The sequence below is a fragment of the Bombyx mandarina genome, chromosome 13, assembly GCF_030267445.1.
Source record: "Bombyx mandarina strain Sakado chromosome 13, ASM3026744v2".
NCBI lineage: Eukaryota > Metazoa > Arthropoda > Insecta > Lepidoptera > Bombycidae > Bombyx > Bombyx mandarina.
This window is the reverse complement of record NC_143220.1, coordinates 15987509-16250067: the sequence shown is the minus strand read 5'-3', so window position 1 is coordinate 16250067 and position 262559 is coordinate 15987509. Positions and strand designations below refer to the sequence as shown.

The 262559-nt window shown below is 36.2% G+C and overlaps 11 protein-coding genes, 1 long non-coding RNA gene and 1 pseudogene across 19 annotated transcripts; 8 read left to right on the top strand and 5 right to left on the bottom strand.

Annotated features, from left to right (window-relative positions):
* Positions 1–1890: 1890 nt before the first annotated feature.
* On the top strand, positions 1891–7202 carry eIF2Bepsilon (eukaryotic translation initiation factor 2B subunit epsilon). Of its 2 annotated transcripts, XM_028177416.2 has the most exons (10): positions 1891–2081; positions 2152–2275; positions 3044–3235; positions 3566–3749; positions 5155–5399; positions 5496–5615; positions 5698–6002; positions 6248–6424; positions 6496–6776; positions 6905–7202. In XM_028177416.2, exons 3-10 carry the CDS (start codon positions 3081–3083, stop codon positions 7112–7114), a joined length of 1677 nt encoding a protein of 558 aa, XP_028033217.2. In that variant the 5' UTR covers positions 1891–2081; positions 2152–2275; positions 3044–3080; the 3' UTR covers positions 7115–7202. The 2 variants fall into 2 exon arrangements, with proteins under 2 accessions (XP_028033217.2, XP_089588804.1); XM_089732678.1 differs by lacking the exons at positions 1891–2081; positions 2152–2275; positions 3044–3235; ... (1 more) ...; positions 5155–5399; positions 5496–5615 and having other exon boundaries at positions 5798–6002.
* A 1038-nt stretch (positions 7203–8240) lies between these two features.
* On the bottom strand, positions 8241–10267 carry APC10 (anaphase-promoting complex subunit 10). The gene is made up of 3 exons (XM_028177417.2): positions 10080–10267; positions 9511–9747; positions 8241–9029 (listed from the first exon to the last, which is right to left on the bottom strand). Exons 1-3 carry the CDS (start codon positions 10177–10179, stop codon positions 8818–8820), a joined length of 549 nt encoding a protein of 182 aa, XP_028033218.1. The 5' UTR covers positions 10180–10267; the 3' UTR covers positions 8241–8817.
* A 4451-nt stretch (positions 10268–14718) lies between these two features.
* LOC149501692 (uncharacterized) lies at positions 14719–15836 on the top strand. Its single transcript, XM_089732179.1, has one exon. It carries the CDS (start codon positions 15383–15385, stop codon positions 15554–15556), a length of 174 nt encoding a protein of 57 aa, XP_089588305.1. The 5' UTR covers positions 14719–15382; the 3' UTR covers positions 15557–15836.
* A 3461-nt stretch (positions 15837–19297) lies between these two features.
* Positions 19298–35774, top strand: cycD (cyclin D). Its single transcript, XM_089732677.1, has 4 exons — positions 19298–19774; positions 21751–21966; positions 25711–25867; positions 34004–35774. The coding sequence occupies exons 1-4, from the start codon at positions 19547–19549 to the stop codon at positions 34285–34287; spliced, it is 885 nt and encodes a 294-aa protein (XP_089588803.1). The 5' UTR covers positions 19298–19546; the 3' UTR covers positions 34288–35774.
* A 15791-nt stretch (positions 35775–51565) lies between these two features.
* Positions 51566–94798, top strand: LOC114245293 (paired mesoderm homeobox protein 2B). The gene is made up of 4 exons (XM_028177420.2): positions 51566–52061; positions 70216–70412; positions 91017–91233; positions 94098–94798. The coding sequence occupies exons 1-4, from the start codon at positions 51833–51835 to the stop codon at positions 94292–94294; spliced, it is 840 nt and encodes a 279-aa protein (XP_028033221.1). The 5' UTR covers positions 51566–51832; the 3' UTR covers positions 94295–94798.
* A 6029-nt stretch (positions 94799–100827) lies between these two features.
* Positions 100828–103155, top strand: Mp20 (muscle-specific protein 20 transgelin). The gene is made up of 4 exons (XM_028177418.2): positions 100828–100985; positions 101203–101414; positions 101688–101808; positions 102519–103155. Exons 1-4 carry the CDS (start codon positions 100956–100958, stop codon positions 102708–102710), a joined length of 555 nt encoding a protein of 184 aa, XP_028033219.2. The 5' UTR covers positions 100828–100955; the 3' UTR covers positions 102711–103155.
* Positions 103156–110762: 7607 nt separating this feature from the next.
* On the bottom strand, positions 110763–118363 carry LOC149501691 (uncharacterized). 4 transcript variants are annotated; one of them, XR_016324101.1, is made up of 4 exons: positions 118318–118363; positions 116089–116352; positions 112699–115222; positions 110763–111942 (listed from the first exon to the last, which is right to left on the bottom strand). It is a non-coding gene; the product is annotated as an uncharacterized LOC149501691 (long non-coding RNA). The 4 variants fall into 4 exon arrangements; XR_016324102.1 differs by lacking the exon at positions 110763–111942 and having other exon boundaries at positions 112416–114524; positions 115133–115222; XR_016324099.1 differs by lacking the exon at positions 110763–111942 and having other exon boundaries at positions 112416–115222.
* A 2245-nt stretch (positions 118364–120608) lies between these two features.
* On the top strand, positions 120609–129244 carry LOC114245276 (muscle LIM protein Mlp84B). The gene is made up of 11 exons (XM_028177396.2): positions 120609–120767; positions 121343–121476; positions 122025–122190; positions 123226–123352; positions 123810–123906; positions 124084–124168; positions 125254–125550; positions 125818–125950; positions 126261–126448; positions 127236–127389; positions 128390–129244. The coding sequence occupies exons 2-11, from the start codon at positions 121362–121364 to the stop codon at positions 128510–128512; spliced, it is 1485 nt and encodes a 494-aa protein (XP_028033197.1). The 5' UTR covers positions 120609–120767; positions 121343–121361; the 3' UTR covers positions 128513–129244.
* Positions 127445–128065, bottom strand: LOC114245277 (selenoprotein F). Its single transcript, XM_089732389.1, has one exon. It carries the CDS (start codon positions 127969–127971, stop codon positions 127477–127479), a length of 495 nt encoding a protein of 164 aa, XP_089588515.1. The 5' UTR covers positions 127972–128065; the 3' UTR covers positions 127445–127476.
* Positions 129245–129600: 356 nt separating the features above from the next.
* On the bottom strand, positions 129601–216498 carry Xpc (DNA repair protein complementing XP-C cells homolog). 3 transcript variants are annotated; one of them, XM_089732385.1, is made up of 13 exons: positions 216408–216498; positions 155726–155903; positions 153899–154050; positions 143963–144054; positions 141750–141865; positions 138452–138722; positions 136668–138287; positions 136317–136594; positions 135593–135834; positions 134897–135122; positions 133247–133415; positions 132334–132488; positions 129601–132022 (listed from the first exon to the last, which is right to left on the bottom strand). In XM_089732385.1, the coding sequence occupies exons 5-13, from the start codon at positions 141762–141764 to the stop codon at positions 131831–131833; spliced, it is 3168 nt and encodes a 1055-aa protein (XP_089588511.1). In that variant the 5' UTR covers positions 141765–141865; positions 143963–144054; positions 153899–154050; positions 155726–155903; positions 216408–216498; the 3' UTR covers positions 129601–131830. The 3 variants fall into 3 exon arrangements, with proteins under 3 accessions (XP_089588511.1, XP_028033250.2, XP_089588512.1); XM_028177449.2 differs by lacking the exons at positions 143963–144054; positions 153899–154050; positions 155726–155903; positions 216408–216498 and adding an exon at positions 142246–142776; XM_089732386.1 differs by lacking the exons at positions 141750–141865; positions 143963–144054; positions 153899–154050; positions 155726–155903; positions 216408–216498 and adding an exon at positions 138959–139284.
* Positions 139433–141108, bottom strand: LOC149501690 (uncharacterized; annotated as a pseudogene).
* LOC149501689 (uncharacterized) lies at positions 146247–150302 on the top strand. Its single transcript, XM_089732512.1, has 3 exons — positions 146247–146373; positions 148770–149549; positions 149816–150302. The coding sequence occupies exons 1-3, from the start codon at positions 146247–146249 to the stop codon at positions 149848–149850; spliced, it is 942 nt and encodes a 313-aa protein (XP_089588638.1). The 3' UTR covers positions 149851–150302.
* Positions 167878–221234, top strand: LOC114245319 (LIM domain only protein 3). Of its 2 annotated transcripts, none has more exons than XM_028177452.2 (7): positions 167878–168214; positions 203832–203914; positions 215846–216083; positions 217006–217131; positions 217219–217345; positions 219104–219298; positions 219718–221234. In XM_028177452.2, the coding sequence occupies exons 2-6, from the start codon at positions 203869–203871 to the stop codon at positions 219266–219268; spliced, it is 702 nt and encodes a 233-aa protein (XP_028033253.2). In that variant the 5' UTR covers positions 167878–168214; positions 203832–203868; the 3' UTR covers positions 219269–219298; positions 219718–221234. The 2 variants fall into 2 exon arrangements, with proteins under 2 accessions (XP_028033253.2, XP_028033252.2); XM_028177451.2 differs by having other exon boundaries at positions 167879–168214; positions 217219–217360.
* Positions 221235–262559: the final 41325 nt, after the last annotated feature.

Genomic DNA, 262559 nt, shown 5'->3' with positions numbered 1-262559 from the left:
TAATAGTCTAAGAAAAACACGTACTCAAAATACGATAACATTTAGCATGCTAGAAATGGGCTGATGGCTTTGAACTACGCCATATCTTTGTGTTTTGCGACAAACGACAACTTTATAAAATCAGTGTAGCAACTTTTAAAAATCATCATATCGTTTACTTGGCAAATTCGAAGGACGAACTTGTCTTAGATTTCACCCATCTAAATCATATCATATTTGCACATAACAATATACCTACTTACTTCCCATTAAAGTATAAATTCTACAAATAAATAATACTCAACAATATTTAAAATAAAATGAGCCAAGAACGTTTATCGATAAAACCTGATAACATTGAAATCTTTTGTACAGCACTAAAGCCGCCATGTTTTGTGGCCAGATGACGTCACAGTGGCACGAAATTTTAGTTGACGTTTCATTTCCATAGGTTCCTACTTCATTGCATTAGACGGAGACGGAAACATTTACGTATATTCATGTTTCATTTTATGTACGCACTGAAATACTGTTATATTGTTTTCTTGCGAGTTAAAGTGCTGAGTAAGAACGAGATAGATATATGTTTATGTGTGTGCCTTCAAAATGGGTGCTATTTATATGAGCAATTGTACGTATAGAACAATATGTCGTGTCCCTACTATAAAGGTCTATGGTTCTACCATATACCGAGCAATTACACCCGTCACATTCTATGAAAATAAGGGAGTTTGAGATATCGATAGTAGAATGGCTCTGTATCGGAGAGATAACCTTAATTATTAAGTGAATTAATTATGAGGAAAACACAGTTTTAATAAAATTAATTAATTCTGTTCTCAGCGTACCGCGTACGTAGTTCCGCGTGGCGAGTTGTAATTCTATACTGTCTGTACGATTGGACTGAATACACAGAACTACAGAATGATTTTGGGGAACAAGTTCACAAGCGGGAACGATATTGCCCTAGCTTATTAATCATCATGCCTTTTCATGCTACAAATCTATTATAGCTAATGAATAAAGTAGATAGCGAACTTTTGTGAGCAACATTTATGAAAATGCTCATTCTTGGGCTCAATGTAAAAAAGTTCAAAAATAAAGTGTCAGTAACCTTTGGTTTTGCACGGATACTATTTAATTCATCTCATATCACATTGATTCGTTTCCGATTAAATTCATTTTCTAGTACTTCTAGATTACATGCATATATTGTTTAGTAAATGGAGATTTGTTTAAGCTGGAATAGCCACTTAAATTATCAGCGAATAGGTATGAAAAAAAAAAGATATGTTTACAAGCTATAAATAATTTAAAGAAAGCCGTGCATTCCAAGACAAATCCAATATCATATGTTCCAAAGTTAATCATCCATCCAAAATTTTCATATCCATATGTACGCATTTTACGTACGCAATACGTACTTTATTACTCAGTACCTAATTATTATAATTGCCTATTAAAAATATAAAATGATTTGTTTTATATGTCTATATAATATTTCTTCAGGTTTAAATGTGTAATAACGTTGGTTTATTGACTGTTTAATATCTATGAAAGTGTACAAATGTGCAAAAATGAAACAGAGCCGCTGGACTTAACTTCTCGGGATCCTTCAAACAGTCCACTGAAAAAATCTCAGTAAATTACCACCATTTTACTGAGATTAATTCATCCCATATCATTTCATTTAATTTCATTATTTTCATCCCAGTTGATTAATGTCTCAAATTAATCATCTTCATTTCATTTCATTCCATATTATCATTTTTCATAAAAATATCCCATATCATATCATTTTATTTCATTTCATTTCATGCTATGGTTCATATTAATCAACTTCATTTCATTTCATAATATCATATTTCATAAAAAAAATATAATATAATAGATTAGGCTGTATGGTATGATGCCTTTGCCTTTCCATTTGAAAAAATAAACTACTATTACTAACTTTCTATGTAGCAATAACCTATTTTCTAAAAAGTAGGAACTAGGAATTGATGAAAATGGAAATGGATAAAGAAAAATATCGTACAAGCTGTTGTTATTATGGACACTTTTAACAGTAATTTTCTCCAATAACAGACAATAAACCAATGGTATGTAACCTGTTTGAAATTTGAATATTTATCTGAAACCAAAATAATAACTGAATGGGACATATTACAGGGTTTTCTTGAAGTTGCAGGCGTGCCTCTAATAGATTATGTTCTAGAATCTCTTGCTTTGGGCGGAGTGGGAGAGGCAATTCTGTTTTGTTGTCAAATGGACAAAAAATAAAAGAACATGTACAGTAAGTTTTTTTTAAATAGTACTAGATAATTAAAAGAACTCATAATGTCAATGATGCCGCCCGTATTGAGTTATGAGGACGAAGTTCCAGTTATGTTGTACAATTTAATCTCGTCACATAAAGATAGAAGCGAGCGTTTTGTGTACCATTATCCCATTTGGGCTTACTATATGCTTTAACACAGACAAATTTATACATTTTTGGTGGTTTCATTTTTTTACAAGATGTTATTCTGTCATTGTCGTAGTCATTCGTAAACATGTGTTTAGACATATTTCTATAGTAACATTGGTACTTGTCTGTCTGATTTAAACATTGGCAAAGTGAATCTTTTGGTAAGAGTACACAGGGTGTTTCATCCTGTGTATCACTACATTTTTGCTTAAAAATTAAGCATCATTAACACATTGACTGTCAATCCATTTTATGTAGTGTATATTCAATCTGGCAGTGATGTTCCTGTATTATATGTAATAACATATATACTACATATTATGTTATATGTTACATATAATTCAGGATTGCTACATGAAGATAATATCTGAAGTGTTTTAAAAAAAAAAAAGGCTCGCTGAATGTGGAGCTGAACCTAAAATAGCTTAGACAGTCAACTTATTAAGCTTAATAAAACTTGTGCTTTGAGTGGGCAAATCATTGTTATCATGAACTTATTTTTTATATAGATTCGTAGCTGACTAAGATCTCTATCTTCCCACCTATCTACCTATATTTTCTGTAATCAGATACTAAACTTTATCTATACTTCAGGAAACATCAAGATAACAAGTCTCTGTGGAGTCTTACTATGGATATCCAGATTTTGATGTCAGATACTTGTCAGACCATGGGTGATGTGATGAGAGAGTTAGATGCTGCTGCTTTGCTGAAAGGATATTTTGTGCTAGCTGGTATCAATAGCATTACTAATATGAATTTTGCAAGTCTTCTGGAACAACATAAGTTTGTACAAGCTTCACATATTTTTCTAAATTATAGAATTAATAAATTTATTGATCTTTAAAAGCATATCATAAATACCGTCAATCAATGAAAAGCTAAATAAAATTTTGTTCAAAATTCACCAATTATAATATTTAACTCAATTACTTTGACAGATAGGATACTTTTCATAATAGCCATATATGTTTAAAACCACTGCTTGTTCATGGAAAAAGAGGCAGATTATTTATTGTCTCTCAATCTCTACCAAAACCTTGAAATTCATTATAACTCATAGCTTTTAATAGCAGATTATCAAATTATAAACCTCTTTTATTCTCTTTACCATAGACAAACATGTAAAAAAGACAAAGGGACAGCGATGACTTTGGTTTATAAGAAACTTTCTTGGGAACACCCATTGATAAGCTCAGACAGGTCAACTTTTTTGGCCGCTAACGAGAATACAAAGAAAATGTTAGTGCACAAGAGATATAGACCTAAGTCCAAGGAGAAGATAATATCTCTTCCTTTGGTATGTAACCTTTTACAAGTACTCTTATTTGACGTTTTTTCTTTGGTTTCCTGTAGTCTTAGATATGAAGTTGAGCTTACAATATTTATTTTATTATTTCTGATGTTTCAAGTATATAGTTGTCATGATCATGGTTGATTTTTTTTTTATTTGGGTTCACTTTAGCATGTAAAGCAAGTTTTAAAAAAGAATTGCCTGAAGTTCTTCAGGCCAATTTTATTGCCTCAAACTAAAACCAAACATGGTGATAGTGGGCTCTCATTTATATGACAGACTAAGAGAAATTTAGTTAGAGTTATGGACCATGTCAAGAATAACTAAATATAAAAACTGATTTTTCAACATTCTCTGGACAATGGTGCCAACCTTTTTATAAATTTTAACAGAATCCAAATATTCTCTATATAAAACATGATGATCCGCAGTATAGTAGATAAGGCCATTGAAATAACAAAAAAAAAGAACACCTGGGATTTTATTATTATGAAAAAATAACAAACATCACATAAACAGCTAAACCTCAAGACACTGTTAGTACCTTCTATGTACAAAATAATGTGAAGGTTGTTAAATAATTTTATTAAATTGTTTTTAGTTGGCATATTCGTGAAAGTTAATCTTTAGCACTGAGTCACACAAAGGCTTGTTAATTTCAAGCCACTACTGAAACAGTCACAGTATTAATTTAAATTTCATTTATTTCATACATAATATATTCATTCATGTGTCAAATTGACACGTGTTCAAAGAGATAGATATAGGAAAACGTCCCTAAACCCAGCGCTGATATTACTTTGCCCCCAACTAAAAATATACTAAAAGTATGGTATGCTTGTGAACCACTGGAATCTTGTCAATGAGTCTGTCTACTATGGAACTAGGTACATGAGGTTGCAAAAAAAAGAGTAAATAAATTAAGACACATCTGTAGCATACATGTACATGCTGATCTTTTTATAAATCAGTACAATGATGCAGATTTCAGTTTTTTTGCTTATATGATATTATGTTCTGCCATTATTGTGTCAGTAAAGTATTGTACATATGTATCTTATGAATTATGGTATGGTGCCCTTCCATGCTCGGTCATAATAGGCCCTATTATCGTTAATCTGTTATATTAAGTAACTTAAAAAAAGGAGGTTATTAATAAGACTATTTTTCATGTGTGCTACCTCATTTTTTTTTCTTTAAGAAACTGATAGCATATTTTGTTATTTGATATTTGGTGCATCTCACATGGTCCTGATTAATCTAATTCTTAATTTAATGAACTAATCAAGTGACTGGTAATATTTCAGTTAGAGCAACATATTTAATTCACTTATCTACATTTATGAAATTAATTTTATTTTGTTGCAGTCAGATCTTTTTTCTTGTATTTAATGTATTCTTTTTTTTTCAGGATTTGGTATTAAATAATTCTGAAGTTAAATTACATCACAATCTGGTTGATACTAACATTGCACTCTGTTCACCAACAGTCCCACCACTGTTCTCGGATAATTTTGATTTTCAAACTAGGGATGACTTCATTCATGGCATATTAATTAATGAGGAAATTCTTGCCAGCTCATTATATTATACATTATTGAAATCAAATCAATATGCTGCTGCTATAACAAATTGGAAAACTTATCAAACAGTTTGGTATGTATCTGAAAATAATAATTAATTAATCATTATATAAAATTTCAGATATAAAATAAATTAGACAGACACTAAAAAGTCTATTTTTTGTTACAGTAGAGACATATTACATAAGTGGGTGTATCCACTGTCAATCGAATCGGGTTTGTTTTCCCGTGACAAGTATACTCTTACGGGGAATCTTAATTTTGTTGAAAAGTCAGCTATGTTGAGCAGGTATGGTAGGAGAATTGTCTTTTGTTAAATACATTTTTGTAATTAAATTTCATAACATTGACTACATCTAATCTATTTATAGATCATGTGTATTAACCGAAAATACATTAATTGGAGCGAAAACGCAAGTACAAGACAACACCACGGTGACAAAATCAATTATCGGAAAGAAATGTACAATTGGAAATAATGTCATAATCAATGGATCACACATAATGAATAATGTAATAATAAAGGACAACTGTACAATTTCAAACAGTTTTATTGATGACAATTGTGTTATTAGTGAAGGATCAAATCTACATGCTGGCACAATAATTGCAGAAAATGTCAAAGTGGAATCAGGAAGTGATCTCAAAGGCAGAATAGAATGTTCTATTGACAATGGTAAATCTCTTTATTTTAATTGTATTGATACCTCCTTATATGTTGATTATTAAGTGTTGCTGTAGAATTATTTTTGTGAAATTATAATTGCAACCATTAAGTTGATTAATTTGGTGAAATGCCTTAATTTGCAACAAGACGACACGTAAATCGTTGCGACGATCATAGATGTTTGAAATAACCAGAGTTCAACCAAACCACCGCCTAACTAGGTTAACAAATAAATTTATTAAAGAAATTTTCAGATAAAAAACTACAAAAATCAGAATCAAGTGGAACAGAATGGGAAGAGTCATCTGGGAGTAGTGATGAGGAGTTTATTGGTTTTGATAAAGTATGGAGTGACAGTGAATCTTGTTATTCTTCAATCAGTTCAGCAGATTCTTCATTACCTGACTCTCCTGTACCTGATGATACTAAAAGTAAGGACATTGGTTGTATTCTGAACACATATTCAAAAATGTATGTTTTTATTATCATTTTTAAATTGCAGTGTTCTTACAAGAAGTCATAGACAGCTTAGCAAGAGGCTATGATGAAAAATTGAAATGTGATTACCTTATATTAGAAATAAATTCATCAAGATATGCCTACAACATTCAGTTAAATGAAGTAAATTTTTTCGTTGTCCGAGCATTACTTAGTATGCCTGTTTTGTCTGAAGCTAAGAATGTGCTCACAACTGTAAAAGATATATTGAAATATTTCCGGCCCGTATTAGCAAACTACATCAAGTCAAAATCTTCTATAATGGATTGTTTAAGAGCTGTTGAGGTATGTATAGAAGGCCAAACATTTGTTGTATATAATTGCTTTAAAATATTTTGACCACTGGCTCCAGTATTTGCAATTCTAAGCGTTTTTGTTGTCATGAAGTAAATAATATATAATTAATATTGCAGGACACCTGTTTAAATTGTGAATGGCTAGATGGAAAATCTGGACAAATTTTACACTTATTATATGAAGCTGATGTAGTAGATGAAGATTCTTTGGTGGATTGGTTTGCTGAATTAAAGGAAAATGCAAATCCTTTTGTCAAACAGCCTTCACTTGTAAAATTTTTTGAATGGCTTCAAGAAGCAAGTGAAGAAAGTGATGATTCTGAATAAGTAGGTAATTAATATGTTAGACAACTAGCATCATTCAAATGAAATGTTGTTTCAGTTATTAAATAAATTTATAATTTTATTGCCATAATTTAGTGTTTAAATTTATTGTTCAGCTGAGCTAAGTGATCAGTCCAATATAAAGTTAAATTTGGCAGTTTAGCCTATTGGTGGCCAATAAGAAATGTTGTGCCAGGAACGAAAGTACAATTCATAATGGACAAATTTTACTATAGAGGTATGCTGTAATTCATTTAGAAACAAAAATATTGAAATATTTAATATGTAATGTATGGACCAATATTATATATTTAATATATTTTTTTAAGTGAAAACTTAAAGATCGGCTAGTCTTTCTTACAAAGAGTTGGAGGGATTACGGGTGGCCTCTCCAGTTTCACCAGGACAGGTGGGCGAGCAAAAGCTCAGCTAGGAGGGGTGGGACTTGTTAACAGCTGCCTGAGTGCCTCCAAAAGAGAACCAACAACTCAAGGGCAGCTGCTTCGCGAATGCATCTACTACCGGATCAGTATCGCGATGCGCTGAGAAGATCTGGCGAGAAACTCAGCGGGCTGATGTTTAGGTTAGGATACACGTCGAACTCTGCTGAGTTCGACGAGTAGGGTTATCGGGATTCCTAAGCCTACTGCTAGTGGTAGAGCTGAAGGCGGCTAATGTAAAGGCTCCTGCGTGATTACGATTCGGGGAGTAAGCCGCGGCAACGTAAGGCGATTATCGTGACGCATAGCCTTATCGAAGTACCGTTCCGATGCTCACTTCATGTGATTCTGGATTGATTCGAAGCCCAGGTCGTCGTGTATGTCAACGTTCCTCACGAACATTCACAAAGTCCATCTATGTCTTTTTTGGTCGACCTCTTCCCCCCTACCTTGCACTACCATTTCTATACATATCCGCTCTACGCATCACATGTGAAATTAAGCACAATATTAGTAAAAAAAGAGCTCAGGTTAATGATAGAAAAAACCTTAAACCGCAATGAATAGATGTACCTTTGGAAAATTTGGGCAACATACTTAAATAAATGTAATGAAAACAAAATAATAATCAATACATAAACAAATGACGGAATATGAAAATGAGTTCCGTATTTTTAAAATAAAATGCATTTGAATTTAGAATTTATTGGTAGCTATACATAAATTACGTTTTGAATGGCTAGTTGTGTAAACAGCAACTTCATAAGTAAAGATTTTTATATTTTCAAAAAAAAAAGTCATCCAAAGCCATGCACATTGGCTTTTATTTATATCTAATGTATTATTGTAATAATTTGCTTAACTTTTTATGGAAAAGTGGGTCAAAGATGGCTAGATTGACTATTTCATTTAACATTTTCATTTTTATACTTAGTAAAATGATGCAAAATCTTTAAACCAAAATTCATGTTACTTTAAAAGAGACAGCAATAAAAATTATACTTAGTAATTGTAGTAGCAAAGTACATCAGTAAATGGAAACTTCATTGCTGGCTGCTAATTGGTCAAGCTGTCAAGCTTCATATAATTTTGCTTATTCTCCTTACAACAGTTATTTCTGAATAATAATTGTTCATAAGAGAACAAATAAATAACAAATATTAATACAAATGATTTTGTCATAAAATTACAAAATCAAACCTATAGGGTCTGATAATTGACAACCCACCAAGAGTACATTCTTTCAACAGGCAAAAATAAATTATATTATCTTATAGTGGCATATTGTTGGAATTGAACAGTTGAAAAATTTCTAAACTTATTTATATCAAAAGAGGTAGGTTCACATGGTGAATGCACTTTGATCTGTCTCATATGTGTATCACGACCATTCTGATGATTACTCAGAACTGCTATTTGAATCATATAAGTTCTAATGGGTCTGTCATGAATGTCTTTGATTGGAATCATTTCCCAACCTGAAAACAAGATTGTAAAATTAAACATTTTTATTTTAAGGAAAAATTCGTGGTGTATGACCACTCACAGACAAACCAAGGTGTTATTCATTGATATTTGAATATGGTGCTTACTTCTATTTTTTGTGCTAAACAACATTTTCTAGACTTACACATACTTCATTTGAACACCTTAGTTGTCTGTGTAGAATATGAATACTGGAAAGTATTGAAAGTATACAATGGTTAACTGTGAGAGCTGCTTTAATTGAATAAAATAATGACAAATAAAAATGTGAAATTAACCCGTAAAATTAATTTTAATATTGTTTATGACACTGAAAACCCAAAGAGAAAATTAATTAATTCTAAAAAGGTATTTAATTAAAAATTACTTTTCAAGATAATCAATAACACCTAATGGAGTTTTGTCAATGGTTATTGTTGTACAGACTTCTGCTATCTCAGGCAATAAATATAGATGTACACTTAAGGTACTTACCACTAGGTTCTATTAATTCAATCACTTCAATTTCTTGTAGATCATTGAAATGTGTACCAGCTCTTATTGATATTCTGCTTGGTGTATAGCTTTCATCTAATTTATAGTCAGTGTAAATGTAAATATGTGATACCATTGTTTTTTTCTGAAACTGTATGTTAACCAAGTGTGGAAGTTGTCCATCAGACTGCCAGTATGTTTCCATGCAGTCATCTCTCAATTGATCAATACCAAATCCTGAAATATGTCTCTTTTTAAATGTAGATGTACATTAGATGTGAGATCAGAATAGCAGATGTGTCACAAACTTTTAATTTTAGGAAAGAATCATTAGGTATACATGTACACAAGATATGTTACACAAGGTGCACAGGGTTCTTCATAACGATTTTATTTTATTCAAGAGCTACAGTTGGTTCCAAGTGAATAAATAATTGTTCACAACACAACAAAGAAAGTTACACAAGGTGCACAGGGATCTTCATAACTATTTGTTTCTATTTAAGAGCTACAGTTGGTTCCAAGCGAATAAATAATTGCTCACAACACAACAAAAAAAAACTATTTACCTGGTTTACAGGAAGACAAACTCCAGATAGCATGATTACCGACTTCTCGTACTGTTCCTGATCTTTCGTACACCAGTGGATCTTTTTCTAAGCCCGCCATTAATGTTTTTTTTGTTTATTTGCAGTTTATTTGGCTTTTCTAATTAAATAAAATAATAATATTGAAAATTGAAAAAGCTAATTTTTTTAAAGGATTTTATGACCTGGTAACTAAGACTTTTAAGTCATGTCTTATTTTAATTTATATTCTTATTTTTATGAAAAATGATAATATAGAGTGAAATGAAATGATATGAAATGAAGATGATTAATTTCTGACATTAATTAACTGGGATGAAATTAAATGAAATGAGATGAGATGATATGGGATGAAATATAATCTCAGTAAAATGGTGGTCATTTACTGAGATTTTTTCAGTAGACTTTTTGCAGGATCCCGAGAAGTTACGTCCAGCGACCTTGTTTTATTTTTCCAAATTTGTGAACTTTCACCACCTTTATTACACATTTAAGCCTGAAGTATCACTAAATAAACAAAATAAAAAAGTCAGACAACTTCACTCCTCGCGTTCCCGCCAAAAGTCACAGTCATATTGATAGTTTGATAGAGTATTTCCATTTTTCCAACTGAAAAGGCGAAAGTATCGTACCATACAACCAAATCTTTTATCTAAATTAATATAAAGCTGAGCAAAATCAAATCTACAAAATAATTATTTCACAATAGGTATATAATGAGATGACGGCGGAAAGGCGAAGGCATAGAGTCTAATGTTTCTTTTTATTTTCAGTTATAGTAAAATAAAAATACTATAGAGTGAAAAGTTATATAGCTTAAAGTTAATTTATTTGAGATATAAGTATTATATATCAATTGGGATGAATTTTATTATAATTAGCGTAATTACTGGTGGTAGGACGTCTGGTGAGTCCGCACGAGGGGGTACCACCACGCTTTTTTTTTCTTTCGGGCCGGGGTCGAATCTCCTAGTCCCCGCGCCTAGGGGGCGCGCGGGATATGTGGGACTTGACGATCTGCAAGGTGTTGGGAGCAGACCGCGGGCCCAAGGCCCTGCACTCTTCGCCCAAGCGTCCGATCCCCTCCGAGGTCAGAACCCGGACGGGGTTACGGCGGTCAACACTGCAACCAAACAGTGCAGCTCACCCCAAGGACGCCCAGCCGACGGAGCCTACGAGGCGAATCGAAGACTCTGAAACGTCGGCCGTCTCGCCCAGACGGTGCCGCTGGTGTCCCGGAATACCCCGTTGGACCAGAACCAGCCTGCCGGGCCGGGACGCGATATACTGCCAACCGGTCGCTCTATTACTCCTTGACAGCGCGCTAGAGTGCTGGTAGCGCGTCGCGCGGCCTCTACCCCCTCTGGTCGCCTCTTGACCTTCACCGGGGGGAAGCCGCCACCTACAGTGGTGCCACCACCCTGCCTATTTCTGCCGTGAAGCAGTAATATGTTTCAGTTCGAAGGGTGGAGCAGTCGTTGTATTGTAAAGACTGAGACCTTCGAACTATTATCTCAAGGTGGGTGGCAGCATTTACGTTGTAGATGTCTTTGAGTTCCGCTAACCACTTCACATCGGGGGAAGTGAACTCGTACACAACCTAAGCAATGAATAAAAAAAAAAAACTTTTTACCGTCTGTTAAAGTGCCCAATTGTGTGTAAACGAAACATAGCCGTTTGACTGGCTTCTCGGGTTCTTCTAAAACGTCCACCGAAAAAGTCTTAGTAAATAATCATCATTTTACTAAGTCTTTATTTCATCCCAGCTTATCTTGTGGGAATGCTTAAGCGACGAAGGGCAAGATCTTCCACCGAGCAGGTGATATTGCTCGGTAGATCGACGGTCCTAAATGTTGCTGTTCGGATATTATATATATGCAAGCTTATCGTGAAAATGTCGTAACCGAGATTCAAGCATTTGTCAAATATCTTGTATTGTATGATGGCTACCCAGTGCATATGGTTGATTTAATTTCATCTTATTAGATTAAAGTCTCAAATTACCTAATCAATTTCATCTCTTTTCGCTTAACATCGTTTTTCTTGAAGATTTTTATAAACTCTACTGTGCTGGAAGATGAGAGATGGCGAACGCGTTGTAACCACGAGATAAATGTCATTATGATCAGGAAGACCGGACCCCTTCTATGGGAAGGTTATATGGTCCGTTATGGCTTAAGAAAGTGTAGTGTTCACTCAGGCGGCTCGCATGCACATAAACCCTCTTCAGATCATCCAATTCCGATACTGCAGAACAACCGTCGGGGTACCGTGGTATGTGAGGAATGTTGAACTTCACAACTATCTAAATCTAGAACCGATACAAGTTTTATGGAAGAGTCAGAACGTTACTTTGAATAAGCGGCGCGACACGATAGTCGTTTATTGTGGCCACCTCTAGTTGTAAATCGGACGTAGGTGACGGGACAAAGAAAAGACAACGTCGCTCAAAACTTGTCTTGTCTGGTTCTCCAGTTCCCCTCTCCGTGCTTTTAGGCTCTTTAAGCACCGGCCACCGTCCTCGCCGAACAGGTCGATTACAATTAAGAGTTCAACTTGCGAACTATTACCGACACACAACACACTGAGTTTCTCCCTAGATCTTCTTAGGTGATCGTGATTCCGATTCGGTCGTAGATTCTCGTAGCCTCTCTTGCAATTCTCTTGCAAGTCTTTCAGGCAGAGCCTGTGAGCTCGCTTACGGGTCCGCGCGTAGTTGATACAAACCATTAAGTAGAAAAAAATGAAACACGTGGTGCGAACCAGACCAGACCAGGCCAGAGTACTCAAATGCTTTCTAGAAGACTGACCGGACGGACGCAGAAGTAGAGGCAGACCCAAGCTCAGATTGGACGGCTTCGAACAGATCACAAAGAACTTAGGGGTGATAATTTGGAGAAGGTAAACCACCGAGAGGTGGCTACTGCGACTTTATTACCTCAGACGATGATGATGGTGAATATAAGTATTATATATCAACTGGCAATAATTTCCATACTGAAAAAAAGAGGATCCCAGGTGCTACTTACAGAATAAATTCATGATGAAACAACAAAATAGAAAGATGTTACATTGACTGAAGAGTATAGATGCAATGTTAGTAGAAACAAATTTAATAATTGTTACAAACAGGCCAACAAGAAATTATCTACTAGAAGTGTGGGAATACAATCATATCGCACAGGACGAATTGTTTAATTCGTTCACTAATGATTCGTGTTTCGTATTTATAGCTTTCACAAGATGGGGATGGGTTGACGGTTGACAAATTGATAACTTTATAATTAGCGGTTATGTTGTGGCCGGCCTAATTTGAAAATGACATGCGGCGTAATGAGCATCGCGGGAAATATTCACGATGTATGAGAAATTTACGTAATTATAATAATATGTATTTTAATATCTAATTGATATCTTATCTTATACCTTTAAACGAGCAATTCTTATATATTAATATATAAATTATATATAATCAGAACCTCGGAAACGGCTCCAACGATTTTCATAAAATTTAGTATACAGGGGATTTCGGGAGCGATAAATCGATCTAGCTATGATTTATTTTCAGAAAATGTTGTTTTATTCGTGTTTTCAATAATATAATCAACTTTATGACTCTTCCCGACATATATTGGCGAATAATAATACTATTTTTACTACATTAAAGACACAACAAGATGGCGTTATTAAAAAAAAAGCCGAGCAAAGCTCGGTAATCATCTAGTCCTTATTTATTTAAGGATTTTTTCTTATTTACTCCGGACGAGCTCACGATCCATCAGGTATATTAAGATTACCGGAGGCCGTCGAGTTCACAACGCGAGTGTAGCAATACGTTGTATTAACCAGTAACCATTTAACACCAGGTGAAGCTCTTTCACTCCTATATACAATAATGAAATAGTATTCTCTTTTGCGCCCGTTACACCATTTGTGCTTAGAGCGTAGCCGTAGCGGTCGGAGTGTTTCCCGAAGTGACGAATCGAAGTAAGCCCTGTGAAAAGTACAGCCGTGTTTTCAAAGCTAATACTCGATGCAAAGAGCCCCGCATCAGGGCAAGAAGCGGTCCCTTTGATCACCATGAAGGTCAGGCCAGTAAAGTCAAGTATCAGTGGACTTGGATACCCTAGATCGATCCGTGATCTTCTGCTCCCACGTAAAATTTTTTCACGACCGCGTTGATCTTGGGCTGATTTTATTCCATGATCTGCAAGCGGAGTAAAATATCCCATCGTAATAACGTGGCGCTACAAAACACGCATAATAATCTACACGAGTGTGGTATTAGGTCACGCGGCGCACTCACACACACTCTTTTCAGAAAATTCAATCTCGCTTTTGCAAATTAGCTGTCGGAGCGCCGCGCCGTGTCACGTAAGGAATGTAAAAGTTAACGACGATCTGGGTCTCGAGCAAGATCCACAATTAATAAGAACGGCGTTAGAAGGCTACTTTAAAACGGCGGCGCGACTACACTACACTACACTACACACACTACACTATGTTTTAGAGTTCCATACCCGAGCTGGCTTACGCAGCAGCTCACTGTCGTCGACACCCTAGACATGTCCTAGCAGGTCTGTCAGTCACGTCAGTGTATGGGTCACAATTCCGATACGGTGGTTTGTTTATCCCAATTCTTTCGTTGTTTGTGATACGAAACCAGGTGTTTAAACTTTCTTGCTCTGTGAATCTCTTAGATAAAACAACAGAAATAATGCATTAGCTTGTCTATTGTAGTTTAAATATATTGGCTATAAAAAGACTATAGGTACAAAAGTTGGTATAGATAATATGTACTTGATGACTATTATTTAGCAGTTTATTGTCAATTTATACGACACCCTCTGTACGTTACTAAGCCGTCAATGAAACGATGAGTACGGCATCCGCAGCATTTGTAAAGTTCCGATGGTAATCAACCGATTTCTTACTTCATTTATAAACGTTTAATTCATACACATTTTAGGTACCATTGTGTTTTGATGGTGTAATGTACATGAAAATACCTACAAGCGTTCCAGCTAGATGTAAAACTTTTTGCTCCCTATGACTTGTTTTTGACATTATGACTTGTGATAAACAAATACCAAAATTATATATAAATTTCAATGTTAAGGCATACGTGGTGTAACTCAATAGACTTGTCTTAACTCTTTTACGTATTTGTTCAATTTATTTTCAATTCTAATTTTACTATAGTCAGAAAAACTATGTTAATGGTCATACAGAAGATATTGCTTTATAGTTGTTAGTTACGAGTTATATGATTTGTGTATTCGGTCATGGCACTAAGTAAAAAACAGTTGGAGAAGTTGAGCGGGTTTACAATTTCGTTGTTATCGTTTGGAATGACAACCCTGATTGGAATGGTGTTTCTTACTGATTGGAAACCTGTTGCTACCTACATCCCTTACTATAACACTAAATTTGAAGAAGTGAAAAAAAAAGAGTGCTAGATAGTTTTTTGGGCAGGTCGTCTAGAAGCATTGAGTTATTTTTTGCGAAGGGCGTGTACTCTTTATAGGTATATATATACTCTCCTGTTCTCAAATTTGGGGCACGCGTTTGGAGAATAAAATAAATGTTGAATAAAAGAAGAATAGAATTAAAATAATGGCTGGTTTCGAGATCAGGTGTGTCCGGATTTGTAATAAAATGTCAACCAGGTCGTTCGCAGCCGGCACACGCGCAGCTGCCCGTCGGCCCTCCGTACCTCCAGTGAGGTGCGCCCTCCGAATAAATACATACCTACAACCTTTGTTATTTTAATGTTTTTTAATGATTTGCATTTTTTGTTGCAAGTCAGTAAAATATATGGTATAATAAAATTAAAGTTGATCGTTCTAGAATGAAATTCTTTAATTTATTGATATTTGAAATTTAAATACTAAGCTGTTGAGCTGTTTCAAGTTTCGATCCTGAAAGAGCTGAACATCAAGGAGAGACTATCGTCAACAGTCCAAATACGAATTCTCAAGTTCGTCGGGCGCATTGCTTGTAATGAGGACTCCATTGAGCGGTTGGTAGTGCAAGGAAAAGTCTAGGGCAAAAGATATAGCGGACGATTCCCAACACGATGGACCGACCTCATAAAATCTGTGACTCACTCCAACATAAATAATTGCTCTCATTCTGCGAAACATCGTGACAAATGGCGTCGCATCGCGAGAGCATCAGTATCGCGGGATTCGACTGATGCATGACCACGACTACTCTGTCAAGAGTGTACGACTAGGAAGAAGAAGAAATACCAAGCCTAGAATAGAATAAAAACTATTGTCATTTCAATGAGTAAATTAAACGTTCGTAGTAAATATAATGAAAAAGCAGTGAATATATACGATTATTCGCAGTTCTACTTTTGTCAAACTACATTTCAAATTTTAGATTAAATTTCAAACTTTAAACTTGAAGTATCCATAATTATAATCAGGGTAAATACCCTAAATTACCCAAATATTGTAATCTCAGAAGGTGATGTATATAAGTGAAATAATGTAGGTGATGTAGATAAGTGAAATAATGTAATCTCAGATCTTAGATATCTCTGAGACCATTTTTCAAATTTCATTCCAGAATCTATTAAAAATTGTATGTATTGTATGTATGGATCAAGGTCCTAAGAAAAGGATAATCAAACTGTATAGGGATCAAAATAAATCGATATTTTCCAAGTAAGATGTAAATGTTGCCTTACATCTTACTTGTTTGTTTGTAAAACGCAACTTATTTATTGTATATACAAATTCGTTTAACTATTGCATGTTGTAGGTATTTTACATAAATGAAATTTATATATTTTGTTTCATCAGAAATGGAACTAATCTCAAGCTTATTAAAAATATATTATGTTTTTATTTTACTTTGATAACACTGCAACGTAGGTTATTATTGGCTTATCTGCAGTCAATTCATAAATAATGATAATGAATCTTAATTTAATTCTAATTATCATTGAATATCATTTTTATAACATACTTAGTGTGGCCATAAATACTGTTACAAAGGAAAACAAAAAAAATCTATGGCAAATATCATTTATTACTTTTACAGTGTGTTAGTTTAATACATAAATATAAAACAATTTAAAGTATAAAAAGCTTATTCGAAGTGGTTTCCATTGGGTGCAATACAGTCCTTTAAACGTTGAAGCCAGTTATCAATAGAAGCACGCACTCTTTCCATGGGAAATTTTTTCACTTCCAATCGTACGGATTGTTTTAGGGACTCCAAATTATCATGGCGTTTAGAGCAAGCCGTACTCTCTAAAACTGACCATAAATCATATCAGCAGATTAAGCAGATTAAGATCGGGACTAGACGACGGCCAGTCTTCAGCTCTGACGAAGTCCGAAACGTTCGTTTCCAACCAAGACTGCGTAGACCGAGCTTTATGACCTGGCGCCGAGTCTTGCTGGAAGGACAATTATTGATTATTGAACATGGTGTTATTAAGGGGCTTCACTTTCTTCTCAAGAATGGTATCTTGATACACTTGTGGCGATGTTTTGTTACCTTTTTCACAAAAGTACAGCCCAGTCACTCCTTTATAGCTAATACCCCACCAAACCATCACTGAAGTCGGATAGTGCCCACGTTGCACTCTATCGACTAATTGGGAAGCTTCCTTAGAGCTTTGAGCATAAATACGGTCATTTTGTTTGTTAAAATGTTGCTCAATTGTAAAAAAATTCTCTTCCGTAAAAAAAATTTCTATGACCTCCCTTTGCGTACCGCTTCAGTAGTTGTTTCGATTTTACCACTCTATTCTCTTTTAAATTATCAGTTAAGAAATGACCAGTACATCTCTTATAGGCTGCAAGTCCTAAGTCATCTTTTAAAATACGCGACATGGTTCTAGATGCTATCTTCATCTCCCGAGATAAAATCTTTTGCTTTCGGACAGGATTTCTTCGAATTCTTTCCCTTACTGCTTTGACTACCTTTTTCGTACGAACACTACGTGGACGGCCAGATCTTTTTCTGTCACAAGCAGAGGAGGTCTCATTGTACCTATTAATAGTCCGGTACACAAACATTTTACTAATACCAAGCGTATGGAGAGTTTTAAAAATTGCATTTGGCTCCATACCTACTTTGTGTAATGCAATCACAGCGATTCGGTTCTCTTTATCACCCCACTCCATTTTAATATCGCAAAATATTGTACAATGTATTGGTGCCAAAATGAGAAAACTCAATGAGCAATCATATAAAAATGACAGATTCCAAATTCAAATGTAATATTTTGTTTATTTTTAATTGTAACAGTATTTATGGCCAGACTAAATATATATTAAATCACTAAATGATACACTAAGTATTCTAATATTTTTTCACGCTAAGCTAAACATTAATGACAACGAATGAGAATATATTGAGGGACAGAACTTTCCTTGGTGTTTTGTTTATCGTTAGTTTTTTCACGTAATGCGTGCGTGAAAAGTAGTGATGTATTACTGTAATACAATTAATTGATGCCCTGATTGAAAAATAGTATGGTTGATAGTCGAAGGCAACAGAAACTTCGACTTATGTCCAGCTTGGCAACTATATTTATGCTGAGGTTTCTCTAGGTTTTTCTACATCTTCCAAATACATAAAAAAATAGAATTGGTGAATAAAATAAGGTGTTTTATACTTAACATACCTTTTTAAACGTCCTAGTAGTAGTACCTACAAACGATGTAGGACTATGAAAAAACAATTCAAATTGTTAAATTTTAATTGTTCTATGTACATATAATATATTTAAATGTTATCTATATTCGTAGGCATAGCTTAAAAATTATGAAACATTGGAATTTGAAATCCGATCTTGTTTAATTCCGCTCAAGTAACTATGCATCTCTGATCTACAAGTAATCAATTACATAATTTTTCAAAGTTACCGAGGCAGGGCAATTACGTATACACGTAGTAAGTTCATATTATGTCAACAACATTCTCACAAGTTTGGTTTCCATTTTTTTATTGAATGCCTATGATTTCGAAGCTAAATAATACTAGTTCATAACCTTTTAATCGATATAAAGTTATGGATAGAAATTGGTGTCTATTCTTTTATGTCCGAATGTAACCTTAATCGTGTTAAAATAAAAAATATAGAGAAGTATTTTGGTATTTTAAAGTAAGATACAGCCTATGCTATAGATACGACTCAAACATTGTTCACGTGCACTGCAGGGCCAAGGGTCTATTATCGGGCCTTACAGGAGGGCAGAGGCGCGGGGTGCAGAGTATTCCGATACAGCCCCGAGTCGAGTCGAGTGTTGAGTGTATTGGTATTTTGTTGACACTTATCATTTGGCCGCTTGCCAAGCGGCTGTACGGTGTGCGTGCGCCTCCGGTACTATTGTAAACAAAAGTACGATAAATTGCGCGAGTTCTAAATTTAACTTTGAAGCGAACCGGTCAGCTGTGAACTGATATAAGTGTTGCTTAATATGGACTTGTCTTGTGGCGAAAATATGGAGAATTCAGGAAACATCAACGAAAGAGCTGGGGACTTGTGCGTGGCCGGGTCCGATCGAGCATTGGATCGCGACCCTCGCGTTCTTCTCAATCTCCTGGCCTTGGAGAGATCACATGCTTTACACACGGATTACTTTCAAAACGTGCAAATTGATATACAACCTTTTATGCGTAAAGTTGTTACTACTTGGATGCTAGAGGTCAGTAAATATATATGTATGCACAAGTAGCAATTCCGAATTTTCACTTATTTAGCAATTTAGCGTTTCTTTTCGTTTTAGAGTATTCAATAAATGAGTAGTTTACTTCGTCCACTGCACCCGTAAGAGCTAGCGGTACATATATGTAGCAATTTCCAATATTATCACAAAAGCACAGCTTTAATAAGCCGAGCCGATGCTTAAAAACTGAAAATGTAAAAAAAACTATAACTTTTCCTAACTTTCAGAACTAGTGCTTATACAACAATCTCTTTTAATACTTGAATTTAATTTGATATTTATCTTTATTGATGCCAATGAGGTAAAGAATTATTTATTATTGTGTAATATGTTGTCAACAAAATAAAAAATCAATAGTTTTTGTAATAACAAATAAGATTACCTACTTAATGATTGGAACAATTCCTAAGGAATAATGGATTAGTTCCTAATTTTGTTCTGTATTTTAAGTTTAAATGATGTGTTAAAGTGATTGCTGATGTCCTACCTACCCTCTTTATTTTTTAATTTCTACAAAAGTGAAATGCGGAAATATCTGTTTCTATTATTAAACAATTTTTATTCTCTAAATGTTCATTTATGATTTTAAAGTAATGATTTTCCAAATGTTCGTTGTTTTTGTCAATACCTTTTAATCATTCACTACGAACATCTTTCTCGGGAAGCTACGATAAATACGATAAGCATTTAAGTAACTTGTTATGGTATTTGCCTGTTCTGTTTTTTTTTCTCGTGAGTGAGTATTTATTGTTTGTTCTTTGATAAATGATTAAAAAAACTTTATTCGCCCATCTGAGCTTCAATTTTACATTTGACTGAATTGTAAATAAATAAAATCAGGTTGCTATGTTATAGTGAGCAATATGAAACTTTGTATTTTTAAAATCTGTTTTTAGATTTGAGTGTCTCTAACTCTAATTGAACACTAAATTAATGTAAATTGAATTAAAATGGAATCACCGAACAAACAGGTATTACATTCTATATGACGTTGCGAAGCTATGTACCAGATTGTATACATTAAAAGATTGTGTTCTCAATAAAAATAATCATAATGGTTAGGTATAGTCACTTTTTAACAATCAAATTTTCATTTTAAATTATTGGAATAGTACTGAATACGTGGTACTCTCATAAATAATCCCAATTGACATGATCAATATGATCAAAACACTATGAAAATCAACAATATTTGAAACTGTAGAAAAATAGCTTTTTAATGGCATTGACCTCAGCCGTGATGTAATACGCCTGTGAAAGTGGGATACCTCAGTGAGACGTGGCACGAACGATTAGTGGTTTCTGGATCCCATAACTAGTGTTCTACAGAAAAAAAAACCTTTCTACTTGCATGAATCTTAATATCACAGGGTTTATGTACGAGTTCAATACTTGGTTATATTTAGATTCAAAAGGAACAAAATAATCACTAATATCAGGTAGTCCACTTTCATATATTAAATAACTTTGTAGACTAAACATAGGATGCTTAATACAAAGGTTCATACCCGATCCTGTACATCGAATGGTAAACAGTCGACGTCGCCCAAAACATGTCATTACGGATCCTTCCGATCCATTAACGGTGCTTTTAGGTACCACAATCACCAGTCACCGTGTTCGTCGAACCCTTCGCTTGCGATGAAGGAATTAACTCATAGACACAGCTCACTGAGTTTCTCGCCGGATCTTCTCAGTGGGTCGCATTTCCGATCCGATGGTAGATTCTGCGAAGCACTGCTCTTGCTAGGGTCAGTGTTAGCATCACTCCGGTTTGAGCCCCGTGAGCTCACCTACTAGTTAAGGTTACGCTAAAATAGCCTCTCAAGGCTATCAGCTTAGGTAAAAAAAAACAAAGGTACTACACTAATTAAATAATACAAATTTTAACCCATGTAGTTAAATTATGTATTTAGGCATATTTTCTTAAATTTATAGAATTATCTCGTGTGCAGGTTTGTGAAGAACAACAATGTGAAGAACAGGTGTTTCCTCTGGCGGTGAGCTACATGGACCGGTTCTTGGCACAGCGTGCGATATCTCGTCAGCAGCTGCAGCTTCTGGCTGTCACAACCATGCTGCTAGCCTCAAAGTTTCGTCAGTGTCATCCGCTGTCCGTAGATTTGCTGTGTGCTTACACGGACAATTCTGTATATCCCCACGAAGTGAGGGTAAGTACAGAATGTAATTAAGGGCGCGTTCCTATGTCGTAACGAATAATTTATCGTTGGACGACTGTCGTCTCAAGCTGTTCCCATTATAACGATTGTTTGTAGTCAAACTTTTTATCGTTTAGCGACTATCGTATCTAGCTGTTCCCGTTGGATCGCGACGACATTTTATCGTTTCACGGCAGTCGCTTTTGCCGTTTACACATCATTAGCAAGCTACAAATCTACAGATTTGCCGTCACGATATTATATCGTTTAACGACTGTCGTGCTAGCCGTTCCCACTGTCATGACAATCTGTCGTCACTTCAAAAAGTGTCGTAGACGACAGTAAATCGTGTCATTCTATATGTGAACACCTCCATTTAAACATATAAACGGCACTTAAAACTACACGATTATCTGTCGTCACGACAAAGTGAGAACGCGCCCTTACAGAAGCTCGTAGGCACTACAATGTGAATGTCAATCTCTACTTTAGAATACTAAGTTTAAGTTCTTATTTTCGCAATTACTGGTGGTAGGACATCTTGTGAGCCTGCACGGGTAGGTACCACCCCTGCCTAATTCTGCTGTGCAGCAGTGATGCGTTTTGATTTGAAGGGAATTCTATCCTTCAGAACTAAAAGCATGATTGCTTGGCGGAAGAAATAGATTGAACAGTATTTCCAAATCATACAAGATGACTACACGTCTGAACACTAATTCTCTAGATATCAATTAGGGGGAGAGAGCTTAGTACATAAATGAGACTGGGAGACTAGAACTATGGGCGGATTTAGGTCAGTGTCGCGTATTTTTATATCACTTCTACAAAGTTTTTTATTTTTGAAACGAAGCTCCTTACGGCAGGCTTGGAGGAGATAGGGATTTTGCTGCGCGGCCGAACTGAAAAAAATGTGATAGTAAAAACCGTAAGAAAAAGTCCGTGGAATAAGGCCTTGTTTTCCGCACAGCGACATTTCACCGCGCGATTTTTTCCTCGTAATTCTTTATTTTATATGGAACTTCGTGCCTATCCTCTGTCCCACGACACCACATATCTTTTTTATTTTTTTAATTGCTTAGATGGGTGGGTGCACGAGCTCACAGCCCACCTGGTGTTAAGTGGTTACTGGAGCCCATAGACATCTACAACGTAAATGCGCCACTCACCTTGAGATACCTATAAGTTCTAAGGTCTCAAGTACAGTCAAATAGTCTTTCCACAAATTTATTTTTTTGTTGACTTTGTTACGATTTATTAAAAAAAATAATTAAATACGTTTTTGCAATCATCTACGTTATTCGTTGAGTCATATAATCGCTTTGTAAGTTAAAGAAAAGGTCAAACGGTTACGCCAATGTAGTTACAGGGTACATACATCCTGCGTTGACCGCAAGTATTTCATTGTTTTGATTTCAATGCCACTGGGTTCGATTAGTCGTGTCAAATGTCACTGATTCACCCCAACACCAGTTTCTTTCAAGTAGTCTGGTAGTTTCCGGCAATTACCTCTTCCTTGACTCAAACGAGGGCCCACAAGCCACCTTTATCGTCTTGTGCACGAGCTATAACCTGTGACGAAGTAAGGCACACTATTGGCTCCTTATGTACTTCCGACGGAAATGTGGGACGGTAGACGGTGACGTTCTCCAAAATAGATATAATTAAGTCCTCTGTCATTTAAAGATGGAAGTCATTACCTACATTAAGTTAAATGATACCGACAGGCGGTCGTTGTGTTCTCGGCTTTGGCCAAATACACATTCTCTAGTCGAGATATGACACACGTCATTGCTGTAGTAATCCTTTATTGCTTCCTGCTATTTCACATGTCGCATTACACACCTACGTTCCCACTGTGTGACTTATTAAAAAAATGTACATAATTGTTATAATGCTTCGCCCGGCAGGTGATTCCGACAAAATTTGTTTACGCGCTTTCACTGTTATTGACTGAGTGTCGCATTTATTTCACACGCATTGATAATTTGTCACGTTAGATTATGAGATATTCAATTGGAGAGTGTTTATATATTTAGACAACTAGCGACCCGCCCTCGCTTCGCTTCGGAAACATTAAAATACACATGAAACAAAACAAAAAAAAAAAAAAATAATAAAAAAAAGTAGCCTATGTTCATCAGGGACAATGTCGGGTTCTAATGGAAAAAGAATTTTTCAAATCGGTCCAGTAGTTTCGGAGCCTATTCGAAACAAACAAACAAACAAATCTTTCCTCTTTATAATATTATTAGTATTAGTATTAGTATAGATAAATTTAATGTAACTGCAAGATTTTTTTTATATTCAAGTTACGTGGCTGTAAGCTCTTGTACTGTTTGTAATAGTTTTTCATAGGGGAATTATGTTGAATTGGAGAAGGACCGTGAGAATTTGTTTCGACGTTCCTAAAGACTACCTACCGTATGTCGTTTCTTCCTTGCTATTAATTCGGTTGATCATACGATACGCATACTATCGCATATGTAATGATGTCATATGGTGCGGGCTTATTCGTACGTACGAGTTTCCCATACTTGACTTTTAACAATTCAAATAGCGTAACCAATTTCTTTTTTTAATGAACTTAAAAAAATCCGATACTTCGTTAATAATTATTTGATACTAGCTGACTCGGCAGACTTTGTAGTGCCTCATTCGATAAATAAAAGACCTAAAATTTTGTATAAAATAAACTTAAAACAAACAAAAAGAAACCGTCCGACGGGGGACTCATCAAAGGAAAAATAAAATTGTTATTTTTATTTAATTCCGAGCATTTTCATATATATCTACCTTTTAAACCTTCTCTGGACTTCCACATGTAATTCAAGACCAAAATTAGCCAAATCGGTCCAGCCGTTCTCGAGTTTTAGCGAGACTAACGAACAGCAATTCATTTTTATATATAGAGATATAGATATTCTGTTAACTTTCACGAATAAAATGTTTTAGTATTTTCAATGATCGTCTTGTATTATTACAATCCTACTTATCTTAACGAGAACAAGGTTTTAATAATGTTTGTTCAACTTCTAAATATAGATTAGGCTGATGCCATTAACCCTCATTTATTGATATCTTTCGACTGAACTAAGGAATTGTGTTTACACATAATCGATACTCATTCAGTGGCAAAGAGGTATTTATTATGTACTTGTTTATTAGTTAATAACTTTTAGCACACGATTTAAAACAGCAAAACAGGAATTCCGTTGCACTGAGTTATCATGCATACGTATTATGAAGAGGACCCTTTCTTTAAGTAATTGTAATGCAATTCGCTATTTTTGCGGTTTCCGTCCGTTTCATTGGGTATGACGGTTACGATTCAACTCATAATGGAAATAGATAGGCACCTTCATTCACACGCTTTTGATTTTATTTAATACGTCTGGTTTTCTTATATTATTTCCGTATCAAGAATTCCGAACCGTAAGCTTAAATAACATTTCCGTTCGAAGCATTTGAGCATTGTATTTAACATTTAGTATGAAATATATACGTATATTTCTTTATTTGAACATAGAACTTATGTTTCGAATATATACACCTAATCAAGTAGACCGATGTTTGAAACTAGACTAAAAGACCTTTGAAATAGGACTATTTATAACGTTAACTAAAGCTTCGTTCAATCACAAATTGACATATTATGACTTCATGAAATTGTTAAAATAATCGATGATAAGTAATCAAACCTATATACATATATTAGATACTCGTATATATAATTCAAGGATGTTTTGTTTGTTTTAGCAATGGGAGATTATGCTGCTCCAGAGGTTGAATTGGCAGCTTTCAGTGGCAACAGCGTTTGACTTCGTGGAACCATTTTTGGCCAGGGTACCGTGGGGCAGAAGCAATTCGTTAATTCGGACACACGCCCTCACCTTAACTTCTGTCTGTTATACAGGTTTGTTTATTTTTGGAATATAATACTTCGATTAAAATTTCATAATAATTCATTTAAATAGTATTAGCGCTTTCGCTAGCAAGGTTGTAAATCCAGGTATATAGGCAATGTTTAGATAAGATAACCGAAGCTGTAAATGTTGGCATGAAGTGACTGCGACACATTTTAGCTGGCAAGCAAAAATAAATATTCGATATTCCAATACGTAAAAAAATTTTAATGCTTTGTTGTACTCGCTTGAATGCGGGCGTAATTTACTTCCTCCTTTGCGCTAATTATCATTAATCGATAAACATTCGTGTCAATTCTCTCGCCAACGCGCCAAAAGTAGGTACCAACTCCTCGAGCAGTAGTCGAAATTCGACTATAATTAATTGGAATTGTAAGTTTGTACACTATTATGATTGTATTTTATTCTTCTATAATCACAAATTTCGCCAAGGTTACAATCTAAAAATATATTAATAAAGACAAACAATATTTGATTACAGACGTCAATAACAAAAGTTTGACAATAAATAGTATGCATGCGTGTGTGCGTCAAATACATGATATGTAGTGTGTGTAATGTTTTCTTTATTGATTTAATGTATATTTTATGCATTATTTAAAAAAAAATATTAGCATTGTGCACTTCTTCTCTATATTCTCTATAAGCGTGGAAAATTTCATACTCCTACGTCTGCCCAATTTTCGTAAAAAGGGATACAAAGTTTTTGCTTCACGTATTAATATATAGATTTTAATGAGTAGGGAGTCTCTTTGTTTAGAAATGAAAATTGCGTGTGTGCGTGCGGTCAACAGGACGTAGTTCGAAGGCTGTAAAAGCATTCAGGGGTTGTAGGTACGCGTGTGTCGGAACGCGCACATGGCCCTCAATGCACTGATAACGCGCACACCTTGCGTTCGCGCACCCTTCCCGTACTGACCCCAAGCCCTCCTATTGTCAAATGTGCAGTTATTTTAATTGTAATCGTTGTACGACTGGATTTCTATATAGTCCTCAGTCCTCTTCGTTAAATCCCTTTTCATTATTCATTTTATTTAACCAGTTCAATGAAACACGTTGAAATTAATGGTATGGACACGTGCTCTTGTTTATAAAGAATTTTTTATTTATTATTATTTAGAAAGCATTAAAATGTCGCGGCGCTCCTTCAGTAATCATGTAAATAAGTTTAGCCGCTTCTATTTAAAGATGATTTGAATTACCTGGTAATAAAGGGTTTTTTGACCACGTACTATTTATAATATTAGGGCCTTATTACAATGCAATGAGATGATACATCTCAGCTTGTTTGGACTGTTGTTGCAATAATTACTACTTCTTCTTCATCCGTCCGTAGTGTGTTCACCTTAGTTTATATTGTAAGCTACTATGTAACTTTCACTTCAACGCTAGTTTTACGCTACCGCTACCAGAGTAAGGCCTATCGTAAGCTGGTACAGTACGGGTGGGCAAAACCGTTCTGTCTATATTTGCCGCGAAGCTGTTTGGGCGGAAAGCTAAAGAAATCGTTGTTTGGAACTATTGTCTCAAAGTCGACGATGGCACTCATATTTTTGTGGTTCCAGTACTCGCTTGACGTCATGTTGTCTATGAGTCTACTGATAACATCAAAGTTAGTTCGTATGCTGTTTTTAAAAAAGTATAAGAAAAAAATAAGAGTATCTTATTATTGACCAAAATAAAGAGGCTCTTATGAAATTGATTTAAACATAATCTAGACAGTAGTCGGTAATTTTTACAAACAAGATTTTGGTTGTCATGTTTAGGTCGCAAGCGATTTTGTTGTTTTCAAAGTTCATAGCTTCGTATTTATAATATGTGTTAAGTTCCTTTTATGTTTTAATGGTGACCAGCAGAAGGCGATGCAGCTTTTTCTAAATACGTTACGGGTATCATGTCTAATACGAATGACCATCAATGCCCTTTGATATTTAGTTCTACCCTCGGTGGGTTTCGCTTGCACGATCATCGTAATAGAAAAAAAGAAAGAAATACGCTTCATTAGTATGTTACTGGTATTGCTTATACGTTGACCTGTACTGTTTATAATGTAACTGATATTCTGTTAGTGTTGTTGGAAGTATATGTAGCCAAATTCAATTCTCGATTTGTAGTAATAAGTCGTCGTTTTTGCATTACTCATTTAGCTCGGTTGACGTTCTTGTTATCAATTCGTTAATGTAAGTTGTAAGTATTATGAAATAGTAAAATGATTTAAATGCGGCTTAGTGTTAAACAAAAATATTTTAATAATATTGAAGAAGTTAAACACTTGATAACCAGTTAGTGAGCCATTTTGTAGTGATTGTCGTATACGTAATTGTGGAAATGGTAATAAGTCATCTATCGTTTCAATTGTGTCTACTAACTGTTTAATATTCTCTTTCTTTGATCTGCACGAAGATATCAATTTATTTAGAAAGTCTTCTAAGTAGATGCATGGTAAGTAGACTCCACGTTGGAGCTCTTAAACAAGGGGCGTTATTATGGCGCAATAAAAATATTGAACGTGTTTAAAAATAATTGAACAGACTATCAAAATTTATTATCTTTTTTATTATCTATTTCTTTAAATATTGTCTTTTGTTCTATCATTGAAAGATGCGGTCGAAACTCTGATATACGCTCCGCGGTTAATGGACATCGGCAAAACATTTCTGATATGCCAGACTCTTTCATTTGATATTCTAACAAATGATTTTAAACCGCGATCGTATGCGATATGTAAATTTTTTAGTGACTTTAAATAACAACAAATTTGGAAAAGCTTTAGTAAGCTTCTATCAAAAATAGTAACTTGATAGAAGTTTGTAAAGCATCCTCATGGCCCGTATGGTCCATCGGTTGAGATAACTAGTTATTTATAGCTTCGAACCCGCGAGGGTAGATTTAGTCGCCTTTCGTTTTTTGTCATTACAGATTCTGACCACCCTTAAACTAATCAAAGTTGTTTGTTTAATAATGCATTCGTTAATATTATTATTTATTGAAATTATTAAGCAATCTTTAAAATACATCAACAATTCTATGATAATTACTCGTACCATTAAAATTATATTAACAAAATATTTTAATTTATTTTTAAATATTCGTCAAGTTAAATGATGTTCACAATAACTTGGGAGTTTTTGGGGATCTCGTTCGCCCGGTCTCAATTACCGGAAGTGGGATAATTGCCGGTAACTGATCGTGCCGCATACGTTACTGGAGGTGTGAAAGGGTAATAACACTACTTGACCCATAAACTTCCTTCGTCTTCGTTTATTATTAGGGGTTTTATTTTCTAACCTTTGATTTCTATCAAAAATAGAACAATTATTGGGTACACAAAACGGTTTTTGTGAGGTGCGAAATTTTCTATTGAATCTTTTAATTGATATTTGTAACGGAAAAGTAAAACATGGCTATGAACTATGAACTCTGACAGCGCGGTACGAAGTGCACACTACGGCATTACTTAAGAATATGTTACGTTAGCATCGCAATAGTTGTCCTCGGAGACTTGTGTAGTTTGGCAGACAGGGGACCGAAGGCGACAGCTGACTAGAGTACAAAGCTCGAAGACTTCCCGCGGCCATTGTACAGCTCCCGAATCCCTGTCCCGAGTTCGACGACAAAAGGTCGTCGACAAAGGAATCGTCTCGGGGCGCACCTGGCGTACCTCGACCCTGTCTAACTCGATACTAGTTGTACATCTTCATGTTCTTCTAAAGTAATTTTTGTTCCTTTCATATTTCCGCTTCTTAATACGCAACAGCTACGTCACCAGGTCAATGAAATAGTAATTTACATGATATCTTCGAATAATTTATTTACGAGCAACTTCACTTATACGTACCCTGTTTAAAATAAGACATAAAAACGCCATAAACACTAAATGCATGTGAAATTTAATGGCAGAACTGGTTTCGCACAATTAGACGTAGTCTATTTGCAACCCCTGCATTTTTGCATTGTTTGTATTAGATCAGGATTCACTATTTGGGGTGGCGTTGACAGGTTTCTCCTAACGGTTCCCGGAGTCAGTTAAACGTCAGTGGCAATGTACGTTTGTGGCAATTAGGTAAGGGTAAGACGCGGGGGTGTCTTGGATAATACGTATACCCGAATTGTGCTTCGACACAGCAGATGTTTGGTATGAGTCTCCAACTGACAGGCAACCTGTCGCGCAACGGATCGAATCGGTCCGCTGAACACGCTGCTGAGATCAGTGCTGATACGCGACCTGCCCCTGCTTTAAATACGAGGCGAGGCTACTCGGCACTATAGCTCGAAAATTAAATACACTTCTCACTCACTGCAGATTACGAGTTATATTACATTAGTATCACACTCTTTGAGACCTCGTTGTTGTGGAGTGTCTGTGAAGTTAAAAAAGAACATTGGATTACTTTGCTTTCTTTGACGTTTTTATTTTGAAATTATGACGTAGGATAATTTCTCCTAATATTGTAATTATTTTCGTACTGTCTTTCAAAAACTAAAACACTGTGCCATACTCTAATGACAATACTCTAATAGTATATAACTTGTTTCAATTAGACACCAATATGAGAAATTCCTTTATAAGCTGCGTAGTTGAATCATTCATGTACCTAACCTAACGATCGAAGTGTTATTAAGTAAATGACAAAATTAAAAAAAATCTGCTATAAATTCACTAGCAGGTGGATTAGGCTTGAACTAGCAGCGCATAGCAGTGCGCGGTAGATTTTGAAGGCGGCAACATTTTAAGCTTTCATTCTTCGAATCTTATTCATTCATCGTGAAAGTTGTTCGCGGGCACGTGTGAAGTACGTATTTCCTTACCTGCCTCCGGGATATGACCACGTGCATGGTCGCATCACCTGAGGTGTATGAGAGTACGTGTGTCTTTTCCCTTAGCTCACGACAATTTTTATTCCTTCCTGATTCGTGCATAGATCTCCTCAGGATTGAGATTCGTGACTCTATATCTTCTACATCTCTGATCTTATCACGGACTACGTTATTGAACTTAAAGTAGCCTTTTTAATTGCTTACTTATAAAATGGTTTTTTTTTTGTTGTGGAGCTATTGTTATTAGGTAAATAAATGATTAGTTAAATTTAAAATCATGATTAATAGAGCATTCGAATGATTAGTTCAGAAAAATTATGACCTCGTTATGTATGTACACTAGCTCCGTACTGGCCAGTGCTCACTTTAATTAAAATAGTCAGTTAAAAAAAAACTATGTAGTAATGTTTGCGTGATGCAGTAGTAGGTTCGTTTTTTTTTTCATTAAGTGTGTATAAGTCGCTTACGAGGGCACGATCGGGGGGAAGGAGGGGATTGTAGGTGGGCAGTGACCCTGTGTTTACACCGCGAGCACCGTGGAGGTGCAAGCGGAAGGGTCGCGCCAGGTGTCTTCACATCTGCCGTCTTAGCCCGACATCGTGGGCCGCGACTTCGAACTCATACACGTAGTATAAATTACGTTACATTGCAACGCTTCAATGATACCGTTCGCTTTGAACAATACCTAAGCACCTAAGGCTCCCCGCGCACTAGGCGGGCGAAAGTAACCAAAATATTTGAGCAGCCAATTATAGCAGCCAATCGACGCCAATTTATGATCTTTTCGTCGAGCGATTTGGACTTTGTCTCGTGAAAAACGCAAAGCAAAGAAAAGACACTGGATTTTTTTTATTACCCTTGTAGGTAGACGAGCATACGGCCCACCTGATGGTGAGTGGTTACCGTCGCCCATGGATTTCAGCAATGCCAGGGGCAGAGCCAAGCCGCTGCCTACCGAAATTCGATTCATCCTCTTTTTCTAGAGCGGCATTCAAAAGGCTTATTCTATAACTATTTTAAAGATGTTCATACATACCCAGACCGGTTTTTTTTAATACAAGATATTGTACAAGCATGCTGTGTCATATAACTAACATTTGGCAAAACGAATATGCGTTGGCTGCCTAAGGCGCGGGGAGTCTTACTTTATGTTAAATGTGAGCGGTCGCATTGTATGTGTGTATGTTGTGATTATGTATATAAATTAATGAAAAAACTTTTTGGAAAATGATGTGGCTAACGGCTAAATGTTTTAATAAAAATTATTGATTAGATGACGTTTGATCGAAGGTCAATTCACTCACTTTACATTAGATCAGTACAATGGGGTCCCTTCTTGAATTTGCGAAATCGCAGCTGCGCCCCTAACTAGACGACTTAAGATGTAAATTACCATTATTCTCCGCGCATTGTCCCCAGGTAGGTACCCACACAAAGATGCAGACGGGGCGAAATGCACAAATCTGGCAGCTGTACGATTCTCCTTCCTTATATTCTCGAACGAACAATAGAACGCGGTTATTGTGCAAAATGTTACACCGTTTTTTTTTCTTCTTTTCCATGACTTTCGTATTTCACATTTGTGAGATTGTCTTGAAAATTAAAACTTTTGTTTCATTGAAACATATGAGTAAAGACGTCGTGTCATACGAAAGATCCAAGGACGCTAAACGCAAGGTGTCCGAGCCACCTGTCTGTATCTCGCAACAGATGTGTCTTTACCGTGATCCCAAGAGTTTTTTTTACCTCTATGTAGCATGATTCAGACAAAACCAATATATATTTTATTTTGTTAGAGTTGAGTTTTATAATCGTTGATACGTAATTTTAATAGAAGTTGATACGTAATTGGAAATCTTTTTTATTATTGTTTCGTTGTTTATGTCTGTCGAAATGATCCACGTGGTTGATGATGTAAAAAACAAAATGCTTTGGTGCGCACGCGTGGACCTTACCGACCATTTTGTTGTTGAGGAGGTTATTTAGAATGTGATTTTTGTAAATACCTTAATGAGTAGTTTTAAAACACATAGCGTATCTAATGTAATCTCTGGTAAATTAAAATAAATAAAGGCGTGTCCATAAAAAATATCGATAACGAATTCATTAATCGTCATTTTCAACGACTTTAAGACGTCCGATTAGCTTCGCAAAATTTACACACGTATCGATGACCGATGACAATACATTCATTTTATAAATTGTTCAAATATCCTGACCAGTATCAACGGAAAAACTAATATAATATAATACTAATATTCTTCTACCCACTCATTTAAAGCTTTCCTTCGTTAAGAACGGTTAGCTGGTAGAAAACTCAATTGTTGAGTTAAGCTCGCCATTTTTTTTTTATATCTTACGCAATTACTGTAATATTAACTGTGTGTACAATAAAGAATCTATATATTAATACGTGAAGCAAAAACTTTGTATCCCTTTTTACGAAAATCGCTCTTACGGAGGAGTATGAAATTTCCCACACATATAGAGAATATAGAGAAGAAGTGCACAATGCTAATATTTTTTTTAAATAATGTATAAAAGATACAGTAAATCAATAAAGAAAACATTACACACACTACATACCATGTATTTGACGCACACACGCATGCATACTATTTATTGATGATTTATTGTCAAACTTTTCTTCTTGACGTCTGTTGTCAAATTGAGAATAGATTAAATATTGTTTTGTTAATATTTTTTATACTGTAGTCTTGGCGAAATGTATAAAATACAATCAACAATAATAGTGTACAAACTTACAATTCCAATTAATTATAGTCGAATTTCGACTACTGCGGGACCTCTAGTAAAGAATATTGCATAAAATAAATTGTTAGTTCGGTTTGCTATTCGAGTGGTTTTTTTAAAGTTTTTAAACGATATATCGTCTTTTCGCATTAAAACTGTATAATCTAAAAATTTACTAATTTTACAGGAGAGTGTTTTAAAGGCTTAACATGTAATATGTTTAATATTAATCATATTTGCAACATATTTTTTTTATTTTTTACCAGTTTCATTATCTGTCTTTTGAAGTAAGAGAAAATTATTTACCGTATTAATTTTGTTAATAGAAGTCAAAAAATAGGAAAACTAAAAAAACAAAAAGCTAAAACTAAACTACGCTCTTTTGACTGTATTTATGAGAAAAATACTGGCGATATCAAATGTTTACGCATATTAACTCAATTTCGAATATTTTTGGAAATTGTACACTTTTAATGCGCAAAGGCGATATATTATAACTATTTATTAGTATTCACTTAGCATGTAACATGAGTTTCTTATTATTATCATTATAGAAACGGAATTCCTGCTGGTCCCGCCATCCATGGTTGCGGTGGCTTGCATAACGGCTGCGGCCCGTGGATTGCGCGTGCGAATGTCTGTGAATGAGCTGTGCGCGCTGACGAGAACTCCTGCTGCAGCAGCTGAGCTGGTAGCGCGGCATGTCGAGCGAGTACTCGCTAGAGAGACTCAACCACAAGAGCCAAGAACGAGAGTTTCCCAAGCACACAAACAAACCACACCGGAACACACCGAGCTCCCGGATACACCAACAGATGTTCAGGACGTACGTTTCTGATGGTACGAAATTATAATCATAGTTTAACTTTCAATTTTGTAAAAATAGAGAAATTCTAAATTTTAAACGAGGTTGCAATCGTATGAAGCGAAGAAAAGTAATATATTCAGGTTTTGAAAAGAAAAAAAAAAGAGAAATAAATGCACACCTGGGTGCCAACACAAGAAAGCCCACCGATTTAAAAAAAAAAAACAACAACCCACACGTGATGCTGAGATGCCGTAATCGTTTTTTTTTCTAATAAAAGGATCATAGTTAAAATAATCGTCAGTTGATCTCATATTATTTATGTAAAATACTTCTTTAGATTTAGCGTTATTTATTTTAAAAATAATTGTTTAATGTTAAATTCTGTATTGTAGTTTTTTGAGTGAACTTTAAAATAATTTAGTTTTACACACTGATCTCTGTTGGTTCCAAATTGTTTACTGCGGCCAAAAATATTTTCCATAAGGTTATTGGAAATGAAAGCGCACATGTCACGTGTATTATGAAACATGTATTAAATAAACTCCCACTAAATTATTTATGGAACATGCTGGTTGCGTCGATATTTTTGGTAGACGATAAAATCAAATATCTGACCTATAAATAGGCGTGTTGTGAAATATTTTATATGTTTTCATTTGTATTATACAATGTGTGTTGTTTTAATTTATTTGTAAGATCTCATTTTGTAGTGAATTTCGAGTAATAGGGCCTACAGACAGTTCGCGTTCTCGAGTGAAAATGTTAATCAATGTTATGTTTACACATATAGGTGGGTCGATGTTAAGTTTTAGCAAATTCTAGTCAAACGTTTATCACATTCCTGTTTTCGACCAAACTTAATGTTTAAGAATCATGTACCCGTTTAGGTACTTTAGATTAGTTTAATTAGGTATAGTTTTTATACACGTCGGAGCGAAATAATACTCATTAATTACATATTTGGTTTAGATTGCGTATCAAAATACGGGTTTCGGAATAATATGTCTGTGTAACTTTGAATTTGTATTACAATTTTGCTAGTTTTATATTATGGAAGTTTTAACTCGCAACATAAAAGTGTGGAGTCAAAGACCGTTACGTTACGCAATGTTAATTAAAATGATTATCATAATTCAATGCCCGAGCTTTCCAGTTTCTCACATTATTGTATTCCGAAATCTATTAATTTATACCATAAGATATTAAAGCCCTTGCTACTTATGAAAAAGTTCAATTAAAAATGAGTCACTTGATGTTTGATATTTTACGATTTGACTAATTTAGTTTATGTTGGTATGTGTGGTAAAATAGGAAAGAAAATCGGTTAACTTCTTCAATCATAACGAATATTTTCGATATATTATTTCGTACCGCATTGAAATGCAGATTAATCGCGCTGTAGATTATTTCACTTTTCAAAAAATCATCTTAGCTGTTATTTTAGAACTAATTTTAAGTAAGAAATAAGAATAAAATAAATGTACAAAATAAAAATAATAAAAATCTACAACAACCTATCAATATGTTTTTTTGTAACCACGCTCTTATTGCTGTGACATAAAATGTTATTTAAAGTGTAAGACTTGAAAATCAGATAATCAAGTATATATTTATAATGTGATGCTAAATCGAATGTAATAAACTATAGAGTAAAATTTTATTTATACCTATCTGCTTCTTGTCCAGACAAGTTAGTGTGAAATAGGAATAGACGATGAGACTTAATGGGTTGGGTCTGAACCAGACTATTGGCTGAGCCAAGAGCTCACTCAGATCCGAACAAAACCATTTTATCCAAGGAAAGCAGATCGCAATGGAAAAGTACACCAGGAAAAATACAGGCGAAAGCCATACAGAGAGGAAAATTCCAAATTTAAATTCAATATTTACTTTCTACACACATATTTTTACTGAACAAAAATTAATTCCGTTACCTTTACTATTACGAATTTCAAAAGATTACTGGTTTCATATTTTTCTGTTTGAATATTGATTTGTGAACCGAAAGTAAATAAAAAAATCGATAATTAAACCTCATTTGCTTTATGCAAGCATGTTCCTTATGAGTGAATTTCCTAAAATTCAGGAATGATGTACAGTCAATTAATACTGTCTTCCGTTAGTTTTTTTCCTTACCTAATTGTTGGTTGGTATGCAACGTGCTTATGCTACGGACTATTCCGACTACGATTGATAACATTAGCCCTAGCAAGAGCAGTTCTTCGCTGAATCTACCACCGGATCATAATTATTAAATTAATTAGTGGATGTGTCTATGTGCTTGGTTGCACGTCGAATTTTTCATCGTATTCGACAAATTAGAAATTTTACCTAAAAACATTAATTAAAGAAAAGTTTGTAAATTCTTTAATAAGGTAAATAGTGTCACGCTGTTAATCAATTGTTCATTACATAGTTGTTTATACTAATATTTATACGACATCTATCGGGTTGTTTCTTAATTAGAAATGAAACTACAAAGTTGATACGACAGAAAGCTTGCAGCAAGTTCCCGCAATTCATTTTAGTAGGTTCACATTGATATAAACAGATGGCGCTTGTTGCCAGGTTAGGTAAAAGGTTTTTAGGAAAAAAATGGGTTCAACAATGCATCATACACCGGTCGGCTGTCACTAGTTTGCAAAGAATATTTAGAGAAACAAATTTGTTTAACCCAAATTTCATTTTCTTCCCGCAATTTCTGCACAAAATTAATGAAGGAAAACCAATTAGTGCAGATTTTTTGGAGGAAAGTTTTACGGTTTGAGTTGTTTAATCTTGTGTTTGCACTGTATATTATTTTGTAGGAATCATGGTGATGGTTAAATAATAATAAAAATGTGGTGCGTATGCAACTTTGTGCACGTAAAAGAAGCGAAACCTTTTTTGCGGTGTTTAGTATTGTGATTTTCTTCATTTTTCATCCCTAAATCAAATTTCTCTTGTAATAGGGAATGCTGTTGTATAAGAGAAATCTCTTCATCATTTATATATATTTTAAATTATATATAGACAAAAAACCTTTATTTAAAATAAAATATAAGATAGTTAATATGTTACTGCTATTTATAGGAACAATGAGAAACTAATAACAAGCCCTCTAGTGGCCGACGCCCATAAACAGAATGTGTATAAGAGAAACGACCTAGCTCGGTTTCTCCCTCTCTCCAAGGTCGAGTGGTTCGCCAGACACTCTGACTATTTTCTCACTCTTGCTCTTTTGCAATTGTATCTTTTCTCTCTAGTCGTAACGAATCTGTCGCGAGTTAAACTTTACTCTCAACGTGCCTAAAGAAGTATCACTTCAATTGGCGCAAGGCTTATTAGTACTTAGCAGTCACATTATTATTAATTTCCGTACTCAAATTTGCATGTGTCAGAACCCCAGATTTCAAAAATTTTACTTTTTTTGTCCTGGTCACTCGAAACGCCTCAAACAATATCATGATAATAATAACAGCGAGATTAAATCGTAACAGAAATTTGAGTTATTTCTGTGATTGCGAAACTCTAAGAAAGTACAGTACTTGCACAAAGTTAATTTAAATTCGATGACTTTAATAGGAATCTCGGTGATTCCGCGTGTTGCGAGATCGCGGTCACATGCAATACCAGCGTACCTATTTTAAAACCCAGGTTTCGTATATTATTGTGAGATAGTGTCACACTTCTATCAAATACTTAAAATTAATACAAATGTTATAAGCACGAAAGTTTTTGTTTCAACTACTCAACCGACCATAATGAAATTATGTATTTACATTGTGTTGTTAGGAATATATAAAAGCACAAAATAGATTTAGGGTAGGTTTTTATTTTTAGTATATTTTCGGATGAGGTTGTAGGGACACAGTTTGTTATGAAAAACAAAATTATTTGTAGTCATAACATGCAGCTGCGCCTGCATACTCGACGTCGCCCAAAGCACTTCATTACGGATCCTCCCGATCCATTAACGGTGCTTTTAGGCACCACAAGCACTGGTCACCGTCCTCGTCGAACCCATCGCTTGCGACGAAGGGCTCGACGAGCGAATTAACCCATAGACACAGTCCACTGAGTTTCTCGCCTGATCTTCTCAGTGGGTCGTGTTTCCGATCCGGTGGTAGATTCTGCGAAGCACTGCTCTTGCTAGGGTCAGTGCTAGTAACACTCCGGTTTGAGCCCCGTGAGCTCACCTACACACGTTAGGGCGAATCTGAAATAGCCTCTCAAGGCAATCAGCAAAGGTAGGACATAAAAGAGCCCGCAAGCTCCGTCGCTTTTTACTTTTTAAGTTTCATCGCGAATAAACGCTCCGATTAACGAGTTGTGTTATTTCATTATCTCACTTCCGATAACGCCCTGAACCATTACTGACCACTACCAAAAAAACTCCTAAACGTTCATTAGTCTGACTATAGTTGACGAGGATGACAGTATAAGCTTTCGAATAGCAAACAATAAAAAAATTTAATGTGGTGTCGTGGGACACAAGGTAGGAACGAAGTTCCTTCGGCTAATGTAGAATCGACACAATTTTCAAAAAAAAATCGTGCTCAATTTTATGTAGGTTTTCTTGATTTTTCTCTTAAATTTTGCTGATTAGTTTTTATTTAAGTACAGGAAAGTATTTAGGAAATTCAGTATTTTAGGAAATAATAAATTACGTAAAATAATAAAAATCGTAATTCAAATTATCAATTAAAATAACAAAATATGTCCCTTTATTTTTGTTTAACAACATAAAATTACATAGAAATAATTACAAAAAGAAGGAGAAAGAGAAAGGTATTATACAATACTCGCTTGTGTATACGACTGTCGCGCCTGCGCACGTCTCATTTAACGGTTTTATTCCACGGAATTTTTCTTACAGTTTTACCATCACATTTTTTTCAGTTCGGTCGCGCAGCAAAATCCCTCTCTCGTCCAAGCCTGCCGTAAGGAACTTCATTCCAATAAAGCGGTCACCGGTTCCTATAACAATTGTTGTTTTTTAAGATACCTGTAATTTTCTTCGCTTCGCTTTTCTTAGCTTCACCCTAAAATGTAGGTGAACTCACGGGGCTCAAGCCGGAGTGATGATAACACCGGCCCTAGCAAGAGCTTCGCAGAATCTACCACTAGATCGGAAACGCGATCCACTGAAAAGATCCGGCGAGAAACTCAATGGGCTGTGTCTATGGGTTAGTTCGCTAGTCGAGCTCTTCGTCGCAAGCGACGGGTTTGACGAGGGCGGTGTTCGGAGGAAATCCTACTTTAATGACACTGCTTTCCAACTTTTTCTAAAGTAGCGACAAACAAATATTAGTTTACCACTTCGAAGTGACATTTTTTATATCTCCTAGTACAATCGTGGCAGCCAGTTCATCGAAAGAGCGAGACAATCATCTCATCCCCGTCCTATCTTTAATATTGTTGGAAATTCTTGAGAAGGATACGGCCATTGAGAAGATCCGCTTCTGGTTTAGGGATTTCATAATAATCAATTCAGATTACGTCACTTATTATGATATCAAAAATAGCATTGGAGGCATCTTCATAAAGCTTAAGCTGCATTTGGCGACACTAATCGATGCGGCAGCATTTTCGAGCGTCTGTCAAACAAGACGGAATCTTTCAACGCAAATTCTCGTCAACTTCAAAAGGTCCGATTAATAAAAAAATTGCATACGTTTCGTATACCGATAACAATACAACAGTGCTATTACTTCAGCTTAATATCGCGATCACTGCATAACTAGGAATAAATTTTTGTTTAGTTCCGTTAAGCGATTAAAGCGTGCGTTTAGTATTTAAAGTCCGGATTGAAGAGACAGACAGTAATTTTTTATTTATTTATTGCTTAGATGGGTGGACGAGCTCACAGCCCACCTGGTGTTAAGTGGTTACTGGAGCCCATAGACATCTACAATGTAAATGCGCCACCCACCTTGAGATATAAGTTCTAAGGTCTCAGTATAGTTACAACGGCTACCCCACCCTTCAAACCGAAACGCATTACTGCTTCACGGCAGAAATAGGCGGGGTGGTGGTACCTACCCGTGCGGACTCACAGGAGGTACTACCGCCAGTGAAAAACTAGGAGCTCGACTTCACTTGTGAAGGTGCCACCTTGGTGGGATTGGCGTTGTGATGTCTAGGTACTTCGGTAATCATATTACCACTAGGCGAGCCGGAAACATACCTAATTAATTATCTAGAGCAACCAAAAATAAACACTTATCGGGTTATCTCACAAATACATTTTTTTTGTCTAAAATAATAAGTCATTTACCCTATCATATATACAAGCATAGTAAGAAATATCTTGTTTTGTATTCTATATCAACGTTCAATTATTATCTGACTGGAACTTGTATTAGGTAGATAGCCTGTTGAAAAAAAAAAACGAAAGACAAGCTCGCTGTTGTTTTGTTTGTTTTATCAATTGTGACGAATGTTTCTTTAAAAACGAGATAGTTTTAGTATAAGATGATGTCGCTCAGGTCAAAATAAATGTCTTTCTTTTAAATATTATAAAATATCCCAACATTTTGCATACGATAACGAAAAGCTGAAATTTTCTTTACGAGATTGCAAAAGAGCTTAAATTATTTACAATTACAACATATCAAGTGGCGTGTATATAGACGGAAGGGCGGCAGGGAGATATTCGCAAACCCAGGCGTTTACTCCAAAAACCCTGGCGACAAGCGCTCGGGGCGTTCCGGGGCAAACACGACGTCTCCGGGGAGCCGCTCATTAGTTGTTCAAACACGCCGGCGGCCACTTTGATAAGCAACGCGACAGGACCTGGCTGCGTTCTATCCAAGCGACGGGACCAATCTTCCCCTTCACTGCTCTAACACTATCTATAAAGAGCTATCGGGACTGCACACAGCAAACAGAGCGGTCTCTTTTATTTACTTGACTACTGAATCGTGACGTTCGCTTTACATAAGCAGAGTATTTCGCTATTAAGTTATCCGTTTCGTCGGGTTTTGTTGGTGGTTAGCAAAATAATCTAAACTACTTTTACGGTTTCATTTCGCGTTTTTGTTATATTTATTATATTATTTCCAAGTTAGTTAGTTTAGTGTTATGACCACTAAGATAGTTCACACAATATTCGAATAATAAATAAATTAGTAGACCGTGACCACGAAAATTGTGAAGTATTAGAAAAATCGAAAATAATATACATATTAACATCAATAAAACTCGAAATTAAACCGTAAAAGTAGTTATAATAAATATTTAAGATTCGCGAAAACCGAAGAAAAAATTCTATGCTGACAATCTGATCTCATAATGAATATTGATTTTAAATTTTCTTTAGTTTTGAAATAAATTCAATTGGAGTAAATTAATTATAGTGTTTTTGACGTCTCTTCAAACCTAAAGTGGGTGTTTCCAGAATGCACCTTTTTTTAAATACCTGAAACCCGTTAAGGCGTGGATTGACGGTCTCAAGCGCGAGGCATATCTTTCATAAATGCTTTCTCGTTCCGTTACGGGTTCATGAAATAATACTTTCCGAAACGACAAGACATTTATGCATAGCTTAGTTTAATGTATTACCCATTTACGGTATGTTGCTAGTTTTCCCTAGTTCTGGCCATGGAAACTGTATTTTTGATTCCGCGCACACGGTAATTGTACGGCTATTATGACAGCTTCGATATTTCGAAAACCGTACCATACGTACATTATTTCAGCCTTAGTTCATGCATTGTGTGCGACAAGGCTTGCTTTAGATTTGTTTGTAATAGGCTGCGGTATATTATAACCAATTAATACCAGGCGAGCCATACGTCATATAAAAGCCAATCAGTCATGTTTATTATATGCATGGTAAAAGCGAATAGATTTAAAAATAAGGTTTTCCGAAAAGTGATAGGTATAGGACATTATCCAGATATAACGAAAAAAATCCATTTGCAGAATAAAGAATTAATCTTTGTGATTACTTTTTTTATTGGGTAGCTGAGTTTACGGCTCACGTGGCGTTAAGTGGCTACCGGAGCCCATAGACATCAGCAACGTAAATGCACCCAACTTGAAACATGAGTTGTCTCAATTTTTACAGTACAAAGGCTGCGTCACCCTTCAAACTGAATCCGATTACTGCTTGAACGCAGAAATAAGCAGGGCGGTGGTACCTACCCGTATTGTCTTACAGGACGCCCTATCATCAGTAATTACGCAAATTAAAATTTTTACGGTTTTGATTTTTATTACATGACTAGCTGACCCGGCAGACTTCTTAGTGCCTCAATCGATGAATAGAAGATCTAAACTTTTGTATAAAATAAACTTAAAACAAACAAAAGGAATCCAAGCGACGGGGGATACATCAAAGGAAAAACAAAATTGTTGTTTTTATTTAATTCTTTTTTCCATTTCGTATTTATTTACCCTTTAAATCTTCTCTGGACTTCCACAAATCATTCGAGACCAAAATTAGCCCAATCGGTCCAGCCGTTCTCGAGTTTTAGCGAGACTAACGAACAGCAATTTATTTTTATATATATGTAGATTTTATTCGTATACCTACCGTGGAAGTAATTCGTGAGCATCAGTTATGTATGTACGTAATATATTTTATTTTATGAAAGTTGTACCTGCCTGTGGGTTTCGAACACAGGTACCCTACACTCGCATCGTTCGTTATTAATGCACCGGGCGTCTTAACATTTAGGCCACGACCGCTTGAAATATTTTGAATTCGATTTTTCGAAACTTGATTTTTTTAATAAGTAATCTACCTAATGGATAAGATATTGAATATTGTTATACTATATGATATAACACGGTATTGTATATTGTCAAATTATGTCGCGTAAAAAGATTGGCACTTCGTAAACATTTAAATTTTCAATATAGAAATTATTTAGGCATACGATATCGTTTGTGATAATAATATGTTATCGCCTTTTGATTCTTTATTACTATAAAAATGAAAGTCATATAAAGTTGTGTGAAAAATTCGGCATTATATATTTTCAAAATGCAATCGAAATTTTGAATCAACCTGCATAACCTATTGTGTTACTTTGTTAATATTGACAACAAGTACCTACACATTTCGTTGACAATATTTTCAGTATGACAATAAAATCAATCAACATACAATATTAAGCAAATTGAAATGTCGCAAGGATTAAATGGGAATGTTGTAAATACACAGTCTTGATCATAGTAAATACGTCGGTGCGACTGAGATCCATTAATGGTTCAGTACGCAATCATGGCGATGGTTGACTCATCAATCACGGACGCAGGTGCAACTCGACCCCCCCCGCGCTCTCTTGTACCGCCGCGGCCTCTGCTTTCGTCTGCACTAGATCAGAGGACGAAAACTTCTTTCCAACCTTCAAAATAATGATAGATAATACCCGAAAACCAAATTAAATTCATGTCATGTAACATTAAATGCCGATACATACCGTATGCTCCAGCAGGATATTAAAAGGCTTAGCGGCTTCTAAATTATGAGCAATATTTAAAAATTTAAATTTAGCGTTCTTTAGTTGTGAGTTTACAGACTAGAGCCCCGTGAGCTCACTTAATTATTCTGTGAATAGAGTATAACCTTTCGAGGTTACTGGAATAGACAGGAAAAAAAGGTTGAAATCGTCATGTTTAACAACTAAAGCTAGGTATCATTGCATATATTGAAATAGGCTCAAACGCTTAGCTTTTACTAGTTGATGTACAAATGAATTAGTTTATTTAAATTACAATATACTAATTAAAATATATCGGAAAGTAATGAAATCTTAACGATTTTTATTCAATCTCCGACACAGATGATCTCATGACATCGGTGCGAGTTTTTTAACTATCTCGATAGAGTGAAAGTTAACTCGAATTTGTATGGCGTTGGAACGGTTGCCTACGTTTGCCGCTAGTAGCGCTGTTCCAACTGCATACAAACGTGAGTTAACTTTTACGCTATCGAGAACGTTAAAAAACTCTCACTAAGCACACTGTCTTGAGTTGATTCATGTTTAATACCATAGTTTTCTACGGTTTGTCGTTAATTAAAAACAGTAGAAGACGAGGCCGGGGACAGTTGCGATGCAGCTCTCGGCATGTGGCCCGGCCGAGGGCGTAAATTAGATTAGCCGAGGGTGAGCGGAGTGTAGCACGCACACCGCCCATAACCGACGCATTATTAGATTAGACGCCGCGTTGCGACTTGTGACGTTTGCCGGTACTCAAATAAACATGCACTTTTTTTTTTTGTGTGTTAGATTGTTCACGTTGTAAATCTACTAATTTTGTCAAGGTCAAATGTAATGCCACAATTAAAGGCAACGTTTTTTGATATTAAATGCATTGAAAGATTATTAATAAGAATACATATTTGGGGTAGTTTTAGAAGAAAAAGTAAAAAGATTAGTGCATATTTGAAAATCTAACTCGGACACTTTTATTGACACAATTGTAAATTTTTCGTTTAGTATGAAATAGTTAGTAATTTAATAAATATGTGTGGTGCCGTGGGATACCGGATAGGAACGAAGTTTTTTATTATAAAAATATTAATTTGAAGTTCTATTCGAGGTATAAAGAAAATAAAACTGGAGGTTTCGCAACAACCCACGGTCATTCGGTAACGTGCGAACTTATTGTCGTACACTTCATTCACGGTTGTTTGCATATGAGTTAGTGTATTGCGCAAACGAACGCTCTGAGATCATGGTCGGTGAATGATAAAAAAATATGTTATTTTTTGTACGTTATTACAAAGTTAAGTCGTACACTGTATGCATTACTAATAAAAATCTTACGTTACGGACGTTTTTTGCCGATTAGGGTACCCCTCCGCATCGTCCCATATGGAACTTTGTTCCAAAAAAAAACAGTAATTAATTATTGTCGCATTCGATATTTCAATATGTTTATTTTCAGTTATAGGTTAAATAAAGATTATTTTTATTCGATAGCATTAAAAAAGCGGAAGGCGCAAAACAAAAGATTGCCGAGCTCGCATTTACTTCAGTTCTGACACAGGGGACGGAAACAAGAAGTCACAGCGGTAAAATATGTGATCACTTAGCGACCTGCAATCAAACAACAACTGCCTTAGCCGCCTTTTTTCACTATCCGAACTTATTGTTGGTAATCAATCAACTTTTTCACATAAAATATCTTCATAACAAAAAGAAATATGCAAATATTATTATTATTATTATGCTCTTTTTAAAACTTAATAATATAAACGTTGAAATTTTAGATTAAGCCATAAAATCGTAACATGATTCAGATATTAACAAATATATGCAGCCTATTTTATGATTTTATTAAAAGCTACTACTACTACTACTACTACTTTATGATTTTACTAGCTGACCCAGCAAACGTTGTTCTGCCTTATAAATTACTAGCGACCCGCCCTCGCTTCGCTTCGGAAACATTAAAACACAAATGAAACAAAAAAAAAAAAAAAATTAAAAAAAAGTAGCCTATGTTCATCAGGGACAATGTCGGCTTCTAATGGAAAAATAATTTTTCAAATCGGTCCAGTAGTTTCGGAGCCTATTCGAAACAAACAAACAAACAAATCTTTCCTCTTTATAATATTATTAGTATTAGTATTAGTATTATTATAGATTTCTAGGAAAGATAAATTAAACTAGATATCGACTGCGGCGCCATCTGCCGGGTTGATTTGTCAGTCTAAGCCATCCAGGGCGACACCCAAACGTATACAAAAAAAATCATTCAAATCGGTTCAGCCGTTTAGGAGTTCAGTGACAAACACACGCACAGAAGAAATATATAATAGGTTGGGGAAAAGTCTTTTCGCATTATGGTATGTATGAACTTGTAATACAATCTCTTTGGCTATACTATTTGCATCTGGCTGGTTTTGGTATCATTAAAAGTAAAAATTTTAAAGAAGATAATTCCAAATTCAAATTAGAAAAATGTGTGATTTTTATTTATTTTTCGTACAGTCAAGATGACTGAATCTAATGAAGAAATTCGATACGTTTTAAAATGTTACTACAAAAAAGGTAAAATGCAATCCCAGCCGCGAAAAAAATTTGCGTTGTTTATGGACCTAATGCATGTGTGTGTCTCATGCAGTGTGTATGAGAATAGCACAAATTTGGTTTAAGCGTTTTCAATCCGGAAATTTTGATGTCAAAGATGCACGTCGCTCTGGTCGCCCTATTACGGATAAAATGGATGCTATTTTTGAAAAAGTGGAGAAAGATCGGCATATCGGTAGTTACGACGTAGCTGAAGAACTGGGAATTGACCACAAAACAGTTTTGGTGCATTTGAAAAAAACTGGGTACACAAAAAAGCTCGATATTTGGGTACCTCACGAGCTAACTAAAAGGAACCGTGTACTCATTTGAAGTGAACTCACTCACTCATCCTCATTTCACTCTCTCACGTGAACCATTTTAGAAGAAGCTGATAACTGGTGATGAAAAGTGGATCACGTACGACAAGAGCGTGCGAAAAAAGTCGCGATCAAAGGCCTATCAGGCTTCACAGACTGTGGCGAAGCCCGGGTTAACTCGCAACAAAGTGATGCTGTGTGTGTGGTGGGATTGGAAGGGCATTATTCATTATGAGCTATTACCACCAGGCAGGAGCACTGATTCTGAACTCTACTGCGAACAACTGATGAGATTAAAGCAAGAAGTTGAGAGAAAGCGGCCGGAATTAATCAACAGAAGGGGTGCGGTATTTCATCATGATAACGCGAGACTTCACACATCTTTAGCCGCTCAGCAAAAATTAAGAGAGCTTGGCTGGGAGGTGTTAATGCATCCGCCGTATAGTCCTGACTTTGCACCTTCAGATTTCCACCTGTTTCGGTCTCTTCAGAATTCTTTAGGCAATGTCAGGTTAACATCACGAGAGGACTGCCAAAACCAATTGTCGCGGTATTTTGATTAGAAGCCCCAACATTTCTATAGCAATGGGATCAAGTCTCTACCTACAAGATGGCAAAAAGTTATCGAACAAAATGGCACCTACATGCTTTAGTTAAATGTAAATAAACTATGTATATTAAAAAATGTTGTGAATTTTCTCAAAAAATGTGAAGAAACTTTTTCCCCAACCTATTATTTTGTATATAATTCGTGAAAACCGAAGGCATATAATTAAAGCGATCATTACGGTTCATTACCTAAGATCTGTTTTTTTTTATTGCTTAGATGCGTGGACGAGCTCACAGCCCACCTGGTGTTAAGTGGCTACTGGAGCCCATAGACATATACAACGTAAATGCGCCACCCACCTTGAGATATAAGTTCTAAAGTCTCAGTATAGTTACAACGGCTGCCCTACCCTTGAAATCGAAACGCAGTACTGTTTCACGTCAGAAATAGGCGGGGTGCGGTATCTACCCGTGTGGACTTACAAGAGGTCAAAGACAAGTTAATTCAATGAATGCTGCATTAGGTCATTAAATACATTAATCAATAGAAAGCATCCTAACTTTAATAGAGAAAATGGTTCGCGCTTATCTGTCACCTGGGATCCTCTTATCGATGAAAACCCAAGTCATCTGTCAGACCGCAAGACACTATTACAGGTAATCCTCCTATAGTACGGTATTTTACAATAAAATAATGGGATTTTTGTTTCTAAATTATTTAGAAAATTACATTATGCACTATGAACACACAATATATGGGAGTAACCAAAATCTTACTGCTTATTTTTTATGTATAATAGGTAACAAAATGCATACAGGCATAGTTGAGATATTTCATTTAAAAAAATTATTCTCCTTTTTATACTGGTTTCTAGTCTCGGGTATATAACACGGTTTAGCACAACACGGGTCTTTGTAGGAACATATCTATCGTGTTATAGAAGCGTTATCTGTAGTTATTACTACTAGCGTGAAAACAAACGGAAAATACTTAAGGGATAGTTTCTATTTACAATTAGACCGTAGTTAGCACAATATTCAAATCTCGACGTATACCTTAGTCGACGAAAAAATAATGTATTAGAAACGTCGCAGGATTGGAAATAATAATATATTAAAAATAATAAAGAGGCGATTAAACCGTAAAGTTAGTCTTAATAATAGTTTGAATTATGTTTACGACTTGCGCAAATTGCATATTAAAAGTTGTAGTTCCGTAGGAATATTTGTAACCTTTATTTTTTTTTTAATAATTATTATATTTAAATCTTAAATGCATTAAATGATGCTCGACATTGGTAGTATTTTAATTTTTTGCTTAAATCAATCCTTTTTTTTCCTATAAAGGTAAAAAAAAAACGTGTTTTCATTTAAGGCGATATCGCAATCCATGTCTTGTATATGAAAACTTTTCTACAAATTATAAGCATTTCTAACCTTTGAGGTAATTTTTTGCATTCCTGTACAACTAAGAAACAAGATCAGTACCTCTTAGCAGAACCTTCGTACTTACACCCGCAGCTACCAAAATTACTTTTCTTGTTATTTTGGCATGATTACCCACGTCGTTTAACACGTTTATTTTATTCGTTTTTTCCTTTAATAGGTTTAAAGATTCAAGGCCCTTTTATTTCATGTTATAATACGATTACTGGAGCCCATAGATATCAAAACGTGAATGGCGCCATCGACCTCAAGACGTGAGGTCTAAGTTTCAATTTTATTGTTTAAGGGCTGCCCCAACATTCAAACCGGACCGAATGCCTCTTTCGCATCAGAAATAGGCAGAGTGGATAGGTGGCTAACTCATGCAAGCTTATAATATGTACGTTCTACTGACAGTACAATGGTATGATAAGAACGCTATTATTGATTCTCTGGTAAATAACTTAGTCGCCTTTTACGACACCCGCGTGAAGAGATGGGGTAGTGATGATCTAGACACCACGCAGTCTCTCTACCTGTTCTAATGACATATCTGTATGTTTTCGATATTCATAATATCATCGAAAAAATCTTAAATTCGTTTCTTTGGTCCGTTGAGTCTTTACATGAGGATTTAAAAAAAAACAAAAAAGAATTGATGGACTTCCGATGGATTCAGTGTAGGTAATAACGAATCTTGTTTAGATTAAATAAATTGAATTGATCAGTAAACATTTGTAACCAGTATTTATTAATTTTAATTATTACAACAAAGCTCATTACTTTTTATTACCATTTTAATGTCCACTCCTCTCGCGGGTCTCGAGAAGAGATTTCTTAAGAAAATTAGCGGGGCTTTGTGCAAAATTTATATTGGTTTCTATTGTTGTTTTTTTTGTCAGTTCTCAGGTCTCAAGTTTAGTTACAACGGCTGCCCCACCCTTCAAACCAAAACGCATTACTGCTTCACGGCAGAAATAGGCAGGGCGGTGGTACCTACCCGCGCGGACTCACAAGAGGTCCAACCACCAGTAAAAATTAAAATTTTAAATTCCATTTTGCCAATTGTAATCCTGTATAAAGATTTCTATGCTCTTGAGATGCATACCTTTTCTATTTATGTAACACGTGTATAGTAGTAATAAATGAAAAAAAAATGTTTTTAATGGAATTGAAATCAAAAGAAAATAATAATAATAATGAAATGAATAATAAATAAAGCAGCGGGTGAATTGTCAAGCGGAGCGGGCGAGCACGCGTGCGGCGGAGCGTGCTCGCTCCCCAGAGACTCGAGACATTCACGCTACTGGTAATTTCGATATTGGGAATCTTAATCGTACTATTTTCTCACACGTTCCTAAAGTATTAGAGATTCTGAAAGCAAATTAAAATTCTTATTATTAGCCGATCCATTAACGGTGCTTTTAGGTAACACAAGCACTGGTCACCGTCCTCGTCGAACCCGTCGCTTGCAACAAAGGGCTCGACGAGCGAATTAGCCCTTAGACACAGCCCGCTGAGTTTCTTGCCGGATCTTCTCAGTGGGTCGCGTTTCCGATCCGGTGGTAGATTCTGCGAAGCACTGCTCTTACTAGGGTCAGTGTTAGTACCACTCCAGTTTGAGCCCCGTGAGCTCACCTACTAGTTAAGGTTACGCTGAAATAGCCTCTGAAGGCTATTAAATTAGATAGGAATTTTTTTTTTAGCTTAAATTGACTAAATCGCGCATATCTTAAGCGTCTGGGTGATTTCAAAATTTGTAGACGCATTTAGAACGAATGATTATACAAAGTAATCATTATTACGATTATTTTTTTTATATGATTTGATTGGAAATAAAGCTTGTTGTAACAGTATTTCCATATTATTTTTATTAATGGCAATCTCTGCTCACAATAAATATAAAAAGATAGTCTTCATCTTAAGAGATGAACAAAATTAGGGAACTTTTTGTACTATATTAAACTCGGTACCAATTGAAATTACACATCGTGATCAATTAAATCATTTCTATTAAATGCAAACACACCTACACATACACAATATACCTACATATTATTATATTTGTTCTGAAATAATAATTGTTATACATATAATATTAAAAGATTAAGATTAAAGTTTCCAGCAGTAAAATTTATGTCGGTGGAGTTTACAGTGTCACAGTTTTATAATTCGTTTTATTATTATTCTGCATGAGCGAGCAAGTTCATGTTTTACTTGGTGGTAAGTGGTTACTAAATCTCGTAGACATCACGTGAATATTGTCACTTACCTTGAACATGAGGTGGAAATATCATTTGTATTTGGATAAACAAATAATCAGTGTAAATATATATTCGTATGGACTGACAATACGCTCCGCCATCAATAATAACGCAAAAAATAATAATACGGGGTTAGTTTTTATTATACGATGTCATTCCTTCATCACGGAAGTCATTGCCTACATAATTAGGAATTTACTCCCAGCGGGATTTGAACCCCGGCCCACTGGCATAGCTTGAGACGAGAACATGGCGTTTTATCCTTCTAGACCATGGCGACTTTTTTAATATTATTGATACCTAGTTCGCTAAAAAAAATAATTAAAAAGTAGGTTTCGAAAAGCTGTATATAAGATGCTTTGATTTTAAAAACTTACGTAAACTTTGAACTATTCAAAATCATCAAACATAACTTCGAAGTAAGACAGAAGTAACTTGCAAGGTTAAGTGCTAATACTTACAATCATTAATTAGATACATACATACCTGGACCGTTAATTACAACTTTTTTATTTTCCTCAATGACAAAGGAACTGTCGGCGAAAAGAAAAGTAGACAAGTGTCGTGACACGCACTCCCGAGCGAAGCCTGAGAGCGGGGGTGGCCAGCCGCCAATCAGGGTAGCTAGCTACGCCGCCGACAGCGACCATTGGCCTGCCTTCGGGGGTGCACGCCCCGCCCCGTCCTCGAGGCTCGCCCTTATTGAATTAGGCTTATCATTCGATTTCGAGTGGGGCGAGCGCGCGGTCCTCCGCGTCGGCAAAAACTATCACAGAGGCCCGATACCATCTGTAATCGGCATAATTCAATATACCCGAGGCTCATCCAATTATGTGGTTGTGAACCTTCGCGCGGCGCCCTCTCACACAAGACGCTCGCGCCCCGCGCGGCGCGGCGTTTTCGCCGTGTAATTATTGTTGTTTTGAATAATTTCCTCATCAAAGTTTGGTTAGAGCCCATGCTAGGTTTTGAACTGATTAGATAGTAGGAACGAAAAATTTAAATTATGGAGTACGGATACTTAAGTGGAGCCGGCGGTGGGTTTGACGGCGCTTGCTTGGGCACTGGAAGTGGTGAGCTATCATGGGGCGAGTTAGCCTCGTGCGGGCAGATGTCGCAGGCTGCCTACCGGTACCAAGGCATGCGGTATCAGCCTCCTCCTCCACAGTGTGCACGACCACAAGATGCTGCTATGAGGAATCACCACATTTTCCCACCATCCATGAACTTACAGCGTAAGTACCATAACTAAGCTTAAATAACCATATGGTAATAGTAAACAAGAAAGCAAGCATCCGTATTTTTGAGTAACTTTTAATGCTTTAGTGTAAAAAACTGAAATAAAATGTATTTAACGTATAAATATTCCAATTCTTTGGAGTTGCAGTCTCGCCTAAATTAAACTTATTTCATAGTATACCTATCAATAAAATTTGATTGGGTTCTTGACTAACTACTATCTGATTAATGAATCAATTGTAATGACAATATATTAAGTAATAAATAAAATTGGTGTTCTTGAAGAAACAATTTAAATCGGCTAGTACGACTCCGACATTTAAGCCTTTTCAGTTTTGAGTGGAGATTCAGAGGAGATTCTCAGTTCCTTTTCTCTAACCGGGTTTTGTTAAAGAATTTGCGTCATTAACAGTGATGTTGTATCAATCTAATGACATCACTGTTTTTTATGAAATTAAATAGCATATAGCTTCATTATTTCTGGACAGATGTCACGTTAGTTTTCTTAGATGCGCTGTTTTTATTAGCTTTTTGTAAAACAATAAATTCCTGACGAACAGTTCAACCCATTATCATGAATCATTTTGGTTTTAAAAATTATCTTGAATAGGTACATAAGAAAGTATTTTGTATATTCATTCATTTCATACTGATAATACACTCGCATTAAATTCTGTTAGTTTCAAGATATAATTCTCCTGTTACTGAAACTATGCTGGACTCCTAAATGCTGCCAGGAAAAAAAACAAAATAAAAAAATAGAAAAGGCATGTGTAGGTAAGGCATGTGTAGGTAAGGCAAAATGACATTAAATAACATGAGTTTAAAATAATTTACTTCGAATCTCACATAAATACTTCAATTTTTACTTTATTGTATGAATTAGTGAATAATAAATAACCTTTGAATTTTTATTGTGTAGGTTACAGCATTTAACACGAATGATAGCAAGCTGGTGTTAGGACCTCTTGTGAGTCCGCACGGGTAGGTACTACCGCCCCCGCCTATTTCTGCCGTGAAGCAGTAATGCGTTTCGGTTTGAAGGGTGGGGCAGCCGTTGTGACTATACTGAGACCTTAGAACTATATCTCAAGGTGTGTGGCGCATTTACGTTGTAGATGTCCATGGGCTCCGGTAACCACTTAACATCAGGTGGGCTGTGAGCTCGTCCACACAGCTAAGCAATAAAAAAAAAAAAACACCAGGTGGCCTGTGAGCTCATCCCCCATCTAAGCAATAAAAAAAAAAAGCTGACTACAGTACCTCTTAATTCAAAACATTTCCGGTTTCTGCTTATTCCGTAGATGCTAGCCAGTAAATACTGCGTCCCATCATGAAACATTAGATTGAAGATTCAATTTCGATGCTTCGATAACAATTAATTCATACAGAGTACAACTACTTCGATAAGAATAAAAACTGCTAGCATCTCGAAATTTCACGTTACCAACTCTTCACATGATTTTTCTACAAATTTTTGATTTAATTATTATATAGGCAGGTAGGTGGACAGGCTGTGTACCCGGGTGTTGTGTGATTACTGAAATCTATAGACATTACAATGAACATTCACACTGCCCATCAACCCAAAAAGGGGGTTCAAGACACGAAGTCTAAATTTCATTATGATGACTGTTCTTACCCTTCAAACCTGAACTACTTTTCGAAAGGATTTTGTAGTGTAGTGGGGTCGCTGGGTATCTTCAGTTCTGAGGTCTACGTTTTTTATTGCTTAGTTTGTTGAACGAGCTCATGGTCCACCTGATGTTAAGTAGTCACCGGAGTCCATAGACATCTACAACGTAAATGCCGCCACCTACCTTGAGATATGAGTTCTGAGATTTTACAGTACAACGGCTGTCCCACACTTCATAACGAAACGCATTACTGCTTTACGGCAGAAATAGGCAGAATGGTGGTACCTACCCATGCCGACTCACAAGATGTCCTACCGCCAGTAATTACGCAAATTATAATTTTGCAGGTTTGATTTTTATTACACGATGTTATTTCCTTCACCGTGGAGGTCAATTGTGAACATTTGTTAAGTACGTATATACATTATTTTATTAGAAAAATCGGACGTCTTATCCTTTAGAACACGACGACTTAAAAGAAATTTTTATATTGTTGAATATGACTGTTAAGTACATATTTCATTAGAAATACCAATAGGTAACAATACCTGCTGCGGGATTTGAGCACTGGCATTGTCGATTCACGCGATACGTGTAGGTACGCCTGGTCATTTATAACGCCAAGCAATCAGACATTCTAGATTGAAAGGTAGGCCATCCAACGCAATGAGTCTGTGGCGAGGCTTGGGAGAGGCCTATGTCCAGCAGTGGACGTCTGTGGACTGATAGAATAGAATAAAAGTTTGCTCATTTTTTTTAAAATCTGTTTAGAAGGTATGACAAAAATAATTATCTATGTTATGTAATGGCTTAAAAGTGTAATTCAGTACATGGTATTTGAATAAAAAACAAAAATTCTAAGCAAAAAAGTATTATCCCTTTTAGTTCTGTCCATTCTTTCTTTTGTTACGTTTTTTATTTTAATTTATTTCTTTTCATTTTTGTAAATGATACCCTTAGTTTAAATTTTATTAAATAAAAAAATCCAAATTCTTTTATTTCCTTCGCTACAGCTACTTCCAGCGTTACGGATGGTAATTCTTTAAACATGGTGTAGATTAAATATCCCTTTTTCCATGAGTTGAACTAGAGAAAATTTGTGTCACAAGGTTGAACCAGGTAAAGTTACTGGTAATATGTAATTATTATTTTTTAAACTTATATGCTTATAACATCAGTATAACTTTAAAAGTATTTCACAAATAAATTTAAAATAGTAAAATAACGAATTTAAAAAACTTAAGAAAAAGTAAAACCACCTTCAACAGTATAATAAATAGCAAAATAAAAATAATAATAATATCAACAATGTAGTCCAAGTCAATTAAATATGCATTCTTCATGTTAACTCAAAACCTACTGGTCAGATCTCGATAAGCTTTATATGGAACCACATGAAAAGCACCCACTTTAATATACGAAGAAAGATTCATTATAATAGGTTCACCAAGAAAAATATTCTAAGGTAATACAAAAAAATACAGTCTAAACGAGAGAGCCGCTTCGTTCTTGAATTCGGTTAAAATTTTGAGAATAAGATAAGATAAGATAAGCCTTTATTCACAATCTAATTAAAGTTACATTTTTAATACACTTATTATCTAGTTTTATTATTCGACACCGGTTTCTTGATCGTCTTGCTGTACAACATAGGCCATAATATTCTATCCTGCATTTTTCTCATCCAAGTCGTTCCGGCCACTTTTTGGATGTCATCTTCCCATCTACGTTGCTGTCTTCCTCTATTTCGCTTTTTATATCTTGGACACCATTCTGTCACTCCTTTGGCCCATTTTTCTGTTTTATCTCGAATTAAATGTCCGAATTAAATGTTAAAACAACAAAAAAATGAGAATAGTTTATTTTAAATGGAAATTAAGTTTGATAGTTCCCAACTAATGGAAAAGCGTTACCATCGCTTAACGTCAGCAATATCAGACAAGCCGTTACTGCTTAGTTCTTGCCTGTCCTATTGAAATGAAATTATGTGCTGTTATGTTTATTTAAAAAAAAATAAGCGTCAGTCCCAACGAAAAACCGTAGGTATTTACAAGCGTTAAAACTTTTAGAGTTTTGAAAGCATTGAAACAAGTAAGTTGATTTATTGGTATAACTTATTATTAAAAATGTCACATTTTTATTTTTATTTTTACAATAAATTGAGAATTATCTCGATCTTGTAGCCTCAAACCACTCCGAGCATTCTGTCATTTTTTAATTATTTGAAACTAAATGATCCATTATTTGTGACTAAAAGAATAGTTTTAGTTTTACACAATCCAGGAGCTCAAACCTTTCAAAAATGTTATATTTTCGTTCTAAAGATCTTCTTACTCGAATTGTTCTACTCCATCTCCTTAACTGTTCTGAAGTATTATTCCTTTGTACTAATGAAGTTCTTCTACATAAGTGTGAAAGTATTGCAGAATCTGTGTATCTCATTCGGACGGGGAATGCAGAAATATGTATTACTATGTGTCTAGCACCCGTATAGTTCTTGATTGGTTGACATCGTGATTAACCAGATTCTGTCTCTTTAGACAAATATTCGTAATGCCAATGCACTAATTTGCCTTCGCGAGCACTTTAAGTGGCATAGGTACACAACTGCTTCTAGAACTTCTGGTACCGCTTTGGTAATTCTCTTCTTCTCTCCACTACATATTTTTAGTCTTTACGATAAGTATTTCATAGTCCAAGCTATGTGCCTCTACAACTCTCATCCCCATTGCACACACACTGTTTTTAGGAGACGAACTAAGGAATATTTCCTTTTACTTGGCTGATATTTTAATACACATTGTAAAATAAAATTTATTTATATTGGCATAAGTATGAATGGATATCTTTGTACATACAAGAACAATATTTTTCAAGATATTTTTGGTGTTTTTTTACTAACTATATTTTAATTTCAAATCATTTTCTTATGAGCTAGAGTCTTGAGATGTTTACATAAGATTGCATAACATATAGAAAGAAAGGTTAGTTTTTTTTTCGTTTTAAAAATATTTTTTGGCTCTTTACAGACAAAACAGAACAAGTTTTCAGTTGTCGTTATTCTCAAAGCTAAATCATTGGAGGCCGTCATGGACTAAAAGCAAGATCCACATATCAGTATCCAGACCGCGCTGCCAAGTGGGACTTTTTAATAAGGAAATACGTATTTAGCACGTGTTAACGAATGACTCCATATTATTTAATGAAATTGAAACTTGCCAAAAGTTTATAAATTTGCGTAACTGGTAGTTGGGTGATTTATGAGTTCGCAGGAACAGAGTGACAGTTCTTATATGTATAACATAGTTGAGAATTTGATTTCCTGTTTTGATATGGGTAGCGGCACTCGCATTTTGATATCTGTAGGCTCATTTCTATCTAAGCACTTTTTATTTTTTATTTTATTAAAAGGCAACAAAATTGTAGGTGTTTATTTTTCAAAACATTAATATTTATATTATAATTCGCCTGCAAACTATGTTTTTCAGGTAAAATCCGACGGAATCAAATAGTTAAAGTAAAGTTTTAATTTATTGACGTTAACATTAACCAAAATGCTATCAGTATTCTAATAGGTCTTTCATTTTATTTTATCTTCTGTTCCGAGTAGTTTGTAATATGTTTAGCTCAGCTTTAAAAATAAATAGCATCAAATGCGATGGGCTGAAATTCTATACATCAAAAATCCTCATTACTGATGTCGACATTTACAAAACGGAGAGGCTCTTAAGCTCTAAAAAATTTCAAACAGCTAGCTCCATTTCATTCCATTCCATTTCTACCGTATTTCTATAAATTGAACCACCAATAGGTATGCCCGTTTATCTCCTATTGACTGGAACCACTATTTGAGGCATACCATTCAGATGGTCATTCGCATGGTCAGTATTTCTTCAGGCTTATGGCAATTTTTTCCGCAAAGATGGCTTAAAATCTACTAAGTGGCAAGTTGTGGCTTGTTTCCATATGATGTATTTGATTAATGGAGCGACGATAAATGGAAAGATCTGGTGCACTATATGGTTAAATAAATAAATGTGGATGGACCATTCTTATATTTGTCTAGTGGTAATAATACAAAGACTTGCAAGTAATAAGGTAAAAAATGACACCTATCTGCAGAATACTGTTTTTTTTTTTGAAAAGAAACACTTTTTATTTTATCTTGCTCTTAATATATAAATTTTATTGCCCTAGTAGGCAGACGAGCGTATGGTCCATCTGATGGTGAGTAATTACAGTCGCCCATGGACTTCAACAATGCCAGGGACAGAGCCAAGCCACTGCCTACATAAAGACATACATAAAGACTACACAAAAACAACCATAAAGCATAAAATCAAGAGTAACATCGGGAATAGACACCGACCAGGTTTTAGCTTTGATAAAGTCAGAAACGTTACTTTCCAGCTACGCTTGATTTCCATCCATCCAGCTTAATGAGCAGGTCTTTACTGCTTTTTCAAGAATCTTACCTTTTCTTTTCTGGCTTCACAACTACCTTAGTGTTATACTGTTACACTTTGTTATACTGTTTTGGTTTTGTTAATCATCTACTCATTTTATTATCGTATATATTTGACAAAGGTTGGCACGAAAATACTATGATTATTTATACGCGAATAGACTAAAGACTTCTTCTTCTTCTTCTCCATCGCTCCCTCATTGCTGAGGATCGTGACTCCGATTTAGCTTGTCGACTGTCAGCCTCCATCGTTTCCGGTCAGTTGCCTGGTGTAGTGCAGCGCCAAGTGGTCCGCTGGTTTGCTCGGAGATCTGGTCGGACCAACGTTTGGGGCTCCGACCTCTAGGACGTTTTCCTTCTACTTTCCCAGTGACTAAAGACTTAAAGACTCCAAATTCACATGTAATAATTACATATTCTTACTTTTTATTATTTTTAACTTCTGGTATTATTTTTGTATATTACTTACCTACTAGTGCGATATGTTGTAATTAGTATTAATGTCATTGGTATCATAAATATTTAGTATTAAAAAATATCCTCGATTGCATTTAAAGAATAACCTCCAATTTTATTTTTCAATCATATGTGGCGAATGTAGCCGCTGCCTAGTTAATTATTATAATAAAAAAAACATTAAATAAATAAAAAACCTTCTACGTTCATCGACTCAAAGCGCTCGAATTTTCTATTGAGCTATGAGAACATACTGGAAATATATGTATGACTAGCGACCCCCCCTCACTTCGCTTCGGAAACATTAAATTTTATTATTGATAGCTGAGTCTGGCGATGTTATCCGCGGTTACGAGGGCGGCACTGAAAATTTCGGGAATTAACGAAGTGACACAACATTACTATTTAAAAATGTATTTATTGCTTTTCGAAGTATTCTCTGCGAAATTTGACACATTTTTTCCATACGATGGAACCAATCATTGAAGCAACCATTCCATTCGGAAGTTGGGGTCTCCAAAATGGCCGTTTTGTAGGCGTCCACAGCTTCTTCAGGTGATGAAAATCTCTGTCCACGCAATTTATTCTTTATTTTAGGGAAAGTATAGAAATCATTAGGGCTTAGGTCGGGGCTGTACGGCGGATGGTCTAATAATTCTATGTTTTCTTGCTCTAAAAACTCTTTTGTTCTGTGCGCGGTGTGAGAACTCGCATTGTCGTAATGGAGGATGATGTGGCGGTTGCAGTTCTCTTTACGGAGTTCAGAAACAACCTGTGGCAAACAAATGCTAGGATACCATTCTGCATTAACTGTTCTTTGTCCCTCAAGAGGAATAGTCGTAACATGGCCGGTTTTGGAGACAAACGTGGCCACCATTTTTTTTGCAACACTCCGTGAACGAACAATTTTTGTTGGCTTTAACTCATTTTCGAACACCCAAACTCGTGACTGGTTTTTTGTTTCGGGTTCGTACGCGTATATCCAGGATTCGTCACCTGATACAATGTTGTATACAGCATTTGAGGATCCTGCGTGGAATCTTTCGAGAATTCTGACGCACCAAGTAACGCGAGCCGCTTTTTGCTCTTCACAAAGCGAATGCGGTATCCATCGGGAAAACAACTTTTTTACACCTAATTGTTCATGCAAGATTATTTGTATTTGACTCATGCCAATGTTTAAAGTTGCCTGAATTTCGCGGTATGTCACATGTCGATCTTCCTCAATCAGCTTACGCACAGCATCAACGTTTTCTTGGGTGACTGCAGTTTTTGGACGACCTTGACGGGGATCATCACTGAGCTTGACACGTCCACGTTGAAACTCAGCAAACCAGCGATAAATTGTGGTTTTGGATGGGGCTTCATCACCAAATGCAGAAATCATCCGGTCAATATACTATTTTTGTGTTAAACCACTTCGAAAGTCATAATAAATCATCGCTCTTGAATTTTCTCGAGTCAATTCCATTTTCTCAACGACTAAACAAGTTTGACAAAACCTCGTGACAAGACCGAGAAACTTTTTTGTTAAATAAATAAATGGTATTCGATATTTAAAACCAAGGAGTTTTCAATTAAAAAGATTTTAATATGACAGGAACAGTGGAAATATTCCATTCCCGATACTTTTAGTGCAGCCTAGTATTATCGTACCGCGGGTGACGCCGCGGGGCGAAGCTAGACTAAATCAAGTAGCCTAAGTTATTTCTTATATCATCAGCTACCGGTCCAGCCGTTCCAGAGATTAGCCGGAACAAACAGACAGACAGACAGAAAAAAATGTAAAAAAAAATATTTTGGTGTATGTGCCGTATATATAGTTATATATTCATATGCATGTAGTAAATAGCACTTATTTCAATATTACAAACAGACACTTCAATTTTTTTTATAAGTATAGATAACACAATAACTAGGTACACCTAAACTCTGAAAGCCAAAGGTCCTCAACAAAGATATCGATGGCTACCGGAATCACTCCCTTTGCAGTAGTCTCTTGGATTTTATGGGGTGGGCAAATAAGTGCCCGATGTTTAGACAATTGGAAAATTCTCGCGTCTTCTACTTCTCATCTGACAATACAGCCTGCATGCGTCCTGCAACAGTTTTTGGATATATGTAAGCGTCTACAGACATCTTTTTCTGGGTAAATATTACCCAAAATGTTCATTTTAGTCCTTGGTAAGTTGTCACTTCAAAAGATATCTCATAGTTTCTACCTTCTTTATGTAGAATCTGTAGATTGCTTCGTCAGCCAGGCTCACTTTGCGTAGATCCTGTCTAGAGCTGGAACGTCCTGTGAGAGCCACAAGTAAATATTTTAAACGACTTCTACAAAGTCAGATGCTTCATCTGTATTAGTTTGCCTTGAAATTCTCTGGAGTAATTGCTCAATAATTAACTACTTGATTAGTATAATGGCTATTTTTAATCTTAAGAACATGCGAATGTTTTTCACCGGTACTCACTCGTAAAAAGATCTTCTTCTTCTTTTTCTTCACTTTATCCCACTAGGTGGGGTCGGCACAGCTAATTTTTCTCTTCCATTCTCTTCTATCAGCCGTTAGCTCAACTCACTCCTCACACTCATTCATCTCTCTCTCATATCGTCATTAACAAACTCCATCCATGTCTTCTTCGGTCGACCTCTTCCCCCTCTACCTTGCACTACCATTTCCATACATCTCCTAGTCACATGCATCTTCTCTCTACGCACATGTCCACACCACGCTAACCGTCCGCTCTTTAATTTGTTAATTATCGGGGCTACTTTCACATTTACTATATACTCATTCCTTATCTTGCCCCTTCTTGTCACACCACACCCATTTCAACATCCGCATCTTGGCCGCATGCACGCGTAAAAAAATAAAACGATTTAATACGGCCAAGCTTGACTGTGAGTGTCTGACCCAATATTTGAAATACATTTATTGAAACGAATCGGCCGCTACTTATTCTAATGCCAGAAACCTTCCCCAAACTGATAACAACAACTGAAGAAAGTTTCACCTCGATTGAATGAATTGCGCGTGAATAATTTTTATTTTACACACTTTTTACTGTTACGTAGTACGGCTTGTTATGAAATACAGTGGCACGAATCTCTTGCAGGTTTCTGCTGTAAACCAAGCATTCGTTCCAGTTTGAAGAATATGACAGTCGTTATTGTAATATAATTGAGACTCTGAACTCAAGTCTCAAGGTTTTCAGATCGTCTATTATTAAGCTTGATTACTTTACTCTTTGTTAAAGTAAAGCAAAACCGTTTTCATTTGGAAAATAAGTGTCGGATAGGGCGAATGCAAGGACGTCGACGACAGTCGCGTAACAGAGAGTACGTTTGGGCGGGACGTTGCCTCCAAGGGGTGGGTTAGGGTGCATCTCGCCGCGTGAGCGATTGCGCCCCTAATTGGCAGCGGCGTCCGCGAGAATCTTAAGGGGAGGACAACGTTGCTCGAGCGAGCCTTCTCCGAGTCTTGCGGCTGAGGACTACCCCTCGCCCCGCGATCGCAACCCTCCCCGCATTCCCCCACGCAACACAATAACTCACCTCGAGCGGCAACTCTCACGTAATCTCGAGTAAGTCCGGATTATACCCGTTAATCACGCGGAAATTAATTACAAGTTTGCGTATTAATTGTTGCACAATTACAAGAATTACAGCGTTGTAATAAGATTGTTGTTTCTGTGCTACTAATGTTATTTAAAAGTACAATTATTTGCGTTTTGTACGTACAAAGCACTATTTTAAAATACATTAAACTCTTTAAAATGGTATAGTGATGATAATAATAAATTTCACACATCATTCTTTTCAAAGATTTGATTTTTACATAAGTAATAATATTCCTTCAAATACACACTGCCTAAAGCACGTAGTAAATCTTAACACATCTTTTGTTAGAGGAACATTTATTTATTCGAACGGACTCTTCAAGTTTCGGGACATAACCATGAGGGAAAACAAGGTCGGATCCTAACTCAATATCGGCTATCTGTATTCGCAAGTCGCTTTTGTATGCAAGTGGACGGGTTAATTCGATTTTGTTCCAGAACCGAGGACAATATTTTATCGCATCATGTGATCTATTCTGTCCTAGTATAGTATAGTAGAGTGGGTCATAAAAAAGGCAATATCTCACGGTTGAACTGCGCCTGGTGCCGCGATCGTAACTTCTACAATGTTACTGCGGTACATTCGAAGAGAGAAACGACTTTTATTTTTTGAATAGAAATTGTTATTGTCAGTTTCAAATGCCAAAAATACGGGCCAAAGTACGGGCTTACTTATTGTCTTGCAAAAACTAGTTAACATTTTCGGCTGACAATAGAATTAGTACCAATTTTTTTTTTATAATATATCATTTTTGTACATTCTTTCCATAGAACAATGGTAACAGAATTAAACTAATTGATGTTACTATTAAATGACGATACGACAGCTCCTTAGACTTGTTGTTCTACAAATGCTAATTGAGCTATTAAATTATAATTTTTACAGATGGATTTTATTTATTTATATATTTTTAACTTTCTATACTTGACAGTATAAAGGCGGATTTAATACCATAGGCCTTCTCTGACAGTCTACCTTAGGGGAGTGCAGGGAGAACCTTGGTAGGTGTAGTGTGATATTGATATTATTGTCTATTTCTGCCGTGAAGCAGTAATGCGTTTCGGTTTGAAGGGTGGGGCAGCCGTTGTAACTATACTGAGACCTTAGAACTTATATCTCAAGGTGGGTGACGCATTTACGTTGTAGATGTCCATGGGCTCAAGTAACCACTTAACACCAGGTGGGCTGTGAGCTCGTCCACCCATCTAAGCAATAAAAAAAAACTTTAACATAGGTATAGTATATAACATACAAATACTCGTACTGAAACAAATACATATATAATAGATAAATATATACATATAAAAATAAATATAAATAAATATCAATTAGATGAGTCTGCTAACTCTGAGAAACAGTTCTCGAGCCCTCGTTTTAAACGCTTCACGTGTGGTGGTTTTATGTTGATTTTATATTTCACTAACATAATTATGTATCGAATTTAATTCTGTATTTCAATATTACAAACAGACACTTCAATTTTTTTTATAAGTATAGATAACACAATAACTAGGTACACCTAAACTCTGAACGCCAAAGGTCCTCAACAAAGATATCGATGGCTACCGGAATCACTCCCTTTGCAGTAGTCTCTTGGATTTTATGGGGTGGGCAAATAAGTGCCCGATGTTTAGACAATTGGAAAATTCTCGCGTCTTCTACTTCTCATCTGACAATACAGCCTGCATGCGTCCTGCAACAGTTTTTGGATATATGTAAGCGTCTACAGACATCTTTTTCTGAGTAAATATTACCCAAAATGTTCATTTTAGTCCTTGGTAAGTTGTCACTTCAAAAGATATCTCATAGTTTCTACCTCCTTTATGCAGAATCTGTAGATTGCTTCGTCAGTCCGGCTCACTTTACGTAGATCCTGTCTAGAGCTGGAACGTCCTGTGAGAGCCCCAAGTAAATATTTTAAACGACTTCTACAAAGTCAGATGCTTCATCTGTATTAGTTTCACCTAGAAATTCTCTGGAATATTTGGTCATAGAAGAACATATTATTCTTTGTTTAAAGCATAAGATGTATCGATAAAATATATCGAGCTGGATACATTTTAAGATATTTAAATGTTATAAATTAATGTTATATTTTTACTATAGTCAAAGATATTTTAAAGGTAGGTAGGCAGCGGCTTGGCTCTGCCCCTGGCATTGCTGAAGTCTTTGGGGGACGTTAACCACTCACCATCAGGTGGGCCGTGCGCTCGTCTGCCTACAAGAGCAATAAGAAAAAAATATTTATATCTTGAAAATTTATATCGATGTAAACAAAGTTAAATGAAAGTCACTAATGTGAAGTTGCGTGTAGTGTGTAATTATTCAGTGGGTTTGAATTTCATTTTATTTCATATGTGTTCAATCAAAATATGAACATTAGAATTATATTGTAATATTGTAATGGTAACACCTAAGTTCTAAGTTGCTAAATTTATGTTTGGCGCTTGGCAGCACTCTCTTCCGTTCCAGCCTTTTACACCCGTGCATGGCAAGTTGTAATTTAAATTAATAAAATAAGAATAAACGCAAATATTCAATATACGAACCTGTATTTAATTTATACAATATGAACAAACGAATACAGACTCGCGGGTGAGAAAAATATGAAAGCGCATAAGTACCATGTGCCGGTTTTATTGCGGCCATTACGCAAATTTATCCACATGTTTATTTGTGATATAAAATATATTGGTGCTGTACGTTACATGGGAAACATGTTTATGTTTTTTTTATATTGCTCGTTTGCTATTACGTTACCTACGCTGTCAATATCAATAATCTAATGTAACTAACTTACGTGAACTTGCTAAGCAATTGTGGCACCATTAATGCTGTAATATTCCGATTACTGTCATCACGTCAGGTGAGCCATGAGTTGAATTACCGAATCAATCACATAAAAATTAAAAAAGAATGAAAATTAATGAGGTTTTCTTTCACTCTTAAATTTTTATGATTACTGGTGGTAATACCTCTTGTGAGTCCGCGCGGGTAGGTACCACCACCCTGCCTATTTCCGCCGTGAAGCAGTAAAGCGTTTCGGTTTGAAGGCTAGGGCAGCCGTTGTAACTATACTGAGATCTGAGAACTTATATCTCAAGGTGGGTGGTGCATTTACATTGCAGATGTCTATGGGCTCCAGTAACCATTTAACACCAGGTGGGTTGTGAGCTCGTACACACATCTAAGCATTAAAAAAATACTTCGTGACTAAAATTCAAAAGGGCAGTCTAAAAATGAAAATCCACAATAATTGTAGATTTAATCATACCACTGGTAAACTAGGACGCACCAATATGCATTATAGCGCCAATCAAAAATGATTAAAGCAATAAAGTGCGTTAAAAAAGTCTACAAGAAGGTTCGGTGAAGTAGGTTCATTAATCTCGCCGGCAACCCTTCAGTGAAGTGAAATGCGGCCCGAGCAGTGCCGCAGTATGCCGCGATGACGTGCCGACATCGCCTGCATTATGGATGCCGGCGAACTTTTCACCTGACGTGAGAAAAATGAACCATCTCCAGCCTGGACGGATCGTCGTGTAATATCCTAGTCAGAATTTTATCTTTCATAGCGATGTTATACATTATTGATTTTTCTGAAACAGATTCCTAAGCTTGATTCTGTTTTTTTTTTTTTTTATTGCTTGGACGGGTGGACGAGCTCACAGCCCACCTGGTGTTATGTGGTTACTGGAGCCCATATGCATCTAAAACATAAATGCGCCAACCACCTTGAGATATAAGTTCTAAGATCTCAGTATAGTTACAACGGCTGCCCCGCCCTTCAAGCCGAAACGCATTACTGCTTCACGGCAGAAATAGGGAGGGTGGTGGTACCTACCCGTACGGACTCATAAGAGGTCCTACCACCAGTATCAATTTTTGAGGGTATAACTTTTCAGCATTTTAAGAAATGCTTATAAAAGAGCCGCATTTTGATTTGACATAGATATTTCGTATTAGTGTAGAGGAATTAATAGAACAAACATTTACAGATTAACTGTGTATCGAGTAAAACATTAATCGGTAGGAGAACATTGAAGAGCATTCGTATGATATTTTCACTGGTGGTAGGACCTCTTGAGAGTCCGCACGGATAGGTACCACCACCCTGCCTATTTCTGCCGTGAAGCAGTAATGCGTTTCGGTTTGAAGGGTGGGGCAGCCGTTGTGACTATACTGAGACCTTAGAACTTATATCTCAAGGTGGGTGGCGCATTTACGTTGTAGATGTCTATGGACTCCAGAAACCACTTAACACCAGGTGGGCTGTGAGCTCGTTCACCCATCTAAGCAATTAAGAAAAAAATGACGAAGAGCTACTACAAGCTTCACTTCCGCCCTTTGGTATAGTATACGAGCGGTCAATTATCTACGTGTAATCCTGCACTTTTTATTCTGCGTAAATGAATCATACATTTAGATAACATTCATAAATCTCAAAGACCCCTTCCAATTAAGCGTCTAATCTGACTGCTTCAGGATTATTATTATTTTTATAAGTTATCAGCAACAGTGACTTTAATGCAATTAATCAGGGTTACTTAGTGTTCTATCGTCATAAGAATTGCCCAAAACATTCGAAATATCAGACATAAAAAAAACATATATATTATTTTGATATTTTATTGTGTTCTTTTCATTTTGAATCTTTTAATGTTCCGTGAATGCCATCGATTTATTACGCAAATAAACAAACTATTAATGAATATATTTCTTAATTAATATTAGTTAAAATTCAATATGCAAATTTTCACGAGTCAAAACCCGTTTGACGTGATCCTTAGCGCCCTTCAAGCAGTCTCGCCGTTTAGTAATTAACAGATTTTCCTCAGAGGGTGCTGCGATGGAAAGCGATTGCTGGGGTCGGGGGGTCATGGATCATATCACCTGTGAATTAATATGCATCTGGCGATTAACTAGCGCCATGTGCTCCGATGAGATTCAGTAGTGTTATTATTTAATAAGAGTAACACTTACGAGTTTTAATTAAATGATTATTAATTGTTAGATCGGTTACAATTATCTTCTAGAGTTTGAACTTTTAATGACAGGCATAAAATCACAAGATTTTACCAAATATAGAACACATTTAGCTTGCAATGAAAAGCTTTATGAAAAATGGAAAACTATGTGAAAAAGAGCTGTGCTTGATTCGCGCTTTGGGATTTGACAATTAAATTATATTTCCTGAAAATGTACGGCCTTGTGTGATAAAGTCAAAATCGAAAAATGTATAAATTTGTTTAAGATTATGTACGACCTTGAATGAGTAAGTACCGCCATCTTACGTATTTCTGAAATCAATCATGCGTTCCGGTTTGAAAGATGGGACAGTCAGATGAATAAGACAACTGAGACTTCGACTTCAGACTACTTACGTTACGTAAAGGTACGTATTTACGTTACGACTTCCATGGACCCCAGTAACCATTTAACAATGGGTTCAGTAACAAACATAGCAATCAAGCGAAAGGCCAATTTGCAAACAATCTTATTACGAATCAATGTTTATAATGAAAATGTGAAGGTTCGACTTACCCTAAAACATAAAGCCCCAATAACAATGAGCGGACCAACGTTCTGACCCACGAAAATGCAAACTCAAATTAAACATCTTATGAACAGAAACATCTTGGCGAGATCCTCTTCATTAGGTCCCGCAAATTGCGCGGGGGCGCGGGTCGCGGTGCGGGGGCAGTGACATCCCCGCGGCCCTCCGTCCTCGCAGCCTCTATTAATAATGCAAATGAGACCGCAGCTCGGCCAAGAACCGAGTCTCGATTAATTCCGGTTCATTTGAGGTAATTGTCGCTGCGCGTGTGCGGTCTGCGGTCCCCCGATGTACCTACGCCGCAACAACTAAATGTCTAATGTTGTTTACTGTTATTGGTTCACGGGATTTGTCGCTGTACGCACAGGAATTGTGTTTTAAACTTCAATCGAGTTTTTGAACAGCAAATCTATTATTGCTGGTAGTAGGACATCTTGTGAGTCCGCATGAGTAGGTACCGCCACCCTGCCTGTTTCTGCCGTGAAGTAGTAATACGTTTTGGTTTGAAGGGTGGGGCAGCCTTTGTATACTGAGACCTTAGAGCTTATATCTCAAGATGGATGGCGCATTTACGTTGTAGATGTCCATGGGCTCCAGTAACCATTTAACACCAGGTGGGCTGTGAGGTCGTCCACCCATATAAACAATTAAAAAAAATCAGTTAAATATATAGAATAAGCATATAGTTAATTTGCTTTTGATTTTTTCAAATTTGAATGCTTCATGTGTTTGCTCTTTTTTGTTCATCTATAAGAACATATGTCCAGATAGATATTATAGGATAAAAAAGTTATTAGTTGTATTAAACTCTTCTTCGATAAAGCCGTTTGTCATTTATTAAAGTATTAAAGTAAGAACTTTTGTTACAACTAGAGAAAAATGTTTAAGATATTAGGCACCTATATAGTTACATAAACACAGTTACTGCATTTTTATATGCAACGTAGAATATTCTGCATATATGTAATATTCACACTGGAAGAAGAATGCAAAGTTCAGTTTCGTTTACATTCAACTAGAAAAGAAATGAAAATTCCCAGTCTCGTGTAGCAAGACGCTACGTCGTAGCTACGAGCTGCGATCGATACATAATCCACGCGACAGACCGCGCTACGAAAATTTTTTCCACTGTATTCTATATTTCACTTAGTACCTTCAATGATTGGTTAAGAATTTTTAACTAACTCGTATGGGGTGTGCTTATTTTGTGAAAAATAAATTAACAGATTTTTTATTTTTGAAATACAACACTGTGTGATAACGTTTTAAAAAAAAACTCTCAATTATTATTATTTGATTTAGTGAAACTGTTTCTCAAAATATAAGAAGCCTAGCTTGCAGTGAAAAGGCTTAGGTAACGCCATAGTAAAAATGGTATATTGTGAAACAAGGAGATGAGACCAATTCTCATACACCGTATTGTATATTTCACTTGCCTTCAAGGATTGGTTGAGAATTTTTTATTAACTCGAACGGGGACTGCTTATTTTGAAAATATAAATAAATAGATTATTGATTTATGAGCTACAACACTGTGTGATAACGTTTGGAAAAAAATTATTATTATCATATTACAATTATTATTATTTAACTTCGTGAAACTGTTTTTCATAATATAAGAAGCCTAGCTTGCAGTGAAAAGGCTTAGGAAGCGACATAATAGAAATGGTATATTGTGAAACAAGGAGCTGAAACTAATTCTTAGTTTTGGATTTGAAAACGTCATAATTATTTCTTAAAATTTTACGGTCCGAATGGTGACCTCTTCGTTGAAGCTTGTGAAATAAACTGTAAAATACATCGAATATACTCTGAATCTCAAAGTACATTGAAATCTTTGACATAATCTAACAGAACTACTTTAATTAAAAAAAAAATAATGCTAAAAAAGATTCAAAGAAAGTTCTTAGTTTGATTAAGTATATGTAGGCAAAGTAGGTATATAGTCAGTGAAGAGGGTGAGGGCCTTTAGACGGGCGGGGAGACAAAAATGGCCGCTTTGTAGAACCCTACACTGCTCTTTGCATTGATAACAAACCATGTTTTACAAGATTTCACCACCTTTTAATATTTAGCAGACTGCATTTTCTTGTATTCAAATTATTTTGATTACATTTACTTGCCAATGAATTTCATTTATTAAAATTAACTGTAATAATAAAAGGATGTTCCATAAATTCTGGTGAAAATAAAAGAAAATTATAATTGCCGCTCAGACACCGATACAGACATTTTTGAGTGACAATTCGATAATCAAAAATGTATTAAAATTAGAAACATCTCTTTTTAAATGTATTCTGGAAAAAGGCTATATCATATCAGAAATTAAATTAAATTGATTATAAATTATTTTAATGACTGTAATTTGATTTGCTATTCTTATTAGTACTGAATTCATTTATTTTTCCCACAGCGGGTCTGCCATACAAAGTGTACGGAAGTCACGAAGGATCACTAACGGAGAAACGGAAGCAGAGAAGAATCCGAACAACATTCACCTCAGCACAGCTTAAGGAGTTAGAACGAGCTTTCCAGGAGACGCACTATCCCGATATCTACACAAGAGAAGAGATCGCTATGAAGATCGACCTCACGGAGGCAAGAGTTCAAGTAGGTGAAATATATAGTTGGTATATAAACATTTTTCGAAATTACAGTTTAAATATTACAAGTTTTTTTTTTATTACGCCAATAAGGTTACGGCTGTAGTTGAGTCTAGGCAAGGCTGGATGCAACAAGTTACTTGATATATTGAAATCGTTGTGGCCTAAAGAATGAGTAGCTCGGTGTAATCGTATCAAGCGATACAACTATACCATTTTTAGCTAAGGAATTCCGTAATAATTAATATGAATGACTTCCAAAGTTCAGGAATAAACATCGTGCAATAAAATCATGATAATCATAATATAGAAAATTGCGTTACCACAGGTGGTAAGGCGTAACTTAAGCCTGCCCAGAGAGGTACCACTATACCGCCTATTTCTGTTGCAAAGCAGTCATGCATACCCATTGAAGAACAGGTCAAGTGTTAGCAAACACAATTGACACCATAAGCTCATCCTTATAATCTCTGATAGTTACTTATATCCAGATGAGCGGTGAACTTATTCACACATAACGCAATCATAAAGACTACTGAATGTTTCTGTAAAAACAAAAAGTGATCGCCGTCAATAATCTAAGAAAAAAACATTGAGTTTATTATAAGCGAAAAGAATTGTTCTAATATCATTCTGTGGGCAGCGCTTTTTAATATATTTTATGTCGCTGTGTTAATTCTATCATATTTTAGATTGCAATTTAATAAGTACACTTTATTTGAACAAAGCTACTTTTAATTTATGAATCAATTACTCGTTTACTATTTTGTTTTTACAATTTGTAATGGTTCGTGCATTCTTTGTTTTTTGCATCGATCTTTGCACGTCGTAAGGAATAGTAGTATTTTTATTTAATTCATGACACTAGAAAATTTTAGAAAACACTGTGCAAATTATTTTAAAGCCCTAACATCTTCCCTAGTATATTGTTGTAAACGATGCAGTATTGTTCGATTTCTCAAACATCTTAAAATAGTTTTATCTCTGAATTCAGTTAGCACTCACTGTTCGCTTCGAAAGAAAATAGCCCGTAATTTCTGTTAATAATTTTCCAAGGCAAAACATTCGTAAATAAGGTATTTTTCTCGCGTCGTCCGTCACATTTCACAGTCCAATTAGTGTCCAGTAATTCGACTGGGGCTGACGGGAGCGCACCGAAAAAAACGTAGCAGACAGCTTGTGGTTAGCTCCTTAATTTCATAACAACCACTTATTTTATGTAAGCCGAGGCCGCCACGTGTGTAGCCTTTGAATGTTTAATGCGACCGTGCTTGTTTTCAAGAGATCGAATCACGTTCATCTGTAACGAAAATCTTTTTGGTGTATATTGTAGTATTTTTTATATTGGAAACAATATAATGAATTTCCTTCGATTGACAGATTTTAAGGATGTTTCCGTTTTTTTAATACGCTTTTATTATAATAGCTTCAGATGTATGTATGTTTGTAACGGAATCTTTGAACATCATTTTGACCCCTTTCAAAATGGCGGATTAACTCGAAATTTGGTATACAGTTAAGGACCGATGACAATTTACAATTAAAAAAAAATGGAAAAAAAATTTGAAAAAATTGAAATTCAACTACAAAACGAAAAATAAAAAATAGTTTAAAAAAAAACTAACAAGATACGCTTTTATAGAAAATCCAACTAAAAAAATAGAAAATAAATTGTACTAAATTTGAATTAAAAATAGTTTAAGAAAAAATGATTTTATTGTTAAAAAAGCGTAGAGTATCAGTAGTAATAAATATTTTATGAACCTATATGAGTAGAAGGGTTATTTTGATAATATGCTGAAAAGCAGCTTTTTTACAATAACATAATTTTTTCTTACACTACTTTTAATTCCTAAACATCGATAGTAATATATCGATGTTCTTAAATAACGTATGTTGTAACGTGCAACGTGAATAATGCAGTCTAAATTAGGCATAAATAGCGTGTGAAAGGGTCAATTTCATCGTTCAGAAGCTTTAAATAGCACTGTTGTTATAAATGGGATAACTAAATAAGTTTCATGAACATTATCGGTTGGAGTGGCCATGAAAGAGTAAACAAGTAAGGTTAAGGAAGTCTTTTAAAGTCAACCAAACCCATTAAATTAAATAAGCCAGTGTTCACACGGTAATCGAAATTCGACTATAATTACTCAAAATATTACAACAGAAATTTTTCTCTTTTGTTTTGTTATTGGCATTTTTTGTTGTAATGGTGAAAAAAAGAATTATGAAGATTTTGTATTTAGAACGCAGACGTCAATAACTATCAAAAAATAGCTTGACAAGTAGAGGGAGAAACGGTATTGAGCTTTTTTTCTTTGCCTACTTGTGTTTATATAATATCGAATGTTAATTTTGTTAAGTAAGGCTATCTGAAGAATAGTTATATTTAGATTTAATTTTGTCTTTGGATTGCTCTAACGACATTTTGTGCTCCACGATAATCTTTATCTGTTATCTTATACCTTTAAACGAGCAATTCTTGTATATTGATATATATGTATATAGTCTGAATCTCAGAAACGGCTTCAACGATTTTCATAAAATTTAGTAAACAGGGGATTTCGGGGGCGATAAATCGATCTAGCTACGATTTATTTTCAGAAAATGTTGTTTTATTCGTGTTTTCAATAATCAACTCTTCCCGACATCTATTGGCGAATAAGAATACTATTTTTCTTAATTGAGGGCAACTAACCTCTTTAAAGACACAACAAGATGGCGTTATCAAAAAAAAAACCGAGCAAAGGTCGGTCATCATCTAGTGTTGTTTACGCGTAATGAATAAACAATGTCGTCGGTAAGTACATAACAAGGGGCACCCTCCCGTGGCAACGCGCGCTCATTACGTTAAAAAGTATATTGGAATGGCGGGGTGCAGTCATAAATAACGCGGGCGGTCGCGTAATTCAGGCGCGCGCGACTCCTGATAATTAAAACTCGCCTGGAAAATGCGGATTCACATATAACAATTACAAGCGGGTAACTGCAGTGTGTGGTTCGTTTCCCGGAATATCGATCCGTATCAAATTAATCACGTTTTTTATGTTTGTTAATAAAAATAAGCGATTTTTATTTGTAGATGAAAATGTGTTCTTTAACCGAATTTCACGATAGCTGTTCGATTCTTTATGAACGGTTCGAATGTAGTTGTCGTCAATTATCTTGAAAGCGTTAATACGTTTTTAACAGCTTTTCGACCGTGTGTAGACTTAGGCACATATCAGTAATCTAATTTTTTACTGGTGGTAGGACCACTTGTGAGTCCGCGCGGGTAGGTACCACCACCCTGCCTATTTCTGCCGTGAAGCAGTAATGCGTTTCGGTTTGACGGGTGGGGCAGCCGTTGTAACTACACTCGAGTCCTTAGAACTTATATCTCAAGGTGTGTAGCGCATTTACGTTGTAGATGTCTATGGGCTCCAGTAACCACTTAACACCAGGTGGGCTGTGAGCTCGTCCACCCATCTAAGCAATAAAAAGAAAATGTTTTATTCTATCCACCCATTTAAGCAATAAAAAAAGTTATGTAAACTTTAAATTTTAGATACTTAAACGGGAACTAAGATATCGTTCCATCCGGTGTTAAGCAGCTACCGAGGTTACAGAGACCACGAAGTAAGCGCATCTACCTTTTTTACATTTCGGTACGGTTAAGCATTCGGTAACTATTGGGTCGATGAGTGGATGAGTGGTTATCGCAAATATCACAGGCACATCCAAGCCGCTGTCTATCTCTGTGGACTCTTTTCAGACCTCGTCAATAAGCACCGTAAAGGAAGAGTCTGATACTAAGTGTTGAGATAACTTGTAACTTGAACAAAATCCTCTGATGTCAAAATGATAGCTGGAAATGTTCATTGAAGATCTTCATGACGATTTAGAAAGAATTATGAAAATAATCCACATAATATTCGTATGCGAGTTAGGCTTGATCAGTTCAACAGGCCATGATTATAATTATTAATAAGTAGAATAACGCTTTTACCTACGATAGTGAATTAATCTCTATATTTTTGTTCACCTTAGTTTACCATCTGGGAAAGTGACGGAGGAATTCCTTACCGAGACATTTTAAGCTAAGATAAAAAAAAACCAACGTCTCAAATTTTTTTTTTTAAATTAATTATCAAAATATTCGGTTAATAAAATACAAACGAAACAAGAAACGCGACGTGTCCTAATTCAACACGCGAATCCTACACAAATTCATCAGAGGCTGTTCGCAAACAATGTTCACCGACGTAAGCGTTGTACAAACGCGCAATTTGCCGCTAACCGCGCCCGGCTACCGAATGTAACAAAAAACTCCGACACCTGCTTCGGTAGTGCAAAAGGAAACATTTGAAAAATGACCAGCTGTTTTTTAATATAGAGCGTATTTTTCTGCACCCAGGTTGTCATAAGGATAGGGCAATTTAATCCATCAAGCGGTGTAGTACGCCACCGTCCGACCCGATAAATTCTGTATTATTGCACACGATTTTGGTTTTATTGTTCCACTCGTGGCGGGTGTGATTAGTTTGTGAGACAACAGCCACGGATAGCTTTGTGAATTTTTGTACGATTCCATAAATTGCATAGTTCAAAATAAGGATACATATGTAGATCTTTTATTCATTGTTTAGTTTATTTAACTGTTCTCTTTCTTCCATTTCCCAAAAAATATACTCAGGAAATGTACATACGAAAAGGATCTGCCATAAAATAGCATAAAATTTTAGCATCGAACCTCTCTGTTTTATAGCTTACAGTAATGAATGCATTAAAGTTGTATAGGGTTAGGGGGCGACCTCTCATTGTTATTGCACCAAGTCCGTTGGTCATCTGACATGACTGCGGCGCCGTCGGTTTGCAATAAAGATTGACATGGCGACCTCCGGGAGGCGCCAGCAAAATGTCAATCCAACTACCGGTCTTAGAAGCTGCTCTCCACGGGGAATCACTGAGGCAACGTATTGCCGAATTATATCATGTTTTGTATTCCGTGATCGTACCAAAAACAAGCTAAAAGCTTAGTTTAGTTTTGGAGGAACAAACTGAAGATCTTCCTATATCGACTGGATGAAATTGTCTCGTAGACCGATGGTCTAATTTTTATTTTGAAAATTTCGTTAGCGCGAGTCATCAAGTCAAATATCTTCTGTTATATAATAGATACCGCTACAATATTACGGTACAAAACCATAATCTTGATACCTAAAGATAAGAAATTCGGTAACATTAAAAGACAATGCACCATGTCCGCACTATTGTTTAATGATTTATTGTTTATTTTCGCAAATATTGAGTCATCCAATAAATCGTGATCCAAATTTTATGGCATTAGGACAATAAGCGTTCTTTGTGGGTCATTTCGGGGACATGACAAGGATCCCTTCGCATAGGGCAGGTGGCAGACACGCGTCCGCACGTGTCCCACACGCTCTACGTACTCGACCGATTGGATGCACTTGCGGCAAATGTTAGCGATCGCCGCACGCCAAATGGCGAATAAAAACAACCATTATTATAATGTTTGTGTATGAGCTAGTAGCTTTGAAATCCTTATATCGTTATTGCACAGATTAAAATTACTTTTCCGGCTTAATCAGTTTTCCAAATTAAAATTTTTGCGGTTTTTTTTTGTTAGTAGGTTATTTCACCTGCCGAATCCATTACAGCTTTCGTGGTAACTTAAAGTATAAAAAATAAAATGATTAAAAAATGCAACATTAAACTGTAAAAGTTATTTTAATTGTGTCTACGACTCGCAAAAAGCAAAGAAAATAATCATACTCATTTATAAGGTCGATCAGCATCGAGATTGTAAATGAAACATTTTATATTTCATATCATATCATTATCATAACCATATATAGAACAATCTTTGTTATTATGATATCTTTTAAGATATAATTGAAAATATTGCAAAATGAGTAGGAAATCGATTGGTATTGACGCACAATTCGTAAGTAATGAAACGGTAAGTGTTAACCCTTAATTTAATCATTATTGTGTTGATTGGCGGCGGATTGGCTTACATAAAAGTGGATTAAGTAATCACTTAGTGGCGGGAAGCTCTTGTTTAGTGACTCGGATTTGGAGATAACATTGTTTCGAGGGCTAAAATGTTGACTGTTGTATAGCACAAAAGGTAAACGAAACTATTTCACGAAAATAAAATAGTTCAGAAATGTTTTATTGCTACATTGCTTAGAATATAAAAATGGTTATTTCATTACTGCAATAAAAATTCACGATTGACTTCCACTGTGAAGGACTAACATAATGTAGCAAATCAGCAAAATTATAATTTGCGTAATTACTGGTGGTAGGTAGGACCTCGTGTGAGTCCGCACGGGTAGGTACCGCCACCCTACCTGTTTCTGCTGTGAAGCAGTAATGCGTTTCGGTTTTAAGGGTGGGGCAGCCGTTGTAATTATACTGAGAGCTTAGAACTTATATCTCAAGGTAGGTGACGGCATTTACGTTGTAGATGTCGATGGGCTCCGGTAACCGCTTAACATCAGGTGGGCTGTAAGCTCGTCCACCCACATAAGCAATAAAAAAATTAAAATAAAGTTCGAATATTTACTGACACGATACCATTTAAAATTCTTTTTTTTTGTTTTTATACACTTCTTCTTTTATACACTTCTTTCTTTCTGGTCGGTCCCTCAATGCTGAGGATCGTGACTGTATGTCAATCTTCTCCACTCGGTCCGGTTCTGCGCCATATGTACCGCTCCCCGTATCTGGCCTCCAGTCACCTCCTTGAGTTGGTCCACCCATCTAGCTGGTGCTCTCCCTCTAGCGCGTTTTATACACTTACAGGAACAAAATAAACATCTAACTCGTTTTTCTAACTATCTGCCAGTAGCCTCGAGTGTCTATTATGGCTTCACTGTGGCTAGTAGTAGGGCTTAGCCTGAAAGCATTTGCTAACATCTGTCTTATCAAGAGCAGTGCTTTTTTACGCACTACGAGGATCCGGCAAGAAACTCTGTGACAAACAGAAATAACACGAACAGTCTCTACTAATTACATTCGCTTCACGCCAAGTCGACACGATGTACGAGTTAACTGTAATACTCAGCTTAGTAAATTAATATTGTTTTTATTGGTCGACTAGCCGTACTCGCCCGCTTCGCTGGGCATTTAAAATTAACATTCTTATTTATTGTCATTATTATTAGGGAGTCCAACACTCATATAGATATTAGCCTATCCATTAAGTACTTGTATTTTCTACATTGATACCAAATTACAAGTCAATCGGATGCATGGTTCAGTAATTATAACGGAACATCCGTAAAAACAACTGTAGATTTATATATTAGTAAAGCTGATCCGGCAAACTTCGTAGTGCCTCAATCGATAAATAAAAGACCTAAGCTTTTCATCGCATGAACACATCGAAGGAAAAACAAAATTGTTATTTTTATTTAATTCCAAGCTTTTTCTTATTTATCTACCTTTTAAACCTGCTCTGGACTTCCACAAATAATTCAAGATCAAAATTAACCAAATCGGTCCAGCCGTTCTCGAGTTTTAGCGAGACTAACGAACAGCAATTCATTTTTATATATATAGATAGAATAGCTTATTGAACAAGGTCGATCAGACAAAAATTAACATTTTAATGAATTCGAAATCTAAATTTCGATTTCATGAATACTCGTGCGATAATTCCGTGACTTTGGGCGTGATATTCGATACAACATAATAAGGTCGAAAGCACAGGACAAGCGTGTCACGCGCTCCGTGGGAAGCTAGAGCAAGTGTGGGTGATTGCTCCGGCGCACCGTGACGCAGTCCTCCCATGAGACTCAGATCGAGTGATAACTCGTCTCGCCTAATCGATTAAAATCGTGTTTCGTATATTCACACGGATAACAAAAGAGATTTTGTATGTAATTGTTTTTTTTTTTAACTTTTATATCCTGTTCTACTATAATAATCTTGTCGTCTCTTTAAAATATGCCACAAAAGAAGATTGAATATATTGACATACAATGTCAAATCAATACAGAAAACAATTAAAAAAAATGACTTTCAGAGCGTACCAAGAAACCACGTGTGAACCGTACCTACCGGAAATTGCACTATAAAATGTTCTTATTAGCAATATTATGGTAAAGGTAAAAATTCGGTGTCTTTACCTCGAACTATGTTAGGATACCTACACCAAAATAAATGTTAAATTGATTGATAAATACTATTGGTAAATATTTCTTAAAATATTTCTGAAGTGCACAATAATTGTGAAAATATAATATTATATTTTCTAATACTTGGAAAACAACCCAGTAAATTATTTATTGACCTGTTTGAATATAAGTTATGTATAGCTACATATACATACCATTGCGTTACAATATATTTTCATTATTTTTCTTCTCCAACGATTCACCATAAAGAAGTATTGCAAATCTTGGGTAGCACTTAAAGTGATTAAAAAAGGAATGTTATGTACGACAAAGACCTTTAGGAGCCCGTATCGCAGTAGACAATTTCAATCAAATTGTTATGATAGCACTGTATTTTTGTTTTATTAAAGATAATTATTATGTAAAATTACTGCAAAATCACTCCAAAACATTAACTAATTAGAATACAATTTACTGTGTTTATTTTTTATCGTAATAAATCTTGTCAATGCACCCACCCTTTGTTGAATGAGCAGTCTCACAATTATTTTTCATTTAGTCCCTATGTTTGCTTAGTCCTCCGGGACAGTCAGATCAAGTGCGTCTAACGCGAACAATAAAACTATAATTCGAATGTGAGAATTGTTTGTTGGTCTCCGCAGAAATGTCTTGGGACTTATAATTTAGATTTTCACATGGTTTTTTTACAGAGGGTTCTTAGTTCCCATAGTTTCGTGAGTCGGTAAATTGTAGTAGTTCAACTAGATTACATTGTTAGAGTAACTATATTATTTTACAGAGTCGTACTTTCATTTTGGTAAACATCTTTCAAAGTGTAATGTAAATAAAGAAATAGGAACAGTTAGGATAGAACCAATACTCTCTGATCAACTATCAATTCAAATACTCGGTATAAACCGTAAATCATTTATCATATCACAATAGATAAAAAAAAGTTATAATATTGGAAGCGAAAAGAGCAAGTTCATCTTTGCTCCATTTTGCTGTCCCAACTTCGGCAGGGGAGCATAGGCGGCCCGTCACAAACTATTGCTGGCTTCGAAAAATATGAAAATGGTAATGGATTGTGTTATTATGGCTTATGGTGTTACAAATCAGTTAAACGACAGATTTTTTAAATATTATACCTAATTAATACATTCAAATAAAATAGATAAGCTTCTGATCGTGATTATTTTGTGAATTAATTGCTGTTACGCTCTTAGTTGACTGGGACCTATAGATATCATCATGAGACTTCAATCGTACTACGTTATGATTGTTCCGCCCTTTAAGCCGAAACGCATGATTGCATCGCAGCAGCAATGGACAGGATAGTGCTACATACCGGTGCGGGCTTACAATACCCCTTACAAACAGTAAATGCCGGTTTGCGATCGCGGTATATTGATACGTGATTGAGAGAGACGAGAGAACGCTGATGCCCTTATTCTGGTGAATCTATTAGTCGACTCTTAAGGCGCTCACGCGAAAAGATGGGTTCTGCTATTCTAGGTAGACACACACAGCTGAGTCTTTTTTTGCTACTCAGGATGATTATTGGATTTTGATTTGGTAATAAATGATCTTAATAACTTTAATATCCAATTTAAATATGAAAATAGAATAAATAGTGCAAACAAATCATTTTTTTATTTCAAAATCGCATAGGACAGGTTCGTGCAATACTCGTACGCCCCACATTTGGGCTAAGTAATCACAAACGCTCTTCTCTCACGGACCATTTACCAATTGTGCAAGGGACAAGTGACGATATTGTTTGAGCATTAACTGTAGTTTATTTTATTTCGCTTCCCCCTTCCCGCGGCGGTGCTCATGACATTTATCATCTTATAAATCGCAACTCATTGACTGCTCAGTCGGCTTCAATTTTTTATGATGGATTTGTGATTTTATTTTTTTATTTTATGCTCGTTTTATAGAAATTACAAACGATTATTTATTTTAAAGAAAAACAACTTTATATCTATTTAGATAAAAATGAATTGTTGTTTGTTAGTCTCGCTAAAACTCGAGAACGGCTGGACCGATTTGGCTAATTTTGGTCTTGAATTATTTGTGGAAGTCCAGAGAAGGTTTAAAAGGTAGATAAGTATTAAAATGCTCGGAATTCAATAAAAATAACAATTTTATTTTTCCTTTGATGTGTCCCCCGTCGGACGGATTCCTTTTGTTTGTTTTAAGTTTATTTTATACAAAAGTTTAGGTCTTTTGTTTATCGATTGAGGCACTACGAAGACTGCCGCGTCAGCTAGTAACAATAAATCAGTAATCCGTGTCACTGAATCTGTGAAGCATTTATGCAAAACATAAGGACACTAATAAAACTGACAATCAATGGAGATAGTGTTGGACTGGATAGCAGTAGAGTTAGGCTCGCATACTTATAATATATCTTCAGATCAATAATCGAACAGACAATCATAACAAAAACTTATAGAATTCTAATGACCATATCGAATCAAAGCTAAATTTTTGAACAATAAATAAAATTAAGCATAACGATTGCGTTTTGTTCCAAAACTTTTCGCGTTTTATAGCAATCTAGACATGATGTGCGGTTTGACCCTTAAGTCAAATTTGTAATTCGGAACGAATAGAACACGTTGTCTTTTCTGCGGATAAAGTGTTGCTTGTGCCACTATCCGTTGCTTAAACTACAAGTCAATTTATAGATCGCTTGGCACTAAAAATTACGCACCGGAGAACAAACTCGTAGTTATTATAGCAGATATAGGCGACGGTGCCCGGGTCATATACGAAGATGAATAGAATTCTATGTGTCTTTGCTAATAAAATGTTTTTTTTTTTCAAACTTCTTTGTATGATTAAGTAACAAACATCCAAACACACAAACTTCAGCTTTAAAATAAATAATAGTTTAAAAAAACAAAAAAAATACGCTTTTATAGAAAATCACACTAAAAATAGAAAATAAATCTTAATAAGTTTGAATTAAAAATAGTGTAAGAAAAAAATATTTTATTGTAAAAAAAGCTATTTTAAACTATTATTTATTTTTCATTTTTTAGTTGAATTTAATTTTTTTTTAAATATTGAATTGTCATCGGTCCTTAATAAGTATACTAAATTTCGAGTTAATCCGACGTTTTGAAGGGGGTCAAAATCATGTTCAAACATTCCGTTACATACTAACATACATACGTCTGAAGCTAATAAAAGCGTATTAATATTGGTAAAGATTCACTTTATACCAGTATATAAAATACAAATACGAATTTTATTTCTATGGTGTCGTACTAGCGACAGATGTGCCCGGAGTATCACCACACGGTCCATTACTCTTCGTTGTCCATTACGCGGTGCTTTGTAAAAATATACCATCCAACTATTAACTGAAAACATTATGATTCAATCATGAGCTTGCTCGTTTTGTCGATTTTTAAGTTACTTATTAATTGAAACATTTTCCACAATTAAACGTACTTTGCATTTGTCTTACAGATTTGTTAAATGCAATTGCAAAATGTTAATAAATGTCAAGAGTAGTCAAGACGCGCCATGTTTAGCATTGCTTGTTTAAGCCATCATGCTCAAAATTATATAATTATATTGCAACGAGCTTGTAGGTCTATGAAAATTTTACGTGGGCTTATCTAATAACACCTATTCTTGAGATAGATGCAAGTGTTGTAATTTCATTATTTCTACAGGAAAAAATCCACGCAATTCGATTACCTTATCGAAATAAATAAGATTTAAATTTCATGTATCTTTGTGTCAGCGTTGGCTTTTTAATTTATGGTAAACATTATCACCGGTAAGACTTTTATCGGTATAATATGAAGGGTATTTCCTAAACAAAAAACAGTAATAATTTGTTAGACTTATTAATTTTGACAAAGATAGAAAATTGAATATCAGGTCGGGTCCAATATATTAAAATAAGATTGAATCTGTTCAGGCAAACGCTTTGACGTACCCAGTACGGAAGCCACTAAAAACAATTAATCATTTTTGTAATCGACAGTGGCTGTACATCCCGACACCCCTTGTCGTTTCAATTAAAAATGTAACAGATTTGAATCGATTTTGACGAATCATCATGATCGGTGTAGCGTTAGTTGCTTCCGCGAGACAATACTCGAATAATCAGGGACGATCGCGGCACGCGACACGACAAATAACCGATAGCGATCGGCAGATGTTTCGAACGAATTCAATTTTGTCCTTGTTTATAGATCTAACTGTGCCTGATTATAAAGCAAACGTGATTTGGACAAATAATTAATTGTAATTTACGAGAGTTCCTTTAAAAATATAACGATAGGCAGCGGCTTGGCTCTGCCCCTGGCATCGCTGAAGTCCATGTGCGACGGTAACCACTTACCATCAGGTGGGCCGTATGCTCGTCTGCCTACACGGGCAATAAAAAAAGAGACGTGTGGTGTCGTGGGACACCGGATAGGGACGAAGTTCCTTATTATAAAAATATTAATGTTAAGTCCTATTCGAGGTATAAAGAAAATAAAACTGGAGGTTTCGCAACAACCCACGGTCATTTGGGAACGTGCGAACTTGTTGTGGTACACTTCATTCACGGTTGTTTGCATAAGAGTTAGTGTATTGCGCAAACGAACGCTCTGAGATCGTGGTCAATGAATGATAAAATATATGTTATTTTTTGTACGTTATTACAAAGCTTAGTCGTACACTGTGTGCATTACTAATTTGTACGTTATTACAAATTTAAGTCGTACACTGCACGTACTACTAATAAAAATCTTACGTTACGGACGTTTTTTCCCGGTCGTGGTACCCCTCCGCATCGTCCCATAAGGAACTTCGTTCCAAAATTATTTCTCGGCTTAAAGTTGTTTTCAATAATTTAATTTCAAAAAAATGTAATTGTACAAATGTGACCCCTTGCGCATTATATATATTGCCGTCATTATATTTTTACTTTAAAGGCTTTTTTATTTTTGTTAAATTTAACATTTTTAATATTTTTAAGATTCTACATTTCTACGATTATTTTTATTGTTGCAAATTTGAATAAATAGTGTTCACCCAATATTCAAAGTTTGATATCACTTGACAACCTATCACCTGAAGATTTGGATTAATTTAAGTACTTCATTTTAGTGAATTAAATTTTGTTATTGACTTTTTTGATAAGGTATAAGCACCGTTTCCAATTTTATTATTGACAACACTCAAGCTTTCAAATACGTACTAAATGATCGATAGATAAAGGTACTGAACGATTTTGTTATTTAACCTGTTAACCAAAAAAATTGATAAGAACTTCGAAAAATATAATAACGACCAATTTGTGACAAAAAGTAGGTCCGAAAGTAAGACTAAATCATTTTGGGCACACATTCGAAGAAGCAAGCAAATAAAATTTCCAATCAATCAAATTCGTTTAGGTAAATAGTCCTCTATTACTAAAAACACTAAAAATATTAATTACGAATATTCAATTATGGTATTAAATACGGAATTCTCTAATACGAATGAAAGTCCCAACATTTATCTCATTCTTTTTTTTTATAGCAGTGCTTGTGTTGAATAAATTATAATTGTACGAGATTTAATGGATTTAATTATGTAGTTGGATAACGTCATCGCACCTGTCAGTTACGCTAAACACTGTCGAATGGGCCGACATACGGCTTGAATAAACGATGCATTCATCTCTTTATTATGATGTGTTAATCCAGGATTATCATCAAATGTTAACACATGTTACCGGTTAGTAAAAAATACAATGGACATTAAAAGGACGGACGCGACGTTTAGGCTGCGAACTGAAAACGACTTTATCTTGGTGGGTCACAGGATGTTTTTTCTTGTGGCTCGATAATATTGGATAGATTATTGAGGGTAGCTAATATTATTCCGGGGCGTTTGGTGTTGCCTTTTCATCGTGTAAGTATAAACAGGGGGGTGTGTTCGCGATGTTTGATCGCCCTCGACCGCCCCGCTGACGATTGATTTACTCTGTATTATCAATAGGCATTCGAAGTTTGCTTCGTTGTTTGTTATTATTCTTAAATTTTCGGTACCATGTACCACCTTACGGATGCTTTATTCAGTAAGCGACAAATTTAGTACTTTTTCCCGCCTTCCTATTTGCTGGTAGTATATGGGACTATATCGGCTGCGCTCGGACGGATTTAGTTCGGGAACGTAGTACATGAATTTAAAAAAAAATTATTTAAAAAAAAAAGCGTCTTGACATGGCGGCCAATCCAAAAAAAAAACATTCCTTTTAAATTGTCGAAAATGTGATGTAAAATTTTCCGTTACCCTGTAAATTTGCTTATAAAGATCAAAGTGTTAAAGTGGAGAATAGCGTCGAGCAGCAGGCGAGCCGTGGAGCCAGCACAGTCAATATTTGCGCGCTCTGGCCCGACTAATGAATACAATTAGATCATTCCGGGCGACCTCACGTTTTTCATACGCCTCGAGAACCAAATAAGCCCTCTGACAACGTGTCAAATAAAGAGCGATCCCAACCTTCCGGCGAACTAGTTGAACGTGCAAACACACCTTAATCTTATTGTGGTTTTGTTTTAGGACGAGAAAATTCAAATGAATTGTCCCACCGGTTTCGTCACTTACTTTCTGCTAAAGCTTACAGTACCTACGTAAAATTACGTGATATTTTTTAGGAAAAAATGGGTAATTAATTCTTTTTATTGAAATTGTCTCCAAAAGTTTAATTTCAACATATTTAGTGATTCTTTTTTATGTAGTTGTAATACAAATTGACCTCAAAATCATAGGATTTTTATATATAAGTGATACGATATAAATCTATACAAATAAATAAAATTGGAGTGTCTGTTTGTAATAATAAAATAATCACTTTTACTAAATGCGTGAGTATGTAGACACAGTAAATATACCAAAATAACATTTTTTTTAAGTTTTGTTTGACTGTCTGTCTGTTTGTTCCGGCTTATCTCTGGAACCTCTGGATCGATTTTGACGGGATTTTCACTGATAAGTAGCTGATGATATAAGGAATAACTTAAGCAATTTTTTTCAGACTAATTTCGCCCCGCGGCGTCACCCGTGGTACCACAATTGCCGCGGGTAACATCGCGGGACTCAGTTAATTTGTAATAAAATTATAACACACGGTATTTGCTTGATTACCTATTGTACGAATTACGACCTGGACTGCCATCCTATATTTGCTGCAAAACAGCAGTCTTGGAAGCCCGGATGGGTTGGTACCATCACTCTGTCTAGTTTGAAAGATAGAGCAGTCGTTGTACTGTAAAAACTGAGGCCTAGAAGAATTCATGTCTCAAGATGGGCCGCGGCATGTGCTTGATGTCTATGGGGTCCAGTGACCCTTAACACCAGGTGCAACGTGAGCTCGTGTCCTGTTTTTGCAATAAAAAAATAAAAACTTCGAATTAATGTACAAAATAAATAATAGTTTAAAAAAACTAACAAAATACGCTTTTATAGAAAATCCAACTAAAAAATAGAAAATAAATTTTAATAAATTTGAATTAAAAATAGTGTAAGAAAAAATGATTTTATTCTAAAAAAAGCGTGGGGTGCATGGTATCAGTAGTTATAAATATTTTATGAACAGATATGAGTAGAAGGGTTATTTTGATAATATCCTGAAAAGCACCCCACGCTTTTTAACAATAAAATCTTTTAATACAAAATTGTTAGTTTTTTTTAACTATTATTTATTTTTCATTTCTTAGTTGAATCACAATTTTTAAAAAAAATTCTTAATTTTTTTTTAATATTGAATTGTCATCGGTCCTTAATAAGTACCAAATTTCGAGTTAATCCGACGTTTTGAAGGGGGTCAAAATCATGTTCAAAGATTCCGTTACATACATTCGTCTGAAGCTAATAAAGGCGTATTAATAAAACTTTGCAAACATATTATTTGTAAACATATAGATTATGATTGATACAGTTACCGTTGCGCCTGTTGCAGTTGAAGCCGAGACACACAGGTTTGCGAAGAGTCGAGATTGGTCGAAGTGTCGACCCTCCTGAATGCATTAGCTTATTTGATGTTTGCTCGCCACAGCGCGCCACATGGCAACGCACGAGCTTGTTTATTTTAATACTAAACCATTGTCGCTGGCCTCTATTTGCAGTTCATACTGTATTAAACTACCCTTTGCTAGCTTGCAGAACTGTGCGGTTTACTTGTTCAAACAACAATAAAGTTTTGTAAAAATAAACATATACATTTAGTCCAGTGCACCTATTATTATTTTTATTTTATACTAGCTGATCCGGTAGACTTCGTAATGCCTCAATCGATAAATAAAATACTTAAACTTTTGTATAAAATAAACTTAAAACAAACAAAATGAATCCGTCCGACGGGGTACACATCAAAGGGAAAACAAAATTGTTATTTTTATTCAATTCCGAGCATTTCCATATTTATTTATCTTTTAAACCTTCTCGGAAGCCCAGAGAAGGTTTAAACAAATAATTCAAGACCAAAATTAGCCAAATCAGTCCAGCCGTTCTCGAGTTTTAGCGAGACTAACGAACAGCAATTCATTTTTATATATATAGATACTATAGATTTATTTTTTTGAGAATATTAATATAAATCAAATATAATCAACATAAATCTACACTTAATAAAAATAATTAATAGGATATCGGTAATCAATTTACATATTCAACAATAAAGATTTTCCTGTATTATTCGATTAAAATTCATATTTTTTCTTAATTTTTTTTTTCAGTTTGATATACTCCAAAAAGATCCTAAATTTACTGCTCATTATTGTCAAAACATTCTTAATGTAATTAACCTCGTTCACCGTAATCGATTATGATAAGATGGCATCTGCACAGTTTGACTTTTGTGTTTAATTACATTACGCTACATTGTATCGGGTGCGCCGCACAGGCTGCCCTCGTACGATTCGGTTCATTCATTTGCAGAGTGCATTTTGATGCTACGCTCGATTGTTCCGAACTGGCTTAATTGCTTGCTCATTATTTATCGTATATTTTATTAATGCGTTCAAAATGTTTACACGGAGGACAGAAGTCAAACATGATTTGCATTGGCCATTTTATCGAATAGGATATATGTATATATGTATCTTAATACGTACATACTCTTCAATATTGTACTTTCATAGCATATAATAATATAGGGTCCTTTAAAAAAAAACTTTTTATTTATTTATTACAGAGGTAGGTTAACGACCTCATCATTCATTTCGTGTGAAGTGGTTACTTGAACCCATTCTCATTACAATATGAATGCTGTCGTCATCCACATTGAGAAAAGAGGAATATGTCTTAATTGTATTGTTTATGGGCGAACTTATTTGTCAAACTACAATTACTTCGTGGTAGGAATAAAGAAAATGCCACCATTGTATAAGTACATTTATTGGTGACAAGACGTTTCGTGAGTCCGCAAAGGTAGGTACCATCACCCTGCCTATTTCTACCGTGATGCTGTAATGCGTTGAGGTTTGAAGAATGGAGCAGCCACTGTAACTATACTGAAACCCTAGAACTCATATCTTAAGGGTGGCGGCATTTACATTGTAGATGTCTATAGGCTTCAGTAACCACTTAACACCAGGTGGGCTGTGAGCTCGTCCATCCACCTAAGCAATAAAAAAAACATATACGCTCTTATAATAGTCTCTTGTTTTATTTATTGAATAGCTTTTTTACTGACTGGGTCTTATTTAAATAATAATAATAACAAGCATTTTATTTCCAACAGCAGGCTATAAACAGGTTTTTTCTTAAAATACCAAACTTATTATGTTGTTGGAACCCCCTCCAGGTATAGGCCTCCTCCAGCTCACTCCACTTTTTCCTATCCCTTGCCTTCCATCTGCATTCTTTACTTGCTCTTGCTATTATTTCGTCGATCCATCTGTTCCTTGGACGTCTCTCCTTCTTTTGCTGGGTCTTAATGAACGAATCATAAAGTCTAAGTGCTTCTAAATGTAATTTGAATATGCCGTAATAGCTTTTTGTATTGTAATAATGTTACCCGTGTAATTTTGCACTCTGTTATTTAGCAACTTTCTAACGATTTACTTTTCGGACTATTACGGATCAAAAATTCCGATTTCAAGAAAATTTCAGGCTTCTGTTTACGTAAGAAACACGCGCAGCATTAGATAAACATCGTAACAAATTCCTACAAACACATCGGCGGACGTTTATTTGCTTCGGGCCCTTGCTCGACTACACTTCGACTTCGCATTCCGCTCGCCGTCGTATCGGTACTCATTTGTATTGGCGGCGGAATTTGTATTATTTGTTTGTTTGCGGATTCCGCGTACGTTGTGGGAGCTTTGATTTTTTTCGATTCGGAAATAATGCGGAAGGCTGTGTGCCTCGGGCGATCGGAGTACCTCGCTAACTCCAATCAAGCGAGCCGTGTGTTCGTTAGTCGACGCCGGCGTGCCCCGGCGCTTGTCTAACCCGGGCACGTATGTTCGCGGGACCTTTCCACTCGAAGGCGCAGATTTCCTGTTACATACAATAAAACGATGAATTTTAGTCGTTTCAGAGTTCGTTTATAGATCAAACACAATTTTTCTGCTGAAATAAATGAGTAGATTTTAACTTTCAATCTCAGAAATCACGGAACGAGAAAAATAAGATTACAATATATTGACGTAGCGACTAGGCAATATTAGTATTTAAAGCTTCGGTTATCAAATATTCGTTTATTTGTAAAAAATAATATGAATTTGTATGATTTTTTAAGTGAATAGGTTTTTTCCTACCTATGCTGATAGCCTTTGGAGGCTATTTCAGCTTTACCCTAGCGTCTAGGTGAGCTCTCGGAGCTTAAACCGGAAGTGTTGCTAACACTGGCCTTAGCAAGAGCAGTGTTTCGCAGAATCTACCATCGGATCGGAAGCGCGACCCACTGAGAAGACCCGGCGAGAAACTCAGTGAGCAAATGAACAGGGATTATCATTCTCTCCATCACTGTATTGTGATTATTGGTGCCTGGATGTGATTAGCTAATAATGAAATAATGCTTATATTCGAGCTGATTACACGTAAAATCACTCACCTAGGAAGATAAGAATTACTTATTAGCATAAAATCTACTTAAGATCGTATTTGGCATCTTGATTTGCTTGCAGTGATGTCACATGAAATAAATCTATATTATTTATTATTTAATGTGTGGTAGTTGTCAAATTGATCACGAATTTATATCCCGGATGTTCCAGCCAATGCCAATGCCAATGTGCAGCTGTGCCCTGCACTGACTTACGATGCTAAACAACCTACACGTAGCCAAAAGTGGCATCCATAGATCTTGTGTTTCAATGTCAAGTTTGGACTTGATCACTGTCAGTTGTGTCTGAATATCAATTATAATAGTGAGGAAATAACGCGGAAACACTTCTTTGATTTAATGACAATTATATGTGATGTATTCGTGGGATGTTAATTCATCATAACACTTATCTCACAACTAGATAATAAAGTTTCGATTTGTTTCTAGAATGTTATCAGGTCATTAACGTCGGTCTTGATCATTGCCAAGGAAAATATTCATAGAGATACGTGGGCGTTCATGTTACTAATTATTATTAATGTACAGACCGTAAACGTTCTAGATGTTCTCAGTTTTCAGCGTATTTTTTTATACTGTTAACTGAAATGCTTACTTAAATTTATTGTTGATCTGATACGTTTAATGTGTTCAAAAAAGTTCTCTATATATATTGACATAATGAATACAAACAGTCGTAAAAGTACGTGCGTGCCTTTGTGAGACCAGTCAGTACGGAGAAAATCGGTGCGCATCAATGAACGAACCTTTTTTATTCGTGACATTGCCCAATCAGCGCCAGTGGCAGTTGCAATTATCTGTAGCGCCAAATCGAATTATGATCAATTCGGATTTGCGCGCATCGGAACGAATATAAAACGGTTTGCATTAAAATTGGCGCGCGATGCACGGGATGCGTTCCCATTAGGCGGGTCGGACGCTAACTTTGTTTGCTTATCGGGTCCACGTTCGCTTTTGACGTTTTCATTATGTTTTTTTTTGTTTCTGTCGTGCTCAGTTTTGTTTAAGTTGCTTTACCGTTGTCGTTCTGATGGATTGTACGTTTTATACGTGATACGTTATATGTGGGTTTTATCTTTACATAAAAAAAACCTTACCTAATGATGACAAGTTAGTTAAGCTTCAAATTGTCGTTCATGAGGTTCCAACTTTTTCTGTTTATTGTTATTTTTTAAATTTAATAAAGTTATCTGGACCTAAAATAATTACGTGTGTTGACGCGATATACATAATATCATATGCATCTGATATTCACTCATAATCTTTGTACACTGACCACGAGTCTAAACATGCATACTATTATATATGTATGTACATTAATCTCATCTCCAAACGTTGACATGACAGCGTATGCAAGGCTAACTCAATTAGGAAGGTAACTAAAGCGCTTGTATTTCAGGTGTGGTTTCAAAATCGGCGTGCAAAGTTTCGTAAGCAAGAAAGACTGGCTCAGCAGAAGGCGGGTGAGGCTCCAGTGAAGGCAGAGGGCAAGAGAGACAAACCCTCGTCACCGGCGCCATCACCGCACCCAGCCCCTTCCGCCCCTGTCCCGCAACCCGCCCACCACGCACTGCCGCACCTTTCACCACCAGATTTGAAACCTATCACATCTGCAGGTAACTTAACGTCATACTATCTTTGTGAGTCCTATCTCATTAGCAGTAGGGCGATCAAAACCTTTACGGTCCAAAAATGAAAGCGTGACGACATTCAAAGCAGTTATTAGAAATTTACTATTATTGAATTTTTGTGGCATAAAACAATGATAATAATTTTAATGGAGCTGTGATAAAAATTATAGTTATAACAGTACAACTTCATATAAAAACACAAACGATGTAAGCTATTTACAAAACTTTTAGTATTTCTAATCGAATTAACGACAGAAATGTACTTTTGTTGACAAGGACAACGTTATATACTTAGAGGAAAACGGGCGTTTTCTTACGACGTGAACCATGAATTTGTTTTTCATCAGTACAATCTCGACCTTTGCAGCGCTAATTGCTGACAAGCTTATAATTGATGACTTTAATATTATCTCCTCTTAATTTTCAGCGACAAGAGCTGCTATTTAAATAATGGTGACTACGATTTCAAAAGACTTGCCAAGTTTAAAAATGTACCTACGAGTAATTGTTAAGATTTTATTCATCAGCTTGCATAAATGTATTAGTGAACGAAACTAGTGGCACATCATGGTCACTCTTGTTTCTAACTAACAAAAGGTCGTACAGTTTTTATAACTCGACATTTGTTATCAAGCAATATCCTATTCAGATTATATCCTTCAGATATAAGCATGGAACTCTTTTAATGCAACATAATATGTAGTTAGAATTCGTAATATCACGAAATGAATAAATACCATACATTCTGCAAAAATCTTTTACAAAAAGAAAATTTATATGCATTTTTTATTTATTTGTCGAATGCCATTATAAGTCTCGCGATTATTTCCGATGTTACAACGATCGTTGGAATTATAGCTGAATGATTCAGACTCTCGGACCAATGGGAGAAGCCGATTGCGTTATTTCAGTTCACAATGTTTGCGTGGGCGCAAACAACAAGGCTGCTTTCGTCAGAATAAGCGCGACTGTTAGAATTAGTGGATTTTAAATTTAGAAACCACATGTCGGCTACATATTATTTTTAATTAAATTTTTATACTGCTTTTTTATAAATATCAATGTTCAAAAATGGAACATTACAAAAATATAAATATGTATGCACATATATAGCTATAACGACAAAGTAAGAAACAGTAACTAAATTGGAAAAATAGAATGAATTTATTTATTTAGGTACCTACGCACTACATACATATTTTTAATTATTTTACAGATTTTCACGAATTGCTTCATTTTGTTTAGTTTACTCAAAAAACGTTTACAAACGATTTAAGGTTGTGTAGTCGGGTTTCTTATAAAAATATTAAATAAATTTAGATACTTAATAATTCCCAAAGCTCTACCTTGGAAAACACTTTTCCAAGTCGCTCGTACAAAGCTATTACTAATCATAGAGATAGAATCATAGATTTTTCAGCCATAAAAGAACTGTTCTGGAGTTTAGATAAAATAAAGTTGCGTATTGGAATTTAACTTAAGTGTTTTATTGTAGCACGTCTTTGCTTTTCTTTTATTTAATGATTTTTGTGTTCCGCATAGGTGATGTTTTTTATGCATTTCTTGCATCTCTTCACACATTCTGTCCCTTTTTAATGTTTTGAATTCAATACACTTAGAATCCATACGTTTTACGGTTACAACCATTGAAATTACTGTCTTAACTTAATAAAATTATACGACAAGTCTTTCAATTTACAGATTAGTCTTTTTCAAGAGATTTCTTTTGTCGAAGCCTTTTACGTCGTCAGTGATCTAAACTTATAAAGTAGAATATAGCCCGTTGCCTAGTTGAGCTGTATATTCCCATAAATATACTTGATTTGTGTAATAAGTTACACTAAAGGTTTAAAAGGTAGATAAATATGAAATTGCTCGGAATTAAATAAAAATAAAAAAAATGTTTTCACTTTTTTTTTGTTTTAAGTTTATTTTATACAAAAGTTTAGGTCTTTTATTTATCGATTGAGGCACTACAAAGTCTGCCGGGTCAGCTAGTAAGTTATATGAATAACATATTATAGTGAATATTATCTAAGAATATATCGTCAGTTTTAGACCCCGTGGTTCACCGACTAATAGGGGACTAGCGGCCGAATTAATCACATTACCGCCACCCGCCAGATTTTCACTTCGGCTCATTTGCGCTAATTGTGCGCGCGATTGTCACTCAGGCTTGTATAAACAATGGAGCAGCGCGGCAAGGATTAGGTGATTAGCGCTTAATTGTGTTACCACGATTATTTCATGCTCGCCCGTCGAGCTGCAGTCTGATTTCGTATTCGAGCAGATTTGTATGCACAAGTTGTGCTTGTTTTGGTTGTTCGGGAGACGGCACAGTCGATCGTTCGAGTGACGCTGTTGTCGGATGTAACTTTGAGGTTTCTGAATGTCGCGAACTTTGATTAATGTTAAACTTTTGTTACTTAAAGTAACTGTGAAACTACTGATCGTCATACCGGCAATTTTATATTTCTTAAAGTTTATATTTCATTCGTTAGGATTTCATGTATTATGATGATAAGTTGTATGAAATTCTTTTATGCTCGATTTTTTATTTATTGCTTAGATGGATGGACGAGCTCACAGCCCACCTGGTGTTAAGTGGTTACTGGAGCCCAAAGACATCTACAACGTAAATGCGCCACCCACCTCGATATATAAGTTCTAAGGTCTCAGTATAGTTACAACGGCTACCCCACCCTTCGAACCGAAACGCATTACTGCTTCACGGCGGAAATAGGCAGGGTGGTGGTACCTACCCTTGTGGACTCCCAAGAGGTCCTACCACCAGTGATTACGCAAAATAAATATATATATATAATAAAAATATTATTTTTATTTTATAGCAAACAAATTATGCGAAGAATTAAACGGCGTTGGTGGGGTGAATGAACTGCCCCCGGTGAGTGGTACCGGCGGAAAATGGACTGGAGGATGCGGTCTCCTGCGACAGCCCTCAGGCTTCCCGCTCCTGGCGCCCCACAACTATTTACTCTCTGATCATCTCGGTACCCTGGCTAAGACGAACAATCACCTTTTCTAATGGAAATCTTTCATCTAGTCAGTATTCTTACTAGAAAAGCAATGTGTTACCACGCACTGGAGCGTTGCTTCTTATTCCGAACAGAGCTGCGGAAATGTTATTAGGCAAATATAAGATATAAATAAAACGTACATAGTCATCACATAAATGAAATAATTTTTTTGGTTTCTTTTAAGTGGATCGTATAGTATCCAAACACTACGGGATTTGAATTCCATCATATTTTCCACGAAGCCAGAATCTATGCCAGAAAGTATCAATGGGATGTCATTGAAGTATTAAGCTGAACATTCCATCCGTACCATCCGGCTTTGGAATGAGCTCCCCCCCACGGTGTTTCCCGAGCGCTATGACATGTCCTTGTTCAAACGAGGCTTGTGGAGAGTACTTAACGGTAGGCAGCGGCTTGGCTCTGCTCCTGGCATTGCTGAAGTCCATGGGCGACGGTAACCACTTACCATCAGGTGGGCCGTATGCTCGTCTGCCTACAAGGGCAATAAAAATATATATATATATATGAAAATTATTAGTTTAAAGGGCGAAGATAAACTGACGTTGGAACGAGGTCGGTAGTTATGACTGTACTTGAACTACAAGTGCCAAACGTGTCCATTAAATATGTAATAAATATGCTAATAGTCGATTAGAAAGGTAATTTTTGGTTAAAGAATTTATTGTAATTTTTCTATGTAGATGAATTTGTAATTTACAAGCTTTGTTTTTCAAAATAAAATTAATTTCACTTTTTCTCTTTGGATTAATTGAATATGCAATTTCGAAAAGGGCACATGTCGCATGTTTTGTCAAATACGCTTTTTCATATACATGTAGTTTTGAGGCTTGCCTACACCCATTTTATAATAATTCCATTAATAATTAAAGAAATAATTCAATTGCTAATTAACACTAAAATATATCTCAATAGTTAATATTTTAAATTTTACACTGCTTTAGAAAATAATCAGTTTTTTTCATTTCCTGAACATTTTCAGAGATGTGCCCTTTTCGAAATTGCATATTCAATTTCTATAACATGTTTTTTTTTTAAATTTTTAAGCACGACGGTATAGCTGTTATGAATAGAATAAATTAATAAACAGAAAGGCTTATTAATCTTTAAGCCTTTATTAATTGGCCTGCATCGATTTTATAGATAAATAATACTAATGAATTTTATATTTTGTGTGATACGATATCTAAAAGTAATTGCGAAAATTTTGTATACGGGTTACCGAAGTATACTTCGTAGGTATATTAAAGAAAATACATTTAATAAATTGTATGCCGAGATTATTATTCGTATGGCAATATGTTTCCTTAATCAGATTACGTGTGATAATTATCGTTCTAGTCAAAGAATAATTTTAGTATTGAATCTATTGTTCTCCAAGTAGAATTTGATGCAAACGCATATGCAACAGTTTATTTTATTTATAAAATTTAAATATTAAACCATTAGAGAAATATGTAGGACAGGGCAACTTTTTATTTGTAAATATGTACGTTATAAATATGTAAATAATAGACATTAATCGTACTGGAGTGTAAACGTGGACGAATCTGTGGCGGGTGTTTTAATAAAATGAAATTTAAATGCAGACGTTGTTTTCTTTCAGACTCCTAAATAATTAATGTACACTTGCTAATATAACAAATTTAATATTAATAACACATTCTAAGTTACAGTATTACCTACTTATTTGAAAATATCTAAGTTTTGAAGTCGTCGTGGCCTAACAGATAAGACGTCCGGTGCATTCGTGTTGAAGCGATGCACCGGTGTTCGAATCCCGCAGGCGGGTACCAATTTTTCTAATGAAATACGTACTCAACAAATGTTCACGATTGACTTCCACGGTGAAGGAATAACATCGTGTAATAAAAATGAAACCCGCAAAATTATAATTCGTGTAATTACTGGTGGTAGGACCTCTTGTGAGTCCGCGCGGGTGGGTACCACTACCCTGCCTATTTCTGCCGTGAAGCAGTAATGCGTTTCGGTTTGAAGGGTGGGGCAGCCGTTATAACTATACTTGAGACCTTAGAACTTGTATCTCAAGGTGGGTGGCGCATTTACGTTGTGGATGTCTATGGGCTCCAGTAACCACTTAACACCAGGTGGGCTGTGAGCTCGTCCACACATCTGAGCAATAAAAAAATAAAAATCTAAGTTACCTTTTCATAAGTGTATACACTTTGTGTTGGCCAGTTACCAGAAGAAACACATAGTGGATAGGACTGTCCACATAGTAGTCCGACTGGTGTACATTTTGTACCATTGTTAGAGATTTAGCCAGACTCTACCTCGAGACAGCATTCATTAAAGATATCTATATATATATAAATGAATTGCTGTTCGTTAGTCTCGCTAATACTCGAGAACGGCTGGACCGATTTGGCTAATTTTGCTCTTGAATTATTTGTGGGAGTCTAGAGAAGGTTTAAAAGGTAGATAAGTATAAAAATGCTCAGAAATAAATAAAAATATTATTTTTATTTTTCCTTTGAAGTGTCCCCCGTCGGACGGATCCCGTTTGTTTGTTTTAATTTTATTTTATACAAAAGTATAGGTCTTTTATTTATCGATTGATGCACTACAAAGTCTGCCGGGTCAGTTAGTCATATAATAAAGACAGGCATTAAAGCTAAGTACCTACACTAGATGAGGACAATTGGTACTTTAAAAAAGACTATTTAACTCACCTTAAATTTCAGGTAGACGATGTTGCCTACCTTTGTCTTATACAAGAGTGAAAAAATACGTTATTTCATTATTTGCCTTTACTTACATTTCAAGAGAACTTCTATTTACAGATTTTCGTAAATTTGTTGCCTATCTAATCTGAACAGTTATTTCCTGGAGCTCATTCCAAAACTGGAATGGTACGTGAAACTGAACATCGGTAGCGTACTATAAATAAACGGGTAATTTAATGGTAAAAGGAGATGGTTGAAAAATCTCAAGCAGATCTTCAGATAATTATAATACTATCTATAGGTAATACTTATGGTCCAAAAATACTTTTACTTATCATAGCCCTACATAAATAACCGAAATATCCCTCTTAATTACTTGAGTCTTAAGTATATTGGTTTTACGGAGCGTTGTGAACTTAGACTATCCTTCTAAAATCGACCTCAGAAAACCTCGAAAATGAACCAATTGCTCATTTACTAAAGGAAGCTTAAAATTTCCTTGTTAGGAACTTCGCCCTTGAATATCGTTCAAATATTTCACAACCTTGTAGTATTTAGTGTGTATTAGGGTATCGTACTCATTCTGTTGGCAACATGCATTCTATTTGTATATTGGCAAGTTTTTTATTTGTTTTTCTATCATCACTTTTAAATGAATTTTAACGTTTTATTTACGTGTTTCAAAAGCTTTTACGATTGTAGGATGAGTTGAGCCGCATCATCGAGTCGTTGAGTCATGAAACTGATTTTTATCTTTAGTTATGATCACAAGGTTGTTATTGAAAATTGTATGAAACAGAATGACGGTAAGAGAATTTTGTTTGTCATATAATAAAGGGAAGACTGTTTGACACAATGATTGTTTTTATTTATCAAAGTAAGCCGTCGTTTCTATAACTTTTATTGACATTGTATGCAAGTCCTAGATTCCTCTATTAAACTTCCTGCAATTATAATTATTTTCGTTGCATATTTAAATGTCATTGTACATACAAGATTAGATTAGTATTTAAATTATATTTTTGTTGTATATGTTGGAAAAAAGCAAGGTTTTGTCAAAATTGTTTGCACCAAGAGGAACTAGAATAGATTTCGTCATGGTCAATAGGTTAGTAGAGATATTACGCGAATAATTACCTACCAACCTCTTTTCCCGAGGTGAAGTCAATAGAAATGAAGGTGAATTGTGATTTTATTTTTCTATTTAGTGTAAGCGCTCGGCGTGGGCATCGGCGACAATGATAACTCAGCGGGTTCTCAGTCGAGCAGCGCGTGCTCGGCCGTGGGCGATCGCCACGGGTGCACTATCGCGTCACAAAAACACTAAGCCCATTTATGGACAACTAAGAACCTTTCTCTGTCATTTACGAAGAGCTCATGTTTCACCTATTGTAAAATGCTTATCAGGGCCCATAATAATCTTACGTTGTGATTATCGGGGCCCATAGGCATCTTAACGTGAACGTGAATGTGTGGGCGGATCGGCACGGGTGCACCATCGCGTCACGGAAACACTAGGCCTCTTTTATGGGCAACTACGAACCGTTCTTTGTAATTTACGAAGGCCTCGTGTTCCACCTACTGTAAACTGATTTATCGGTGCCCATAGGCATCACAACGTGAATGTCACCCATCTAGAGATATGAAGTCTGAATTCTATTGTGTAACTGCAGTTCTACATTCTTTTTATTGTTTTTTTTTTTTTTATAATCACCGTAAAGATTAACTTTCGGGATTTTTAATTAGTTCATTATATTTCTATGATTACCATTCGAATTATTCTCATTTAGTACTAAATACGTAGTTAAACATACGAAAAAAGTTACAAATTGTTTGGTAGATAACGCAGAAGAAAGTAAGAATGTGAAGTCATTTTGTGAAGTATACGTTCGCTAAGCTAAAATTTACTTTCTGAATTCCATATTTGCTAATTCTTTTGTCTGAACACCATTTAATTAAAACATATTTGAAATGAACTTCTTTAGCAAAAGTTGCTGTATTTTTAGCGTTTCCGTTAGTACCACAACATTGAAGTCTCAAAACATAAGTCATTTTTACAACCGGAAAGCATGATTGCTTCACGTTAGAAATATGTTTGTTTATAAACTAAAGTTTTCTTTATTTTTTTAAAGTCGCAGATATAAGTAAAACCATTGGTAGAGACTTTTAAAATATTTGTGACTACGAAAACTTTAAAATATTTAAAACATCAGATATAATAAAATGAACATACACAAGATGAATTATTGTGAAAACGTTTCCACTAATATCATTTAGTCACTAATCTTATACCTTATTCTTATACCTCTATTCCCGACATCTATTGGCGAATAATAATACTATTTTTCTTAATTGAGGGCAACTAACCGCTTTAAAGACACAACAAGATGGCATCATCTAGTATTATTTAATGAGGGTATTTTATTGTTTTCTGTACTTAGTGTGTCAAATATTTCTAGCTTCTAGCATTGTTGGAATTGTTCATTAACCTTCGCTAATAAATTGTATGTCGCCATTTGGAACGGTAATCGTAACAAACATAATAATGTGTGTAGCCTCGGAGTTTATGTTATGTACTTACAATACTTTATTATTAGTTTATGCAATATAAGTCATAAATCAAGTGAAAGATTGCTCTTCCATGAATAATAAATTAATCAAATTGATAAAAGACGTAAAAATAGTTAGTTCAGTAGTTTTTACAAAAGTGACTTTCTAAACAATCTTTCTAAGTCATCTGTACAGAAATTTGTAGAAGTTAACAAAAACTATGCTCTTCATAAAAAAATACTTGCAGTGGATATAGTACGTTTGTAGAGCTTATGTAGAGTTTATAGAGATGTTGATATGATTAGTAAAATTATCATTTGCTTGCGAGCCCGGCAGACCTTGTCCTGTCCCGAGGTCAAAAAAACATTTTAAATATGATTGCAGTGCTACTTATTATATCCAATTTTAAATAGGGATCAACAAACAAAAATTTCATCTAAGCCGAACCACACCCGATTACGTTGCCACCGAGCGGGCCCTGGTTGGGTTGTACAAAAAATTGCTAATAAAAAACGACGCAACCCCTTAGGCATTGATTTTGCCAATGTCACAGTGTGCACAAAAATGACAGGTGCTTAGAGAGAGAAAAAAAAAAACGATGCAGTTAAATGAAAGAAGTTCCGGAAAAACGCGTACAGAAGAATTATATATGAGGGATGAGAAAATATTGCATTTTTTTTATTGCCTTTGTAGGCTGACGAGCGTACGGCCCACCTGATGGTAAGTGGTTACCGTCGCCCATGGACTTCAGCAGTGCGAGGAGCAAAGCCAAGCCGCTGTCTACTTAATATAAAGTAATGAAACTAATCGTTTGTACACTTCATGTTCTCAAAATTTATAAAGCTCCTTCTCTGTTCTCTCTTCTCAACCGACTTAAAAAAAGGTTGTGAGTTTCTGTCTTAAATCTAAGAAAAGCCTTCATTTAAAATTGGCAAACGAATCGAAAAAAGCTGTGTTCCTTACCACTAACTAAATAGTGGCCACAAATTGGTTAATATATCAAATTATTCATTTATTATTACGAATTTTATTATTTATTATTACGAATTTTATTATTTATTATTACAAACCTGTGAATTGTCATAACACAGGCACGATTTTTTTTTAAATTTTAAAGTATACTAAGAAAATGTAATCAGGTTACGCGAATGCGTACACGAAAACCTCGAGAAAATTCCTAATATGTAGTTATTATTTTATTAGTAATAACTTTAATTTCAGTAGGTTGAGTCACCGCTTATTTTGTAACAGGCCGGTCATCGGGTAGCAAAACTGTAGCGAGTTTTCCAGAAGGGCGCAGCCTGCGCCGGCGCTCTATAAATACGTGGATTCCGTTTACTGAATTCAGTCTAGCTGTGCTATCGTCGGCGCATCATCTCAACACTCGGAAAAAGCATTCACACAATCACACAACATGTCTCTGGAACGTCAAGTTCGCGCTAAGGTCAGACCACACTCACATTTATCTCAAGCCACTTATACACACGATGTGACACTTACTGAATTGAATTTTCAAAACATTCTTCTGATTTCAATTATTATTTTTCAGTAATATGTCAATTTAATATTTATTTATTTATTTGGGGTACCTACAATACATTTAATTTAAAAATTCTCGTCGAATTTTATGTTCTCCATTAAAAATTATTTAAACTTTATAGATCGCTTCCAAGCGCAACCCTGAGAAGGAGAAGGAAGCCCAAGAGTGGATTGAGGGCGTCCTCGGAGCTAAATTCCCCCCTGGTGAACTATTTGAGGATGTCCTCAAGGACGGCACTGTTCTTTGCCAGCTCATCAACAAGCTGAAGCCTGGCTCTGTCCCCAGGATCAACACCACCGGTGGACAGTTCAAAATGATGGAGAACATCACAAAGTAAGTTAAATTCGCGTTATAAAAATTAAGTTTGTTTCTATTGGTTCCGGTAATCACTTAATGTCAAATGAGACTTAAGTTTAGGTGCCCATTTTAGCTTATGAAAAAATCATGAATCTTCGATAAATACTCTTTTGTTTATCGATAATACAGATAATACAAATATACAATTTTAGTATCGTAAAACCATCTAATTCAAATATTTTTTTACGGAAAGACATCTATTTACTGAGATAAATTACATATTTTCCTGATTTTAAATTTCTTGTACAGCTTCCAGTCTGCAATCAAAGCATACGGTGTACCCGACATCGATGTGTTCCAAACCGTAGATCTATGGGAGAAAAAAGACATCGCCCAAGTAGTCAGCACACTGTTTGCCCTCGGTCGTGAGGTAAGCTTCGCTCAAATATTAATTGAAAAGCGAGATCAAATGAATACATCAGATATACGAGTAATATACATGTTAGACATCTTAGACGATATTATTATGATATTGCGCAATTAAACATTTGTTTATATCGAACAAATTCCAAAATAGGAACATAAAAAAATAATATTACAACACAACATAATCATGTATCATAAACATTTGGGTAATACGGGATCTTGTTCTTAACGGAATAGCGTGTGCAAAATTTGTTTAGTTTAAGATATATTTGAAAAGTTGGACGTTCGCCAACTTCAACAAATTTAACGAGCATCGAGCAATGGACGACCGATATTACCTCAGTTTTCATAAATATCCAAGGCCACGTGGTTTAGTTGAGGCCACCCAGGGATTATCTCTGATTATTTATTAAAGTTGGTGGTAGGACTACTGGTGGTAGGACCTCTTGTGAGTTTGCGCGGGTAGGTACTACAACCATGCCTATTTCTGCCGTGAAGCAGTAATGCGTTTCGGTTTGAAGGGTGGGGCAGCCGTTGTAACTATACTTGAGACTTTAGAACTTATATCTCAAGGTGAGTGGCGCATTTACGTTGTAGATGTCTATGGGCTCCAGTAACCACTTAACACCAGGTGGGCTGTGGGCTCGTCCACCCATCTAAGCAATAAAAAAAAAGTTGCTAACCCAATGCTTATTATGCACGGTTGTTCCACAGACTTACAGACACCCGGAATGGAGCGGCCCCTGCCTCGGACCCAAGCCCGCTGACGAATGCAAACGTGACTTTTCTGATGAAGTCCTGAAGGCCGGGCAAACTGTGATCGGTCTGCAAGCTGGATCTAACAAGGGAGCCACTCAATCCGGACAGAACCTTGGCGCCGGCCGCAAGATCTTGATCGGCAAGTGAACACAACACCAGCACAAAGTGATATTAATTTTTAAGATAATTTTGTACAAATTTGTGTGGTAATGGACGCTAATGTGAGACTGTAAGCCTTTGTGAATATCTACTCTGAAATGATAGCTGAAGATTTATTAGTCTCTTTACAGACAGGACTTGAGGGTTGTAAACTTTGACGTGATTTAGTTTGCGTCATAGTCAGATTTATAATGAATTGTTATTAACGGGAATGCTATTGGTTAGATCAGCCTAGAACAATATACCATTCAATAGCAAAGGGACCATAGCATCAGTCAATGGCTAGTTAAGATACTTTTATTTGTTTAAAAAGTTGAGTAGCGCCTGATATGAATTTGTACATAAGCTTAGTAAGTTTTGTATTAAGTTAAAATATTTATTTCCATTTTATTATATGTTTTATAATAAAATATTTTGTATACAAACCTGTTTATATTTCGTATTATATTTACGTATTTTCATCTACCTTGCTTCATTTAAATTTTCACTACTATTAAATATTTGTACTATAACGTACAAAACTAAGCATTTGAGTTATGAAGAAAATAAGTAATTTTATAAATATTAGTCTATTGAATAGTTATTACTAAGATTTAGGTACCATGAATACTTTACAGTTCGCTTAATTTATTGAAGGCAATTATGTTGTAATAAAGTTGTTTGTTTCTTATTTAATACATGTTTTACAGATTTTTATAAATTAGGTTTTATTTAAAAAAAAATATTGTTTGGATTAATATACTTCGACGTTCTTACAGCTTCTTTCAATATAATCTGAGTTAGTAACGAATTTATCCAATATAGTGGATTTCTTGACTGATAACGTCCAGAAAAATCCAGAAGGATTCTAATGGTTATCACGTTATCAGTCAACCTAATATGACGTTCTCGTCATATTATGACGAGAACGTCATATTACGAAGAAGACCGCGTATATTTCATATTTTGAAGTCGTTTTAAAGTGATAAAACCGACAAGAACAACATATGATGGCCGAATGTAGGATTGGTAAGAACGGAACGTATGAATAGAGTGTGGAACGGAGCGTTAAGATGTGAGTGAGAGAAAACGGAAAGAAAGAGAGAAGAGAATGACAGATAGAATGACAGAGAATTGGAAGATGGCGAAGACGGTTGAAAAATGAGTAAGACGTAATAAAATTAGTGTTAATTATTAATTACTATTATAATAGAAGATTTTGGAATAGTATAACTTTTATTTTGTGCGCTGCGATCCCTATTCTACATTTAATATAAAACTATCTTTTCCAGGGTTATGGATGTATATTAAATATATGTATGTGTATAATAAAAATCTTACATTTATTTCCGTTATCTGGTACCTGTAACACAAGTTCTTTACGAACTCACCACGGGACCAGTTAACGTGGCGTGATTGTTAGTAAATATTTATTATTATTTATTATTATTATTTAAGAAATTAAAGCCTTTGACTTCGCCCTCGTGTTTTAGGTGTGGTTTATAATTTCATCAAGTGAGCTCATCAACTGATTATATCTTTCTAAATGTTTTGTCAAAAGGCAGCACATTTCAATATGCGGGCAATATTTTAAAATGAAAATTTACAAACAATTAGCACATTTAATTTACTGATCTCATTTTACTGTTTGAGGGGTTGCGCAGGTATTTCTTTTTTCATAGGAAAGTAGGATTACAGGTGGCCCGAAGGCCTTTCCAGTTTAACTGGGATAGGTGGGCGAGCAAATGCTCAGCCAGAAGGGTTGGAATTAGCTAACAGCTGCAGGAGCGCCTCCGGAGGAGACCCAACAACTCAAGGGCAGCTGCTTCGCAAATGCACCTAGACCGCCAACACTTTGACCTTTTAGGATTTTTTGTCTCATTCTCTATGAGCATCACTCTTCACATACGTTATGAATATTTTTCACTGCTTCCACACAGAATCAGCACATCCTGCATATTGTGTTGGTGCTTCGGGAGCCAAGATGTTCTATGAAGAAGACGTATGAGCTGACCTTCACATAGGCCTGTCCTTATGACATTCACTTATATCTCTTTAATGTGCATGGAAGGATTCCGAGGAGTTACTCCATTTGAATTCATGGATGACTTTAGATTTTACTTCATATCGCTATAGTTGACAAATGTTGTATAAAACATTTCATATGCTGACTTTTGAAATGATACAAATGACCTGAAGCTCATTCAACTTTATACCTAGAACAATGTAGCAGCTGTTGTTGTCGACCTGAAAAGTCAGTCGGATAAAATGGCAAGAAATTTTTGTTTATTTTTATGTTGATGTACTCTTTTATATCCTTTTAATATAATTTGTATAACGGAGAGTTGAATAAACGTATTTATTGGTTATTTCTAAATGAAACATCTTCGGGGAAACCCTAAGAATGAAGATCACATTGAAGATCTCAGCGTGTACCTATATTTATTTATTTATTGCATAGGTGGGTGGACGAGCTCACAGCACACCTGGTAGTGGTTACTGGAGCCCATAAACATCTATAATGTAAATGCCGCCACCCACCTTGAGATATGAGTTCTAAGGTCTCAGTAAAGTTACAACGGCTGCCCCATCCTTCAAGCCGAAACGCGTTACTGCTTTACGGCAGAAATAGGCAAGGTGGTGGTACCTACCCGTGCGGACTCACAAGAGGTCCTACCACCAGTAATTACGCAAATTATAATTTTTGCGGGTTTGATTTTTATTACACGATGTTATTTATGCACCGGACGTATTAATCCTTTAGGCCACGACGACTTCAAAGCTTCATGAAGCTTCAAAAATGTAATGTACATAGATTATTGTATATTGTTATGATAATTGTCTAGATTTATGTATATCATTATGACCACGTTGGATAAAGAAGATTATTTTTATTAGAACCGATATTGTTTTGCGACTAGCGACGATTAATAGAGGCCCACATAAAGTTTCACAGCTCATAATGAAAACTGTGGTATTTTGACAAAATAAATACCTATTAAAATTAATAATGCTTTGTTAGTGTGTAATCCACAAAAAAGACGCATTTAGATTTGGGTTGTAATAAGTTAAACTAGGATATCTTTACCCTAGAAGATCTTTTCTTTTATTGTTATTTTACTGTCTTTTTAGGTAGATAAGCATACCTACTTACGGTGACTGGTTATCGTTTTTTATGGACGTCAGCAATGCTAAGGGCACAGCCAAGTCGCTGCCTACCGTTGTGTACTCTCCGCAAGCCTCGTTTCAAGAAGGACATGATAAGCGCTAGGGAAACACCGTGGAAGGGAATTAATTCCAAAGCGGGACGAAAATCCACAGTGAACAAACACATCGGTTCCAGATCTTTAGGCTATGACGACTTCACTTTCCGAATTAATTTGCGGGTATGTATCATGAGGGTGGGCGAAAAGCTGCCTTTCCATATATTTTTCTATTCCCTGTGTAAGCAGACGAGCATACGGCCCACCTAAGCGTAAGTTGTTTCCGTCGCTCAGGGAATTCAGCAATGCCAGAGGCAGAGTTAAGCCGCTGCCTACTACGAATATATAATAAGTCCTGCCTACCATAAAGGCCATATTGACATCTTCACCCTGACTATAGCTTAGGCATATTATTAGAAGTTGTTTGTTTCGAATAATTCCACTGTCAGCACGTTGTCTGCATCAACGGTAATCAAAGGGCGACCATTTGTTTGTTAAGGCACGAAATATTGTATTTTTGTTGTTTTATATTTATAAATTTAAAAGTCTATGGTAAGTGTGTATATCAGCCTCTGGTTCCAATAGTACAGAGAATCCTACTTTTGGTCTAGATGAGAGTGTGTGACTTGTTCCTGATTATATGTATATTATTCTGATTATTCAACTTTCTTAAGTCGCTAATAAGGTCAAATGTTATTGAAACATTCGATTTAAAAGAACTTTTGTCTTTCAACGCCACTAGAAGTCTTGTAATGGTAACGGTATCTCTGATTTATCTTATAAATATTTAATTAAAACCTACGCGAAAATGCTTCGATGCGAACCCGATATCTTATATGATGGATTGGGTCAATAATACACCCCCGATCACCCTCTTCGGCCAACCTATACCCTGGACCAGGAAGGTCAAGTACCTGGGAGTAACCCTGGATGCATCCATGACATTCCGTCCGCATATAAAAACAGTCCGTGACCGTGCCGCATTTATTCTCGGTAGACTCTATCCCATGATCTGTAAGCGGAGTAAAATGTCCCTTCGGAACAAGGTGACACTTTACAAAACTTGCATAAGGCCCGTCATGACTTACGCGAGTGTGGTGTTCGCTCACGCGGCCCGCACACACATAGACACCCTCCAATCCCTACAATCCCGCTTTTGCAGGTTAGCCGTCGGGGCTCCGTGGTTCGTGAGGAACGTCGACCTTCACGACGACCTGGGCCTCGAATCGATCCGCAAACACATGAAGTTAGTGTCGGAACGTTACTTCGATAAGGCTATGCGTCATGATAATCGCCTTATCGTTGCCGCCGCTGATTACTCCCCGAATCCTGATCACGCAGGAGCAAGTCACCGTCGTCGCCCTAGACACGTCCTTACGGATCCATCAGATCCAATAACTCTTGCATTAGATACCTTCAGCTCTAACACTAGGAGCAGGCTGAGGAACCTCGGTAACCGTACTCGTCGAACTCGACAAAGAGGTCGACGTGCAACCTAACCCATGCATCAGCCCGCTGAGTTTCTCGCCGGATCTTCTCAGTGGGTCGCGATTCCGATCCGGTAGTAGATTCATTCGCGAAGCAATTGCTCTTGAGTTGTTAGGTCTCCTTCGGAGGCGCTCGGGCAGTTGTTAGCAAATCCCCCCCCTCCTGGCTGAGCCTTTGCTCGCCCACCTGTCCTGGTGAAGCTGGAAAGGCCTCCGGGCCACCAGTAATCTTTCAATCATAAAAAAAAAAAAAAAAGGGTCAATAATTTGGCATTGAATTATAAAGGAAAATTAAAAACTTAGAAAACCGAAATTTTTTCTTTGAAATAGTTTTAAGAGACATTTATACTTAATTTTCGCGATCCCAGTTTCACTCATGCTATGCGCTGGATGCGAAAGGCAAAAGCCCGAAGGGAGTGGAGTACATGTGATGAGACCTACACTTAGCATTAGGTGAACACGGGTTGAAAAAGTTTTACTGATGAAAATTTGTATCTCTTTGTATGGTGCGGATGCCATGACCTGTTGCCTTAGGACTTCATATTTTTAATATCACAAAATAAACCACTTTCTTATTCTGTAATTCATCTTAAAGATTACTGGTGGCCCGGAGGCCTTTCCAGCTTCACCAGGACAGGTGGGCGAGCAAAGGCTCAGCCAGGAAGGGTGGGATTTGCTAACAACTGCCCGAGCGCCTCCGAAGGAGACCTAACAACTCAAGAGCAATTGTTTCGCGAATGAATCTACTACCGGATCGAAATCGCGACCCACTGAGAAGATCCGGCGAGAAACTCAGCGGGCTGATGTATGGGTTAGGCTGCACGTCGACCTCTTTGTCGAGTTCGACGAGTACGGTTACCGGGGCTCCTCAGCCTGCTCCTAGTGTTAGAGCTGAAGGTATCTAATGCAAGAGTTATTGGATCTGATGGATCCGTAAGGACGTGTCTAGGGCGACGACAGTGACTTGCTCCTGCGTGATCAGGATTCAGGGAGTAGTCAGCGGCGGCAACGATAAGGCGATTATCATGACGAGTAATTCATCTGCTTTGTGGTGAAAGTTCAATACTCATTGTATAAGTTTTCTGTCCCTTAACCATTTCAGATTGCGTAATTAATACTGTGATTGTCCAAAATAATTACATTGCGTCCATTTACATTTTTATCTCTATTCAATTCTTAATTTGACAGATATAATTTGTCTTTAGTGAAAAAAACACAATATCTATAATATATATATGAAAATAATTTCTCAGTTGTTCAGACTATTATAAGATTTACTTTTTAGTAAAATCTGTAAGCGCATTCTTTCAAATGATCTAATTCTCCATGAAATGTTAGTTTACATCACAACTTTCAAATCATTCTTCGCCGAAAAAAACATTTATAACGCCGTTACAATTCCGTAGAACGTCGTCGTTCCAAAATAGCTCGCCCTCTGTCGAAAGCAACGAGGAACGGCGGCATCGCCAAACACGTCCTGGGTAACGAATAACGAGAATAACGACCAACCAGCGCTACGGGTAACGACCGCCGTTCGAGGTGAACCTCGAAATAGGTTTTGCACTCGCTTCTACTATTTCAACATGTAGTACTAAAAGACAGGCTGAAGCCTGTTTTTTTCAGTCTGGCGAGAGCAGTGGAGCCTTCAGCACCGTTGCTCGGCAGCCAGATGGCGCAGGCAGTGGTCCAGAGTCTTTTGGTGTTGTTAGGTTCCGTCAGATGGAACTGCTAATACTATTCCGAACTGGAAAATAGTATTAGAGTTTTGTCGCTAGATGGAACTATAAGCAATGAAAGACTGACTATCTAGTAAGTTTTTATTTTTTTCCTCTGCCCTAAGACCTTTAAAACTGTAAAAAAATGTTCTATTGTATGATTTTTTACTTATTTTAGATACTTCAATTCATTTATATTAGATACTTACATTTTCCTGATGCTCAGTCAATTTTAATAACTTATTGGTAATAAGTCTGCCTTCTCTGCATAATTTTCCTTCTGTTAGCATTATTTTATACTTAATTTCCTTCATTTGACGTGTTTGATCTATGTCTTTATTCTGTTCATAATTTTTAACTGTTTTTAATACATTCGCTCGTAAAGCGTACCGTAATATTATTAGGGAAAACAATACGAATATAGTGTGTACGAATATGAATATAGTGAATTGACAGAACCATGGTTCGCGAAGCTTGTTTAGCGCCATCTATCGAGCGCCAATGACATTTTCACTGTACACATTGGCAATCACTGCTGATCCTACCACTCCACCTGTTTACTATAAGGGCAAATTTAGAATACTGAAAAAAATACGTAGCCTGTTTTTATTTCTGAAATATTCAATTCTAAAATAAATATTCCAGGATTTATTTAGGATTAGATTTAGGAAAGGATTATAAGTTTGCATTACTTTGACCTCGGTGGTGGTTAACCTGCCATTTTGTGATGCTAAGGAGTATTTAGTAGGTATTACGTAACTATATGTTTAGGTCTATGAATGTAATTAATAAAACAGCAACAATAGATCATTTTATTAACACTAATGAACAACGAAATTTATTATGTCTGTTTCTTTAGTAAAATATTATATCAACACTAGTTTTTGCACAATTACGGGAATTTTACCGTGGTCATTGATATATCAAAATTTAGATAAATTTTAATATGTTAAATTTTCTCTATTGTATTGTTTTGAACATTGATACATTGAAAAAACTGAGTAAAAACTACTAAAACAGAACTAAGAAAAGCAAGAAAAAAAAAAGATGATACCTAGTTGTCTGTGTTGCCTTTGCCAATTAAATGTAGTGCAATGAAATTAAAATTGTATTCACATATTTTTTTTAACTGACTGTCAAACAAAAAAAAGTAAAAATATTGAAACAATAAATTCAAATTGGCAAATTTCAACCACAAGCAATTTTAGTATCAATAAATTTTGCACTCAATGTGTATCTACATTTTTTTGTTCTCATGAAACGTTTCAAAAGTAATAAAAAACTTTAGTCTTTAATTCTTTATGAAGAAAAACTTTATTCTTACTTCCTTATCCATAATTCACAGTGAAGTCCATGATGACTATGATCCTTTGCGGCCAAAATAGACAGAACGATTATACCATCTCGTGTAAGCTCGCCATACTTATTTAACCAGATGTAAACAAGTCTAGGCTTACACATAAGATATCTATCATGTCCTGATAAAACTCGTCATATGTTAGGCCAAGCTCGAAGTCTTTGGTTGGTTGGTTGGTTAGTTCTTTTGAATAATATTCCATTAGCAAAAAATCGCATTAAGATATTTAAATTATTTTTAGGTATACTTTATTTTTTAAACTTCATCATTTGAATTTCGAAAGAAAAAAGTTTATTTATCTCACGTTTTCATTTTTCAACTCTTTGCTTTAGATGTACGAAATATTGAAGTGAAAGAAAACAAACTTAAATCAACTTGTTTAAATTTATCTTGACGTCTTTAAAACGTCAAGTGAATTGTCCTGATTCGGAAATAACATCTTCATAAATTTCATAATACACGCAGATACCTACTTACGTCAATTATTATGAAAGTCATTAATTACGTCGCGGCTATGCGTTATTTTTAACAGACGGCTTGACAAGTCTTCCTGTAGGAGTCCCTTTGTAGCCTAAACGCAGCAATGCGTTTGATCAAATTTAACAGAATATTATGTTTAGGTTCTTAAGATTTTTGATAAGATTGCCGTATACTAATTCGATAAAAAATGGAAAAATAACATGTTTTTTCTTCTACATTTTGTAAATTTGAAAACTTCAAGAAAATAAATATACATTGGTATTCAGAGACTAAGAAAGCTGTTCAATACTAGAAACAATAAAATATCTGCAAAAATATTTTCAAAACATCGTCGACGCCTAAAAATTGTTTTTTATAGTTCCACTTGATATTAAACTCAAAAACCTAAATATTTCAACGAAGTCATTCGGATTTATAACGTCCAAGGGGAAATAATACACTAGAAATATTTAAACATTTATGTAGGTGCTTGTCAGGTCAAACGGTCGTTGCAAGAACTTTTCAATGTCACAACGAAAAAAGAAAAATTTAAATATTACACGTGCTCTACATTAAATTAAAGTATTAAGGTATTATTTCGAAAAAAAAAAAAAAAATTAAGACATAAAGGAGTTTGCATAAATCTTAACATAGTAATCTTAATCAGTTGTTGATTGGCCTCAAAATTGGCATATTAGACTTTAAAAAAATTCAAACAAACAAAAGCGCGCTGAGATTCCACGAATTGAAGAACGTTAATTTAGGACCAAAGTATCATATTACAAAATCGTATAAAATCTAGAAGCTTTTATAAATATTTTCTGCATAGTAAAACTATTGGTAAAGCTCATAAAATAGATAGCTACATAAATAAATACTTATTTACAAAGTGCTTCACAAAAATAACTCATTGTTGGCACGGATTCTCGGTTCGAATACTTTAGTTATTCGTCAAACACGAATGTCGAATTTTAGGTATGACGCACACGGCGAGCATGCAGGTGCTGTCAACGAACTTACCTGTGAAATAATGTAGAATCCTTCTAAAGACGAAGATTAACTGGTTTTAATGTCACACGAAATAATCAATATCAGTCCTTAATGATTTCGAATCCAAAACTCAGGTGAATATCTCAGGTCACAGTGATTTTTTCTCTGAACTCTCCATAAGAATGTACTTGTGGTTAAGTTTATAATTTTTATCCTTGGCTTATGAGCTACCAGTTTTTTTTCACAAACTAGTAATAATTTAAGTTTACGTTAAATTCTTAAACAAAAAATATGTACCTACAACTTATATCTATTACTATCGTTTGCATTTAAAATTAAATTAAAAATTAAGCCATGTTATGGCCTCGATTATTTTAAATTATAAAAAAATATTTTTCTTCCTTTTCATTAAAAAAAGTAAATACAAACAACTTACTATTAGGTACTATCGTTTTAAAATCGTTTATCGTTTACAAACTACTTACTATTACTATAGTTTCCATTTAAAATTAAATTAATATTTAAGCCAAGGCATGGCTTCGATTATTTTTAATTTTAAAAAGGCTATTTTTATTACTTTTCATTGTATATTTCTTAACAACACTAACAGTACTTCAGAAATAATGGAGACTGCGACGGGAATTGAATTGTAAAAATATAAATCATTCCAGTACAATAACAAGTCGTCATCAATAGCATTAAAACTGACTATAATAAGACCAAAATAGTAATGACGGAAAATTTCCATTCAAACTAGTTAGGTTCATGTTACCATTATGTCTTCACCTGGATATTATAGTCAGACTGGATTCTTCACTGTTACCAAATTAATCCCCGGTGTATTTTGTAATCTGTATTTTCTGAGAAAAGCTCAGACTCCAGCCACCCGCGCGACCAAAATAGATCTGTTGGTAGGTTGGTAGGAGTCCGGCGGACACTGTTGGTTTCTCGACGCTGCCAGGAAATATGCTTTCTTCATTTCTTTTTATTCCTGTCCCGATTACCAAACAAACATTCTATAAATATTTTCGTACGATGGACCGCCGTCATAAATTTGTTATATAAATACGCGGCTGAACAATGACTTCTATGACAATTGATTTTGAATAACGACGACAGGACTAATAATAACTTTTGCTTTCATTCATTTACCTGTAGGGGGGTATCTTTTTCATCTTAAAACTCTTTTGCTTTATTTGTATTTTAACAGCTTTCATTTGAGTAATTATCGAATCTTGGCGATTAATTATTGTAATGCTATTTTTACTTGTCTGGACAATAACAAACTGATAAACTTATTTTAAGTACTTCGGGGCTCACGGGTAAGATTTAGTTTTCTTTGCGTACTGTACCGTCTGTTTCACGGAGACTGCTCTAAGGATCTGTCTGAGGAGACTTCTTCATGTGCTTTTAGTTATAACTTAGAGACCAATTTATCCATATTTCCTGAAACCATTGCGTTCATTGATCATTGTTCCTTAGTAACCGTTTCATGAAGTTGTGGTACAAATCCAAGCCATTTCTCCGTGGCTTGACAATAACAAAAAGTGTTATCAACATATATATATAACATCATACATAAAATATCATACATATAATGAACATATATATAACATCTGGCCATCGCTAACACATAAGTAAACGTCAGTGATTAAAGATCAAAGCCGCTGGAAACAGGAAGACTCTTGTGCCCGAATGCTATTCTTGCTGACAAAAATTTAAGATTATCGTGTTGTTTTCATCGTGGGCCCGATACAAGAATAAACCACGGATTCTCAGTGCGTTACAAGTTTTAACTATGAGGTAATTTGAAAATTATCCATCGAGTTATTGGGCTGTAGCAGTTCTAAAAATAATACAAGATGCAGAATGACGAACACATATATCCTGGTGCAGAACTCGTGTGTGCCAATTTCAAATATTTCTTTTATCTAGACATTTTTTTGTAGAAAATAAAACTAGGTTTAATATTTAATAATATTAGTATTGACTTCGGCTGATTCGTTTGAAGTTTGATCTTGAATTTAAAACTTCTTTACGTTTTTTATTTCGTCGCATTATAGGTGCCAACTGGGTTATTATAATACGAATGTGCTGAAGTAATTTATGCGTCCGCGTACTGTAATTTCAACTTTTTAATACTGTCTAGAATAAATTATGTAATCCCGTAATACGTGAAGTCTAGGAATATGCACTAATTCTAAAATATAAAACTTTAGATTTATAATAAGACGTTACAAAATCATCTAGAAACATAAAGGAAAGGAAATGCGTAAATTAAATCTATAATTTTAGTGTCGTACTAACTATGATAAGTCACCGGCGATACTAATAGCTGTAGTCTCAAAAAATCACAGATCAATCCTAGATCTAACTATTACAAGAGTAAGAATTTTTATTACACCATTTAGGACCGACGACTAACAATAATATAATTAATAAACTAAACTCTCATATGATATTGATAATGCTGGTAAATCGGCGTGAAGTTTGAAACAGTTTTCCAACACAGTTTGAATCTTCGACTTCTTCAGTGACTCATAATGGGCGCTAATTTTCTCGTGGTAGTTTTACTCTCGTGAAGAGTGATGGTCTACGAAACGTCTGGTACGCTAACAAAAATATGTTTTGTTACACCTAAACTAAAAATGTAGCTTTGCTGTAAAAAATGTTATTTTATTGTTTATATTAACAAGCTCACAAACCACCGCTCGTTAGGTAGTTAGTGGGGCCCATCGAAATAGCAACGTGAATGGTACCACCCAAATAAGCAAATGAGGTTAAGGCATACATTTTATCTTCATAGCAAAAATGGGTAGAGACCCATATGGCCTTACAATAAATAATAATAATTTTGCGGTAGGCAGCGGCTTGGCTCTGCCCCTGGCATTGCTGAAGTCCATGGGCGACGGTAACCACTCACCATCAGGTAGTCTGTATGCTCGTCTGCCTACAAGGGCAATAAAAAATAAATAAAAAAATAACCCTTACCGCCGATAATTATGAAATTTTATTCGCTTTTCTGGTTTAATTTTTATTACACGATGTTATTCCTTCACTGTGGAAGTCGTTCGTAGGCATATGTTATGTACGTTTTTCAGTTACTAAAATTGGTCGTTGCCAGCGGGATTTAAACACGATCATAGTCGGATCGCGCGATACATTTACATCGGGCATGTTATCCTTTTAGGCCATTACAGCTCGTTACTATTTACCTTACCTTAATGTAGAACAGAATAAAATAACTTTATTTCAGTGTAATACTCGTCGTAGTCTTCTATTTGCTAATCATCATCTTAGTGCGTTAAATCTGTGAAATAACTTTTCAATAATGTATAAAATGACTTCATTGGAACACTTTTTCTATTGATCTGTCCTATATAGATAATTAAGGGGCTTAATTATGCAATTTTTTTTAGATGATATAGAACTATAATCAGTAATCAATTAATAAAATGTTTCAAATTAAAAATAACTGTATGCGGTCGGGATTACAAGTTTGCATTACTATTCTTTTAAGGTTTGTTTCACAATTATCAGATAATTGTTATGCATAAGATTTTAAACAATTCGGATATACATAAAACATACAATCCACGCATTAAAATCAATTGATTCGCTATTATGTTCAATCAAGTCATAATTAATTTCATGTTTGAATAATTAATACACGCGATTCCATTCCGCACTGCTCTTGCTAGGGCTGGTGTTAGCAATTATCTCAGGTTGAACTCGCGAGCTCACCTGTCGATCGTCCGTGAGTACTGAAAATAGCCCCTTAGGTTACCAACGATTAGGAAGAGAATGAAAAACTACACAAATTGTTTTAGGTGCTAGCCATTATTTGTTTACCTGACAATTCGGTATTTCATCCGATGAATAACTTACATCTGTTTGTTGAAATATAATCGCTAAGAAAATAGTTTCTCAAATGTGAACTGTGATCCAAATGTTATACCTACGCTGCATGTTTAAATTTGTAACATTTTTTTTTTAATCAAACATAAATCAGTGGCAATGAATCTTGCGATTTTAGTCTTGAATCGTTTTAAGTACACTGTTAAATTGCTCGTTCAAATCATTTGTAAGTTTATTTAAAAAAAATATTATATTGCATAAACTACGAAAGTTTTCTGAACACGTCAACTGCTAACGAAACAGTAAAATTAAACTTACGCTTAAAAAAAACAGGAGTCGATAACCACGTCCAGTGCAAAATAATAACTGAACGTTAACATTTTATTTCAGTAGTATTCGTCTAAAAGTAACTACCTCTGAAATTTTAATACGGCGTGGGAGTGTGTCTACCCACGGTAGTTGCATGAGTAATGCTGGCCAGCGATGAGTTCTGTAGCACTGAGTAAGACGCCTGTTGCGTTCGTGGCACACCATTTTATTTTAGCCACAGCCCACACGAAGCTCCATGGAGATCCGCCACACCTGCGGCACCGGATTGACTCATAAACACCTGAATGTTATTTAATCCGAGATTAAAACATTCCACTTGTTTTTAAACAAGTACTATTTAATATTTCCATCTGCTTTGTAACATCGAACGGGTTTGTTTGATAATACAAAGGGGCCATACAATCCATCGAACCAAAAATCCGTGTAGTTAAAAATATAAATACCGCTATAAATCGATAAATCCAATAACTTATTTGAGACAGTGGGATTTCTGCTGGCTGGAAGGCATTAAAATCTAATAGCTGTGATGGATGCAGTAAATTTACCAATATGCGTCACAAATGCCAAATACGCTTGCGTTTATCCTTGTGCTAATACATGAGATACGTTCTAATGATCTGCCAGAGACTTTCAAAATTATTTCATATCGACGTAATTAGAATCTCTCTTTGGAGACAATTTGTCACCTTTGTCATTATGAAACAGAACATAGTACAAAGGGGCAAGTTTGAGGTATAGACAGATTGAACGTTTGCCAACGATGAATTTTACCGCAACACATTTTTGTAGATCGTTTCTCAACCGTAAAATATTGTCGCCCATGCTAATTTTTTTTACAAAAATAAGTTTTCTCTGATATGACGGACAACGAATTTCAGATAAATTTTGAACGTAAAATAGCGCAAGAACACGTTCGTGTAACACGTGAAGTTCTGGTACTTACATTACCGAATAGTAAACCGTCGACGTCGCCCAAAGCAAGTCATTACGGATTCTCCTGATCCATTAACGGTGCTTTTAGGCACCACAAGCACCGGTCACCGTCCTCGTCGAGCCCTGGCTCGACCAGCGAATTGACCCATAGACACAGCCCACTGAGTTTCTCGCCGGATCTTCTCAGTGGGTCGCGTTTCCGATCCGGTGGTAGATTCTGCGAAGCACTGCTCTTGCTAGGGTCAGTGCTAGCAACACTCCGGTTTGAGCCCCATGAGCTCACCTACACACGCTAGGGGTGAAGCTGAAATAGCCTCTCAAGGCTATCAGCATAGGTAAAAAAAAAAGGTACTTACATTTACGTATCACTTTCCCCAGTGTTTTCCTACAGTTTAGTTTAACGACACTGAGTCAATACATATATACAAACTAATAAATATATACTCTATATACTATACTCGTACCTACAATGTGCGGACAATACAATACATATAGGTATACTTACATATAAATACATTTTAGTTTTTTTTTAATTCATCAATAAAAACCCGTACTAGTATAATTTAGAACTTCAACATGTAATTTTCAATTATTTCATTAAAATTATTTCATCTCACTTCTAAATAGGGATAAAAAAATAATAATTATGTTTTATTTGTGGGTCGTTTGGTTCCTCAACAAACATGTGGTGAATGACATTGACCGACTACATCTAATAAGGTATAAGACCATGTTCCTGTTTGCTGCCGGATATTATGCTTCGAATTTTATTTAGTACGTTTTCTTAACTGTCTACTTTAATTATTGCAATTTTTGTATTATTTTTGACAGTTTAATATCGAGGAATTAAATGCCATTTATTCTAAACAGTTTTATTATAAATCTTACGTCAGAATTGTTAATATTTTGAATCTGTTATTCCACTCACCTCATTTGGTATAAAGCTACAATTAAAGATAAAAAACGGAACGTAACCAATTATAAACAACAGATATATCTTTTAATTAATGTATATATTACAAAACGGACGGTTCTATAAACAAATCAATAAACTGATAGATTAATGCGATGTATTAGTGTGGATTAGACCGCGTTTGCAGCAAAGACTTGTTATATATAGGTACATGGTTATTTTTGGGGAAATATATTAATAGAGGAACAGGTGTGAGCATTTTGGCAGGGTTGCCATATGGACACGGTGCTGGGCTAATTGTTAAAGTAATATCAAAATGTACTTTGTTGTATAATTATACATGTAAATATAAAGCGCGGATTCAGCACTACCTTGTCTAGTCAGATTATTTTGTTGATGTGTTTACACTTTTACGACTGACAGCACAGTGGTCATTATTTGTTAGATTATGGCTACATGTCAAATTTTTTTGACTCATATGAATTACTAGTTTTGTTATGTGTTGCCAAACTGGTGAATCACTCATCTTTCTTGTTCATCCTATTTTTGTTCAATTAAGGCAATGCAATAATATCTAAAACATTCTTGTTTTATTAATGTTCTGGGGAAAGTTTAAATGGCACGTTAATATACACGGGTAGTCCGTAGATATTTATTTTGGTGCAGCTCGTGATGTAGGGTCCAGATTTCACTATCCTTAAACATAGTAGCTGGATGATTTAGTGAATTCTTGATGTTGAATTTGCATGCTCTTTTCTAGATTTTTTACGTGTGAACATACATGAGTTCTATCAAATCTTGTATTCTTATACATTATAGAATATTTTATGATTAAAAAACTATTTTTTGATTTGAAGCATTTTATGATTATTATAAGAAAATCCCGTTATTTATATTTAATTATTATTGTTTACATTTTCAGTTTTCGGTGTCCATGAACAGTGTCATGTATTCGAAAAGTAAGGAAATGTAAATAGTGTAACATATTTTGCTTAGGTCGATACGGTTTCATTAGTATCGTCACAAAAAAGACTATAAAATATTTTAGGATATATATTTCTTTATATATAGGATATTTTATAATCTTTATTCTTTGTAATAAACTATTTTATAATATTTATGTTTTATCATATAATAATTCTTACAAGGAATTGAAAAGAGGAAGCGTGTGGCGGACTACGCGCAATAGCGGGTTACGTAGCGAGGTGGTTCAAATTTCATCGCTTCATGGATAAAATTCAAAATTAATATCTCAAGCACCACAAAATGCAATAATTCATTATCGTTGTGTGTTTATAAACATTTTTAATTCAATTTTGTTCCATATGGTTGCAAAATTACAAGACACACCACGGACACACGAAGTCGTCGTGGCCTAAAGGAAAAGACTTCCGGTGCATTCGTATGTAGCGATGTACCGATGTTCGAATCCCGCTGACAAGTACCAATTATTCTAATGAAATACGTTCTTAACAAATGTTCACGATTGACTTCCACGCAGAAGGAATAACATCGTGTAGTAAAAAACAAACCGGTAATTACGCAAAATTATAATTTGCGTAATTACTGGTGGTAGGACGTCCTGTGAGTCCGCACGGGTAGGTACCACTACCCTGCCTATTTCTGCCGTGAAGCAGTAATGCGTTTCGGTTTGAAAGATGGAGCAGCCGTTGTAACTATTGAGACCTTAGAACTCATTTATCAAAGTAGGTCGCAGCTTTTACGTTGCAATGTCTATGAGCTCCGGTGACCACTTAACATCAGGTGGACCGTGAGCTCGTCCACCCACCTAAGCAATAAATAAATAAAAAACTTAACAAATACATCTATCAAAAAACTTTTTGATTGCAATCAAAAGTGATTTTCAACAATTAACTATATTTTTTTACCTATCTCAGAGGATAGCCCATACCTACTAGGTATTTATTTTTTATGATAATTTGACATCAGCTTTTCCTACGTTCCGCAAATGTGAAAAAATAATTATTTGAAATGTTTTGCAAGCTTCAGGGTACCGTATACTTTAAAATTAGGTGGATGGTAGTTATCTTCACATTATGTAAATAAATTTTTTTTTAGGTTTCTGTAGCCAAAAGCTAAATAGAATTGTTGCGCGTAGCTATGTACATATACTTAGGTAACTGTAATGGTAACTAATAATTCAGTTTTAAAATGTAACAAAATTTTCGTTCACGCTACAATTTTCTATTTACATTTATTTTGTTCGATTCTTGTTTATTTGGAAACAATAATTGCTGAGGTCTGAAAAAATAATGCTTTACTTGTGAATGTGTCTACAAGTTTAAAGTTCTTTTAGCAGCCTGTGAACACTTCTTAACGACATTTCATAAGCTTAGCATTTTGAGATTAGCGTAGAGTATACTTTATTGCACTGCAAAAGGTACATTACATACAGCAGTACAATCGGCGGTCAAGCTGAATAATTGGATCGCATTTGTCAAATCTAAGAGACAGACAAGAAATCTTTTATTTACATATTGCATCCCATAAACTTGGCAACGTTAATGTATACTATACTGGCTGCTTTAATTTATTGGAAAGTCAAGTGAGATTTTAGGCTCACACATAGTTAAGTTGAAGCAAGTATTGTTTAAAAGCACTTCAGGGGTAGTTGTGAGGGCGGTGGCGAGGGCGGACGCCGGCTGCCCCTCCACTGGGGCCGTGTGCAACTCGCGTATAGACTACGGCCGCGCGTTGCCCTCTGGTATCATTCGAACTTCGCGCACAGCAGTCTCGGCATCACCGCCCTGAACTGTACACGCGTCCGGGAGCTCGACTCTCGTTCCGACTCGACGAACAGGTCCGTGACTCGGTGAAAGTGCTTTACTATTTTAATTTTTAGATTATAATTAACAGAATCGCGAGTGAAACTGTTGCTTCTTCCGGGTGTAAGCTATTATTAGCAGTGCAACGGCGCGCTCCAGAATAGTAACTTTACCTGAACGCCCCAAATTAGGAGCGCAGGCGCAAACTGCCTACGCGCCGCCCGCCCTTTGGTTTATCTTAGCCGACAACATTCGTTTTCATAGAAATTTTAACAAATTGAAAAAAAAGTATTACATATACCGATGCATAATCAAAGTAGTGTTGTGTAGTTACAACAAGTACCTAATTGATTTGCAGTCAGTGTCGAATCTAATGCAATGAAAGTAGTGCAGACGACTTGGATCACGGCCAGCCAATGATTTATTCAAATTGATAACGAATCAAATGTTTAGCGATAGATAGTGTCCGATTAATAAAATAAAAACCTTGTGAGGTTTAGATGTGGAATTTAATGAGAAGAATATAATTTCAAATTAAGTTATCGTCAATCATTTTAAGCGTCATAAACTTCTTTAATTCATTTGTTTATCTTAAGTTATTTTATTACAGGATAAGTTAAGCGAGCACAATGCCTTTCAAACCCGCTGATAACCCGAAGTGCCCGAAATGTGGCAAATCAGTTTACGCCGCTGAGGAGCGCGTGGCTGGTGGCCTCAAATGGCACAAAATGTGCTTCAAATGTGGTATGTGTATATTGCAAAATAAAAATCCAGTGAGGGTTTTTTTTAAAATATTTGTTTTTACAAATATCATTTGATCCAAGCTTGAAACTTAATGGAATTAAAAACATAGACAGCATATTTGAATTTGTACCGTACTGTATGAATATTTACGAGAAAACGAATAATATTAATTTGATAAGTACAGAACAAATTTGGTCTGTCATATCCAAACCGATTGAAATATTACACCTAAAAACGGAATACGTGATAATTATGCTCATAGACTATTATGCCAGGTCAATAGGACGTAATCTGTTTAATTACATATCAAGTCTGGTTATGGTTGAAGTATTATTTTGGTAAATTAATAAATTACCACAGCAAATTGATTTCCCATTAAATAATAAAATGCCTAAAACTAAAAACTTAAGACGCTTGATGCGGTGATTCATACTAGCAGATAATAATATTTATTTGTTTACCACGAATAAGAATAATAAGTTGACAAAATTAAGTATAGTGATATTTTTGTGGGCAATAAAAAACTTAAGTTGAATATAATTTTTTAGGTCTGTGCCAAAAATTGCTGGACTCAACCAACTGCTCAGAGCACGAGGGTGAACTGTACTGCAAAGTGTGCCATGCACGCAAATTCGGACCCAAAGGCTACGGCTTTGGTGGCGGCGCTGGTTGCCTCTCTATGGACACCGGCGACCACTTGAAGGGCGAGAATGCGTAAGTACCAACCCTCTTCGCACTCCCGCCGCCCGCGCCACTGAGGGTCTTTCCTTATCTAAGGTCGCATCAACAATCGGCCTACGGGCCCGTACGTAACAACATTAACCGCGTGTATATAAAAATTAAATCTATACATAAAGTAGAAAACGCGCGCTCGGCTGTAAATTACGCGTCGCCTGACACGTGCATGACCAGTCTCCGTTTATGTCGCAACAGGAATTGAGCGCGAGCAGCGTCGCAGCAGAAGTTGCGGATCGCCGACACACATCTCGGCCAACCAGTGGTGCTTCGCGATCGCACGCCATACTGTACTTTAAATTACTTTAGTTAGGATTATTTATTCGCTATCGCTTAATTTATTTTGTTTATCGGTCTATTATTTATTAATTTATACTATAATGTAATAAAGGAGTCGACTACCTATCTAGAGTTAGTTGTGTTTACAAGTACCAGAGTACATTCGCGTCGACACAAACCTAAACGAGCGCTATCGGTAGGCACGTGTCGTCTCGAAAGTACCCCGGACTGTACCAAATCCCTCCTCCCCTAATGGGCAACCAGACACACAGGAGCAACGGTGAGATTCCAATTTGTAAAGCCTCAGCACGGCTTAGCAACGCTCCAACGCACCTAGGCAAACTGTAAAATGCATGATCTGCATCCACTATCTTTAGTTAACTTTCCTCGCTATTGATTGTCTCTAACACTGAGCTAACGCTTTCGTCTTGGCTTTAACTGATGGTCGATAAATGTGATGGGATAAGGAAAGCGCCCTCTATATCAAATTGTAATAGTACTGTAGCGAGGCCGGAGCGGAGCGGGCGGCCGGGAGCCCTTACCTTCTCCCATTACGGCGGAGGTGCGCCGCCGGTATCAACTGCTTCGCCGCGATCGGTGTGGACGATGTTAGATAGTACTGGCATCTGGAGCTCTTCTGCTCTTGAAAGGCTTTTAACTACTCTTCTACCTTGGTTGCTGATTTTTGTAACATAAATGAAAAACTGAAAATAATAAAAACTTCGTATGCGACAGGGGGGGTGTGAGGACGAACGGAGCTTGTCTGGAGCCCCGCTCTATCGCTAAAGCTCCTCCCGGCGAGGGCTGTCCTCGCTGCGGTGGCTATGTGTACGCTGCAGAGCAGATGTTGGCTCGCGGTCGGGTGAGTGCTAAAGCAATATACATCTGAAGTTTTATCTAACAATTCATCCGCTTTATAGGTACGCAGTCAACTTGCTTCAATCATATTTAAGTACTGGACTGAATGGCTTAGTATTTTAGAAATGAAATTAATACGTGGAGTACATTTGTTTTGTCTAGAAAACAAATAAGACATTAATAAGTTATATTATGCTTTAGGGCTATCATAAACGATGCTTCAAATGCTTAAATTGCAACAAGACGCTCGATTCCATGATTCACTGTGACGGGCCAGATAACGAAATATATTGTAAAGGTATCTAAATGTATACTTAATACGGATTCCCCGTTCATTATGCATTGCTTTGCTAATTAATATCATAAATTATTGTTTGTGGTAACCGAATGTTCATCTAGAGGTAGTTTTGTGAAGTCCCTGCATGTAGTGATATTCCTCATTATTGTCACTGTATGTCCAGGCGTGGCACAAGGAGTGCTTCAAATGTGGCGACTGCATGAAACGGCTGGACTCCACCAACTGTTGCGAAGGTTCCGACAAAGATATTTACTGCAAAGGTTCGTGTTTTCTTCATTGTACATTATACCCATTAGAAATAAATAAAAACATAATTTTGTCAAACTAATTAAACTATAGAAAATATCGTACATACATTTTAGTGTCATTTATTGCATGTTTTATACCTGATCCTGTGATGTCCCATTTTATTTACTATATGTGAATTTTGTCTTTAGTTTGCTATGGCAAGAAGTTTGGTCCTAAGGGATATGGTTACGGAAAAGGCGCTGGTGTGCTGCAGAGTGACCCTTACGCCAATGGGTAAGAACAGCTTAATGGTCGGAGTTACACTCATCTGGCGAGGGCACAGCTTTTAGACAGCCAACTAATTATCTACTTAAAGTTTGAAAAATATGCATAAACGCTGTGTACTCATCAGATGTAAATATAACGCTAGTTTGCTTTTGCTATAGGATGCTACGCACAAAAATTTGGAATCAGAGGTGTCGGTCATGGAGGAATGTCATCTCTGGGTCTTATGTGTGATATTAAGGACTTGGAATGGCAAAGGTATACAGTGCCTCCTGGATCTCTATAGAATACGTATAAGACTGTATTAAAATGTGGTATAGACTAGTCAGTAACACACTATCTACTAACACTTATAATTTGCTTGTAGATTGCCTCAGCAAAGAAACGTGTGCATGCCGTGCTAACTACAACTTACAATTTTGTCATTAATTAACTGTTTTGTAAGTGTAATTCTTTGGTTAGCAACAAGTATTTATGTATAGTTCTCAGGTTACACGACAGGTTTAGGTTATTTCCATCACATAGTCACTTTCATAAAAACAGCTTATAATACAAACAAGCGATGGCAACCTGCCAATGTGAAAATAGAATGGGCTCTGCGCTCTCGATCGTACTAATTTTAATATAGGCGAGACTGGCCACGCGTTTTAAGCCCGCAACATGTAATCTACCGCATAACTCTTCTTTATTAATGGTGCACGAATATTATGCAATGGCATTCGTTTGCGTCAGAATATTGCATAAACATATAGGCATCCCGTATGCACTTCTAAATTTAAAACTGAACTAATTGCATTGCAACTATATTTCACGATATTAAAGTACCTACCTACATACTTACATACGTTATAGTTTTTATGTTCTTAATAATGGAAATGGGAATAAGAACATATTATTATACAAATGTATCTATAGACATACACAAAATAACAATATTAAGTAACAACAGTACCGAATTTTATCACGATCGAATAGTTTAGGAACTTAAAGGTACTTAGATGAGAAACATACTTATAAATATGTACACAGATAGACAGAAAACATATTGTTACTTCGCTTTATTTTTAATTGAATTTTTATTACATTTTATGTAGTGATCAAGCACCTAAGACCACCGTGATTGATACTGCATCCATTAAAGCCCCGCCTGGCAAGGGCTGCCCGCGTTGCGGTGGAGTTGTGTTTGCTGCTGAACAAGTTTTGGCCAAAGGCCGCGAGTGGCATCGCAAATGTTTCAAGTGCCGCGATTGCACAAAAACTTTGGACTCCATCATTGCTTGCGATGGACCTGATGGCGAAGTCTATTGCAAAACTTGCTACGGAAAGAAATGGGGACCTCATGGTTACGGATTCGCTTGCGGCTCTGGCTTCTTGCAAACCGATGGCTTAACGTAAGTTTTAACTTATTTAGTTATATATGTATTTACTATAAATAGAAGGTTGGGATGGATGTTGAGTAAGTTATCGACGTTAATTAGGTCCAATATGTAAAAGTACAGTAAGAAAGGCTTGTCCACATTAGCGCGAGTTATGTTCCAATATTATGTAGGTATAGAAACTATCAATTAACTGGTTCGAGAGTGAAACATCACATCGATAATTAGTAATAATTATATTTAAATTAAATAAATTTACACGTGATTTGTTTTAAATCTTAGTGAGGAAGAGATATCTGCTAGCCGTCCTTTCTACAATCCGGACACGACCAGCATCAAGGCTCCGAAGGGCCAAGGTTGTCCTCGTTGTGGTGGGATGGTCTTTGCTGCCGAGCAGCAGTTGGCCAAGGGCACTGTAAGTTGCACTTTATACAGAGTATTGATAACGCCTATGAACTTTTTTTACGCATCCAAGATCAAATACAATCATCAAGTCAATAAATTTACATCCACATTTTTTTTAAGTCATTGTTTTTACGATGTAATCGTTATGAGTGAATGAGCGTGTTAACCCGCCTGTTTGTTTGATAGGATTAGCTTTTATATAAAGACATTACCTATCACTCACAATATAATGAAAACAAACCCTGAATATGAATGGAAATCGAATAGTCGGACATTTAAGATGGTTATCTATTTATTAAAATGTTTTATTTTCCAAACAGATGTGGCACAAGAAGTGCTTTAACTGTGCGGAATGTCATCGACCACTGGACTCGATGTTAGCGTGCGATGGTCCCGACAAGGAGATCCATTGCCGCGCTTGTTACGCTAAGCTTTTCGGGCCCAAGGGATTCGGTTACGGTCACGCCCCTACTCTCGTCTCTACCGACTCTGAACCGACAGTTACATAGTAAGTGTTTTTTTTGTTTTGTAAGTGTAAAGTTCTATGTGTATAAATATATCGAGGGGTGATTTGGTTTAAGCGACATTTAGTATTAGAGCCATTTATTTATTTATTGCATAGATGGGTGGTCGAGCTCACAGCCCACCTGGTGTTAAGTGGTTGCCGGAGCACATAGACATATATAATGTAAATGTCGCTGCCCACCTTGAGATATGAGTTCTAGGGTCGCAGTATAGTTACAACGTTACATTCTTAAAAATGTAGATATGTTCTATGGGGGTTGCAAAAGTGTATCTCCAAATTAGCTTTTCAATTTTCTATTCTAAAATAGTTTATAAAGTTTGAATGGCATTTTTTGTTGCAAGTGTTTGTATTGAGTAGATTGTTAGGTATGACAATGCAATATGTAATACACTATAAAATAGTAATCATTTATTGTTTATCAATTTATATATAAGATAGCTTTACATCCCACTTGTTGTTCTATGAATGAGAGAACCACTTGAACTTTGCCACCTCCTAGAGATATTGAGGTTAAAGTTTAAATTACAATATAAATACAATAAAATAAACATAGCTATATTATCCTTTAAGCTGGATCGAATGACAAAAGTTTAGATGAAAAAAGGTTGATATTCATTTCTCTTGCCCAATCTTAATTGAAACAATAAAAAATTGATTAATTTAATTGAAACAGAACCTAATAGAAATTTAGCAAATAGGTGTTTCTTTTATAAATTTTATGTGCATACACTTAATATAACTTAATTCTTACTGTAATGTTTGTTTATAGCACAGAACAACTTCCATTCACTGGCCAAAAGGCAGCCAAAGGGCAAGGTTGTCCTCGGTGTGGCTTCCCTGTTTATGCCGCTGAACAAATGCATTCAAAGAATGGATCGTGGCACAAGCGGTGCTTCTCGTGTGCAGACTGCCACAGATCTCTTGTAAGTAAAATGTGTAAAGTATATACTCTTGTAGGTAAAATTAATAAATAACAAATAAAATTAAGTAAAACATTTATTCTTAAAGCATTATATTCGGTTTGTTTTCAAGAAATCAGGTTCATCGTCGTGTTCTTTATCGAGATGAGTATTCAAAAACTCTTCTACTGAATCAGTGTTCCATTTTTCGATGGCTACAGTATCTTTTACAATGCCATCCTTATCAAGTAGTTTAATTATTGGGTCCAAGCCTCGTACATATTTGATTTGAAGATTTGGGAATTTTGCTGGCCTGTCACTTTTTACGAAAGCCTGGATTTGTGGATACGCTGGAAATTTGCATGTACAGACTTCTAATATGGCTCGAGCGTATTTCTTTTCTTTTGAAGCTGATTCATCTGAATGACAACACTCCTTACAGTGATCTACGAGTTGTTCCAAGCTAAAATCTTTCAATTGATCACACGAAGAGCAAAGTAGGTTAGCTTTAATAAAACCTAGAGAAGCACAGTCTTCTGTTGAAAACTCTGCCACAGCTCCATCATATGTCACTAGCACGGCTAAAACGAAACACTTCCAATACATTTTTACTACCTAAACGCTTATTTCCTCGCACTTTCGACGAACTTAATAATTTTCAAACAAATTTTTGACTTCAATGAGCCTCTCAACATAATGACGTTTTTTGACGTTGACACTGACGTTTAAGATATCATTGCTAATTATTTATTTGGAAAAGGGAAACGTATGGACCACAAAGCTTTTGTGGGAGATTATACAGAACACTCCCATTACAATTTTGAACATTACACGAATTAATGTAGTTGTAGAAGATTAATTTTTTAGTTAAATATGTAAAATATATTTTTAATTCATTTGTAATAAAATATACATTTGCATTATAGTTATAGATAATACACACAAATTAGTTAATTGTAGTAAAGGTAGTACCTATTAATCACTTAAAAAAAGCGAGATATAATGGAACATTTTATTGTTATAGGATTCTACTAACTTGAACGATGGACCCAATGGCGAAATTTACTGCAGAGGTTGCTACGGTAGAAACTTCGGACCCAAAGGAGTTGGTTTCGGTTTGGGTGCAGGCACATTGACCATGGCATAAGAAATCAATATAAAGCTGGACTTTATAGGAACCATTTGAAAAAGAAATGGTAGCTTGAAAGGAATTTAATCTACATAAGACATAACTGCTGCTACCTATTGAACTATCTTACCATTTGTTAAACTGGATTTAATAATGGTGGATACTATGCTTACATGAGACTAAAGGATTGAAATAATATTTTAAAGTTAATATTTTGTGTATTGAACTTATAAATTAAAGGTTACATTCCTTTCACAAATGTACAAATGGATGATGAATGTGTCTGGGCCCTTAGTTTATAGATTCTTCATAAAATATTGTAGTTTTAAGACAAATAGACATAAGAATATACTAGGTATGTACCTAACAAGAACAATACGGCATTGTGATTTTTGTAACCTCTTAATATCATGTTTTGGGTATTGAGGTATAACTATCCTGTAAACGCGTATAAGATTGCATTTAAGCAATCATTTCGACCGACCAGATCTTTATAAGAGGATCTGAAGTGTCTGTATATTTTTATACACCAAAGATTTTTGTATATAATTTTGTAATTCTATTATTTCGAGCACAATAAGTGCAGGAATAAATTTTGACTATGTATACGCTTTCAAAGCTTTCGCTATATAACATTCATTTATAAATTCGGTTTATGTAAAATTAAGTCAGCTTATTGCATAATAACATTATATTGTATTAGAAAAAAATGTATAAGATGATTTTATTTCATTAAAATAGGTCGTCACACCTTTGCGTTTCATTTATCAAACAATATTAGTTCTAAGTTATTACCCATATTGCATTAACTATGTTGCCAGATTTTATAAAGCTTTCTATTCCCAAGTTGCCTACAGAAATGTACCGCTTAAATGGCCTTTACAGGACAAAAATAGGTAAGTAACATGTATTGTAGGACCACTTGGGAAGGTACCAACATATAGTATATTTCTGCTGAGAAGTAGCAACGCTTTCTGCTTTAAAAGGTGTACAGCCGTTGTATAATACTTCAACCTCAGACCTCCAGGTGGGTGGCGGTATTCACGTTCACGATATCTTTAGCACTAGCAAAAATGGTACGGTAGGTTTTAACAAAAAGTCTTCTAGCAGTGGCATTTTTCTATATTTAAATTTAATACAAAATCCACAACCAATTAAATTTTATTCGTATCACAATTCAAATTATTCAAAAAATTTCTTTGAACTTCTAACAAAAATCTAGCTTGGAGGTACATAGTTTGAAATACTCTTATGGACATATTCATTGCTAGTGTAAATTTAATAGTATGGTAGTGAATTAGTGATTTTTAAAACACTTTAAACCTTTTTAGGTATTCGACAAATAGCGATTCTGGTAACAATTAAATAAAAGACACTTAATACGAATTCTAAAAATAATTATTATACGTGCAGGTACATTATTTTTAATTATGTGATGTAAGTGTTTTACATATGTACAAACTTAGTTTAAGTCGAGCGTAATTGTATACCTATGCCGATTTGTTATTACCTTCCACATATACTGTTCCATATGTTACTGGTGGTAGGACATCTTTTGAGTCCGCGCTGGTGGGTACCACCGCCCTGCCTATTTCTGCCGTGAAGCAGTAATACGTTTCGGTTTGAAGGGTGGGGCAGCCGTTGTAACTTACTTGAGACTTTAGAACTTATATCTCAAGGTGGGTGGCGCATTTACGTTGTGGATGTCTATGGGCTCCAGTAACCACTTAACACCAGGTGGACTGTGAGCTCGTCCACCCATCTAAACAATTTAAAAAAATCCATCTGTTATACGATATCCTCACAGATATTGAAAGATGGGTGAACGAGTTCACAACGCGTTCACCCATCTAAGCAATAAAAAAAAAAATACACGGGACGCTTCATTAAAATGATTGCGTCAGTGTTACCAGTTGTTAGCACTCAAGTGCCCACAAGGAACAGATGGAACTTATTGAATTATGTTATAAATTCCTAAAGTTTTTTAATAATGATTACAAATTTATCACAACAGTATATAGTGGGTTGTACGTTAAGCGATTGAACATCACTTTTCATTAAGTCGGACACTTTCCTGTGAGGCATAGATATGCGATTTACGCCCGGGTACATTTTGAACTTAACTATACTATTATTATGTAAGAGGCGGCAACAGGGTTGAGGTAAAGCTTGGCTTGGTTTATTTAGACTGTAAATATACAGCTCTTTACTTTTTATATATAAGGCCTTAGAAACTAATATTCAGAATGATTTAAAACAATATTACTTTGACTTTGAGTCTTAAATATGACAGCAGCATGAATTTAAAACATGGATATATACTTGAACCGCGAATCCGTCTGCTTATTGACAGTAAAAAATATTCAACAATAACACGATTTTTTAATTATTCTTAATGCTTATTCACTTATTCATCAAATACTATGAAATATAATAATCAAGACAGCTTCCAATTCAATTCAATCAAATTCAATGCAGACTATTTTAATAACAAAATTAGTCGCGTTTTATGAATGATAAAAACTATGACAATAATACGCTTTTACGGGTTTTTATTAGAAAACTTGAAAATAAGCCGTAAAAGGGATTTGACATGTAAAAATGTAATATTAATAAAACAAACCAGGCATGACCAATTTTTCCATGTTAAAAAACTTCATTTTTTTTTTCACATACTATTTAAACACATTTGATTACTATCGGTGATTTTCATGAAATGTTCGAATCCGAATTACCAAATACTTTATATTTACTGAATCTATCCAAAACATCACGTTATATAATATATAGAACAGTAAAATATTTAGCGACGCGTATTCTTTAGCCAATGAAAATAAATACTTTATTACCCATAAAGAATATTTTTCAATACGCGTTTTCTTACTTTTTCGAATGTTAAAAACAATAGGACAGTATTGTATGACAATGTTTAAAGCTCCAAGTGGCGTTTTAAGTCTTTAAAAATCATATTCACCATTTTATTTACTAATTCGGTTGCGTTTTCGGATTCGAATGAACATTCTATAAGGTCATCATTATTGTCATCAGGGCCTGCGGAACAATGCTCTATAACACTAATGACGAAACTTAAGTATTTAAAAAACGATTGTTGAATTGTAGGTGCTCAGGTAACCTGTTATACATTTTCATCAGAAACCTACTTTTTCTTAAAAAATCGGTTGTCTGTAAAGTCGGTTTACTGACGATAGTTGAACATGACAACGTCATAAGAAATTACGCCTCAGAGCGAGGTAACGCCGCACGAGTCATGTTTTTTCGTGCGTGCAGCCGGCTCCATCGAATTATAAGACGTTGTCACGTCAAAAACATTAAAAGCTATTTTTTCTTTACAACAAATCGAGGTGCTTTTCCTTTACCTTTTGTTGGTTGGGACGCACTGAGTTTTTCGAAACCATATTTATCTTTGACCCTTTCTCGTATGAGCAAACCTCTGATTAACTTCTTCCAATTTCCATAGACTCTGGCTTCGGTTTTTTCGCGTTCCCGTTTTTCCTGTTCTTCTTGTTCCTGAAATAAAAATCATGTTATATTTTTCATAGGTTTATGGTGGCACAATAAGGCAGCGTAATTATTGTTGTAGAGGGCTTGGTGTTGTCAATCTCCATTTGAATGCTGATAAGTTTTTTTTTGTTTTTGTAGGCAAACGAACATACCTCATGGTGAGTGGTTACCGTGGCCCATGGACTTCAGCAATACCAGGGGCAGAGTCAAGCCGCTGCCTACCGCTTAATACTCTCCAATTATTTAGTGAACAAGCGTTCCGTTTTGTAGTATAGGCTATTTGAGCGTAGCTTAACAACTGAACAATTTTCACATACCTGGACCCAGGCTTCTGTGAGCACTCCCTCAAACTCTTTACAAACAACAAAGCCGTCGTAAACAGGATGACACCAGCCACCGTCGTAGTCGAAGCCGGTCATCGCTGGTGCACAGTCTATGTTCAATTTTCTCGCCACTTTATTTAAGCCAGGTACTAAAAATTAAAAGTAAATTCGTATCAACAAATTATAAATTTTCATCTTGAAAGCGTTGACTATGTGATATACTATATAAGTAATGGTGATTTTAATTGAATCGATTGAAAATAAAATAAATTGTCTTATACAAAAAGAGTATACATTTATGTTATCCAAAGCCTTTATTTAAAGATAAAACTGTAAAATGAAATTTTTTGTTTTGTTCCACAACCATTCTCTTTTTTAACAATGTTAACAAACTAAAATTTTGTGCATTTACACGAATTTAAAACTTGAGGCGTCTGTAACTATGGTTGAATTTTCATCATCGGGTGAATTATAAAGTGGCTTAGAATGGGCAAAATACTAACATTATAGATACTCGGACCGGTGGGTCTCATGAACCAAGACTATTACGTCACTCGTGATTCTTAAGAATACTTAACGTAAGACAGACCGAAAAAATAGATTCTACTATGGTTTTTGGTACTACTATATGCAATATAATACACATTATCATCAACTGACACACGGAGTCAACAAACTCGTGTGATGTGGGGTGAGGACGTCTATCTGCTGCCTTCAATTTAGATTACACTGATTACAGAGCTTCAGAGGTTCAGAACCTATCTTTAACTTAGGAAATTACAATTAGGTAAACATCACCCAGCACCCTCTATTATATACAGATAGATGAAAGAATATTATCTCTTGATATGAAAGGTATTCAATCCGTTTTATAATTTACAGAATCCTTAGTAATATTTTTACTAACATTTAATTCGCACTGTTCCTTTAGGTAACATGCATTCCTTGAACAGTTCTACATTTCCATAAGCATTCCGAGGCACTATTCCATTTTCAGCTACAGGTGGTTCATAGTCTTGAACTTGCCATGGTCCATACAATTCCAGAACTTTATCTCTGATTAATGTATTTGATAACTGAAAAGAGAATCGTGGGTATAATTTATTCACATTTAATTTGTAATTTTCTTTTGGGGTTGCATACAGCATATGTACTGCTGCCTATCTTAAGACTTGCGGGCCTTTGGAAAATTTTTAAATATCTGTGAGAGTATCATATAACAGAGGTTTTTTTTTGATTAGATGGGTGGACGAGCTCACAACCCACCTGGTGTTAAGTGGTTACTGGAGCCCATAGATATCAATAACGTAAATGCGCCACCCACCTTGAGATATAAGTTCTAAGGTCTCAGTATATTTACAACGGCTGCCTCACCCTTCAAACCGAAACGCATTACTGCTTCACGTCAGAAACAAGCGGGGCGGTGGTACCTACCCGTGCGGACTCACAAGAGGTCCTACCACCAGTAATTACGCAAATTATAATTTTGCGGGTTTGATTTTTATTACACGATGCTATTCCTTCACTGTGGAAGTTAATCGAGAACATTTGTTAAGTACGTATTTCATTAGAAAAATTGGTACCCGCCTACGGGATTCGAACACCGTTGCATCTCAAAATACCAATGCACCGGACGTCTTATCCTTTGGGCCACGACGACTACAAAGGTAATATTGTTGTTTTACTGATAAAGAATATTGGTGAAGACACTGCATGTACCCAAATAAAGAATTAGTAAACAAATGGTATAGTAAGCGACACGTAAGTTGGCAAGGTTTTGGTGTAGTGGGGGTAATGTCGCGCATAATGCATATTGCAACAAAAAAATGGTCACTTTTATTGCCCGCATATAATTTAATTTAATTTTATTAAATTTTTTATTTGTTATAATTTATTTTTAAGCCTGTGTGTTTAGAAGAAAGTTAAAGAAAAGAGAGGAATTCGTGAAGCGTATTAGGTGTTATAAATAAAATACAATTAAAAGTTAAGAAGTTTATTTAAAAAAATATACTTAATATTAAAAATTATGTGTCGCCGTCGTCACTATCATTTTCTAATAGTGCTACCCCTTGGATTAAATTTATGGTAGCACCTGAGCTGGTGGAAGGAGTTGGCTCCTCATCGTCGACGTAACGAAGAGTCGCTGTCGTCACTGGCGTAAATAATAAAACGCTCAGTGACTGAATCGACTATATGGTCATTGGTATTCGGTCCTGGCATTGCAAACAAACTTAAAACAATAACACTCGTAACAAAAACTAAATTTAAAACAATAATAACAACTCGTAACAAAAACTCAATATAAACAAAGGGTTCCTACAACTTTTGTAGGCGCATGTGTAACCGGGAGCGAACGGAACGTGGACGCGGTGCGGGAGGGGAGAGTCGACTGACTCACCAATCGCGCGCTCGGAACGGTGCTACGTCTTTCCCCGCATTGACAACCAAAGAGACCTAAAAAACGACTTCTGCGCATCTAGCGACTCTTGCCAAGTTACGTGCCGGGGACTATAGTTATGAAGAAAACATATTTTAACTGGATTAATTTGAAACTTACCTTATCCCATTTCGGCCGCGCTTTCACAATTTTGTAAGGTTTTTCACCAAGTTTGACAACTTTGGCCTCTTTAAGCCACAGATCTCGTGATCTACATACGTACACGCAGTCCCTGGAGTATACCGCTTCGCCGCGTACGAATCCTAATGTTGCCGCGTCTGATGGATACATAGCTTCGAACTTCAATAAGTGTCTTTTTAGAGCATACAGAGGATGATTCTTGTACCTATAAACACGACATATACACGACTGAGAGGTATTACATAATTTGTATTGAAATTGTTATTAATTACATGTTAGATAGTAATTTTTATTTACACTTCATGTTTCCACAAATTACTTTTTTTTTCCTACCTAAGCTGATAGCCTTGAGAGGCTATTCAGCGTAACCTTAACAAGTAGTTGAGCTCACGGGGCTCAAATCTGACGACGTTTCTAACACGAACCCTAGTATGAACCGTGCTTCGCAGAATCTACCACCGAATCGGACACGCGACCCACTGAGAAGATCCGGCGAAAAACTCAGTGGGCTGTGGCTGTGGGTTAATTCACTCGCCGAGCCCTTCGTCGCAAGCGACGGGTTCGACGAGAACGATGACCGGTTCTTGAGGTACTTAAAAGCACGTGTGGGCTAAATTACATTTAATGGATACTATACTAATATGTAGGCATGGTATGTAATTGTAAATTTCTTACTCGGCAATACTTTTCGGCAAAGGTGCTTCAAGTTGCATCTTATTTATATATTCATCTTCTTCTTTGTCCCGTGCAGTCTTAGGTCCAACCCACGGGCTTAGAGCTTTTTCCCACCAATCCAGTTCGGCTCGTAATTTTCGCGTCACCGTATTATAGTGAGGCACGTATTTTCTAGTCAAGTCTTTCAAGTAATTGTTGTTGTCCCAGCCAACAATATAGCACACCGGGTGCGTAGCACGAGTCTAGGAATTAAATGCAATCATTTTACTGTTGTAGTTTTTAAATTATGTAATTCCATACTAGACTTTTAACAACACAACATAGGTACTAGTATTTATTAAGCTGAAAATCAATATTCCCTTGCTTTACCAAAATATAAATTTCTGCCGAAGTCAAATCATTTTACAATGACAATGGCATTAACGCTCTGTTTGTTATTACCAGCATGTAAATAAAGTAAAAACCATGCATATGTACTCTCATAACGTGTCCTTTCAGATTGTTGAGAATGAACTACTTTATTAAAATTTTAAACTAGCCGTTGCTTTTATTTTCATTTTGTATACTTTTACAATAACTGAATTAAAAGAAAAGAAAAAACGATGTATGCATAGCCTAACCAAGATATTTATAGCATAATTATAGAGTCAATAAATTTTTTTTTGCTCTTAATTTTTTATGCACATGAACAAAGCAAGGGAGTTGGCTTAAATGTAACACTTACATAAATTGTATCTGTGTCATGTATTTTTCCACTAACAACATCAACACATATCCATTGTTCAAGTTCTTCAGCAAAAATCTCACACCAAATGTCGATTTTGTTTTTAGGTTTTTCATCATCTGACGAAAGTACACGACGTTCTATTTTCTTACTTGTACTGGGTCGAGGACTAATTTTAGGTGGTTTGAAATCATCATCACTTTCTGGTATATTTTGGCGAACTCCCTCTTCTGGTAATAGGTCACTGTCACTATCTGATTCTTCTTTTATTTTTTTTGCTAAAAATGTATTTTTCATTTTGTTAATAAATGGACGAAATAACGATTAAAAGAAATAAAAAATAAAACTGACCTTTTGATCTCAACTTATTTGAGTCACTCTTAGCTTCTTTTATTCTGCTTTTTATTATTGTCACAAGGTCCTCAGTGACATCATTTTTAGATTTATCACTTATTTTCTTTAGATCTCTATGACTTACTCTTTGCTGAGGTTTGACCTGGACATTGTTTGACCTTGTATGTCTGGTTACTTTAGATCGTTTACTTTCTATTTCTGTATCACAAAAGTATTTACTTTTTTCTACTTCATTAATTGCACTTTTCGTCCTTGCTTTAGTGACCTTCTCCTTAACATCCAAACTGTTATTTTTATTCGTTTTATTAGATTCAAAGGTGTGCGATCTTTTCCTACAAGTCCTGCTTTTATTTTCGTCAACAGCAGCTGTGTTAGTTTGAAAATATTTGCTGGAAACTGACTTTTTGTTTTCATCAGACACAAGGGGAACATCTTTTATTGCTTTTCTTTTGGCTGGTTTTGCATTCGCTAGAGTCTTTTTTGTAATTTCTAATTCAGGTTTAGGTACAATTTTGCAGCTTTGTGGTTTTGAAGAAGCATTTTCTTTTGGTGTTTTGTCTTTTTCTTTACCATCTAATTTGTCACTGATGATTGATTTAATTGCTCGATTTGGTAACAGCTTTGTAGATCTCTTCATTGCAATCTTATCATTATTTTCATCAATCAAAACGTTTGTAGGGTTTCCATGTTTACTGTTTACACCTTTTAATGATCTATTAGGCTGCTTTCTATCACCTAGGGAAGGATTTTGTGTAGACTGTTTAGGGTCTTTTTTTAATCGTTTTTGAGGTAAATCATCTTCAGTTTCTTCTTTATTTTTAAGAGAATTGACATTACCAGCTCTTGCAGATCTCGTACTTCTGGTTTTGACGCCAAGGGTGTCATCATTACCATCAACTTGCATTATGTTTTGAAATATATTTCCATCATCGTCATTTCCATCCACTTGCGGAATTTTCGGTTTTGATGGTTTTTTAGAATTAGATTTCTTTTCGCTATCTTCTTTGTGTTTCTGTTGTTTTTCTTCAACAACTTCCGATTTGGATTTTTCATTTTTATTGTCTTTTGCTTTTGTTGAAAGTGAATATAATTCGAATGTCGATGGTTTTAGAGGCAGTGTAACAAAATTCATCATGATACGGCACTGTAGGCCGAGAGCTCGCAATAAAGCAACAAATACAAAAACAAAAAACTTCTTTGTTGTTACAGTTCTTCTGTTGATTTGTTCTAGTACAAGTGTTTTTAGTGGAGGGGCTTTAGGTTTGAATTTATCTTCATTTTTATCTTGTTTTAAGTTCAACTTCTCACGAAACCATTTTGTGATTTGTTCTATATACTTCATATCAACTCTGTCCTTAGGATAACATTCTTTTGATGGTACCAAAGAAAGGGCTACAGCCATAACATCTTGATCGTTTATAACGCGACTGACATAATTACCGTAACCTAACCAGCAGAGTACATGAACTTTGTGCATATAAATCTGATTTTCTTTTCTTGTTCTATTAATTTTTCTTTTCATCATCATCTCCACATCAATGGCTTTCTTTTTCTTACAGCCAGCCTCAGGAAATTTCACAATAAGTTGTATACCTTGTTGTGAGGCAGTTTTCACTTCTGAAATTTGATAATAATTATAATAATAATTCCAAACCAAAACAAATTGAAATATTCTATTGAATTGTTGAAACATGTAATACGAAAATAATTGTTTTTGGAATGAAATAAATATGTATCTGTTAAATTTTATATGTATTGAGATTCTCTTATTGTCTTAATACCTGTGACCTCTTCCCAGTCTTCAATTTCAGAATCACTCTCTTCTTTGAGTCTTTTCGGTTTAGTTTTCTTTTTTACAGTATCCTCTGTAGGTGGAGCAGCCTCTTCGCCAAGTGCTAAAAGATCTTTTACATCAGATATTTTTTCTTCCTTAATATCTTTGTAGTTTTGTATTGATTCTTTCACCTCTTCTATTTTATTTTTATGTCGTTCAAGCTCCATGAAGGCCTTCTTTGCTATTTCCTCACTCTGATCAACATTTTGTGACCAAACCTGAAAAACGCAAAACAGGAGGGCATAATTTTTTAATATTGCTAAAAATTTATTTGGCGTTTGCAAAACTTATCCATTTGCTGTTTAGTGTAATTTTATGCAACATTTAATGTATTTTATTCGCTTATAAACGACTTGAGCACCATCTATTCTCTCTTGTATTATGATAGAACCTACTTTAAAAAATCCACTGCAACTTATTTCAATTCTATCTGAGAAACAACGCACAGACATACAGAATATGAACAAAAATCACTTATTCAAGCATAATTCTGTCTCGCCGGTTCTGGTGCAACAGGGTATCTTGAAAAACCAGCGGCTCCGCTTGGTATCTTGATGGGCCGCTGTACCAAGAGGGCCGAGACTGAGTCGTCAATTCGTCTCACTGACTCGATGATAATCAGTGTTCGCTGCAATAAATGCACTACTTCTTCAAGGTTCTGTCTTGTGTGAGGATCAAACTCTTAGGTCCCGGACCAAAAGGCTTAATCCTACCTCATCATCTGCTTACATTTAATTAAGGCAAACACACAAGCACAGAAAAAACACATTCCTACCAGTGGCCCTGAACACAACTTGTGTCTATTTTCCTATTGGTACTGGTATAATACTCGGCAAACTTCTTGAGCATTAGTTGACGTAGTGGGGGTAAGTTCGCGCATCGTACAATTACGTACAAAAATGTTATTAAGTTATTAAAAACAACATAATATGTATTTATTTATATATTTATTAGTACATGAACAAAAAATACAGGTTAATAATTGTAGTAATTTAATCTAGGGGTAAAATAGATATTCCTTCCATTAGGTCAAAACTAGAGCTGGTGCCAGGTCTTGGATCAGCTGAAGCTGAGCTGGTATTTGTAATTGTTTTTTCGCTATCATAATCATGACCATCATCATCATCACTACTTTCTTCATCCGTGTCGCAATCATCGTCAGCAAAAATTACAAACTCATCAGTGACTAAATCTACCACATGATCACTTTTTACATACTCCGCCTCAATCTCTTTTATCTTTTGACATAATCTACCCCATTCCGGAGCACCCATCGCCGCGACCTTTTCCTTCACTAGCTCTATTACTTTGCCAGTGCTCCAGTTGACATTTTTGCTACTGACATACCCTTTAATAGCTGCCCAAGCCATTTCAATTGGGTTGAGGTCTGGATGGTATGGAGGTAAGCGAAGCACTGAATGGTTGTGGTTTGATAAAATTTTATCAATGGTGTATGTTTTGTGTTGTTCCTTATGTGCTTTAATCAAGCTAAAAAGCTGGGGTTTCAACATGTTTTCATCGTATGGAATTTCTTTTTCTTGTAACCATTTCTTCATATAGAATTTTTTGGCATTGGCAGTTGGGGCGGGGTCAGACTGTTTATTGTGATATGACGCATTGTCGACTACTACAACGGAATTGGGTGGCAGATTTGGTAGCAATTGACAACGCAGCCATTTTTCGTAGTTAAAATAGTTCATGTTATCGTGGTAGTCACCAGATTTTGTGCCAGCTTTAAACAAAAGAAGGGCATTGGGAACAAATCCATCTTCGGAGCCAGCATGCACTATTACTACACGCTGTCCTTTCGAAATTGGTTTTTTTAAACCCCCAGTTGATCCATCTGACCACGACATACCACTTGCATGTGATGAGTCGACATAGGACTTCGTTCCGAGCCATTAAAATTTATATCTTCTTTCAATTTTTTACGAAGTCTTTCGACGGTAGGAAGTTCGCTGTTTGTTATGTGATAATTATGAATACATCTTTTTATTGCAGATTGGTCGAAACTATCAATTCCGGTAACTTTCTTCTTCCCTGATATTTTTTTACCTGGAGTACGAAACACGGCGAGCAAGTTAGAGCCCTTCGCTTCATTAATAATACGCCTAACAGTACTGACTGATGTTTTTGTTGCCTCTGAAGTCTCTTTTACCGTTTCCATATCATTATTTCCCTGCTTTTTAAGAAAGCAATATACGTCGTACACCATTTTTCTAGCTTGTCTTTTTAATACTACACCAGTTTGACGTGGCATAGTATATTTTTTATAAAAAATCAAGAAACACTCAACAAATAGCAATAACAACAAAATCAACAAACAATAATAATTATAACAAATAACTTCAACGATTAATATTAATAGACTTTTCACTGTACGCAAGCGTACTTTTGGGAGCAAGCGGAACGAAGGCGTGGTGCGGGACGCAAGGTTCGACTGATCTACCAGATTCTACCAATAACGCGCTCGATACGATTTCCCCTGCCGTCGCGCCTCACCCTCACCACCAAAGTGATCTAAAATTCGGTTCTGCGCAGTCAAGGTCATTTGCTCACGAAGTTTGCCGGTTACTATACTGCAAATCTTGTTTGTAGTTTCCAAGTTTAAAAATAAGAAGCAGTTTACTTTTCTGTATTGTATTCTAGTAATTGGACTGTGGTTTAAAACCTTTACAGATGTCATTTTTATATCGACATATTTTATACGGTATAAGGTAAACCTTATACATGTTCAGTATTGTTGCAATAAAAAAGGAAAATATTCTGTAATAAAGACAGCTCTGCAAAATATGCAGTGAATTCAAGTTATGGGGAACGTGATAGTGGGAATCTATATTGTGTTCTCATTTATAGGCATCTCCTTCCACAAAATAAGGGAAATGGTTGGTAGACGATTGCTCTCCTAACTGTGCTTCGTATATTCCTATGACCCAAGACAGTTGGAAACCTGAAGAGATTTGGACGAGCTGCTTTACCCTCATACACAAGAAAGCATTTTAAGTTGATAAGTTGCCGGCTCTATCAGAAATCTACAAGCACTTTTAAGTGGTGTGATGTTTTTAAATACTTTAAGGAGTGAAACAAGCTCCATTTATTAGGACATAATTACCCTGTGAGACATGAAATAAAAATGAAAATATGTAGAGTGCAAGTCTTCAGCACCAAAATTAAGCAGTCACTAACTCATGGGTTTTTTTCATTATTTGTTGTCTTTATAAAAAGTTAACTAAAATATGTCTTACATCTTTGTAATTCATTTGAGAGCCTTCATCACTGTCAGTGGTTTGTTCTTTGACATCAGCTATTGGAGGTGCGAACTTTTTCACAGCTACCTTTGGAGTTTCTTCATCACTACTATCTGTAATCGAAGTATTTTTTATTTTATTAGGCAATTAGCTAAAATGTATTTTTTTAAAGATTTTTTTCACACAATATCCTTTGTTTCATTCAATTGCTACTTTTGTTGTTATTGTTGCAAAAATAATGTAATATGTGTCAAAAACAGCTGTCCACTAATATCTACAGTTTTAATCACATCCTTGATTTAGTGCACTGTATATTTTAGGACATACTCCGTTTTACTTATTTAAAAAAAAATTAAAGGTCCCATGTCGGAATTAAGTAGATTATTCGGATAAAAATATATTGAAATATTTTCTTATAAGTACTGAATACTTTTTAGAATAAAGGTAGAGGTTTAAAGTATAGAAAGAGAACAATTGAGATTTAGTTACTGACCACTTTCAGATAAGTTGAGTATGGGTGGAAGAAGTTTATCTTCGTCTGTAAGGTCTTTAACTGTGAAGATTGTTGGAGATGTATTTTCCATTTCGAGAGATTGTTTATTTATTTTGCTAATTAATCTTTTGGCGAACGGTTTCTTCGATGGTTTAGGTTTCGTGGCGTTCTTTTTGGTTTTTGTGACAAATTCATCTTCAGACGTTTCTGGTAATTCCTCAGCTTCATCTTCAGAGCTTGGCACATCAGAAATGTGCGCTTCTGACCCTGAGTCACTAAAATCACCGGTTTCCTCATCACTATCTTCATGTTTGTACACTGTTTTTATAACCTTCTTTCTTGTTACCGGCATGTTCTCATGATATAATATATTTTTGTTTTAATTTAATCCTGAGGCAAAGCTTTTGAATTGTTCAAAGTTCGCTAATTTTAATTGCAAGCACAAGAGTATTCGATGAAAGTTTCATTCAATTTGTTGAATGTTGACATTTTCTAAATGCTATCTGTATCTGTCTCATCTATGTGTACTCTGTACTAATTTTTTTTGAGATTGTTTTACGGCCCTGGATGCATGTCTTTATGTACTAACCGTACTCTGTACTTGTAGTTTAGTACTGTCGTATACGAAATCAAACACGGCCGTGTTTTTAGGGGAAACAATTGACTGTAAATTTTTTGAATTTGAATTCGTTTTGTTTAATTTACTTTAAATACTGGGACATGAAGCTTCGTAAACAAGTAACAGCTCTAACGCCAGTATAGACAAACATATGTCCCACTTGATGATGAATGGGCATTGCACTCATAGACGTCAGCATAGCTAAGCCATATTATACGTGTACCACTGATGAAAGAAAATACCGGGAAAGGTCAATACATAAAATGTTACTTAATCGTCCAAATTTATTTGATCATCTTCAAAGTATGCTCCTTCAGAAACGATACACTAACGCCAACGAATAATCTAATCATCGAAACATTTTAAAGCGTTTTTTCCGGAATTGAGTTCAGCTCGCAGCAGTTGGATGTTGATCCAAGAAGTTTCTTTGCCACATATCTGGCTCTTTTATTGAATTCGCTCTCTTAAAGGCCGTATAACGCTCAAATAATTTTATTTATTTATTATTTGACCTTGGGGGAAGAAATCCGAGTGCACAATACTGCGATAGTCGATGAATATAGTCAACAACATTTTTACTTTTTTGGTATAGTGGCGTGGCTTTTTTGGTTTTATTTTGACGTTGTTTTTTCGGTTTCATTTCAGTTGGAAGGCACCAAACCGAAGCTTGTTGAATAATTTACATATCAAAGTCGTAAATCCACGTTTGGTCACCAATAAGAATGTGCTAAATGAACGTTGGGCCGAAATTAACTCATTGTAGCATGTCCTCAATAACTTAAGCGACTGGGTTTTGGAGAAAATTCAAATCTTTTGAGACTAGCCAACCAGCAACAAGTTTAAAACCCAACTGATTTTTCAAAATGGTATCAGTTCACTCGCGAGAAACATAAAGTTCGGCGGATATCTCTGTCAAGCTTGAATGAGCATTTTCAGTTACTATTTGCTTCACTTTTATAATGTTACCCTGTTAGAACTGGCCTTCTTACTATATGTAACCATTATAAGTTTAATAAAGAATAGTTTTATGTACAAAATAGAAAGTCAGTATGTACATCCGAAGATTATGTTTTATTATCTAACACAATTACCACATACCCTTAGTTGCGGACGTTAATGGCCGACCAGAGTAAGACAAATCTTCTATGATATCCCGACCGCTTTGAACGCTGTGTACCAATCACAACCACCTGTAATTGATAAAATTGATTCACCGAAAGCCTTCTGTACCATTTTCAGTGCCCCAACAGCGAAATTCTATTGGCGATGCAAAATTTAAGATAAACTCTTTGCTTGACGTTTCTGTTGTGAAAACGGAAAACAGCCATGCCAATTTAACAACAAAATACCTAAATTTATTTCATTCATCAAGATACAAACATGCTATCCATTCCTGATACTTTTTGATAGAATGTATACATTTAAGAAGTTAGTAACAAGTAAATGTGTAAGTATCTCGATCAGTATCGGTTCTCAGAGCGTTGAAAATCTTAGTAGGGCAAAAAATTAATAAAAAATTCGTAACATCTAACTTTTAAACTAATTCAACTGAATACGACAGGGAACTTCTCATACACCACTGATCGTAAAATTTAAACCAAAATTAGTTAAATGTATATTACAATTCTTATAATCTAATTACTTACAAAATGAAATATGACTGTACTGCGTAAATAGTTAGGTGTAGGTATTTTAATAATTAGAATCGTTTTCATAGTGATTGGCAAAGAGCTTAACCTTTCAACACTGTGGAAAACGAAAAATTATCAAGTTCACTCTTGTTACGGCAAGTACGCTTATCGAAATTACCTAAATAATTCAATGTAATGAAATCTGACTGCAGAATGTAGAAAATATCATCCAACTACCATTTTTCTATTTGTTTTAGTAATTGACGTATCCTTGAAGAGGTGTGTGTTTCAGATTACTTTGTGGAAGATATACCTAGTCAGGTCATAAATTCTGTCACATGTTTAATGTAAAATAATTGAAACAAGTTTATTCATTATGTAACCATTCATCTACCAACATGAACTTAACAAAACATAGATTCTTATGACACTAAAGTTTATTATAAATATAAATAATTATAATTATAAAGTTTATATATAACAGGCCTTCAATCTGCGCGGCCAGTCGTCTATCGCAGCACGAACGAGGTCCATGTCAGTATCGGCGGCTGCCTTAATCAAGGATGTCTTGAGTGACTCCAAATTGGGATGAGGCCTTGAGCACGCCTTTTCCTCCAAGTGTTGCCATATCTTGTAATCTAACGGATTCAAATCTGGACTGGAGGAGGGCCAGTCTTCGTGCCGGATGAAGTCGATTTCACGCTCCGCCAGCCAGTCTTGTGTGCTCTTCGCTCTATGAGCTGGCGCCGAATCTTGTTGGAATACCCAGTGCTTATTATTGAACATGGTATGAGAAACAGGTTCCACAAGGTTCGTCAGGACTGTATTTTGATACACAACTGCATTCGTTTTTACACCTTTCTCACAAAAATGTACCTCTGTTAACCCCCAATAAGAAACTCCCAACCATACCATGAGCGAGGATGGAAAATGACCTCGTTGGACACGCGGAATACGGTTGCTCGCTTCTTCACTACTGTGTGCGTACACCTTATCATTTTGTTTGTTGTAGCTCACGGTAAAAAAATTTTCATCCGAAAAAAGAATTTCCCGATATTTTTTTCCCGCGTACCGCTTCAACAAAGCGCGGCATCTCTTCAGTCTCAGGTCCATTAGACGAGCATTCAAACGATGTCCTGTTTTTCTTCGATATGCCCGAAGCCCTAAGTCTTCATTTAACACCCTTTTGACCGTGGTTCTGCTTAACCCCATCTGAAGGGCCAACAGTTTCTGCTTACGTTTGGGATTTCTTTGAATTCGCGCCTTCACAGCTTTTATCACTGCTGGAGTCCTAACAGACCGAGGGCGACCACTTCTTGACCTGTCATCTACACTAGAATCTTCATTGTATTGTTTGATGGTACGATAAACGAATCTTTTGGTTATATTCAAATTTTTCAGTATGTTAAAAATTTTAATTGGCGCGTAACCGCAACGATGCAACGCAACACGGTATTCTTTAAGCGTCCACTCCATATTTAAAAATGAGTAAAATTCTAAAAGTATACATTTTTATTTTCATGAACAATTCGAAATTCGAATTCAATAAACTTTTTTGTGGCCAGCATTCTAAAAGAAAAGTTTTTACTGTGTGACAATACTTATGACCTGACTAGTTATAAATAAGTGAGCCAAATGCACTTGTGCGGCATGTGTCACTTACACCATCCTGCATATTTCTGTACCGAAGCTATCATTCGTTAGGGTTTAGCTTATCGCACTCTAGCGCGCTGCATGAGTATAGAAATGATATGGAAGAGCGACCGGTTGACGGTATATCGTCGTTTAGTGGGAAGGTGGGGGGTGGGGTTTTACCATCTTCGACCACGGAACCTCACATATCCGCGCACCTCCTAGGCGCAGGATCCCTGGACTTAGGTCATTGAAGCAAGCAGTAGTCCGGGACTTTCTTCATCGCTTAAAATGTTCGATGACGTATGGCAACCATGAGCCAAAAACATTGGTGCGGGCTTATGATTTGTACCCCACCGAAGCAAACATAGTTCAGATGATTCGGCCTTACAGTTTGACGTCAAGTCTCACATCGCCGACCCCCCGATCGTTTCAAAATGTATATTAACCATTTAAGCGAAATCAAATCGAGGATAATTTTTTTGTGTATTATATGGGTATGGTGTATACCTAGTAGTAGTATAACACGACTATAAATAATTTACAATTTTTTTGCTTTCAATCCAATTCATTACGATATAAGTAATTATTATTAATTTATTACATCGAATTACAGGTATAAAATTGTCATCTTAAGTATCTTAGCAGATTATGGAAAACCAAAAATTTTGCTTGTGTAAAAGTATCTGTGGTTGGAGTTATGTTGGTCAATATTGCGTCCTGGCTTATTGATTCTTATAGTAGTAGTTGAGTTATTAATGTCTTATGAATTTTAAAAATATATATGTTTTAGAAATCGGTCTACGCACTTTTTTTTAATTGTAAATCGATTCTTAAGACTTCAGTTTGGTTCAATTTAAAGTACTTTTTTTATAAATATCATCATGCCTAATTGAAGAATAGGACAGGCTAGCCGTTACAAGTAAAATAAAATTGGAGAAAAGATAATTAAAATAAAATCGATCTCATCTCATATAGAACATTTACGTTGTAATGAACTGAAAAAATCACACATATTGAACTTAGTCGCTTCACTTCCCAAATGTAGACATTAGATTAGTACCTAGCTTATTCCCATTGCGGCTTAGGGGATCGTCTGCATCCCGGACAGGCTACTGGTTAGTGAATATCTTGTATGAATGATCCGTGTAAATGTTAAATTATTTTTTTTCGGATAAAGGTGTATAGTTTTCTTTATCATTATTACTATCAGACCATACGGTCTAGTTAACCTAGGCCTCACTCAATTTATATGAGTGAGCCCATTTTCGACTCTACTCGTCCATTTCTTGCTGACTATCCTTCGCAAGTCATCAAGTATGTACCTAATTATCCTTTAAAATATATTTTATTCCTACTATACCTAGTTGTTCCCGTCTTGCTATACCAAAATTGTCAATAAAACCACTCCTTTTTCTTTGAATTCGATTTGCTAAAAGGTTTTATAATTTACCATAATGGAAAGGTTGTGTTTGTTTATAGAATGGTAAATGGTCTGAATCAATCCCGTTAAGTGCTTTTCAACAGAGCTTTATTGCTTGTACAGTGACGTTGAATGGATGAGCTGTGTTGCGGCCCTTACATCTACCGAAACCCTTTTCACTCATTGCTTCAACAACTTTAGCTCTAGATTCTAGCGCGTTCTACTTATACTTTTCAATCTTAACTCTTTAAAGTAAGATTTCGTTCATATTTAAAATAAGACCAAATTAAAGTGGCGCTCCCGAAAAACCTTTCATCGAAATAATGAAAACCCTAGACTAAATCGTGTTTGAAACGAACCAGCACTCGCCGTAAAGCATAAACTAACATAAATAACTTCAATTGTTTGCTGGCTTATTGTTAACTTTAATTACATTTTGAATTAATTTTGTAATTAAAACGGAAGCTAGAGAGCGCCGCGTGAAGTTTAAGTGGCTGGAAACGGATCGACCCTGCAAGGGGGTGCGGGCAGCGGGGCTTTTAGATGCAATCTCTGAGTGGATTAATTAATTCTGAGGTGCCGGTTATCTTCTGTTATCATTTAATATAGTACGTAATTATATAGAAATTTTGCTTTACGGCAAACAGATTATTCTTTGGTAATTTTCTCGATTTTGTTTTCATTTATGTTTTCAAGGCTCTTCTTCTTTTACCATTATTGTTCACCCTGTTTTTTCCAACTCCTAAAACCGTCACTAGAGAGCGCTGTAATACGCAAATCCGTTGTCATGATACCCTTGTCATAAGTGACACTGTAACCGTAGATTATTGATTTTTTATTGAATATACAAGTTTTTCTAATCCAAGTTTATTTTCATAATCATCCCTCGGAAAGTCGATCATGGTCCTTCGAGCCGGATAAGAAAACAACTAATGATAAACAACAATTTTAAGTGCAAAAGAACGTTACAAACCGTAATTAACACAAAACTATTTCGTTGCTAAGTACTAGTGAATGTGAAGAATGGGCCCGGAAAGTTATATTAAATTACAAACCGATGTTCAAAATAAAATATTTAAGTCACCTGCGTCTAGAATAACAAGGGAATATATCGAAACGAGATTGCAATTATCGGAACAACATTGGTTAAAGTTTGAAGAAAATCACCAGAATGTTATATTGGGATGCGAAAGTAACGATTATAGCTATTAAACAAAAGGTACAATAACAAACGTTACATCGCGAACTGCATTCTGGCCAGGCTGGTTGGGCAAAAGGGCTTTATCTTCAGAGTCATCCAACGGTGTCAAACAAATATTCGATACGACAAATGATTGCTTGCACGCTTTATCTAACCTTGGTATACCTGTATCGACATGGGACATCTTGATTATATATCTCATCACAATAAAATTGGATAATGAATCCCAGAAACAATGGGAACAAAAACTAAGCGAACAGGCTGATCGATTGCCTACACTAAGCGAGTTCCAATCATTCCTGGAATCAAGATATCGAGCACTCGAGTTTTTAGAACCAAACCAAAGAAGAGAGTCTAGAGGCAAAGATGCAGTGGATAAACCGAAGGTGTTCAGCGTGACGACGTCTGTATCCTGCCCATTCTGTTCGGAAGATCACTTGCTTTATCAATGCAAGAAATTTGTACAAGAAGCAATCGAGAATCGCCGGGAGTTCATCCAGAAGAGAAAACTGTGTTTCAATTGCTTCGGAGCTAACCATTCGGTAACACAGTGCAAACGACGCACGGCTTGTCGGCGCTGTGGCCGACGTCATCACTCGCTGCTGCACCAGGAAGGCGGCACACACAATCCGGCCCTGGCGGGCCCTAGTCAGCCCGCTAATCAACAGCGGGAGCCAGCACAAGAACCGCAGGCGGCGGATCACGTGGAGCGTGTTGTCAGCCATTTTTCTAACAGTGAAATGAGATCAAGTAGTCAAGTAATGTTAGCTACCGCATTAGTTAATGTATCCAGCAAGGGTATGTATCACACACTTAGGACATTGTTGGATCAGGGCTCTCAAGCCTCGTTTATTAGTGAACACGCAGTTCAACTTTTGCAGCTTTGAAGGTTGCCAGTTCGAAGTACCATATCTGGTTTAGGAGGAAAAAAATCTAGTATTTCAGTAAAACATATGGTTCAATTTAAAGTACAGTCCACATATAACTCTTTTAGCTATCCCGTTCAAGCCTATGTTTTAAACTGCCTAACATCCACTCTTCCTTCACAGCAAATTCAATTACAGGATTGGCCGGAATTGTTGCAATTGCAGATGGCTGATCCAGGATATGGTACACCAAGCAATATAGATCTTCTACTGGGCGCTGATGTGTATGGTCAGGTTTTGTCAGAAGGCATATTGAGAAATCCATCTGGAATCTTGACAGCTCAAAATACACAGCTGGGATGGATCCTGTCGGGACGAGTTTAAGTTAGTGGGGATACTCCTTACATTATTAGCGCACATACCCATGACAACTCAATCAATGATTTGCTGCGTCAGTTCTGGGAGATTGAAACTGACTAGCATCATCCACTTTTATCCAAGGAAGAAGAATCCTGTGAAAGATACTTTGAATCCACTACAACTAGGGACAGTTTGGGTCGTTATGTTGTAGGTCATCCTTTTCGCGACAACAATCCACTTGCTCAAGAAGAAACTTGAAAATAATCCAGTCTTGAAGCAAGAATAATCCAAGGTAATAAATGTAGCCACCTGGCTATGAATCATATAGAAGTAATTGATGACAAACAAGAAGCTGCTAAGCCAGGATGCGTTTATCTACCTCATCATGCAGTTGGTTGTTCGCGAGGACAAAAGTACAACGAAGGTCGGCGTTGTTTTCGACGCTTCGTGTAAGGGTACCAGCGGCAAGTCATTGAACAATGATTTATTGGTAGGTCAAAGGCTTCAACCAGAGTTACGACACATAATTATGAAATGGCGTACTTATCCTATATGTTTCGCAGCGGACATAGTTAAGATGTATCGAATGGTCAAGGTCGTACCAGAGCATACTGACTTCCAGATAATGTCACAAGGGTACTATCAAATGTAAGAAATCTAAAATTGTAAGACCAGTCTCCAAACTTTGCATTTTGCCTATCGCTTTTTAACATTACTTACCTGAATAACTGTAGATATTTCATGCAATGTATGTAACTTAAATGTATCTTTGGATGCATCAGCTATTAAGTATTTTGTTATTGTTTAGTTGTAAGTAAGTACGAACTGTTTAAAAGCAACCCTTGACTGAACTTTGTCGTTATTATGGTTTCTTTAATGTGTAAGTTTATATTTAGTTCATGTTGAGCAGTTCTTTATTGATTACTATTAGGTTAAAATGTTACGGTTTCATGGAGATGTTAATTGTACATGTAAAATTTGATGGCCTCATTGTTGGCTATGAACTTTTGTAGTTCATGGTGGGCGGAATGTTCACCCTGTTTTTTCCAACTCCTAAAACCGTCACTAGAGAGCGCTGTAATACGCAAATCCGTTGTCATGATACCCTTGTCATAAGTGACACTGTAACCGTAGATTATTGATTTTTTATTGAATATACAAGTTTTTCTAATCCAAGTTTATTTTCATAATCATCCCTCGGAAAGTCGATCAATTATATTTTTCCAACATGAAAATTTAAGCATGTACAATCTTGAGGCTCTAGAGATTTCTCATGTCCCATAATGTTAGACTAGAAAATGGTTACTTCATTAAATTATTTAGGATCAGGAGAGTCTGACGGACAAGTTCTCAGGTGGTAAATTGCACTAATTTATGGGCTTAAACATTAATCGTTAAATTCGAGCAAACACATATTGATACATTACGTTCACACACATCGATAAATGTTTCATGAGGTGCCTGGGCATCACCTGGTGTGACGAAAATAACAAATTCAGAACGCTTTTCAAAACAACACTCAGCCTGCGCTACATTATGCATGAAGCACTCCATTTGCTGATCCGCTCAAGAGTCCCGCTCGCGCCTCGTTAAGCGCTTACATTAGCTACAAACACTTATTGATTTTTAGGAATTTCATGTAATTATTTATTTTGAAAACTTTAGTATCGAATATTGATTTAAAGTTGTCTTTTGGCGTGGGATTAGTGTGTATGTATATGAAAATTAATTCAGTGTGTCTCCTAGATATCCAAGTTAACATCTTAGCATTTTTTAACGGTAGGCAGTGGTTTGGTTCTGCCCCTGGCATTGCTGACTTCCGGCAGCGATAGTAGCCACTCACCGGTATGCGCGTCAGCCTACAATTAAAAATAATTGATTTTTAGGAAAATGCATATTTACAGGTAATGTAAGGATCATTATCATGTTACCACCCTACCCTCCGAAATGCATTTGAAATAATTTACATACCTCGCGTATAGTATGTTTTGAAAACCCTGATTTATTTCTTAAACAACCAATCCTTTTTTCGGAAGTCCACAGTTGCTGTGAGATGTTCTCCTTCAATTGATATTCAAAGAGATTATTTAATATCTGGAGAAAGGTAGCATCATTATTGAGCTCTTGGCATTACGTCTGACCAAACGCAAGGACCACTAATTTTCAACGGGTGGGACCTGTGACGTATTTGCCGCCATTGTTGATAAAAACTATAACGTCTTCATAATAACTTTCCTCTAAATTCATAACTTCAAATCTATATAATAAAACAAAAGCACACCCTTCACGAGACATCTGAAACTATCCGATCGAAGTAGTTTGGCATAACCACTACTTTGACAACGAAGGCGCTCGTTCGAATTTACGTAAGTACTATATATGTATACATAGTGTAGATTTTACATCTATCATCGCATAGACTAGACTAGAAGTTTATGAGCCGAACAGCGACATAAATAAGGTTACCGTTGCCATATATTATTTTTCTACTTAATAGTTGGTAGCCTAAGGGGCTATTCCAATTACGCTCGGTTTTATAGGTGAGCTCACCTTTCGGAAGGCTTGCTAATACTAGCCCTCGCAGGAGCACGGCTTCTGAATCTATTGCCGGATCGGAATAGCTTGTGATATGACTAGTGGTTTACGGATCAGACAGTGACACCTTTGAAGGCAAGCTTTTCTACCGGAAAATATTTCGCTCTTTTTGAATAGTAATTTCAACGTCTAGTGAAACCACGGTGCACGTGTAGTTAATAATAAAAAATCATAGGTACATCCGAAGTTTAAAATGTTGAAATAGATGACTTATTTGATCCTTATTTTAATTATTGATGGGTTCATCTCATTGCGGATTTACGTTTGCGTCTCCAGGAAATGAGGCAGTAGTTACGAGTGCAATATTAATTTACTCCGGTCTAACTGTTTACTTTCCGTCAAACGTTATAGTAACAATTTTAAATGAAATGAACAACTTCTACGTATTCATCACTCTGGATGGAATAAGACTAAACTGGAATAGAAACTTACCAACTCAATTCAATGGAGTAAATAAAAAAAAAACTTATGTGACACCTCGACTACAGATATACGAAAGCCGGGATACATTACTGGAGTGGAAAAGTTAAAAAGCTTAAATGTATCTCCGGCGCGGCTAAAAGTGTCTGACAAAAGTTCGACTTCCATTTTAAAAAGCTCCATTACAAAACATCGAGATTCGCTTCCGCCACGCCGCGCCGCCGCGGGCGCGAACTGACGCCTGACGCCCGCGAAGACGGAATTACACTCTAAAACTTTTCAATTAATTTAATAGTCTATAGCGAGGTAATAAATAAATATAAAGAATGTATGGGTATTTGTAACTTGCTATAGATCTCTTCGTTGCTATTGTGAAATGAGTTGAATATTTTGTTTTAGTAAAAAATCGTATTTTTAGTCTGGTTTTAGTCAATTGGCTCAGTACCCAGAATGCGGTCCGGTCTTGGAGACCGGTGCAGCTTCGGTTAAGGAGTTTCAATCCTATGTGGCACTAAACTTGAATTCGTTACGTACTTACGCTGTGTCATACTTCGCTTAAACAGTTTTAATACTTGATTAACTGGCTTACTTAAGATTTGTATATCATTCTATGAGTATTTATTTGAAGTACCTACTATGTTTCTTAACATCTTGCACAAGTGTTTGAGGTAAAGATAGTTCGTTATATTAATTAGTGTCCGCCCAATGATCACAATTACTGATACCTCAAAATTTCAGAACAAGTTTTTGATCCCGGTATCCTGTACGCCAGGTAGCCCTTGCCTTAGACGCCTTCAGCTCTAATAGTAGGAGTAGGCCTAGGGACCCCGGTAACCGTACTAGTTGAACTCGACAAAGAGTTCGACGTCTAGCCTAACCCATGCAACAGCCCGCTGAGTTTCTTACCGGATCTTATCGGCGGGTTGCGATTCCAATCCGGTAGTAGATTCATTCGCGAAGCAGCTGCTCTCGAGTTGTTAGATCTCCTTCGGGGGCAATAGACCTTTTTTTTATTTTCTTTATTTGTTCGTGGAATGAAGGAAGACCCGGCTCATTTGCTGTAAAACCGTTGACGGAGCCCGCTATGAACAAACGCTTCTCAATAGTATTCTATAACGACTATCCGACATTTCAAACTAGAACGCTTGACTGCTTCTCGGCAGAAATATGCAAGATAGTGGTGCCTATCCGTGCCGGTTCACATACGTCATACCACCACTATCTACTGGTAGGCGATCGTAGGACGCTGGTACTAGTACTCAGAGAACGCTGCCGCTTATTCACCGCCGAATCTCTTACTCGCATATTGTAACAAACGTGATCATCATGTAAATTAACCATATCGATATTTTTTAGGTTCAATAAATAAGGGTTTTTTTATTGCTTAGATGGGTGGACGAGCTCACAGCCCACCTGGCGTTAAGTGGTCACTGGAGCCCATAGACATCTACAACGTAAATGCGCCATCCAACTTGAGATATAAGTTCTAAGGTCTCAGTATAGTTACAACGGCTGCGTCACCCTTCAAACCGATACGCATCACTGCTTCACGACAGAAATTGGGGGGGTGGTGGTACCTACCCGCGCGGACTGACAAAAGGTTCTACCACCAGTATAGTGCATGGTTATTAAATAAAGAAATTTTATTGAAGCATTCGAAGATCGCAAAGTATCAAAACGAATTAATTCACGCTTAAAATACCCGAGCACCTATACAGAGAAAAGTAAGTTGAATTCGAGAAGAGTTGTAAGGCTTTGGTTCTGAGATAGTGCTTTTAGGCCCTAACCCCGGGGGTGATGCAGTGGGTCCGTAGAGCTTCTTAAAATGTTTTCACTTATGTATGTATGGGAATACATTACCCCTGTCTCCGGGTTACTCGAGGCGCGCACACATATTTCTAACACAAATTGAAGTGACGTTAAGCCATCACTTTACTCTCTTGTGAATATTCACTTAAATTACGTTTTATTGGGAGCTTGAAATATTTCAAACGTTTCTAGCACAACCCAAGTAAACAAATAAATCAAATGCTCGTTATTAGCATTTTTATTAATATTTGAATATGTAATTATGCTTATAGTAGGTTTAACATTTTTTAAACGGTATTTTACTTACAAATACATATTTAAAATTGAAATATCATCATAAGACCATCATCTTTGGTGTCGTAAAAAGCGACTAAGAGATTCATTGGAGAATCGGCAACGGCGTTCTCTCACTGAGTATAAGTTACCAATAGGCATTTACTGGCTTTAAAGAGTATTCTAAGCCCGCGAGGGTAGGTATCAACAGCGATTATTTCGATCTTATGTTTTAAGATGGGTGACGTTGTGATGTACATGGGCTCTGGTAACCACCTAACGCCACATGATACGTGAGCTCGTTGTGCGTGTACATAGCCTACTCATATATCGATTCAAACTCAACACGATCTTCGATTAGACACCACTTCATACAACTTGGCAAACGCCATGTATTAGACAGCTTAGTATTAAGTGCGGGTCCATTTAATAAGCTGTAGCTATTGGGATTTATTCGATATTTAAACTGAACTACTTAAAGTAAACATGGCTTGGAGATTCAGAGCAATCAGATAAATGAGATATTCATCAATATTTGTAGCGCTCGTCATGTCAAGTGCATTGAACGTTTTTCGCCTGTACTTACTAATAATCACTTAACTTAATTGCGGCCGTTAATTACCGCCGATCTCGACGGTTCAAATTACGTACTCTAAAACGCATTAGCGGCTGACAGCTGGAGATTATCCGTCTAAGCGGCGACGGGCCGGCCACCACCCGCCGCCCGCCCGCACCGGGACCATTCCACTAATGAAATTTAATGAGCCTTAATTGTTGACGACTTAATGCAGGAACTCTGAGATAAGTGCTTACGTTCATCTCAGAGTGCCTGAAACAAAACAAAACGAATCAAAGTTAGGTACTTTTCCGTCATATTTAAGTACGTTATTATTAAGAGGTTGCTGTAATAAAGATTTAGTCAAGATTTTTATTTGGTGAGAGCACAAAAACATACATACAAAAGTAATATAAACAAATTTCGTAGGTGGTTCTCGTTATTTGATTTGAGTCAGCTGAGTGTCATCTTGGAACGTTCCAATTACCAGTAGGGGGGTGGTTTTGAGGGGTAAAAGGGTGTACCGGGGTGTGAATGATCCATTTCGAAAACTAATTTAGAGTTGGCAACTAAACAAAGAGCACTCCTAGCAGATAATAATTAACGCTTGCGGTAAAGTTCCACTTAGTCCGCATTGGTTGAACCACACCACCCCATTGGCAATGTTAATTAACTGTTATTTTTTTCGTATTTTAATTAAACCTAATTATGTTTCCCTTGTACGTAGACTCCAATATTACTTAATTAACGAATCATAAATATTAAATTTGTATCCGTGAGAACATGTTTTTAAATATGAATAATTTCAACAGATGTTGTCCTTTCATTCCAGATGGTTTCAAAGACATCTTTAAATAATAAAAGTAATTACAACAACGAAGAGTTTCGTAACATAAAAAATACAAATAAATTTAATGTTGTAATTTAAAAAGTAAAGGAATACTATTGTGAAAGAGACTAATGTTTTGTGTGGTTTGTCTTAAATCTCACAGGTCGTAATATTACATTGTGTGAGGAGATCTTGTTATGTTAAAGCAAATGTCTTCGTCCTTTGGCTGTTTGTGCCGCCACCCGACCGTTGTCCAGATAAAAGCTTCTCCATAGCACGAAAAAGCACTCACTCCAAATATTGATTTGTTACTTCAGCGCTCCTAAAACGTGGGATATGTGTGCGGCTTGTGTAAATCCACCTTAACAGTTTCACTTATAAGAGTTCATGCTTACAGAGTTTAATACTAGTGATCAGCGCTTGACATTTAATGAAGCAACAGTGAAATTTACCATTAGAATTTACGAATGTAGTTCATTTTAAATTTAATACAATACAAATTATTATTATCGTAATATTTTCTAACTTTTAAAGTATATGTTACTTGTTTAAAAACATTGTTGTCCAATATTATTTTATAACTACAAAAGGAAAAAAATATGTATAATCTTAATGATTTTTTTTATTTAATTAAAACGTTATTCAATCTATATGTAAACCGGTTTGTAGCTGTTCTCTGCGCAACCGGGAATCGTTTACGCTAAATCCTAATTAACTGCTTGATTAGAATTGGAATAAAAACCTCGTAATCTTAATTGGGTTTTTTAATCAAAGCTCGCGGTGAGTGGATTGAGGGTTCTGCGAGAGTATTTAAACAATAAATTGGATATTCGTAATAAGCATAATTATGTTTTTAGCGGTAGGTTGGTGGACTAGCTGACGGTACACTCGTTGTTATGTGGCACCGAAAATTATAAGGCATTACCGCTTCCTGGTAGGAATAAGCAGGAAATGATACTTACTATCACACCACCAACGTGCTATATTAATCAATTTGTGCTGTTCCTTTTACTAAAAACATGTTTTTAAACAAGATCATTAAATTGTAACATGAGTAGAATCCCATAACAACAGCAAAAAAATAAAAAGAGCTACTATATTATTTGTAAACACAGTGTACACAATAGCAATATACATATAATTATATATTAAGTACCGTTTAACTTCTTTTTAAATATTAGTCACTCTCATCGCTGTCACTTTTAATGTATGCGTAACATATTATTAATTAATGCCTTTTTATTGTGCAATTTTGAAATATTAAATCGCATGCATGCCGTTCTTCGGTTTTTTTCTAGTTGGAGACGTAATCAAAACTGCTTTTATAGCTAAAACTCGCTTTTTTTGATTCTTTGAAGTTTAGAATAATTTGTAATAGTGTGTCGTCGTGACCACGAAAATGTAGGTTTTTTTTTTATTGCCTATCTGTATGGACGAGCTCACAGCCCACCTGGTGTTAAGTGGTTAATGGAGACCATATACATCTACAACGGAAATGCACCACCCATCTTGAGATATAAGTTCTAAGATCTCAGTATAGTTACAACGGCTGCCCTACCCTTCAGACGCATTATTGCTTCACGACAGAAATAGGCGGGGCGGTGGTACCTACCCGCGCGGACTCACAAGAGGTCCTACCACCAGTAAAGTATGTAAGTATGAACTATGTGTAATATAATATGTATGTAAAGAAAAACCTCTTTATTTTTAAAATTATTTTTCTTGGACAAGCTCATTCAGTGAAGAGAAATAATTCAATTTTACTTAATATAATAATATTGTTTAAAATATTAATTTAAATAAATATATTAAGTGCTTTATGTGTTGTTTTCGTATTTATATTACAGAAAACGCAGTTAAGTCTTTCATTGTCTGGAGTGTTTGATGTCATTATATTATAGTATATTATATATAGTTCCACATTATATATAGTTCCACTTAAAGTGAAACGGCCTTCCCCACTCCAAAATGAAGAGTAAATAAAGAACAACCTTACCTCCTACATCATAATATTTTGAATAACTTGGTATGAAATTGTATCGGGACTATGCAGACTTTAATTTACAATTTTAATATTATGTACCCTTAAACGCGGTTCGAGATAAATAAAACTTCCACCGAAGTACAAATCAAAACTCTATTTAACACTTAGAACACTTAAAGAGCACTTACAATTCGCAATTCAGTTTTTCCGCTTCGCTTCAGGTGATCCGTTCACTGTTTCGCTTCGAGTAGTTCCGATTACTAGCTGCAGCGCTTTGATAATTGATACGACATCCCTAGAAGTATCGAGAACATTCCTGACAGGTCGAGTAGTTTCGATATATGTTTCTACTATTTGATAATAGATGGCGCTGTACTTCTCGAGCGCTCTCTCGATTTTAGTAGTTCTTTTATTATTCATTTCTGCTATTCGACGACAGATCGCGTTGCTCTTATCGACATAACAGTACTAATGCAACTACATTAATAAACTTCAGTTGAAACTTATTAAAACAGTGAAAATGTTCAACAGATCACAAATTTTTGATAAGTGGTTAGTATCTTTCTGAACTGCTTCTTACAGGTAACTGGTAGTGGCAATTGAAACTGGTAATTAAAAATACAACGCAATTACGTAATTAAAATTACAAAAGTAGGTACTACGAATGTGAATATGAGCAATATAATGTACTCTAAATGTCGAAAACTTCTTACTACGACCTACTGACTCTCAATTATGTAAGTTATTTCCAAATTAACGGAAATTAAATTTGAAGTTTTTTTCAAACTGAATTTTTACGGAATTTTTAATTTCGTTAGCTTATTAATTGAATTTGGTTGATGATTTTAAGATTGCTATGGCCACTGTAAATAAGAATAGAATATGCGTTATTTTACAATAGAATAAACACAATAACAAAACTTTAAGTACAAGAGTACAATGGGCCGATAACACGTGGTTATGAATCATTTCAGGAGAGAAATTAACTGCGGTGGAATTTCTCAAAACTATGTTAGTTTACCAAATAATACAGTAATAAGAACAGAGTTTATATTATGTTATAGATTGATAAGTAATTTAAATTTTTACAGTGGCACGAGATCTTTATAACCCAGAAAAGACGCAGCACCGTAAGTGGCCACAATAAAGCTCTCGCTACATTAAGCTTCCGCTAGTGCGCCGTTAGCGAGATAACGAGACCCACTGCTCGCCGCACACATAATTTATACCGTCCGAGCTCGTTAAAAACTTATAAAGACGCACATTGTTAGCGCGGCCAATATTCGCGGTTATCCGAGGATATACGAGCACCCTAACGACTCGTTGCCAGCCAGTGTGGGTCTTGCAGAAACGACCCTGTTTCGCATGCTACGCGAAAATGAGCAATTGGTATCTGCCCCGAAGATGGCCTTTGCAAAACATAATATGTCTTGTTTTATTAGGACTATCTCGTAGACTCATAACCATATTAAGTGCCTATTAGAAAACGGTAAATCGCCGAAATTTGCTAATAGAATATTTTAAGAAATCTAAGTCGCCAGGAAGCGATATCTCTTCTTTAGCTGACGACAATGGGTATGTGATAGAATGTTGTGATAATAAGATTTTTTAAATATGCATAGAATACAGAGCGTAAAGCTCCCGATGCTCGAATATGTATGAAATACGACCATCATAAATAGTCGCAAAAAAAACATAATATCTTAGCTGAGCTGAGCAAACACTAACAGCTTTATTGAGTCCCTACTTATTTCATGAATTCGCAATCACTTAAAGCAACGGTGGCTGATAATTGCTGCACTAAGCCTTATGTTGTGTAAAAGGCACAGCAAAATATGGTAATAATTGTAGAATTTCTTTATTTAACTAACGAATTACGAATTGTTGAATTTTTTATTACTCTTCGTTTTCTAAAATAAGATTCAGCGATACAGGGTGTCCCACAAAGGGCATATCAAGCTGAGAACTTTAGATAGCTTTCTTTCAGAATAGTCGATTTGATGAAAAAAGTTCCTAAATAAATAGTTTCGGAATAAAGAGTACTTGAACATAAAGAAAAATCTATTAATCTGCCAGCTCTTGAATTATGTTTTACGCAATGTACCGTAATATGATTGGTAGTAGAAAATAAGGTTGGCGACACATCAAAAGATGTGAATTTATATTGGAAGTAAACGTATGAATACTGGTCGTACAAATTGAGTGCGCATACTGAAATTAATTTTTGTTCATCAAATTTTAATGAATGTAATTACTTGGGATTGCTTTCGGAAGTTGAAAGCAATATGAAAATGCCACAAACACGATAGTGCGGCCGGCTTAATCTAACGGGTTCTCCGGTCTTAAAAATGGAACATGCGACATCAGATGATATACAGATAAACACACTGACGACCATATGTGTATACACTGAGGTACAAACCCATGAGGTATGATTTGTCGTGCATACTCGTACTATTTATTTAATTACTCAAAATTTAGCCCCGATCCGGACAGATAGCTTACCTACTAGTGTCTAATGATAGTCACAAATCCTTATTTCAAACTAGCTGACCCGGCAGACTTCGTAGTGCTTCAATCGATAAATAAAAGACCTAAACTTTTGTATAAAATAAACTTAAAACAAATAAAAGGAATCTGTCCGATGGGAGACACATCAAATAAAAAACAAAATTGTTATTTTTATTTAATTCCGATCATTTTCATATTTATTTACCTTTAAAACCTTCTCTGGATTTCCACAAATAATTCAAGACCAAAATTAGCTAAATAGGTACAGCCGTTCTCGAGTTTTAGCGAGATTAACGAATAGCATTCATTTTTATATACATTTCAAATATAAGATAGGTGAGAAGAAATGGAGACTTCGACCTCATGTCTCAAAGAAGGTGGTGGTATTCTAGTTATATTATCAATGAGTCACAGTACACTAATAGTTCTAGTTACGTGACATAAATGCCGCCAAGTTTCGAGCCTTTGAGGGACTTCGTTGGCACCACCAATCGTTCCGGCCGTGTCGGCATATCAAACAGTTTCTTTTGTCTTTGCAGAAAATGAGAAATTTACTAAAATTCATCGGGATAAGGTTAAAATTAAGAGAAGTTTACGAGCCTTAAAGTTATTTATTTAGTAGTCTGTGCTTATGCTGTATTATCCGGTAATAAGGTTGCATTTTTGTCATATTCAGTATTTGAAATTAGTTGAACGAATTCCCTATTAACGATCTCGTTCTGACGCGTTAAAATGAATGAACGGCCAACGGCACTTTTGTTGTATAAAATCAGGGCTGTCATCGAACAGTTGAAACAATTGGTAAATTGATTTTTGTATGAAACTATTGATAACGATAAAGTTTTTACATTTTTAACGTGATCTACATTGTGGACACTAAAGTCACTTTAATAATACTTTTAACTTTTGTGGGAAACACTGTATTAAAAAAAATTGAAAAATGACTACACCTTGGGATATTTGGGATACTAATATTGGCAATAAAGAAACATACTTGTTCGCCTATTTTACACGCATCATGGGATTATATCGGCGTTCAAATGCCGCAAGCTTTAAAAACAAATAGGTACGTAGCTAACACGTGACCCATTTTTTTATTTGTGTAATAAGGCGATAAGGCGTAGGGGACTAATGATAAGGCGTAGGTATTGTGAGCCTATTTATGCCATTTTGCTTGAGAATTTAGATTTAGAACTCATGTCTCAAGGTGAGTGACGGGATTAACATTATGTTACCCCATAGACACAGCCCACTGAGTTTCTCGCCGGATCTTCTCAGTGGGTCGCGATTCCGATCCGGTAGTAGATGCAGCGAAGCACTGCTCTGGCTAGGACTAGTGTTAGCAATAGTCTCAGGTTGAGCCCGTGAGCTCACCTACCGGTCTGCGTGAGGTTGGAATAGCCCCTTAGGCTATTCTATAATACCTAATCAGGTAGGAAAATACATAAAATATTGTTACGCGCTGGGGTTCGGGATAAATAAAAAACTCTACCGAATAACAAGTTAATACTCTATTATCACTTAGAACACTTAAAACACTCAACAAACACTTTAAAACTCTCAATTCGCTTCTTCCGCTTCGCTTCAGGTGATCTGTTCGCTGTTTCGCTTCGATTAGTTCCGATTACTGATTGACTGCGTGCCATCTCTGCAACGTTTTTAAAGCTGATACCACATCCCTAGAATTATCGAGAATATTCCACACATTTCTAGTATTGTGTTTCTGCTATCTGACAATAGATGGCGTTGTACTTCTCGAGCGTTATAGGTGCTACTAGATTCTTCGATATTCGTTCAACTATTCGACGATAGATGGCGTTACTGTTATCGGCGTAACAATATTATGTTGTACACGGCCTGCGGTTCAATTGAAAAAAACTTTTTGGACGGCCTAATTAGGACGTACTATTGCTCTAATGGAAAGACGTAAGTAAGATTTGACTCGTTAAATTAATATTGACTTAACCGAGTGAAATTAGATTAACTGAATGAAACACAAACAGCCAACCGCTTTAAAACGTTCTCGTTTCTAACCTTTCGGAGGTGGTAATGAAGAACTAGCGCGTAATGGAAAATCCGTGTGTTGATGCAATCTGTTGCAAAGCTTTTAGGCCGGCCCGACCGAGCTTCGTTTTTCACTTAGCCGATATGCGCGCAATTACCGGCCTCGAAACTATTTCAGGTTTGCGATTAGTTTGAACGTTCGTTATTTTAATTACTGGTGGATTTCATTAAGCATCGGTTAGCGAGGAAATTTTGGGTAATGATTAGATTTTAAACAATCTAATTATTAGAATTGAAAGTTTCCTTCAGATATACTGGAAGCATTTATTTACACTACACTTATTGTTTTTGTCACAAGTCGTGCTTAGAATTTAATTTCTAGAATTAAAGCAAGCAAGCATTATGGTGACATTACAAAAACTGTGTTCTTGCTGCAAATGTTTGGAGTTATGCAAATATTTTGTGTTGTACACAAATATTAGGGTATTAGCACGCAAAGGTGCTGCTGTAAATTGAGTTGTGGCAGGGTCATTTCCGTGGTCGCTGGCCGGCAAGGGTGAACCTACAGATAGAGCACGGGTCGCGCGCATCAACTCGTGGCTCGTGCTCGGCTAAACACAAATCAACACCGATTCTCCATTTGTTAGACACGGGAATGTAATTATGGCCGGAACACTTGGCGGGGCGCGAGGGGCGCACCGCGTCATTCAGGCTTTTAGTTCGTTGCTCGACAACGATCGTTACTTTGGAATCGTAATATACATTTCGGGAAACACCAGCATTTCTCGCGAACATGATTAATTTATTGTTTTAACACGACCACGTCGCTATTATAATTTTATGAAGCGGCCCTAATTTACATTAAACGCGCGGGAGTATTTAATCGAATGTACGATATTTTTCTATAAGCTTACCTAAAATTTCGTAAGCTTATATAAAAACAATGCGTAAACTTGTAACAAGTCTTGTGTTCTCTATTTTCTTATATGGGGCGGAGACATGGACTCTGAAGAAGGCTGATCAAAGTCGGATAGACGCGTTTGAGATGTGGTGCTGGAGGAAAATGTGGCGGATTCCCTGGACGGCACATCGGACAAACGCATCAATCCTGGAAGAACCAGGAGTCTCCTTAAGACTCTCCACTTTTTGAAGTCGTCGTGGCCTAAAGGATAAGACGTCCGGTGCTTTCGTATGTAGCGATGCACCGGTGTTCAAATTCCGCAGGCGGGTACCAATTTTTCTGATGAAATACGTACTCAACAAATGTTCACGATTGACTTCCACGGTGAAGGAATAATATCGTGTAATAAAAATCAAATTCGCAAAATTATAATTTGCGTAATCACTGGTGGTAGGACCTCTTGGGAGTCCGCACGGGTAGGTACCACCACCCCGCCTATTTCCGCCGTGAAGCAGTAATGCGTTTCGGTTCGAAAGGCGGGGTAGCCGTTGTAACTATACTGAGACCTTAGAACTTATATCTCGAGGTGGGTGGCGCATTTACGTTGTAGATGTCTATGGGCTCCAGTAACCACTTAACATCAGGTGGTCTGTGAGCTCGTCCATCCATCTAAGCAATAAAAAAATAAAAGAAACATTTGCCTACGTAGGATTTTAGAGTATTTCGGTCACGTTGCGAGGAAAAAGGGTGACAATCTCGAAAGACTTCTCATCACCGGCAAAGGGGAAGGAAAGAGGCTTACGGGGCGTAGTCCCTTGCGCTGGTCCGATCAGATTAAGACGACCTTGGAATCCAGCATTAATGTCGCTATACACTGCGCGGAGGACAGGAGTGAATGGAGGAACATAGTCCTAACAAAAGTGCTCAGTAAAAGTCAGAACCTCAGAACGGAGGAATACGACGCACGGAGGGGCATATAATATATGTATAGTTTATTTCAGATGTCATGTAAGTATTTGACGCCGTTAAATATGATTTAATTTAACTCCCAAAAACCCCGTAAGCAATTATGTATTCAATATTATTTTATTTACGTAGATTGTATAGGAGCTTAGGTAAAAATAGTATAATATAAAGATAACCTGAATTATTGCTGCAGCATGGGAAGGCGAAGTATACCGGCCGGGTCGGTGCCATGACACGACTTAAACTAAATTAATAAACTTGCACCAGACTCTGGCTCTATTAAAAAACACTCATTAAAGCAAAGGAAAAGTAGGTGAAGTCGCCGGCGGGGACAGCGTCGCTAATTGCGCCGCCTTTATTGCTTAAATAAAGTTTTAGTGAGGGGAACACAAGTTTTAATTAAAAATGTGAGAATAGTTTTTAATAAAGGACGGACTGGGTGCGCGTATATTGCGAAACTTTAAGCGATACGCTTAGCTTACGGGAAGTCCGGTTACATTGAGTCGCGCAGCCTCACTTGCTAGCTTAGTACGTTGTTTTATTTTACATTACCCATCGTGTATTTTATCAAACCGTATTTTTTATTTAAACAAACGTCGACGGCTACAATAATTGTAAGAATTAAACCTAAAAATCATAACTTTACATTTCTGCTTTCCTATTTCCTTTGAGAGGTATTTAAAAATTAAGCAACGGTAACGTAATCAACGGACCAAAGCAAATATCTTTCTAGTAGTTTTTAGTAGTTAGTAGAAAATTAACCATATCGATATTTTTTAGGTTCAATAAATAAGGTTTTTTTTTGTTGCTTAGTTGGGTGGACGAGCTCAGAGCCCAGGGTTAAGTGGTTACAGGAGCCCATAGACATCTACAACGTAAATGCGCCGCCCACCTTGAGATATAAGTTCTAAGGTCCCAAGTCTCAAGTTACAGCGGCTGCCCTACCCTTCAAACCGAAACGCATTAATTACTGCTTCACGGCAGAAATAGGCAGGGTGGTGGTACCTACCCGCGCGAACGCACAAAAGGTCCTAGCACCAGTAAATAAGTGTATTGGCTTATCGCCTTTGTAGACAGGTGGTATACGTAATGCTGAGTAGTTATCGTGGCTTATAGACGTCAGAAATATCAGGAACACCGCCAAGCCGCTTCTTATACCATGGATGTAAGCAATGCCGGAAATATAAATACAGCATATAGTGTTAAAACTATCGTAATTCTTGTAGTGAATTCCAAACAAATATTCTCACATCAATACAAAATGAAAAATGGCACCGGCTACGGGAGAAACTAATAATGCTAGTGATTTACGCTCGCCCTTGTTATTACGACTCATGTGAAATGTAATTTCGGCGTACTGTGTGTATAGTCAGGAGCACGCACACATGCGATCGGCCCAGTGTGCAATACGTTTAATAAAGGAGGGACGCGAAGTAAATCCTTCAATTTTGCCGGCACACAACGGCGTATTCTCGTTAACCGTGGCAATAAGTTAAACGGGTGGGCCGCTGAAGCTGCCCGCGCCTCCGCCGGCCGCGTCCTCGCTACAACCATCGCCAGTCAGGAAATTAAAAAAAGGTCTTGAGCCAACTACTTATTGCGCACGAACTCCTTAAAATCCGATTTCAAAATAAACATTACAACAGCTTTGTGAGGTGAATAATTTATTTTGCAGCGTCATTAAAATAATGCCTAAATTAACCAATTAAATATGTACTGCGTTTGAAACGTGTCCAAAAAGAAGATTGGTGTTAGTTCTAGCGATATCACTAAATAACGCAACTATTAAATTATTTTATTTAATTACGGCTTTCAGCTTCTAGCGCTCGATGTAATACATTTAAAAATCAAATGGAGTTAGGAAGTAATGACCTCGAAGGAACGCGGTAGCGGCAGATAATTGACTTCGCCTTATGTTGCTGTTTCACAAAATATGAAATTACTAAAAAATCAAATTGTTTATGCTTCTATTAGAAACTCAACATCAATGTATCTTAATATCGGTGTCGAGAACGATTTGATTAATGCAACCGTCATTTTAATACAATGACCATTCATTCAGTTTAGTTGTAGAGGCCTATGAGCCGTTTCTAATTGTTAAAGACCAAATAGTACCTACATGTCGCTCCCGTTGCGGTGGGGCGATTGCACATCTAATTAGATGTTCAATGAAAGTGTAATCAAACGGCCGGATCCGGGACGTAATTAAACGGCGCAAGCGAAGAGTGATTTATTAATAGAAAAGCTCGAGCCGTAATGAAATACTGGGCGGACAATGGCGGCGAGGGCGGGCGGTCCGTGAAAATTAAATTCTCAACGACAGTTCTCCGACATCAGACATACACTTATCGTTTTCGTCACCGCGACTGGACACTCGCTTCAATAATTAACGAAGCAGAGGCCTCCAGCATGACACCGCGCACCCGAGTGAAACAAGACAATGGCCTTCGAGGACATATATGGAGGAGTATAAATTTGTCGACAAGGGAATGTAAAGAAGATTGGTTTCTTACTCAAACGGGTGCCGAGAAAAGGGGTGGAATTGAATTTAGGCCAGAATCCACTCACAATGTTGTGTTTGTGATATTTCTTACCTATGTAGCGGCGGTGGGACGTGATGTTCTTGCCGATTAGTTTTATTACGTATCGATTTGTTCACTGTATAATTTTATTTTCATGGAACACATTTTATATTCGCTAAGAAATATTTTTTGTACAACTAACATTGCTGACAGATAATTCGGTTTATATGTTGAGAAGAATGTCACAAGATTTTAAAACTACAACAAGGCTTAGCAATGTGATTTTTTTTTTGACGAGTATTGTTGATTTATAATAAAATGAAGTCACCATAAAACAACCACACTCCGTGCCAATTTACAGAAAACCCTGTATCAAATCTTTTAAAGTTGAAGCGTAACCTTAATTATACTTAAAAGCTGTTAGAGTATACTTTTTCAATTAGAGTATTAAAGTGTTCCGACCCTGTCATTATATTAGAGTGTTGTTCCATGCCACCCCGACGGGCGCCCTCTCCCGCCACCTCATGTCGTTCGCGCACTCTCGGCTCACTCGGACGCGAATGTTTGTGCTTGCAGTACGTGTTCTTTCGTCTGCTTCCATTATCAAACTTTATTCGAACTCGAACTTGTTCGCAAACTGTAAACATTTTCTTGTCGTTTAATTAGACGAGAAATCAATTTAACTTGCCGAAGCAAGCTTCAGATTGAAAACGTCCGTTTTATTCGTATTTTATTTAATTGAAAGTGACTTTGTTGAGTGATTATTCATTAAGTGTGTTTTAACTTGGGATTTTTATGGATTAAAGACTAACAGTGCTGGAGTTTTACAGGATAATTCTTTGAAAGAAACTCGATCGATCAAAAAAGGTATTTTATATTATTATTTACAATAAGTTATCATATATGATCGTATTGATCACTTCGTGTATTTATTTTAATATTCATAAATAAAGTACAGCATAAACTAAAAAGGTTTTGAAAGCTATGTTACAAGCCATAAAACTTCAAATCAAGTTTGATTGTATTTTTTTAAATTAGCGAACATAATATCTTCGTCGGGAAAGCACGGCTTGGATGGTAAAAATTGAATTAAAATGCGGCAAAGTAAAAAAAAATATAATTTTCTCTTCAAATGGCTACTATACATTTTTGCATAGACACGATTTATAATATTTATCTCTATATTTTTGCTTTTAATGTCATCAAATTCATTTTACAAATTTGCATTTTTTTGAGGTTTCGTTCGTATGATTCAGTCACTTAAGCACTGCACAAATAATATCACTCAGAAATTACACAACACTATGTATTTGTTTACGGCTCGCGATGATCAGCGAAAATGTAAAGAACGTGAGTGATTTATCATGTATTTTTATTTATCTTCATTGTCACGTGTTATAAATAAATAAATACCTAACAATAAAGTAGCTCCGATATTATCTAAAGAAGAATGTTTCTTCTGAACTTCGTAACAATAACAAGCTGACGCAAGGTTCCATTAAATAAAATTTATTATTGCGAAACTAATTAGTGCATAGTAATTAATCTGTTTAATTATATTCTCTCATACAAATTTATAATCAGTCCAATAATTTTATTATATCAAACAGCTCTGATAGTGAGTCTGTTGTTTTTAAATTATAAGATTGTCGTGCTCATTATTTTGAATGCAGGTCGCAAATAAATAATTTAATGAGGACGTTGTTTATAAAATAATATTTGAGTTCGTCATCTTTGTTATCTTAGCTAGAAACAGGGTACTCTATCAAGCAGTGATCTATAGACCTTGGATTACTTGTGGCCTACCTACCTAAAAATCTTAAAGCCCTCAATGCAATTAAATGTCACTATTTATGTAATGTTTCCAAAAATGTATAATTTTTAATTTCGGTAAATTAACAATTGTGAATCATCCAATATGACGCACCTACCAATCCGTGGTCACTTATACGTAGCTACACAATAATGCTGGAAAAAAGATGGATGGACGAGCTCACATCCCACCTGGTGTTAAGTGGTTACTGGGGCCCATAGACTTCTACAACGTAAATGCCGCCACCCACCTTGAGATATGAGTTCTAAGGTCTCAGATTACATTTACAATTATACCGATTTTATTTGCTGCAGGCGATGCATTTTTGTTGTTTTAACGACATTACATTAAATAGTTTAAAAGAAACAGTAAATTTAATTTCAATATTAAAAAAACAACTAACTAAACAAACTATTGCATACAATTCAGTAAAAACATAAGCGTAACTAATCTTCGTAAACACACATGACGTGTAATATATATTTGAGTGTAAACGTTAGATGCGTCATTTTTTTCGAGAAACGATTTTGAAACACTACGGTATAAGTAAGGGGGGCGTTGAATGAATGAATTAATTAAATCTAACATATCGTTTTTTCTAGAAACCACAAATATTTTAAGAATTTACATAATATTTTCTCTTTAAATTTATTGAGACAAAGCGATTAGCGCTTTAATACCACTAAGATAATTAATTACAAACATGCTTCACGGAATGACCCTTAAGCAGCAAACTTCGAGAACGGGTTCGATAAATAGTTTCTGCGTTTTAATGCAACACTTTAAAGATGTCGTTTATGTAAACACAATAATAACTCAAAGAAACGACATTTTACATTCGTTGACGAAGGAGACGGAAAATCGTGGGCCAAAAATGTAATAACTTGAAATGTAGTCTAAAAAATTTGTCATATTTTTTTATATAAGAATATAAAAAATCACCTCAATCCTCTTTCTGGGACCGGAGAAAAATGAGAAAGTTAGTTTTTGTCGGTATAACGGTGTGATCGATTTAATTAATCGATTACAGGATTATAAAAAGAAAAACATTGCACTAGGTAATTAAATGAGCGATTTATACTTGTTGTATACAAGTGCGGTATGCGCCGGATTTAATTGCGATTATATACATAAATGAAGAAAAAGTCTATTATTACTTAGCAAAGTAATATGATTATCGATTTCAAATCGATTAAAATCGATTGTATTTTTGATGACAGCTTTGACAGTAAGCTGACATGACGTTTGTTCATAGATTATACAATTATTTTTTGGCGCTTGTTGGTTTTTTCTGCTTTACTCGTATTGTATCTTCGACGCATTTTAAGTGTGTATCTATCGGGCGGTTTTTATATTTTCAACGATCACTGCTTTATTATTACGGATTCCAACTCTGCCAGCCTTGTACGACAATTGGAATTGCTTCTACACTGGACACCGAAGATCGCTCACACGTTTGACTTGAAATTGTTGCATTGGATACTGTTGAAATTATGGATCGCTGTGTGAATTGTGGGATAGCAATTCCACATTCCATACCTGATATATATCATTGATATTCATTCATAATATGACATTTAAAAGATTATCCAATGGATATAATAAACATTTACTTATGCTTAAATAAGTTATTATTCAGCTCTTTTAAAGAGATTGTAACATAACCTAACTTTTACTAAATCTTTATTAACTCGGCTCTCAGATTGAGAAAACTTTTATAATTTTCAGCAAGGTACTGATCAATCTGAATCTATTAATTCATATTAGTTTCATCACGTTACATTCGGGCCCAAAAATGTATGTAATCGTTTCAGTCTCCTTTGGTTTGAAGTTAAAATTACTTTAAAATTGATTAAGATGAAACGGAAATGACACTAAAAAGAGACAAACATATACTATATTTGCGTTATAGGTTTTTTTTATTGCCCTTGTAGGCAGGCGAGAATACGGCCCACCTGATGTTGAGTGGTTACCGTCGCCCATGTACTTCAGCAATGTCAGGGGCAGAGCCAAGCCGCTGCCTACCGTTCTTTTTAGTTTCATACATTAGTCCTTATAATATGAATGTGGACATTTATCGATGAGCAGTTATGAGAAATCCAGTGCGTTAGATGTGGCTGTAAGCCATATAAAACTTTCAGTACCCATTTTCGAGTTACGAGAAATCTAAGAATCTCAATATCTGTTTTATTTTAATAATCATATTATTATATTATCATCTATAACTCCATAGGTACTCTGTGTGCTGACTATGTACTGTCATTTGAAGCCAACTTACTTAAAAATGTTCTCGATGCTAAAAAACAATAAAGATCGATGTAATTCAGTTCTTTAAAACTTTTATTTTGTACAAAAAAGTTCGACATGGTAAAACCGTTGTAAAATGATTATTTATTTTCCTAATTATAATTTAAATATATAGTCATATAATGTATTTCAATTGAGAACGCGATAAGACTATAAAGTGCAATTTTATCTATCGATCCACGAGTATAGGTACGTAATTTAGTATTGTTTATAACAATTAAGTATATCTCTTAACCACATTTGCACCGTATTAGTATGATACCATATTCTACTTTGGACTGCTTAAGTCTTTATAAGTTGAAAAAAGATTCCTCTTCTTGCAGCTGAATATGTTCCTGAAATGAACCACTTAAATTACGTAAAAAAAAATCCATTTAAAAATTACGAAAATTGCAATCGAATCTGCATCGAAACCAATATATGGGATATGATAATGCACAATATGTGGGATGGGATAATGCACAACACTATAGGAACGGTTTATGTTTGCAGTAAATTAAAGTTTATTTTACACAAAGATAGAAGCGAACGAGACCCGGCCGGCGCGGCGTAGTTACGTGTCCCGCGTATGTGCCCCCACGAACTCGCATACTGATGCGCCTCCACGCCCGGCGCTTGTTATTTTAATTATTGTGTCTTAATTAAAGTTGGCCGGGAGGGTACCGGGGAGGGGCCACCCCGTGTCCTCATCAACCGACTTCCAGACTTAGTACCTTCTTTGTACTTCAGCAATAAAGGCGACTTTGTTCGTGTAAACGTTGACCTATACTAAAGTTGCTTTCCCAACATTACCTTTGAGTAAAGGTCAGTACAAACAGTCAATTTTAAGATGTCATTTTTTAATTAAATTTCGTTATTCGTACGAGCATGTTTTCTTAAATTTAATTAACGCGTTACAACATTAATTTAATTAAAACGAATGTAACATTATCTGTTTCCGTTAAACACAATTCATTTATAATCAGCTTTAGTAATATTGTTTCTTTTATCGCATAATGCAACCGGATATTACTTGTTTCTTTTATCGCAAGTCTTACGTAAAATATTTACAACTAGCGACCCGCCCTCGTTTCGCTTCGGAAACATTAAAACACACATGAAACAAAAAAAAAAAAAAAAAAAAGTATGCCTATGTTCATCAGGGACAATGTCGGCTTCTAATGGAAAAAGAATTTTTCAAATCGGTCCAGTAGTTTCGGAGCCTATTCGAAACAAACAAACAAACAAATCTTTCCTCTTTATAATATTAGTATAGAAAACATAATATCCACGCTTAAGATATCAATCGCGGTCTTATTAAAAGCGACTTTTTAATATTTAACCTCTTTACTTGTATTTCTTTGTAAACTCAACGAACTGTTCTTTTAATTTAATTTAATATTTTGCATACGTTATTTGTGTTGTAGTCAAAGTAATATTATTTGCGATTTTTACGTATCGTAAATATAATAAAAAAACACTTTACGGTTTAATCTCGCGTATTTAATATCATTATATCGAGGGCTATTTGGTTTAAGCGAGATTTTTGCAATTACTTTAAATGCCTCTCGCATTTAAAGTTTTTATAATTTTGGAAAAAATATCGTAACAAACTTCTTCAGCCATTAGAATGAGATAAACTTAATTGAAGTTTAAATAAAAACATCTTCGATCAATAATAGTATAGATCAATAATTATTGATCGAAGAAAAACATCGAATTGTTGATGCTAATACCAAATAAAACGGGCCTTTAATTACAAAGATAAAGGTCGCGTATTAAGCGAAATGTCGCTTAAACCAAATAGCCTTTCACCCTTCGATATTTTTTTTTTTTTTCCCTACCTATGCTGATAGCCTTGAGAGGCTATTTCAGCTTCTCCTTGACGTGGAGGTGAGCTCACGGGGCTCAAACCGGAGTGTTGCTAATACTGGCCGTAGCAAGAGCAGTGCTTCGCAGAATCTACCACCGGATCGGAAACGCGACCCACCGAGAAGATCCGGCGAGAAACTCAGTGGGCTGTATCTATGGGTTTATTCGCTCGTCGAGCTCTTCGTCGCAAGCGACGGGTTCGACAAGGACGGTGACCGGAAATTCGAATACTTAACAAACGCGAAATTAAATCGAAAAAATAGTTTTCCAGGCGTTCCTGGGAGACGCCGCGGTTGAGCTTCGGCCTTTGATTGAATCATACTCCTGTTTAATGTGATTGAAATTACATATATTACATCACTTGTAGAGATCAGTAACGTTTTTGGTAATTAAGCTGCCTAGAAAATTTTAGTTTTACCGTTATCAGTCTAGACTAATATTTGTAGGAAAGAAAGTGTATTCTAAAACATTATTTAAAAAATATAATTATAAATAAATTGGTTGAAATTAACTATTAGATGTTTGGATTTTTTCAATCATTGTCTTCAACACATTAGGATTAACTATTTTACTGTTTTAAATGTATTTTAATTTGATCTTTTAATTATTAAATAGTTTATATATACAAATAAACAAAAATAGATTATCTGTTTGTTATTAAAATAACAGCTTTTTACTGAAAGCATTTAAAAGCATTAACGATACCTATAACATAAAACAATGTATTTCTGTCTGTTTATACCCGCTATACTCCATTTTTAACCAATTTTGACCGAACTTTAGCTGACAGATAGTTGATTTTATAAAGAGTTACGGACCTTTATTTTAGAAAACTATCGGGGTACTCACTTTAAAGTTAAAACACACGGCGTTGTAAAGAAACTCCGACTTAAAGGGCGAAATATTATTAAGATTAAAAGAAAGCCACAGAAAATCGGGACCGGGTAGCTAGCTAAACTTTTTTTTTAAAAGATTTCCATCTAAATTATCTAGAAAAAAAAAAAAAACGTTTTTATATAATATATTTTCTACGAGAAACGGTATTCTTTTAATCAATAAAAATGTAAATTTAAAACGGCCCATTAAAAGTATTTATATTTCGACACATTCAATTATTATTCATTTCAAAATAATCATTAACGACACTGGCGGAGAACAGCTTAACATTTTATCTTTGTTATTGTGCACAGAGGCAAAAGCTAGACGTCTTTCAGAATCAGTAATTATACTCATTCTGTGGGTAGATAAAACAGGTCTTAATTACCTAAACTAAAATGCATAATATATATCATTATGCTGGACGAGAAAATAATATGACAACTGTGGTCACCAAGTTACAGCATGCATGTGTAATTTGTACACTGTTTAGTGCATTTCATGGTCGTTAACTGACGTAATTGGATATAAAATATTAATCCTATTAATTGATTGGGCAACGCTTTAACTTGTTAGAATGCGATATGTTCCTAAATAGAAGGGGATTTAACCGAGTCAAGAAATTATATTTAAATTTAAACTTTAATTTATTGAACCCTTTGTCAGGACACATCGCATCTAGAAGTTATTGTTGATATAAATTAGATTAAAGATTAGGTTTACATATTATAAAATAGTAAAACTATGCGATCAAAATATTTTTAAAGTTTACTCAAAAAATCTAGTTCAATCAAAGCATCCTAAAATTTGGAATTTGGAATTTATTATTTTCTTAAATAAATATCAATGGTTTATTTGTAATTAACAGAGTTCAGGTCGAAAAGAAAAATCGGTTTTATATGTTAAAACCGAATAAAAATCTTATACTTAATTTAAATTTTATCCTTAAATCTTATTATTAGCTTATTACACAGCACTACTATTACTGGAGTATATGGAGATATTACAAATTTATGAAAAGTTTCTAAAATATAAATTGTTAGTTTACTTTACTATACAACAAAAACTTTTTAATTTCGAACAATATAAGCTCCTCCTCATAATATAGACACCACTACGAGAAAGCCGAGACGTCTGCCAACATTTGAGTTTAATATCGAACTCTCAATTTTAATCGAATAAGTTAATTATTATTAAATTATTTATGTAGGTAAACGATTGTTTCAAAATTAATTAAAAGTAACTTATTATGTACTGTGTTGGTACGAATTGCTTTTAAATTAATTATCGTACTGTAATTGATTGTACGAATGAGAATAGGCGTCACATTGTGTTCCAATTATATTAATTTCATTAACAAAGCTTGGCCCATAATTGAAAGTAGGTAGACAGTTTCGGCAAAAGGGAGGGTAGGGTAATTACAAGATCCAATTTAGAATTGCCAAGTCTACACTTTGCTGTTAGTTTCAAACAAAAGCTTAATTAATTAAGTCGAGAACAATTAAGTTCAGTGCCGTAATATTCTCAGCAATTACGCGGAATCCAGCGTATTTTGTATTCGCTGGTAATTGCTGACGAGTCTCAAATCAGATTGTATCCGACACTAACACAGCATACATCCATTAATTATGCTACCAACACTAATTGGAAAGTCTATTAAATTAATATGACCTATAATTGGGGAATGGGTGTAATGTAGCTTCTGTGTTGTCATTGATCTAGCACGAATAACTTTTAATTTTTTATAAAAAAGCAAAAAAATATGTGTGGTATCGTGGGACACCGGATAAGAGCGAAGTTCGTTATTATAAAAATATTAATTTTAAGTTCTATTCGAGGTATGATTTTTTTGATGATGATGCTATGATTTTTTTATTGATAAAAAAATACTTTACAAAGTTATCAAATTTATTTGATTCAAAATGATTTATAAAAAAACATATAGTAATAATATACAAAGAAACAGTTATTTATATTAATAATAATAATTAAGCATAATTATGTTCTATCATAGAAATAATAATAACCGTCATCACGGAGACTATACATTAGACACTGTATAGCCATCATACTAAGACTATACGTAAATAATAAAAATCTTACGTTACGGACGTTTTTTCCCGGTTAGGGTACCCCACCGCATCGTTCCATAAGGAACTTCGTTCTAAAAAGTATTTCGGCAACAATAGTTTTCATTTGAGATTGTCGAATTTTGATAAATGCGAGTAGCAGTCGAGTGAGCGCGCTGGGAGCCGGCGCATGTAACGAGACACATTTCCGGACACATCCTTCCAATTAGCGGGTCTGTGCGGGCACTGGTCACCGCCTGCCGCCCGCGTCCTCTCCTGCTCGTTACGCTCCCACCTCGTTACGAGAATTGTTTGTTCGAGTATGTAAAAATGTGTTTATTTGTACGTACGCTGCAGGGTAAAAAAAATATATGAAAAGACCCTTTTAAGACTTTTAATGATTTCCCGGCAAAGGGAAATTGGGTTAGTTATTTTCCCCGGAGTTGCCCCTCGTTAAGTTTTAATGGGGTAGCTAGGTACAACGTAATCAAATGTACTTATTAAGTTAACGACGTTTACCACTTTTTATCAATAGAAGTTTTGAAAGGCGAAGGTGCCTAGCTGCTTTGTCACTTTGCAGTTTCAATACACCTTAGTGTAGTTTGCCTTCATAGTTTCGAATTGCGATTTCTAAGTAAAATGTTAATCACAAGGTAATGAAACTACGTTACACGGATGCCCTACGGCAAGACTGGGACAACCTGAGCTAGTCAGCTACCAAATAGGTACAACGTCTAATTAATCTCCAGTGAAACGTACACGTTGGTTGTTTTTGCCAGGAACTCAGCTCATTAGACCGACGAGGCATGTTGATTACATTTTGCAGTGCTTATTAACGCAAACTCTCATTAGGGACCACTATTGTTGTAATTAAACAAGAAGCAACATCGGTACCGGCAGTTAAGTTACGAGCGTGGTGAAATAGTCTTTATATCTAGACAATAAGGTGGCTTCAAACAGTATCGTGAGTGCCGGTTTTGTTATGTGAATTTAATTAACAACTCAATGGCTACATAGTGAAGGAACTAAATGAAGGAGAATTCTTGCAGTGTCTGACATGATTCCATTGTTAGTTGCGGAGCAAAAAGCGAAGGTTTGTTTTGAAGTGGTTCACGCAATTACGAGATGGTGTTGTTTCGGTGGCTTCAGGTAGTACGTCGTCTCCGCGAGGGAATTTAATTGGACAGTCAAGAGTCGAACTCAGGAGCTCGGCTGTACACTGTAACGTTCCACTGCTCCGTAACACTCCTAATTGCCTCACCCTGACTAGTAGGAACGATTCTTTAGATATTGAATCGAAAAAAAATAGAGCTAAAATTTCGCTAAATTGAAAAAAGTTAAGCCAGAAGCATTAAATGTCATATTAATCATATAATGTCCTTCTTTGTAGGAATTTCATTCGTTAAATAACTAAACAAGGAAAATGAAAGAAAAATCTTAAAAACCACATGCAGAACTTAATAAAAAATCATTATTATTGTATAAGTAGCTTATGTCATAAACGTAAATAACAAGCATTTAATTAAATTAATGATTATTGTATATGTTTCTTATCTTAATTGTAAATTCGAGCTTGATTCATTAATCAATAATTAGCGGTCCGTTAATTGGGTAAATTGTGATGAAAAAAACAAGTTATTATGCACAGTTTTGAAAGCTTGTGTTTTGAAATATCACCTTCGTTGTGCATACGTCGTTTTGATGACATTACCAATTATATTTTTTGGTTATTTACCTCAGAATAAATATATCATTAATTAAATACTAAAGTTGACTCACAATAACATTTAAATATCAATTTATAAAGATTCTTGTTGTTCTGTTTGGTCCATTAAAATGAGTCGGCGCGTCGTGTTTTGTATTTTTAAAATATATTTTAATATTTTTCCATTTAAAACGAACTAGTTCTCTTTTTATTGTATATAAATAAAATAGCCATAATTTATATTAGATACGGGATCGTAACCTGGTTTTCTTACATTATTTACAAATATTACTCATAGTTCTATTCCGTCTACTGTCCGTAGTAGGAAGTTTTTTTTCGTACCTAATTGTTAGTAGCTTACGGGGCGGGGCTATTCTGACTACTCGCGGACGTTTAGTTGAGCTCACGGTCTCACACCGAGAAGATTTGCTAACACTAATGCTGCGCTGAGGATGTTCTTGTTTTTTTTAAATATTTCCTAATAAATGTTTCCTTCCAAAATTGAATTCTTGTTAAATATTTGGTGTTTGTATAGTAATGACGTTCTGCACGTATTTGCCGCGAAACAACGCGTCCCGGTTCGAAGTCTAGGAAACGCAAATGCTATGTATAACGCAATTATAGCTTTAATCGTTTATCTTAAATAGCAGTATTCTTGTTAAATTTTCCATTAATAGGCTAGTACTTTTTTTATTTTTTTTTTATTGCATAGCTGTGTGGACGAGCTCACAGCCCACCTGATGTTAAGTGGTTACTGGAGCCCATAGACATCTACAACGTAAATGCGCCACACACCTTGAGATATAGTTCTAAGGTCTCAGTATTGTCACAACGGCTGCCCCACCCTTCAAACCGAAACGCATTACTGCTTCACGGCAGAAATAGGCGGGGCGGTGGTACCTACCCGTGCGGACTCACAAGAGGTCCTACCACCAGTAAAACATGTACTTAACTTCAAAACATGTACCCTGAGCTCCTATGTCCATCTTAGTACAGAGTATAAGTCGCCGCGCCTAAGGAATAAGACGTACAGTATATTTGTATTGAGTGTTGCGACTCTGCTGATGCTCGAATCTCGCAGATGGGATAACAATTTTTCCAATGAAATAAGTAATTAACAATTGCTTACATATGAGTTCGACGGTGAAGGAATAAAATCATGTATTAAAAATCATACCCGCACGAGTATGTACCACATCCCTGCCTATTTCTGCCGTGAAGCAGTAACGCGGTGAGGTTCGAAGGTTGGGCCCACTGTTATACTGTAAAACTGAGACATGGAGCGCATTTCATGACTCAAGACGGATGGCGGCATTTAGGTTATATCTATGGTTATATCTATGGCTTCGGTAACTACTTAACACCAGTTGGGCCGTGACCCGTCAAGGTAAAAAAAATAGATAATTTAATTTTAAATCAACGGCACGCACCATGTACAAAATCCCTCCATGTCCATTTTCAAATGACATTTTTTCCAAAGAATCTAGTGGTAGGAAGCAGGTTAGGCTCTACTATTACCGAAGTCGACAAGCGACGTGACGGTAATGGCTTCTTTCAGACCGATCGCTCAATTGAAATTGAACGAAATTGCGGTCCACCGTATTACACATAAAAAGTGGTATTGTTTACATTCGATTAGGTAGTGCACACACTGTGAGCAGTTGGCGGGGAGCCGACGTGTGCGAGAGTGAACACGACGGCACACTTCACCGTCCGGATATGAGCGGCTATTTAATTTCCGCGCATTCAATGATCGTTTCATATTCAACTATACACCCGCTTATTAGTTTCTGAGCTTTAATAATATTATGCTACACGTCAGTTTGCGGACGAGATTGAATAAGAGCGTGGTCGCAATGCAAGCGATAACGTTGCTTTATGCCTACATATTTACGGTGTATAAGTTTCAAAATATAAGCTTAATTTATGAATGTAGATGATTAGTAGAACATTTTATCGAATTTTTCATTACAATGTTAAGAATTTGAATTTGTGAAGTGGTTACTGGAGCCCATAGACATCTACAATGTAAATGCGCCACCCACCTTGAGATATAAGTTCTAAGGTCTCACTATAGTTACAACGGCTGCCCCACCCGTCAAACCGAAACGCATTACTGCTTCACGGTAGAAATAGGCAGGGCGGTGGTACCTATCCGCGCAGACTCACAAGAGGTCCGACCACCAGTAATTACGCAAATGATAATTTTGCGGGTTTGACTTTTATTACACGATGTTATTCCTTCACCGTGGAAGTCAATCGTGAACATTTGTTATGTACCTATTTCATCAGAAAAATCGGTACCCGCTTGCGGGATTCGAACACCGTTGCATGGCTAGATACGATTGCACCGGATGTCTTATCCTTTACGCCACGACGACTTCGATAAATTTCAAATTCACGGGCTTTAGGTTTTCGGCCAAAAATATTTCATCTAAACAAATGCTTTGTAATTTGTTCAGGCATTGCTATCGGAAAGAACATGCAGTTGACGGAGCAAAGTCACCCCACTCCAATCACTCTTATGCGATAACGATCAGTACAGTACACACAGAATCTACTGTTTGTTTGTTTGTTTGTTTGCTATTAATTTTGTGGTTTCACCCTTATGCGTACAGTTCACTGTTTATATCCTTTATTTCTAAACTGACGTGTTTGTAAAGGTCTAGAAGCCATTAAACTTATTTAGTTTTATATTTACCTAGCACTTAAGCGCAGCTGAGAACAAATATTGTTCTAAGTTGAAATCTAAAGAAAAAAAACCTCAAAAATACAGAAATACCTCTTTTTGCGTATCACATAATATCTAAGAAAATAAGTAATTTATTGAAGTCACAAGTGTCCATTGAGACGCTTTAATGTTTCAGATAGCAGGAAACGTAATTAAGCTATGAATTGCGGTGACTGCGGTGTAATGATTTTATATCTCTCTAATGCAAGTATTTGAAGACTAAAGAAGACAGATCTGTCAAAGTCAACGTGTTTCGCGGTCATAAAATGAACTTGAAGTACGCATTTTGAACTCGCCGGATTAATACGAGCGGGTATTATGCGCATGATATTATAATACTATTCGATGATGGGCTATTCTTACCGTGGGCACTCAGCGTACTGTGAGCACGGTGTATTCGAAAACATTATACGTTTAATAATAACATTATTTTTCAAAAGAGGAAATTTTACTTTGTTAGCATATATTTTTTATACTTTTGATGGCAGGTGGGCAAACGAGGGGTGGGATCAATCCTGGGGTATCCGAATTAGCCTAATGAGTAGATTGGTAGTTAGTTTCCACTGAAATATAATCTCCTAACTATATTAACTCTGACGTTTCGTAGCGTAGACGTTTGATGGAGCAGTAATCCTTCGGTGGTCTCATGAAAGGTCTATTAGTCACAAAAAAAACCGAGCTCAATCAGTTTGTGCGAGCGATCGATAAAAGTGGTGTTTAATGACCGTCTTGATGTCCGTCCAAACTATAATTATGAGGCTGCACGTTGCTCGACGCTTGCTCAGAATTCCACATGTGGTAGGTACTGATCAACCCTAACATTGTAAACACAAGCAAGTTCGTTTTTGGATGTAGCATTTGTACTTCCTATTGCCGTCTGTCTACCGTTGGTCCACCGTGGCTTAAGAGTCAAGATCTTGATGATACTTGAAGATACTGGTGGTAGGACCCCTTATGAGTCCGCACGCGTAGGTACCACCGCCCCGCCTATTTCTGCCGTGAAGCAGTAATGCGTTTCGCTTTGAAGGGTGGGGCAGCCGCTGTAACTACCTATATACTGAGACCTGAGAACTTATGTGTGTGTGGCGCATTTACGTTGTAGATGTCTATGGGTTCCAGTAACCACTTAACACCAGGTGGGCTGTGAGCTCGTCCACACATCTAGGCAATAAAAAAATCTTCCTTCCGCCGCCATCCTTCGTGAAGCAGCACTATCGAAAACCGGTTACTTACTCAAGCGAGACTCCTGTCGCCACACTTCAACTTTACAAGAACCGCGTGGATCGATTTGGCGGTCCGGAAACAGGTCGATGGAATAGCAACATTTCTCCCAAAACTCTTATAATAAACTACTGAAATTAGGTTCTCAATTCAGATCAAAATTAGTTTACAATAAATCTTAAAAATATTTAAACATGACTAAAAGAAAAACGGCAACTAAAGAAAAATAATATAAACAGTAAACCTATAAAACTTAATGATAGTAATTATTAAAACTGCTTCGTATTTTTTTAATAATACGATGCGTGGGCACGCTATTCATGAAAACCCACCGTAACTATTTAAAATAAATTGTTGAATTTCATAAAAGATATAATAAAAATAAAAACGATAAACAAAATAAGGAGCGAATACAGTTTCATATCGGACCTAAGATAGCCCTATGTTTTGAGTGACAAACCAATTTTATTCTCGACTGCCCCTCTCGGCCCGCTCCTCTTGCCCCTCGCCGCGCGGACCGATCAGACCTTATCCAAATTGGATCTTGAATAATAAAGAATCGGGGCGATTGGATTTTATTCCTTAAATTCAATTAGCACACGAGGGTCGTGTGTGACTGTAGACGAAAGATAGAGCCATATTATCGTATTAAAAGGATTTGTTACTGAACAAAAAATATTTCAAGAAGTATTGTTATATTAGTATTGCCATGTTTCGATACAGGTTTCGTTTCTTGACTGTAATAAACGTTGTTATTAGTGAGTGTAGTGCTAATTGTCATAGATTAAAATAAATCTGGAAAAACCTTAAAATAAATGTCAATACCTAATAAGTTTGCATATAACCAAATTCTGAAGAACGACATTCTGGATATTCAATATCGGTGAAAGGTCATTTCCTACAAACTAGTGACCGCCGCAGACAATACTGTGCGATTAATAGCATAGTTTCGTTTTAAGCGCACGTTAAACTAAACCAATAGTCAATAATTGGTAAAATGTTGCAAATCAGTAACGACTTTGCTGTGCTCCATTGCTGATGACCATGAGCGACTGTAATTACTTTCCATCGGGTGCGCCGTATGTTCTACCTACAGCCTAAATTAATAAAAACCGTACACTTAAGCCCACGAAATGTGAATAACAAATAAACTGATGACACAGTGCCGTCTTAGACTTTCAGTATAGAGCCACAAATATATTTGCATATCATCATATTTGTCTGGTTAATACTATGAACTTGTTCCAAAAACAATATTTTCAAATTTATCTGAGCTTTCTGTGAGTTTCGAAACATATAATATCTAATTTTAACGAAATAATATTGCGATAAGTTCGTTCAAATTATTACTAATGATACTATAATCCCGAAGATAGATAGACCTAATCGATTTATTTATTGTTCAAATCCCCTTTTATAACATAATACAGCGTGGGTTGCTGTTTCGTAAAAACTTATTATGCAAAACGTAATCTTTGGAGAAACTGTTAATAGTGAATGAATTTAGTTTATTGCTTTAATATTCAAACATGTCAAATTGTGGAATGTTTAAAAAAATACCTACATTATATAGCACAGATTTTGTTCTGGGTATAGTATTAAGTTAGAGAGAGATTTAGGTACTTAAGCCTTGATCGGACTGGGCGAGTATTTTAGTCGAGTACCGAGTAATTTAGTGGCTAAACTACTCACTACTCGCCCGAAAAAATAGAACAAAATGGATTGACTTGACTAAATTATTTACTAACCTACTCGACTAAATTTTTGGTGCTCAGACACATTTAGCTACTAAATTACTCGGTACTCGACTAAAATACTCGCCTAGTCCGAACAAGGTCTTAGAGATATGTGCTAATGTCAAACCTATACCTAGGTCACTTCGGCCGGTGGATACAAATTCAAATATGAGCTCGATCCTGTTAGTCACGTCAAAACTGTGGCGAACCCGTATCGCTACTGTCGGATACGGATATCACCTAGGTGATCTACGCATAGCAGATAGACATAACTACAGAACAGACTGATTGTTGATATTTGTTTTTACTCCATACATACACGTAATGCCTGATGAAACGGATTATATTGATTATTCCTTGATAGCAGTTTCAAGAAGAAAATATGCCAAGGGCACCCTCGAATCTAAACGCTTCAATCTTATCGGGCTCAATGAACAGATTTCCCGTCTTTCATACTGGATTTCATAAAGTCAAATTGATAAACAATCAAAGCAGCAGAAATAGGCCGGACATTATCGTATGGTTGCCACACTAACTAACCTAATACTGCGATATATATTAATTAAAACATTTTACTAAAAACACTTACCAATGCTGTAAATTAATATGAAAATATCATATTAAGTTAAGTATTTTATGTTTAGTTTAATTGAGGACACATTAATTTAAACCAATTAGATGAAAGATAATATTGAATTAACTGTTAAACATAGTAGTTAAATCTGGACTGAGTAAATCGTCTCTCGACCTGTGGACCATTAGACGGAATGTGTTAATAAAATAAATTGCGATATTATCGCTGGCGCGTTTGACATAAACATCGAATTCTACTTAAAGTAATGGAAGCGATTTAATGCAGCGGAATCGGGACAGCCGATAAGACGGGTTTACCTATTCTCTAATATATATTAATTTACAAAACATTATTATTTACGAAAACATTATAATACATCCATGATAATTGGATTCGATATTTATTTGTTCGACAGACTTATTTGATAGTCACATTGGACTTTTAATTAAATGAAAAATGCGGAATAGGTATGTGTAGATTATTCAAATTAGGCTTGATTTTTTGATTTCGTAAAAAAACGTTTTATTAATTATTTAAATAAAACCGCTTACTTATACTCTTTTGTTGCCAAACTATGCTAATGAGTTTGATTTTAAATTTCCTTTTATCATTATTTTAGTATTTGTAAAACTGTCATGTCACAAAGAAACAGTTTTGCATGGCTACATTTAAATAAGTTTACATTCATATGGAATTAATTGAATAGAACAATATCGACGACGTTCAAATATTAGTTTTACGAAAACTTAAACGATTTAGTGCGATTTTGTAAAGTTACAATAACTAGAGGTCCCGCAGTAGTCGAAATTCGACTATAATTAATTGGAATTGTAAGTTTGTACACTATTATGATTGTATTTTATACTTCTATAATTACAAATTTCGCCAAGGCTACACTATAAATTTTTTTTAAGACAAACAATATTTAATCTATTCTCAATTTGACCACAGACGTCAAGAACAAAAGTTTGACAATAAATAGTATGCATGCGTGTTGCGTCAAATACATGGTGTGTAGTGTGTGTAATGTTTTCTTTCTTGATTTAATGTATCTTTTATGCATTATTTAAAAAAAATATTAGCATTGTGCACTTCTTCTCTGTATTCTCTATAAGTGTGGAAAATTTCATACTCCTCCGTCCGCGCAATTTTCGTAAAAAGGGATACAAAGTTTTTGCTTCACGTATTAATATATAGATATAAATTGAAGCCACAAACAAGCCTTTCGGTTACGTCATGACCTCTTAGAGTTTTTGTTAAATTACACGACTTTATAATAAAACACATGGTAATCATTAACACCGGAAAGAACACGAAACACGCATTAGTCATTTTGTAATATTAATTCAGACGACATTTAAACATGATTGAGTGTACCCAAAATTTAGGCAATACTTTATCGAATACTCAGGTCAGATTTGCATAAAATATCATCAACAAACTAATAATATTGTGTTGGAAGTGAAACTTATTTAGGCGCATTGAGAGTAAAATTTAACTCGCGACAGATTCGTAACGGCTAGAGAGAAAAGATACAATTTAGGAAGAGCGAGAGTGAGAAAATAGACAGATCGTCTCGCGAAACACTCGACCGCGGAGAGAGGGAGAAAGCGAGCTAGGTCGTTTCTCTTATACACATTCTGTTTACGGGCGTCGGCCACTAGATGGTTTGTTATTAGTTTCTCATTGCTTCTATGGCAGTAACACATTAACTATCTTATATTTGATGTTTAATGAAGGACTTAAAAAAAGAACTATATAATATAATTTAAAATATATATAAATGGTAAAGAGGTCGTTTCTCTTATACACGGTATTCCCTATTACAAGGGAAAATTGATATAAGAATGAAAAATGAAGGAAACCATAATACTACACACCTCAAAAGAAGTTTCACTTCTTTCTTGTGTACCAAGTTACACGCGTACCTTTTAGTTTATAATTATACTGCTTGTTCATACAAACGACGAAGTAGATTTGTTTACAATTTTCGTTAGATTTGTCATAACCATCATGAATGAGAATACCAATAGTTTTCATACAATGGTTAAAAGTAAGGTTTTGATCGGGAAATGCCCGTGGCATTTGGGTCATTATTCCCGTCATGATGCAGACCTATCACCATTAACTTCTCCAGACCAACACGGTGTTAATTTTATTTTTCAAAGTTAAATTAATATAAAACTACGTATTTTTTATATTCAGGTGTTAATATTATTACTAGCAGATTAATTTTGTCTGAAGGCTACAATGTGCTTATTATACTGTGTTTTAACCTAAAATGTGCCTAGAACGAATGTAGACAAATATATGCACTCCGAATAAAAAAAATCGCTTTTAACACGGTTTTATTAGTTTAGCCTGTATCTGCCTATGTAATGGAATATTTCAATGTAGTTTTGATCAACTTCACTATGATCGATTAATTTTAAAATTAGCACGCGTATTGACAATGACCGATACGATAATTTACTACACTGGCCTAATATCCCGACTGGGATTACCAGCACAAACATGATTGTTTTAATATTTAGTTCAGATTGATATTAATTGTGTTTTAATATAGTTTTTTTTAATTATATTTGAAGTCATTTAGAATAAAATACTGAAGGCAATTTTAAAAAAGTACTGGTTTGATTTTACCGTTAAAATTTGTAACACAATTAGACGAAAACAATTTTATATTCACGCTCGTTCATATGGATACGAATTTTATTATCAATAAAGCGGCGGGTCTTAATTACTGAGCAATCCACCGTATCGTTTTCAAATTGAATGTCCATCAAATCGCGATTCCGATGCGTAACCGACTGCGTTCAACCCACTCCCGGCTTTCAACCGGCCACTGTGCACTCGCGTGCTCTTACTTAATTAAACTTTAAAGCTTAAGGGAAAATTTAATTTCCGGGCGAAATCAAAGAGGTTATATTTCTTCTATTCGTTGAATAAAAAATAAATTCCTTTAGACTCAATATGAATATATTAGATTTACGGTTCGAAAGAGATTTATTTAAACAAGTAAATTAATCCGTGGTTTCCAACCAGTCATTAGTGAATGGGAAGGCTAATATCAGGTCTTTCAAAATGTATTGCTAGTGTGTACTGCGGAGCGCTGGCGTGCGGCGCAACCTTAAAAGCAATATCCGGCGCCGCGCGCGCCGCCCGGAAATGAACCGGAAACGGCGGTGTATTAAGCTGCAGGTACCAGCCCTTCAATTTATAAACGCTTGCGGGCACACTCTAGCCTCTACTCCAAACGGAGCCGCGGCACACCACGTACTCTGATATCCGGCACTGGTAATTTGTAACTTGCACTCTGTGCGATATGCACCCAGATAATACTGCGCATTCGTCATTGCGCAGCTTTAATAAAATCTTCAAGTCCCACCTAAAGTAAATATAACAGTCTTATTCAAAACATTGTTGAGAGGACAATATCTAAAATTACATTCTCTCGGCCTGAACTAACAACGAAATGAAATAAAGTCCGCAAACAAAAGTTTGCAAATCCAATATGATTTGGCGCGTCGGTAAACATCGGCAGCATCCCGGTGATATCGCGAACGAATAACATTAAACTTTGTATGGATTGAATGTAGAAAACCAATTTCGGTGCTCGGCGAGTGCGAGCCGATGGGATGAGGGTGTCAGAACGCTTTGACAGCTCTCTGATTGAAAAATACGGCAGCCTGTTTATGGAACAAGTGAGCTCACGATAGTCTCGACCATACGGAACGTGATCGAAATACAACTAGTTATTACGCAACGTCTGCTACAATTTGTAGCCGTCAATAAATTATTAATTAGCAATCACGCTGGAGTCCTTCTATTGTGCTGAAATTAGTCAAATGAAAACTATATATGGCATCACTTTTAATGTTTTCTTCAATTGTTTACGCTGATACAATCGTAAATTAAAAAATGTGTGTGTGTGCAAGTCACACACGGTAGAAGTGAAACTTATAAAATATAAAAATAAGCGCAAGGGTCAACCACTTCGCAGTGCAATGGAGCAGCCGCACCCCGGGGAACCGCCTGCATGATCACGGTATTCCGACGCCAGGTAGGTATGATTTAGCAAGAGAAATACGAGAACGTCTATCAACTGTGTAACATCTCGTCACCGCGATTCAGGAATTGTTAAATTTACGTGCAGCGACATCTGCTGATAACAAACTAAATAGAAATAAAATAAACATGGCGCGTAACTGAAGAAATTAAGATGGCGCGTAACCGAAAAACGTTACATACGTTTTTTCCTCCCTACGTCGATAAAGAAGTTTCACTTCAAAAAAAACATTTAGATAACTATCCGTTTTTTTGTCTTCAGTAACTGTTAGAATTTTCAAACTTGCTTCTCCCCTATCGACCTCGATTGGATCGAGTGTTAAATTGCACGAGACAATAACGTTCTCGCTACAGGAAGAAAACCATCTGTCCATCATTATATCGTTCAATCATTTCGTTGAGGATGGGCAGACGAGCTCCTGGTCTACTCCGTATAACAATGTTATAATGTCACCGTTTACCTGGAGCCATGAGGTTGAAAGTCTCAATTGTATTGAATGGTGATATTATAAAAATCGTGCCGGCTTACCACCAGGTTTTACATTAAAACTATAACTTCTATGGGTTTGATGAACGTATTTTTTCATAGTTAGCCTCTTCAAGGACATTGGCATGTTTGTGTACGTTTTTTTTATTGTATATAAATTTTAATGTAACTCTGCGCTAAATAGCCACATATATTGATATACAATTTTTAAATGAATATTCACTAAAAAAATTATTTTTTGAGTTATTAAATTATTTTCAATATAAAACGAACTAATCGCAATGAAGAACAAATTGAATTCATGTTTTTTTGCACTTTAAAAAAATAGTGGCTGAAGAGGTTAATGTCATTAGTAAACACAAGACATGTTGTCAATAGAAGTACCTACGTTATGTTAAAATAAATACCTTAATCTAAATTTTTTCTCTCTGATTCTTTATCGTTTACTTATGATTTACCTGGTAAATATCGCTACTGACGACAAAACCGCAAATTATACTTTAGTGTGCGGTAAATTGTACTGGAGACTCTACCGTTTTATATTCTTTAGTTGTCTTCAAAATTAAGGAAGGTCACATTGATTACATATAGAACATATATGGACTTATTTATACGAAAATATAAGTACATTTAACAATTTTCATGTAGTTGTCAAAAGGCGTTCGCACTAAAGCTTATAACTTTTTGCCGAAATGACTTCATTAGCGACATCACAGCATTGTATGCGCCATTAGCACGTTGCTATGAAACATTTTCTTATACCTGTTAAATCCATTGTTGTACATGACACGCTATTATTACGATATTTTTACTGTGCGTATATATGACGTCACGTTTAATAGTTATTTTTGTCGCTAAGCTACTTGATAAAACGTACTGGGATTTTAGTAGATATAAATACTGGACAAGTGCGGGTATAACTCAAGTTATGAGGGTTCCGGCTGTCGGCTAGGACTCCTCTTACAGAACGTACCAGAACTAATATTGTTGACATATTGTGTTTGTTTCATAAGCCTACACATACGATACAAAAAAAACTTTAATAATTTAAATACGCATTAATACAAGATTTGATTTGCATGGACAGTGTTCCTTTTACCTATCTAGTTAGACGAACCGAAGCAAAAACAATTGACAGTGTATTGTAACGGGAATTGTTAGATATGTACAAAAGAACCAATCACGGCGGAGCTAGATTAGCCCCTCGAGGATACTGGTGAATACTTTAGGTAGACAAAAAAAATGAATAAAAAATATCTTAACCTTAAAATCTGAACGCATGCTATTTTGCGACCGAAATGTATAGGACTATCGACCTGCGTCGGCTCACTTCACAAGCGCCCTGCCAACTTTATCCACCACATATTATGCACGTATTGAAATATGTGAAATGTTCAATATGACATAAATTTGTACGTCAGCACCCCATTATTGGAATTCTGCAGATGAATTTCTCTCACAATTCATGTTGAGCGCGCAGCGAACTAATCCGTGAAGAAATCCGGGATATAAGGTCTGTGATTCATTTAAAATGGCCGAATTAAACGTCTTGAAGTTTTATTGAGATATTTTAAGATTTAAGAAATAAAATAGCTGACATTTATTGGACTACTCATCGAAAGTGTCCTCTTACTAAATGTTGAATATGGCGGTTGACTGAGCGTGGTTACTGGGTTTCAAACTGAGTTTTCATGGGCCACCAGACGGGTTCGGCTTAATCGCATAGCAGCGGACTGATAGTCTGAATAATAAAGGCACTGACTTCTTCTGAACACTTGTATCTCGTCTCAATTAGTACATTTTACATTGAATTATACTGAAGACGCGACCGTTCGCGTGAGAGGCGCTTGAGCAGCGAGTACAGAGTAAATTAATGACAAAAAACTGAACATTAACATAGATTATTACGGCTTCGTACTGATTTTATACAGATAAACAATTTCGTTTTTACAGAATAATAATTACATGTGAATTTGCGTGAACACTAAATACCAAAATTATCTTGAACTGAGTAAAGAAACTTTTTAATTTAATCCACGATGCCTGAATTTTAAGTACCTGATTGACAATATTTATAATTTTGGAATACAAAATAAATTTGAAGGTCTTTATTCGGAAGATAGACAAATGTACATTCTTAATTTATTTGATTGTTTTTTGTTTTCACTACGTTCAAAGTATTTCATGGTAATTATTATGGTGAATTATTAATACTTATAATTTTCATTTTGTGCTCATAAAAGAACTGCATGCGTTGCTGCGTGTTATTACTAAAATAACCCTTCTAAGATAACCAAGTAAGGAAATTAAACATTTTAAGTTAGGGGACCTTCTCCATAAAATATTGATATTGAACCTATACAAAACATCCTTAGTATATTTGTATTACCTTAATAGAGGGACAGTTAACGGCCCACTAGGTAAGCAGTTACTATCGCTCCTAAACGTCAGCAATGCAAGGAGCTAGCCGCTGTCTATCAAGTTAGTCGATGTCAAAGTTTAAAACGTCAACGTAACATAATATACTTTATAAACACTATTATTCGGGTTCTTAGCACGATTTTTAGAACCCGTCAAATCATAGTGTTGATTACCGCAAAAATTTAAAACGATATAACTTATTAGTCCGAGAGATACGCTACGTTTTTTAAGTAACTCCTTTTTAAGTAACCCTGCCTATTTCTGCCGTGAAGCAGTAATGCGTTTCCGTTTGAAAGGTAGGGCAGCCGTTGTAACAATACTGAGACCTTAAAACTCATATCTCAAGGTAGGTGGCGGTATTGAAATTGTAGATGTCTATGGGCTCCGGTAACCACTCAACACCAGGTGGGCTGTGAGTTCGTCAACCCACCTAAGCAATAAAAAATAAAAAAGTTACGAGCTGGTAACGGTGGTAACGGTTGGGAAAAGGTTGAGAAATGATGAATTATTGCGAATATTAGATATTACAGCATCGTGTATAGGTAATGTATATATGCATTTAAATTACACTCAAATGTACATTGTCGGGTACCGAGAGCGTAGCCCGCAGCCACGGACGGCTGGAGCGCACTCGATTAGCTAAACACGTTCCACGATGTGATTCGATAAACACCCGCGGTACTATAACTTTGGAAAAGATTACTTTCGTTTAGGTTCGCCATTCGAAACTAATCTACATACGAAACGCGTTAAAACATACCGCGAATATATTATTTTCCGGGCCCGTGGTCCTCAAAGTGCGGCATAGTCAATAATTCAAGGCCTTGAATCGGAACTATCGACGTACTAGATTTTTTTCCCGTGCATTTATATTAGTATGCAACAGCTGCGACTTTCTTGCATGGCCAAGCTTTTTTTTGACATATTGAAATAATTTTACTTGATAACAAACTAACTTATCTTTGGACCCTGTAGGTATAACTGAAATGTTTTGTGAATACTTGAAAGTGAACGATGGTAATTTTATGTTAGTCGTTTAAAAAATAAATAGCATTCCTTGAAAACACGAAACCAGCGATAGTATATAATATATAATACAAAATATAAACCAAATTTTAATCAACCAATTACTGACATTTGTTAAATTACAAAACAAGAAAGTTTTGTGTAAAACGGAAAATAAAATCATTCCATGGTATATTGAATCATATCACTTAATTAAGTTAATTTGGGATACACCGGGATAGTTTTTATTGTACCTAATTTAAATTACTTTCTATAGACACAATTGAAAAAAGCCGTAAGAAAAATTTAGAAAAAGTTAATCGATCCAATTCCGACGGACCGAAGTTAAGATATACTCAATTCCAAATCCTATATGTGACTGCTAACTGAGATTCTCTGTTACGTCCTTTCTATTGATCCTCTTGCACACATGTTTATGTAAAAATAAGCATAAATAAAAAGTTATTATTGGAAATAGTTAAAAAAAAAATTGAAGTTCCATTTCTCTTTTGTTTATCAATCGATTTAATTTTTTTGTCTTTGTGTGTGTGCTGGCTGCTCTATTGACGAGGTTTTATCGTTACGTTTTTTTTTAGATAGTCCATTAGTTTAACATAGTTTTTTTTTTATTTCAATGACACGATAACAGAAATAGATTAAGTATTATACTTAAAAATAATTTGTAATTTGACGGGGGTATAAGATTAAGATAGAACTTCGATAATTTAGCTAACTTTAGCTTATCTAAATCATAGTTCTGATATGATTATGTATACCAGCGATAACGAGAAAAGGGAAATAAGAACATATTTTGAACATTTCAATAATGTCCTTTTTCGAAGAGAAAAATGTACTTACAATACAGTGAGTATTATTATTACGTCAGTCTTTCCATGTTGTAATGTTTTTATCATACAATACTAGTATTATTATTCATTATTCGCGACTACCTACATAAATATTACTTTGAATTGGTCTATGTTTTATTGAAGATATATTTATTTTGAGTGGATCGGCGACCTGCTGAAGGTTGCGTCAATCCCATGGATGCAGACATCGGAGGACCGGTAATTATGATGATATTTATTTAAAAAAAGGGCGCAAGTGTGTAGATGGTCTTTACCGGCCCTGAAACAAAAAAAGTTTGACGACCACTGGTCTTTTTTTGAACTAGTTGCATGTGACATAACGTTTACCATTTAAAACGTTTCCGACAATTTCATACATAAAGAACACGTAACGTATCCTATCGAATGCTTAAATGCAATATCGAAACATGTCTCAGATTTCTTTAGAAAGCGCTGCGAATCTCTATTGTGCTCGATTGAATCATGTTTTAATTACAAAACGGGTGAGTATTTAATTAAAAACTTTCAGCACGAGATTAATTCCTTATTCTATGTATACGAGATTGAGTCAGCGTCGACTCCACTTTTCTGCGAAGCTATCGACATTCGACAAGGGTTTTTAATTGAACGCTCGACCCATTGTACTCGTTAAAACGATTTTGAGTTAATCACCGAGTTTTTCGTTCAGCGTAATGGAAGAAAGTAATTATCAATTAACTGCTCGATAATGGATTGCGGCCGCTTATCCGCCGGCTTATCTCGACGTGTAACAGCCCACTCGCCCTCTGTTTTTATCTTTTTATTAACAAAAATTTAAATCATCAATCATTCATCTGATATTTATAATTACAAACACATCTGTTATATCATTGATAAACGCGCTCGTAACTTGCTTGTTTGCTGTTGCTGAGCATAAATCAAATATATAAAAGTAATGACAAATATTTGGGCGTGGTATAAGATGTTTTGGGTGCGGCGTGATAGTAAAGCGACGATTGTGAAAACGAGAAGCGCCCAGTATCCGTTGACGTGATATTGTGCCATGAATTAGCATTGTAAATGCAATCACAGGTGTCAAGTCAGGCCGCCACTCGCTCGTCGAATTTATGCGCCTTCCGCTCCAGCCATTATGAATATGACAATTTATTAACTATAAATAACGATTAGCATCAACCTTCTCGTGCCTAACGAAGCAATTAAATTACACAGTAGCTTTAGATGTTTTAAACGACGTACAATATACAACAACAAAAAAACTCGGGGACTGCCGCGGTAAAGCTATTGCATAGCATTTTTTATCAATTTATGCAATTATAGTTATTAGACAATAATCATTTAATATTAAAACAATAATAAAATAAGACCACGCTATATTTATAAACATTAATAAAAGCAAAACATTAATAAAAGCAAAACATTAACCGTCCCCTTCACACTCATAAGCTAGACCGCATGAGACAGAGATGACTTTCATGATGCGCATGCAGTGCGACGTCACGCCGTGCGCTTATTCACAAACACTACACAAGCGCAACGTGTGAATGTGTTGAACGCAAGCTACATGGTAGGCGGAGGTGTTAGGTTTTATTTTCGTTACGGAATTTCTCCATTCAGTCGCCGCGCTCAAAGCTCGCGATAAAAGCTTTGCAATAGCTGTAAAACTTATCTAATCAATTACTTTGATGGTTAATGGTAATCTAAAATTTTCTAATTTTTAAGAGTATAATAAGCAAATGTATTGTAAATAGTAATAAGTAAAAAATACAAAGTTCAATACAAAAATTATGAATTTAGAATCATTTAAGAACATAATATAATATGTAATAGTTTAAATTTGATATCAATGTCGTTTAAATAGCCAAAAATCCTCTTTCTAATACGCCCAGGCGCCCTACTTATTTTTTATAGCAGATGTCACTACAATCGTTAAGATGAATTTAATGACCCCATATATTAGAGTACGCGTATACCCTATATTTAAGCTGCACATCGTATCAAAGAAATGCAACCCAAAGGAAACCCAAAAAGGTTAAATCGAAAGGTTTTCTATTATGATGAACCATCACTGCGTATTCCAAAACGATATATAAAGTGGCCTTGGTTGATGCAAACCCAGTAGCCGATCTGCTTACACACCAACTGGTACGCTTTCAGAAGTAAATTCCACCACCTTGCGTATTTCTACAGCGAGGTATGGACGTGTTGACGTTCTTACTGGTGGTAGCACCTCTTGTGAGTCCACGCGAGTAGGTACCTCCACCCTGCCTATTTCTGCCGTGAAGCAGTAATGCGTTTCGGTTTGAAGGGTGGGGCAGCCGTTGTAACTATACTTGACCTTAGAGCTTATATCTCAAGGTGAGTGGCGCATTTACGCAAATGTCTGTGGACTACAGTAACCACTTAACACCAGGTGGGCTGTGAGCTCGTCCACTTATCTAAGCAATAAAAAGTGTTACAGTTTCAGTGGTAGAAAAAGCGCTAATGCAATATATGACTAATTTCTCAGTAGGTGGCGTCTTCACATCGTCTTAGAAATAAACAGTCCGGCGATGTCGACCGTTGTGGGCGCACAATACGTTTTGCCCGTAGTGCTCAATCTATAAGGAGTAAAAGAAATTAGAATATGTTCTGGACAGACGGGGATTAATAGTAGATCACAGAAACCGGGGTTTCGTGGGGTCTCCGGATAAATAACCAGACAAATTGTTCTCATTCTCGTCTATAAAGTGGCCAGGAAAAAAATGCTTGAAAATTAATTTAAAATTGAAATCATTGATACATATAACGAGAAATACAATAGTGCATTGAATTTTAACGGATATTAAAGACGCCTTCATGAATAAGCAACAATGAGATAGGGTACAAGTTGAATTACATTGAGAAACATTGAATAATACGCACATAATCGGAGATACGATCAGATCGAGCACGCAACGTCGCGAGCCAATAAAGGTAATGTAGGCAAGGTATTTGCCAATATCCCCGTAGAGTGGCCCTCCCAAATATCTTGAGATTGTATTCCCCCCTACATAAAAATTGTTCCGGAATAGAGATACTACCCGGATAAATATTCAATTTCAGTACGGACGAAAAAGATTTGATACCTTTGGTACCTGCTAGGTTTATTGGATGATGGCCTTTTGAATCGCGTGGATAATCATATTCATAGTTTCTGGCGAAATATGGATGAGTTTTTGGATGAAAATGTTTTTTTTTGTTAAAGTCGTTAACCTCGTGTCGTTGAACTATATTTAATGGAAACCTTAAAACAAAGTTAATTTGACATTATAGGCATGATATTTTAAAAAGTAAAAGTCAGGGTCGTAAAAATGTATGAATGAAAATATAGATTTCGTTGCTAACAAAAAAACAATACGTAAACGATATTCCAATAAAATGACAGAAAATAGTTATTCTTCAAAAGTAGATCCAATAACATTAAGTGATTTGTTACCTGTTATTTGTATTCGTATCGGCAAACGAAATTCCTTTTACATTAGGGCAAGTAATGTCAATTATTGCGATGAGTTGTCAGTAATCACTCATAGGAAATGGAGTGAGGACCCCGGCACATCCACTAGTCGCGACCCCTACGTAAGGTAAAGAGAGAACGACATGTAGATGAAAAGGGCAGCTGAATCTAATACAATCGGGGAAAGCGATACTCTCTTTTGAGGTAGGGTTGTCGCTAACAGTTAAACTACTTTTGATATCTCAAAATTATTATGATTACGAGCTGAAAGAAATTCATAATCATCGTTACTCTATTTAAAATTATACAGAATTTGTTGATTTTCTTACTTTGAATTAAATATACATTTTCTTTCATCATACAGACGCGTAAAATGGTCCCCGACGTCATGAACTCATAGACATAGCTTTAATGTCGCAGTTCACATTAAAACTTTAGGTTGAAGTCTCAGCTGTATTTTAAAAACGGCTGTCATGGCCTTTAAACCAAAACTTATTAATGCATCACCACAGACATTTGTAGCATTGTGGTACTGTATTCTTCATAATAGCAGTACATGATAATTTCCTATAGATGTAAAAAAAATATACATTCTCACTGCATGTAAAATTATAAAATATGTATCATATTTTTGTTTATCATCTCCGTTATATAATACGATAGCTAAACAAACTTAAAAGTTCGATTAATAGGTACTGCGAAAATTCGGAAAGCTTGTAAAGTCAAACAAGAAGTAGTTCTATATTTATGCCCCATTTCGTATCACACGCTGATAACTACGGGAAAGTAGTTAAAGAGGAATGTAAAGTTTTATTGCGTTTCGTGATACGGAGCGCACAAAGTATCGCATTGTTAGCAGCCCTAAGCAAGGCGGCGGCGGCCCGGGCGGGACGGTCGGGTATTGAATGAGATTGCTTCTTACTTCGGCAAATGGATCACGTAGTGGATGAGATGTCACACTGTTTTAAGATCCAATTCGGCCGGCCGATACCTACATATTATCGGATCGTGTATGATTATTAACATAATAACACGTAGACTAATCTTTTTTCTAATTTCCTTCTGAAATTATGTGATAAAAACACATGGATATATTTGTAAATTCGAATAAGACTTTTGAATTAATTGAATTGACTTTATGTTACATCGAAAGTAAAACCTCATAATGCCGGCGGTTGAATGTCTAAAGTATCCATTACGTAATCAAGTAGATACATTCACACTCAGTAATTGGGAAATTCCCGAGCCGGGCCGCCGCCATAGTACCGTCGGCGGGCGGGCGCTGAAAACAATTTCACGCCAAATCTTAGCTTGTGTTTTCGTATTTCCTTTTTTATTTATCTTTTAGTCTTTCGTTTCCTTCGGAATCAATTTCACGGATGAACGTCGCGCTGATCTCAGTTTTAAAAGTTCGAGGGTCTACAAATGACACTGGATGGTGTGTACGTAGTATTTTGGAAGCGGACTGGACAGTGTCCATGGCCAGAGACGACGCGGTTACGCTTTCCTCATTATTCGAGTGACGCAACGCCGCCTCCCGATAATAAGTTTTCTGCTCGGTGCTCCTTGTGATTGGATGGGTTATGCGTGTGTTATCTCCCTGTGCTACATCTCATATATCTTACCCAATTTTCTTTTACATCACTCCTTTCAATTTTACTTGTTCAATATCAATGTACAATCTTGAATACAATGTAGTTTTAATCATATAGTCAAATTATTTTCAGTTTCATGAAGTCTTAGTTAATAGTGGATAGCGGTGATTGTTTTGGCGACCATCCAGATGGCATGGTGTGCACCGTTGACAATCTAGAGTAGTAAGTAAAAGAAATACAGTCTCAACTCAGTCTATACGCAAATTAACTTTAACACGTTGACATTTTGAAACATCAGCTTCTCGTAAATTATTCCTTTTTGAATAAAATTTTCTAAATGATTAAAAACATAGAAATATATTAACTGTGCTAATGATATGGGATATCGATGAAATTATTATTCTGTGGTTCATTTATTTAGAAGATTTCAACAAAGATCAGCGGGTCGGTTCGTAGAGCCATTCAAAATTGTCGGGTCCAAGCGCCCGCATTCCCTCGGAATTGTCAATTTTACGGGCGGTTTATTTCCGGATACCGAACTTCCTTGGTCAGACCGCTACTACCGCAGCCGCTATCAATAAGTTCCAATGCGTATAGTGCATCCATTCTAAATTAATTGTCGACATTCAAGTTTATTAAATCAACGATTTAATTTAGTTTTATGTTTATAATAATAATAATAAATTATTATTATATTGGAGTCGTACGTGGTTTAAATTTCGAATTCTATAAATCTACACAAAGAATGCCATCTACTTACGTAAAATTTACATTGTATGTAAGTATCTTAAGCGAAAGCTTCCCACTTAAAAGCTCTACAAATGCACTGAAAGCTCTTTCGCGCACTAATCCCAAACCTTTTAGCTGCAATCAAAAGCCCCGAGCGCTCGACGCGAAGCGCGGGACGGGACGACGTCATGCTTGTGGAAGCGCCTAGGAATTTAATTTACATTTTTAATTAAGTAAAGTTTTGTTCGAAAAGCTCTCTTGAAATAAGAGTTTTCTTGATTAGAGTTCAGTTAAGCTTGAAGTATGAGATTGATTAGTAGAGCTTTAATTGCTATTATCAATTAGAATTCAACGGAGGACACTGACAAAGAGGCGTATGTATATAACATAATAATATATAATAATAATCCAAAACATATATATATATTTTTTTTTTAAATACGTAATTCTAAAAAAAGTATTTTAAATTTTGAACCTTAATTTCGGTAATTTTGTGAAAATATCAATTTTATTTCATTATATTTAAATTCTCCGATTTTATAATAAAATATTACACAACTACTTACTATTTTTGTCGAAAAATTATTAACAACTTTTCGTACCTAATCACTAATCTCCGCAGAGCACTCCGCTCAAGCAATTCGATATTGTCTTCGATAATGGATTTAGATGTGATTGGACTAACGTCTAGATTCTCTTTCTTTTTGTTGAAACAGAAAAAAAATCCATATAAAATGTACCACGGATGGTCGACTATTCAGACCAGAACGCGGTTTAAATTAACAAAATGGTGGTACCAATTCACGCGGACTTAAAATACGCCTTCCCATCAATTTACGTTATTTGCGTTATTATTTTATTGCTGTTGGTTCATTTTGAATCGTGTTCATAAAGTTTTGCGATCTCGTGAATACAGTTTTTTTTTTATTTATTTTTTATTGCCTTTGTAGGCAGACGGGCATATGGCCCACCTGATGGTGAGTGGTTACCGTCGCCCATGGACCTCAGCAATGCCAGGGGCAGAGCCAAGCCGCTGCCTACCGCTTAATACTCTCCACAAGCCTCGTTTGAAGAAGGACATGTCATAGCGCTCGGGAAACACCGTGGAGGGGAGCTCATTCCATAGCTGGATGGTACGTGGCAAAAAAGATCTCTGGAAACGCACTGTGGATGATCGCAGTGGCTCCAGGTAGTATGGATGAACTCTACTCCGGTGGCGGGCGGTGCGATGGTAAAAACGAGATGCTGGTATCATCTCGAACAATTCCTCAGAGCACTCCCCATGGAACATACGGTACAAAATAATTGTGAAGCCAATTAATGTTTCGGTTTGATAGCGTGTTCATCTAGGTGTGTTAGAAGTGAAAAAAGAGTGGCTACCCAAAGAAGAGTAGTGGTGGGCTAAAATAAAGAAAGAGGCAAATAGACCAATAGTGAGTTGTTACGTGCAAACAAATCCCATTCTGTATTAGTTCGATGGAATGCTCTCTAAATTTAATTTAGATTTAATAGGATTGTACTGGTAGTCATATCGTTTAGGCCAAGATGAAAACATATATTTGTTTCCTGTACGCTTAACTCAAAAGATAACACTCCTAACCTACGGTTGTTGAATGTGAAGCTTTTATCTTCAACTCAATTTTTTTAGTCTAAATAAATATATTTAGAAATTCTCGCCAAGGACTATCCACGTTAACACGATAGTATTGGCTGGCGACGGCCGGCTGCCACGTAACTAATTGATGGCGGGGGTGAATTTTAACGTAAATGCCGCTTAATTGATCGCGTTGATAACACAATCATAATGGAGATACCTATCGATAGTGTACACTACAACCCAACCTCGGTAATGCCCAAATGGGTTTTCACGCACCCCAAATTATGGAAACACTCTAATGTAACGGATTACTCGCATTAGTTTTAATTGGATTTTGTGTTGTAATTGTAATAATACACTGTTAGAATGAAGGGATATTTTCAAAATATATGTAATTTTATCGATTTTAATGTCAACATTCTTCCAAACACAGTTTAAGATTTGAATTTTCATTTGTTATTGTACATTTATTTATTTTATAATTGTACCAATAAAATGATCACCAGCTAAGGCCATCGATGACTTGACAAGAAAGCACATGACAAATGTCACCTCAATTATAGGTACAAACGACAGTTATAGGACAGTTAACAGTTGACAACATTTTGAATCATAGATTATACACTTAATATTTTTTGAATTAAAAAGAAGGAATAATAACACAATGAAAAATTATAAAATTCAAAATATAACAATAACATTTGAGTAACATAAAAATAAAAACTATAGTTAATTAAAGAAAATAATATACACAAATCGGTTATTATATTCTTAAAATTGGAACGCATGACTGTTTTGCCAGTAACAGTCAGAATGGAAGTATGCGGGCTTGCAATACGCTTTATCACCAGTGAAGAGAAAGGGTGTATTGTAACACAAATGACACATGTTCTGAAAGTTAAAATTTTACCGCTTAAAGATTCATCTAATAATGTCAACATATAGTAAGGGAATTATAAATCCGTGAGGACATAAAGTAGCTGGAAGCTGTGCTAAAGCTGACATAAAAGCGAATAAATAAGAATGTTCGGTGAAGCATTCTTGGCATGAACAAGTCAAGAGCCGGTGACGAACGATTTGACGTGGAATATTTATCCGGGACCGCAGCTACCGCCATTCATTCCACTTATCCCAACGCTCTGTTGAATTTTTGACACGTCTAGGAAGACACTGCCCTTTTCTGTGATAGCTTTAGTGTAAGAATGGCATTTAAATTCGTATTAGGGGGGTCTTTCATCAGTTTGGCTTTCAGATTTAAGGGGGAGACATGAGATAACTCGAGGGATCTATTTATTTCGGCCATGTCAGAAACTTACTTGTTTTTTGTATTAAAAGATCAACTCTAAGTTTGTGTATCTGGAAATAGCTTTAATTAAATCAAAAAAGTAAAATGTTAAAAGCGAATACTGAGAAACTCATTATGTGCAGGTTCTCGCCCCCCACCCCTGATCGGACCACAAATCCAGCGCACAGCAATCCATATTAGATTTGCTGGCTCTCTCATATCCATTCTGAGATGTTCATATTTTATTGGGGCCAATAAAACGGATTCATGAATATGAGAAATGCATAACGAATATCGTATTTATGGATGGAGACGTGCTCGCTCCGCCGCGGATATGTCGCGGGTAATTTGATAGCCGCCTTTGTAACAGGTGCTGATGGGAATTTAGATGTGGTTATAAAAATAATTCCCTAGCCGAATGATATTCCCTTTTATTTGTATTTTATTTTAGAAGGCTTAGATTTAATAAAAACGACGAAAATGCTCAGTCTTCAATCTTAGATTTCTGCAAATATAATATGTCTGTAACTTAAATTTAACTGGCGAAATTCCAGCAGCGTACAAAATCTGTACGATCTTCATACGAAATCAAGAATCCACATATTAACTTCTCTCTCAAGTTTCAATTTAAATTTTTGCGTGGTTGTCTCAGCATTCAAGGAAAAGCATGTGATAACGCGTTTGTTATTCATGTTACATTTGAAATTCGACCCTACGGAACTCCTGTAAGGCTGAAAATTATCGCAAAATAGTGAAGTGCCATTGGTCGTTGTAAAAGAAGCTTTATGGCATAGTTTGTAGAGTTTGTTTGAAAGGGTGCGTATTCAGTTTAGTTGGTGCCGTTTGACGCCAGTTTGTTGGAGTAATAAGGTCTCAAGCGAAGTGGACGTAAGAAGAGGATATCGTTTATTCTAATGAGGTTTCGCAGCGAGACGTGCGCCACTAGCGTCACTCGCGCTCCACGCGACACCATGTTCTGACTTTGTCGCAATTTGTATTTCTTTTTTGAAACGTTTCAGGTTCATATTTTTAAAATATATTTTTAGTATAAGACTAAATTTATACTAAAAATAGGATAGGAGGATATTCAACTAGCACTACTAGATTTGCTAGTGTCAGGCATATCACGTCAAATAAGGTAGACGACTGGTCGTAACACTATAATCAAGTAACAATATAAATACAAGCTAAGTCGAGTCTAAGTATTTTCCGGTCAACGGTGTAGCGCGTTCTGACCCGGCAGGCTGATTCTGACTCAGTGGGGTATCCCGGAACAGCGACAGCCTGGGCGGCCTGACGGACCGCTGTACCGCGGAGACGGGCGTCGTTGGTTGTTGACGATCGACTTGACGACCAACAACTCGTCGCGTCGGTCGGCGTCCTAGGTGTGACGCCGCGATTCTGGTTGTAGTGTTGAACGCGAGAACCCCTACTTTGACCGGGTTCTGACCCCGGGCGACGACTGGACGTCGGGTGAAAGAGTGCAGGGGAGTCGTTTAGTGGGTAGGATCCTAAATTCTATACCTTGTGCCCGCAGTCCGCTCCCAACATCTGTGGACTATCCAGTCCCGCATAAGTCCACGCGCGCCCCTTAGTGGCGGGAACCTTGTAGGTGGTTCGTCCCTGGCTTAAAAAAAAAGTGCCTAAGTACCTAATCAAGAAGGATGGGACGAGAACCAATAAAATTGCAACAAACATTAACTAAACAAATCGAATCGGCAATTGCAGAGAAAACCGTGTATAAAATTCACAGGCAAAAATTATATTATCAAACATATAACATTAATGATATTGATATTATCTGATATTTCAATTTAATATCTGTGACTTCGTTTGATCTCTCTTCTTCTGCTCTGTACGTTCACGCGTTGTTCAGCCGATTGATATGAAATGTCGTATAGTTGTTATTGCCACTTCGGCGAAGGTTTTCGGCATAGGGCCACATACGATAATGGTCCGTGAATTGTTTCAAAAATGACTTTGATAATAATCCCAGTGAAGTGTGGTAGATGTTAAAAGTTAAGAAGTTAACAAAAAGAAGATTTTATCTATTAAACTGACTTAGCTAATTTTATCATTCGTCATTTGTTTCAGGAATCGAACCCTGTAATGCGAAAGTGACGATATCAAAATGATTCGAGACCCACCTGCCATGCATAAACCCGACAATACAAACGGTAAGTGCTTTAATTTTTTCCCAACTCAAAAAATAATTACGCAAAAGCTGCTGTATTAACAAAATACTGACAAAATTTATTCTAAACGAATTAAGATAACTCAGATTCAAATTCAAATGTTTACTGGTGGTAGGAACTCTTTTGAGTCCGCACGGGTAGGTACCACCGCCCTGCCTATTTCTGCCGTGAAGCAGTAATGCGTTTCGGTTTGAAGGGTGGGGCAGCCGTTGTAACTATACTGAGACCTTAGAACTTATATCTCAAGGTGGGTGGTGCATTTACTTTGTAGATGTCTTTGGTCTCCAGTAACCACTTAAATTAAAAAAAAACACCTATCCAAGAGAGCACCGACCTGGAAAGTGTCTGGCAAAAGGAAGAGAAGCCGTTCCCGAACAACTTGGTGTCGCTCGGTGGAGCACGAGCTAGGCGTCTTGGGCATGACGTGGCAGGAGCTAGAACAGACTGCCCAAGACCGATGTAAATAGAAGGATTTGATTCAAGCCCTACACCCCACCAGAGAGTAATAGGAAAGAAAGAAAGAAAGAACAAGAAGAAGATTTAAATCAAATGAAAGTATGAGTGCGCAATGTCTTATTGCTGACGTCAATTTTTTTCATAATATTAGGACAAACAGGTCGCGAATAAAACGCGGGAAGGGTTGCGCCATAAACCGGCCGGCACCGTCCGTTGCGATATTAAAAAGGGGACGAACGATATTGCAATATCACATTTATGCGAAATGTCCGACACCGAGATCGTATTGATAAAAATAAGCGATTTTTTATTGTACCCAACAATGTTAGGATATATGTAAAAATACACGAACGAACTGATTTACGAAAGCTACGTATTACGTGCAGTGCCTTTGGGTATTTTAATGAAACATCGCCTAATATGTAAACCATCAGACAGCTCATGGTAATGAGTCATAAATGGTATTTCTTATCGTTTTTTAGAGAAATAACGGGAACTTTTTTTTAACCACTATTAGGGAAATATAATGAGTTACAGGAGTTTTTAATAATATCTAGCTTGAGTTAAACGTCAACCTATTTAAATTAAAAGCCATCCAAAGAAAATACTGGATAATAAAGTTAAAAAAAACATATATGTAGTAACACTAAAACAATTGTACTTTATTGTTGTGTATTGTTATTAGTATGTGCGAATTCAAGTTGCAATACATAAACATTCACCTTAGTGCGCTCACAGTTATTCGGTAAAAATTTACTTTTCGATTTACTATACATAATTCAATTTACTTCTCACGTTGGTCATAAGAAGAATAATTTTTGCTTCACATACATTCACTGTCTGATTTACTCGTTTATCTTAACTTAAATCTATTTTACATCATCGTGTTGATTATCATTTTATGGGACGTGAAATAATATATTTCCTTCAAACGTGTTTACTATTTAATCTGTTTAAAAAAATATTTTAGTATTTTCTCCGGTTTCGCGTGTCGTAGACATAAAGAATACTGTATTTATGTTTTAATTTCGGCTTTTTTATTATCATTAAATTATTTCCGTTATCACAGTGGTGACAGTGCAGATAGGTTTCCTACTTCAGTGTGACAGTGACCACAACAACTGTGAAGTATTTGAAACGTCAAAAATAAGTCTAGTGACATTAATAAAAAATGCGAGATTAAACAGTAAAAGTAGTTTATAGTGAGGGGTAGATCTCAGGGGTATTTAAAACTATGGGTTAGTCACCAGTATCGAATTTTGAATTCCAATCTTTCTTTAACACAAACAATTTTCAATTTTAAACGATAATTACATTCAGACGCGGGCGCACGATATTCACACTCAAAACGGAAGCGCCCGGAACATAGATTATACACTGTTAAAAAGATGGACATAGATACTAACTATGTATAGTGAGCGGGCATACGGCCGCGAGAGTGACGTACCGGTCGGTTTGCTATAAGTTTTAATTATTATATGTGTCATTAATCTATATTCATTTAGGTAAAGTGGTATACTATCATTTTAATAATGCACAATATTCTGTTTATTGTTCGAAATGTTCAACTTAATTATTATTTATAATATGTATATATTTCCATATATTTATAAGCAACATATTGTATATATTTATAGACTATATTATTTCATAGATTCTTATTCTTAAATATTATATATATTTTCGAAGTAAGCTATAACTAAAATTTACAATTTTCTAGCATTACCCGAAGAATATTATTAAGTATAAAAATATAAAAATGACAATATAACCTCGGATTTACTCACAAGGAATTTTCAATTTATTTGCAAAACACAACAAATTCACATGAACATCGAATGCACCACGAGCAGTGGCGGAAAATTGCGGAGACAGCGCGGGTGCGGGCACTGTGGCGTGGCGGAGCGAGAGCGATGCGCGACTCGAACGGCCCGCTGCCCGACCCTGATAAAATTTATGGCCACTTCCCCTTTAAAACAATATTGAGGGCTCAGTTGGGATTTATGTCTCGCCGCTGCTGCAGCGACTCAATTTATTCTTCAATTTTTCATACAATAACTCACACACGTATTAGGAGTGATGGATGAAAAGGACTAACTTTCGGGCTTTAATAAGAACCTCCAGATGCGAATCTCCAAATTGGCTGAAGTTTATTGCCCACTTATGTCAGGCTTAAGTTTCGCCTGGAGCCTTTCTCTGAGAAAATAATTTATGATGTAAATTGTCTCAACCTAGTATTAGTTGTAGGTGCACGGGCCAAATTGACTCACTTAAGTTTTGAGCAAACTATGTTCTGACTCAGATCGAAAACCTTATCCTTCAAAACTAGCAAAAAGAAAAGTAAGTCCTAAGTATTCAGATATCACAGTATCAAAAAACGGTGTACGAAAAATACGAACGTCAACATGAAGTGAAATTAAAATTTATTAAAAGGACGTATTACTCGAAAACGTCTTTACATTTCTTAATGAAAGCAATTAAGATACGGTTTTCTGCGATGAAATAATTGAAATTTTAATTGCTGAAAACTCTTTCCTTAGAAATCATTTACCGCTGCCATTAGGCTTAATTCAAAAATTAATTTAAACTTTCAGAAGGCTGAGTCGGGACCGTGGCACCGCCGTAAAGCAATATCAATTTCATAATTTTAATTAAAAATAAAAAAAACTAACTTCTCTGATGACAAAGTCCCGTACTTTTTTAATAACGGAAATGTTAACGATGTCGGCAATAGGAGGGGTGGGCGGGGTGTGTTGCACAGACCAACCGCCATAGGTCAGCTTAAATTTTAATAAGGCGCCGGCTGCCTTCACCTTTACGCCATGTCACTCGGCACCAAACCGGACTTGATCTGTTACGGAAACACAGTGTTCACATTTAAGATTCCGTTGCAACTTCTATTTACTTAAAATATACTGTTGCAAAAATACTGCTGTTTTATTAGTATAGACGGAATTAGGTCATAGTACACTAGGTGTGAAGCGGCTACTGGAGTCCGACCATGTCATAGCGTAAAATAGAAATTATATCACATTACAATGCGTTGGGCGTGCCATTTTCTATCGCTTAGTCGAAGAATTTTATTACTACTCCTACTACTCATTCAGTGATTGGAGTGGCATTAAAAATAAACTAGCTAAACCGTTGATTTTGGGCGAATGAGAGTTAGAACTAGCATCCAAAAGCGTGTCTCTATCCCATGTAGCGCCCTCTAGTGAGTGCGCTGTCAAAATAGAATACTCACAATGTAGCAGATTCATTGAAAGTTAGCCTACTGAGTTTCTAGCCGGATCTTATTTTATTGTTGTTTTAATATTAAATTATTATTGTCGATTATAAATTATAAATTGCATAAGTTGATAAAAAAATGCTATGCAATAGCTTTACCGCGGCAGTCTCCGAGTGCCACGTCTTTTTTTTATTGCTTAGGTAGGTGGCTGAGCTCATAGCCCACCTGGTGTTAGGTAAGTGGTTACCGAAGCCCATAGACATCTACAACGTAAATAAATGCCGCCACCCACTTTGAGATATAAGTTCTAAGGTCATACAACGGCTGCCTCACCCTTCAAACCGAAACGCATTACTGCATCACGGCAGAAATAAGCAGGGTGGTTATACCTACCCGTGCGGACTCACAAGACGTCTTACCACCAGTAATTACGCAAATTATAATTTTGCGGGCTAGATTTTTACTACACGATGTTATTCCTTCATCGTGGAAGTCAATCGTAAACATTTGTAAAGTCTGTATTTTATTAGAAAAACACCGGTGCATCGCTAGATACGAATGCACCGGACGTCTTATCCTTTAGGCCACGACGACTTCAAAATGTCTGTGGCCTAGTACGCAAGATGCCCGGTGTATCAGGCGAGCCTTGCTGTCGGAGTCTAAATCCTTTAGCAGGTGCGAAATGCTCTTAGTCGATCATTAAACGAAGCGTGCTCACGAACGTTTTTGTAAGACGCAAATTTTATTATGTATAACCGTGTGATGAAATGTATATTAATTACAGATTTGCATAACTAACAGTTGTAGGGCATATTGTTATTACGCTTTGGTAAGTACCGCCGTCTTGTCTCTTTATGCAGCGATGTAGTTCTGGGTTTGAAGTATCAGCGTCTTAGCTGTAATCAGTTGAGACTTCGATCTTACGACGCCTAGGGATACCGCTAAGTACTCAACATTTAGGGTCAATAACCTACTTGGCCATCTAAAGCCATACAAAAAGAACACTTAATACAGCAACATGTTAATTTGATTACAATTTAATTTTAGAGCACTCTACCTAAGCATATAAAAAGCCTATAATGATATTGAGGCCAAACATCCTGGTATCTAGTTGTTTTTTTTTACATTTTAATGGCTGTTAATGCGAAACCCGCATTCGGTTAATTTTAATTACGCCCCGCATAATGGATATCGCAACAACGCAATCAACTCCATTGTTTAATGAGCGCCCGACAACTAGAAGCAAGTACATTGTTTAACCATCTAAATGCTTGTATATAATATTTGTATATAGACAAACGAGTTGCATAAGCTATATAAGGTCGACGTCATTCCTTTAAAAATTGAAGCGATATGCGACCATACACTGAGAAGAAAACAAATCTTTGAATCAAATTGAAACAAATCAAATTGAAGTCGTCGTGGCCTAACGGATAAGACGTCCGGTGTATTCGTGTTGAGCGATGCACCGGGGTTCGAATCCCGCAGGCGGGTACCAATTTTTCTAATGAAATACGTACTCAACAAATGTTCACGATTGATTTCCACGGTGAAGGAATAACATCGTGTAATAAAAATGAAACCCGCAAAATTATTATTTGCGTAATTACTGGTGGTAGGACCTCTTGTGAGTCCGCACGGGTAGGTACCACCACCCTGCCTATTTCTGCCGTGAAGCAGTAATGCGTTTCGGTTTGAAGAGTGGGGCAGCCGTTGTAACTATAATTGAGACCTTAGAACTTATATCTCAAGGTGGGTGGCGCATTTAAGTTGTAGATGTCTATGGGCTCCAGTAACCACTTAACACCAGGTGGGCTGTGAGCTCGTCCACTCATCTAAGCAATAAAAAAAATATTCTAAAAGTAGTTATAAGGTATTTCGATCTATAGAAACTAGTTTAAATTGGCAAAGTTAAAATTTAAAAGTTAATAGTTCAGTGCCTTTTTTTCTGTTTGTTTGTCAAGCGATTATTTTTGTATAGACAGGTAAACAGGCTCACAGCCTATCTGACGTTAAGTGGCAAATGGAACCCATAGATATGACAAGGTACACAAATGTCGCTACCTAGAGATATGATGTTAAGTATACAATTGTATTAAACAGCTATCTCACCCTTCAAACTGGAACGCGTTTCAGCTTCGCTACTGATCTTTCTCAGTTGTTATACCATAAGACCCTTTACCACCATGAGTAATAATTATATAATAAAAATTGATTGTGAGTATTTTTTTATCATGATGCTATTCTTTCGTTGTGTAAGTCATTCGTGAACATGCGTTAGGTAGTACGTATTTCGTTTGAAAATTTATACTTGCATGCGGGATTTGAACACTGATACAATCCTATATAGGTCTATGATACAATCGCGTCGCTAGATACAAGTATGACAGGTGACTTATTGTTTTCGCTTCGGCCACTTCATAATTTAGTAGCTACATAGGCTGCACTAAAAGTATCGGGAATGGAATATTTCCACTGTTCCTGTCATATTAAAATCTTTTTAATTGAAAACTCCTTGGTTTTAAAAATCGAATACCATTTATTTATTTAAAAAAAGATTCTCGGTCTTGTCACGAGGTTTTGTCAAACTTGTTTAGTCGTTGAGAAAATGGAATTGACTCGAGAAAATTCAAGAGCGATGATTTATTATGACTTTCGAAGTGGTTTAACACAAAAACAGTGTGTTGGGATGATTTCTACATTTGGTGATGAAGCCCCATCCAAAACCACAATTTATCGCTGGTTTGCTGAGTTTCAACGTGGACGTGTCAAGCTCAGTGATGATCCCCGTCAAGGTCGTCCAAAAACTGCAGTCACCCAAGAAAACGTTGATGCTGTGCGTAAGCTGATTGAGGAAGATCGACATGTGACATACCGCGAAATTCAGGCAACTTTAGACATTGGCATGAGTCAAATACAAATAATCTTGCATGAACAATTAGGTGTAAAAAAGTTGTTTTCCCGATGGATACCGCATTCGCTCTGTGAAGAGCAAAAAGCGGCTCGCGTTACTTGGTGCGTCAGAACTCTCGAAAGATTCCGCGCAGGATCCTCAAATGCTGTATACAACATTGTATCGGGTGACGAATCCTGGATATACGCGTACGAATCCGAAACAAAAACCAGTCACGAGTTTGGGTGTTCGAAAATGAGTTAAAGCCAACAAAAATTGTTCGTTCACGGAGTGTTGCAAAAAAAAGGTGGCCACGATTGTCTCCAAAACCGGCCATGTTACGACTATTCCTCTTGAGGGACAAAGAACGGTTAATGCAGAATGGTATGCTAGCATTTGTTTGCCACAGGTCGTTTCTGAACTCCGTAAAGAGAACTGCAACCGCCGCATCATCCTCCATCACGACAATGCGAGTTCTCACACCGCGCACAGAACAAAAGAGTTTTTAGAGCAAGAAAACATAGAATTATTAGACCATCCGCCGTACAGCCCCGACCTAAGCCCTAATGATTTCTATACTTTCCCTAAAATAAAGAATAAATTGCGTGGACAGAGATTTTCATCACCTGAAGAAGCTGTGGACGCCTACAAAACGGCCATTTTGGAGACCCCAACTTCCGAATGGAATGGTTGCTTCAATGATTGGTTCCATCGTATGGAAAAATGTGTCAAATTTCGCGGAGAATACTTCGAAAAGCAATAAATACATTTTTAAATAGTAATGTTGTGTCACTTCGATAATTCCCGAAATTTTCAGTGCCGCCCTCGTAAGAGTAATTGCTATCGATTAATAATTTTTCGCAATAGTTTTTTTATACCTAAAATGTCAATCGCAAAAAATCATATACATATAAATAATTGAATGAATCTTGAATTATCAGTGTTTATGATTGATTAAATTATCGATCATAAATCGAATACTACTTAATTTAAACCCCTCATTCAATTACCTTTTTTTTCTAAGAAGTTAATTATTTACATATAAAACCAATAAACCACATTTAATGATTCTAGTATTTTTATCCGTTCTTCACGTCAACCTAAACATGAATTAGAATGCATGACATCACACTATTATGTGACTAATAGATGTGCATTCGGTTATGATAATCTCGCTCTGGCTGTTTATTTTGGCCCCAAATGACGTCACAGATATGAAGTTGCGTTCAGCTTACTCGTGTAAGATTGCGCGGCGATTTTTCAATTTTAGGAGCTCTCCGTTTATTTACCGAGTTCTTAATTTCTAATTTGTAAGCCCGCACAGGAATTTATTTCTACCGCGAAACAGTAATGCAATCCGAGTTGAAGTGCGGACATACGTACTATAGAACTGTGACTTAGAACTTGCGTTTCAATGTAGGTGACGGCATTTACGTTGTTTATACCTATGGGTTGTTGTAACCACTTAACGAAAGACGGGCTGAGTGCTCATTCACCGTTTGTCTGAACAGTAAAAAAATTGCCTGATCTATTTCAATATCTGCCGCCCTGTGATGCCCCGATAAAAATAAAATCCAATTCATCTTAGTCAATATTACTCATAACTATATTATACGATTCGGTGCTAATAAAATACCTCATAAACAATTCTAAACGTGATTGAAATCATATACCAAGAATGATGAATAGCAAATGTGATCGCGTTACGTTAGCGTGAGTATGTAGAGCTAATTGCAAAAAGCCAACATCAATAATAATTACAGTGAGTTGCACAGAGTAAGAACGGTGGTCGTGACTTTTTTTTTTATTGCATAGATGGGTGGACGAACTCACAGCCCACCTGGTGTTAAGTGGTTACTGGAGCCCTATAGCCATCTACAACGTAAATGCGCCACGCAGCTTGAGATAAATGTTCTAAGGTCTCAGTATAGTTACAACGGCTGCTCCACCTTTCAAACTGAAACGCATTACTGCTTCATGGCAGAAATAGGCGGGGTGGTGGTACGTACCCGTGCGGACTCACAAGAGGTCCTACAACCAGTAAACTATATAAAAACTGACTATATGTATTTAATTGTAATAACAGTCTAGTCTATAGTTCTATTTTAAATCTAGCGAAAAGTAATTGGGTCGTTGATTGATGTCGTATTCGCGTACTAAAACCGATAGATTTGGAAAATTAATTCAAATCAGTCAGTATAAAATATTACAGTAATTCGATCCTCGTTTGTCACTAAACAATTTGTTCAACTTATAATGTATCTTCCACTAATGAATTATATTAAACACACGTAAATATAAGTTAAACTTAACTAAAATTGACACGTTAAGATAATTATTGTAGGTACTTATTTTAATACGCTTTTTTATCACTAAACGTAATATGTACGTAACTGTAGATCTAAAGATTCGCATATCTATTTCCTCCACATGAAATTTCAAATCGAGAATGAGTCGGTTATAAAGGATCTTACGAAACCAACAGCATTACAGACTTCAATTAGATCTCACCTTCAGATGTAATTTTGTGATACGGCTACGAAAAAATAATTCTAATTCATTCTGACGAGGTTTTCATTGCGTATACAACTTAACCAACAAAACAATACACCTCGTTCTCGCGATAAAACAAATTACTTTCACAATTTTTCGGGTTTATATTCATTCCAATTTAATACATCTCCGGGTGGTGGCCGAGCGGCTGTGTCGGCAAAATTATACTACCGGTAGCCAAGTCTCTATCAAATTCCCGGCCCGACGGTAATAAAATGAAAATAATACGAAACGCCTTCACCCGCTACCGGATATTTATGTACAGTCCGCATTATTAACTTCAATTTTATTGTTTTTAGATTAGACCGGAGAAAAGGTGCTCTCATAACATATATTGTGTTTAACGGTAATTGGCTCGTTGTGTGCACGTAGGGAGATGTTATTTTCACTCGCAACATTATTCCAATTAGTGAAAAAAGAAATAATCTACAACATTAGCCTACTAGTAAATGGGGCGTACAATATTTGAGTCGTCTATTATCAAAGGTGGCAATCTGTGCATTTGGACAAAAAAATGTTATTGATATGTCAATACAGATTAATTTGAATATAATCGTCTCCTTCAAAGAATACGGTTCAAAACCTGCATTAAATAAAGGTTAATACTTAACCTGTTATTTATCTAAGATGTCGTTCAGAAGAGTTTTGTGACTGCCAATGGAATACAAAGTCAATAATTCGTTTTTCTGATTTACCAACAATTGTCCAAAAGTCACATTGCCGGCTTTGATAATAGTCGACTCATTTACCCCTTTTACATAATGCTAATCAGAAACTATTTTGCCGTAAGTCTGTCATATTTATTATTATGTAGTTAAATGGCCGTCATTAATAAAATCCAATTCATTTTATAGGCGCGACGTTAGTTTCAATGGCCGAGACGTATCGGCGTCGGGCGATGATGCGCAAGTGATCGATTGCGATGAGTTATGTCCACCTAGTTACCCCTTCAATTGGATCTTTGATTGGTTTGACGTACGCTATTATTACGTGGACCGTGTACAGATAAATTGAAACTGATTGTTTACTAAATGGCCAACCTCGCTTCTATTAATATCACACGAAAGTCAATTTAAATTGCGCTTACTTAGCAAACATGATGTTAAGAAATGACAGTCGAACATCACATGAGATGTCACTGCCAACGTTGTTGCAAATGTCACTGTCATATTCATGAGTGAACGCTCTGAGTAAGATATAGAGTCTGCGCTTCCTGTTCCGGATGCTCGGTTGTTGATCGCGGATTGAACTTTAAGCTGTCAAAAATAACCATACATAAAAATAAAATGTAATTATTTTAAAGAAAAAAAACAGAAATAAAGAGGTTCAGTTAAAAACTGACTGGTGAAAAAACTTTACTGGTGGTAGAACCTCTTGACTTACTGGTGGTAGGACCTCTTGAGAGTCCGCGCGGGTAGGTACCACCACCCTGATTATTTCTGCCGTGAAGCAGTAATGCGTTTCGGTTTGAAGGGTGGGGCAGCCGTCGTAACTATAACTGAGACTTTAGAACTTATGTCTCAAGGTGGGTGGCGCATTTACGTTGTCATCTACAATCTATGGGCTCTAGTAACTACTTAAACAGGTGGGCTGTGAACTTGTCCACCCATTTAAGCAATAAATATAAAAAAACAAGCCAAATTCTCATTACATATAACATAGTTTTATTATTTTTGTATACACTGAACATGTTTATTTTAACACATTCTTATGCGCCTCTTAGCGACGACTACGCGCAACGGCTGCATAGCACGCGGCGCGGCCATGCTCGATTTAATTGATATAATTATACAGTAGAAAACAATCGAGCCTACCTTAACGCCATAATGAGACGAGTATTACGAATAATTACCCTCTTGTACGTAGCGTAACAGAATTAATTATTCCTTGTCCATGCTTTAATTTAAATTAATCCTGTTTCATTCTCTTTGTTTGGCAATAATTGGATACTATTCATGTTTCTAGGAAATCTACAATACGTAATTACCAGTAATTAGTTGCTTGTAAGTTCGAATAAAGTAACCTACTTTTTGTCGATAAAAAGAAAATACAGCATATAATTATATCTGAATAACAACGATAGTAATCAGAATCATTTAAGGAAAACGTTTCAGAGATTCGTTATAAATTAAAATGATTGTTTGGCTCATTAAGCTCGACACAGCTGCATGATAGTTGAATAATTTCTTTATTAAACTTTGTACATGTATCGTTAGAGTTTACCTAATGTACAGTATAGTCTTTAGACACCATAAGGTGAATCCCGCCACCCAGTATGAAACCTAAGGTCGAAGTCTCCATTGGGAGATGTAATTGATGTCTCGCTGACTGATAAAGTGGGAACATAAGTATAGTCAACGAGGTGACAGGCATGTAGTCATAACACGTAGGTACTTTGAGACATAAGTTCAAAATGACATTTGTACATCAACCTGCACGTGAGTCCGCACGGGTAGGTATCACCACCCTGCCTATTTCTGCCGTAAAGCAGTAACGCGTTTCGGTTTGAAGGGTGGGGCAGCCGTTGTAACTACACTTGAGACCTTAGAACTTATATCTCAAGGTGGGTGGCGCATTTACGCTGTAGATGTCTATGAGCTCCAGTAACCACCAAACACCAGGTCGGCTGTGATCTCGTCCACCATCTAAGGAATAAAAAAAAACCCTACTCTGTGAAATATCCCAATAGATTTACGTACTATTTATTATCAAGTAAGATATCTTGCATTATTTGCGGGTAGTAATCAATCATATGTATTTTCTATGTATTTTCTTTCAACAGGTCAACAAGATGAAAATAAGTACAGTCTGAGTAACAACGTGGCGAGCTCTACGGGGGGAGCGAGGCTTTGCGCGCAATGCGGGAAGGTCATCACTGAGAGATTCCTCCTCAAAGCGATGGAAAGATTCTGGCATGAGGATTGTTTGAAGTGCGGGTGTTGCGATTGCCGCCTCGGGGAAGTCGGCTCCAAATTATATTACAAGGCAGACCTGATGCTGTGCAAAAGGGATTATCTTAGGTGTGTATTCTAATTTCCCATTTTTCTTCTAAATCGATCAATGCAATAGCCTGTCTTAAAATTGTTGTTTTAATTTGTGTTCATTTCTACTCCTTTCTATATTATATGAAAAATAACGGCTATATATTTATAATATATAGTTTATCGCAGATTTTCACTTATACTAAAAGAATTTGTAAACGTTTCGATAATTTTATAACCTTATCTTACTGCTTAGTAGGGGGGAGGGTCTAGTCAGATATTAGCCAAAACACATCCGAGTTTTTTGTGTTAGGTTTTTTTACCTCTCACCACTTTATTCAGAGTAGTTGAGCGAATTCGTACCTTGCCTGATGCTAAACAGTCAATTGGTGAAAACCCGGATCGGTTGATGCCATCTTGCTTATTTTCGCCGCGAAACAGTCATGCGTCGTGTCTGAAAGGTTTGGCAATCGTAATATAAAATAATAGACTTATAATCTTCGATCAATAATAGTACTTATAATTATAGACTTTGACCTCCAACTGAGTTCTACAGGCTTCGGGGCTAAGTTTTTTTTTTTTTTTAAATATTGCTTAGATGGGTGGACGAGCTCATAGCCAACCTGGTGTTAACTGGTTACTGGAGCCCATAGACATTTACAACTTAAATGCGCCACCCACCTTGAGATATAAGTTCTAGGATCTCAGTAAAGTTACAACGGCTGCCCTACCCTTCAAACCGAAACGTATTACTGCTTCACGGCCGAAATAGGCAGGGCGGTGGTACCTACCCGCGCGGACTCACAAGAGGTCCGACCACCAGTTCCCCGTGAGATTATAAAAAGCAATAGCCAACATCGCAAGTTAAACAGCAGTGCTCATCTTGTGACATGAGGATACGTGAACTGGCTCAGAACATACCACCACCACCTATAAAATCTTATCTTTTGTTCTTTGTCAGGCTATTCGGTGCCACCGGCAATTGTGTGGCGTGCAATAAAGTTATTCCAGCCTTCGAAATGGTGATGCGAGCAAAGAGTTTCGTCTACCATTTAGAATGTTTCGCATGTCAACAGTGTAATCACAGGTAAGGTGCATGTTTAGTCGAATTCTCTAAAATACATTTAACTGTTTCCTTTATAGATTAAAAACATTGTATTTTCTTTTGTTACAGATTCTGCGTAGGTGACAGATTTTACCTTTGCGACAATAAAATACTCTGCGAATATGACTATGAAGAGAGGCTGGTGTTTGCAAGTATGGCGGCTAATCCCAGTGGACTGGCGCACATCAGGCGACAAGTCAGTGGCTTACAGGTTAATATTATGTAAATAAATCTACTGCAAGAAACGTGCAGTACAATAACATTTGAACGGGGTAGCCGTTAGTATTTATTCAATACTCGCTGACCCGGCAGACTTCGTAGTGCCTCAATCGATAAATAAAAGACCTAAACTTTTGTATAAAATAAAATTAAAACAAACAAAAGGAATCCGTCCGACGGAGGACACATCAAAGGAAAAACATAATTGTTATTTTTATTTAATTTCGATCATTTTCATATTTATCTACCATTTAAACCTTCTCTGGACTTCCACAAATAATTCAAGATCAAAATTAGCTAATTCGGTCCAGCCGTTCTCGAGTTTTAGCGAGACTAACGAACAGCAATTCATTTTTATACATATAGATAGGTATCTAGATAAATCTAAGAAATTCAATTAATCAAGATGTTAATGTGTGTATTTTAATTAACACCTACTTAAAACCCGTGTTTGTTTATACAACGTTAATAACACTACACAGGCATAAGCGTGTTGACTTAGGCATACGAGTTTTTTTTATTATGGACTTCAACTCTATTTAGTTATAATTTCTCTCACATGTCGGTTCTCAGTATAGAAATCACTGCTTTTGTTCATTCAGTTTTACTGTAGGTTATTAGAGCCTTTCATTATTTAGCCGCTGTCGATTTCCCACATAAATAAGGGAAACGTGTTGTCGCGTTGTTCACTTACGTGGACCAATACGAGTGTAGTACATCATAATAATATAACAGTATAAATGTAATTTGTATTCAGTTACTAGTAAGTACAATTAAGTGAATTTTTCACTACTCTTTTCGTTATCACGAAACAAAAGGAAGGTTGACCACGGTGTGTTACTCTAAAAACAACATATATATTTAGGAAACACTAATGCGGAAAAGTACTTTTTTTCAAATGTCTCCATTCGAAATAAAGGGCACGTGAAAAAGTCGACTCGACAGAGTAAATAACTCCCACAAGGACACTGTTAGTGGGAGATTCTATCTCCACTTTATTATGTTTCTTTTGTGATCATTAATCTTTCTCGTACGAACGCTTGTCGGAATGCGAATGTAGGGGAATCTATTTCATTTTATGAGCGCTAGTGGGGGAAACTCATTCGGGCGCATGACATTTCTAATCGACTTTTGGATTGCGATCACGGCCTAATGTCAAACTCGGATGACGGAATTGGTTAATCATATTAGTCACGATTACAAACAAAATAACTAATGGATTCAAATCAAGGGTAATAAGTAAAAAAACATATGCATAAATACAAATAGGGCAACAGAATTTGTCACTGAATATACTCCTTCATTACCGTAACGAGTTTTTAGGGATGACTGTTTGTTTCCCTCGGCACAACCTCATGAGTGACAGTAAACTCTATAATCTATACTAATATATAAATCTACAGTGGTTTTTATGGATGTTCCGTTATAACTACTGAACCATGCATCCGATTGATTTGAAACTTGGTATCCACATAGAAAATACATGTACTTAATGGATAGGCTAATATTTATATCAGTGTTGGACTCCCTAATAATAACGACAGTAAATAATAATGTTAATTTTAAATACCCAGCGAAGCGGGTGAGTACGCCTAGTAATATATAAAATGAACAGGAAGCTCGTTGTTTTTAAATATAATTTCTTAATCGAAACTTTTACCGACTTAAAACTCACATTTAACTATTTGGTTTCCTTCGATTTATTTATTTACAATATCATTTTCTTTTTATTCAGTCTCCAAGTGGGGGTTACATTGGTAGTGTGAGCGGCTGTGGCAGTAGTGCAGCAGCAGGAAACGCTCTTGTCGATAAGGACGGAGGTGGATGCGCAGGCGCAGATGACGCATCCAGTGGCTACGGTAGCCCACCAGACCCTGACGTGTGTGATGCCGCACGATGACCGATGATACCACGCCGACTCCTCGCCTCGGTAAGTCTTGAACTCTTAATTAAACTTGTACATAAGTAAAACACTCCTTTTACTTATGTAACTCCGTGTACTTTAAAAATAATTTACTGGTGGTAGGACCTCTTGTGAGTCCGTGCGGGTAGGTACCACCACCCCGCTTATTTCTGCCGTGAAGCAGTAATGCGTTTCGGTTTGAAGGGTGGGGCAGCCGTTGTAACTATACTTAAGACCTTAGAACTTATATCTCAAGGTGGGTGGCGCATTTACGTCGTAGATGTCAATGGGCTCCAGTAACCACTTAACACCAGGTGGGCTGTGAGCTCGTCCACCCATCTAAGCAATAAATAAAAAAAAACTAATTATCTATACAATCTATGAAACTGTGAACAAAAATAAATTAGAGTAATTTACTTATTGAATATTTCTCTTCGTATTTGTAGGTAAAGCCCCACTGATTGTTGGCGAGGGAGAGGTCTGCAAGCCATACCCACCGAGGCCTACATCCGCCAGCAAAACGCATTTTAAAATCAACAAAATAAATAGCAAACACTAACCTTACGTGTCACCTCTTAAAACCAATCCATCAGTTATTCCAGAAAAAGTCAACAATAGTATAGACTGCCCAACATTGCTTTGTTTTTACGTTATATTCGCTACAATATTGCGGCGATGAATATTGTGAAATCTCAGATATTTAATAATCAAAGGACGGTACAGTCACAAATAAGTCGAGTTCACGGTCAGATGTTCGATAGTAAACCGGCTAAGTGCAGAATTACATCGCGACTTCTCGAACATGGACGTGTTAAAAGCGGCGCTCGAAACTACACAGGTTGGGGACCCGTGGATATGTGGGCACTTTACAAAGTGTCCGGGATGAGTCGCGATAACGTTATTAGAACACGATATTTCCATTATGTATACGATTTGAGCACTTGTTTACATGTTAAGATAGCAACGGCGCGTGGGTAGAGCGCGCGCTCTCGCTTCACATAATAAACCACGACTTGCGCTTAGCCAATTTTTATAAATGCTGTTCAATAAATAAATATTGTTTTATTTTTTAATTCTGTAAAGAAAGTTTTTTTTTTTCATTAATATAATATACATAATAAGAACTACACCTAAACTTTTTTGTCGTAATATAAATCCATTGAATACGTATTCTTGTAAAAAATTAACGTTTAATAAATTTTGAAAAAAGTACTATAATTTCTATAAATAAACAACGATTCAGGTCCAGTCTCTAAAAGCTAAAGTCTAGCTGTATATTAACGATCTCATTGTTATGAAATTGTGCGTATCTACGAACATATGTAGGTATGTAGTGAAATTAATTGTTATCATACAAGGTATGAAGTTTTATTAATGCTGATTCTTTGTCATTTCGCTTATTCATTGGTTAAGTATTAAAATGTTATTTTTTGTTTACCAAAGATAGTTTTCCGTTAAATGATATTATTTACGATGTCCGCTTGATAAGTTGCTGATAATAATTACGGTTTGTACTATTAGTGGTAATATGTATAGACAGTTTAGGTATTTAGTACTCAGAATGGTGCAATGGTAAATTTTACTAATTTCAGGATCGATTTTTTTTAAAATAAATTAAGCTTCACAATACTATTAATTTGTAAACGTATTTCGAATTGTTAATATGATAAAGTTGATGGCTACACTGACACTTTAATTTCTACGAGATTTCACTGAATAATTCTAATTAAATTATTAAGCTAATTACTTATGTAAAATAATTATTTTTACGATAAAAGATGTATTAACGCAAAGATTTTAAGCTGTCATTCGGTATGTACGTCGGCTCGTGTAGTAAGCGGAGAAATATTTTTCCTAAAATCAAGATAATTCCAAGAAAAAAGATTATATCAAAAACGACAGAATAAATTAAAATTTCATTTCGCGGTTAATATTGTAAATAAATATATTTATTTAATGATTATATTGACTAGTTTTATTTATTTAATTTTTTTCTCCTACCTAAGCTGGTCGTCTAGAGACAGCATATCAGCGTCACCGGGCTTGTAGGCGAGCTCACAGGGCTCAAACGTGACGATGTTGCTGACACTAACCCTAGCAAGAGGCGTGCTTCGCAGAATCTACCACCGGATCGGAAACGCGACCCACTGAGAAGATCCAGCGAGAAACTCAGTGGGCTGTGTCTGTGGGTTAATTTACCTGCCGAGCTCTTCGTCGCAAGCGACGGGTTCGACAAGAACGATGACCGTTGCTTGGGGTGCCTAAAAGCACCGTTAGTTGATCGGGAGGATCCGAGATGACGTGTTTTGAGCGACGTCGACTGTCTACCGTTTGGTCCGCAGGATCGGCAATGTAGTTACCGGCGGCCACGATGAGAGGGTTTTCGTGTCGTGCCGTTTTACCGAAATGGCGCATTGTTGCCGACTGTAGATACTTACTGATGAACTTTAGGTCCGGGTTGTCGTGAAGGTCGACGTTCCTGACGAGCTACGGAGCTCCAACGGCTATCCTGCAAAAACGGGATTGAATGATTTGAAGGGGTTTCAAGTTAGTGCGGGCCGCGTGACCGAGCACTACACTTACATAGGTCATGACGGAGCGTATGCAAGTTTTGTAGAGTGTCACCTTATTTCTAAGGGAAAATTTACTTCGGATCGGATAGAGTTTTATTTCTCAACAATGACCTACTTAAATATATTATTAAACAAGCTTCAGGTATTCTGCAACTTTAGCAATACAAAACAAATAAGCCTAAAATAAACTAATTAGAATTAATGCCTTGTATTATCCTCATTGGCACGATCATTAAAGGCTTAAAGATGAAAAAAATACAACAACAACATTATGGACTCGTTTCGCGCATCACTAATTGGCCTCTGATAATTCCTACGCATACAACATAGAGTTGTCTTTAAGGGATCACTTAATATTACATTACGTTGCCATACAAATATGTTAGCGTTATATTGAGGACTGGCTTTATACGTAGTGGCCTTGTTACGTAAACATTCTGGACTCGATAACGATAGAAAACATTAGCATTGAAACGCTTGTTGGATTCTAACAATTTACGTTGTATCATCATCTGTAAGGAGGCCGCCAAATGAAAGACGTGTACTAATCGACTTCAAATGTTTTAAGTTTGTAAGTATAAAAACTATAAAAGCATTTTTAACCAAATTGACATAATTCTTATACCATACATATTTGAATTAAATAATACAAGTAAAACATATTTTGTACATTGCCTTAGTAAAAGACAAGTAAGAAAAAAACATGTGCGCACTAATATATACGCACGTAAGAGTTTTTTTTTTATTGTTTAGATGGATGGACGAGCTCACAGTCCAACTGATGTTAAGTGGGTACTGGAGCCCATAGACATCTACAACGTAAATGCACCACCCACCTTGAGATATAGGTTCTAAGGTCTCAAGTATAGTTAGTTACAACGGCTGCCCCACCCTTCAAACCGAAACGCATTACTGCTTCACGGCAGAAATAGGCAAGGCGGTGGTACCTACCCGTCCGGACTCACAAGAGGTCCTACCACCAGTAAAAAAGTAATCTGGAATAATTGAATAATTTACAAACTCAAAATTTGCTATATTACTTATCGACCGTTTTTTTAGGACACTGCGAATGCAAAATTTAATACTAAACCTAATACTAGATTTCATTCATTTGATAACCTAAAGGCATAAATACCTTGATTTTATATAATAACATGAACTAAAAAAATACAAATTGGTAAGAATCAGTTATATAGCTTTGATAGCGCTCTAGTTATATTTTAAGTTCTACTAAAATATTTGTATTTGGGTTGTCCATAAAATTCTCGACGACGAGACGCATTAACGAGCGTCATTTAGTTGTTTGCTGTTTTTAAATAAGAACTGTAATGTAATTTTAATGAGCCCACAAAAATGCGCATTCGAGACAGCGCGCCCGCGCAACAGTGACGAGATAAATTCTCCCTTATTATTGTCTCTTGTGTTTGTTTATTATTATTTTTTCGTTTTTGTTATACACATTAGTATCAACAGTGATACGTAGGCATCACATGTTTACTCTGCACAACCCAATTTAAGATATGACGCCGAAGTCTCCATTGAATTTAATAACAGCTTTTCAAACAGGAACCGGAATTTGATAGAGTAATTATCTTTGGTTTCCGCGAATCACGATACATAATTGGGACTACGTTTTGAACAATTTAATCTCACGTTTTTATAATGTTTCGAATACCCTACAGTTTTCGTGGTCATGAGTGACCAAGATACGTGGATTTTTTGAAAATAATAGTGTCGTTGAGTGTAAATTGTATAAGACGGCTGCAGTTGGTTTCAGAAAAACACTTCTAAACATTGCTTTTATATAAAATAAACAGAAAATGCTTTAAACAAAGAAAAATATTCTATGTAATTTATTGATAGGCACAAAGCGCACTCCCGTCCGTGAAAACTCACTTAAACTTTTTAATTAAATTTGTGGTTTTTCTCTTTTCCGCGGTGCGGATCCTATCACGTTGCCTTATTCAAAACGTTGTATTAATTAGTCGGTGTGCCGGAGACTAATGACCGTTGTAATCGACTTTCACGGTGAACTGCGTCCGGCCATCACAAAACTTTTTGAAAGGTAATGAATGTGCTATCCGGAAAATCACTCGCTTGGAGTGCATTTAATACAATTTCCACTAAAATTGAAGCGGTTTTCATTGAATTATACCTGATCAACTTAGTAGAGGCTAGATAATAATAAAACTAGTTCAAATACCTGCAATAGCTAACAAATGATAATTATAATAGTGCATATGAATTTAAGTATATTTAAGTAACTAAAGTTTAAGTTTGTTAACAAGTCTTTCTTCTACAGTCTACAGTCTTTTTATAGACCTCATTTAAGTAAAGAGTACGAAATAAAAAACCGCCATTGAAGAAATAGGTATAGGCACCAGCAAATCTCCGCTAATGTGTTTGATCATAACGAAGTGAAGGCAAGCCGTCCCTGTTTGCGTTTAATTAACGAAAACGCCGAACCACGGTTGGTCATTAAGCCGACCGATGGATTATTCTAAGTTTGTGTACTTGGCATTAATTGCTGACTATCCTTGTAGATATAGCAATGTTTACTGATGAAAATAATAACGTTTATCTACGAAAAACACATTATCCAGAGAGGCGAACCCAATACCTAATGCATAGCTTGTATTTTGCATCAACTAAGAAAAAAATAATCGATTTTCGACCCTACTGCTAAGCGGTATCAGAGCCCGTAGATTTCATAATATGAATGCTTCTGTCCACTATGAGAGAAGATTGACAATGGGAAATTCACATTAGAATACTCAGTTTCTTCGGGTCGGAAAGTATAATTAGGTACTTCGTGCTATTTATTTTTTTTATTGCCTTTTTAGGCAGACGGGCATACGGCCCACCTGATGGTGAGTGGTTACCGTCACCCATGGACTTCAGCAATGCCAGGGGCAGAGCCAAGCCGCTGCCTAAGTAGCCTAGTAACCTAGACGAAGTAGTGGTAAAGAACCGTATTGACTTAAATATAATTCTACCATCAATACTTAAGGCAGGAAGTAGCGGGTGGATAATGAAAGCTGGATAGAAAAAATGATAATAAATTTGGATGATAGGAAACTAGTGTAGATGTGATTTTTTTGTCATCGTCATCAAGGACTAGCATACGGCCACCTGATAGTCAAAGTTCACCGTCACTAATGGATTTCAATAGGGAGAACAGAGTAAGGCTGCTTTATTTACCTCAGGAATCTTAAAAACTCATTAAAAAAACATATAATAGCTCCCAAGTGTCATCGTGAGAGGAAATTCATCCCTGAGCTAATCGGTACATGGTAAACGCGATTCCCGGAAAGGCATACAGAAGACGAGGTCATCTCAATTAAGCCATAAGAGTTCTCTCCTCGCGGAATACACGGCCGGGATGAATTTTCTTGTACCACGTGACTAATACAGAAACCCTGAGGTAGTATAAGCGAGGTTGATAGTGGTAAGCGCCTTAAATATAATAGGCAGTCGCAATAAGAAGGATACAGCTAAAACATTAAATACTCACCGTATTATAAGCCCGCATGGTACCAGGTACCAGTGTCTTATTTCTGCAGCGAAACAAAAATGCGTGCCTGAAGTAACTCTCACACTTATAGGTACACACACCCATTTATACATTCACATTGAACTCATAAGTTAAGGTAGGTTGTGTGTACTCAAAAAATATATATTTAAAAACAAATGTGGTGTTCATGGTGTGGTGTCTAATGTGATACGTTGTGATCGTTAATTATTACAATATAACGTTACTATAACAGATTTCAAGTTATTCTTATAAGACATAGGAAATCGGTTAGTGAATCGATTTAAATATTTTATCCATTTAGACCAGATTATTCACGATACTGTATAAAAACAATGAATAATTACTTACCCACCGCAAGGCATGTAAATGTGACAAGAAACATTATCACTATTTGGTTAATTGGGCACAATGCGCAGGGAAAAATGAGCATGACAGAATCGGCCGGTAGTGGTAGCATGGCGTGATTTTTTTTAATTCTAAACTATTATATGAGTAGAACTAAATGTTTTTTTATATTGCAAGACGGAACAACAAGTTAATGTTCATGTGGGAAATGGTTGCCGGTGGCTATAGACATCACAACTTGAATACCTCACCACTACCTAATACCATCCCATTATATTATTTTCGTTTTAATTTTATGACACGATTTATGTACGTATTTCATTAGAAAAATTGGTAGCTGTATGCGGGAATAGAACAGCGGCAGAGTCGCATAGATCGATGCGAATACATTGTTTGATTGAATATATTGAAAATGTTCTCGATTGACTTCCACGTTGAAGGAATAACATCGTGTAATACAAATCAAACCCGCAAATTTTTATTTGCGTAATTACTGGTGGACCTCTTGTTAGTACGCGCGGTTAATTACCACCATCCCGCCTATTGCTGCCGTGAAGCAGTAATGCGTTTCGGTTTGAAGGGTGGGGCAGCCGTTGTAACTATACTTGAGACCTTGGAACTTATATCTCAAGGTGGGTGGCGCATTTACGTCGTAAATGTCTATGGGCTCCAGTAACTACTTAATACCAGGTGGGCTGGGAGGCCGTCCAACCACCTAAGCAAAAAAAAAAAAAAAAATCATATATTATTCTTCAGGCCACGACGACTCAATTTAGACCACTAAAGACAAACAATTCCGTTTTAGACCTTTTATTATTATTACCTATATTTTAATGAATTAAATTGTGAAATTTAAAACTCGATTTTATATTAAAACGATTAAAATAATTAGGACTAAATTAGGTTACCAACGAATGAAATATGAATGGTCTTTAAATGTTGCAAGCTTTAATCGAAACTGGTGACCACCGATTGTGTGTGCTTGTGTGTGTGCGGAATCAAATGGAACCAATAGGTAATAAAACGCTTACGTAATTTATTTTATGACTCCTTAATAAGCTGACTTTATGAATGGACAGAAATGTAAGTCGCTTAAACTTTCCAAGAACCGTACGATAAATTATTAATCAATGATGAAACATGCGATTAACACACTTTTGTTTATTAATAATTTTCGAAAAAAAATCAAATATGTTGCGGTTTTCGAGCGAAATTTGAAACTATCATAAAATGTCGCCTAATTTATATAGGTTTATATTATTACTAGCGGCCCGCTCCGGCTCCGCTCGGGTCGTTAACAAAAATTGTAACGATATTTGACGTTGTTTTATTTAAAAAAATAAGAGAACACTTATTGCGGTATAACTATAATAGCTAGACATATGCTGTGGCGACACTTTTTGTAAATAATAATGTGTTCTACAAAGTCGTAGTACATTATTTTATTCTATCATCAATAGTTTTCGCACGGCACGCGATGTAAAGAATATTTTAGGTAATTTTTTTACACCTTGGGTTACATTATTGAAGTTTAAGTAAGGATCCCTAATTTTTTCAAAAAAGATTATAGCCTATGTCACGCGGGAATAGTGTAGCTTCTAAACAGTGAAAGAATTTTTCAAATCGGTTCAGTAGTTTCGGAGCCTATTCAATACAAACAAACAAACAAATCTTTCCTCTTTATAATATTAGTATAGATAGAGAGTTTTGTGAATTTTCCGTCAAATCATTTAAATAAACGAACTCACATCATTATGTCAGGTCTAAGGATCGAACAAATTGCCAATTAGCGTCGCACACTGGCGTCGGCCTCGAACTTCAGGGCTGCAAGATTACGAGGCACGTCCGACTAACAACGTATCAGATTCTTCAGCAACACATTATTATCTTTCCTTGTGACGCCAATTTCACGTAACCATCCCTGAACTCAACTCAACTGACCTTTCAACTTGACTTATGATCGGTCTTAAGCGCGACACCATTACGGTTTTTAATTTTCTTAAAAGCTGTTTTAAAATCTTTTCCATACCGAAACTTTCACGTGAATGACGGTGACAAAGAAACAGAGTTGAGGTAGAGATAATCAGGGAAAGCATTTTATGCGTTTTATTATTAAAAGAAAACACTTAAGAACGCCTTTTGGGCCTTATAGCATAAAATACTACATTTCCTTAGCGTTTGAAAATGGACAAAATAAAAAAAAGAAATGTACTGTCGTAACAAAGTAACACTTGCTTAAATGCATAATATATATTTTTTGATTGAATTTGAGTGGTTGAAATAGACAAAACTGTGGTTATTCAAAATAGTTAAGTATTAGAAAAAGAAGACAAATTTTTGTCAGTAAATTTTCCGACATTAACATGATTTTATCTATTGCAACGAACGGAGTTCATTATGGTTATTCTACTCCATTCAATTCTCTGTGCCACCCCTCAGAAGGGGAGTGCAGGGGGCGTCCTAGAGCGTTCAGTATTCAGAGTATCGCAAATGTAACTTTCGGTTCTTTTCATGACTAAAGTATGTTGGCGGCAATCCATAATGGGATCGCCATTATTCTTGCCATTAATTCGCATGGTTCGGCTTCCGTGCATTAGCGGCCAGCGACGGAGCTCCTATTCTACGAGCAGGGTCGCTATTTATGTATAGAAAACAAGACTAATCGTATTAGCTTAAATATTTTGGAATTGATATATCCATCTATAAACTAGGAAACATAGATAGTTAATCAAATTTAATTAATGAAGATAATCGGTTTTGGTTTGGTTATAACGTGAAAGTTTACTAAGTTTAAGTTACTGAAAATAAAATAGAACAAATAAAGCCCAACAGTTACAATTACGCAACAGCGTATACGGCGAGCGTCACTTATGTTTATTCACGTTTTATTTAATTAAACAAGTCTGGAGGGGCTTGTAAACTAATGAACCTTAGAAACAGGATGGAATTCATAAAATTAATAAACGAACGTCGTGTGTAAAGCAAATAAATATTTCATTATGCTGCGCAGATTGCACAAAAATAATCAAATAAGTGACGTGGACATTACTCAGGCAACGTGCATTGCATCAACGCGTTCGAGTGAGATGAACTCTGAGTGCATCTCACTCGAACACGTTTACTCGCTAATGCCCCCACACTCCCCCTTCCTGAAAGAAAAACTCTCGAAAAACTAATTACAAGTTGTAATTGAAATTTTTCGTGTTATATAATCGGATACTTGAGTCGAGCCGAGTAATGTATAAATGTTCTCCGGGATGAATGAAAGTCGTGGTGCGGACGAGATAGGAGAGGAGAGCTTCCCTAATTTTTAGATTAACCAACTTTGATACAATAATTTCTAAACAAGACATTACAATTTTCAAAGTTTTACAGTAACAATTTAAAAAATCGTTTCGGCCTTCTTGCGTTATTACGTTTTTCAATTACAATAATACTTCCATGTTCGATCTCGGATAATCTGTTTTTAAATTAGTTTTCGGTTCGGGCTTTAGCAAACTTAAATAAGTAACGTTTTTTTGAATAAAACATAACTTTGTACAATATTTTTTATTTTACTCCCTTAGATATACTATCCGAGAATGGTCAACAAACAATGGAAACAATTCGAAGGTCAGCTAAGAACTTTTAATTTAAGGCCCCCTTTAAACCACGCGACTAAAACGCCATCACAATAGAAATAATCTAGAAAGAGGTCTAAGTAATTGTGTACAAACGAATAATGTGCAATCAAAGGGCAGTGGGCAACCACTCGAGGGCTATGTGATTGGGAAGGGAAAAAAATTCCTCTCCCCATTCTTGTTATACTTCCTTAAATCGAATTACCTTTTTTTTAATGTTAAGCTAAAGTTCGTTACAATCATTTGAAATTTAAATATTAATCATTGTTCTATTTTATTTTTTAAAAGACGACTTCAATTGACCTAAATATGAAATTATTTACTCAATCAATTCGCTACTTTTCATTCTCTAATGGATAAATAATATTCTCAAATTGAACATTACAAATCACCAAGAAGCTTTTTGGTCAAGCCATCAGCTAAATATAACAGGGGAGGGAGGCGGTGTGTAGTTGTGGGGAAATGGAAAAAGCATTAACGGATATGTCAGTGCCGCATCAACAGAGAGTGCCTGCTTTCTAATGCTGAATAAATACCATCTGCCTCCCCACTCAGAGCAGTCAACACCACAGAAGATTATGTTACGACTAGGAACTTTATAACGGATATGCTCTTTATCAAACGACAAGATATTACAAACTCTTTTTAGTTATTCGGGAAAAGTCGTTAGCGCATTTAAGTGTGAAGTGTAAAGTTTGGATGTATTTTTTAAGAACAGCGGTATAATGTTCAGAATTCTGTTTTTAATGTACAAAATCACGGATGTATCTACCTACATTTTTTTTTAATTGCTTAGATGGGTGGACGAACTCACAGCCCACCTAGTGCTAAGTGGTTACTGGAGCCCATAGACATTTACAACGTAAATGCGCCACCCACCTTGGGATATAAGTTTTAAGCTACAACGGCTGCCCTACCCTTCAGACCGAAATACATTACTGCTTCACGGCAGAAATAGCAGGGCGATGATACCTACCCGCGCGGACTCACAAGAGGTCCTGCCACCAGTAAATTTATAGAAAAAAAAAAAAAAAAAAAAAGGATTTTTATGTTACTTCGGTGGAAAGACAGAAAAGGTCGACTACCTTTAAAGATTCACGCCCTATAATACGCCCTATGTAACATTATAAAATTAGGATATAAAAGTAACAATTCACGTGAGACAAAGATTTGACGTAACCTGTTCTCTATTTTTGGATTGAGACTTGAGTGCTTCAGTTATATCGAATCCTAGATTAGATGGATATTTTTAAAGTGCCGTCTCGTCTGATCCATTAGCGGATTTTCACGAGCCATGTTACATGTTTTTCATGTTAGTGCTGTTCACGAATACGCGTTGAAAATAATCTTCGAGCTGTAAAGTTTAAGACAGGGACTCGTATTTTGATGTCCACTACAAACTTTGTGATTTAAAAAATTATAAACTGTACTTCTACATAATGAAATGGCATGGTGTTATTGTGACTTATATTTCATACACAAATTTCGATTATTTACTGTTAATAGATATTTTGTAAAATCTAAATTAGTAACTATTTCTTGAACAGCTCTCAAAAATTATGTTAAGATGTTATATTATAATTTTTTCTACAAAATATCGAATTTAATAGAAATATTGCACTATATAAAAAGATCCAGAAAATAAGGGACATTAAGGCTTATTATTCTTAGTACCTATTTCACCTCGATGCTCATTCTTCAAATCGAAGTTTCAAGTACCCCCAAAACGCTTACATCAAAACCGCTCAGCACTTTTGTTAGTGACCTCCTCTTCAAACCGAGAATTGATATTGCTAGCTGTGTCGGCTGCATTAGTATAACTTATAGTCATATCCGATGTATACTAATTTCTGTGTATATCTGTGCTTTCCCACTTAACAAGTGCGTGCGCCAAGCTTCAGTTCGCGAACTATGGAGAACAGCTGTCAAGGCTTTAATAAACAAAGATTCCACATAACTACGACTGCTCTGCCAAGAGTAACTGAGTATGAAGATGATGACTCATTTCTGAGGTCTCCACTTAGAAATCAAACGCTAAATTTAAATTTAATAAAAAACATTGCGATAATTAACTGTGTGCTCTTTATGTTTGTTTTATTTAGACTTCTTATAAGTACTCCATTGAAATTTTCAAATTTTGCTTGCTTTAGTAATAGATATGAATATGATGATATGATATGACAATATTGTTGTATCGTTACAACCAGACGTAAAAAAGGGTTTGAAAAAAAAAACTGCTCCGTGATTTGAGCCCCGGCACAGTGGCATCACGCACTTTTCTTACTACGTTTCTTTTTTTTTGTTGTTATTAAATTTAAATTAGATCTGTTAAAACATGTTTTGTGGTACATTTAATTTTTTCACCACTTTTTCCGCAGTCATGATTACTCCATGCAGTATTTTAAGTGCACAAAGCCGGTATTCGGTATAATTACGTTTAAATTCTCAGTAATTCGCACACGACACGTACCGCGACAAACTTCGTTAATTACACTTCAGTAGTTCGCCAACATTACATTTAAGGCATTTCATATTATCGTCAAGGCAAAAACCAGATACAGCGGTGTTTTTAAATTGCCACTTGAGACTTTCAAACGGTCTCATTGCTTTGTGACTCTGTCAAAACACCCATTGTTAAGTGTTATTGTTGAAGAATAAATTCTGCACTAGGTCGTTAGTTAAACATTACTACTGAGGTGTGATGAGTCATTTTTTATTGCAATATGTGTTATTAAAATCAGGCAAAACTGTATATTTCACTTCAAAAAATGTCAATACAAAAGATGTGATAGGAAATTATTTACTTTAGACTATTCTTTGGAATACAACAAAGTCTCAAATATGCATTAGAAAAAAAGTATGGTTAGAGTAAATTAGATAAAACGTGTAATAAATAAGCAATTTCTTAACTACTTCTGTTCAAGAAATAGCAAGAATCCCTCAAACTAGTTCACACGCTTTCTGTTCACGCCGACAATATTTATTGGCAATTGTACCTACCTATTACAATAATAATTGTATGACATACTTAATCCAACTTTAAGCGTGACTGTTTGTTTACCATAAATAAATATCTACCTAAGTTTACAGTACACAGTTATAACAAGATTACAAAATTATTGTTTACGATAAAGTTCTCAAACACAGAACGCCCAGACAATTACATTACTAAATAATTTATTCAAATTATTTATCGAATCCAAATGTTTGCTTACATTATAACATTCTTCATTATACAAAACAAAACGTCTGTAAGAAGAATGGATTGTTGTTACTGACTTGGCTTAATTAAACAAGCCGGGAGTCGACACTCAGACGCATAATACTGCTAATTAAACGCGGGTTTACAGAGATCCGAAAAAGAGCCACTCAAACACGCTTAGCCGGTATTATTACAGTGTATTCAGGAGGCTCGGCAAACAGGTCCTCGTCGCCGAGGGTGCTACTCTCAAGTTTCGCGTTTAATTAGACAGATAGAGGCGCGGACGGGCCTTATTAGTATTGTCTACGGGGGCCCAATTAACACCCGGGTGGCGCTGTGGGTGGTACCAAGTTCGTTTTAATAATCAAGGGATACCCTCGGCTTCGTTAGTTGAATATTAGGATCAAGTGACTACGACCGATTGATACATAAAGAATTCGGTAACGAGGTGCTACCTAGTTGCACAGATTACTTGCTAGTGGCACCGGTGAATCAAACAGGTAGTATTTTTACTACACAAACGTTTTTTTTCTTCCTATCGGTAGCCCATCGGAACAATCTTTTTTTCTTATTGCCATTGTGCCGACAAGGGCAATAAGAAATAAAGAAGAAGCAAACGATCCACCTTTTTTTATTGCCCTTGATGGTGAGTGGTTACCGTCGCCCATGGACTTCAGCAATGCCAGGGGCAGAGCCAAGCCGCTGCCTATCGACTGATGGTTAGTGGTTATCGTGGCTTATGAACGTCATCAATGCCAGGGGTAGAGCCAAGCCGCTGCCTCCCGCGAAAACTGCAGTAATGGTTGGCGTTCCACTACAATGCGTTTTAAAAACAATTTTCTGCCACGCACAGTAAATCTCTGGAATTCGTTGCCATCAGCGGTCTTCCTCAACAACTGCGACATTGGGTTATTCAAGAAAAGAGCATATTCTTACCTGAAGGGTAGGCAACGCACTGGCGTCGCTGGTGACCGTGCGCGGCGGTGAATCACTTACCATCAGGTGACCCGTCTTGCTCGTTTGCCTCTTAGCTGTTATAAAAAAAAAGTAATTATCATTTTATTAAAATAGGATCATACTCAAATTTTAAGAAAAATAAATAGAGGAACCACAGGGCCGTGTATATGAACCACGATTGGAAACAAGTCAGTAAATAATTGTCAATTAATTTTTATAACATGATCTTCTTCAAACGAGTATTGCTGAAAGTACACGGCGATTAACAGCGACTTGCCTCTGTCATATGTGTCATATGAAAGCAATAAAAAAACACTCGGCTGTAATAACTTAAAAGGTATATAACGAAAGTTATAAAACTATCCTTTTATGATATCTATTACATTAATTATTTGAAGTCTTCATTGGTCATGGACTTGATTGAAAATTTATAGCATTTTTAACTTCGTTCATTTAATGAATGACAAATTAAATCGTAATTTTTTAAGTGTAGAAATTATAGAATTTATTAGGTCTATCTCGCGGTTCCGGTAATTTGAATAATTCTTATTTGAACGCGTTTTAAATGGGAGCTTCTAAAAGCCATTCAACTAGGTTGTAAAAGCGTGTTTTACTTTTATATTTTATTATTATATGTATTATTATTATTATTATTATTCTGTACTTTTTTCTTAGCAGACGCTGGTACGTATTTATTATTTACGGGCCTTAGCCAAGAAAATTATAAGGAATAAATATTTTTAATGTTCGTTATACAAGTTTTCTTCTATTTCTAAAAACTTACGAACAGTTCTACATGTATTTAATATAGCAGCTTTTTGCAGTTATTATTATTATTTTTAATTATTATTATTATGTTTGTAACATATATTACGTATGGCCGACGAGTTCAGGGCTCACTTAAAGGTAAACAGTAATCAAAGCTCGTGGACACAATGTCAGTGCCGCTATCGACTTTAAGACATTCCACACGGGTCTCAGATTTATACACGGGCTTTCGCATTTATTTGGTTCTGTTACAGAAATTTATATGATTACCTCCAGATCGGACATACGACTGGTACCAGAACAGAAATTTTTGTTTATTTAAAAAAAACTTGATAAACTTGTTACAAACTAATTGAAGTCTTTGAAAAGAAATAAAGATATGGTAAATGTAAAGGTAAAAAAAAACTGTCCAGACATATTTCTGTTACAGTCTTAAATACAACAGGAGTAAACAGAAAACGCTTTTGTCAAACAAAGCTTTTGTCTATTTAATTAAGTTTTTCGTACCTAAAGTGCTTATCAAATAAATACACCAGCCATCCAATTAGAAGACCACAGTTTATCTCGTAATAAGAAAAGGATATAGCGGAGCAATTAATTTGCAGAGTACGTTAGTTTATTAATTAGAGGACGGCCGGCAGAGGCTGTCTCGTAGCCAGCCGAGACGCGTGCTCGGGTAGAACCATAAAACTCACGTTATAGTACGTGTAATTCCTCATTTCCCGCGCTAATGAACCATGTTGTCAATTAACCAAACGGTCAAGTTCGTTTTAATAATTCCAACGGCTTTACTCTTAATAAACACTGTTGTAATCTATGGTTGCATGTAATTTTATAATGCAGATTTATAGTAGTCTATGGTTTTTTCTATAAATGTGTCTGTCATGGCTCCCTTCCTCCCCACCTCCGAAAGGAACGCATAAGCTTCCACACTTATGCGCTCCAGGAGGATCGCGAGCTCCGCGTAGTAATACGCGGAGTACCGAAGGAGCTCGACGTCGAGCTGGTCAAGGAGGACCTCATCGGGCAGGCGTACCCGATTGTAAGCGTGCACCGAATGCACAGCGGGCGCGATAAATTCGCATATAATATGGTTCTCGTCGCGTTAGAACCAACCGCCGAAGGCAAACGGATTGCCTCAAGCCTCCGCACCGTTTGCGGCTTATCCGGGGTCACCGTCGAGGCCCCATATAGGAAAGGCACTCCCGGGCAGTGCCACCGCTGCCAGCTGTACGGCCACTCCGCGCGCAACTGCCACGCGCGTCCGCGGTGCGTTAAGTGCCTCGGTGACCACGCGACAGCCGACTGTTCGCGGGTCAAAGAGACCGCGACCGAACCTCCGAGCTGTGTGCTCTGCCAGAAGCAGGGCCACACAGCCAACTACCGCGGATGCCCCAAGGCCCCGCGGAAGCGTCTGGCCAACGCGCCCCCAAAAACCGTCGGCCCAAAGACTTCGGCGCCCCGTGCGCCGAAGCCTGCCTTCGTGCCGGCACCGGTGCCCACCGTCTCCGCGTGGGCAAAACCGCTGCCGCTCACGCTGGCAGGGAAACCACCGGCACCCCAGTCCCTGCTCGCGCCGCGCCCCGCCCCCGCGCCCGGTCCCGCGCCTCGCCCCGGCCCCGCGCGGCCAGCTGTAAACGACTTTACAATTATTCGCGACTACATCGCCGCGATAAATATCGACCGCATGCGTGCGTTCGCCGACGCCATGCGCAGAGCGGTCACGGCCGAAGACCGCCTAAACGCGACGTTCGAGTACATCGACGTCATCGAGTCCGTCCAGCGCACGCTGGTTTGATTACCGGTAATCAATGGCGTGCAACGGTAGGGAAAAACCGCGTTCCATAAAGTTAGCATTTTATAATGCTAACGGACTCGCGCGTCAGCGCGATCAAGTATATGAGTTTCTCCGCGATAATCTCATCGACATCCTTCTGGTGCAGGAGACCTTCCTAAAGCCCTCGCGTCGCGACCCCAAAGTCGCGAATTACGTCATGGTTAGGAATGACAGACTCTCCGCCCGCAAGGGCGGGACTGTCATTTACTATAGGAGGGCCCTGCACTGCGTCCCTCTCGATACTCCCTCGCTCTTACATATCGAGGCGTCAGTGTGCCGCATCGCGCTGACGGGACACCAGCCGATCGTCATCGCATCCGTTTATCTCCCCCCTGACAAACCCCTCCTGAGCAGTGACCTCGAGACACTGTTCGGTATGGGGGACGCGGTCATCCTGGCAGGCGATTTAAATTGCCACCACACTAGGTGGAACTGCCATCGCACGAATGTGAACGGTAGGCGTCTCGACGCGTTCATAGACGACCTCACATTCGAAGTATTCAACCCCCCGACCCCACGTGCTATCCGTACAACGCCGCGCGTCGTCCGAGCACAATAGATCTGGCACTGCTGAGGAACGTAACTCTGCGCTTGCGCTCCATCGAGGCAATGTCAGAACTCGACTCAGACCACCGACCTGTCGTCATGCAGCTCGGTCGCCCACTCAACCGCGAACCAGATACGAGGACCATGGTGGATTGGAAGAAGCTGGGCACGTGCTTAGCTGACACCGCTCCACCAATCCTCCCTTGCGGCCCGGATTCAACTCCATCCCCCGAGGATACCGTCGAATCCATAAACATCTTCACTGATCACGTCTCGACGGCGATCATAAGATCCTCGAAACAAGTCGATGTGGAGGACTGCTTCCACCGCATCAGACTTTCCCCCGAACTTAGGGACCTCGTTAGAATTAGAAACGCGGCAATCCGGGCCTACGATCGATATCCCACGGATTCAAACCGGACTCGGATGCGTCGCTTACAGCGGGAGGTCAAATCCCGCTTAAGCGACGCCCGAAACGAAAACTGGGATAGTTATTTAGAAGAACTCGCGCCCACTCACCAAGCATACTGGCAACTAGCTAGGACCCTCAAGTCCGAAACTATAGCCACTATGCCGCCTCTCGTACGCCCCTCAGGCCAACCACCGGCTTACGATGACGATGACAAGGCAGAGTTGCTGGCCGATGCACTGCAAGAGCAGTGCACCACCAGCACTCAACACGCGGACCCCGAACACACCGAGTTCGTCGACAGGGAGGTCGAGCGCAGAGCTTCCCTGCCACCCTCGGACGCGTTACCCCCCATTACCACTTCCGAGGTCAAGGAGGCGATCGATAGCCTACAACCACGGAAAGCTCCCGGCTCCGACGGCATCCGCAACCGCGCGCTTAAATTGTTACCAGCCCAACTGATAACGATGTTGGCCACCATATTAAATGCTGCTATGACGAACTGCATCTTTCCCGCGGCGTGGAAAGAAGCGGACGTTATCGGCATACACAAACCGGGCAAACCGAAGAACGAAACCGCGAGTTACCGCCCCATCAGTCTCCTCCCGGCGATAGGCAAACTATACGAACGGCTCCTTCGTAAACGCCTCTGGGACTTCGTATCCGCGAACAAAATTCTGATAGACGAGCAGTTTGGATTCCGCGCCAGACACTCGTGCGTCCATCAAGTGCACCGCCTCACGGAGCACATCTTACTAGGGCTGAACAGGCGGAAACCCATTCCGACAGGAGCCCTCTTCTTCGATATAGCGAAGGCGTTCGACAAAGTCTGGCACAACGGTTTGATATACAAACTGTATAACATGGGAGTGCCAGACAGACTCGTGCTCATCATACGAGACTACTTGTCGAACCGTTCGTTCCGATATCGAGTCGAGGGAACGCGTTCCCGGCCCCGTCACGTCACAGCCGGAGTCCCGCAAGGCTCCGCCCTCTCCCCGTTACTATTCAGTTTGTATATCAACGATATACCCCGGTCTCCGGAGACCCATCTGGCGCTCTTCGCCGATGACACCGCCATCTACTACTCGTGTAGGAAGAAGGCGTTGCTTCATCGACGACTTCAGACCGCAGCTACCACCATGGGACAGTGGTTCCGGAAGTGGCGCATCGACATTAACCCCACGAAAAGCACAGCGGTGCTCTTCAAAAGGGGTCGCCCTCCGAACACCACGCTGAGCATCCCCCTCCCGACTAGGCGCGTCAATACCCCCGCCCCCGCCGTTCGCCCGATCACGATGTTCGACCAGCCCATACCGTGGGCCCCGAAGGTCAAATATTTAGGCGTCACCCTCGACAGTAGGATGACATTCCGCCCCCACATCAAGACGGTACGCGATCGTGCCGCCTTCATTCTAGGACGTCTCTACCCGATGATATGTAGGCGAAGTAAAATGTCCCTTAGAAATAAGGTGACACTCTACAAAACTTGCATACGCCCCGTCATGACCTATGCAAGTGTAGTGTTCGCTCACGCGGCCCGCATACACTTGAAATCATTCCAAATTATTCAATCCCGTTTTTGCAGGATAGCCGTCGGAGCCCCGTGGTTCGTCAGGAACGTCGACCTCCATGACGACCTGGACTTAGAGTCCATCAGTAAGTATCTGCAGTCGGCGTCCATGCGCCACTTCGATAAAGCGGCACGACACGAGAACCCTCTCATCGTGGCCGCCGGTAACTACATTCCCGATCCTGCGGACAGAATGGAAAGCAGTCGACGTCGCCCAAAACACGTCATCTCGGATCCGCCCGATCCACTAACGGTGCTTCTAGGTACTTCAAGCACCGGTCACCGTTCTCGTCGAACCCGTCGCTTGCGACGAAGGGCTCGACGAGTAAATTAACTCTCAGACACAGCCCACTGAGTTTCTCGCCGGATCTTCTCAGTGGGTCGCGTTTCCGATCCGGTGGTAGATTCTGCGAAGCACGACTCTTGCTAGGGTTCGTGTTAGCAACATCGTCAGGTTTGAGCCCCGTGAGCTCACCTACTAAAGTTAGGGTTACGCTGACATAGCCTCTCAAGGCTCTCAGCTTAGGTAGGAAAAAAAAAAAAAAAAAAAAAAAAAAAACCCTTCCTCCCTTTTTCGTAAATACATTTGTCTAGAGCACTACTGGTCTCCTTTATTTAAAAACAACCTCAACATGGTAGCAGAGCGTGGTTGTTAAAAAAGAACTCGTGGTTGTTTAAAAAAAAAAGGTTATAAAAGTTAAAAAAAAAAAAAAACTCGTGATTGAATTAAAGAAGTCCATTGAATTAAAGAAGTTCGTGGTTCAATTGAAAATTGTTTAATAAGAACGTTAAAAAGACCACGTGCAAAATAGTTGGCGTCTCGTCTAATTTAACTCGTTCGACATTATTATCAAGAAAATGGCTAAACAAGCAAAGATAGAAGACATAATGATGCCCATTTTTGATGGTGCAAATTATTCAAGCTGGAAATTAAGGTTAGTAACTTTACTAGAATACAAAGATTGTAACGAGCCCGCCATTTGCATTATGTCTGCTAAGTATAAAAGTCAAGAGGCCGAATGGAAGAAAATGGATTTAAAAGCAAGAACTATAATAATGAGCACAGTTTCTGATAGACAATTAGAATATATTAGTGAATGTACAACGGCTTACGATATGTTGAAAAAGTTGGACAAAATGTATTTAACACAGTCTACTGCTATGCAAATAATATGTAGAGGAAAACTTGAAGAGGTTAAATTAAACAATTACAGTACCGTAGAAGATTTTTTTGTTGATTTCGAAAAAACAACGAATGATTTCAAAGCGGCTGGTGGGATTATAAATGAACCCGAGAAGATGAGATATTTGCTCAGAGCCTTACCTCCAAGCTACAGTTACATTGGAGATTTTATTGATGTAATTCCAGAAGAACAAAGAACAGTGGATTATGTAAAATCTAAAATAAAAGAAAAAAATATGACAAGTGACACAGATAAGAAGAGTAATATGAGTACATTCTCAACGAAAACTAAAGCTCAATGTTTTATATGTGGAAAGACAGGTCATCTCAAGAAAGATTGTTGGTATCAGAAAAACTACCAAGGAAGATATTCAACCAGTCAACGACAGCAAGGTCTACAAAGAGGTTATTACAGAGGTGGATTCTATCAAGGTCGTGGCAGAGCCAGAGCTCAAAATCATACCAGAGGTGAGTCGTCGAGCACTCAGCGGGACAGCTCTTCAAAAGAGTCATGGACAGCCCAGGTGTCTAATCCGCAAGTAAATCAGGTAATGGGGTGTACCGAAGGGGATTATGATAATATTAATGAAATTAATTGGTTGTTAGATAGTGGGTGTACCGATCATATTATAAAGAATGATACATGTTTTTATAATTATGTAGATTTAAATATTCCCATTGATGTGAAATTGCCAGATGGTAAAATGTTAAAAGCAACTAAAGTAGGTACTATTAAAATCTATTTTAAAAATGATTATAATGAAAAACACATTGATCTTAAAAATGTATATTTTGTCAAAGATATTAAGCAAAATTTGTTAAGTTTTTCAAAAATAACCAAAAATTGCACTATAGTAGCAAGAAATGAAAATGCAAAAATATATAACCAATCTAAAGAATTACTAGTTATTGCTAATAAAATAGACAACTTGTACTACATAAAAAGTTTTATTTCAAAAATTGACAGTGATAAAATGTATGTAAATTCATTAAAATTAACTAATAAAGAGAAATGGCATAGGGCACTTGGTCATGTAAATTTTCAGTATTTAAACAAATTAATAAATAACAAATTAGTAGAAGGTTTGCCGGACAAGATTGAAAGCACAGAAATGAAATGTTCAAATTGTATTGAAAGCAAAATGACTAATGTACCTTTTAAAAATAATAGAACCAAAACTAATGAAATTTTAGAACTGATTCATACTGATCTAAATGGTCCACATAGCACAACTGGATATGGTGGAGAAAAATATTTTTTGACTTTTATTGATGACTATAGTAAATGTACAAGAATTTTTTGTATTAAAAGTAAAGCAGAAACTGCAAGTTGTTTTATAGAATTTGTTAATTTAGTAGAAAATAAATTTAATAAAAGAGTTAAGAAATTACAGTGCGATAATGGCAAAGAATATTTAAATCGAGATATCTATGATTTCATCACACATAAGGGGATAGAGCTATTACCATGTCCACCTTATGTTCATGAATTAAATGGGGTAGCAGAAAGGTATAACAGGTCTGCTATGGACATAAGTAGATGCTTAATGAGAGAAGCTAAAATTCACAGAAGATATTGGCCTGAAGTTATAAAAACAGCAGCATATTTAAAAAATCGAACAATTGCTAATACAGTAGAGAATAAAACTCCTTATGAAATATTTTTTGGTATTAAACCAAATGTAGAACATTTAAAGATTTATGGAAGTAGAGTCTATGTAAGGGTTCCAGAAGTTTTAAGGAAAAGTAAATGGGACGATAAAGCCCAACTAGGAGTGTTGGTAGGTTACACTGAGAATGGTTATAGAGTTTTATTAAATAATAGAATAGTTAATGCTAGACATGTTCAGGTAGTCGAAGAAAATACTCAATTAATTTGTTTAGAAAAAAATTATAATGAAAAGCAAACAGACATTGAAAATAAAATAATTGAAAGTGATATTGATGAAAATGTAAATGATGCAATTGAAACAAGTTCTAATAAAACTCTGGAAGTTCCTGTCGATGATGAAAATTTAAGTAACAATAAGGATAAGCTTGTAATAGAAAGAAAGTCAAAAAGAAAGATAAATCCAATTTTAAGATATGGTAATCCAGTATCACATTTTATTTATGTAAATTACATTGATGCAAATGTACCAAACACAATTGAGGAGGCCATGAGCTTGCACGATTATAAGCAATGGCAGTTAGCGATGGACTCTGAAATAAATAGCTTAAATAAAAACAATACATGGCAAATTGTTGAACGGCCAAAAGATAAAAAGGTTATAGATGTCAAATGGGTCTTTAAAAGAAAAAGTAATAATATTTATAAAGCTAGATTAGTCGTCCGAGGATTCCAACAAAAGGATTACCTTGAAAATGTTTATTCACCTGTAGGAAAAATGCAAACATTGAAAATTTTATTATCATATAGCTGTAAAAATAATTTATTTATAGAACAAATGGATTTTGAAACAGCATTTTTAAATGGTCGTGTAAAGTCAGAAGTATATATAAATCAACCAAAAGGTTATGAAACTGGAGATAATAAAGTTTACAAATTGCATAAGGCACTCTATGGCCTTAGAGAAAGCCCTAGAGTATGGTATGAATGTTTCAACAATTTTTTTGAAAAGTTGAATTTTGTTAGAAGTAGCTATGATTACTGTCTATATGTAAATAGTACAAACAAAGATCCAATATATATACTAATATTTGTTGATGATCTTTTAATTTGTTGTAAAGATATAGATAAAGTAAAGCAGTTGAAAATTAGTTTAATGGAAAAGTTTGCAATGAAAGACTTAGGAAAAATCAAAAGTTACATTGGCATAGATATTGACTATAATAATGATAGAAATAGAATGACCTTAAGTCAAACAAAATATATTGAATCTTTGGCTGTAAAATATAATCTGGAGAACACTAAGTTATATGATACTCCAATGGAAACAAACTTAAAACTAGAACAGGCTAAAGAAGTAGATTATAGTATAAAGTATAGAAATATAATTGGTGAATTATTGTATATTAGTACAGGCACTAGGCCAGATATAGCATACAGTGTTAATTACTTAAGTCGATACCAAGGTTGCTATGACAGAACACATTACAAATACGCAATGAGAATTTTAAAATATCTATATAAGACTAAGGATTTAAAGTTAACATACTATGATAATGTGATAAACTCTGAAATATTAGATTGTATGGTAGACTCAGACTTTGCAGGGGATAATGTAGATAGAAAATCTACTACAGGTTTTGTAATTAGATTATTTGGAAACTTGATTTTTTGGAAAACACATAAGCAAAGCTCAGTTACTAAGTGTTCCACTTTCGCAGAATATACTGCTATGTCAGAAGCAGTCACAGAAATACTTTTCATTAGAAACTTGTTATGTGAATCATTCAATATAGAATTTGATAAACCAATAAAGTTGTATGAAGATAACTCAGGTGCAATTTTGATTGCTAAGTACGGCAATTTTACTAAGAATTCAAAGCACATTGAAGTTCAGTATCATTATATAAATGAAAACTATGAAAAGGGTATAATTGATATTGTTAAAATTGATACGAAATATAATTTTGCTGACATATTAACTAAAAGTTTAGATAAGACTACTTTCTTGAAAAATAGAGCAGGGTTAAAATTATTTTAGTACACACAATATAGGTACTAATCTTTGTCTTTAACAATATTGTAGACGTGAGGAATCAGCATTATAAATTTAAGGAGGCGTGTTGTAATCTATGGTTGCATGTAATTTTATAATGCAGATTTATAGTAGTCTATGGTTTTTTCTATAAATGTGTCTGTCATGGCTCCCTTCCTCCCTTTTTCGTAAATACATTTGTCTAGAGCACTACTGGTCTCCTTTATTTAAAAACAACCTCAACACTTGCTTGCTCACTTCCTGCTGACCTACTCTTTAATAACGAAAGCGATTTCTGCATAATGAAGACGATTAAATCGCGCAACCGTTAATTACATCGTATTTATATCATTTAATCTTATTACTCTTAAAAGAATAAGACTTTTATGATGTTTTGGTAGATCTATAATGAAGTCATGAGCTTATAAATAATTTATGTAAGTTTTTTTTTACTTTGTCATTTAAAACAGACCTCTCGAAATGATTTCGAGAAATTTTAAACAAAAACATTACTTATTGAAATTTTACGAATGCAGTTTAAAATAATGAACAAAGTAAGTAAAAGATAGTAACTGTTCAAATAAAATATTCTGTAGACATGCTCATTTCTAATTAAAGCAACTTTTCCTTTACCATTTTGATCCGGAGACTGCATAACGAAATGCAAACGCATGCGCAGCCAAGTTGCCTTGCATGACTTACGGCGGTAACATTTTTTCCTCAAACACTAATGAATAACTTGGTTCTTATTACTGGGCACGTTCGAGCCCTCGACGAGGCGCAAGCAACGACGCTACCGGCTTGTTCTTGCGCCAACCTCACAATTACTTACCATTAAGTAATTTTCATGAAGATTCAACGTTTTACTTAACGAATTCCTTCAAAAATGTTTGTAGCTTATCGTTAAACTTTCATAATCATCTCCGTGTTAATGTTTGAGGAACGATCGTTACTAATACGACGGCAAACGAAATTTGTTTGTTTTAATAACATTAATTAAATTCCTTTATTCAAGAAAATACTTAAATTAATGAAGAAAATGAAATGTCATTAACGGTTTTAATATTCATAAAGAAATGACGGCGTTCTAATTAGTTTTACGACTTAAGTACGTAATGAGCTTAATCCACCTCCAATTAATTTCAAACTACACAATTCATTTACAATGTACGTACATAGTACGGAGGTAGCTTGTGTGAAATGTGTGTTGAACTAACTCGAACGTGGTTAATGAAGTTTTTCCTCGGGGTTTTCTAACAACTATCACCCGTTGTTTCCAGTAACTGTTGCCAACATTCTACAAGATTGTCTATACGGAAAATGTTATGCACATGACATTTAATTAGGAACGTTGTCAGTTACGTTTATATCTGAAGACGTATAAGGAATTAATGTAATTGACGCCAGTTTAATGGGGCATTTATACAGGACCGGTGATTACCGAGGCCATAAGAAGTGCAATTTCCCGAGTTGGCGTAGCGCGGAGCCAATTTAATTTACAAAGTTGTCGGTCAAGTCCGGATTACACATTATTGATCGGCTCTTTTAGTTCTGAATCATGACATGTTCGCGAAAGTCTGTCGCTAATTCTCGAATTATATTAATGCTTAACATGGTTTTAAAAGTACGTATTAAGTTGTATATTTAATTATCAGAAGTATTTTCTCTTAAAGACTGAGTGTACGTGCTCTTGCGTCCACGCTTGAATCTATTGCAATAATTTAAGTAACAGATTCAAGACTTAAAAGAAACAGCTATGTATTCAGTTTTTTAAAGTCAAATGTACGTGATACGCATTTAGTTGGCAGCTCGTTCGAACTGTAGACTGTATTGGGATAGTCTTCATATGCACTAAAACGACTTGTCCCTTGACGAAGAAAAAAACATTTGAAATAACTGCGCTTAGTGAAACGCGGTATTACTTATCTGAGACATTTTTATTAATTGAATACTGACGGGTCACTTAGTATTAAGTAGTTAACAAAATCCATAGTCATGACAATCCGAAGCCTGCCAGTCTTGCCTTCTTTGATCGAAGTCTCAATTGTGCACAATTGTACGTGTATAGCAACTACCTTTCGAAAAGAAATACATAACTGCTTCATTATCATAAATCTAACAGCAACCGTATAAAGTCAAAATAATCAAATAAAATAGACGCGAACGTATATGTTACAAGCAAATTTGTATATACATATTGTATTTGACATATCTGGAAATAAAGACAAACACTTCTATTTTGATTATTTGAATTTTAAAAGTGGGAAATTCCATCGAGTGTTTTAATGATAGATGTTACGCAAAACACTTTGAATACCCTACATCTACACGGATTTAAGTATGTAAATAGATACTTTAAAATCAACATGACTAATGAGAAATCTTATGTAGCAGAAAAGAAATATTTTACGAATAGTAAAAAAACAAAATTTGAAGAAATTGAGAATGTAAGCTCTTCTACATCAATCTGACAATGTTAATTTTGACCTCCGGATCTGTGAATTTTCGGTTGGATAATGTATGATGTTAATAAGTATGATCCTAAATTAGAAAGATGCGAAGTCTGCCTTTTACTCAGAAAAGAAAAAGTTATACTAAGTAGAATTAAATCTCCTATTATGTAAAATACAGAAGGTTATTGTCATAAATAAACGCAGAATGAAGCCGTAAAAGTTTTGTTTTAAATATATACACGACTCGCAAAAACCGAAAAAAATACTATATTAATAATTATTAACCTTCACAACAAGTTTTCAAGTCGTCGTGGCCTAAAGGATAAGACGTCCGGTGCGTTCGTATGTAGCGATGCACCGGTGTTCGAATCCCGCAGGCGGGTACCAATTTTTCTAGTGAAATACGTACTTAACAATTGTTCACGATTGACTTGTGACACGGTGAAGGAATAACATCGTGTAATAAAAACCAAACTCGCAAAATTATAATTTGCGTAATCACTGGTGGTAGGACCTCTTGTGAGTCCGCACGGATAGGTACCACCACCCCGCCTATTTCCGCCGTGAAGCAGTAATGCGTTTCGGTTCGAAGGGTGGGGTAGCCGTTGTAACTATACTGAGACCTTAGAACTTATATCTCGAGGTGGGTGGCGCATTTACGTTGTAGATGTCTATGGGCTCCAGTAACCACTTAACACCAGGTGGGCTGCGAGCTCGTCCATCCATATAAGCAATAAAAAAAATTTAATTTTTTGTTGTGCTTATCGTTGGTTATTATTTACTAAACCAAAAATTGTACGTTTAACAAAAACATACACGCCAGAAATTTAGGTAGGTACCACCACCCTGCCTATTTATTATCTGCCGTGAAGCAGTAATGCGTTTCGGTATCTCAAGGTGGGTGGCGCATTTACGTTGTAGATGTCTATGGGCTCCGGTAGCCACTTAAAACCAGGTGGGCTGTGAGCTAGTTCATCCATCTAAGCAATAAATAAAAAATCCTCCACGGTCAGACGTTTTCTGTTCGTCGGAAAACTTCCTACCGCTGATTGTAATTAAAGAAAGCGATCTCTGTTCTATAACTTCGCATTATTCATTTATAACATTATATAAGCATAGTTAATGCTATAGGCGTATTATAATTGAATAATTAATGATAATTCACCAACCCCTAAATATACTAATTAATTTTGAGATAACTACAGATGAAAGGTCTTCCACCGAGCCGATATCTTTGCTCGGAACACCGACTAGACGGTATGATTGTAGTTGCGAAGTAAATTCAACCTTATCTTATAAATGTCGTAAACGCACTTCAGGTTTTTGGTCAAATATCTGCTATTCTACCCTAACTGCCGCTACATTACACATACTTCATATTAACACGGATTGTAACATTATATAATTTCGTCAAAAACTAAATTTTTTTCGTTTATGTTTTGGTAAGTTAATTGTAACAAATTGTAACAAAGTGATTGTTTGATGGAGCATATTGTAATTGGACACCGCTAAGCACCGACCTTCATTCTGTATCTTTTAATAAATTTAATAGCAACGAACTTGATTGCTAATATTTATTAACAACGTTTATTAATAAGAGGATAAAATGCACACGAATATAGGACGAAGTTGTAAAGTTGTCGCAGTGTCGTGTTGTAAACGTGCCCCGGGCGTGACCGGTTGCAATTGCCTCTACTACTTGTAAGAGTCCAATCAGTATTCAAATCGATGCAAATCGAAAGATTTATTGTCGTTGGTGCGATTATAAACCATACATGGTGCGAAGTTTGTTTATACTATGTAACGGGCTGTTAAGTTCAGATAGCGATCTGGCGTGATAACTTGTTTTTAATTTTGCATACGTGAATGTTTTTTTATTGCCTGTAATACTATAAATTAGTAATCAGCGCGACGACACCGGAGACTCCGATTCTTAGTTAATAAATACGTAATACATGTTCAGGAAAAATATTAACGAAGAGGAAATGATAAAAAATTTAACCAATATAAAGTGCGTAATTACAGCGTGCAGTATAAGCCGCCACAAAAAAGCACCAAAATTCTTGAATATTTTTGTAGCGATTTCATGCTTTACACTGTAATAATTAAACAATAATATTTCAAGGTAAGCGGCTGCATTTACTTTGTCATGTGTAGAAACTCCGGTAGCCACTTAACAGCAGTTGGGCCGCGAGGTCGTTCACCTTTCGACTGCACTAATAATACTTGTACCCACACTATAAACAAAGTAACACAGCAGACAAATCAATCACCAGAGGACGCACAGTGATATGAACAAAATAGATTAAACCTCCCCCCTAACTGGACAGTATTGCGTTTTGTTAGCTTCTTAATAAGCCAATTGCTGTCACAACATAGTCTCGTCCGCCCACGTACAAACTGATTTCGAATAGACTCAAACGCAATCCCACGATTGATTCTAATTAACGATAGCAGTATTTATTGGAGTTCGCAAACGAACCTAATTGAATTTGCTGCCAACGACGTCCTCCAATGACACGTTATAAAGACACTTTCGATTCGCGTCTATTATTTACCCGAACATATACTATTTCGGATTTTAATTACTTAGTTAATTAATATGATTAATAAGATACTCAATTTAATTTTCGTGACAACATCCGTTTACTTCGTAATTCAAGTGAAGGTCTCGTTGTAAGTCATGATATTTATGTTCTTCGTTTTGCTTAGAACGTCAATTTTCTAGACATCCGCAGACGTTAGACTAATATTAGTCTGTTCAGCTATAAATCAGAGACTACTTTAAGAACTTTAACCATCTATCTCTACGTTGCGACTAGATTTCTTAAAATCATCCGCATTAACACCTTTGATTTATTTACAATTACCTTCTCTGATTATTTTTATATCATTTTTGCAACCCCTACCTACTTTCACTCATTACTGGTGGCGTATTGCGTATGCACAAAGATAGGTTTCTGTCCATTTTTTCCAGATGTGCCGTGACCTCATATGTCCAATCTACGTAAAAATTAAACCCACTAAACAGGGATGTATATGAGAACGTTTTATGATTATCGCAATCAAATATTCACAGAAAAACAGTTTATTTCGTTAATCTAACAAACAATAAAACGAATTAGCTTGAAATTATTGCTTAAAATGACTTATTAGCTAAGCAACCTAACTAAATAATAATGTGGGTAATTATTAAATAACTACTCTATAAAGCGCGATGTTGGGCTGCTAGACGGACGCTTATTATCCGTAGCGAGCGAGACAGACTATTCCCTAATTAGGACACGTTTCGTCTACCCTGTAATCCACCTGACTGTTGATTAATACGGCTGAATAAACAACCACTACTGCGCACGTTGGAGATTAACAATTCAGTATAATAGACCTTTATTGTGTTCTACTCAGTGCACGGTAATGGCGGCACAGTATTGTTAGTAATGCAACTTGAGTCGTAAATTAATGCTTACTATGTTTGATTTGTTATTTAATGTATAGAGAATAAAAGTAAATTCTGTTTAATGCAAAAGAAACAACTTCAATGAAGATATTAAACATTTAGAAATAGAATAAAAAAAAAAAAAAAACGTTTTTATTACAAAAACACGTAATTAACTTAGGTAAATTGCTTTACGTTGGTGCTCTCACATTATTAAACTGACTATACTGAGAATCAAATGCCATATTAAGTTTGTTCGTGCGGGTAATTAAAACTGAGCGTCGTAATGAGAGGCGGCCGCGTACACTAATTAGGCACCAGTGCTCCAGAAACTGGATACCTAACTTTCCCAATTAGCAGCTACGTCATCACGCTAACTCCAATTACAACACACAAAAAATATCGGGCTCGATTAACACTGTTTCGTGACATTATTAAAATGTCGTGAGATTTGTTTGGTATTCGCGGCTTTAATGCGGACCTTCGACGCTCCCCGCTTACTATATTAATAATAAACACGAACGGCGGCTCATTAAACAGAAATATACTACATGAAATGATACTTGGTGAAATTAGTTTTCTAACCATTCTTCGTCCATAAATATAATTGCGTTCCACTTATTGCCCATAAAAGCAAGGGAACGTGCGAACGACCCTGTTGCAAAATTGTACAAAAGGAAAGTAATATTAGGTGGAAGTAGACGCGGTGCTACCCCGGGCGTGTTTCGGTGACTGGGGCGGGCTTTCAGATAAATTATTTATCAACTGTATAGCAATTTTCTTTATGACTCCTCCGACGGAGCAGAGCAATTTACTCGTGAAAGAGATGCGTAAACTTGCAAGGACGTTCAAATTGAGAATGAAACAATAAAGTCGGTAAACATTTCAATAAACATAGCAACAGTAACCTGTACCGGCTCTTTTCTATTATTTACAAGCTAACGTCTCAAACTGAATTCAATTAACGTAATTCAAATTTTATTTTGATCACTATACCGAAATGGTATACGTGTGGCCATAGAATACTTTAATCAATTTAGACACGTCAAAGAGTCTGAGTTTTTTTTTTTAAATCTTATTCCGATATAATAATATGTACATTAGCTGCTCCTTAATACCCTTTCTATTTTCATCCATTACTGACGATAAAGCCTGCACGGGTAAGTATCACCAGTCTGCAAATTTTTGCCATATACTAATAGTAGGTACAAGATTCAAGGGCAAGCTGTATTAATTTCGACTTCATGCCTTAATATGTACGGGAAAAATACAGTTCTTCGTAATTTTATATATTTCCTAGATTTCTTATTTCGGTGCGTATCGAGCGGCAACGATCAACGATTTCAATTTACTTAATTGTAAGCTCATCAAAGAAAATGACTGGCAGATAACGCATATATTCCGAACCAAATCTAACCTGAAATATTAGATTTAAATGCATATTTATTGACCAAAGTTTTTACAACATTTCTTTTACTTCACTATCTATAGGTATTTATTTATTTTTGAAAATAAGGGATAAAAATTTGTAATACAAAAAACTAAATATACTTACTATTTTATACTTTATACGGAAGGTAAAGAGTCATTCGCAACCAAAGCAAGAAAACATTTATTTGTCGAAAATTTGGATAGCACCATAGACGAGAGAATAGGTCATGCGAAAACGAACCAGTAAATAAAAAGCAGCGGTGGCCGTGAGGTAATTGATGGCGAGCGGCAATCAAATTAGGCTTCGCGTCGCGGGTAATCGGCTGAAAGCTGCCCGACAGAGGCTTTGTGGGCCGACGGCGAACGAGTCCCACGGAAAGAGACACCGGCACTCGGATTCAATTAAACCTTATAACTAAATTCCATTCTATCGATATCACTGTATAATGCAGTTAAATATAATTCTGGAATATTATTCACTTACTCTTCGTAATTAAGCTAATATAATTAACTAGCTTTTGCCCGCGGCTTCGTCCGCGTGGAATAGTTCACAAATAATGCTTTATTTTAGAACAAAGTTTGGTTAGTATAAAAAACGTTATAGTGAGTAAACCTTAATATATAGACATATGCTGTCGCGGACTTTTTTTTAGATATTTTAAAGGGGAGCAATTCTGTAATACATTATTTTAGCGAAACTTTTACCGTTTCTGCAGCGCACGCAGCGGAAGCTCTCAAAATGGAAAAAAAAACCGATTTTGAAACATTTGTTATTGGTGCTCCGCTTGTATTGGTTTTAGCGTGATCTTATTAACCTATAGCCTTCCTCAATAAATGGGCTATCTAACACTGAAAGAATTTTTCAAATCGGACCAGTAGTTCCTGAGATTAGCCCGTTCAAACAAACAAACTCTTCAGCTTTATAATATGAAGTATACCTAAAGATAAATTATTAGACATAACCGGAGTAAGATTGTAATAAGCAATAATAAAACGACTTATTGGCGTCCAATGCGAGCGGACACGCAGCATCCGTGGCGAGCTCTTTAGCTTTTATCATAATTTAAGTTTTCCATTAGCCGTAATTGACGCGAACATCGTTCGTCACTTACGGACGCGAATCACTGCCGCGATTGTTATTTTTGGGTAATATAAATATTTTCTATTTTCAGGGCTACCGAATGCTGTTTAACCTTAATTGACATACCTATTAAAAATTAATAAGAATTATGGCATATGGCTTTTATCTTAATGTAGCTTTTAACGGTACATTTGTACCGCATCGACCGTAGCGACGTAATTTCCAGCGACGCAGCTGTCTCGCTAACAAATAATTATTACATCTACTAGTACTTTAATTAATGTTCGCATTATTCAATCGATATTATCGTAATATTTAAACGTTGCTCGAGTATTTTTAAATCGTTCCGTGACTGATAAATCTTCGAAGCGTCCTTGTTCTAAAGGCCTGGTCAGGTGCCAGGATTCAAACTCAATCGCGGGTACCGATTTAATTTTTATAAAGGCAAACTTAACACGCGTGGGATACGGAATCAGTTTGTTTCAAAATTTAACCTGCTAAATTTGTAAATTAGCGTAAATACTCCGGGTAGGGCTTGTCGTTACCACGCATTCGTATGTGCCGCTGTCTATATACATTAAGATAGCCGTTACACAATACACGGTAACAGAATTTTAGTTGCGATATCTATGTATCCCGATAAACAAAGGTAGACAGGTAACACATATTTTTTTAGGAACGAAGGATTACTGGTGACCCCAAAACCTTTCCAGTTTCACCAGGACAAGAGGCACATATATCTCCATTTGCAACAATAACAAAAAAAAAACGTGTGGCACTCGGGAACTGCTGCGGTAAAGCTATTGCATAGCATTTTTTATCAACTTATGCAATTATAATTAGACAATGATAAATTAATATTAAAACAATAATAAACAAGACCACGGTATATTAAACATTAATAAAAGCAAAACCTTAACTGTCCCCTTCACACGCATAAGCTAGACCGCGCGAGAGAGAGATGGGCATATTTTCATGATGCGCATGCAGTGTGACGTCACGCCACGCGTTATTCACAAACACTACACAAGCACAACGTGTGAATGTGTTGAACGCGAGCTACATGGTAGGCGGAGTGAGGGGTGTAAGGTTTTTTTCGTTACGGAATTTCATGATTCGGTCGCCGCGCTCAAGGCCCGCGATAAAAGCTTAAAATACTTTTGACAATTACTGGAATCAAATTTGAATGTATAGTCCAGTTCGCGGATACGAGAGTGTCGCTTCGCCCGGTTCCTTCAATACGGCGACTATAAGTACACAATACAAATTATTAAGAGTGCTCGGCATCACGGGAACGCTTTCAGAAGTAATGAATTAGAAAAGTTGCGCAGCACTCACGCGGATTGAGCCGCGCGGATCGGCTTGGCGTCGGCGCGCCGCTCGCTACAACATTACTTTAATTAAATCTATTTGAACAACAAACTTTAATTAAATTTCATCCAGCAGTTAGGCGTCGCGGAGGAATAATCGCGCAATTAGAGCGGCCGTGAGCGTCGCCTTACACGCTCCCAGTTAATTAACTCACTTGGGCCGACCTATCCGACTGAAGCTTCTCTGTATTTCAACAATACACACACGACATACGATTTTTTTTATTGCCTAGATGTGTGGACGAGTTCACAACCCACCTGGTGTTAAGTGGTTACTGGAACCCATAGACATCTACAACGTAAATGCGCTACACACCTTGAGATATAAGTTCTAAGGTCTCAGTATAGTTACAACAGCTGCCCCACCCTTCTAACCGAAACGCATTACTGCTTCACGGCAGAAATAGGCGGGGCGGTGGTACCTACCCGTGCGGACTCACAAGAGGACCTACGACCAGTAAAAAGATACCGATATTTCAAATCTCCGTTTTTGCATCGATGTTGCAATAAACATAAAAAATACAGTAACACTGTTCGGCCGTCAATGTAGATCGCCTGTTCACGTAACAAACCTTTGTATTTTGGTAAAAAATATTTGGAAGATAATGTGCTCTTTACATGTACAAATACATTATTTTGACTATCATTCACAAGTCAGAGAGCTTTCCACACAGCAGTACCATCAATTAATTAATCCCACATTAATAACAAGTTTTCCAACCACAAAAAAACAAAAAATATCGTGTCGCATCGAACAATGGATGCGAGCTCAAGCGACTTATTCGATTAATACTCGTAGCAACACAATGGGTTGGCGCTTAGCACTGTGTAGCGCTTTCATTGTGCAAGTTTAATTGTTTTTACACGCTACATGTGTGTGCGTGCCTTACTAATAATAACTTCGCATCAAGGATACCTCGACGTGATTTGTGAATGGATCAAGACTTTCTCACACGGAACTCAACAGGGAAATTAACTAATTAAAACAGAACTGTAAAAGATTAAAAAACTACATATGTTCAAGCATAAACAGAGGTATATAACTAGTCAGGTCATAAGTATTGTCACACAGTAAAAACTTTTCGTTTAGAATGCTGGCCACAAAAAAGTTTATTGAATTCGAATTTCGAATTGTTCATGAAAATAAAAATAGTATACATTTAGAATTTTACTCATTTTTAAAAATGGAGTGGACGCTTAAAGAAGACCTTGCTGCAGTTATTGCGTTGCATCGTTGCGGTTATGCGCCAATTCAAATTTTTAACATACTGAAAAATTTGAATACAACCAAAAGATTCATTTATCGTACCATCAAACGATACAATGAAGACTCTAGTGTAGATGACAGGTCAAGAAGTGGTCGCCCTCGGTCTGTTAGGACTCCAGCAGTGATAAAAGCTGTGAAGGCGCGAATTCAAAGAAATCCCAAACGTAAGCAGAAACTGTTGGCCCTTCAGATGGGGTTAAGCAGAACCACGGTGAAAAGGGTGTTAAATGAAGACTTAGGGCTTCGGGTATATCGAAGAAAAACAGGACATCGTTTGAATGCTCGTCTAATGGACCTGAGACTAAAGAGATGCCGCGCTTTGTTGAAGCGGTACGCGGGAAAAAAATATCGGGAAATTCTTTTTTCAAATGAAAAAATTTTTACCGTAGAAGAGAGCTACAACAAACAAAATGATAAGGTATACGCACACAGTAGTGAAGAAGCGAGCAACCGTATTCCGCGTGTCCAACGAGGTCATTTTCCATCCTCGCTCATGGTATGGTTGAGAGTTTTTTATTGGGGCTTAACAGAGGTACATTTTTGTGAGAAAGGTGTAAAAACGAATGCAGTTGTGTATCAAAATACAGTCCTGACGAACCTTGTGGAACCTGTTTCTCATACCATGTTCAATAACAGGCACTGGGTATTCCAACAAGATTCGGCGCCAGCTCATAGAGCGAAGAGCACACAAGACTGGCTGGCGGCGCGTGAAATCGACTTCATCCTGCACGAAGACTGGCCCTCCTCCAGTCCAGATTTGAATCCGTTAGATTACAAGATATGGCAACACTTGGAGGAATAGGCGTGCTCAAAGCCTCATCCCAATTTGGAGTCACTCAAGACATCCTTGATTAAGGCAGCCGCCGATATTGACATGGACCTCGTTCGTGCTGCGATAGACGACTGGCCGCGCAGATTGAAGGCCTGTATTCAAAATCACGGAAGTCATTTTGAATAAACTTTAGTGTCATAAGAATCTATGTTTTGTTAAGTTCATTTTGGTATATGAATGGTTACATAATGAATAAACTTGTTTCAATTATTTTACATTAAACATGTGACAGAATTTATGACCTGACTAGGTATAAAAGGTAGTTTTTTTTTTATTAAATAAAAAATTTAATTCGTCTGTCTACAATAAAAAAGATAATACCAACACAGGCAAATGCGTTTATTGAAAAGGCGTATTGCAAGCCTACATAGGCAGGTAGGTACCGTAATCTTGTCCATTTCTGCAACTAAGCAGTTACACATTCCGGATTTAAGGGTGAGTTAGATGTTAAACAAATTTATTGAGACATCGATCTCATATCTCAAGATTGTAATAATTGTAAGAATGTAACTATATTTGAGACCTTAGAACTTGTATCTATTTACGTTGTGGATGTCTATGGACTCCAGTAACCACTTAACACCAGGTGGGCTGTGAGATCGTCCACCCATCTAAGCAATAATAAAAAAAAAAGATTGGTGACGGCACTCACTTTGTGATGTCCCTGAGCAGCAGCAACCATTTAACATCAAGTGGGCCGTGAGCTCGTTCACCGGTCAATGCAATAAATGAATAAGCTTAAGAGCATAATTTATTTTCTTATTAAAATGTATTATTAAATAATACCAAAATATATTTAAAAATTAAATAATAAGTAAATACCATATAAAAATAAACTAGATAAGCACTAAAATAACCATTTTTAATATACTTTTTTATTGCTTAGGACGAGCTCGCAGTCCACGTGGTGTTAAGTGGTTACTAGAGCCCATGGACATCTACAACGTAAATGCGCCACCCACCTTGAGATATAAGTTCTTAAGATCTCAGTATAGTTACAACGGCTGCCCCACCCTTCAAACCGAAACGCATTACTTACTGCTTCACGGCAGAAATAAGCAGGGCGGTGGTACCTACCCGCACGGACTCACTAAAGGTTCTACCACCAGTACTCAGACCATAATATTTATATTCTAATTACTATTACATGATTTAGCTAGTTACTATCGAACTTTCATATCGCTAATTCTTGATACGCAAAAGTACCTAAATCTATCATAAACATCCACTCAATATAATGCTATGTTAGAAGACTGTAACTAATCACAGACATATACGAGTATCTAGTGGAGTGTTCGTCTGCTGATCCATTATGCGCACATCGTAACGTATAAATAAAGGCAAAAACTCGCAAGATCCATTAAAAGTATTGCTGCCATACGATTACTTAATATGGATACTCAGAGTATTTTAATTAAGTAACAAATTGGTTTACATTAAAATAGATAAAACCGGCCTCATGTCTTACCATGTTAAATGAAGTTCTTAAACAATGTTCCCACTCATTACTGACTCTGCGATAGGTACAAAAAGACTAAGTACCAACCTTATCTTTAACCTACATTATGAAAATTGAACAATAAAAGAATTAAGATATGCTGTCAAACCTGGTGTTCCTTGCTGGATGTCTTGTTGTTCTCTTCAATGAAACGATTTGGCTCGTATTTACAGGTTTATTAAAAGATTAAAACTGTAGAACAAATAATAATGAAGTGCAATATTGTAGTAGATAATGTAATCGTTAAAGATGTATATGTGTTCGCGATCGCTCGATGAAGTGAAGCTCGGTGGTGGGCGAGAATAAAAACTTGTTTGGAGGGGGATTTAGAGATCCTTAACACCTAGTAAATATTTTCATATTATCTAGCCTCTTTCTGTGTATATCTTACATTATGGAACACATTACGTCCCATTTCAAACGAAATATATTTTGTAATTAACCTCAACATTAATTAACTTGCACATATTAAACTGATAAACAATGAACAACTTCTTTATAAAAATGTTTGTGAAAAAATATTGATAAATGTGGATTGTGGGAGGCATATCCACTATATTCAACATCAACCACTTCCGTAAGAGAGTGAGTGCCATAAAGGAAACCGGGTGAATACGTTGACCGAGCCACTGCCAGCCTTGATTTGGCGGACACTTCGGCTAACACCACCCTCGTCTACCCCGATAAATATACCGGATTAAAAATAAACCTGCGAATTTTGTATCTATATTATTATTTAAAGTTATTTATGGGAAGCATTTGATTTGAAGTGATTTTTATTAAGTACTAGCTGACTCAGCAGACTTCTTAGTGCCTCAATCGACAAATAAAATACCTAAACTTTTGTATAAAATAAAATTAAAACAAACCAAAGGAATCTGTCCGACGGGGAACACATCAACGGAAAAACAAAATTGTTATTTTTATTTAATTCCGAGCAATTTACATATTTATCTACCTTTTTAACCTTCTCTGGACTTCCACAAATAATTTAAGACCAAAATTAGCCAAATTGGTCCAGCCGTGCTCGAGTTTTAGCGAGACTAACGAACAGCAATTCATTTTTATATAGTATATAGTACTATATAGATATGTATGCACACGACGCAGCGAAGTTAATCCAACAGCGATCGGTGTTATGTGGCAACTGGGTGGCAGAAGACCTGGACGCTTGTATGTACTTGGCGATGTACCGTGGAGAGCGTGATGAGGACTGCCAGCATGACCTGGAGCGATCTTAAGGAGCGGATGAAGCGGAAACAACTTGCGATGGCCCTATGTATCAGTGGTGTATTGCAGGTTCGAATCGTATTGCTTCGAAGAAGGCAGTATGGTACCCATCCGAGTACGCTCACAATAAGCCCTATTAAATAAAATCCTATGAACAAAACAATTAGATGTTATTAACTCGCATTTCTCGTTTTGAAGTAGTATTATATCATAAAAAATATCTCTTTTAGAACTTTGAATTTTCTGCAAAGAATCATACTGGATATAATTTCTGTTTTCCTTTGAGTATCATAATATAACTAATATTATAAAATATACGGTTTTTTTATTGCTTAGATGGGTGGACGAGCTCACAGCCCACCTGGTGTTAAGTGGTTACCGGAGCCCGTAGACATCTACAACGTAAATGCCGCCACTCACCTTGAGATATGAGTTCTAAGGTCTCAGTATAGTTACAGTTATAGTTACTCTGATTTTGTTCTTCGTCTTCATACAACAGGCCTGTATTACATTTTTTTTCCAACCTATGCAATGCGCTTGTAACCTGCTTTTCCTGCTATTCCTGTCACATTCGGACCAGAGGCCTAACTTAATAGAAATGTCTCGCTGTACATTCATGTATTAATATTATTTTATATTGGTCATAACATAAGATTCACATAATATAACAAATTTATTTAAGCAGATAATTTATATAGACGTGTAATATTATAATTATAATGTAGTAGTTATGTATTCATTGCAAACGATTGACTTTACATTTTATTACTATCTTGACAAATCATGTTAGGATTATGATTATGAATTAATGATAACTTTTTTGAGGATTTCTTCACTCTAAATATGAGAATTTTTGTTGTGTTTCTTCACTATTATCTTTCTAATTATCAAAGATCGAATTTTGCATATATAGAATATCCAAATTGTAAATATGGTGTCGAAAAGCAGCGTGTACGTTGTATTCTTTCTTTTCTCTAATCACGCAATCAAAATACATGAGATACAAAAACAAAAATTATTAACACGTTTTAAACAGCTGTTATAGCCTCGATGGATTCCCGCGTCGCCTTGTGATAATTGTGACGGGAACCACAGAACGTAGTAGCAAAAACTAACGGCATCGTTGATAAGTGGGTACTTCAATAAAATAAACGGTTCCTAATCGCGAACAGCCTCGACAACTCTGCAGTTGATGTATCTAACTATGCGTGTTATTGGAATAAAGAAATCGTGGAGAATATTGTCCATTTTTTTTTTAATTCTCTAGCCATAATTTATCTGCTGATGCTGTAATAAAAATGATATTATTTACGAGTAATCTTGTGACGAATTTTCAAGAAACTTCAACGTCTTAAATTTTGAAGAACAAGGTTTTTTCGAGTATAACGTATAAATTAAAATGATTTACGTCTCGAAGTAACTAAAACTACCTTCTAATAATTTCATGATTCTAATTATAAAATGTCAATGTATTTAACGTCCATCACAAATCAAGCTGTACCTGGTTACTTTTGTTTTAAGACGGTTCTGTCGTCGTCTAGACGGTTTTGTTTGATGTTCTCTGAACCAATCGGTTGCTCCGTTAAAAGTATGTGCTTCAAAGGCGAGCAGTTATTTCAATCTCGTTTGACAGTCCTATCGCGCAAAAACCTTGGAAGCCGCATACGCATGCGATGATGCCCGCGCGCACGACTTCCAATGAATTTAGATCAATGATCAAAAAAGAAACAAACCCGTCCTGATTGAACGGTAAAGACGATGTCACACTTTTTATATCCATTCTACAATGTGGCCTTACAAAAGGGAAATCCGTATTCGGCTTATATTAAATACTTTTTGTAAGCTATTGAAATACTTTTAAAACATCGTTGCAACTCGAAAATAAGTCTTAACCAAAAAAATAAATACAATTCCTCAAAATTTAATAATTAGATTCTAACTCCTTTCATGGTACCTGGAACGTTTTATTTTCGCATAAAAAAGGGAATTGTTAGATGGTTCGGCCTGGAAATATTCCTTTCGCATTGTAAAGGGACGCACTTGAGATGGTATACCAATTAAGCGCTCACCAAGAAAGGAAAGTGATCTTTTTGCAAGTCTCGGACATGCTTTGTAGACGCCGAACATTTTTGGCAATGACAAACATGCGACTGCTCTGAGCATTAGCCGGTCGGGACATTTTATCGCTACAAATATCTTCTGGTTTAATGATGTCTGCAGACGCCCACTTTACAGCGATAAACAATGAGCTAACTGGCTCTGGTACTACTTAAAAATCAGTGGAATGATACCTCATTAACTGAGATGAAGGCAGTTCACATTTTGTTTGAATTTTTTTCGAAAATGATCGCTATTACTTTTCTCATTGTAATGGTTATGAATTACAATTGTTAGTATTGTATTATTTAACTTTTAATAAAGTAGTTTTCTGAGGCCTGGGTTCTCCAATAGTGAAATAAATAATAAATTATGGTGAATAATGAATTAAAGTAAATTACGGATAAAATTTATTTGTTAGTTGAGAAATTGGCCTTATCACTCATTTTTCTTTTTTTTTGGGAATGGGTTCGAGGTACTTACTCATTTATCTTTCTCAGCCTATTTTTTTAATTAATTTCTTCCTTTTATGTAAAATGTATGTTTGTTACCGGTGGTAGGACGATGAATAAATTAATGACGTCAGCGTGGCGTTCAGTAGATCGCAAGGTCTGTGGTTACAGGCCACTGAGAGTGCTGCCCGTCGATGCTCACGTTGTGGCTGAAGGGGCTATTGAGGTCGAGGTAGTTCAGACCGTATCGAGGTATCTGTGAGCTACGAAAGATCCGAAGGAATTTGAAGTCGTTGTGGCTTGAAGGATAAGACGTCCGGTGCATTCGTACCTAGCGATACTACGGTGTTCGAATTCCGCAGGCGAGTACCAATTTTTCTAATGAAATACGTACTTAACAAATGTCCACGATTGACTTCCACAGTGAAGGAATAAATAAATAAATATTTACTAACAATCACGCCACGTTAACTGGTCCCGTACTAAGCTCGTAAAGAACTTGTGTTATAGGTACCAGATAACGGAAATAAATGTAAGCTTTTTATTATACACATACTAGACATATTTTATTACTACTGGTGGTAGGACCTCTTGTGAGTCCGCGTGGGTAGGCACCACCACCCTGCCTATTTCTGCCGTGAAGCAGTAACGTGGTTCGGTTTGAAGGGTGGGGCAGCCATTGTAACTTTACTTGAGACCTTAGAACTTATATCTCAAGGTGGGTGGCGCATTTACGTTGTAGATGTCTATGGGCTCCAGTAACCATTTAACACCAGGTGGGCTGTGAGCTCGTCCACTCATCTACGCAATAAATAAATAAAAGTATTTCTCGACTTCTGCAAGTATCCTCTTCCGGAATTAATACAATACGCATAATACTCTTGCAGAAGACGAATCCTGATCACGCAGAAACAAGTCACCTTCGTCGCCCTAGACACGTCCTTATGGATCCATCAGATCCAATAACTCTTGCATTAAACACCTTCAGCTCTTACACTAGGAGCAGGCTTAGGGGTAACCGTACTCGTCGAACTCGGCAAAGAGTTCGACGTGCAACCTAACCTATTTTTTTTTTTTTTTTTCTCGGGCCGGGGGCCGAACCTCCTACGAGGTCCCCGCGCCTAGGGGGCGCGCGGGGTATGTGAGACTCAACGATCTGCAGGTGTTGAGAGCAGATCGCGGGCCCAAGGATTTTAGGGCCCACCCACTAAACGACTCCCCTGCACTCTTACACCCGACGTCCGATCTCCGTCCGGGGTCAGAACCCGTTCAGAGTAGGGGGGTTCCCGCGGTCAACACTACAACCAGACACGCGGCGCCACCCCGAGGACGCCCGACCGACGGGTCGTCGAGGCGATAGTCGACGACCAACGACGTCAGTCTCCGCGGTAACGTGCAACCTAACCTATGCATCAACCCGCTGAGTTTCTCGCCGGGTCTTCTCCGCGGGTCGCGATTCCGATCCGGTAGTAGATTCATTCGCGAAGCAGCTGCTCTTGAGTTGTTAGGTGTTCTTCGGAAGCGCTGGGATAGCTGTTAGCAAATCCCACCCCTCCTGGCTGAGCCTTGCTCGCCCACCTGTCCTGGTGAAACTGGAAAGGCCTTCGGGCAACCAGTAATAATTCAATAATAATAAATAAAAATAAAGTATTGAAGAAGTTATTCAAGTCACCATAGACACACGTACAATAATCATTAATTAGCATTTGTAACAAACAGCCACTATAAGACACGTAGTGAACAAATTCTCTCACCGTTTTCACGGCATTTACCCGTAAATAAGGTTGTGTAGAAACAACGAGCCTTGGTGTGCAATAAGCAGAGGTAGCGCACATGATTAGCGGCGGCCGGCTGGCGAGGGCGGCTGATTGCCGGCCCAATCGAGCCTTATCCGCCCGCACATGGGAAATATTTTTAATCAACACCTCCATTGAACTTACGAGCGGTCG

What these genes read in the sequence shown, in the direction of transcription:
- LOC149501689 (XM_089732512.1), top strand. Translation starts at nt 146,247, where the DNA reads ATGGAAGAGCGACCGGTTGACGGTATATCGTCGTTTAGTGGGAAGGTG. An exon ending in CGCAGGATCCCTGGACTTAG is followed by an intron (nt 146,374 to 148,769) that starts GTCATTGAAGCA and finishes ATTAAACAAAAG; the next exon opens with GTACAATAACAAACGTTACA. An exon ending in AGTTAATGTATCCAGCAAGG is followed by an intron (nt 149,550 to 149,815) that starts GTATGTATCACA and finishes ATTCAATTACAG; the next exon opens with GATTGGCCGGAATTGTTGCA.
- LOC149501692 (XM_089732179.1), top strand. Translation starts at nt 15,383, where the DNA reads ATGGCACTAAGTAAAAAACAGTTGGAGAAGTTGAGCGGGTTTACAATT.
- LOC114245293 (XM_028177420.2), top strand. Translation starts at nt 51,833, where the DNA reads ATGGAGTACGGATACTTAAGTGGAGCCGGCGGTGGGTTTGACGGCGCT. An exon ending in TCACGGAGGCAAGAGTTCAA is followed by an intron (nt 70,413 to 91,016) that starts GTAGGTGAAATA and finishes CTTGTATTTCAG; the next exon opens with GTGTGGTTTCAAAATCGGCG. An exon ending in GAAACCTATCACATCTGCAG is followed by an intron (nt 91,234 to 94,097) that starts GTAACTTAACGT and finishes TTTATTTTATAG; the next exon opens with CAAACAAATTATGCGAAGAA.
- APC10 (XM_028177417.2), bottom strand. Translation starts at nt 10,179, where the DNA reads ATGGCGGGCTTAGAAAAAGATCCACTGGTGTACGAAAGATCAGGAACA. An exon ending in TTTGTCTTCCTGTAAACCAG is followed by an intron (nt 9,748 to 10,079) that starts GTAAATAGTTTT and finishes GACATATTTCAG; the next exon opens with GATTTGGTATTGATCAATTG. An exon ending in TGAATTAATAGAACCTAGTG is followed by an intron (nt 9,030 to 9,510) that starts GTAAGTACCTTA and finishes TCTTGTTTTCAG; the next exon opens with GTTGGGAAATGATTCCAATC.
- LOC114245319 (XM_028177451.2), top strand. Translation starts at nt 203,869, where the DNA reads ATGATTCGAGACCCACCTGCCATGCATAAACCCGACAATACAAACG. An exon ending in TGCAAAAGGGATTATCTTAG is followed by an intron (nt 216,084 to 217,005) that starts GTGTGTATTCTA and finishes GTTCTTTGTCAG; the next exon opens with GCTATTCGGTGCCACCGGCA. An exon ending in TGTCAACAGTGTAATCACAG is followed by an intron (nt 217,132 to 217,218) that starts GTAAGGTGCATG and finishes CTTTTGTTACAG; the next exon opens with ATTCTGCGTAGGTGACAGAT.
- LOC114245276 (XM_028177396.2), top strand. Translation starts at nt 121,362, where the DNA reads ATGCCTTTCAAACCCGCTGATAACCCGAAGTGCCCGAAATGTGGCAAA. An exon ending in AGATGTTGGCTCGCGGTCGG is followed by an intron (nt 123,353 to 123,809) that starts GTGAGTGCTAAA and finishes CTGTATGTCCAG; the next exon opens with GCGTGGCACAAGGAGTGCTT. An exon ending in TCTGAACCGACAGTTACATA is followed by an intron (nt 126,449 to 127,235) that starts GTAAGTGTTTTT and finishes GTTTGTTTATAG; the next exon opens with CACAGAACAACTTCCATTCA.
- Mp20 (XM_028177418.2), top strand. Translation starts at nt 100,956, where the DNA reads ATGTCTCTGGAACGTCAAGTTCGCGCTAAG. An exon ending in AACGTCAAGTTCGCGCTAAG is followed by an intron (nt 100,986 to 101,202) that starts GTCAGACCACAC and finishes TAAACTTTATAG; the next exon opens with ATCGCTTCCAAGCGCAACCC. An exon ending in TGTTTGCCCTCGGTCGTGAG is followed by an intron (nt 101,809 to 102,518) that starts GTAAGCTTCGCT and finishes GTTGTTCCACAG; the next exon opens with ACTTACAGACACCCGGAATG.
- Xpc (XM_028177449.2), bottom strand. Translation starts at nt 142,597, where the DNA reads ATGCCGGTAACAAGAAAGAAGGTTATAAAAACAGTGTACAAACATGAA. An exon ending in ACTCAACTTATCTGAAAGTG is followed by an intron (nt 141,866 to 142,245) that starts GTCAGTAACTAA and finishes CTTCGATTACAG; the next exon opens with ATAGTAGTGATGAAGAAACT. An exon ending in AGACTGGGAAGAGGTCACAG is followed by an intron (nt 138,288 to 138,451) that starts GTATTAAGACAA and finishes ATCAAATTTCAG; the next exon opens with AAGTGAAAACTGCCTCACAA.
- eIF2Bepsilon (XM_028177416.2), top strand. Translation starts at nt 3,081, where the DNA reads ATGGATATCCAGATTTTGATGTCAGATACTTGTCAGACCATGGGTGAT. An exon ending in AGATAATATCTCTTCCTTTG is followed by an intron (nt 3,750 to 5,154) that starts GTATGTAACCTT and finishes TTTTTTTTTCAG; the next exon opens with GATTTGGTATTAAATAATTC. An exon ending in AAGTCAGCTATGTTGAGCAG is followed by an intron (nt 5,616 to 5,697) that starts GTATGGTAGGAG and finishes ATCTATTTATAG; the next exon opens with ATCATGTGTATTAACCGAAA.
- LOC114245277 (XM_089732389.1), bottom strand. Translation starts at nt 127,971, where the DNA reads ATGTATTGGAAGTGTTTCGTTTTAGCCGTGCTAGTGACATATGATGGA.
- cycD (XM_089732677.1), top strand. Translation starts at nt 19,547, where the DNA reads ATGGACTTGTCTTGTGGCGAAAATATGGAGAATTCAGGAAACATCAAC. An exon ending in TTACTACTTGGATGCTAGAG is followed by an intron (nt 19,775 to 21,750) that starts GTCAGTAAATAT and finishes TCTCGTGTGCAG; the next exon opens with GTTTGTGAAGAACAACAATG. An exon ending in AACTTCTGTCTGTTATACAG is followed by an intron (nt 25,868 to 34,003) that starts GTTTGTTTATTT and finishes TTATCATTATAG; the next exon opens with AAACGGAATTCCTGCTGGTC.